At 44.2% G+C, this 211,400-nt stretch overlaps 1 protein-coding gene across 1 annotated transcript; it reads right to left on the minus strand.

Annotated features, from left to right (window-relative positions):
- Positions 1-20,963: 20,963 nt before the first annotated feature.
- LOC121292343 (60 kDa lysophospholipase-like) lies at positions 20,964-140,187 on the minus strand. Its single transcript, XM_041214195.1, is given in 18 exon segments — positions 20,964-21,023; positions 22,023-22,088; positions 22,317-22,416; positions 37,007-37,087; positions 43,412-43,417; positions 50,154-50,317; positions 53,973-54,068; positions 58,505-58,624; positions 61,215-61,328; positions 63,287-63,472; positions 66,434-66,546; positions 93,397-93,523; positions 93,636-93,719; positions 100,188-100,313; positions 102,326-102,437; positions 104,115-104,244; positions 139,146-139,410; positions 140,110-140,187. Coding segments are annotated over 17 exon segments (1,965 nt in total). The 3' UTR covers positions 20,964-21,023; positions 22,023-22,025.
- Positions 140,188-211,400: the final 71,213 nt, after the last annotated feature.

Here is a 211,400-nt window from a genome sequence, read left to right on the forward strand (position 1 = left end):
GGTGAATGGGTATTTTTCGGGCTGGAAGAAGGTTTGTAGTGGAGTTCCCCAGGGGTCGGTATTGGGACCCTTGCTTTTCCTGATATATGTAAATGATCTAGATCTTGGTGTGTAGGGGACAATTTCAAAGTTTGCGAACGACACAAGATTTGGGAGAATTGTAAACTGTGAGGAGGACAATGTAGAACTTCAAAAGGAAATTAACACATTGGTGGAGTGGGCAGATAGGTGGCAGATGAAGTTCGATGCGGAGAAGTGTGAGGTACAAAGAACATGGAGAGACATTATAAAATAAAGGATACTATCCTAAAGGGTGTGCAGGAGCAGAGAGACCTGGGTATATATGTACACAAGTCATTAAAGGTGGCAGGACAGATAAAGAGAGCTGTTTCCAAAGCATGCAGTATTCTAGGCTTCATTAATAGGGGCAGAGAGTACAAGAGCAGGGAGGTTATGATGAACTTATAAAAGACACTGGTTAGACCTCAGCTGGAGTACTGTGTACAGTTCTGGGTGCAACACTATGGGAAAGATGTGAACGCATTGGAGAGAGTGCAGAAGGGGTTTACATGAATGGTTGCAGGGATGAGACACTTCATTTATGAGGAAAGATTGGAGAAGTTGGGACTGTTTTCCTTGGAGAGGAGAATGCTAAGAGGAGAATTGATAGAAGTCTTCAAAATCACGAGGGATCTGGACAGATTAGATAGGGTGAAACTGTTCCCACTCGTAAATAGATCAAGAACCAGAGGGCACAGTTTTAAAGTGTTTTGCAAAAGAAGCAAGTGTGAGGTGGGAAAAAGCTTCTTCAGACAGCATGTAGTTAGGGTTTGGAATGCACTGTCTGGAAGTGTGGTGGAGGCAGGTTCAATTGAAGCATCCAAGAGGGCATTGGATGAGTATTTAAATAGGAACAATGTGCAGGGTTACAGGGAAAAGGCAGGAGATTGGCACTAAGGTGAAATGCTTAGAGTGCTGGTGCAGACACGATGGGCCTAATGGCTTCCTTCTGCACGGTAAAAATTCTGTGATTCTGTGCCTTGGATATAGACACACGGAGGTTAGGCTGGAACTGTATAAAACACAGCTGGAGTATTGCGTGCAGTTCTTGTCATTGCACTTTGGGAAAGACGTAATTGCACTAGAGATGGCACAGAGGAGATTTACAAGAATGTTGCCTGCACTGGAGAACTTTAGTAATGAGAAAAGATTGCATAGCCTAGATTAATTTTTTTACAACAGAGGAGGCTGAGGGGAGACCTACATTGAGAGGGACCTGGATAAAGTGGATAACAAGGCTTTATTCCCCCTGGTTTAGCTGTACACAACTAAGAGCACAGATTTAGGGTAAGAGGTAAGAAATTTAGAGGAAATTCAATGGGAACCTTCTTTCACCCAGAGGATAGTGGAGATCTGGAATTCAGTGCCTGAAAGGGTGGTGGGGCCAGAAACCCTCATAACACAGTACTTGTTTATGGACTTGAAGTGCCAGACTTTACAAGGCTGTGGACCAAAAGCCAGAAAGTGGATTAGGCTGGATAATTAAGTTTGCCGATATGGACACGATGGGCTGAATGGCTTCCTTCCCTGCTGTAAATTTCTATGATTTTTAGGTGAATGTCCTTTGGGTGAAAGGCTGGAGATGGTGAGCTAGTGGACTAGTGTTAACGCTGCCTGTTTCAGCTTAGGCACTATGGAACCATAGCTTAAATTTTTGGCCTAATTTTCAAATTCCAACAAGCTCCCTCCACCCCTCTAATACCAAGCCTCTAACTGTTTTCCACTTCTTCACTACTGATGGCCCCTTATTTAGCCACTCCAGTCCTCTCTATTCATTTCTCCACCCTCCCTGTTTTTTAAAAAACACTTTCCTTCTGCTTTCAAAACCCACCTTATTCTTTATTTTTAAAATTTCCCCTCCTGATTAACATCTTCAATGGAAGCACGATGAGGTGTGCCTTTGCATGAGGAGTACTGTAGAATAGCAAATTGTATTTTGGTAGTAAAAAGGTGACACAACTGTATTCACATGTCTGTTTTATCCTACGTCACCATGTTCATTTGTTATGGTAATTATCTCCAGATATCACAAATGAAAATCATGGTCAAAAATGATAATTGAAATGTTTACATTTTACGGATAGGGAGCATATATCTATATACCCAAAATATTGCAGTTACATGAGATAGGCTGGATGGACAGGCGAAACCTGTCAGTTATTATTCATATGTTCGCATTAACTTAACAGCCACTATTATATTTTGAATTACTTAATTTAAGAGGTCATAATAGTTACTCCACTGTAGATATGTGCATCTTTAATGTATTAATGCATTAAACTGAGGCATGTGGGTTAGGTTTCATTTTATAAGGGAGCAGCTGTTTCTGCCAATAGTGAATGGGGAGGGAGGGCAAATCTTTTATACATGCAGGGATAATGGGTAGAATTTTTTTTAAAGTTTTTTATAAAGCATTTTTGGATATAATCATTTAGTTTTTGTAAACAGGTCTAGTCTATTAGGGACTAAATAAGCCATTAATGTCGTTTATAAATCAACAGTCAAAATTTATTGGTTTTATGGGCAGACTTTATGCGTCCCGCATGCCAACACGTAAAATGACACGCGGTAACGTCGGGCGTGCATCTCGACGTCAACACGCATCATTCCGATCTTCCATTCGGCAGGCATGCGCCGCCGAACTGTCAAAGGCCTGTTAATACTCCATTAATACTCCAATTAAACTAATTGACAAGGCTGCCTGTCCAACCTTAAGGTTGACAGGCAAGCGAAGAGCCCAAGCAGCCTTTATGTTTTTCATGAAGCCTCATCCGTGCCTCAGGGAGATTTCTGTGCTCTTTTGCACGTGTGCAGAAAAAGCACAGGCCCCGACCCTCACTCCTCCCCCCGCCCACACAGGTAGCGCTAAGCACTACCAAGCGCACGTCACGCTGGGCAGGCCTTAATTGGCTCACCCATGTAAAATGGCGGCCCGCAGCCAATCGTGGACAGCGATCGGTACTGTGCCCGCCCACACCTGCTCCCAACCGGCCCACCTGACAGGCAGAAAATTCTGCCCTATGTTTGAAAAAGTGGAAAGATTTTAATACAAATCTCCTAAGAGTTTGTCTCAAAAGTTATGAGACAGTAGGGTTGACATTACTGAATTCATCAGCAGTCAGCAAGAGGCGAGATCCTGCATGCGGTGGGACCTGAAACCAAATTTACAATGTCAGTTTTGCGTATAAGTTATCCTGATTTCTGTGGCTAATTACAATTCTTTATAACCTTCAACAGTCTTAACATCTTTTAACCTGCGGACAATGGCTGGCCGCACTCTTGCAAAGTGGTGTCTTAAAATGAAACTCTGTGTTGCTGCATATTGAGAGTTATGACAGAATTTAACCATCACAGCCTTCTTATTCTACAAGATGATCTATGAAGGGGACTGAAGGGGTCCTTAAGAAGCAAAATGTGAACATGTCTTATTTATCCTAGCAGTTTATCAGATCTGCCTAATGGTATCCTGCTGATGCAGCACCCCACCTCGGCTCCCCGCAAATCATGTTACATATCGAATAGATGTTTGTGGCATTTTGAACAGCAAGTATGCTCCCACAAAAGGGAATTTCCCCTTTTGTATTCATGCTAGTTTCATTCCTTAGGTCAGATGTTAAATGAAAATATTTGATAAAATCAGTGGCATGCATTGTGAACTTGTTAGAAACAAAGAGCATTATAGTTCAAAAATGCAATTTTAGCAGATGATGTAGGATTCTTTTACCTTCTGAGGAAAGGTTGAGCAGGTTGGGCCTATACTCATTGAAGTTTAGAAGGATAAGAGGTGATCTTCTTGAAACATATAAGATGCTGAGTAGGTTTAGATATTTAGAGGATATTTCCCCTTGTTGAGGAATCTGGAATTAATAATAAATATTTAAGATGGAGATGAGGAGGAATTTCTTATCGGGTTATTAATCTTTGGAATTCACTACCCCAGAAAGCAGTGGAAACTGGATTATTGAAAATATTTAAAGCTGAGTTCGACAGATTTTTGATGTACGAGAGAATCAAAGATTATGGGGGGGGCAGACAAGAAAGTGGAGTTAAAACCACAAACAGATTAGTCATGATCATATTGAATGGTGAAGAGACTTAAGGAGCCAAATGGTCTACTCCTGCTATTTTTTACATTCTTAATATTCTAATGTAATCAGCTTGCTTCCCTGTACTCTTCTGTATTAAAAGTAAGTTTGAAACTTATTATCTAGTAATGGGGGACATTCCTTCAGTTATCTCAATTAGTATTTATTTTTACTGATTCCTGCAAATTTACCAGAACAAATCTGGGAGTCAGCTGGAATGTGTAAAATGGGTGATTTTCTGAGTTGCCACAGCCAAAGGTAGCATGGCCACAAACGTAGCAGCACATGTTGGATTTATATCAAAGATAGGAAATTCACTCTAAGCAGGTGCCCAGATTTTAACAAGTAAAATTAGCTTCACGCGCAAGTTTATCTGTTTAAAAAAATAAATTTTCTGGAAAATGTGTTTTAATTGTTCTGAAGAATTAGTGGTCCAGCCATATCTTACATGGATTTGCATTTGGTAAGATTGGCACAATGAAATACTTGCCAGACAAAACCTGCTTTGGGAATAGTGGGTCTATGTTTTCCAACTACTAAAGTCCAAAGCTTCTTATTTTTTCCAGCTTAACCCAGAGGTTAACGTTTGGATTTGTTGGTTTCTTATTCAGGGAAATATTTCACTTTTGGATCTTATGAGCCCTGATTTTTCTGATGATCTAGATAAAAATGCAGTAAAAGACAATAAGCATTAACTGTCCATTTTAAGCTTTTGTTTCTTTAAAACTGAGCATGCAGCTTTTTTACAGTTGGACCAATTTGTTTATTTTTATATTTTACACATCTTATATGAATAGTTATTTAGCACAGTCACAATGACCGGCTCTGCCTCAAATGATAGTAGTTACACTATCATCCCAGAGTCAGAAGACTATGGGCTGAATTTTCTGGTTGGTGGGGGGTGGAGCAGGAGCGAGTGCAGACCCGATCACCGCCTGTGATTGGGTCCGCGCTGCCATTTTACGTGGGTGGGCCAATTAAGGCCCGCCTAGTGTAATGTGCTACTCCCGAGGATAGTAGGAGTGGGCAGGTGGCGGCAGGAGTGCACTATCTGCCGGGTCCGATGGTGACCCGGCAGCCTGTTTATATGAAGCGCTGGCAGTCTTTGCAAGGCTGGTCACAATGGCAAGTGGAAGGGCTCACCAGAGGGCTTCTGGTGAGTAGGCCAGTCCGGAGGGTAGGCCAACAGAGCAGGCCAGACTGGAGGGCAAGTGTGCCCCTCATTTTTCGGATGACTAACTTGCTGCCCTCCTTTAGGAAGTGGCAGCAGGGCGGGAGGTGCTGGTCCCCCAGGATGGGAGGAGGAGGCCCAACCCCGCATGACGCAAGTTACCTGGGAGGAGGTGGCAGAGGTGGTGAGCTCCCACGACATGGTGCGATGCACCTGGATCCAGTGTTGCAAGGGCTTCAACGACTTGTTGTGTTCTGGCAGGGTGAGTACCTCATTGGCATTGGGCATTTAACCCAGCATGTCAGTTTACACCCCCCTGCTGAGGCCCCCACCCCACCCCACCCAAAAAGTCGTAATGTAGTGACTGCATTGAATCATTGACAGCATTTGTCCTTTGCTGGGTGGGCAAGCAGATACTGCCAATGCTGAGTTCAGCCTGAGAGGGTGACGAAGAGGTGTGTTTTGCCCCCGCAGCATGTGTTCTACGAAGTCCCACATGACTGGTTTGGGACCTGGAGGAGCTGCACCAAGGCGCTGTGTTAGAACTTCAGAACATTTCTAAGTCGGGGTGATGACATGCTGGGAGGGGAGCTTCAAGGTGGTGCGGCAACAAACCATCTGCTGCACTCTGCACTCTGCGTGCTTGCACCTCCTTGCTATGGAAGAATGTACGATGTGGTGGCTAATCTGATTTAGGCAGCATGTGTCCGGCGGGAGGTGGTGGGGGTGTGGTGGGGGGATGGGGAGCAAGCCTAGCAACTTTGTATGAGTGTTTGGCAGCAGCGGGGTCAGGAGGCACTGGAGCCCTGATATGTCCCACTCTAGTTGGGGTGGGCCGCGCGTGAAGAGAGTCCATGTGCAATTTGCACTAATCAATGTTCATCTTTCATTTTCAGAGGAAGAATGCTCATAACTTGGCAGGCGTGCGAGGACTGGCGGCAGCCAAGCGCAGATCGCCATTCTTAGCCTTTTCGAGCAGGATGTCCTGGATCTGGAGAGGCACCAAGCGCCCAGGTCCACTGGTGTTGGTGAGGCTGGGGTGCCAGCCAGGTATTTATGCCCAACAGCAAGCTCAGCATAGTTCTCCCAACAGCCATTGCAGTGCTGAATGTTAATTGATTTAATTTTGCAACATGGCTTGACCATTGGTTATGGAAGGATAAGGGCATAATGATCCAGGGGACAGGGATGCACTTTGACATTGTCTCCACGTTAACTTATCCACTGTCTTTGTTTTTTCTTTTAGCATCATCGGAGGAGGGCCGGGAGGAGGAGCAGCAGAGGCCCCCTCTCACACCCGAGGGGCTTGAAGTCTCACCAGCGTCTCACTATTTCTGTGAGGCAGGCACCAGCACAGATACTAGCACCTTGATGGGAATTCAAGCATCACCTAGTGTTCCGGGGCACAGTGGTGAGGGCACTTCACAGTTGTTGGAGGAGCTGACAGAGACAGAGAGTGCCCATGGCACCAGCATTCAGAGGACTGCAGGGGACCAGGCACATGCTCAGTCGGTGCCTGATGATGTGCCTCTGTGTGCAGCCTATTGCACCCTAGATGCCGGGTAAGCTAGCAATCACCGCAAAGCCTCTGGATCGCTGTGTCTGTCTTGGCTGGTCCCAATGGTAGTGGATGAATGTCAATGCACGCCTGAACAGAACGTCTGTAACCTGCTTGACAAAAGTGTGGACAGCTGATTGGGAGACACTGCAAAGATCACCCACCGAGCCCTGGAAGGATCCAGAGGCATAGAGGTTGAGGGCAGCTTGACCTTCTGAACCACTGGCATGAGATGTCCACCCACACAGTTAGCAGAGATCTCAGGCCCTATCATCTGACAGATCTAGTTGACTGTCTCCCTTGAGAGATGGAGCCTCCTTCGGCACTGCACCTCAGACATATTGAGGTAGCTGCTTTGCCACCTGTATACCCTGGCAGCAGGATAGTGGCGTCATCTGTGGCCCCTTCCGTCTTGGACTACCTATTGGCCATGCGCCCCTTGTGCCTGTGCCTGTCCTCCCAAAGGTGGCTCCCCTGGAGGCTGAATGTGCACTCATGGCCTCCTCTGCCTTCTAGCCCACCCTTCCTCCTCAGAAGAGCTGCCTCCAATGGACAGTTCAGCTCCCGTGCCCAGGCTAACGGAAGGCTTCCAGAAACCTGCAGGCCCAGAAAAGATTCCTCACTGCAGAGCGCTGACCTGAAGGTTAACGGTCCAGAAAAAGCAGCTGGTATGCGTTTTGAAGTACTGCAGATCACACAGGCAAGTTTGAAAAACTTTCAAAAATAAATACTTGACTGCGCACACTCGCAACCCCAGTGAGCTCTCTTATCTCGTCCGTGGATGAGGTTAATACAAATGTGTCCTACCCGCCTGCCTGTTGCACCCATGTGCCAACCCGAAGATTGCTCGGGCACCAAAAATTCGGCATCAATTGGTGAGTCAAGGGCCTTAAGTGGCCCATTAATTAATGGCGGGCGCGTGTCAGACATCATCACGTGCCTGCCCAGCGAAATATCGTGATGGTACACGGTGACGTCAGGATGCTCGCCCGATGTCACTGTGCATCATTTTACGTGCAGACGTGCAGGGCCTTCCCCCGCACGCCAACGGGAAAATTCTGCCCTTTGGGTTTAAATCCAATTCCAGAGACTTACACACATAATACAGACAACAATTCAGTGAGGTACTGATGGATTGCTACACTTTTGGAGGTTCATCTTATGAAATTGATGTTGAACTGAGGTCCCAGCTTCCCTCTCAGGTGTAAGTAAAAGATCACACAGGTATATTCTTATAAGAACAGGGAAATCTTATCAGTGTTCTAGTCAACCTTTATCCATGAACCAACATTAATAAAAATATATCTGCATTAGGTTATTGCTGTTTATGTGACCTTGATTTGTGCAAAATGCTATTGCATTTATGTAAGTTTCTTGTACTCTTTGTATTCTTTCTCTCCCAGAAACACAGATCACTGTTAATGTTGATCTCTAGAAACTCCAAGGTGGAACTTCCCGTGCCCGCTGGCAGCTGGCGTGATTGGTGGCGTGCGCGGACAATATGGCATGATTGGTTTCAAGGCGGCAGGAACACAGGTCACGATCTTCTGCTCAGCCTGCGAATGGCAGGCCACCTTTCCCGCCAACGGTCGTCGGGAGCTCATTGTAATACATCAGCAGATCATTAAAAGGCCATCCTGCCGAGCTCTTGGACCCCGCCAGATCATCCATCCACATCGGCGGGAAAGCACATTGATGTGTTTCACAACAGCACACAGGCAACATGCACTTGATGGCCTTCTCTTTGGGAAAACTGAGGTGAGTGAACAGCATTGCTTTCCACAGCTCGCCAGGGTTACCTATTGCTTTGCAGGCTTCAGGAGTACCGGGGGGCCTGGGTGAAGTCCCACCCTGCCTCAGAGGCGACTGTTTTCAGGGGGGTCGTGTCTGGGGCACCTGCTGCTCTGCCACGGGGGCAATTATTGTTGGGGACGGGGTTGTCTGTGCTAGCCTTGGAGGCGACTGTTGCTGTTGTCGGGGTAGTGAGGGGGCAATCGCTGCTCAGCCTTGGAGATGACTGCTGCTGTTGTTGGGGGGGTTGGGGAGGAAACTGCTGCCCTGGCATTGGATCCTATGCAGAAGAAATCGAGGTGGGGGTCTAGGGGAGTGGCCTCGCAGCAGGGACACCTGTAAAACTAACCATTCCTCTGCAACTCAGACAGTTCAGATGCAGCCACAGTGATATGATTGGGGCCGGGCTCCTAGACTGACCACCCACACAAGCAACACGGAGGCACCCTCCCCCCCACCCCCAGCACAGACTGCAAATCCATGACCGCTTTACTGGACTGCGGAACAGTTGGACTGCACACGTTGTACAATATCCTCAACAACGCTGGCCATGTAGCAGTCACTGCTGGAGGCACTCTCAGCCCCTTGAAATCTCAGCAATTTGGTTAGGAGCTGTCACCCCCATTTCGCAGGCTGACAGGGCAGCCATGCAGCGCACTCATCTGTGGCCATCTGAGGTATGGCCAGCACTCACCAGGAAGCATTAAGGGGCTGTCACACAAGGCCAGGAAAGTTCACCCATGCTAACCACGTCTCTCTCTCTCTCTCTTTTATGCCACAGGAGGACCACATCAGGATCATGGATCCTAGTGACCTAGCTGTATGTCTGATAGCCTACAAAGAACAAAGAAGATGGAGGAGAGAGTGACTGAGGCACCTGGCCGCTCAAAGGCAAGAGCAGAAACCTCAGGAAGAAGGGGCTGCTGGGACTCCCATACATGCTTCCCAAGAGCGACAGCGAGCCGTGGTTGGTTGGCGCCTAGCAACACCCAGGGTCTATAGATGCCGCCTGTCATTCCTGCAGATGACTGAGAAGCAGTGTCGCTGGAAACTGCACATATCTAGGGACCTGGTCTGCCACTTACTGCAGGATTTGGCGCCAAGGGGACATGGAAATCATCCACTGCCAGTGGCTGTGAAAGTGACTGCAGCACTAAATTTCGATGCCAGTGGTTCCTTTCAGGGCTCCACAGGTGACCTCTGTGAGATATCACAAGCCTCCACCACAAATGTATCCATGAGGTCACGGATACCATCTTCTCGAGGGCACACAACTTAGTGCATTTCGCCCGGGACCAGGGCAGCAAGGATGCAAGGGCCATTGGATTCGTCTGGATCTCAGGATTGCCACAGGCGCGAGGTGCAATTGACTGCACCTATGTGGCGCTCAGGTTTCCGTCACTGAACACGATGGACTACATCAACTGCAAGAGATTCCACTCACTGAATATGCAGCTGGTATGCGACCACCAGAAACACATCCTGCATGTATGCAGGGAGTGTGCACGATGCCTACATCCTCAGTCAGTCACAGATCCCTGCAGTCTTCCATGGTCCATAGAAGCTGCAGGGATTGCTCCTGAGGGACAAGGGCTACCCGCAGAGGCCATGGCTGATGACACTTGTGCGGCGGCCTCCGACTGCAGCAGAGCAACGGTACAATGAGTCTCATGCTGCAGCTTGCTACTTGGTGGAGCAGACTATTGAGATGCTGAAGATGAGGTTCTGGTGCCTGAACCGGTCTGGTGGAGCCCTGCAATACAGTCTGCAGAGGATGTCATGCATCATTGTTGCCTGCTGCGCCCTTTATAACCTGGCGCTTCAACTGGGAGACAAGTTGGCTGAGGAGGAGATGGAAGAGCTGCATGTCTCTTCCTTAATGTTCCTACCAATGCCTCTATGTCTTGGTGCTCCCTGGACATCCACAGCGGAGGTGCAGGCAGCCTGCTGACTGCGACACCATGTCTGTGATGACTTTGGAGGGCTAAGACTTGGAGGACTCCGGACTGCTTTTGGGGTCTTGCTGTGTGTCAGTGGCACCGTCCTCAGCCTCTGAGGTCACAGGAAGAGGGGATTCAAATGGGCCGGTCACTCCCGGCATCACCTGGGTGAATGGGCTCGGAGTCGGCACCTAATGATCCATGGGTGCCCGTGGGCCCCTAGCTGACTTCTTGAGGGGAAGGGGGAGCTGGAGTAAGACCGAGCTGGAGTAAGACCGAGCTGTCCCACACCTCTCTTGCATTCGCATTGATGTGGGCCAACAATGGTATCAGCGATGGAGTTGAGCCCATGCAGCAGTGCAGGAGCGACATCCTGGACCAAGGTCTACATGGTGGCCATCATCCTACGAGTGTTGACCTCGGTGCGTTGGCGTGCTAGCGCTATCATCTCAGCCTGACTGACTCCTCCATCGTGCCCTGCAATCTGAGGAGTGCAGTGGGCATCCCTTCCTGGTGTTCCCAAGCTTGCCTTTGCAGCTCCAGCAACTGTGACATGACCGAGTCCAGAGGCTTGTTATCTGACTTGGACTCCGCAAATTTCTGGCCTCCAGCAGTCCTTCGAATGCTGGGGATCTGGGAAGTCCCTGCCACCACCTGTTGTAGATCAAACAGTGTGATGTGCTCACCAGATTGTGACCCTGTGTCTATTCTAAAGCTAGGTCCCACCGAGGTGTGTGTCTCTTCGTTGGTAGAGGGTGTGGGTGAGCACTGTGACGGAACTTCAAGGAGGGTGCCTTCAGGTTCCCCTTTGGAGGTTTCTTCGAGGCTTGATTGGAGGCCCTGGGTCATGGACTCTGTCAGCTGTTTGGCAGACGTGCCTGCGAAAGCAAGAAGAGATGGCCTGTGAAAGAGGACACATCACTCATGGCATGGTTGTCTGATGGATGTTGCAGTGCTGGATCCTTACTTGGTAGAGCATCGCCAACCTCACCGTCAGCACAGGACCAGTCCAGATCCTCGCCAGCCAGCTGGATGTCTCTGTTTTCAAAGTCCTTGAGGACCATGATTTCGGGCATTCCGCCATCAGCCTGCGACCTCCCTCTCATGTGCCAGTTTGTCCTATATGGATAGAGATGGCGAAAATGTAAGTAGGACGCCTACCGGGCCAGATGATAAATGGGCCTGGCGTGTGTGGGTGGTGAGTGGTCCCATGGACTGGCTGAGGACACTGAAAGTGTGTGTGAGACAGTGAATAGTGATGTCCCTTGAACTGGCCCTGTGGATGTGTGCTGGGTTTGTGAGTGTGAGTTGAGAGTGATGAAAAGAGTGACTTACCCTGGCGGAACGGAGGAGATCATTTATCCTCTTGCAGTATTGGGTGGCTGCTCTCTTCTGAAGGGCGTTGGTGCTGACCACCACCTCTCAAGCCGGATCCGTCACGCCACTGCCCATACTGCGGCCAGAGCGGAGGTACAGGATATCCCGGCGGGCCTCCACGGCATCCAGCAGTCACTCAAGGGACCCGTCATTAAACTGGGGTGGCGGGGGGGAGGGCTGCAGTCTTTTTTCCTTTGCTGGCCATGTCTCCCGGGCAGCGGTGGTGAGCTGGTAGTGATGAGTGGTATGCTGGCGGCTGCCTTTTAAAAATGGCAGCCAGCATGATGCAACAGCGGGGTGATGGCGGGAGGGACAATGAGACCCCACCCGCCATGGAAACAGCGTGTTTTCTGGGAATACGTAAATAATGTGGTGGGTTTGGCATGATATGGCATGAAAACCTACCATTGCCGTCAGCGGGTGTGATGGCATTTTGCCCTCCCGCTACCGCACTTAGTGCAAATTTGGGAAAATTCCACCCCAAATGTTTATTGTTGATGTCACTGGTAATATTTCAATGGGACTCGAAATGCAGCCACAAATGGTTTCAAGTCATTCCTTAAAGGGGAATTTAGTGCAGCATTTGTAACAAGACTGGTTTAAGAAGTGGTTTTCTAATGCCATAAGCTTCTGATGCTTTGGATAAGGCTGTATTTTTATAGTAGGACTATAACAGGTAACGTTTATTTGTATAGTACATTTATCTAGCGAAATACCCGAAGATAGAGTTGGGGAGCAGACCAAACCAGAAATAGAAAACTGGTTAAGGATAGTGATCATAAATCAGGTTTTAAGGAGACTTTTGAGGGTGGAGAGGCATTGGGTTGCAGAATGAAAGTAAGACCATTTAAAGCGTAGGAGAAATGGAACATAGAACATGTAGTAGAAATAAGTTTGAAACAACAACTAAGTTGATGCACTGAGGGATGGAGTGTCAAGGGTTGTCAAAAAGTTAGATAAGGGAGCAGAATTTTATTGTGGATAGAATGTTAGCAGTGATAGTATGAATTTCAAATTATGTACAATAGAGATCAAGACTAGCAAGGGAGGTGTTGGAAAAGGGGTAGGTACCTGGACATGTAAACGGTGTGGATCAGCATTTCAGTAGCAATGGTAGTAAGGTTGAAAAAAATCCTCTATGTAGCAAATTATTGCTCAAATCGATTTTGTTCTGATTGCTTGGCGTCTAATGGTTTGGAAAAGTTTGGTTAGTAAGTGTATAGTCGATGCTAGAATTGAGACATACAAAGGTTCCTGGAAGATGTCTACAGGACTGAGGGAGACTATTTGGCTCCTTCTGTCTGTGCAGAGTCATTGTTTGAATATTCCAAAGCAGATCACACTGCCCAGAAGAATGGAAAGTGCTACCCTAGCATGAGTTAATGCAGCCCGTGGCTTTACCAGATTTATAGGTGAGTGCTTAGGTTTGCCCACAATCATAAGATGATGATAACCTGTGTATCACATCCGCAATTTATACTTTACATGCTGCCTTCCAACATTGCAAGTAGACTCCCTTCTTTAAATAAATTTATGTCTTTAGAAGGACTAGTGATGCTTCACTTATCTCCCATTGGATTTGAATGTTGCTGCCGATAACACTAAGAAAAATGCACCAGGTAGTTCTATTTCACTGGATTAACAATTACCATTCTCCACACCTGCACCCACCCCCACAGAATATTTATATCCTACGTGCAATATGAGAGGTTTTATGGCACAGTGGGTAAAGTCCCTGCCTCTGAGTCAGAAGCTTCGCTTCCCACCCCAGGACTTGATGGCCAAGGAAGGTGCATTCATAATGCAGCCAAACTGGTTAGGTATCAACCTGCAAATCCATCCAACACACACCAATGGCAGACAGTAAGAGCAGGAGAGATTCCTAGTCAGCTATGTGATGGAAAGAACGCTGGAATGTCTACTGTCACTCAGACTACAACCTGCAGGTAAAGATGCATGTTTCTATAGCAACTCAGACTCACTGAGTGAACTGTAACCCATCACCAACACATGCAATATTGTGGTAGTACACTTACCTCTGACTCAGATGATGGTAGTGGTTTAAGCCACTGAAGGACTTTATTTCCAAATTTAAGCTGCTTTTCAGCCCCATGTTTTGAATGAGATTTTAAACTGATGCCCTGTTCAAATGGATGTAAAAGACCTCATAGCCACACCAAAAATGGAACATAATTGTTCTCCTGGTTTGTGGAGCAGAATTTATCCTTCATTGTATGGTTAAGATTCTGGAGCTGGAGTCTGTGAGTTCAAATTTCACCACAGCTTGTTGTGGAACTGAATTCAATAAATCTACATCAGTTAAGGAATCTGCTGGATTTTTGTAAAATAAATTCTCTAACGTTCTTTGGGGAAGGGAACCAGCCTACCTTACCCAGTTCGGCCTGCATGTGATTCCAATCCCACAAGCAATAGTTAACTCTTAATACAACAAATGATGGGCAATAAATTTTGCTTTGCCAACATCTTCCACATTCCTATAATGAATAAAAATAACCAACATCACCAAAATAAATAACTGGTCATTTATCCATTAACTGCTTGCGAGACCTTATTGCGTGAAATTGATTCCATAGTTGCCCGTAGATGTTATTTCAATAAGTTTTCAGAACCAGCCAAACTTGCGTTTATAGAGCAACTTTCAGACAGAAAGCATCACAGGTGCTTTATAAAAGGGATTAAATGAAATGAGTATAATCTATATCCATGACTTAAATGAGGGGACCCAATATCATGTATCCAAGGTTGCTGATGATACAAAACTAGGTGGGAAAGTAAACTGTGATAATACAAAACTGCAAAAGGATATAGATATGATAAATGAGTGGGCAAGGACATAAATGGAATATATTGTGGCGAATGTGAAGTTATTTACTTCAGTGGGAAAAATAGAAAAGCAAACTACTTTTTAAATGGTGCAAGACTAGGAGGTGTTGGCATTCAATGGGATTTGAGTGTTCTTGTACGTGAGTCACAGCAAGTTTGCATGCAGGTACAATAAGCAATTGGCCAGGCAAATGGCATGTTAGACTTTATTGCAAGACAGTTGAAGTATAAAAGTGAGTAAGTCTTACTGCAATGGTATAGAGCTTTGGTGATACTACACCTGGAGCACTATACATAATTTTGTTTTCTTTAGCTAAGGAAGGATATATTTGCCCTAGAGGCATTGCAACAAACATTCACTAGACTAATTTCTGGACTGAGAGATTGTCCTCTGAAGAGAGATTCCATAGATTAGGTCTATAATCTCTGCAATTTAGAAGACTGAGAGGTGATCTCCTATAAATATGCAAAATTCTTAAGAGGTTTGACAGGGTAGATGCTGAAGAATGTTTCCCCTAGCTGGGGAGTCTAAAACCAAGGGTCACAGATACAGAATTAGGAATTGCCCTTTTACGATTGAGATGAGAAATTTCTCCATCTAAAAGGTTGTAGATCTTGGCATTCTTTGGCCAGAGAACTGTGGATCTTCCGTCATTGAGAATATCCAGTTGCGAGGGTGTTGGTTACAGAACGGTGTCTCTTAAAGAACTCTTTGTTGCCTTCAGTAGGTTAACTATAAGTCTTTACTAACCAGTAGAACTATTTGCACATGTACAATAAAGGGTACAGGCTCGGAGCCATCCCCATGCTTGGATCTTTACCCATCTCTGTTCAACACCAAACTGACCCCTGGGTCGGGGTCTTATGCTTTCTTACATCAACATGTGGGCAGTACTGTACTCAGTCCTACATTAACCTTGTATGTGTCAGATCCTTATACTATACCTCCCGCCAAGATTTTATCCAATGTATATGGAGTTACACCAGTTTACTTCATGTCTTACATTGTTATCAATCTCATGCATTTACATTGCTGTCATCACATTATTGCTATTACTACATTATTGCTGTTACTGTATTAACATCATTGCAATACTTTATTACCCCATCTCCCCCCTTCAATCCTTCAATTTACAGGTTCAGACAGTCTGGAGGCCTTATAACCCTTCCATACCTCATTCATCATTCTGTTGCAGGAGTGGTAGGCTCTGTTATTTCTGGTTCTTTCTGTTGGCTTGGAGGTTGGATTAGCATTTGAGCGTGCTTTCATTCTTTTCTTCCATTCCTTTGCATTGAACTGTGCTTGGTCAGTCTGGCTGTTGTATTGATCAGTGGTTGCTGCTACTCTGAATCTTTTCTTGCAGGTGGACGAACATTATGCTCATTTCTGTGTCGCTTCTTTCTTTTCTTTGTATGTGTAGGCCATCCCAACGCCTTCTGTGGCAGAGGAAGAGCGTTCTTGTGGCGAGAAGAAGGTTTAATGGTACAAGCACCTCTGCTTTTTGTTGTTGATCATGGGAGACTGCTACCAGGTACCAGAATCCCTTATGATTGTGGCATCCTGGCTGGAAGCTGTAGCACATGCGCTGTTGTTGCTGTGTTGACCAGCTGAACCATCGTCAAGAGTTGGAGATAGAGATTTCTCAGACCACTGATCACTCTCTTGCACCACTTCCACTGGAGGCATCATGGTTATCTCATCAGTAGTAGGTTGGTCTGACCATTGGAGGATTTCTGGGTCCTGCAATGAGAACAGACAAATCTGCTCCACCAAGACAGAAGAGAGCTCAGAGCTGAAGTCCACGTCTGAATACTCTTCAATGTTTGAATACTCAGGACCATGCACATCTGGTTGGCTAGCAACAGTGGTTGTCTTGACCATCTTTTGTCTGGAGGAAATCCAAGGCTACGCAGGCGTTCCTGCTCAGGAGGGAGAAAGGCTGGTTACGGGTGACATGCACCAGCTCAAAGATCTGTTTGCCGCCATACCTCAGTTGTTCCAAGATCATGCCCCTAACTGGGGGTCGGATTCCTCCTGCCCCGTAAAGTGGAGTGTCCTTCTTTCGAAGCCAGAGGTGTTCAAGCCTTATCAGACAAGACGGTAACACTGGCACCTGTATCTAATTTTCAATTTGTTAGATGGCCATTGACAAAGATGTCTGCATTCCAGAATGAGGAACCACAATCCTTAACCTCACCCAAGAAGAATGGCTATGTGTCTTCTAGGTTTTCAGTCTTGATCTCATGGATTACTTTTGGGCCTTCTCTGTGCTTCTTGGGTTTAGACTTGCATAGTTTGCCATAGTGTCCCATCTTGTTACAGTGGAAACATCAGGCTGTACTCACAGGACACTGATCTCTACTGTGAAGGCACTTTGCACCGCAGCGCTGGCAACGTCACTGTGCTGGCCAGTTCAGGACTTGCTTTCCCTGACTGGGATTAACCCTCTGTCTTTGTGGCCTGATAAGCTGGACTGAAGGTTGGTTTCTTCCCCATGTTTTATTCTTAAGATTGTCCTGTGCTGCTCATGAAGTTCTGAGAGTCAAACAATCTGAATTGTCTGATCCATGGTTAGATCTTCTTTAGCCTGTAGGAGGGTCAGAGAGTGTATCATCTGTTACACCCCCCATTATTCTGCCTTTGATGAGCCCAACCTTTAAATCTCCATATTCACACCCCACTGCCATCGTGTGGAGATCATTTATGAAGGAATCAACAGATTCCTCTGGCAGTTGGACACTCTTATTGAATTTACCTCTCTCCAGTATTTAATTACCTGTCTTACAATGATGTTATCTGCAATCAGGCCTATCAAGTAAAGCAGTGTGTTCACCTGCTCTTCTTCTGACTTTTTATTTAAACCAGAAGTGATGCAATATCTTAAAAATATTTTCCTCCAAAGGCCCCAATTTTGTGACTGGTCTGGGCCCTAGGCTAGTCCAAATTGAGATAGAAGAGTTCAATTATGATCCATGTTAAAAAATTTTAAATTGTAAATGCAGTTTTAAGAGTTTACAGGGTTCCAAGATGGCATCACTGTTGATTGCTAGACAAAGGAATTTGCCACTCTTGCCAGCTTTGGCGAGCTCTGCAAAATGGTGATGGCATGCTTCTTGAAGAAGACTCTGAATAATGGCTGCCTGGATCAGCTATGTGCCGACTTTTTACGTTGCTGAGTAACGAGATCTTGAAATTGAAAGTAATGCTTGCCACTTCCGAGTTGGACAGTCATGACGTTCCCAAGAAATTTTAAAAATTAATTATTTTTCAGGTCTTACAAGTTCGAGGTCCACATTTTGGGGCGCTGACAGGGGAATTGGGTTTAAGCTTCAGGCTAATACGTTCATCAATGTACTGGAAAAAGAGGTCATATACTCTAGAACTCTACCTTTTCTCCTTCAGCAATTACCAAAGGTTATTTTAGCTTTTTTTTCTCATTATACATTGGTATCTTGAGTAATCATGACAACACCTGAATTTCCACAACTATCGCTTATGGCAGGGGATGGAGATCACTTTTTGTCTGTCAGAACCTGGAGAGACATGCACAAAAAAACAATTATTTTCCCCTAATTCAGTCTGGCCCTTTGGAAATAGTCCAAATGTATACAAATGGATGAAAAAACAGGCAAATAAAATCTAGTAGGAATGTATGACAGTAAATGATGAAATCAGTGGTCAAATCTACAAAGCACAATCCCCAGTGCTACATTTCGTTCAAGCTGACAAGAGTAAGTAATTACAGTGCAACCTGCCACCCATTTTCTTTCCCCTTTCATGGCGGTTACTGCCATAGTTGGCAAAGATAGGATGATTCTGTTAACATTACTTGGTCAGTTTCCTTTCCACCTCTGCTATCAGCTGAACACAAATCCAGCCAGGAAATTCTACACAAAGCAAAGAGTAAAACTGGTGCACGTCCACTCTGGGGGCAGATTGTTCCAGTTATGATGAAGAAATGGTCACAGCACTACAGGGTCAATGAGGTAGACAATTGCATCTTGCAACTTATTTTCAATGTTATGTGGGACAAACTCACAAATTGTTTAAAAAAAAAAGTCTGCATGTGATGAACCACACTGTAGGGCCAAAAATTCTAAACCTGTTTTTGCTCCCCAGTGCAGCATCCCCTATTTCATGTGTCCATGTCCAATTGAGACAGTGACAAACTCTAAGGTGTTGCCAAGGCAGGTCCCTACACATTTCTGTCTTGACTTTTCGGTTATACTTTATTTTAAAATGCTCCTCTGAAGTGCCTTAGAATGTTTCATTATGTTACAAGTGCTATGTGAGTATAAGTTGCTGTTAACTTGCAACTTCCAAGAACAGCTCCAAAAGACAAGAGTGTTATGACGTGGCAGATGACATGTGCCAGGTGAACCAAATCCACAAGGGAAATTTGGCCACACTATCACAATGGTTTTGCAATGTGTATTTATTACGAGATGTGTTTGCACTGAATTCAGAAATAATGAGTCCACAAAGACCTTTAGAGAATTTAAAAATTAAATTAAAATATTTATTAGCACAAGAAAAGATTTCAAGCACATACATAAGACTACAATTACTTAATATGATAACAAAGTCTAAATTCCTAATTAACCTGACTCTAAATTACACACCCCCTTTAAGACAACAGTCCAAAATAGATTTTAAATTTAAGAAAACAAGACAGCACTTGACAGTGGAATTCCAAAAGCTTGCCTCAAACTTTAGTTACTGGACACAACAGACTTTTCCAAACATGGCTGAAGGCTTCCCCAAGGCTGTTTCAGAACTCCTGCTAGATTTTACATGTCACCCCACCCCCAACATAACCTTTCATTCTCCTTTATATGCTTCTTGCTCTTTAATATGTAAATCCCATTGTTCCATATGTGTTTGGAACGTTATCTTTCCCATAATATAAAAATCTTTCATGTTGGCAATATTGTCAGTAATCTTTGGGAAAAATAAATACACTGTTTAGCTTTGGTTATCTGGCTAGTTGTAAATATACCAATATCCCTTTGAAATCCAAACAACCCCTTCACTTATCTAAAAAATGCAAATTCCCTTCACACCTTACATGCTGAGACCCCATCCCTGTTTACTCATTAGCATTTCAGGTACATTCCTACACCTAACTTCTTTTGATAATTTCAAGTTTGTAGTCTACTTGACTTCAAATATAATTATATCACACAGACAGAACCATCGACACTCACACCTGTAACCTACTTTACAATAAACCAGAATAATATTACGAAAATTATTATACTTCCGTAACAAGAGATAGTATGGTGTGTGATATCAAGGAGTAGAACATTTTCATTCCCTAATGTCAACCATCCTGTGCTACTGGTCCAAATTACTTGGGGTAGGATCTTTAGGTCAATGAGTGGGAGGCAGGGCACGCTTGCCAATGCATAAAATGACGCAGGATGACGTCGGGCAGAACTCCCGACGCCACCCCGTGTCATCTCCATTTTCAGGTCGGTGGGGGCGAAGCCAAATCAGCTGTGCGCCCGCTGACCTGTCAATGGACTACTGAGGCCATTTAAAAAGTCATTAACCCAATTAATGGACCCGCCGGTCCAACCTTAGGGTTGGCAGGCAGGCCGGGAGCCCTGACGGGCTTCAGAAAAAGTATGAAACCTCATCCATGGGCGGGATGAGGTTTCTTGAGGGTTTTTAAAAATTTAATAAATGTTTGAGTTAAAGTGATGGACATGTCCCAACTCATGTGACAGTGTCACATGAGGGGACATGTTAGGGAAATTTTTTCAACATTTACCTTCAAAGTTTTAACTCTGAGCTGATCTCCCTGAGGCTGTACCTGGCTGAGGGAATCCCCTCCCCCCATCGGCCCGCACAGGGAGCACGTAGAACTTCCTGGTGGACATCACGCTGGGCGGGCCTTCATTGGCCTGTCCATGTAAAATGGCAGTGCGCCCCCAATCAGAGGCACGCCTGTCCACGCCCGCTCCTGCACTTCCCTCATTGACGGGGGAAAATTCTTCCCTTGGTTTTGTTAACTCTGCTGATTCATTAAAATCAATCATATTTTAATAAATTGTAATCTGTAGTGTAATATGTATTTTTTTAATAAAAGAGATGAACTTGTATGAAGATGGAGAATATAAAGTAACATTATTGATTTTTGATTGTGCAGACACTCCAGAATGTAAATCTCATTTTTCTTGATGGGGGATACCTAAAGCCGAAAAATAGAAACAAGTTCAGCAATAATGTCAAGTTCTTGATGTTGTAAAAGTTCACTAAAAACAAGATAAAAATAAAATCATTAGTTGCAATAATTAACGCAAAATATTTGCTTCTTATTCACACTAAATTAGCTTGGGAAAACAAGATTTGTGCTTTATCACTACACCAAACCACTTATCATGTTCTCCGATCTTTTAGAAGGAAAAAGCATAGTTATCCAGCAATGGAAATCATCTTTCCTTCATCTATTAGCACTCAAGTGTAATGCTCTAATGTTGTGAGGTGAAAAAGCTTCAATTTATTGAGAACATTGACCAGACAGCACTGTTCAATGAAAACCTCTGCTGCATTAGGCGATACATCCATGTTCTACACTGGTCTCAATGTTATACACCTATGCATTAATGCTGGCAAGTATAACGTTAACATAAAGCAAAATACTGCGGATGCTGGAAATCTGAAACAAAAACAGAAAATGCTGGAAAAACTCAGCAGGTCTAACGTTTCGAATCCGTATGATTCTTCTTCAGAGCACATGAAGAAGAGTCATATGGACTCGAAACTTTAACTCTTTTTTCTCTCCACAGATGCTGTTAGACCTGCTGAGTTTTCCAGCATTTTCTGTTTTTATTTGATAACATTAACATAATGACTTTCAGAATATACCTTACATGGAACCTTTCGCTTGTGACAATCTTTTGTAGATCAAACAAAGGGATGCTTTAAGTTATCAAATACCAAGCCAGATTTTCTCTGAAATCCCTTCAATGCAAAGACAGCTTCCAAAACCAAATAATTTGTTGATAATTTGGATTAATTCTTCAGTGACTATTTGGTGCCCGTGTGTAACTGGTTATTAAAGTATGATCCCATATTGGTGCAAAGCATGAATCAAAAAGGAACAGTTATCAAAATATATGAAGCAGAATTTCAGTTCAGTATGGAATTGTTGTGGTTGTGAACAACCACTGAATCATGCAACTCTTACCTGCTAGTTTTGCTTGAGCACTGACTTAAGGAATGTGACCACTTCTTCATTCCCAGCAGCTAAAGCCTGACGGCAAAGTCAGAAACATTTAGACAACTTAGCTTCACCAAGTTGAACAATGTGATTCATGTCATGAAAGTGCCCAAAAGTTATTTTTAAACAACAGCTAAATGAGCAATTCAGCTAAGGATGTCCAAGTACCATGTGTGCCACTTTTAGAGCAATGTCACCCGTAGGATTTTTAATGTAGCTTTCCTGAATTTCTCTCAAATACAATTCAAAATGTTTGCTTACAACTTCCAGAGGATTTTGTCCATCGTAGCTGCATTGGTCCAGGTCCAGCCCTGCAAGGTGCCAAGCCTTCAGTCCTTCTACGTCACCATATGAAGCCAGGCTGTGTACAACAAACAATGTTTTACGTTTCTCTCTCACAAATATAGTGACAGAAGCAGAAAATATAGAAAGATAGTATGGGATATTCTTCTAAAAAAAAAACCTGTTTTATATATTCTGTAAGATGGCCAATGTCATCATCAGTCAATTTATAACCTATACCACTGATCCACATTAAAAGTCTATCCTAACAACTGAGCCGACAAAAGGCAAATGCCTTTTTAAGAATCATTTAAAATTTCCTTTTTAGAAAGATAATAGATCCTGCCTATTTTTTTAAAACTCAGAACCCTAACATTTTACCTCCCTTTATTCCCTTCTCCTTTATCCCCATTTCAAATCAATTTTTATCCAGGCTTTATCGTGCATCTTTTCCCTTCTAACAGGATGGATAAATGACCTGGTTCCACTTCTCTCTGTCAGACTGTCTGCAGCGACTCAATCTCTACTTTGTCTCTAACCACCTGCATGTGCATGGGGAAGCCATGGTCGTGTGTCTCTGCTCTACTGTCTTCACAATGTATGGATATGGCAGAAGTCTCAATATTTTTCATAACATTTTCATTTCTACACACACAGGCTATTAACATTGCTCCTGTTCTCCCTCTCATAATGAGCAATCACTGCAGTGTAACATTATAGTATTAGCTCATATTGTTAATTCTTCCTCTCTTCAGGTACAGGCCTTTCTTTCTTCACCACAGCCATCATCAACCCTCTTCTCAAATACCAATCCTTGATCCCACTGTCCTTGAAAACTACTGCACAATCTCCAGCCTCCCTTTCCTCTCAAATTCATGAATGTGTTGTGGCCTCCCATAACCAAGCCTATCTTTCCGGAACTCCATGTTTTAATCCCTCTAATCAGGTCTCTATCCCTGTCTCAGGCCCAAAACAGCTCTTGTCAAAGACACAAATGGCATCATATGTACTTTGACAAAGGTAAACGATCACTTTTCATCCATTTTGACCTGTCTTTAGCCTTTGACACGGGTGACCACACCATTCTCCTGCAACACTTCTCTACTGTCTTCTAGGTAAATCAACCCAAAACAAAAAGTCTAATGTTAGATGTGATTCTGCATTTGGGCAGCACTTGTTTAACAACCCTGAGTGCACTAATAGCTATGCCAACAATCAATTAGGATAATAGTTGATCTCGTAATGTAGCTCATTTACATGCACAAGAACCCATTCTTTACAAACAAAAGGAATATCTTGAAGCCTTTATTTGAATTTCCTGGGAGCTCAGAGAGCCTATCGTTCCCTGTTGCTTTCTCCATGGCAATGCCTCAGCCAATCAGAATTGACTTACCGACCAATCAGTACCCTTTTCTCCATTTGTACAAATTGTTGCGATCATTTGAAAATTAGCATTCTTGCATTTGTCATGATGAGTTCAAGGCAAAAAGCTTCAGCAATATTTCTCTCATTTCAGCAATATTCATAAGTCCTTGAATTAAACAGTGAGAAAACCAAACCCATTGTCTTTGATCCTCACACTAAACTCCTTTCCCAAGCTATGAACTTCATTCTTCTCTGTGGCAACTTTCTGAGGCTGACGTGGACTTTTTGCAACCTTTGTGTTGTTTTTAACCCCAAGTTGAGCTTCTGATCACAAATCCATGCCATCACTGAGACAGCTGATTTCCACCTCCATAATATAGACCAACTCTGGCCCTGGCTCAGCTCAGCTGAGATCTGTAATTACTCAACCTTCATCCATGCCTTTGTTCTCTCTATACTTGACTATTCCAATGCACTCCTGTCTGGTCTCCCATATTATTCCCTCTGTAAACTAGAGGCCTTCAAAAGCTCTGCTGCCCATGCCTTACACCAAATGTTGTTCACCCATCATTTGCTGACCAACACCAGCTCCCAGTTAAGCAACACCTCAATTTTAAAATTCTCATCTTGTTTTAAAATCCTGACATGGCCACACTCTCCCTTATATCTGTAATCTCCTACAGCCTTACAGCCCTCTGTGATATCTGCGGTCCTTTAATTCTGGACTCTTTAGCATCCCTGATTTCATTTGTTCCACCTTTGGTGGCTATGCATTCAGCTACCTAGTTGCTAAGATCTGGAATTCCCTCCCTAAACCGTTTTGCATCTCTCCCTCTCTTTCCTCTTTTATGATGCATATTAAAACCTATCTATTTGACCAAGCTTTAGGACATATAATTCAGTGTTCTATTTTACTTAGAACACTCCTGTGAAGCTCCTTAAGAGATTGTATTTTGTTGGAGGTACTATATGGAATGGCTATAGCACAGAAGGAGGCCATTCAACCCATCATGTCTGTGCTGGCTCTCTGCAGGAGCAGTTCATCTCATGTCACTCCCCTGCCTTCTTCCAGAAGCCCTGCACACTCTACTTTTTCAGATAATAAGCCAACTCCCTGTTGAATGCCTCAATTTCTAACTTGGCAAAAAACGTATTAGTGAAGAGGGCCATGTCCACAGAAATCTGGTGGTGGCTACACAATATGCTAAACAACAATAGGAAATTGGTGACTACCAAATCCAATCCAATGAATGCAAAACTTTAAGCAGTGTTTCCTGACAGGGAAGGCAGGAAAATTAGAAGACAAGTCAAATTGGGCAGCTCTCAACTGATGGCTGATTCACAAATGCCCCAGAGAGAAGGCTAATGTAAATGCCCACTGCCTCAACACACATCTCTATTCACAAGGTGTGGCCACTTCACTAGGCTATGCCCCCACCCAGCACTCAAAATTGATCTATCATTTTTGAGGTTACATGGTTAGAGTCAAGGAAACAATCCTTTCAGGTGTACGTTCTAAGGGTCACCGTTGACCAGAGACTTAACTGAACCAGCTACAATATAAGAATACTATGCAATAACAGGTTAGAGGTTGGGAATTCTGCAGCAAGTAACTCACCTCTGACTCCCCACCTGCCTGGATGAGTACAGATACAACACTCAAGAAGCTTGACACTATCCAGGACAAAGCAGCTCACTTGAATAGCATCCCATCCAACACCTTAAACATTCACACCCTCCACCATCAGCTCACCATGGCATCAGGGTATACCATCTACAAAATGCACTGCAGCAATTCACCAAGCATCCTTTGTCAGCACCTTCCAAACCTGCAATCTCTACCATCTAGAAGATAAAGGGCGACAGGTGCAAGGGAAGATCACCACCTGAAAGCTCTGTTCAAAGTCACACACCATCCTGCTAGCTCAAAATCCTAGAACTCCCTCCCTAACAGTACTGTGGGAGTACCTACCACATGGGCTTAAATGGATCAGATAGGCAGCTCACCACCACATTTTCAAGAGAAATTAGGAATGGGCAATAAATGCTTGGTTTGAGAGTGACATTCACATCCTGCAAATGTATGTTTTAAAAATGCAGGCAAAACAGAATGATTCAGCAATTAAAGATGAAAATTCACCTCACCAAAAACTGCTTAAACATGTGTTCGAGTTATAATAGTGATGTCATAAATAAAAATGTGCACAATTTTCTACCTTCTAATGTAAACACAGTGAAGCACTCAAGTTGATAATTGTGACAATCCTTAGCACAAAGCAGCTTTAAATTGGTAATTGTTGCAATGTATATTAAAAATGGAAGAAATCATATAAGAGTGACAAAAAATCTGTACTTGCTGCCTCTCATAAAATCAGAAATTGGTGTTTTTTTAAAAAGAACTTGATTGGCCACCCTGCTGCCTGTTATCTACATGGCTGTTCTTCCTATGTAAGCCTAGACAAACATTGGCAGTGCTCACAAGCCAGTTGACCCATTGGGTGACACCATAATCAGCCCGATTTTGTTCTCACTGAAGGTGGACATGGACACTCACTTTCCAGCAGGAGAGAAAGGGTATGTAACCACAAGTGGGAATCCTGGGTAGTTTTCCTTTCCTGTTTGAGGTCATGAGGCTAACTGAAGAGCTCCTGAAGCTGTCCCAGCTAAGCTCACTCCAGCGATTCAACCTGGGCCTTCTTGGTTTATATGAGTTAATAACAAACCAAGTGGTGCAATTACCCACTAAGCCAATGACAGAGCTGAATAAAGTACAGCTAAAATCAATTAAGGCAACTGAATAATCACCACACACTGTTGTAGTCATGGCGATCGGCTTGTACAAACAAGCTTTTATGCAATCAGCAGCTGTTCTTTGAATTATGTCAACCAAATAGAAGATAAAAATAACAAGGGATGGAATCATCCCAGATTTGCACTAAGTACAGTGGCAGGCGGAGAAATTGACGTTTTATCCACTGGTGTAACAGCGGCTTTTCACGCCATATCATCCCAATCCCAGCTCATCCTGCCTCATTAATAATTAATTTCCAGGAAACATGCTGGGTCGCTGGCAGGGTGGCCTCTGATTTGCCAGCCCCGCCATCATCTCAGGCCTTCAGTAAGCCGGGCACTATATTTAAAGGCCGCCCCTGCACAGAGCTAGCATTCTTCAAGGGATAGGAAGCCACTGGGAACTGATGGCTACCAAAAGGACGAAAGACACTGCCCCAAATTTAGCAACACTTCCCTCAAGTGCCTACTGGATGCAGTAGGGACCCACTGTGATGTTCTCTACCCTTCTCTGGGAGAAGATCAGCAAGCAAGGTCACCAATCCAGCATGGCAGGCAGTGGCAGTGGTGGTCAGTGCCAACACCCTGTAAAAGAGGACAGCCGTCCAGTGCAGGAAGAGGATGAATGCGCTCATCCATTCCACCAGGGTAAGTCACTCTTCTCATCACTCTCAATACACACCCATCACAAGTCCACAGGGATCTCACACCTCAAGGGATAACACCATTAACTCTCACACACACCCTCACATCTCCATCTGACTCATATCCTCTGGAGCTCGTGCATTCATCCCGTCCATAGCTCCGCTCACCATGCAAACATTCCATGCAGTGCCATGCTTCCTACTCATACTCCATCTGTTTTCATGAGGGAGAAGTGGCCCACATTAGACTCATCACTCACTTTGAGGAGTGTGCCATTGCACTGACTAGTGAGGACACGGACTGTGCCTACAGCAACAATGAGATTGGCAGCGATCGCACAAGTACACCAAATCATCCCTCCCTCAACACAACTGTGTGCTTTCTCTCCTGCTTTTGACTTTGCTGCCATGCACTAATCATCTCTACTTTGGCTCACAAGGAGCTCTGCCTAGCGACCGACAACCTCAGCCTCAGCTCCATCCAGGTCCTCGCTTCCAGCCAAGAGGACACCTTCTCCTAGAAGACCTGTCACAGCGCTTACTCATGTCCTCCACCACTCACGGAGACACACACCTTGGAGGAACCTATATCTAGAGTAGGCTTGGGTTCGCAACCTGGTGGTCACGTGTCCACAGCAGGAGGAGGCAGGGTCAGCCAAGCTCACCGGCACTTGTAGGACTGCTTGGGAAGAGGCATCTGTGAGGTCAAGTCAGATGATTCTGAATTTGGCCTTCCAACTCAATGTGGACCGTCAGCAGAAGGCGGGAGAACATCACGCAGAGCTGTTGGAAGCCCTCAACAGGGTGGCACACGAGTCAGAGGAGTGCATCTGCCTGCTCTCTGATGAAGCGGTGCCCACACGTGCACATATGGTGGTCTCATGGGGTGGATGGCAGATGCTATGGAGACCCTGGTCCAGCAGAACACGGAGATATGCGCAGCCCTGCACTCCATCAAGATAGCCTTGGGTGAGTTCCTGCAGTGGCAATGTGAGAGGAAAACGGGGCATCTTGACATTCTTCCAGGTATTCCTTCCCCTCAAGGAGTCAGGCCAGGACCCTTGGGCACCCGAAGGGAGGAAGAGCAGCAGCTGGATACCCCTGGGTCATCCAGTCAGGAATCTCAGAGGCTGTCTTCTCCCTCCGAGTCCCCTTTGCCTGTGACCCCCCTCAACCTCATCCTCTGTCACTGCAGAGGGAGCAGCTGGCCCATAGGAGGACAGCCAAAGCAAACTGGGGCTTTCAAGGCCTCAGCTCTCCAGAGGACCCATGCCAAAGTCATCAGAGGCAACAGGGCCAACCATTACATAGGCTGTCTCCAGGTATAGGGTAGCACCTAGAAGAACTGATAGACCTAGAAAGGTTAAAAATTTCTGATTACAAGTGAACACATTTTGTTACTTTACAGTCCTAAAATATATTCACTTTCATTGAGTAATGCGAAATGGTGTCTTTCAGCTTCATTTACTGGCTTTTTGACTCCTCCCCCTGCATGCCACCACCCACCAGCAGTTCAGTTGCACGCAGCCAGACCATGAGTAACTCTGGAGGGTAATGTATGTTTGTGGCTCATGCAAGCATTTCGGAGCCTTGTGCAAGCATTCTCCCATATGCGCGGAGCCTTCCTCCATCACATTCAACTCAACATCCTGAGCATTTCCAATGCTGCCTGCTGGGGTTCTCTTTTAGTTGTCCATCTGAGCTGACCTGCATCTCCGTTCGCCCGATCCCATGCAGCGCTTGTGCCTGCCCAACACGAGGTTTCTCCCACTTTCATTTCAGAAGCATGATTGTAATAAGGTTTGTTTTCAGCTCCTCCGTATTTCCCCTCCCCCAGCCACCCATGTCCTTTCCCCCATTACTGTTTAACCCCCATGGCATCACCTTCCATTACCTATCAACCAGAATTATTTTCTTCCAGGATGTCCAGGTGAACATGCACGTTCCTTATTTTGCCGAGAATCCTACCCCTATCTACATTGATCTTCCTGACCTCCTTCTTCCCATCCCTAGGTTTCGTGTCTGCTTCTAAGTCCCCACCAACCACCCACACTGTCCCTTCTACCGCTACCATCGCACCCTTACCCTCCCACCCTACTGGCTCACTCTGCCCCCTCTCACACTCACCATTCCCTCCTATCACACCCACCCTCAGTTCACTCCTCAGGAGGTAGTCATCAACTCCACAGACCTCTCCCTTGCAAGTTCATCTGGATATCACCCATCCTTACTCCCTCCTTATTCCCTCCTCCCCCTGGACTCCTCCTGTCCCTGGACTCTTTCCACCGCCCTCCCCACCCCTCCGAACTTCTTGCTCCTCTTGAACTCTTTTCCCCCCGCTGGGACTCGCTCCCCCCTCCGAACTCCTTCCCCCCCCGAAGTCCTTCCTCTGCCTGGACTCCGTTGTTCTTCCAAACTCGCACCACCACCCCCCCCCCCCCACCCTCCCCCCCCACTGAAGTCCTTCCTCCCCCCAAAGTCCTGTCCCCTCCAAACTCCTTCCCCCCTCCGAACGCCTTCCCTTACACCTTCCTCCCCCTTACACCTACCTCCCCAGTTGCCGCATTCTCCCCCGTTACACCATCCTCCTCAAGTACTCCCTCCCCTTCCCCAACCTTACTCATCACTTTCGCATCACCCCACCCCCTTGCAACCTCAGCCCCCCACCCTGTACACCTTCCTCTCCCACTCACAGCTGGACCTTACTCTTCCCCTGTCCCTCAACGATCATCTGTAGCAGCCCACAGCCAAGACCGAAGCAGACCCCAGACATAAATGGAGACCTCCCACCTTCCATGAGCTGCTTCGCAGCGCAGTCATGTCCATAAAAATGCACCCAGCATGCGATGCACGTGTTCCTCCAGGTTCCGTAGCTGAGGGCCCCAACATCTTCTGCTCCTCGGATGTCCACAATCTCAGCAAGGCCTGAACAATAAGTCCCGACTTCTGCATGTCACACTTGTCAAGACATGTTCTGGGCCAGCATGACGTGGGTGGTAAATTTGACGTGGGGGAGTGATTCCGGCGATCAGGGCTTATTATTAGATGCAAATGTATTAAAACGACGTGCCTGACGTGTGGCAGCAGGAAAAGTGGCCCACCATTGACAGGCAGAGCGGACGATCGCAAACTGGTTTCACAATGGTGTGGAACTGGTTTTTGGCCTTCTCACCATATTGTCTGCTCACACCCATCACGACGCCCGATGGCAACAGGCCGGAAAATTTTGGCCAATGTCTTTAGTTTTGTAACATATTCCACATGACCGGAATAATCAAACTTTGGATTCATTGGATCCTGTGCTACTGCAATTTTAATGTAAACATGGTAGGTTAAAGTTAACCTGCCTGAAATCAGAAGTGCCTTCATCTGCCATCCAGACACGGCATGATGTTCCATCCTATCATCTGGAGGAGTCAGGAATCCCAAATGAGAGGCTCTCAGCACGGGACTCCTCCCTTTGTCCATAAGGGATTTGAGATGTAAAGTGCTGCATGTGGCAGTCCTGTGCAATGGACTCTTAAGTCATTTTCCAAATTCCCAGGCCATTTGTAGTCACGCGCTCCTTAATTTCTAGCTACACTTGAATCCCACACTCCTGATCTGTGGCCACCTAGTTCAAAGGGAGCAGGTAAATCAGGAGACCTCCTCAAGGGATTGCTCCCGGCCCCAATCAAGGTAACCATCAACAGGTCAGACTGCAGGAGATTGAGGGTGTTGTTCGGCCCAACTGCCTGCCTCGCTTACGTGGCTAGACACGAGTCCAGGTTGCCTGGAGATCAAGCGGTGTTCGCCAGTACACTTGAGACCTTCTGCAACCAGGGGATGGGAAAGAAACTGGAGTGCATCCTTACCCCTGGAAATGTCACCTTAATTTGACTGGCCAAGTTTCCTTTTAAGTTTTTAGTTTTTGTTACTGTGTAATAGTTGTGCCCCTTTCAAAAGAGGCACTTGGTTCCTCTTAATTGACAACCTTTTGGTTGCATCAAAAAGAGGCATAAGTCCTAGAATGATGACAGGACCAGATGTCAACAACAAACAAACCAGATACATAATTGTTTTGCAAGAATGAATCTATCCTTCACACCTGGTATTGATTCAAAATTCAGTTCATAAATAATGAAAAGTTGGAACAATTCATGATGTTTTCTATAGGTGAATTGATACATAACAGTTGGTTTGCAATGAGTGTCCCAGTGACAAATTATCAACTTTATTTTTTAAAATGCTCTGATCAGCCAATGTTATACCATGACTGACAAGGGTGTTGGGTGAAAGAAAGTAGAGCTGTGTGCCAAAATGTTTAAAAAATGAAAAACAGAGGGAGACATTTAACCCCAACTCTGGTAACCCATAATCCATGGCACCACAGCCTGAAGCCAGCAAACTCTGATTCAATAACCACATGCAGTTGAGCACCTGATCATTGCTACCATACAGAATTTGGTCTTCAAGACCATCGGCAACTCGCTTTGAATGGTTCGTATTTTGTCATGCTGTCTCTGCCCTGTTCTGTGGGCAGAATCACAGAATAACTGCAATCAAATAAATGTAATAAAGCTGGGATAACAAGTCCCAGAACTGTTGGCAAAATCTAAGCTCAATGTTTAAAATGTCAGTTGTACACAAGCTAGTTATAGTGCAGATGATGTGCTACATTAACAATGCAAAAGTACCTTTTTCAGGTGGTCTCATTACTAATGCCAAATTCACAAATTCTGTGAAATCAGTGGAGTGGCATTGTCACTGTCATGGAAGGTATTATTCACCACACAAGCACCAAAACCCTGGCAGCGATGGAGCACAGGAAGAAAGGACAGGGTACAGGAAAACTGTACAAAATGTTTGTGCCTAATTTTCAGTATTTCTATGTTCAATGCAAAGCAGCTGTGACATTGAGGTATGACTCAGTGAAACTCAAATTTCCCTAAATGATAGCCCTGATATTAACCCAAGGAGGTAATTAGGTGGTGAGCTGCAAAACCCCCTGACCTTGGTAATTTGAGGCCTGGACAGTCTTTAGCCCCATGTCTCAAATAGAATCGCCAATATGAGGATTTCTATTGGCAACTCACTAAATAAAAATAAATATTTCCAATCACTTTAAAAATACACATAGCTTGCAACTCTGTGATTCAACTGTATGCTCTGACATGTCCTAAGCAGTATAGAAACTAAATATTAATTATTTAAAAACCTAGTTACACAAGCAGGTACCTGAGTCAAACCAGATTAGGAAGATAAACTCCCTAAACATGTAAATAAAAAATATATAAATTTTGCAACTTAAGAGGATTGACATTATATGAACACACTGTTTACATAATAGACATTGCGCTCTTTTATTTAAAGTTTATAGAGGCTAGAGCTGCTTGTGTGCCATTTGCAAAGGCAGCAGCCATTTTGGGGTCTGCCACTGCCTTGTCGAAGAGAGCAGGCCGCTCCCTAGAGGGCCAGTAATGTGGATGATGATGAAAGGGGCCATGCGGTTGAGATTACGGCAGAATACTGGTACTGGTGCAAGGAGGTCCAAGAAAGATAAGTTTTAATTAAATGGAGAGCAAGTTTTTGATGGCCCTGCAGCAAACCAGAAAGCTTTGCAGTACCCTGCCCCAGGCTGTTTGGGTTCACTGAATTAATGATTGAAAATTGTAATTTTGATTGTTAATGGGCCATTAATTGGCAGTGAGTGGGTTTCCTGTTCCCTCCATCCCCCGCTAGCCCTTTGAAAATTCAAATCTGACCTGCAGGTGTTGGCAAGGCATGCTTCAGGACCACAATTTTAAAATTCTGCCCACACTGGGCCCAGATTCCATGATCCTTTCAAAATTCCCCCATTATAGCTGTAAGAGTTTTGCTTTTTGTTTTAGAAGCTAAGTCCATTCCAGTTTATATCTGCTGTGTTTTTCTGGATTTATTTGTCCCAAGTAGCCATGCTGCTTTGTTGATTTTTGGAGGTTTAGACTGCCTGACCTAATGCTCACTACTTGTGTTTCTCTACGACTGCGGGGGGACTGAGGTCACTGCAATTCTCCTCTTCTCTCTACTTTGGTGGGGATGAATTGAATGCAGCCGGCACCATATTGGGTTCCTACTGTGAACAGCTTTCTGGGAGGTGGAGGAATGATGGGTGGCTTGTTTTTCATAGTGAACAATAGGAAATGGATCAATTTTGGCATTGTTATCGTGACTTGCAATTTTCTCTGAGGAATGAATGTCCTACTGAATTGTAAGAAACCATTTTCGAACACCAACCTTTAAGTTAAAAGATGAATTTCTCTGAAAAGAATACACAGGAATACAGGTATATCTCCTTGCAGTATTCCTTCCTTCAGGTACCATGCCCTTAGAGAGCATTGGTGACTATGAACTTCTATTGGGTTGGTCTATGATTATGCTTGGCAAAGTACTGCAGTGGTTTGGCATTGCCTTCTGCAGTATGGCTGACCAGGAAATTCTGCCACTCTTTACTGCCTACCATCAAATGTATTGGAAAGATTTACAGGCTGATAAATAACCTGTTCAGCCATATTATGCATACACCTTCCTTGGCTATTAAGTCGTGAAGTAGAACTTGAACCTGAAGCTTCTAGTCTGGAGATACGGACACTACCACTGCGCCACCGAATCTCCCAACTGGAACATACAATTTACTAAGCAACCCAGGAATAAAAGTTTCTGCAATTCAGAATCAAATGTGAATGAAAGTTTAGAGGAGCCTCATTTAGAAAGAGGAGCCTCATTCTAGTTTGCTACACAGTAGTTCCATCTGACACAATAGGCTTTCATCAAGAAAACAGGTTGAACAAAAATTATGAACGATGGCAGACAGGTCTAGGAGGGTTTAAGAGTAAGTATGCTAAGCATCAACTCAAAGAGATACACCCTTGGAGCTAAGGACAGGGAGTTCCATTATAAAAGTCAAAATTAAGACGACGATGAATTTATAGATTTCAACTTAGGACTCATGTTCGCAAAATATAGCATTTTTTAAATATGTTTTTAACCTGTGTTAAGTCTGATGTGTCAAGATTTCTTGCTATTTGGTTCAACAGGCCAAGTTGCTTCCTTCCCCTGAATCCCTAAGCAACTTAATAGAATGTAGATTTCCCATCCACCCACGACCAATTTTTCAGTGAAACTATATTTGAAGACAATCACAAACATTCTCTGCCACACTGCTGTTATTTATACATCCCCTCAATTTCTCTCAGGCAGGAACCAGTTGCACCAAATGCATCTGCCTTTTTATGGGCAGGTTATTTTAAGCATGTAGAAATGAGACAAATGGCTCAAGCCATACATTTTCATCATTAGCACTGCAGCATCACAAAATTATTGCAGAACTCTTGCATCCAAAGTTGTTATGAGGTTTAATTTTTGAACCTAAAATGTCTGTGTAACCACACAGAGAGCAGTTGATTGCAAATGCTGTGGTACCAAATTCAAAATTTTAAAAAACTTTCTTTAGCGACAATTCAGTTGCTATCAAAGACTGTTGGTTAGGCTGCTCATCTCCTGGCACAAATTGGCAGTAAGTGCACAGTGCATGATCCATCCATTTGTACTTGAAAATTACAATCAGAGTCCAAAGACCAGAATATGGCCCTGATTCGAATATTTAAGATGCTTTACACTCAGGCTGTTTCCTACTTACAGACCCTCCTATAAGCTGTATCGAGCGGAGCTTAGGAACCTATGACACAGCTGACGTGTTCCCTCGCCCAATTCTCAATTGCCAGCTTCCCAATTTTCAGGTGAGAAATAAGCAGGTGACGGTTGCAAATTCCATGCCCTCCTCCCACCCATTTCCACACCCCACATATTCCCTGAAAAATCAAGCGAAATCAGTCACCTTTTGACAATTTAAAATGAACTTAGTAACTTGATGTGAGAGTAACTGCCATAATGGATGGGCTAATATCCCCTCTTCTGCTGTGGTAAAAAACTGCATTCTATATCCCCTGCTGAGGATAACACTGAGATTGAGAGTTCACAAGGGATTGACTGGAGTAAAGGCAGCTCAGTACTGTTTGAATACAAACAGTTATTGATAAAATACCAAAGAGAAATTATTACAAACTTGCAAAGAATATCAATTACACCAGTACCTGAACCACCAGCAATTTGGCCTTTAAATTCTGGCCTGGTGATGGAGAAGAAGCAAAATAATTCTTCACCAGACAGCAATTACACAGATTACTCTTCCACTGAAATATATTGCAAGTTTGTAAGTATTTTGTTTCATTAAAACTATAAGGAAACACCGAGTTTCTCCAGTGTCAACGAATGAAAAAATAATAAGCAAAATTGCCTCCTATTTAGAGGGGCACAAGTAATAGAAACTTAAAGAAAAACAAAGGACAGAATTTTTCCAATGGCAGGATTTCCCACCATGCCACCAAAAAACTCGGCATGGAATGCATATCTGCCAATCAAAGATGCCCACTCTCCAAATAGGCTGGAGGCAGAATTTCCTCCTGTATCACTTCTATATTGAACATTGCAGTTTATATGGATTTCAGCAAAGCCTTTGACATGGTCCCACATGGGAGACTTATAAAGAAGGCAAATGCACATGGGATACAGGGTAATTTGATAAGGTGGGTTCAAAATTGGCTTAGCTGTAGGAGACAGAGGGTGATGACAGAAGGATGCTTTAGTGACTGGAAGCCAGTGTCCAGTGGCATACCACAGGGATCTGTGCTCGGTCCTCTATTATTTGTCATTTATATAAACAACATAGATGACTATGTGGGGGGTAGGATTAGCAAGTTTGCGGATGACACAAAGATTGGCCGGGTGGTTAATAGTGAGGTTGAGTGTCTTGGGCTACAGGAAGATATAGACGGGATGGTCAAATGGGCAGATAAGTGGCAAATGGAATTTAATCCTGAAAAGTGTGAGGTGATACATTTTGGAAGGAGTCCATAGATCTCTGAAGGCGGAGGGGCATGTTAGTGGGGTGGTGAAAAAGGCATTTTGGACACTTGCCTTTATCAATCGAGGCATAGATAACAAAAGTAGGGAGGTCATGTTGGAGTTGTATAGAACCTTGGTGAGGCCACAGCTGGAGTACTGTGTGCAGTTCTGGTCACCACATTATAGGAAGGATGTGATTGCACTGTCGGAGGTGCAGAGGAGATTCATCAGGATGTTGCCTGGGATGAAATGTTTAAGTTATGAAGAGAGGTTGGATAGACTTGGGTTGTTTTGGTTGGAGCAGAGAAGACTGAGAGGTGACCTGATCGAGGTGTACAAGATTATGAGAGGCATGGGCAGGGTGGATAGGGAGCAGCTGTTCCCACTAGTTGAAGGGTCAGTCACAAGGGGACACAAGTTCAAGCTGAGGGGCAGGAGGTTCAGGGAGGATGTGAGGGAAAACTTTTTTACCCAGAGGGTGGTGATCGTCTGGAATGCACTGCCTTGGGAGGGTGGTGAAGGCGGGTTGCCTCACATCCTTTAAAAAGTACTTGGATGAGCACTTGGCATGTCATAACATTCAAGGCTATGGGCCAAGTGCTGGTAAATGGGATTAGGTAGGTAGGTCAGGTGTTTCTCACATGTCGGTGCAGACTTGATGGGCCGAAGGGCCTCTTATGATTCTGTGACTTGGGCAGATGTCCCGCCTCAGTGAGCTGTCAGCTAATCTGATTAGCCACACCCACCCACCTACAAACCAACTAGCCGGGGACCATAACATTCCCCCCTAAGAAAACTTATAACTTAAATAATATCATTCACACTTTCTATCACAATCTCCAATCCCATTGGTCATGGAAGGCCTCAAGTGTACCAGAAGACACCGTGTGCAGTGAACAACATTTGTATATCAGGCTCCTCAGGTACATGGCAAACTATAAATCTTACCGGCACAAGTCAGTGCCCAAATTTCCAAGCTCGTCTTTTGAGAAATGGGCACCAGTCTCCAGTAATAACTTGATGATTTCGGTGTGGGAAAAGAGTGTCACTGTAGCATTTGACAAGCAAAAGATCTAAAAGAGAACCCAGTAGAGTTGATCCTTTATCAACATGAAACATCAGAACTACTAGGAACACTTAAGTTGTTCTTATTCAGCGATTTGTTAGAAATGAGAAATGTCTGTAGAATATACGTAGAGATGATATTTAGCTGGAACAAGGTAAAGGATTAGATTGACACTAAGTTTAGTTTCAGTAGAAACAAGTGGAATGAGTATTTTGATACATGACAATTGCCCCAGGTGCAGGGGAACCAGTAGCCCAGGAAAGAGGCATGGACGCTATCTGCAATAGTGGAAAGGTAACAAGGTAAATGTCATAAACAACCATATTGTAAAGCAGTATCAGGATTGTCTGTTAACCTTGTTTAACAAAGATGTTTACTAAAATGCTAAGATAACCAGTGAGAATACAATAGGAAGTGTTTTTGTACATATAGTTTATCATTCTATGGTACAATAATTTTAACAAGAGAGTAGAACATTCAGCCTGTATGGCTGGTCCATGAGCAGAATCAAGCATATAGAACTGATAACAAACCGAAACGAGCAATGGGGATGTTGGGCAGAAACATCTGGGAAACAGCCGATGGAATGTATGACCCAGGGCCTCCAATAAAGCCCCAAAGAAACCTCTGAAGAGGAATCTGGAAGCACCCTCCTCAAAGTCATGTCACAGTGCTCACCCGCACCCTCCAGCAGCGCAAAGACACACCTCGGCGGGTCCTAGCTTTAGAAGAGCCTTGGGCTCACAACCTGGTGAGCATATCATGCTGTCTGATCCATGGCAGGGACTTTCCTGATGTCCGGCACTTGGAGGACTGCTGGAGACCAGAAATTTGCTGAGTCTGATGATGAGCCTCTAGACTCAGTCATGTCACAGCTGCTGGAGCTGCAAAGGCAAGCTCGGGAACATCAGGAAAAGATGTCCACTGCACTCCTCAACTTGCAAGGCTTGATGGAGGAGTCTGTCCGCCTTCACTCTGAGGTGATAGCGCCGGCATGCCAACACACTGAGATCAACACTGGTAGGATGGTGGCCACCATGAAGACTTTGGTCCAGGACATTGGTCCTGCACTGCTGCACGCGCTCAACTCCATCGCTGTTGCCATAGTTGGTCTCCAACACTGTGTAAGCAACAGGGGTGCCAGGCAGCTCGATCTCACTCCAGCTACCTGTTCTCCTCAAGGAGTCAGCCTGGCGCTCTTGGGCATCCATGGGGAGGAGGATCAGCAGGTGCTCACCCCGGGGCCATCCATCCAGGTGATTCCAGGAGCATCCAGCCCATCCGAATTCCCTCTTCCTGTGACCTCAGCAGCTCCAGCTCCACAGGCCGAGGAGAGTGCCACTGCCACACAGCAGGACCCCAGAAGCAGGCCGGGGCCCTCCAGGTCTCAACTTTGCTTGTCATTGCTGCCAGAATGTTGTGGGTAGGCACCACAGAGTTCTCTCATTCTCTCTGTGTTCTCTCAGCACCTTTAAGGTGGGGCTGGCCCCATATCTTCAGCATCTATGGCCAGTGACACTGTGCTCCTGAAGGGTTCAGATGCTGAAGGCAGACAAAGGATCAGATGCTTCTAAAGTTTCATGGCTGCATCTCTATGATATGATCCTGATCACAGGGCACAAGGAGCTGCGCTCAGCCAGACATGAGTCAGACATTCACAGAGGCTATGTGAAGACCTATGGAGTGTCCTCACTGCATGTCACAGAATCTTAACAGCACAGAAGGTCATTCGGCCCATCATGTCTGCACCAGCTCTCCAAATAAGTATTATAACCTAGTACCATTGCCCTGCCTTTTCCCCGTACCCTTGCACATTGTTTCTATTCAAATAATTATCTAATGTCCTCTTGAATGCCTTGATTGAACCTGCCTCCACCACACTTCCAGGCCGTGTATTCCAGACCCGAACTACTCGTTGTGTGAAAAAGTTTTTTCTCAGGTCACATTTGATTCTTTTGCAAATCACTTTAAATCTATACCCTCTCGTTCTTGATCCTTTGATGAGTGGAAACAGCTTCTGCCTATCTACTCTGTCCAGCCCCTCATGATTTTGAACATCTCTATCAAATCTCCATTCAGTCCCAATCTCTCCAATCTATCCTCATAGCTGAAGTTTCTTATCCCTGACACCATTCTTGTAAACCTCTTCTGCACTCCCTCCAATGTGTTCACATCCTTCCTATTATATAGTGCTCAGAACTGTACACAATATTCCAGCTGAGGTCTAATGAGTGTCCTATTTAAATTCAGCATAATCTCCCTGCTTTTGTACTCTATGCCCCCATTAATAAAGCCCAGGATACTATATGCTTTATTAACTGCTCTCTTCGCCTGTCCTGCTGTCCTGCCACCTTCAATGATCTATGCACATATACACCCAAGTCTTTCTGCTCCTGCACCCTCTTCAAAATTTCACCCCTTATTTTATATTGTCTGTCCATGTTCTTCCTACCAAAATGCATCACCTTGCTTCTCCACATTGAACTTCATCTGCCACCTTTCTGCCCACACCACCAACTTGTCTATGTCCTCTTGAAGTTCTGCACTGTCCTCCTTGCAGTTCACAATACTCCCAAGCTTCATATCATCCGCAAACTTTGAAATTGTCCCCTGCACACCAAGATCTAGATCATTAATATATTTCAGGAAAAGCAAGGGTCCCAATACTGACCCTTGGGGAACTCCACTACAAACATCCCTCCAGCCCAAAAAATATCTATTGACCATTGCTCTCTGCTTCCTATTTCTCAGCCAATTTTGTATCCACGTTGCTACTGTCCCTTTAATTCCATGAGCAACAACTTTTCTCACAAGTCGGTTGTGTGGCACTGAAAATGCCTTTTCAAAGTTCATGTACACCACATCAACAGCATTACCCTCATCGACCTTTTCTGTTACCTCTTCAAAAAACTCCAGCAAGTTAGTTAAACACAATTTCCCCTTTAAAAATCCATGCTGGCTCTTCCTTATCAATGCATATTTTTCCATGTGATTACTAATTCTATCCCAAATATCATCATCATCCTCCTGCAATCGAGGGACTATTAGGGCCTCCACTGTGTATCCATGACAGGAGCATTCTCACAGAGGGTATTTGCGCTGCCTTAAGCCAGACTGGAGTCAAACGTTCACAGATGTAATGTGAGGATCTACGGGGTCATCTCACTGTATGTTGTCATCATCCTCCACAAACCTAGCAGCTATGAGGGCTTCCCTAACGGGTCTGAATCATCTAGCTAGTGCAGGGCCTCATCCCCATCATTGTCGACTCTGAGGACCTCCTCAGCCTCATCCTCACCCCTGTTGGCATCCTTCTCATCGGAGGAGGCCTCCTCAGCCAGCTCGTCTCCCCATTGCAACGCCAGGTTGTAAAGGCTGCAGCTGATGACATCAATGCATGATACCCTCCGTGGACTGCATTGCTGGGCTGCAGCAGACAGATCCAACACTGGAAACTCATCTTCAGCATCCCAATGGTCTGCTCCACCAAATTAGAGATTGCTGCATGAGCCTCATTATACCATCGCTCTGCTAAAGTCTGAGGCCACCACATGGGTGTCATCAGCCACAGCCGCTACCCTTGTCCCAAAGGACCCATCCCTGCAGCTTATGTGGAGCCTGGAAGACTTCATGGATCTGTGACCGACTAAGGATGTAGGAGTCATGCACACGCCCTGGAAATAGTGCATACACCTGCAGGATGTGTTTCTGGTGGTCACACACCAGCTGCACATTCAACGAGTGGAACCCCTTGCGGCTGAAGTAGTTCACCTCATGTTGCGACAAAGATCTAAGTGCAGTTGATGGCACCCTGCTCCTATGGGAAACCTGAGATCTGGGTGAATCCAATCACTTGCATCCTGGCTGTCCTGATCCCAGGCGAAACGCACAAAGTTGTGTGCCCTTGCAAAGATGGCATCCTTATCCTCATGCAGGAATGAAAGGCACCATCTATAGACCCTGGGTGTTACTAGGAACCGACCAGTGATGGCTAGCTTCGGCTCTACGGCGGTGCGTGCGAGAGCCCCAGCTGCCCCTTCTTCCCAAGGTTGCTGCTCCAGCCTCTTCGCAGCCAGGAGCCTCAGTTGCTCTCTCCTCCATCATCTTCGCTCTTTGTAGCTATCAGCCATACAACTAATCCACCAGGCTTCATGATCCTGATGTACTCCTCCTGCAAGATGAAAGAGAGAGACACGTGGTTAGCATGGGTGGCATAACAACCTGTCCTAATTAAGTGTGAAGGCCCCTTAATGCTTCTGGAGAGTGCTGGCCACCACTTGGATGGCCAGAGATTAGTGCGTTGCATGGCCGCCCAAAACCCCACCCACCTCCAACCCACTCCACCTGACCAATTGGTGGCAGCTTTGCCCATTGGGCCGCTTGCTGTGTTCTCAGCTCAGGTGCAGACATTCTTCTAATCTCCTAAGGTTGTGCTGTTAGCTTGAACCATGGGGGAGACTGGTCCAAACCGGAATGCTGACATTGCAAGGATCTGTGAGCACCTCCAGCAGTGATTGCTCCATGGCCAGCTTTAGCAAGGAGATTGCACAATGTGCGCAGTCATCCAACCGTTCTGCAGTCCACTAAAACGCTCATGACTTTGCAGTCTGTGCCAGGGGATTGGGAGTGGGAGGTGCGGGAGGAGTGTTGAGCACTTGGTGGTACTTTGATGACTCTGTGTTGCTCGAGTGGGCAGATAAGCTAGAAGCTAGACTCCAATCATATCAATGTGGCTGTGCCTGAACCGTCTCAGCTGCAGAGGAATGGTCACTTTATACAGGTTTCCCTAATGTGTAGCCGCTTCCCTCGCCCACCCTACCCCCCACCCCAAATGCTTGTGCACTATATTCAACAGGGCTGTCCTTGACCCCTCCCCACAAGTTGCCTCAACAGCAGGGCTGCCCTTGCCCCCGGCACCCCCCCAACATTCCTCAAGCTTGAAGTCCAACAGGCGACCCTGGCAACAGCTGCACATCATTGCTGTGTACTCACCTCCGAGTTCCCCTCTAAGTGCAGCCAAGTGCACTCCTTTTATGTGCTGTTGTGAAACACATCGGCATGCTTTCCTGCCAATGTGGACGGATGATCCAGCTTGGGAGGGCAATTCCAGCAGGCTGGCCTAATAATGATATGCAGGTATATTACAATGAAATTCCCGACATCCTATGGCAGGAAACACGACCCACAATCGGTGGGCTGATCGGACTATCACGAATTGGTTTCACGCCAGAAAATCCTGGCTGTTGATTTGGTAAGTTTGAAAGTTGATATCTTCTTAGGGAACCATGAAACTGATCAAAGAAACAACACAGAATGTGGTAAGTGAAACAATCAGCCTGGTGTATTAGTGTGATAATGGTGGGCTTCTCTCCATGGTTTGAACAAAGGTAAAAACCCATAAGATGCTACATTTTACCCACTTACTATTGGGAGGGTGTAGGTTGCAGATCGGTATGTCTTAAAGTCTCCATTGTCTTCTGTAGGTTAACTGCAAGTCTTTATTAACTACTACAACTATTTACATGTGCAGTAAAGGGTTCAAGCTAGGAGCTGTCTCCATGCTTAGGTCTAGACGCATCACTCCTCAACACCACATTAACCCTGGGTCTGGGTCATGGCCTTCTTAAATCACTGTGTGGGCAACACTGTACTCAGTTCCACTTTAACCCTATATGTGCCAGACATACTACACTTCCCCCTATGTCTTAGAAACCTGGACAATAAGTAAAGATCTGTGGAATAAAATAGAGTCCTTACCTCCATCTTGGGGATCCAGCACTTTGGCTGGTAGGATTGCTTGTAGTCCCAGCAGCCACCCTTGTTCCCGGTGCTTCTGCTGAAACTACAGATGCCAATCAGATTAGCTGGTGGAATAAAGAAGAACCTGTATAGGACAATAAGACCTTGTCAATAATGAACCCCTGAAAATGGGCATTAAGGATAAGGTTTGGAAGGATTCCAATTATAGCACGTGGTGAAGAAAAACTCTTGAGATTGGATCCATGCTGACTTCAGTCTAACACTCTTGAGAAGATAGGGGGAATTTGGAGAAGAAGCAGGGCATCAGAAGTAAAGAGAAGGAAGAGGAGAGCTGTTTGCACATGCCTGCTGTCCTGTCCAATCGGGTCCAGTACTCGCAACTTGACACGGTCGAATGTTTTTGCTGTATAACTAGTCTGTTACATGCCATTGTATACTCTGATTGAACACATCCTCTTTCGTTGCAGTTGATCCTGCTTAGATTAAATCTCTACACGGTTGCCATCACAGGATTAAAAATCTACCATATTTGCCTTCCACGGGAGAATTATATCTGGATACTTTAATGTATACATTTTAAATTGTTGTGTCTCTTAGGTGCCTAAAACTGACAACTCATAACCAACTTAACAGCCCAGAGGCTCATGCAATATCTGCATCGCAGTTTGGGCACTGGTAAATTTGTCAGGGACCTTATCTGGTTATAGGTAGCCCTGGCCGTCGCCTCTGTTGAGCAGTCTCAGCTGCGGAAGAATGCTCACTTTTGACAAGCTTCTCCAAGTGCGTGGCTACTTCCCTCACCAGCCCCCCTCCCCTGCCCACCCCCGATATGTACTTGTGTACTTCCTTCAATCACTGCTGCTTTGCACCACTGCCCCCACCCCCCCGGCCTGACCCACACTGGAAGCCTTGCCCCTGCACCGCACTGAAAGCCAGCCAGGGAAAAGCGGCTTGCCTGTGCCCCCCCCACCCAACCGAATGCACAGCGCCTCTTCCCTGATGTCCGACAGGCAATGCTTGTCAGCACTGCACAATGTTGTGTGCACTCACATTTGAGTTCCCCTCGATGTTCAGGTCACCAGGTGCACGCCTTTTGAAGGCGGTTCTGAAGTATGCCATTTTGAAGTCACGCTGATGTGGGCGGTAAATTTGATGTGGGGAGGTGATTCCAGTGAGCAAGGTTTATAATGAGATGCTAAAGTATTGAACGTAGGTCTCCAATGTGCATTGATGGGAAATGTGTCCTGCCATTGACGAGTGGAGCAGATGATTGCAAACTGGTTTCACAACGGCGTGAAAGCAATTTTTGACCTTCTCGCCATGACGCATGCTGCCAACGAGACTGGATGATTCTGCCTTCAGGGTGGGATTTAATGGTTGCAGCAGTGGACCCATCCACTGGCTGGTGAGCTAGCAGCAGCCCCACCACAACTATTTCTGGATGCCCTATTGGGATTATGTCCCAATTAGGTATCCCGTTGGCTGCCATCAGGGTTCCTGGCTCCATGAGGAACAATTTCCCACTGGATTTCCTAGTGCAGGGCCGACGTCCTATCCCCAGAAACTGCCAGCAAATCAGAAGCCAGCAGTTCTCCAATACCAGCAAAGCCACTGGGAGCAGTGACCACTGCCGGTACCACAGTGGGCCCCATGTGATGGAATGTCCCTGGAGCTCCCATACCAAAGTGATTGGAGCAAGATCACAGGCTTGAGGCCCCGGTGATGAGGGAGGGTTTCCTTGTCAGGGACAGGGAACAGGTTCCCAAGGGTCCCTCTGTTTCCTCCATTGGGTCCTTCTATTGGGCTCAGGATGCCGGAGAAGGAGATTCCCACGAGACTGCAGGCATACCCACCAGAGTTTACCTGGTGGCTTGCCCACATGGCGATGTCCCTACCCATCACTCGTAGAATACCAGCAGTGGCAGTGTGAGGCCCTTAAGTCCTCAACATTCCAGCCCCAGACTTAATTGGGGATAGTCGAGAAGGTGATGGGGTCTTCACTCCACGCCTTCAACCCCATTATATGGCTCCCCAACCCATCATCAGGGGAACATTAAATTCTTGTCCTTTTGGTATTCAACACACTCACTATCTCTCCCTATTTTTTATAAATCTCTCCTCACCTACTTTTTCCCTATTTGTATCTTTCTTCCTTTCACACATGTTCCACTACTGATTTCAATTTATGTTTTTACATCCTTTCAACACCGAAATGCACAGCAAGGCAGTAAAGTATGGGTATCAAGCAGAGACCTAGGAAGAGGACATCAGATGCTGTTGCATCATCCGTTGGAAGGAGTGAAAATAAAGGTCTTACAATTCCCATTCTGCATCAGAGTACTCTCTTTCTCCCCATGAAAAAATTCTTGCTCTTTCATCTCTTATTCTGGTTCCCCTTCCTCTCTCAACACAAAAATCTTTCTCTCTCTCCCTCACTTTCCCCACTTCCTCCAGTGCACATCACTTTAAAATGATAATAAATTAGATGTTCCAGCAAAAGTTAATGAAAATTGTCTTATATTATGGTTTAACCATAGTAACAGAAATTAAAAGTAAAATTTAAGAATATAAGGCAAAATACTGTGGATGCTGGAAATCTTAAATAAAAACAGAAAATGCTGGAAATACTCAGCAGGTCTGGCAGCATCTCTGGAGAGAAGCAGAGTTGATGGGCCTGATTTTCCTTCCAGTGTTGGGAATATGAGTTAGGACCATTTCTGGGTCTGGATTCCGCCCTTGTTGGGGGGAAGCCAAGCCCCTGGTTTTCATGGGGGAAGCCTGTTAATTGGCTGCAGGGCAGGTTGGGTGGCCAATCTGTGCAACATGGCCCAGTGACAAAAAGTGCCTGTACATTGATGCCAATGCATCTAGAGGTGCAGGCTGTCTCTGCTTCATCCGAGGACACAAGAGGAGCACCACATAGAAGTTGTTGTGATATTGTATGCATGCCAATGCAGACAATGGCATGTATCTTTAAGAAGCCGCATCGTGACATCACTATGACATCACCATGTGTAAGGCTAGAGGATAAAAGGTACAGCCTCCATTTTAGGTGTTCACTACTGCCTGTGATCTCTACAACAGATGTTCACTGTTGTCTGTGACCCTGTATCAGTAAGACTTTATGTGTGCCTTATGAGTCAGGCATACATTCAAGTAATCGGCCTATGTAACTTAGGACCCTGGTTAGATCAAGGTCTTTGCAAAGCTGCATACAGTTGTTGCTAATAATAAACTTCATGGCTGGAACTTTATGGCCCTGTTGCGGCAGGGATATGGTTGTAAAATACAGCGAGCCATTCCAAACTCCATTGACTTCGGTGGGACCGCAAAATCCCACTGGCGTAAAATCCCACCCCATATCATTGTGTTCAACCAGAACTCACGCCAGTCTCAATATCTTGCAGAGCATAGACAGCATAGAGACAGATCCCGTGAGGTCTACATTGAGACCTTCAACATATATGGTGGCAGCAGACCGTAAGAGACCACAACAGAAGTGGCTGAGAACAGAGGCCACCATGTCGGGCAGAGCACTGAGTGGGTCAGTGGGGTTTGTTTCACTTGTAAATGTGCTTTTCTTTTTAAACACAATGTAAATATTGAAACATGACGCCATAAGTGTGGGCTTGCATGCTTTAATAGTGAGACAGGAAAGCAACAAGTTATATTTATATAGCTTCTTTAACATAATGAAACATCCAAAGGTGCTTCACAGGATCATTCCAATAAAAGTATGACACTGTGCCACATAAGAAGATGACCAATGGCTTGGTCAAAGAGCTAGGTTTTAAGAAGTGCCTCAGAGGAGAAAAGTGAAATAAAGAGGCAGAGAGGTGTTGGGAGGCAATTCCAGAGTTTGGGTCATAGACAACTGAAGGTACAGCCACCAATGGTGGAGCAATTATGATTGGCAATGCATAAAAAGCTCGTATTAGAGGAGCACAGATTCCTTTGAGATTTGTGGTGTTGGAGGAGATTACAGAGATAGGGAGGGACAAGGCCTCAGAGAGATATGAAAATAAGAATAAGAATTTTCCAATAAAGACAATGCTTGACCAGGAGCCAATGTAGGTCAGCGAGTACAGGAATGATAGGGAACAGGACTTGCCATGAGTTAAGACACAGGCAGGAGAATTTTGGATGGCTTCAAGTTTACAGAGGGTAGAATCTGGGAGACCAGCCAGGATTACATTGGAATAGTTTTATCTAGAAGTAACAAAGGTATGGATGAGGGTTTCAGCAGCAGATGAGCTAGCTGAGAAGGGAAGAGTTGAGTGAGGTGAAAAAAAGGCAGTCTTAGAGATGCCACGAATATGAGGTTGGAAGCTCATCTCAGGATCAAACATGATACCAAGGTTGTGAACTCTGTTCCCTGACTACCGACTCCATCCCTCTCCGTGGGAATAGTCTGAAATTCAGCCAGGTTGGATCTCAGACTATTCCCACGGAGAGGGATAGAGTCGGTAGACAGGGAACAGAGCTTGGAGCAGAGACAGAAAACAATGGCTTCAATCTTACCAATATTTAATTGGAGGAAATTTTTACTCATCCAGTACTGGATGTTAGATAAGCAGTCTGATGATATGGCAACAGTGGAGAGTCATGAGAGGTGGTGGTTAGATAGAGCTGGGTGTCATCAGCATACATGTGAAAACTTATGACAGGCCTTTGGATTATGTCACCAAGAGGCATCATGTGGATATAAGAGGTAAGGATTGATACTTGGGGGGCATCAAAGATAATGATGTGGGAGCAGGATGCGAAGCCATTGCAAATAATTTTCTTGTTATGACTAGATAGGTAAAAATGGAACCATGTGAGAGTAGTCCCACCCAGCTGGATGACAGAAAAGGTGGCGACGGGAAGCAAGGATATGTGAAGCGGGTGCTGTGAAATCTCTGGACAATTGTGCATCATTTATTGGCAATAGGAGTGGATTTATTTCAGGTTACGTCTTCAATGAAGGTGTTCTCGCAGGCAGTTCAAAGTGAGTTCCAGATCCCATCCTCCTGGGTTAGAAGTGTGGTGGTAGACTTTTAAGTAGGTGTGGTTATGATCCATGTACATTACCAGATAGGAAACAATGTAATGAAACACACGATAGGTAGTCTGCAGTGTGTAGTCATCCAAGAGCTCTCCAAGATTGTGCATGTATTACTTAATCTTCATGAACCGAGAACGCACATTTAAGTGGTTGGCACATTTGTGTTCAGAAGTAAGAAAATCAAGGGCATACAACAAGAGCTCAGCTGAAGTTCTCCTCCTCTTCAGTCTCCTCCACCTCTTCTTCCTCTGATGAGCTGTGTCATTCCAAGGTCTCACCTTCTTCAAGGTTCATAGAGGGCCATGTTATGGAGAGAGCGGCAGAATACCATGATGCATGACACACTTGCAGGAGCGCATTGCAGGGCACCAACTGACCACTCCAGATATTGACCTCATCTTCAGAAGCCTGACTGGCTGGCTCAATGGTAGTCCTTATGAGCATGTAGCTTTGTTTGTACGCGTTTGTGGCTTCATCTCAGGATCTCGTAAAGGGGTGTATAGCCATCTATTCAAGAGATATCTCTTGTCAACTAGAATATATCCATGTAGCTTGGGGGATGGAATGAAGAGCTGCAACAACATTTTCTTGGCAGTTGCCTAGAATCTCTTGTAGTGGTCGCAGACAGCTGAACATTAAGGGAGTGGAGGCCCATCCTATGGAGGAATCTCACCAACTGTTCAATAGGTGCTTTGATGGTCACATGGGTGCAATTGATGATGTCCTGCAGCTGGGAGACTTCAGTGATGGAGGTAAATCTCACTCCCTTGGTATTTGCAAGGCCCCATCATTTGAAATTGAATGTCCTCCCCAGTTCTCACAAAAAGAGCATCAGTAACTGATGAGATGCAGTGGTGTGCAACCATTTATCAGGTTCTTAGAAGGAGCCAGAGGCAAAGTAGTTCGTCACAGTGACTTTGATGGTTAATGGCAGGACATGGCGAGCAGTGCTATGAGGTGCCAGGTCTTCTACCAACAGAAACACACATCTCAACCACCATCTGTCTAGAGATTAACAGTTTCCTGCAGCAATGGTTCTCCAACATGTCAACATACCTCTATCTTTGCCAGTAGATCATCTGCTGAGGCAGTGGCATCGATTGCTTTCCTGTCCCTTGTCCTCTCCCCTGTCCTCCTCAGGTGTGGGACTCTATCTCCGCTGCTGAGGATGTTGCTCCTCAATGTCACTTAAATACAAATCTGAGAATCGCGCTCACATTACCAGCTATTGCCTTCCTTGCACTCAGCAGGACTCTCTATAATGTCTGGAAGCCTTACTCCCTCCTCTTATGCACTGCAATGCCAGGGGGGTGATGACCTCCTGCACTGTCCGAACAAATAGAGACCACTTTCCCCGTAATATCTGCACACTCAATATCACCTGTGTGCAAATGGCTGAGTGTCTTTCTCAGCCATGCTCCCTTTCATAGGTCCAACTACTTCCATGGTGTGGCCATGACTGGCTCCCTACTTTGTTATCACCTCTCTGCCCTTGGTCTGCCCCTACCCAGCAAGCAACCTATGCACCCCTAGCAAACTCCAAAACTGGCCATCTACGAGCTCCCAATCAGCTTCCTAATTAGCCTAACTGGCCTTATTGCCAAACTGGGAGGGTTTTCAAGGCCGGCACTCCCCTGTCCTGATTAACCTCACCAGTGGCAGAATGGCAACAGGAGACCAGCATGCCAGCCACACTGCTATTTTCAGTTCTCACCTGCCTCTGTTTTTGACTCTGGTAGGACCTAAAAATCTTGCCTAGTGTTCTAGATAATGCCCGGCCTGCTAAGTAGTCCCAGCATTTCCTGTAAAATTTGAGAAGATGGTTTACATTTTTAAGTTCAAGATGAGACCACTACAAAGCAGTTTCCCCCTCCTGGGGAACCAAGATTCTTTTTATTGCAGCGTCTTCGGGTATACTGTTCCCATGGTGACCCTCGGTGGCAGTGCTGTGGACATCAGAGAAGGAGAGGCAAGGATATCTTAATTGAGACAGTGAAGCAGAGGTAAGCTTCACTGTCAACATTTGTCATCCCTAGCCATGATCCCACCTGATCTCCTAGCTGTGATCTTTGAAAGCACTTACAGTAAACATTCAATAAAGATCTAACTATGCTGAATTCTTGATATTTATAAAATAGGACCAAATCCACAAACAACAACCACACATTTCAAAGACTGTGACTCATAGTCAATTGTTTAGTTTCCCCAAACATTTTGTGTACCTGAATTCCACTGCATTCTTCAGTGGTGTATTACCATACCGATCTTTGGCATAAATAGTGGCTCCATGACTAAGCAGGTACCCTACAACTTCAAGGTGTCCCTCACAAGCTGCCACATGGAGTGGTGTTCGTCCATCATAATCCTCGGCGCACAAGTTCCCACCCTGAAAAGCAATTTTTTAAAAACTGTAAGCATCAGAAAAAAAGTGGATTGCAAGTTTGCCTTCCTAAAAACCTCTGTAATTATTATTTTTGGCCTTACTCTTTGATACAAAATGAATTCCAATGCATAGTGAAAAGTTAACTTCACGTTGTGGTGTTAAGACTAGAGGTGCAAGGACAGACAACATGAATCAATTGGACTATTTTTTATTCGTTCATGGGATGTGGGCATCACTGGCCAGGCCAACATTTATTGCTCATCCCTAAGTAGATAAAGATCAGACGAAGTACAGTGGGAGAAGGCATGCAAGGAGCATAAACAACAACAAGCTGGCCTGAGTGGTGTAAATTCTGTGTAGCCTCGACTGACTTTTCCACTTATCAATTCAGGACCAATTTAGCATCCTTTTTGAACCACTGCAGTCCATGTGGTGTATGTACACCCACAGTGCTGTTAGGAAAGAAGTTCTAGGATTTTGATCAAATGACAGTGAAGGAATGGCGATATAGTTCCGAGTCAGGATGGTGTTTAGTTTGGAGGGGATCTTGCAGGGGGTGGTGTTCCTATACACCTGTTTCCCTTGTCCTACTAGGTGGTAGAGGTCACGGGTTGAAAATACTGTCGAAGGAGACTTGGTGAGTTGCTGAAGTGCATCTTGTAGATGGTACACACTGTTGCCACAGTGCGTCGGAGGTAGAGGGAATGAATGTTGAATGTGGTGGATGGGGCGCCAATCAAGCAGGCTGCTTTGTTCTGGATAGTGTGAAGCTTCTTGAGCGTTATTGGAACTGCACTCATCCAGTCAGGTGGAGAGTATTGCATCACACTCCTGACTTCTGCCTTGTAGATTGTGGACAGGCTTTGAGGAGCCAGGATGTGGGTTACTCACTGCAGAATTCCAAACCACAGTATTTACATGGCTGATCTAGTTTAGTTTCTGGTCAATGGTAACCTCCAGGATGTTGATAGTGGGGGATTCAGTGATAGCAATGCCATTGAATGTCAAGGGGAGATGTTTGAATTCTCTATTGTTGGAGGTGGTCATTGCTTGTCACTTGTGTTGTGTGAATGTTGTTTCCCACTTATCAGCCCAAGCCTGATTATTGTCCAGGTCTTGCTGCATATGGGCACAGACTGCTTCAGTATCTGAGGAGTTGTGAATGGTGCTGAACATCGTGCAATCATCAGCGAACATTCCCACTTCTGACCTTATGATGGAAGGAAGGTCATTGATGAAGCAGCTGAAGATGGTTGGGCCTAGGACACAGCCATGAGGAACTCTTGCAGCGATGTCCCGAGACTGAAATGACTGACCCCCAGCCACAACCATCTTCCTTTGCTGGATGCTAAGTTGGTCCTGAAGTGATGAGTGGAAAAGTCAGTCGAGGCTACACAGAATTTACACCATTCAGGCCAGCTGGTAGTTGTTTATGCTCCTTGCATGCCTTCTCCCACCCTTCTTCGTCTGATCTTTATCTACTTTTGATCACTAACCCATGATTCGTGCTGGTCAGTGTGCAAGGGTGGATCTCAGATGAAAATAGAATTGATCCCAAATGTGATGCATTCAATGCCTGAATAGCCTGTGGGTACTAATTTTATTGTGATTGTATATGGAAATTGTAAAGGACCTTGATGAGACCATACCTAGAGTACTGCATACACTTTGTCCTCCTCAGCTAAAGAAGGAAAAGTCTTGCCTTGGAGATGGTGCAACAGAGTTTCACTAAATTTATTCCTGGGGTGAGGGTGTTTTTGTTTAAGGAGAGATTGAGGCAAATAGGTCTATATTCCCCTGAATTTAAAAAAATGAGATCTCAATGAAACATAAAAAATTCTTTAGGACCTGGACAGGATAGATGCAAGGAGACCAGCACTCAAGGTCACGGTCTCAAAAAAAGGGATCGGCTATTTAGGAGAACAGTGAAAAGTTCAAAAGGTTGTGGATCTTGTGAGTCTTGGATCAGTCACAGTTACCTGAACATTGGAAAGACTGAAGCTGTCATCTTCAACCCATGCCACAACATCTGTGCTGTCCCCACAGATTGGCCTCCCTGACCAGTCTCTCAGGCTAAACCAAATTGTTCCCACTGTCAGTGTCATACTCAACCTCACAGGGAGCTTCTGATCCCATGTCTACTCCCTCACAAAGACTGACTATTTCTCTTCCCTCTCTTCAAAGTGCTGACTCACACAAGGATACAGTTCCAGTGGCATTCGCTGGTATCTCACTCACTCTGCCAGCTTTATGTGTGAGCCTAGAGAGTAAGTCTCAGCAGGCTGTTCAATGGGAACAAACTGATCATATCTTCATCCAGTATCGAAAAGCATGCATTTCCTGGCAGAGGTTGCTGAAGAGCGATCTAGAGTGGGAACACAGTCTGATTTTCTTTTATTCTCCACAATTCAGGGGCACTAATACCAATTTTAAAAACTGAAATTAGGATGCTCAGTAAACTGGGGATTCTAGGGTTTTTAATATACCTCTAGTATTTTTTAACATGGCAACTGATTTTATTTTTTCAGGAGGTTTCTGTCAGTATTACCCATGTAAATGTATCAGTGCTCCAGATTAGAATTTCAAGAGTTATTGAAAAAAAAAGATGCTGTAGTGTCTGTATTAACATTTTTGCATATGGCACACAGTTCTTGTAATTTCAATTTCGATGTAACCCTTTTAGACAAAAACCTGTACGTCAATATGCCACAACGGAAAAGCCCCATGTAAAAATGCGATAAGGACTAAAGCTCATATAGAAGATAAACTGGTTGAGCCAAATAACTGGTTTCTGTGATGTGATATCTATGTAACTCTTCTCCAAAGTTTGGTCATTTATTATTTTTGACTTTACAATGAACAGTAGTTAAATCTCGCTGTGACAGCAACATTCTGTTCAGTCATATGTCACTCCAATTTTAAGAAAGTAGAATTTAGAGAATCCAGTTTTGTATTTTTACAGCCCTCTTGTTATGCTATTGTATAACTAGATATTAGGCACTGAAGGTACTCACCACATCATAAGAGATGCGGGGCCTCCTAACAGAATGACTGGTGATCCTGAGCCTTATAGCATATCTAATAAAGACCTGAAACTTGGAACACAGCTATTCATAAAACTAAGGATTCCATATCTATTAATACACCCTCCTTAACATGTTCCCTCTTTTCTTTTTGACATCACTTAAAATGCGATCATTTAGTGTGTGCCCCTTCCTTAGCCTTCCTCTAGGAATTATACTACATCAAGCATTACACACTTCAAATTTCAGCTGAAAATGTTGAAATTGACTTTCCATACATAAATGGAGATAGAACCAAGAAGTCAGTATCCCTTGGAAGAATACTCCTCTTCTAATAAAACTTAATACTCACCATAAGCAATACCATCTATTATGTATAGACATCTTTAGATATTGTGGCTTAAACCATTATTTTAAGATATTTCGAGCTGGTGTTTACAATTGATTTTTGGTTGATCTTTAATGCATGTGGATTTTCAGCAAGCTGGCTGTTAGCATTTCAACACATAATTAGCTGTCTGATTTGTGTGCTAAAGGGGAAAGGTGCCAGTCTCCAAAGGGACGAAATACTAATCTAGTCAATGAGAATCTGAAACCAACAACTTTCATTACTGTTTACATTTTTTTTTCTTTACCATTTCCAGTATCTCCTCCAACATAGTGATATTACCAATCTTTGTAGCCGCACAGGCTAATGAAGGAGTCAGAGCATCTCAGATAGCCTCCAGTTCCTATTGTTTTAATAGAGAACAGAAGATTGTTACATATAACATCATTCAATATTCTTTGATTAAAAACAACCGTTAAACATTAAAGAGCCTTTTAGAGAGCAGCATTATTGATGCTCATATGCACAATCCCTATTTCTCACATGTTGGGCTAAACTTAATGCCCTCTCCCACGGCAAGGTTGATGGCAGGGATCATTTAATCAAGCACGAAGGTTTCAGGTGGGAACACACCTGTTGCAAGGTGTTGGATACTGTTCAGTTGGTCTTAATGAAATCCTCGTAGTCTTAAGTAGCTTAACTGTATGTATTTATTAACTACAAGAACTATGAACATATATATAGTAAAGTGTTCAAGCAAGGAGCTGTCTTCACACTTGCTTGTGCATTTGGCTCTGTCCAACACTAAACTGAGCCCTAGGTGTGGGTCATGTGTTCTGTTATGTAGGTGGTACTGTACTCAGTCCCGTGTTAATCCTTTATGTGCTAGACCCTTATACTACACCTCTCACCAAGTCTTGATCCAATGTATTTCAATTTATTCTAGTTTACCTCTTGTATTTACATCGTTATTACTACCCCATCTCTCCTCTTCAAGTCTCTGAGCTCATAGGTTCAGGTGATTTGGTGGCTTTATAACCCTTCCATATCTCATTCGCACCACTGTCGGAAGAATGGTAGGCTCTGTTGCTGCAGGTAAATTCTGTTGATTTGGAGGTTGTCCTGGCATCTGGGTATCTTTTTATCCTCTTTTTCCATTCTTTGGTTTTGAACCTCTCTTTGTCGATTCGGCTGTTGTGGTGATAGGTGGTTGTTGTTCCATCTCGTTTCTTGCAGGGTGGATGAACATTGTGCTCATCTCCATGTCATTTTTTCCAATTCTTATTTCGTCTTGTGGGTCGTCGTGATGGCCATTCCTATTATGAGGATGTGGTTTTTTTTTTTAGTAAGCTCACCTTCGAGTTTGGCTGTGTGGTGTGCTATCAGCAATAGACAGCTGCTACTTGGTTCCAGCATTGTCTGTGACACTGTCATGCTGGCTGGGGGTTGTAGCATTTGTTCTGTGGTCACAGTGTTGACCTCATCTACAGTCATCAGAGCCAGAGGTTGAGGCTCTTCTAGATGTTGGTTGCTGTCTTGTTTATCCTCTAGTGGAGGTGTCGTGATAATCATTTGAGTGGTTGGCTGGTGTGACCAATGAGGGCTTTTCGGCACCTATAATAAAAATGGACAAACCTGCTCTGCAAAGAGAGAAGACAGTTCAGAGCTGAAGTCCCAGTCAGCATACTCTTTCTTGTTTGAGCTCTCAGGAACTTACAGTTCTGTATAATTTAAAACAGAGATTGTCATGACATCTTCTGCCATTTTGAGGAGATTCAGGGCTACACAAGCATCTCTCCTCAAGAGAGAAAAAGACTGGTTACAGAAGACATACATCAACTTGAAGATTTGTTTGTTGCCATACCTTAGTGGTTCCTAAATCATGCCTATGACTAGAAGTCGGATTCCTCTGGGCCCACAGAGTGGCGTGTCTGTTGTTCAAAGCCAGGGGTCTCTCAGCCATGGTTCTTTGTCTGATAGGACTTAACCCTGGCTCCAGTGTCCAATTAAAAAATTGTGAGATGGTTGTGAAACCGAAACGTCCACTTTCAATATGAAAATCCTGGATCTTTGACTTCATCCAAGAAGCATGGTTGTGTGTCCTCTTGGTGTGTCGTCTCGACCTCATGAATCATCTTTGGGTCTTCTGTACATTTAGATATTTTGGCTTTGTGCAGTTTGCCAAAGTGTCCAATTGAAAGCATTGAGCTGAAATTGCAAAACATTGACCCCACCTTTTGAGGTGCCTTGCTCCACATAGCTGGCATGGTCGCTCTACTGGTTGGTTAGGGTATTGCTTCCCCTGACGTGGAGTGTTCCTGTTTCTGTGCTGTTTAATTAACTGGACTATAGGGTTCCTTTGTATAATAGTTTACTTTTTCCTCTTAAAATGGATCTGTGCTGCCCACAGAGCTCAGACTGCCCAACAATCTGGATAGCTAAAAGCAAAATACTGTGGATGCTTGAAATCTGAAACAAAAACAAAAGTAGCTGGAAAAACTTAGCAGGTCTGACAGCATCTGCGGAGAGGAATACAGTTAACGTTTCGAGTCCATATGAGTCTTCATCAGAACTAAGGAAAAATAGAAATGAGATGAATAGAAATCTGGATAGCTTTCTTGAGAGTTAGATCTTCCTTTGCTGGCAGCATGTCTGAGAGTGCATTGTCTGCTACTCCTACAACTATTCTATTCTATCCCTGATAGTTCAGATTCTAGGTCTCATTATTTACAGCCTTCAGCCATCCTGTACAGATCATTGATGAATGAATCAACAGGTTCTCCTGGCTGCTGGACATGCTTTGTTAAATTCAGCTCTTTCCAGGATTTGTTGCTTCTTAGATTAAGATAGACATTGATTTCTTCAAATGTTGTAAATGATTTATTGATTCCTTGTCTAGCAATAATGTCACTTGCTATTGAGTCTACTGAATGTAGCAGTGTCTTAATTTGTTCAGCTTCTGTCTTTTTATCCTGACCTGAAGCAGACATGTATCAAAGGAATCTTTTTCTCCAAAGCCCCCAGTTACATGATTGATCTGGGCCTTGGATAAGTCCAAATTGATCTCAAAGAATGGGTTTCTGATCCATGGTTGAACATTTTAAAGTATAGAATCAGCTTTAAGAAGTTGCTGAAATTCAAGATAGAACCGCCATCTGTTTGAAGACAAACAGTTTACCAGTTTTGGCAGGCTCCCACTGTCATGGCACTCGTGCTCAGCCTTGGAAAAAATTTTAAAGAATGGCTGCTTGGATCGACTAGCTACAGACTTCTCCCTTTCAGTGCTATGCTCTAGGGTCGCAAAAGCGTTGAATCCTGGCATCTGCTGATCTTAAAAGCTGATTCTTTTGTCGTGATTCTTCTGAATCAATTAATTATTTTTTTCTTCCTTCTCAGAGCGAGCTCGGACGCCATGTGTTCAGGCGCCAACTCAGGAATCCGGCTGGCTGTGGTGCTTTTGGAAACAGGCAGCTCTGACTTTTAAAAGACTGAAAACATTTTTAAACTAGTTCTGCTCCTGCTAAGTCCTTTGACTCCACAATCCTTTGGTATACAAACTGGACCTCCATGCAATCTCTGGAATCCTCAGCTGCGCAGTGAAATTTTTTTCCTTCTGCCCTCGGCTTCCAATTCTACTATAGAATTTCTCCCGGGAGATCCCCCCTGTGTCTTCACTTCAGGTGCTTTCAGTCAGATCAGAATGCTGCTCCTTTAATTTTCCAGCTTTTGAATTTCTGATCCAACTTCTGAGGTTCTTGGTTTTTCCTAGAGCTGCCACCATGTTGCAGGGTGCTGTATACGGTTCGGTAGGTCTTAATGAAGTCTTCATAGCCTTAAGTAGGTTAACTGTATGTATTTATTGACTACAAGAACTATGTACATATATACAGTAAAGGGTTTGAACTAGGAGCTGTCTCCATGCTTGCTTGTGCACATGGCTCTGTCCAACACTACACTGACCCCTAGGTGTGGGTCATGTGTTCCCTTATATCACTGTGTGAGTGGTGCTGTACTCAGCTCCATGTTAACCCTATATGTGCCAGTCCCTTACAGTACACCCGCCACCTTCCCACCTCCACACTAATTCAGCTCATGGACGAAAGGCCCTTGGACAGCCTTCCCATCCTGATGCCAATTGAGGCCCTTAAGTGGGAAATCCCACCACCACTGGTAACAATCCAGCGACAGTTAGGGGAACTCGCCATGCAGCGAGCATGACAAACAACCTGTGCAGGTTTTTTTACTGGCTCCCAGAGGGGTCCCCTGTTCAAAGGCACTCAGTGGCTAATCGAGAGACCCATCATTGGGAAGGCGGGTGGGCCTGCTGAAAGCCAACCCTGCCCTTGCTGCCTCCCTCTCCCACACCTCATCTGTGATTCCTCCCTGTGACCAATGACCCCCCACCTTCCCATCATTTCTCACCTGTCGCCTGGGATCCAGTGATGATTCTAGGCCTTGAGTGGAAGTTGTACTGGCAGAAACCACGGGCTTCCCTGGCCATGCCACTGTTTGATAGAGTTGCTGGTCAGCCAGCAGAACTTCTGCTCCCGGGGTCCTTGATCCTGGGAAAAGCCCACCATTTGCCTGTCAATGGCTGAGTAGCACTTGATGTGGCAGGCTTTCCTTAAAAAGACGACGCTCGACTCTTGCCAGCTCTCCAACTTGCGAGCGACACTCATGTTGCCTCTATTAAATGCCGCCCATTAAGTTCCTGATCATATTATTTTGGCACAAAAGCACTTTAGTCTTTAAAGGGATTGAAAGTATTTCTCAAAATATCAATTAACAGGGTAAGTTTTCTACTATGTTACGTTACAGCATTTGAACTACGAAGTTTACCTCTTTGCAGCTGGCTTTGAGAAACTTGGCAATGGCTTGAATGAATTGACTGTCTCGAAGAGAGATCTTTGCATCCCCAAGTGTTGCACTCATTTCTCCTCTCAGGTTTTCATACAGCATCTGGGAGAAAGCAAAACCAACCCTATTAGTTCAACATTGCAAAATCATAATATGCAAGCCTTACTTTAAGAACATTCAATTTTTTTCTAACACCTATTCAAATGGTGGGAAAATATTATTAAGTTACATTTTATCAACAGCAATAAAGTATTATCAAGTGTTATCAATATTATCCCAGTCCATGACATTTGAAATAGGACAAAAATATCAGATCAAAGTACACTAAAAAATTAACAGCAGGTAAACAACGAATGCTGTTATTAATGTGAAAATCACCCAGCAATTTACAGTGAGGAAGAGGTACCCTGTGAATTATGAATCAACTGCTACTCCCATTAACTTCTCAAAAACAGGACCTTGCCTTTAACCTCCCTGTGAGTTTCATGAAGTTGCAGCCTTGCCTATTCAACTCGCCACAGAAAAGTAAGTCTAATTATTAACAGCCTTTCAACAACATAATGGCTAATGACTGCCGATCAATCTCTCTGGGCCAGAAAGAGAACAATTAAAACTAGAATTTCATTCCTTTATGTGGTAAATTATTGGAGATTGTAAAGTGTTAAATCTTAAATTTTAAATCTTTCTTGATTTTCCTTTTGGTCTCTTATTTTTCTCTCAATTTAATGTTCTTTTCTTCTCTGCATTTCTCTTTCAGTACCTGGTTTGGCATTGATTTCAACCGCTCATCAACCCTTTTTTTCAGTCCTTCACCTATGTTTTCTCAATCATTAAATCCTACTGGTTAGAGAGGTACCCTGTTGGTCCCATTGCTTTCTCTATAAGCTAAAGAAACAAACTGACAATTTTTAGCTTGACTTTATTAACTGCAATGTCCCCCAACAAGCTGGAAACTATGCTGGTGAAAGAAATATTTGTTTTCCAGTCTTTTGAAATTAAACTTTCTGTGTCATGATAAGGTAGTAAAATTAAACAAAAGCTTTTGGGGGAAAAACAGATTGTGTGGGAGAAGAGATATTGGTACTTGGATCAATGTTGGAAACTGTCTAAATGACATAAAGTGGGGCTTGTGTTCTGCTGCAATTCTGGAAGGGTGACTTCAAGGGATTTCATGTGATGGAAAATTAATGAAGAAAGATGGACAACTTTTTGGTGGGTTCAAACCATATGGTTTAATCAAAGACCTCAGAACATTATTGGATACTGTGATTTTAAGAGAAAAGTCATAGGATGATATGGGCTGTCAATATAATAACCAGGTCGATCCCCTGAGAAGGGGTATAGGAAGTTGAACACTTTGGTGGTCTTTTCCTGCATTCGCAAGAAACCTGCTGGTTGGAGAAAACTGACCAAGTATTGGAAGAAGAATCTGCAATCATCAGGAGCTGGCCATTTCAGGTGATTGTATGACTAACATTCTGATTTGAGCATTCTGATGACTGATACTGTTAAATCATTCATTTGCTGAGCATAGAGTAAGACAGCAGTTTTTTTATTAATTTCCTTTCTTATTCTTTCTCAACCTATCAAATCTGTAATCATGTTCTGTAATATTTTCAAATAAATGTCTGAATTATGTGTAGTAAATTTTTGAGTGAGTCATCAATTTGTTCTTTTGTAATTCACAGGTTAAAATGATCCATCAGCCTAAGTGAGTGTTTAAAAACAAAAAGGCTTATTGGTGTTGATCTTCTTCTTAAAGAAGAATAAAATGACACATTTAAATTTAAAGAGGAAAACCATAGTCAATCTAATAACTAAGTATATGGCAGGAAAATTACCTTTAAATTAAGGTTGGATTTGAATGATACTAAGTGGAGTTAGCCTGGTGTCTGAAGCAGAACAATGGGTGCAAGGTATAACCTGCCACCTGCCGTCTGGCTTACAGCATACTGAAGACAGTTTAAAGATGACACAGCTTAAAGATGATGAATATGAGTGGATCAGGTTAAAAAAATAAATTGAGGAAAAGAATTGAGGAAAGGGGGGCCACTACCACTGTGCTAAATGAAGATGTAAATTCAGGAAAGATCTGACAGCTCAAAACCGAGTAGCCATGAGACACTATGAGCCATTATCAGCAGCAGAACTGTAGTCCACTAAAATCTGTAACCTCATGGCCTGGTATATCTCTCACTACCATTACCGTCAAGCTTGGAGACCAACATTGGTTCAATAAGAATTGCAGGAAGGCATGCCAGGAGCAGCACCAGGCATACCTAATAATGTGGCACCAACCTACGACACAGGGTGACAGGAATGTTGAACAGCATAAGCAGCATGCAACGAATACTAACTTGGAACTATCAGTGTTCCTTTACTGTTGTTGGAATGCTGGAACTCCCTGCCTAACACCACTGTGGTGTACCTACACTATGTAAATGGCAGCACTTCAAGAAGGCAGCTTACCACCACCTTTTTGATAGCAATTAGGGATGGCCAATAAATACTGGCTTTGCCAGAGATTCTCACACCCCATGAATGAATAACAAAAACAAATAACAGACATTAAAAATGGAAAAACATTTGACGAGTGCATTTATTCAACTATGTTGTACCTATTGTGCATAATAAAGAGAAAATATTTCTGTGCGCAGCACCAGAATATTATTTTGTGACTGAAACACATTACCTTCCTCTTCTCCTGTATACTCAGTTTAGTCTTACCCAGTACATAGGACAGTTTGGCCAAAGCAGCTTCAGGTGTCATATCACATCCAGGAATGACACCGAGGTCAGTGAGAACCTGAAGTCAAAAGTTCAAAAGACTTAAAACAAATTCAGCTGAAATGATAGAAACTTTTCCATGTGATAAAATCATTTTGAAGAGAGCTGAACATGGACCTGTAAGCATAATTCCTTGGAATTAATGCTAGATTTAATAGTCCAAATCCACAGGAATCCAAGTTATTGATTTTAAACTTTGGATACTGATTTCATATATCACACAAATTCTACAGAACTACTGAACTTTGGATAATTTGGAATCAGTTCTCTGTTGCATCCTGTCCAACACCAGCTGCAGTTACAGATTCATGGGGCAGGATTTTGCCCTTGGCGGGGATGCTCAGCAGGGGCAGGGGCAGTCAGCTTCCCAGCCGCCTCCTGTGATTGGCTCCACACCGCGGTTTCACACAGGCAGGCCAATTAAGGCCTGCCCAGCGTGGACTGTGAGCGGCAGCGCTGAGTGCTGCCTGTGCAGGCGGGGGAGGATGGACAGCCAGGCCTAGTGTGCAGTTTGCACATGCACGAGAAAGAGTGCTTCAATCTCCCCAAGGCACGGAGCTGCCTCAAGGAGACTGAAGCGCTGTGTTAAAAAAATAAAGAGAATAAAAATTTAATAAAACATGTCCCCTCATGTGACTCTGTCACATGAGCTGGGCCATGTTTTTAATTCAAAAATAAAGTTTTTATTTAATGTTTGTTTGCTTTAGGAAACTTCATCCTGCTCGTGGATGAAAAACGTAAAGGCTTCTTGGCCTTTCGCCTCGCCGCCAACTTTTAGGTTGGATGGGTAATGTAAATTTGAATTTAATTAGATTGTTAATAGCCTTAATAATCCTTTCAATTATCAGCGGGCACGCAGCCGACTCTGACATGCACCCGCCGAATGAAATATCGCAAGACTGCATGATGACCTTGGGACACACGCCCGACATCATTGCATGTCATTTTACACTCAGGTGTGTCCATCGCATGCCTGCACGCCAAGCATAATATTCTGCCCATGATGTGCCAATTGCGTCTGTCAAGCACAGGCACAATAGAACATGGAAGTACACCTTTTAAATGGCTTTGCTGATAGAGCAGCAGAAGCATTCTTAACCAGTAATGAGTTGTCAGATTGTTTAATATATTAAGGCTAATTTTAATTTTAGGCAGTTGCCAACTTAACTGAGTGCCTGACTGGACTGCCCCTCACTGCACATAGAGCATACCGAATACCTGCCTTCTCAGAACCCTGTGAAATGCAGCAGAACAGTCATGTGGTGACAGCAGCCCATCAGTGGTGTGCCAATGAGGCCTGAGCCTCAACATGGCTTGGGTCTCAGGCCAACAAGTACAAATGGGGATTGGATATTCTCTGACACAGCCATTGCCCATTCTCCACCTATAGTTAAGATCATCCCTACTGTTTACATAAACCACTCACATGCCTCACCAAGAGGGAGGTTTCTCTGCAATTTAGTTTTAAAATTACTGGCCGGCAACATACTGGCCACATTTTTCTCACAGCAGCAAGCACTCCCACCCCTGTCAAGTGCTGTAACTGCCTCTTTCTATTCTCAGACAAGCATCACAGGGGTGCTACCTCCAGTATGATGATAACCCCAGGATTGAAAATCAGGAATAGCATATAAAAGGAAGATAGAATTGTCCACCCTCCCCACCCCCTACAACCACCAGCTTCACTTCCTCTGACGCAGTGGCCCAAAGAAAATCCCAGGTCATAGCATTCAGTTATTTAAAGAATCAGGTTGCAGAATTACCCGTCCTTGAGCTAATAAATTAAAACCATTTTCTAATTCAATCAATTTTGTGGGGGAACAAGTAATTGATTGATTGGGAAGATTATCCACTGCTTGCTCCCTGGCCAATGATGTTCTGCCCATCAATGTGAATAGATGGAAAATCCTGAGCTGGAGAGTGCAACAATTGGAAATCCAATGGGAAATCCTAGCCATCAGAGGATCATTGACTCACCTTCCCTGTTGCATATGATTGATTAACTGAGCCTTTCAAACACTGAGTGCAGTTTATTATCAACACTCCATGTTCAACAGCTTCCGCAAATTCCTTCAATAAATCAGGACGATTATCTGGAGCATTCCCCATTCCATATGTCTCCAACACAATTCCTTCCATAGGTGCTTGCAGAAATGCTCGTACCTGAAAATATATTGCAGCCATGAAGGCAAAGTACACAACAACAACAACTGCATTTATAAAGTGTCTTTAACGTAATAAAATGTCCCAAGGCACTTCACAGGAATGCAATAAAGCAAAATTAGGCACCAAGGTACGTTACGCAATATTAGAGCAAATGGCCAAAAATATAGTCAGAGGTAGGTTATACGGAGCTTCTTAAAGGAGGAAAATGAGGTAGGTGGAGAGATTTAGGAGGGAATTCCACCAGTTGAGGCCATCAACGATGGAGCAATTAAATGCTCAAGAAGCCAGAATTAGATGAGCGCAGATACCTCAGGGAGTTGTGTAGCTGAAGGAGATTACAGAGATAGGGAGGGGCAAAACAATGGAGAAATTTGAAAATGTGAAGGGCAAAACAATGGAGAAATTTGAAAATGTGAAGGAGGATTTTAAAATCGAGGTGTTGCTGAACCAGAAGGAGTCTATGTAGGTCAGCAAGAAAATGGGACTTGGTGCCAGTAAGGACATGGGCAGCCAGGTTTTGGATACCCTCAATTTTACTGAGGGTAGAATATGAGAGGCTGGCTAGGAGAGCATTGGAGTAGTCAAGCCTAGAGATAACAAAGTCATGGAAGAGGGCTTCATCATCAGATGAAATGAGACGGTGTGGAGTCGGACATGTTACGAAGATAGAACTAGGTGGTCTTAGGAATTGCACAAACAGTTCATCTCAAGGTCAGTTATGACACCAAGGTTGTCAAGAGTCTGGTTTAGCCTCAGATAGTTGCCAGTGAGGGGGAAGGACAACTTCATATGACAGCTGTCTTTCTTATGCCTTAGAGCAATAGTGAATTCAATAGCAGCAAAACAGTTTTTAAAACTTGAATAAATTAGCTTTTAACCACAAAATGAATCCTTTGACAGCATAATTAGATTTTTAAATCCACAAAAAAAGAGGAAGACAACAGGTTAGGTTCAGTCAATAGTTTATGCTGTATATGTGCCACACTCATGCTAGTGGGTTACACTTCAGAAGTTATTTCTACGATTCCCACAATGCCATGCTCAATATGATCCTCAAGATGGAATATCGCTGAAAAACTACACTATCATGTAGGTCACATTGATCAAGATAGGGAATAGATGCCAAATGCAGTAAAACTGGCAATGCCTTGGTGACTTCAATTATACTACACATGGTTCAATTTTTATGAAAACTAGTAAAACTTACATCATTAATAACTGCAGTATTATTTGGAGAAACCCATAGTCATCCAATTATTTTCAATTTCTCTTGTGTAACTGGAAATTGGATGACAACCATGGGCTTAAAGACTTGGAAATTTTAGGTCCCTGCTTCAGTGTCATAAATGGGGTGGAGTAGAACTGTAGGCCATTGCATTGATCTCATTCCAGATCCCAGGCACAGGTCCATTAACATAATTGGAGTGGGTGGAAGTGGAGCCACCTGCCCCATCATAGCACACTGTAAGGAACTAGAGGCGGCTCAAAAAGTAAAAAGTGATAAAAGATTTTATTCCTGCAGGGGAATAATATTGGCCATTACACCATTCTAGACCCAGTTATCTTTTCTCCCGTAATACTTGAAGCCTAATGGACACACTAGCTGGATGGTTAGATTCCTTCTCCTAAGGGATGATCATTGTTACCCCTAAAAGCTCTGAGCAGACTTATGGAGGGACAAGTGGAAAAGGCACCTGCCTCCTCCAGCCCAAATCTGATTGAAATTTGGTTGATTTATAAAAGGATGGAAAAATGGCAGATCCGGGTACAGGCCCAAATACCTGGCTTCTTTCCTCAATTATTTTCTCATTATGTTCCCTCCCATTCCCATTGAGGCCAGAATTTTAGGCCTCAAGTCTTTCTTTGCTGCTTATCGGTTTTCCACATATCAACTGGGCTTAAATTGTGATTTTTAATTTATTTTAATTCTATTTCTGGTAATTTTTTCTACTTGTGTCCTCTCCCCAGGCCACTGCCAGTGGGGTTAAGTAACCTGCTATTAGGTGTAGGAGATGGTCTTGCTAATTCCTACTCCAAGCAAATAAGGAAGCACCTTAAATAATGAGAAAAAATATTGTTTGTTTTTTTTAATTCATTTATGGGATGTGGGCTTCAATGGCTGGGCCAACATTTATTGCCCATCGGTAGTTGCCCTTGAGAAGTTGGTGGTGAGCCATCTTCTTGAACTGCTGCAATCCATGTGGTGTAGGTACTGTTAGGAAGGGAGTTCCAGGATTTTGACCCAGTGCCAGTGAAGGAATGGCAATAGATTTCCAAGTCAGGATGGTGAGTAACTTGGGGGGGAACTCTCAGGTGGTGGTGTTCCCATCTATCTGCTGCCCTTGTCCTGCATTCTGCAGTTTTGCTGTGGCAAGGAACTCAAAGACAAAATCCATTCATAACAATACAAAAAGATGTGTGTCTTTCGGAAATATTTTTACAAGGGTTTAACTGTAAGAAGACAAAACCAGGGTTCTGGAATAAGCTTGTTCCAGAACATTGTGACAAAAACACCAGCTGATTGCTAAGTACAATGAATAAGTTTATGCAATGTACATTTCTAATTTCATTTTGTGTAATCAAAATTAATATAGCAAACAACATAATTAGTTTAAATATTTCTAAGACAGTCCAGTAATAAAATTGACTTATTTTCAAACTGATGTGGAACAGCAGATTTTGTTCATCTTGACCCTTCTCATCCCACATGGATACACATTTCTTTGTCATTTCAACGCAGAGAGATTTCGATTACTTTCAAATAATTTTCTGTCACTTTTATATCAGATTTCATATCTCATACTGGTATTACCAATGCCGAGCATTTTGTAATTGTCCCAACATTTTAGGAAACACTAATATATCACATATCTCCTTTTTTAATTCTGATGTACAGTCTCAATTTCATTTTGATCATTAGAAAATCTTTAGTAAATTAGCTTGAAAAAGGAAAATTACCGTGACAGCAGTGATTCCTGGGAATAATCTTAACAATCCCACATTCTGATTCATTTTGGTGTGTACCTTAAACCTCTTAGTTGTCTTTGGTCTCCAAATTGTGTCCCAGTTGACTATAAAGAAAACAAACATAATTTCACTATGCCTCGTCTTTGTTCTGTCCAAAACAGGTCCTTGGCTCATTATCTGTTAATGCTTCATCCTCAGCTGTTTCAGTGATGGTTCCACTCTCAGGGGCAGATCAAGGAAGTAGGTCCCCAGCCTACCTTGGCCAGAATAGGAATCAAACTCATGCTGTTGGCATTATTCTAAACCACATGCTGGCCATCTAGCCAAATGAGCTGGCCCCTTTGCTGCACCTGCAGTTTAACAAAACTGAAGCAATTGCAAAAACTTTAACTGCATTAAACAGGGTTGTTCTTTGATCTGGTTCACTGGGACTTCGCTTTTAGTTCAGCCCAAACTAATGAGATAAAAGTCTACTACGAGGTCCAAAGATACTATGTGATATAAGTTTGCACAGTTTCAGTACAATTCCAGGTGAACATGGATTCACAGCAAAAAGTAAGTCATCTCATTTAGAGATCTAAGAAGGATGGTTGATATGTGAAATGGAATATGTTCCATTTTTTTCTGCACTTTTGAATGCTTTACACTCATGGAGAAGGGTGGGGTCACCATCAAGGTTGAGATATGGTAGGAAATTTGGAGAGCTCTAAGGCATAGGACCATGCGATGTAGACATTAATTCTGCAGATTTGTTATGTTATAGAAGAGAGGGTCATAGGGAGTAGAAATGCCCCAGTAAGGTAATATGATGTGATGGTCAGGTTGTGGTTATCCAACATGGTAATCAAACTATTAAGGTTCATTCCTCACTGTTGATAAGGATTGATTACAAACTCTCAGAATGTGAGCAACTGATGGAAGGTAATGAGGCTTCCAATACCTCACATACTTATGTGTTTTGTGATGACATCCTGATGAACAGAGGATGATAGATCAGGGGCTGAATGGTAAGCTCAGTGATCATGATGCACAGGACAGGGCTATCACATCCAAAGGTCAATTGCTTGAAATGGGTACTCGGGTGCCATATTTTCCCGAAGGGTCCTGTGAATGTGAGGGATGACACTATTGTTGAACGTGCACATAAAGCAAATGGCAAGTTTAAATATTGGTTAAATGTTCAAGATGATGACCAAGAACTGAGGTCCATGAACTAGCAGAATGGTATGGAAAAAGTGGGAAGTAGTAATTGTTCTGAAAGACAATTAATTGCAAGTAAAGACCATCGTACGAATTGATTACACAATGAAATGAGGGCTACAGAACAGTCTCAAACCAGAAGTTCCCAAGACTGTGAAGTTCTGGTGGCTGCCGATCAACCAGACGATAAACTAATAAGGCAAAAGTTAAAACAATTAGATAGTTGGAAGGAATTTGGAGTTTATTCTGAAGTACAAAAAAGGGGACAAACAGCCTTGTTGCACAGATTTATAAGGGAATGGTCCTTGCAGGTGCAACGTATAAGGCAAAAGCAGGGCCAATTGCTAGGGGTTTTGAAGAGTGACTGGATGATACAGAAGTTAGAGTGGACTCTCACATAGTAGGAAAAGTAATCCTGAAAGTCTTTTTAGCTCTTTTGGCCACATTTCATGGAGCATAGATCAACCTAAAATCCACCTTTCTGCATGGTGATAAATTTCAGACAGAAGTGTTTCTGAAAGTGCCTAAGCAGAAGCTAAACAATGGGAACTAAATAAATGCATTTATCTATTGAATGATGCTTTGGGTGTGGGTATTTTTCAGTGAGATCTTTATTGCTGAAAGTAAGCTGTATTCAGCTAAAAGCAGATCCCGCAATGTTTCATTGCTATCAAAAAGGGAACTTTCAGGAATCTTCATGATGGGGTGGGCCTGTATAATTTGAGAAATGTTTTATTAATAAGATTAAATTGGAATTTAAGATTGTAAGTCAGGTTTCGGGGCTTTTAAACATATTGTTTTAGATATTAAGCAGAATATATCTAGAGTAACTTTGAATCAGCAATCCTATTTAGAAAGTGTTATTCCTATCTCAGTTAATTGTACAAGGTCATCACAGAAAGATAGCAGTACAGTTACGAAGCTTGATTGGTCAGGTGAATTGGTTATACACTCAGATAAAACCAGATGCCAGTATTGATGTATTGGAACTAAGTACTACAATGAAACACCCTAAAGTTGAGGATGTTCAAAGGGCAAATAAAAAAGTTAACTAAAAAAAAATGGAGAAATGCATACTTCAGTTTCCATTTTTATTGACCCAAAGAACATGAAATTAGTCACTTTTAGTGACACCTGTCATGCTCATCTTCCTCATAGGTATTCGAGTGCAGTTAATTTAATCATAATTTTGGTGGGAGAAATTGGAAAATGTACTTAGCTTGGGAAGCTAAGAAAATACAAAAGGTTGTTAAAAGTAGTTTGGTTGCAGAAACACTGGCTCTTGATGAAGCAGTGGATATGGGTTTGTCAAATATTTTAGGGGAAATTCTATACAAAGTGTATACTGAAAATAGTTTGCACATTGGCTCTTACATAGAATCCTTGTACTCTACGAAAAGTGTAAGTGAAAAAAACAAGCCTTGCCAGTGTGAAACAAATGTTGGAGAGAATGGAAATCTCCAAGATCAAATGGTTGGTGCGAGTCATTAATTATATAATTCTTTCACAAAAGAAGTGCTTGTACAAATAAATTATTGGGGCATCTTAGAAGAGGGGCATCTTGCAATGTAATGTTTTTCTTCTTTGATGTGTTTTGAAATATTGCTTGTATTAATTATTAAGTTTTATTTGAAGAAAAAGAAGGAAATCTGTTAATTGTATAAATTAAGGTTAAATTAAAGTTAAGTATATACAGATGGAAGGCACTGATTGGGTGATTACCTGACCCCATATGAAAAGACACTTATTGTCACTGGTGGAGGAGTAGAGTTAGGATCTATGCACTTATAATGTTTCACTCTGTGAATAAATCTAAAACTAAGTAAAGATTGGCTTCTGGTCTCCTACTTCGCCAACTGGCTGTCAGGAGTTTAATACCATGGTGATGGGTTCCATTGTCAGCTGGGAGGGGGGTGCCAGCAAAATAGGGGGATGGCACTTGGGATGGCTCCCTGATGCATTTCGCACCATTGAGGTACTTTCCCAGGCTGGGCTGGGAAGAGGATTGGATGCCACCCCTGGGGCAGAAGCCCTCCCGGAGGCAGGCAGCCAATTATGGCTGTTAAGGCCCCAATTAGGAACGATTTTGCGCACTGCCATTTTGCCACCAGCAATGCAGCCCCCATCATTTGTGGCAGCTACCATCACCACCTTGGAAACGGCCTCCCTGTGGTAACTGAGGGGCCATTGGAATTGGAGGCTCCATGATGAAAAGAGGAGCTGTATTTATGAAAGGCCACAATCATGACCAAGACCAATCCAGCAGAAGGGTTTTACCTTCAACTGACTTAATCTACTGATCTATATCCCAGTTATTTAATATGATGTGCAGACCGATAAGATCATCTGCATGTTGAGGAGCCCTTGTAGTCACCAACCTAATTCAGCAGCACCCATCTCTTCCATTGAGGCTGGTGCCCCCTGTAGCTGACAGGAGCAATAATTCTGCCTTGGATTGGAAGGTCTCTGCCACCTGGACCTTGCAACTTGATGTCTGATGGATGAAGGGTAATTGGTGAAGCCAGTCGAGTTCATCAGTTAATATGTGAATAGCAGCTCGAGTATCAATTTAAAAGTAGTATCAAAGCCTTGAACTTGGACTGCAACTGACCAATATTCTGGATTAAGACTATCAATGTTCTCAAAGAACTCTGAAATTTCGGGCGGAATTTTCTGAACCCACTGACGATGGGCATGATAGGTGGCATGCGCGGAAAATATGGCAGGGCCCACTTCAGGACAGTGTGAAGGCAGGTCGCGATCTTCTGCTCAACCCACCAACAGTGGATCACATTCCCCGCCATCAGTCGGCGGGGAGCTAATCGTATGATCATATGAGCATATAATTAAAAGGCGATCCCGCCAGGCTCTTGGAACCCCGCATATCGTTCACCCACATCGGCAGGAAAGCACGCTGACATGTTTCACAACAGTACACAGGCGACGTGCACTTGGCAGCCTTCACTTTTGAGGAACTGAGGTGACTGAGCAGCAGCAGGCTTACCTGTTGTTTACAGGCTTCAGGGGCACTGGAGGTGGGGAAACTGATGCCTGGCCCCGCAGGAGACTGCTGAGGGGTGGGGGCTGTCTAGGGGCAAATGCTGGCCAGCCTTGGAGGCGACTGCTGAGGGGTGGGCGAGTGTCTGGGGGCAAATGCTGGCCAGCCTCAGAGGCGACTGCTGAGGGGTGGGCAAGTGTCTGGGGGCAAATGCTGGCCAGCCTCAGAGGCGACTGCTGAGGGGTGGGCGAGTGTCTGGGGGCAAATGCTGGCCAGCATCAGAGGCGACTGCTGAGGGGTGGTGGTGTCTGGGGTCAAGTGCTGGCCAGCCTCAGAGGCGACTACTGAGGTCGGGGTGGTTAAGTGCTGCCCTGGCGCTGCATACCGCGCACAGGTGGCGGGGCAGGGTAAGTGAAGGAAGTGGCCATACATTAGAGATACCCGTATAAACTGACTAGGCCTCCGCAGCTGAGACAGATCAGGCTCAGGCACAGCCACAGTGATATGATGGGGGTCAAGCTCTGAGCCTGCCCTCCCATGCAAGCAATGCAGAGGCACCAAGGGCCACCCAGTGCTCCATACCTTACCACTTCCCCGCAACCTCGGCCCACACCCCCCAACACAGACTTCAAGTCTGCCACCACTTTATTGGATTGTGCAGCAGTTGAACTGCACAGATGGTACTATCTCCTCGGCAACACTGGCCATGTAGCAGTCACTGCTGGAGGCACTCACAGTCCCTTGCAATCTTAGTATCCTGGGTTTGGACCAGTGTCTCCCATGTCGCAGGTTGACAGGGCAGCCATGCAGCGCACTCATCTCTGGCCATCCAAGAGGTGACCAGCATTCTCCAGGAAGCATTAAGGGCCAGTCACAAAGGGCCAGGAAAGGTGCTAAGAACAGCCATGATAACCATGTCTTTCTCTCTTTCATGCTGCAGGAGGACCATGTCAGGATCATGGATCCTAGTAACCTAGCTGTATGCCTGATGACCTACAGAAACTGTAGAAGACAGAGGATAAAGCAACTGAGGCACCTGGCAGGTGCAGAGGCAGGAGCAGCAACCTCATGAAGAAGGGGCAGCAGGGGCTTCCGCACATGCTATCCAGGAGCGACAGCAAGTCGTGGCTGGTGGGGGCCTAGCAACACCCAGGGTCTATAGACACCACCTACTATTTCTGTGGATGACTGAGAAACAGTGTCACTGAAGACTGCGCATGTCTAGGGACCTGGTGGCTCACATCTGCCACTTACTGCAGGACTTGGCGCCAAGGGGACCTGGAGGCATCCACTGCCAATGGCTGAGAAAGTGACCGTGGCACTCAATTTCTATGCCAGTGGCTCCTTTCAGGGCTCCACATGTGACCTCTGTGGGATTTCACAATCTGCCACCCACAAATGCATCCATGAGGTCACAGATGCCATCTTCTCTATGACACAATTTTGTGCATTTCGCTTGGGACCGGGACAGCCAGGATGCAAGGGCCTTTGGATTCGCCCTGATCTTGGGATTCCCACAGGTGCAGGGTGCAATTGACTGCACTCATGTGGTGCTCAGGTCTCCATCGCTACACTCAGTGGACCTCATCAACCGCAAGGGCTTCCACTCACTGAACGTGCAGCTGGTATGCAACTACCAGAAACGCACCCTGCAGGTATGTGCACGGTTTCCAGGGAATGTGCATGACGCCTACATCCTGAGTTGCTTGCGGATCTCTGGAGTCTTCCAGGGTCCACAGAGGCTGCAGGATTGGCTCCTTGGGGACAAGGGCCACCCACAGAGGCCATGGTTGATGATACCCGTGAGGCAGCCTCAGACTGCAGTAGATTGACACTATAATGAGGCTCATGTAGCAACTAGCAACTTGGTGGAGCAAACCATCAGGAGGCTGAAGATGCGGTTCCGATGCCTGGACCGGTCTGGTGGTGCTGTACAATACAGTCCGCAGTGGGTGTCATGCATTGTCATCATCTGCTGCGCCCTTTACGACCTGGCGCTGCAATGGGGAGAGGAACTGGCTGAGGAGGAGATGGAGGAGCTGTGTGTCTCCTCCGATGAGGAGGACACCGACAGATGAGGGTCAAGGGGTCCTCAGTGGTGACGATGACGGTGTTGAGGCTCTTGCACTGGTTAAACGAGGCAGGCGCACTCGGGAGGCCTCATAGCTGACAGATTTGTGAAGGACAATGACAACATGCAGTGAGGTGTCCTCATAGATCCTCACATCACAGCTGTGAACATTTGACTCCAGTCTGGCTTATTGTTGTGCCAACACCCTCTGTGAGAATGTCCTATCATGGAGATGCAGTGAAGGCCCTAACAGTGGCTCGATTGCAGGATGATGGTGACAACATGCAGTGAGGGCACTCTATAGATCTTCACATGACCTCTGAGAATGTCTGGCCGAGGGCAGCTCGCTTGCACTCCATGATCAGGGCCATCTCTGAGACATAGCCAAGAAACTTTAGATGCATCTGATGCTGTGTCCGTCTTCAGCACCTCAGCCCTTCAGGAGCTGGTGCACAGCATCACTGGTCGCAAATGCTGATGTGATGGGGGCCAGCCCCACCTTAAAGGTGCTGAGAGAACACAGAGAGTATGAGGGACCTCTGTGGCACCTGCTCACTACATTCTGGCAGTAATGACAAGCACCGCTGAGGTGCAGGCATCAGTAATGTTTCCAGGGAATGTGAGGCTGGACCATCACTGTGGTCAGAATGCCTCACAGAGCACAGGGAAGAGGCCCTGGACTGAGACACCTGCCTTTTATCTTGTGCAGAAAGGTTTCACATCTAAGTGACAAGAACACTGCTCATCAGAACAAGGAGCCATAGGCAGGGAGACATTCTTGGGAGCTTATTGACAATAGTGAAGATTATGTACAAGTGATTAACACCCATGCCCAGGCTGTGCAACTAATTCTCCTTAACTTTCCTAACCCTGCAGCTATGTCTTGGTGCTCCCCGGACATCCACAGCAGAGGTGCAGGCAGCCTGCTGACTGTGACGCCCTATCTGTGGTGACTTTAGCGGGCTTCCTCTGGAGGGCTGAGACTTGGAGGGCCCCGGACTGCTTTCGGGGTCCTGCTATGTGGCAGTGGCACTCTCCTTGGTCTGTGAAGCTGGATCTGCGGAGGTCACAGAAAGAGGTGGTCTGGTCACTCCCAGAGTCACCTGGGTGGATGGCCCTGGAGTGGGCACCCTATGGGTCCCCGAGGGCCGCTGGCTGATTCTGTGAGTGGAAGGGGTAACTGGAGTTAGGTCGAGCTGTCCAGTACCCCTCTCGTGTACACACTGTTGGAGGCCAACAGCAATGGAGTTAAGCCCACGCAGCAGTGCAGGAGTGATGTCCTGGACCAAAGTCTCCATGGCAGCCTCCGCCCTGCCAGTGTTAACCGTGGTGCATTGCAATGCCAACGCTATCACCTCAGCCTGAAGACGGACGGACTCCTCCATCGTGCCTTGCAATCTGAGGAGTGCAGCAGACATCCCTTCCTGTTGTTCCCTAGCTTGCCTTTGCAGCTCCAGCAACTGTGACATGACTGAGTCCAGAGGCTTGTCATCTAACTCGGACTCAGCAACGTTCTGGCTGCCAGCAGTCATCAGAGTGCCGGGGACCTGGGAAGTCCCTGCCTCCGCCTACTGTGGATTAGAAAGTACAATGTGCTCACCAGGTTGTGATCCCAAAGCCACTCTAAAGCCAAGTCCTACCGAGGTGTGTGTCTCTGTGCTGGAGGGTGTGAGTGAGCGCTGTGATGGGACTTCAGGGAGGGTGCCTTCAGATTCCTCTTCAGAGGTTTCTTCGGAGCTTGCTTGGAGGCCCTGGGTAATGGACTCCGTCGGCTACTCTCCCCAAAAACAAAGGGAGATAATTATTGCATGACAGTGGCCAGTGAATGAGGACACATCACTCATGGCATGGTTGTCTGATGGATGTTGCATTGCTGGATCCTCACTTGGTAGAGTAGCACCAACCTCACCGTTAGCACAGGACCGGTCCCAGTCATTGTCGAGCAGCTGGATGGCTCTGTTTTCAAATTCTGTGATTTGAATTCCAGCATCCCTCCACCTGTCTGCAACCTTTCCCTCCTATTGTGAGCCAGTTTGTCTTGCAGGGATAGAGATGGGAAGAGTGTATCAAGATGCCTGCTAGTCCATTTGATAAGTATGCCTGGCCTGTGTGGATGGTGAGTGGTCCCATGGACAGGATGAGGACAATGATGGTGTGTGTGAAAGAGTGAATAGTGATGTCCCTTACACTGGCAGTGAGATGGGCCCTGTGGATGTGTGATAGGTTTGTGAGTGTGTGAGTTGGGAGTGATGAAAAGAGTGACTTACCCTGAAGGAACGGAGGAGATCATTCATCCTTATGCGGCACTGGATGGATGTCCTCCTTTGCAGGATGTTCGCGCTGACCACTGCTGCCACCGCCTCCCAAGCCGGGTTGATGACTTTGCTGCCCATCCTGCGGCCAGAGCGGGGGTAGGGCACATCCTGGTGGGCCTGCACAGCATCCAGCAGTCGCTCAAGGGACCCGTCGTCAAAGCTGGGTGGCTGCAGTCTTTTTTCCTTTACTGGCCATGTCTCCTGGACAGCGGTGGTGAGCTGGTGGCAATGAGTGCTTTGTTGGTGGCTGCGTTTTAAAGATGGTGGTCAGGGTGATGCAACAGCGGGGTGATGGCGAGCAGGTGAATGAGAGCCCACCTGCCATGGAAACAGCGTATTTCCCAAGAATGCATAAATAATGAGGTGGGCTTGGGAAGATACAGCGTGAAAACCCGCCATTTTCATTGGCAGGTAGGACTCCATTTTACCTATCCGCTACTCCACTTAGTGCAATTCTGGGAAAATTCAGCCCTTCGTCTTTTTCTTGACTTTCAATTGCTTGGATGGAATTTTTTTTTAATCCATTCATGGGATGTGGGCCAGCATTTATTGCCAATCCCTAGTTTCCCTTGAAAAGTTGGTGGTGAGCTGCCTTCTTGTATCGCTGCAGTCCATGTGGTGTAGGTATACCCACAGTGCTGTTAGGAAGGGAGTTCCAAGCTTTTGACCCAGCAACAGTGAAGGAACAGCGATATATTTCTAAGTCAGGATGGTGAGTGACTTGGAGGCGAACTTCCAAGTCATAAATACTTTCTGTTTTTCAACTTCGATTAAAATTGCTGAATTTGCAGGAACGTTTGAAATGGGTAATTTTGCCACACTAGAAACTTTCCATGCCCCCTGTTGGGCAGTCTTGGTGTCTATGCTGGGTTTTCGTGCCACAACGCAAGCATCTCAAAATGGCTGCTGGCATGGAGTTTCCTTACAGTTTGCCTGGTTTAGCAGGCTTTTTTAGGGTCAGGCCACTACCTGTGGGTCTACCCAATCTATGCAGTCATGTGAAGCCTCAGAGTTATGCTGAATTATAGCCCAAGTAAATGCTTTAACTCGAGTTGCCTCACATACTGGACAGCTTGATCCAAAGCAAGATCACATTTGGTCTGCAGGAAGTCAGAGTTTTTCATCCTGGACACCCACAGCTATGCTCATTCTTCAGCACCCCGGAAACACAAAAACTAGCTAGGCAATATAGGTTGGTTAGAAATAATTCAATCGATTCGCCAGGTCGTTGCAACTGCTGGTTATAACGTGCTCATTTGATTATTGAGTTTTGTTTAGAGCTAAAATAAGTGTCAAAGGCTTTAAGAATAGACTCAAAGTCCACAGAGGACTCCTGCACACCCTGCCTTAGGAGATGCCATCTGCTACTGGACCTACTGCATAAACAAAAGAATCAACTTGAAGCTTTTGCTCTTTTACGTGAAGACCTGATGCTGCTCGGTATCAGGGAAAATGACATTTCTATGACTCCCACTGCTGGCCTCTCTGCAGGATCTTGAGGCAGTCAGATGGGTGGGTCAAGGACAGGGGACTGCTCATCAGGTATCCACATTGATACCTCTCTCCAGTGTTCCTCCTTCTTCCACTAATTTTTTACGAGCTGCTTTCAAAGGTTTCTTCACCCTGTGATTCCTTCAATAGCATTGATGTGTTTCATGTCTCCACTGCTGCCACCATGTTCTGAGGTGTGTTCTTCTATCTTGGACTCTAGGCATTGGATAGGCTGTAGACATACTCTTGTATCTGCTTAACACTTGCTTATTAGTACTACATCTAAACATGTTAGAGAGAGTCCCAGTCTCTCTCGAGAGAGAGAGAGAGAGAGAGAGAGAGAGTGTCTAATACACAACTGATTGATGTCAGTAGTACATCATCATCTACATCATACATCAGCATTTCCCATCTGTTAACCCTTTATACTACACAGCAATGCCATTCAACAGTGATTTTGTTCAGCTTCTCTTTAAGAGGGATAAACTGCCTTCAAGAAAAGCAGCTTGGTTGCTACAAGTGCTAACAACAGATGGTGCTTTGTCCCCTGTGCTCAAGCAGTCAACAGTATGTGCCCCCAGCCCCCACCATAGATTTATATTACACTCAGGTAAATGAAGAAGCAGCACCAAATTTGTGTGCTGCCTACCTCCACAGCAATAACCGTGGAAAAGTCATGAATCTTGACCCTTGTAGGCAAAATGAGGCGGGGACCAATTTCTAGCTCTTTCTTTACTTTGAGTTAAATTTTGTGGTTGAAATTATGCTGACCAATATTTTCAGCTTCTTGATCAACATGCTTGTTTAAGAACCCTGTGTGTTATTTAAACAGTTGTTCATCACATTGTTTTTAATTTATGATTTTTTATGCATCTCAACAGCTGTAAACAATGCTAAAATGAAACGTAGATACCCTATCTGATGCAAACTCTTAAGCCAGATCAGCGGAATTTGCCTGTCAGCACAAATGTGTAGAATTTATGAGCCCAGCAAGCTATTTAGAGGACAAAGTGAACAAAGACTTTCAGGTTCCTTATTTCCTTTTCTACAACTGGCACTCATATCTTATTTATAAGAGTTTCCCAGGCTGTTCAAAAATCCTTCAGAATTCTTCTACTCTCATTTCCACAAAGTGACAGATACTTTGAGGGGGACTTTACCCACAAGGGCAGGAAAAGTGGGGAGGAGGGGAAGAGGTTAAAAAAACTTTAAAATGGCAAACCCGATCTGCTGAAAATTGATCTTGTGGAAAACAACTGGCCACATCTGATCTGAAGGATCAAATAATGTACAATCTGCAGTCTTTTCAGGATCTTCATGAATCTCACAATTAACCTTATCAACAAATACACTATGGAATAAGTACATACAAGCAGTAAGTAGCAGTAATGCATTCCATAGAAGTGGGGGAATCTGGATTGGTGTTAAGGAAAATGAATCAAAGCTAAGTTCCAGAAGTACTTTTGTTTTCATACTGACCAGCTAAAATATTCCTATTCCTATTCCTAGTAAACTGCTAACCACCCAATTTTCATTCTTGGTTTCCAAGTTAGCTGATATTGTTAACAGTTCTTTCTCCTCAGGTTCTATCCACCTCTCCTTCAAATCTGCCATCATCATTCTTCTCTCCAAAAAACCAACCTTTTTGACCCTGATTCCTGCAGATTACTATCCCATTTCTAACCTCCCTCTCCTTTCCAAAGTCCTTGAACCTGCTCCTGCCTCCCAAATCCATGCTCCTCTTTCCCAGAATTTCACAGAAAGCCACCAAAAGTTTTTCAGGAGCACTTCTCCTTCAGCCTCCACCTCAGCCAGAAGCAGTGCCTGAGCGCCCATGTTTCACTCAGGAGGTGGCAACTGAACTGTGTCATGATTTGCAACCTGATCTGCAGCCTTACAGCAGGGCAAGGAGGGTGCAGCCAGTGGCTGTGAAGGTAACATTGCCCTAAATTTCTACACTAGTAGATCCTTCCAGGTGGGAACAGGTGACATTAGCAACATTTCTCAGCTCCCCATTCACCACTGAATCAGAAAGGTGACACAGGCCCTATATAGAAGGAAAGAGGACTTCATTGTCTTCTCACTGACCAGAGAGAAGCAGGACAGAGCATGTGGATTTTCCATGTTGGCAGGATTCCCAATGGTATAGTGTCCAATTAACTGCACACATGCTCTGCAGGCCTCACATTATTGATAAATGTTCCACAACTGAAGGTCTACCACTCTATTGATGTTCAGAAACTCCTCTCTATGAATGCTCACTATCCAGCAACAGTCTTGAAGGATTCATCCTGCATCAGTCAGACAGCCGTGCCATCTTTGGTTCATCAGGGAAGACCCAGAGGCTCCTGCCTCATGACTCCTCTTCACCACCCAGCTAAGAGAGGACAGACCAACCAGCAACAAGGAACGCCACAGAGCAAACCATCACTGTGTGGAAGCAACATTCCACTGCCTGAACCATGTAGGAGTGTGTCTCCAACTCCAACTCCATAGCTTTGTTAACATGAGGGCACAAACTTTCCTCCAGGCCTTCCAAAGACACCTGAGGGATAGAGGAAGGGAGGAGGCGCCTGGGTCTCCTTCACTCCAGATGGGCTGTCTGTGAGTGGATACACAGACTCCAGTTTCCCCGAGATGTCATCCCCATATCACAGGTCTCACACAATTTCCCATCTGTCAGCCCATCGGCTATGGACCATCACAGCTTCCTGTTGGCCAAAATCCTGAAATAAAAGTGGCCAAAAAAGAACATTCCATAACAACTTTATCCAACAACAAGATGAGAAAGTGGCATAGTGGTATTGTCACTGGACTAATAATCCAGAGACCCAGGGTAATGCCCTGGGAATCTGGGGGACCTGGATTCGAATCCCACCACGGCAAATGATGAAATTTGAATCCAATAAAAATACGGAATTAGAAATCTAAATATGACCATGAAACCATTGTTGCAAAAACCCATCTGGTTCACAAATATGCTGTCGTTACCTGGACTGGCCTACATATGGTTCCAGATCCACAGGAATGACTCTTAAATAACCTCTGAAATAACCCAGCAAGACACTCAGTTGTGTCAAAAGGAATGAAACTGGACCTAGGCATTGGAAGTGACAATGGCAACTTCAAACTATCGACTCTGCAAAGTCCTCCTTACTAACATCATAGAAAATAGGAGCAGGAGTAGGTCATTAAGCCATTCTGCTCTGCCATTCAATGTGATCCTCTATCTCAATGCTCTTGCCCCATACCCCTTGATGCCTGTAGAGTCTAGAAATCTATCTCTTTCCTTCTTAAATATGCTCAGTGACTTGGCCTCCACAGCCCTCTATGGTCGAGAATTCCACAGGTTCACCATTCTCTGAGTGAAGAAATTTCTCATCATCTCAGTCCTAAATGGCCTACCCCACATCCTGAGATTATGACCCCTTGTTCTAGACCCCCCAGTCAGAAGAAACATCATCCCTGCATCCAGTCTGTCCGGCCCTGTCAGAATTTTATATGTTTCAATGAGATCCCCTCTCATTCTTCTAAACTCCAGTGAATACAGGCCTAGTCGACCCAATCTTTCCTCATATGGCAATCCTGCTATCCGAGGAATCAGTGTGGTGAACCTTCATTGCACTCCCTCTGTGGGAGTATATCTGTTCTTAGGTAAAGAGACCAAAACTGCACACAATACTCCAGGCGTGCTCTCACCAAGGCCCTGTACAGCTACAGTAAGACAATCTTGCTCCTGTCCTCAAAACTTCTTGCAATAAAGGCCAACATACCATTTGCCTTCCTAAATACTTGCTGCATCTTCATATTTGTTTTCAGCGACTGGTGTACAAGGACACCCAGGTCACTTTGTACGTCAACATTTCCCAATCTATCACCATTTAAGTAATACTCTGCCATTGTTTTTCCTACCAAAGTGGATAATTTCACACTGATCCATGGTATACTGCATCTGCCATGTATTTGCCCACTCACTCAACTAATCTAAATTGCCTTGAAGCCTCTTTACATTCTCCTCACCACTCACATTCCCACCACGTTTCGTATCATCAGCAAACTTAGAAATATTACATTTGGTTCCCTCATCCAAATCATTGATATATATTGTAAATAGCTGGGGTCCAAGCACTGATCCCTGTGGTACCCCAGTAGTTACCGCCTGGCACTCCGAAAAAGACCCATTTATTTCTATTCCTTATTTCCTGTCTGTTAACCAATCCTCAATACATGCCAATATATTACCCCCAATCTCATGTGCTTTAATTTTGCACACTAACCTCTTACGTGGGACTTCATCGAAAGCTTTCTGAAAATCCATATACACCACATCCACTGGTTCTCCCTTATCTATTCTACTAGTTACATCCTCAGAAAACTCCAGTATTTTTGTCAAATATGAGTTCCCTTTCATAATCATCCATGTTGACTTTGTCTAATCCTGTTGCTATTTTCTAAGTGTCCAGCTATCACATCCTTTATAATAGACTCTAGCAGTTTCTTACCACTGATGTTAGGCTACCCAGTCTGTAATTCCCTCCCTCCTTTTTCAAATAGTAGGATTACATTTGCCACCCTCCAATCTGCCAGGACAGTTCCAGAATCTACAAAATATTCCTCCTGTACTAGACCTTTGGTTCCCTGCTATTTCTGGGAAGTTATTTCTGTCTTCTTCCGTGAAGACTGAACTAAAGTAGTTGTTGAATTGCTCTGTCATTTCCTTGTTCTCTATTATAAATTCTCCCATTTTGGACTGTAAGGGACCTACATTTGCCTTCACTAATCTTTTTCTTTTTACATACTTATAGAAGTTTTTACAGTTAGCTTATATGTTCCTGCAAGTTTACTCTCATATTTTCTTTTTCCTCTCTTAATCAACCTCTTGGTCCTCCTTTGCTGAATTCTAAACTGCTCCCAATCCTAGGGCTTGCTACTTTTTCTAGCAATTTTATATGACTCCTCTTTGGATCTAATACTGTCATTAATTTCTTTTCTTAGCCATGGTTGGGCTGTTTTTCCTGTTGTGTTATTGCGCCAGAAAGGAATGTATAACTGTTGCAATGCATGCATTCATTCCTTAAATATTAGACATTGCCTATCCACCATCATGCCTTTTAATGAAGTTCCACAATCTATTGTAGCCAATTCACCCAACATACCTTCATAGTTTCCTTTGTTTAGATTTTGGATCCTAGTTTCGGAATGGACTATTTCACTTTCCACCCTAATGAAGAATTCTATCATGTTATGGTCACTCTTCCCTAAAGAAGCCTGCACAACAAGATTATTAATTGACCCCTTCTCGTCGCACAATACCAAATCTAGGATAACCTGTTCCCTCATTGGCTGCTCGATGTACTGGTCTAAAAAACCATCTCATACACACTCCAATATTATTGCTAATTTGGTTTCTCCAAATCTATATGTAGATTAAATCACTCATGATTACTGTAGTTCCCTTTTTACATGCACCTCTAATTTCCTCTTTAATGCTGTCCCCTACTTTGCCACTACTGTTTGAAGGCCTATAGACAACTCCCACTAATGGTTTTCACTTTGTTGCTTCTTAGCTCCACTCAGAATGATTCGACATCTGGATTTTCTGAGCCAATATCCTTTCTCACTACTGCACTGATTTTATCTTTATTACATCTGGGGGCATGTGCCAAAATTGGGAGACCGATTGTTAAAACTAGTCAAGCAACAGTCTGACAGTCATACTCATGGAATTTTATCTTACAGATAATGTCCCTGACGCCACTATCACCAATCCTGGGTCTGTCCCAACAGAGGTGGCGGCACAGTGGTATACAGTCGGGATGGAGATTCCCTGGGAGTCCCCAACATCGACTAGGGACGCCATGAAGTCTCATGATATCAGATCAAACATGGGCAAGGAAACCTCCTGCTGGTTACTACTTACTGCACCAATCCCTCCCCCCAACTCCCCACCTTCCGCTGATGAACCAATACTCCTCCATGTTGAAGACCACTATGGTGATGGAAGAAATATTTGTTTTTCAGTCATTTGAAATTAAACTTTATGTGCCGTTATAAGGCAGTAAAATTAAACAAAAGCTATTGGGGAAAAGAACAGATAGTGTGGGAGAAGAGACATTGGTACTTGGATCAATCTTAGAAACTACCTAAATGAGATAAAGTGGGGCTAGTGTTCTGCTACAGTTCTGGAAGGCTGACTTCAAGGGATTTCATGGATGGAAAATTACTGAAGAGAGAGGAAGTATTGGATCCTGTGGATCATCCTCGCCAGTTTGTTGTGAGAGGTGGCCAATTTGGTACTGTTGTTAGAGTTGACCAGCAGACACATATTAGGTGGAAACTTTTAGTTTATTTACAAATGTACTCAGCAGCAACTAAATATGTGCTTTCACTTCAAACTCTATCTCTACACTACTCACTACTAACTACTAACCACAGAGGTAGCCCGTGCTATTCTCCTATTGGGTACTAACAATCATGTAATCTTCCTTAACAGCATTCTTCTTAAAGGATATTACACACTAAATAAATCCATAATTACCACAGAAAGAAAGATGGACAACTTTTTCAGGGGTTCAAACGATATTGTTTAAACAACGATCTCAGGTCATAATTGGGTACTGTGATCTTAAGAGAAAATTCATAGGATAGTATGGCCTGTCAATAAAGTAACCCAGGTCGATCCCCTGAGAAGGGGTATAGGAGGTTGAACACTTCGGCGATCTTTTCCTGCAGTCGCGAGCAACCCGCCAGTAGGAGAAAACCAACCAAGTATTAGAAGAAGAATCTGTAATCATCAGGAGCTGACCATTTCAGGTGATTGTATGACTAACATTCTGATTTGAGCATTCTGATGACTGATACTGTTAAATCATTCATTTGCTGAGCATAGAGTAACATAGCAGTTTTGTTTTTCATTAATTTACTTTCTCTTATTCTTTCTCAACCTAAATCTGTAATCATTTTCTGTAATATTTTTAAAATAAATGACAGCATTAAGCGTAACAAATTTTTGAGTAAGTCATCAATCTTTTGTAATTTATGGGTTAAAATGAACCATGAGCTTGAGTGGATGTTTAAAAAAAAGATTTATTGAACTGGTGTTGATTTGTGGGCCAGCATAAAGAAGAATAAAATGACACACTCAAATTTAAAGAGGAAAACCATAGACAACCTAATAACTAAGTATATGGCAGGAAAATTAACCTTTAAATTAGGATTGGATTTGGATGAACATAATTGGAGAAAGCCTGGGCTCTGAAGCAGAATAATGGATGCAAGGTACAACCAGCCACCTGAGCGCTGTCTGGCTTATAGCATACCAAAGACAGTTTAAAGATGGTGTATGTGAATTGACCAGGTTAAAAAAACAAATTGGGGAAAATAATACGAAAGCTAGTAATGGAGGGACAGTGGTTGAGCGATTGTTAAGATTGGTCAAGCAACAGCCTGACAGCAGAATTTTACATTCTGCGAGTGGGCATACACCTGACCTGATTAGGCATAAAATCATACGAGATGAAGCGGGCGAGCGTCCTGACATCATCACGCTCTCGCATGATATTTCGTTCAGCAGGTGAGCGCAGTATCCTGAAATGCGCATGCCGACAATTAAGCAGGCAATTAATCTCATTAACAGCGCAATTGTCTGTGGTTTTTCATGGCCCGATCAATCTCATGGTTGGTGGATGGGCGAATTGGTCAGGCGGCCTTTACATTTTTGATGAAACCTCATCCAAGGGCGGGATGAAATCATCATTAAGAAAAAAAATAAATAAATATCTGGGGACAGCATTTTTATGAGGGATACTTTCAGGTGTTTGATTGTGATGCATGGACATATTTTTGCAGTTTTTTTTAATGCTTTATTAAGGTCTTAAGGTCTGCAGCTCCCTGTGGTAGCTGTCTGCCTTCAGGGAGCTCCCTCGAAGTGCTCACCCACGCCTGCGGTGACATCGTCTCCTGCTCTCTTCCCACCTCCACCCCAGCGGCACAAGGCTTTTCAGCGCGCATTTCACACTGGCTGGCTGTTAATTGTCAGCCAGCGTGAAATCGTGGTTGAAGGCCGATCAAGGTCGGGGGCCTGTTTGCCGTCTGCTCCCGGGCCCACCGATCACGCACACCCGACGAGGGAAAAACTCAGGTCTTGGAATCATACCTTAGACAATAACCCAGACACCACCATCACCATCCCTGGGTATGTTCTGTCCCACTGGCAGGATAGATCCAGCAACGGTAGCGGCACAGTGGTATGCAGTTGGGAAACAGTTGCCCTGGGAATCTTCAACATCAATTCCGACCCCATGAAATCTCATGGCATCAGGTTAAACATGGGCAAGGAAGCCTCCTGCTGATTACCACGTACCATGCACCCCTTCTCAACTAAGGAATCATTGCTCCTCCATGTTTCCATGTTGAACACCACTTGGAGGAAGCACTGAGGGTGGCAAGGGCACAGAATGTACTCTGGATTGGTGGGGGGGGGGCTTCAACGTCCATCACAAAGAGTGGTTTGTTTGCACCACCACAGACTGAGCTGGCCGGGTCCTAAAGGACATAGCTGCTAGCCTGGGTCTGCGACAGGTGGGGAAGGAACCAATAAGATGGGAAAACCTACTTGACCTCACCCCACCAACCTACCTGCCGCAGGTATATCTGTCCATGACTGTATCGGTACGACTGTGCGGTGATCACTCCTTGTGGATACGAAGTCCTGCCTTCACATTGAGCGTGCCCTGCATTGTGTTGTGTGGCACTACCACCGTGCTAAATGGGATAGATTTCAAAGATATCTAGCGACTCAAGGCTGGGCAACCATAAGGCACGGTGGGCCTTCAGCAGCAGCAGAACTGTACTCAACCATAATCTGTAACCTAATTGCCCGGCATATCCCACAGTCTACCATTACCATCAAGCTGGGGGATCAACCCTGGTTCAATGAAGAGTACAGGAGGGCATGCCAGGAGCAGCACCAGGCACATCTAAAATTGTGGTGTCAACCTGGTGAAGCTACCACACAGGATTATTTGCATGTCAAACAGCAGCAAGCAATACACAGGGCTAAGTGATTCCACAACCAACGGATCAGATCTAAGCTCTGCAGTCCTGCCACATCCAGCTATGGATGGTGGTGGACAATTAAACAACTCACTCGAGGAGGAGGCTCCACAAATATCCACAGCCTCAATGATGGGGGAGCCCAGCAAATACGAACACATGAGCAAGGAGCAGGAGTAGGTCATTCAACCTCTCAAGCTTGCTCCACCATTCAATAAGATCATGGCTGATCTGATAGTAATCTCAAATCTGCATCCTGCCTATCCCCAATAACCTATCCACCTCTGCCTTAAAAATATTAAAAGGCTCTGCTCCCACCACCTTATCAGGAGGAGAGTTCCAAAGACTCATGAACCCCTGAGTGGAAAATATTTGCCTCATCTTCATTTTAAATTGGTGACCACTTATTTTTAAAGAGTGACCCCTAGTTCTAGATTTTCCCACAAAAGGAAACATCCTCTCCATATCCACCCTGTCAAGTCCCTTCAGGATCTTATGTATTTCAATCAAGTCACCTCTTACTCTTTTAAACACCAGCGGATACAAGCCTAGCCTGTCCAACCTTTCCTCATAAAACAACCTGCCCATTCCAGGTATTAGTCTGGTAAACCTTCTCTGAACTGATTCCGATGCATTTACATCCTTCCTTAAATAAGGCAACCAGTATGGTACACAATATTCCAGATGTGGTCTCTCTAGTGTTCTGTATAACTGAAGCATAACCTCTCTACTTTGTATTCAATTCCCCTCACAATATATGATAACATTCTATTAGCTTTCCTAATTACTTGCTGTACCTGCGTATTAGCCTTTTGTGATTCCTGCACTAAGACACCCAGATCCCTCTGCATCTCAGAACTCTGTAACCTCTTACCATTTAGATAATTTGCATCTTTTAGTCTTCCTAATTTCATATTTTCCAACATTATACTCCATTTGCCAGATCTTTGCCCACTCATTTAACCTATCTACATTTTTTGTAGACTCCTTATGCTCTCTTCACAACTTACTTTCTTATCTATCTTTGTGTCATCAGGAAAGTTGGCAACCATCCCATCCATTCCTCCATCTAAGTCATTTATATAAACTGTAAACAGTTGAGATCCCAGCATTGATCCCTGTGGCACACCACTCGTTGCATCTTGTCAACCTGAGAAAGACTACTCTCTGCTTTCAGTTAGCCAGCCAATCTTCAATCCATGTCAATATGTTACCCCCTATACCATGAGCTTTTATTTTCCGCAATAACCTTTGATGTGGCACTTTATCAAATGCCTTCTGGAAATCTAAGTACAGTATATCCACCAGTTCCCCTTTAACCACAGCACATGTTACTTCTTCAAAAAACTTCAATAAGTTGGTTAAACATGATTTCCCTTTTACAAAACCATGTTGACTGTGCCTGATGACCTTGAGTTTATTCAAGTGCCCTGCAATAGATTCTTTAATAATAGCTTCTAACTATGCCTATGATGTTAAGCTAATTGGCCTGTAGTTTCCTGCTTTCTGTCTCCCCCCTCCCCCCCTTTTTTGAATAAAGGAGTTACATTTGCTATCTTCCAATCTAATGGGATCTTCCCCGAATCTCGAGAGTTTCGGAAAATTAAAACCAATGCATCAACTATCTCATTAGCCACTTTTAAGACTCTAATTTTTCCCTCTTTACTAATCTTTTAACCATCCTTTGCTGTTCCTTATATTCTGTACAATCTTCTGGCCTTCCACCTATATTTGCACAATTACATTTTTTTCCTATAAGTTTGATACTAGATTTAACCTTTCTAGTTAACCATGGATGTTGTGTCCGTCCCTTGGACTTTTTCTTACTCGTTGGAATGTGTCTATTCTGTGTATTCTGAAAAATGCCCTTAAATGTCTGCCACTGCATCTCTATTGACCCACCCCTTAATCTAATTTGCCAATTCACTTTAGCCAGCTCTGCTTTCATGCCATCATAATTGCTCTCATTTAAGTTTTAAAACAGAATCTCGAACCCACTCCTCTCTCCCTCAAACTGAATGTGAAATTCAATCGTATTATGGTTGCTGCTACCTAGGGGCACCTTCGCTACGAGATCATTAATTAATCCCATCTCGTTACATGATACCAGGTCTTATACAGCCTGCTTTCTGGTTGGCCTCTGAACATACTGTTTCAGAAACTATCCCTGAAACATTCTATGAACTCTTCATCTAGGCTACCTTTGCCCATCTGACTTTCTCAGTCCATATGTAGATTAAATCTGCTATGATTATCACCATGCCTTTCTGACGAACTCCGTTTATTTCTTCCTAATGCTCCATTCTACCATGTGATTACTATTAAGGAGCCTGTACACGACTCCCACAAGTGACTTCTTGCCTTTATCAGTCTTCATCTCTACCCAAACTGTTTCCGCATCCTGGTTTCCTGAACTTAGGTCATCCCCCACATCCCATCATTAACTAATATAGCCACCCCTCCAACTTTTCCTCGCTTCCTGTGCTTCCTAAATGTCGTATGGTCTTTAATATTCAGCTCCCAGTCCATGTCCTCCTGCAGCCATGTCTCTGAAATGGCTGCAAAATCATACTTATTTATTTCTATGTGCGCTCTCAGTTAATCTGTTTTGTTTCAAATACTTCGTGCATTCAGATACAGATCTTTTAGTTTTATCCTTTTAACCTTTTCATAGCCTCTAGTCTCATCTGTTGATTTACTGTTAGATTTGTACTCTCTATCCCTTCCTGTCACTATTTGATTTTCATTTTCCTTTCTCTTTTGCCTTGTCTCTACTCTTTGATTTACCACATCTTTCCAAATTTGTACCTTTTCCCCCACTACTTAATTTAAAACCCTTTCTACTTCCCTAGTTATGCGGCTCACAAGAACACCGGTCCCAGCATGGTTCAGGTGTAGACTGTCCCAACTGTACACATCCCACTTTCCCCAGTATTGGTGCCAGTGCCCCACAAACCGAAACCTACTTCTCCCACATCAGGCTTTGAGCTACATATTCATCTCCCTAATCTGATTTGTCCTATGCCAATTTGCATGTGGCTCAGGTATTGATCCAAAGATTATGACCTTTAAGGTTCTGCTTCTTAATTTGGTGTCAAACTCCTCAAACAAACTATACAGAATCTCCTTCTTTGTCCAGCCTATGTTGTTGATACCAACATGGACCATAATGACTGGGTCCTCCCCATTCCACTGCAAGCTCCTCTCAAGCCCCGAGCAAATGTCCCGAACCCTGGCACCGGGCCAGCAACACAGCTGTCTGGACTCATGCTCTTTGCTGCAGAGAACAGTGCCAATCCCTCTGAATATACTGTCCCGTACTACACTACATTTCTTGTAGCTCCCCCAGCTTGAATGGCTTCCGATACCATGGTGCCATGGCCAGTGAGCTCAGCCACGCTGCAGCCCCCACTCTTAGCCAAACAAGCTGAAAAAACCTCAGACCTGCTGGACAATTGCAAGGGCTGAGGCTCCTGCACTCCTGCCCTCTGGGTCCCCTTATCTGCCTCACTTGCAGTCACACCCTCCTGTCCCTGACCACTGATCAAATCAGAAGACTCAATCCTAAGGGGTGTGACCACCTCTTGGAATAAAGTGTCCAAGTAACTTTACCCCTCCCTGATATGCCACCGTGTCTGCCACTCAGCCTCCAGCACAATAACTCGGAACCAAAGTTCCTGCAGCTGCAAGGACTTACTACAGATGTGTTTGCCCTGGATCACACTGGTATCCAGCAGCTCCCACATCCTGCAGTCACAGCACATCACCTGCCCTGTCATCTCCTATATGTGTTAATTAATTGATTGCTAATTAATTAATTACAATTAATTAATCTCACACTTCTCAATAGGTTTTCACACTAACACTAAACTTTACAATACTGATAAAACAATACAGTAATTACAATATTGATAAAACTAATAATACCAATTACTGATTTACCTGGTCCTTCTGCTGCACTGAAGTGGAAATCAAATACTGGAGGCCAAAAAAGAGTAGAACATTAAAAAAAAGCACCTCCTCCCGCCTTTAACCGAACTCCCCACTTAGCACACTTTACTACTTGGAGTAAACCTTACCCATAGCACCTCTTTACCCCATGACCGAATTCCCAAATATACTCACTAGGTCTCTGTCTCACTCAGGCCGAAGTCTGCCCTCTGACCGTGAGCCTCTTACTGACCGTGCGCTTTAAAAGTCCCTTTCCAATATAGAGCTGTAATGAGTCACATCAGTGCAAAATATAAAGCTGAAGCATTTGCAACTATCTTCAGCCAGAAATGCTGAGCAGATGATCCATTTGGCCTCCTCCAGAGGTCCTCAGCATCACAGATTCTAATCTTTAGTCAATTCAATTCACCCAACATGATATCAAGAAACGGTTGAAGGTAGTGGATACTGCAAAGACTATGGGCCCTGACTATATTCCGACAATGGCACTGAAGACTTGTGCTCCAGAACTTGCCTCGCCCCTAGCCAAACTGTTCCAGTACAGCTACAACACTGCCATCTACAACACTGCCATCTACCCAGCTATATGGAAAATTGTCCAGGCATGTCCTGTACACAAAAAGCAGGACAAATCCAACCCAGCCAATTACTGCCCCATCAGTCTACTCTTGATCATCAGTAAAGTGATGGAAAGGGTCATCAACAGGTGCTATCAAGCAAAACTTGCTTAGCAATAACCTGCTCAGTGACGCTCAGTTTGGGTTCTGTCAGGGCCACTCAGCTCCTGATTTCATTACAGCCTTGGTTCAAACATGGACAAAAGGGCAGAACTCAGGGTGAGTTGAGAGTGACTGCCCTTGACATCAAGGCAGCATTTGACTGAGTGTAGCATCAAGGAGCCCTAGCAAAACTGGAGTCAATGGGAATCAGGAGGCAAACTCTCCACTGGTTGGAGTCATACCTAGCACAAAGGAAGATGGTTGTGGTTGTTGGATTCATCTCAGTTCCAGGACATCACTCCAGGAATTCCTCAGGGTAGTGTCCTTGGCCCAGCCACCTTCAGCTGGTTCGTCAATGACCTTCCTCCCACCATAAGGTCAAAAGTGGGGATGTTCGATGATGATTGCACAATATTCAGCACAATTTGTGACTCCTCAGATACTGAAGCAGCCTATGTCCACAAGCAGCAAGACCTGGACAACATCCAGGCTTGGGCTGACAAGTGGCAAGTAACATTCGTGCCACAGAAGTGTTAGGCAATGACCGCCTCCGACAAGAGAAAATCTAACCATCACCCCTTGACATTCAATGGCATTACCATTGCTGAATCCCCCACTATCAACATCCTGGGGGTTACCATTGACCAGAAACTGAACTGGACTAGCCAAATAAATACTGTGGCTACAAGAGCAGATCAGAGGTTAGAAATCCTGCAGTGAGTAACTCGCCTCCTGATGCCCCAAAGCCTGTCCACCAACTGCAAAGCACAAGTCACTCTCCACTTGCCTGGATGAGCACATCAAATGTTCCTTGATGTGAAAAAAGCAGTTACTCTCACCTCAATTTGAGTTCTGCTCTTTCATCCATGTTTGAACCAAGGCTGTAATGAGGTCAGGAGCTGAGTGACCCTGGCAGAACCCAACAACTGTCAAGAAGATTGATATTATCCAGGAAAAAGCAGACCACTTGATTGGCACCCCAGCCACAAACATTCACTCCCTCCACCACCGACGCACAGTGGCAGCAGTGTGTACCATCTGCAAGATGCAATGCAGAAACCCATCATAGCTCCTTAGACAGCACCTTTCAAACCCACAACCACTACCATCTAGAAGGACAAGGGCAGCAGACACATGCAAACACCAACACCTGGAAGTTCCCCTGCAAGCCACTCACCATCCTGACTTGGAAATATATTGCCATTCCTACACTGTTACTGGGTCAAAATCCTGGAAGTCCCTCCCTAACAGCATTGTGGGACTGCAGCAATTCAAGAAGGCAACTCACCACTACCTTGTGAAGGGCAACTAGGGGTGGGCAATAAATGTTGGCCTAACCAGCGATATCCACATCCCATGAATGAATTCAAAAAAGTTAGTTAAACGCAATTTGCCCTCTATAAATCCATGTTGGCTTTGCTTAATTAATTTACATTTGTCCACGTGACTATCAATTTTGTCCAGAATTATCATTTCTAAAAGCTTTCCCAACAGGAAGTTAAACTGAATAGCCTGTAAGGTTTCCCATCACTAAGGCCAAACTGTTTGGCCTGCAGTTTCTGATTTTATCCCTAGATCCTTTCTTGAACAAGAATGTAACATTTGCAATTCTCCAGTCCTCTGGCACCATCCCTGTTCCTAAGGAGGAGTGGACGATTATGGCCACTACCTCCACAGTTTCCCCTCTCACTTCCTTTAGATATCCTCAGATGCATCCTGTCCAGTCTTGTGACTTATCAACATTAAGTACAACCAGTTTAACTCATACCTCTTTATCAACTTATAGACCATCCTGTACCTCAGCTACCTCCCCTTTCACTACAACTTTGGCAGCATCTTGTTCCTTGGTAAGGACAGATGCAAAGTCCTCCTTTAATATCTCAGCCACATTCCCTGATGCCATGTGTCAATCCCCTTTTAGGCCCTTAATTGGCCCCACTCCTCCTCTTACCACACTTTTTACAATTTATATGCTTATAGAAGAATTTGGATTCCCTTTTATGTTAGGTGACAGTTTCTTTCCATACTCTTTCTTTGCTTCTTTTATTTGTTTTTTCATTTCCCCTCTGAACCTTCTTTATTCAACTTGGTTCTTACTTGTATTATCCACCTGACATCTGTCATATGTGCCTTTTTCTGCTTCATTTGCTCTCTATCTCTTTTGTCATCCAGGGAGCTCTGGATTTGTTTGCCCAACCTTTCACCTCATGGGAATGTACCTTGACTTTTCACAAACTATCTCCTCTTTAAAGGCAGCCCATTGTTCAGTTTCAATTTTACCAATCTTTGATTCCAATTTACCTGGGACCGATCCGTTTTCACCCCTTTGATGTTGACCCTCCCCCATCTCTGTTGTACTTTTTTTTGCTCCTTTGAGGCACTCCTTAAAACCTTCTTCTTTGATCAAACATTTGTTCGCCTGCCCTAGTTTCACATTATGTACCTCAGTTTCAATTTTGTTTAATAATGCTCCTGTGAAGAGCCTCAGGATGTCTTACTATATTAACAGTACCAAATAAATGTTGATACTTGTTGTTATTCATAGCATATGACCACTTGGAAAGTAAATAGACCATTTGCAAGTTATTTTAAGCTCTAAAATTACTCAAAAATGTCTCTTTGGTATTTGCAATTACTTCCACATTTCAACATCACCCATCTCCTTTTATTCCCCTCATCTCCCCATGTCCTATCACTTTTCATTCCCATCTCAGCCACCACTGTTCTTTCCCACCTCTCAATCATCATCTTGCCCCTCTGGTTATTCTTTCTTACTCTACTCCCCACCTTTGTTCCTGGGACTCAATAATAATTCCTGCAAGTCAAGAAGATTGTCTGTGGTTTCCTTGGGCAGGAGTGCAGAACTGAAAGGGAATTACTGCTTTATTGTGTGGATTCACAACATCACATTCCAAGTACTGGAAAAATACTGGTTTTAATAATTTTGATGAAAAATCCCTGTTCAAAATATGCTGTACATATCCAGGTTACTTTGTTTCAAATTTACAATATTTTAAAAAAATTTTAAGTTACCAAATCATTCTGAATGAACAATATTTGTTAATTACCTTTGACAAAATCTTCCTTCCCATTGTGTTGAGAGAGAAGGAAGGAAGTGCTCAAGATTGCAAAATAATCAAATTATAACAATCTACCTTCAATTTCCAGTTCAGTAATGACAAGTGGACTCAGGTTAGGTGAAGAAAATGCAGTAAAGCTTCCAGCATCAATTTTTTTCACCCGATTTCCTCTGTATAATCTGTGTTGAAAATACAGACCAACCTAAATAATTGGACAAAATGTCAGTAATGCAAATAAAAGTTAATAAATAGGCTACTGAATTATCATAACAAATAAGATCAGACATCTGATCTCGTCTGAGGCACACACTTACCTCTGGTATAACATACTGGCCGGCAATCAGCAGTGCCCCCAGCAAATTATCAATGGCATCATTTCTCATCTCATAGATGGGTATCTAGGAAAACAATGGAAGCTGTAAAATCTGATTTGGCAAAGCATAACATATGTAATGGAGTACAATACTAAATTCATTGGTTAGAGATTATTGAGGAAACTAGCTGTTATGCATGACTTTTTTGTTACACTATATGACTCGTTATTTCCTTCCACCCAGCTCCCCGCATTCCCCCAAAAAATACATGTGGCCAAGATAACTGTTGAATGATCCACTCTCAATGAGGATCCCCAATTTTTGAGAATAAGAAATAGGAGCAGGAGGGGACCATATGGTGTTTCAAGCCTGCTCTACCATTTAATAACATCATGGCTGATCTCAGTGCCACTTACCGACATAATCCCCATATCCCTCGATTCCTTTAGAGTCAAGAGATATGAACCTTGGCTAAATTCAACAACAGAGCAATCAGGACCCTCTGGGATGGAGAATACTAAAGATTCACAATCATCTGAATGAAAACAAATTCTCCTTATCTCAGTCTGAAGTGGCCGACCCTCTTCTCCTGACTCTCAACTGGGTGACTGGGAGTAGCTAAACTAGGACCAGTTCCAATTCCCATTTAAAGCTGGACGGGTTGACAATTGACCTTTCCTCGCGAAATGCTCCCTAGCTTTAGATCTCTAGCCAGGGGAAATAGCATCTCAGCATCTACCCTATTAAACTTTCTCAAAGTCTTATGTGTTTCAATGATATCACTTCTCATTTTTCTAAACTCAGACAGAATCAGCCCATAATATTGGCAACCTTCTCACCCCATGAAGCTTCATGTACTGCACCTCTTCCAAGTTAAGCATATCCTTCCTTAGGTACGGAGACAAAAACTATACATTGTACTCCAAATATGGTCTCAACAAAGCTTTGTACAATTGTAGCAAGTTTTTGGGCTGGATTTTCAAGTTTGGGCAGGAAAGGTAAGTCAAGACAGTTTCTTGACATCTGCCTTTTCCCCCTTCTCATAAAAAGAAAAAAAACCACATTGCATACACTATAATTTGCAGTTCTAAGTTACCCACATACACAGTTTAAAAAGAAAGTCATCACAGCAAACAGAAAACTATTTCTGGGTCCCAAACTTGCTCCTGGGGGGCAACAAAATTGAATCACAATTTTCATGGGGCAACCTCTTAATTGATGTGGAGATGGCTTTTTGTCGCCAACTAGTGGCTGTGGTGATGGGAATGGAGTCAACCCAGTTGAAATAGGGTCTTGATTTAAATTCACCATGGCAGCCACTTTGAGTGGTGGAAAAGAACAGCAAAATTTCCCAATGAGTTTTCACCTGCACTGCTGTCTTCCATTATGTCTCAGGAAACCAGAAGCCTGCAACCAGGACAGGGCAACCCCTAATTTTTCTGACAGTGACATGGAGGTCATGCAGGAAGCAGTGAGGGAGATTCTCCTCAGGGAGGGTGGTAGAAGGAGGCCACCCATTCAGAATAAAAGGCCAGGTCAAAATCAAAGCCACAGATATCAACGGAAGCATTGTAAGGCAAACCTGGATCCAATGTCAGAAGAGGTTCAATGACCTGATAAGCTCTGGCAAGATGAATGTAACCTAACCCTCAGGACAAGTCTCTGAGTTATTCACCCCAAGAGACACACCAGCTCAGGAGACTCAGTGTGTATGCTGCTCCTTGACATAGGAAGGCTGTTCCATCTGGTGGATAAAATGGCTTCTCCCCAAAGCCTTAGTTTCATTCAAGAAGACCTCAGCAGTTACATGACTATGGCATACAGTACATTAGAGGCAGCAGTGCACAAGAGCATTTCTCCAAACATCCCCCTTTTCATAAAAAGAAAAAAAACACATTGCATACACTATAATTTGCAGTTCTAAATTGCCCACATACACAGTTTAAAAAGAAAGTCTTCACAGCAAACAGTAAACTGTTCATCCTAGTCTGTCTCACTTCCACCTGTCACTACATATGCATTGCACACATAAATGTTCAGGTCTTCTAATAGTATGCATGCGAGTTGCTGTCGGTTGTTCATCTGCGTCTGCTGGTTCCAAGGGAACTGGGTTGCCTCTCCAGGGAATGTTGTTGCGTGACGAGTATTGTTACTGATCCTTTGCATTTGCTGGGGAGTAGTTGACCTCTGATGGTCATTCCATTACTTGTTCAGTTGGTGAAATCAGCTCTTTCTTATTAGCTGCCTGCTGTGAATGCAGCTTTTCTGGTTGCACATATGTGTCTACGATTGGGGCGATATATCTGATCGTTTACTTTCATCATATACAATCAAGGTGATAACTTCTCTACACAGGTTCCAAGTTGCCAAGTGGGCTGATTTTTGTTGGGAGCATTGAATGTTTCCACTCCAACCGGCTCTCTAACTCTCAACTCTGGCAATGATTTGGCCGCTTTTTCAAAATGAAATTTGACTGTTGTTTTATTTTGATTTTGTCACTCACTCCTGTGACTACTTCTGGCTTCAGTAGACTTTTAGCTATTGGAAGAATAGTTTGGGTGTGGTATGACATTAGTCAGTAGGCTCGGCTACTTCCCATGCCTTTGGTATGTATGTTTCTCCACTCTAGGATCGCCTTATACACATGTGTGCTGTATCTACTCGATTTTTTGATGATCGCTTTCACAACCTGACAGTCATGCCTCCATTGCCAGTTACAGGATTCTTTGTGGTCAGATGACCATCAATTGTTCTTGGCAGCTTTTCCTTCTGCTCTTCTGCCCCCCAATGCCAGGAGGTGACAACTCCCTATACTGCCCAAGCACTTACTGCTCAGTCTCCCTGCCAACTACTCTATGCCAAGGGCAGCTGCTTGTTAGTGGCCGTGAACACCTCTGTGCCATTCACCCTTGTATGAAGCCCAGTTAATCCCCTGGCCATGACTGGCTCTGCACTGTGTGCCCACCTCCCTTCTTCTAGTTCACCCCAGGCAGCACATGCAGCCCATGCACCCCCATGAAAATCTCATTTCCACAAACTCTTGTTGAGCTCATCAAGCACTTCAATTGGCCTTAGTTAGGGATTGGGTGAAATCATGATCCCACCCTTCCACCAGCCCCGGTTAAAGAAGGTGGCTTCATATTTTCAGGCCCCGTCCACCTCTGTTTGCACCCCTGGTCAGATCCGAAAATTCAGCCCTTCTTCACAGTTCTACTCCAAACCCCCTTGTGATACAGAGCAACATACCATTTCCCTTTCTAATTGCTTGCCGTACATGCATGTTAACTTCCTGTGTATCAAATACAAGGACATCCAAATCTCCCTGCACGCCAATATTTGACAGTTTCTCAGCACTTAAAAAATATTCTGTTTTTCTATTCCTCTTACCAAAGAGAAATCATATTCGGCAAATCTATTAGAGTTTTTTGAGGATGTAACTTGCAGGGTAGATAAAAGGGGATCAGCGGACATTGGATTACCAAAAAGTATTCACTAAAGTGTCACACAATAGGTTGTTACACAAGATAAGGGCTCCTGGGATTGGATAGTAAAATAAATTATCTTATTTCCCTATCTTAGACTACATCTGCTGCCTTCTTGCCCACTCACTTAATCCAACTTTATCCCTTTGCAGACTCCATGGCCAGAATTTTACGGCCCCTCCAGCCCAATGGGATATTACAGTCCTGCCAAACTGAATGGAGATTTAAATGACTTGCCAGGGGGAGACATGTCGCGGCAAGGCTGTAAAATCCTGGCCCATGTCCTTCCTGTAGGTTACTTTCTCAAAAAGCTTTGCATTCTCAGCAAACTTGGATGAATTATACTTGGTCCCTTCATTGAAATCATTAATATAGACAGTAAATAGCTGAGACGTCAGCACTGATTATTGTGGCATGGCAATAACCTGCCAACCGACAAATGATATTTATTACCACTCCCTGTTTTCTGTCCTTTAACCAATTCTTTACTCATGCTAATGAGAAAATAAGAAATAGGAGCAGGAATAGGCCGTTTGGCACCTCAAGCCTTCTCCATGATTCAATAGGTTTATGGCTGATCTGATAGTGGCTTTAACTCCTCTTTACTGACTGCTCCCATAACCTTTGACATTCTTATAGATCAAAAATCTGAAAACTCAGCCTTGAATAAATTAAATGACTCACGCTCCACTGCTCTCTCAGGTAGAGAATTCCGAAGATTAATGACCTTCTGAAAGTAGAAATTTGCCCTCATCTCCATCTTAAATGGGAGACCCCTTATTTGAAAATTGTCCCCAGTTCTAGATTCCCTTAGCAGGGGAAACATTCTCTCAACATCTATCCTGTCAAGTCCACTCAGAATCTCATATATTTCAATAACATCACCTCTCATTCTTCTAAACTCCAACCTGCTCAACCTTTCCTCATAAGACAGCCTTTACATCCCAGGAATTAATCCAATGAATCTTCTCAGTAATGCCTTCACTGCCAGTATATCCCTCCTGAAATAAAGAGACTAAAACTGTACACAGTACTACTCTAGGTGCAGTCTCACCAACACCCTGTATAGCTGGAGCAAGACTTCCCCACTTTTATACTCCATTTCCCCAATCAATAAAGACCAACATTCTATTTGCCTTCCTAATTACTTGCTGTACCTGCATGCTAACCTTTTGTGATTCTTGTACAAGGACAGCCAATCCTTCAATACTGAAGCATTCTGCAGTCTATCTCCATTTAAGTAATGTTCTCTTTTTCTACTCTTTCCACCAAAGTGGACAGCCTTACTTTTCCCACATTACACTCAAATTTAGGTGACCATGACAGAGTAAAAACTACTGTTCTCAATGCATATGAGTGGTACCAGACACTGACAGACAGAAATTTAGAAATTTGAAAAGAAAACTGAGCCATACTTTGTGGGATTTGCTAGAGAGAAGAACATGATAATTGATAGAAGGTATAAGTCAATAAAGGTTAAACAAGACTTTGAGAATCCTAGGGAGGTGTTTCTGGTGGAAGAATTCAAGAAAGGTATCACTTTAGGAATAAGGCAAGAAATAATAAGGTATTAGATAGGGTCAGAGTAAGAGGGAATGCAATAAGGTCTCAATTAGTATGTAAGCATACAAAGCGTGGTCAATAAGGTAGGTGAGCTGCAGGCGCAGTTAGCCACATGGGATTATGATGCGGTGATAACACACGGTGGCCCAAAAATGTGCAGGACTGGTAGAAGGTTTGGCCAATCAACTGTTCCAGCAGTGCCACAGGGAGCAGTGGTCACTGCAGGCAGTCCAAAAAATGAACAGCAATGGAGCCAGACTCTAAGATAAGTCTGGGGTCTTGCTGAGGCCAGGTTGGTAGGCTCCATTGAGAGGCTTGGGAGCTAGATTCAACAGGGCAGGGTGGAGGGGAAACACAGGGGTTGGGTTGAAATAATTTGGAGTATGTCGCTGATGGACACAGGGTGCACAATCAGAAGGCACCCTCACCCCCAGCACAGCCACAAGACTCAGCAGGTTTTATTGGGCAGCCTGGACACTTGGTACCAACCTCCCCTGCCACTGGTAAAATACCAGCAGTTGCAGGAGGATGCTCTTAAGTAACCATTAATTGGCCACTTAGCTTCAATTGGGCCATGGGTAAGTGGGCTGTCCGACACCTCCCCCACTGTGGGTACAATACCTGCAGGGGTGGGGACGGGCGAGTGGTCAATGGGCACGGCACCACTATCATGCATCCAATTTTTCAACCTCACGCCTGCCAACTCACCCCAAGGGAAGGTTAAAATTCCAGCCATGGTATACAAAAGAATGCTATGATGGACCTTTATAAAATACAGATTCAGCCTCATGGATAATTGCGTCAAATTCTGAGCACCACACTTTAGGAAGGATGTGAAAGCTTTAGAGAAAGTGCAGAAAAGATTTACAAACATGGTTTTTATGAATATGGTTCCAGGGATGAGAGATTTCAGTTTTGTGGATAGATTGGAGTTTCTGAGTTTGTTCTCTTTAGAAAAGTGAAAGTTGAGAGGAAATTTGACAGAGACGAACAAAATCATGAGGAGTCTGGACAAAATAGATTGAAAGAAACTGTTCCCTTTGGTCAAAGGGTCAAGGACCAGAAATGCTTTAAGATGAATGGCAAGAGAACCATTAGGAGAAGCTTTTTTATGCATCGAGTGACTAAGATCTGGAATGCACTGCCCTAAAGTATGATGGAGGTAAATTCGATCATGGCTTTTAAAAAGGAATTGGATAAACATTGGAAGAGGAAAATAAAATGCAGGGCTATGGGAAAGGGTGAGGGAGTGGACACCCAATGGACACATATGGACATGACATGCTGAATGGCTTCCTCCTGTGCTGTAGCCATTCCATGATTCTATGATGTAAGTAATAACAGGAACAAAGTCAATGATGATTGCCTTACTCTTGATCTATTTAATTACACCACGTATAAATTCTGTGGTTACAAAATATTCAACATGAATTGGAAATTTAATTGCATCGCCTTTCTTGTCAATATAGGGCTGTGAGTTATATCTCTCTAAAGCATTGCAACTTACCTGAGAGCCAGTCAAGATGATGGGCTTTCCTTGGTTCTCACACATGAATGAAAGGGCTGAAGCTGTGTAAGTCATTGTATCTGTACCATGAAGGATCACAAAACCACTGTACTGTTGGTAGTAATACTGAGGAAAAGAATAACATAAAGCTTACAGAGCAGTATTTCTGTCAGAATGGTTTGCTGGATACTCAAGGAATCTACGAGCAGCAGGTTGGATTATTAAGAATAGAACTCATGTCAAGTTATATTCCAGCAATGAATAAATTGCATTTTTATCTTTCATGCTATACACCAGGCACTTCAAGCCACTTTAATTGTGCTGACAATTGAGTTGACAAAATAAGCACCAATATAACAATTGATTTGATCATTTAAGCCCTATGATAGAATTTTACTCTTAAATGACCAACACATTTTGGCCCTGAAATCTGCATGGCCACATCCAATGTAATGGCTGGGATGCAATCACCTGGGACCTCTGATGGTGACCCCACCAAAGTTTGTCTGGGTATTGAGTATGCAGCTGGCAGACTCGCCTACCCTTGGATGATGCAACATGGAGAAGAGTGGCTGATTGTAGGGAGATTGGGGAATTATCAGAAAGAAAGCAACACTGCCTGCCCTCTTTGTAAGAGGAGTGTGTTAAAATTATTATTTTCAATACTTTTTCAATTGAGCTCCAGAGCACAATCCCAGCCTACATCTCCAGGTGAGAGCTACATGCTCCATTTCAGGGCCAGGTGCTTGCCAACTGAGAACCGTGAGAATAATTGGCATTAGAAGTCAGTGCCTCCCCAAGCCCTATCCTCATCCATCTGATTGGTCTGTGTACAGGGAAGCTGGAGCCTCAACCGCTTACAAAGCCCCAAAGAAATATCCAGTGTAAACCTAGGGCCTGGCATATATCTGGGTCCTGGTCTCACGTGCAGTTCTGTTGGCAGAGTCCTGCAGAGGTATGATCAAAAGGTTGCAGAAATGCAGTACATTTATATTTACTCAGATTTATTGCTGATATCTGTTTTCTATATTTAAGTGTCATCTTAAGACAGTTTAAAAATGTAAAACAGTATGTTTATTCAATAAAAACATTATGCATATAATATGATGCCGAACTGTTATCACTACATTTAAATCAATAAAACAGCTTTATCCTGGCCCAAAACCAAAACAGAAATACCTGGAAAAACTCAGCAGATCTGGCAGCATTGGCGGAGAAGAGCAAAGTTGACGTTTCAAGTCCTCATGACACTTCAACAGAACTAAGTAGAACTAAGTCAACTTTGCTCTTCTCCGCCGATGCTGCCAGACCTGCTGAGTTTTTCCAGGTATTTCTGTTTTTGTTTTGGATTTCCAGCAACCGCAGTTTTATGTTTTTATCCTGGCCCATCCACTTTTATGGTTGGCGGACAGGCCAGGAAAAATTGCTTTCAATTGCCTCCTTAATGAGCTTAAATGCCAGCTTAATTGTTGGCAGGTGCGCTTCTGACTGCTGCAGACGCCCGCCGAGCGAGATGTCGCGCGAGCCCGCAATGACATCGGGATGTTTGCCTGACATCATCCTGTGCTATTTTACGGCCAGGCGGGTCAGGCGTGTATACACCCGTGGGACGTAAAATCCTGGCCCATGACTCAGCAGCTTTATTGTACTAGACATTGATAAAAACCTACTGCCTAAAGTTGTTAGATTCCTGCTGACCTTAAACGCTATTGATCATTCTAGGATGAATTACCTTTGTGTTGAAGCATATCTTTTGGGCTGTCAAAAGGCCCAGTAACAGAACTCATGCCTCCCCTTAGTACCCATGGAATCCATCAAGACTGGTATGCTGGAATGGAATGCCCAGAGTATCTGAAAACATCCCCACCACCACCCTTGAAATGCAAACTACCGTTGCGATGAAGGAATGGTTGCGAGATTAAGAGGCCATTTCACTCACCCATTCAGGATTTCAGACAAGAGCTCAACTAGGGCAGAAACCTAATCCAAGTTCTGCCCAAAATTCCCATCCAATGGCAAGAGATCTGCCTGAAATACTGTCCTTCATACTAAGAAATTCAGGCCTTTACGATTTGGCTTACATGACTCCTTAGTTTATCTGTAAAATCCTCTAACCTGAGATAACCATCTCAACTCACCTGTATATCAAGCACAATTTTATCCCAATTATCTGTGGTCATGTTACAGGAGTCCAGCAAAGGTGAATGTTCAAGTACAGTGTATATGATCCTTTTCCTCGATTTAGATAGACTGTAAACAGAATAAAAGGCAATTACATTTCTAACATGGATAATGTTTAAAACCTATTCAATGTCAATAAATAGGTCACCAACTAAACTTTGCTTGTGTCTCACACATACAACGTGACATTCTTGACAATAAATAGAGCTAAAAACTATCTAATTTCTGTGCCAATAAAATCTGGTTTATTTCCCCCTTACTAACCCACCTTGTAATTCTTTTAGCCATTTATTGTCTCTTAAATAACTGTCAGTTTTGAGTCTTTTGTTATTTATTACCTATTTCATTCAAGCCTTTATTACCTCGAGATTGAACTATTCCAACACAGTCCTGGATAATCTTCCACATTCTGTAAACTTGAGGTCATCTTGCTGCACATGTCCTTACTTATACAAGTCCTATTCACCTATCAACCCTGCGCTCACTGAACTGCAGTGGTTCAATTTTAAAATGCTCTTCTTGTATTCAAATCCCTCCTTTGCCTTGCCCCCTTCCTACCTCTTTAATCACCTCCTGCCCAACAGTTCTCCAAGATGTCTGCAATCATCTAATTCTGGCCTCTAGCGCATCCCCAATTTTAGTTGCTCCACCATTGGTGACCATGCCAACTCTCTTCAATTCTCTACCTCTCTTTCTTCTTTTAAGATGCTCCTCATTTTTGCTATACATAAATTGACTTAGATCTTGAAATACAGAGTAGATATTCAAAATTTGCCAGTGATACCAAACTTAAAGGAGAGGCAGATAGTAAGGATAATACAAATCGCCTGCAACATGAAATAGATAGGCTAGCAGAATGGGCAGGCAATTGGCAGATGGAATTTAATATAGAGAATTGTGAGGTATATTTGCTAAAAGAATAGGATATAGACTTAATGGCAGTTAAAGAGTGTGTAGGAACAGAGAAACCTGGGGTGCATGTATATTGATATTTGAAAGTAGCAAGATATGTTAAGAGAGTGGTTAGCAAAGAATATGGGATCTTAGGCTTCATAAATAGAGGTATGAGCACAAAAGCAGGGACGTTAAGCTGAACCTTAATAAAGCTCTGGTTAGGCCACAACTAGATTATTGCATCTAGTTCTGGTCGCCACACTTTAGGAAGGATATGAGGGTCCTTTGGACAGGTGGCTGCTCTATTATGATTGGCAGCCTTGCTCCCTGCCCTTCTGCCCCCGTGATGTTGGGGGATGATGACCCTATTCAACGCCTGGGTGTTGACTGCCTGTTCTCTCTGCCACTTGTGCTGCGCAATCCCTTCTTCCACTTAAGTCTGATGGGGGTGGGTTAATTCCCTGGGCCAGCCAAGACTCGTTTTCCAATCTGTACCTACCTCCCTTCAGCTGGTCAACAATAGACAGCATGTGAAATCCATGAGCCCCCTTCAAAATTCGAACCTGCCCCTCTAATAATCTCTGAATGAGTTTTAATTAGCCTCAATTGGGAGGTGGACGGGATCAGAGTCCCACCCTCCCCTCATCCTAGCAAACATTGCCAGGTCCGGGAATGATGTATTGAAAATGGGATGCCAGCTGACGTCAATGTTTTAGGATCACAACCACCTCCCCACTGCCCCCTCCCCCAACCCCCCACTCTGTTCCAAACCTCAGTGGGGACCTGAAAATGTAGAAGTGAAGTTTATTATTTGCAGAGTTTGATAATAGTTAGGAAAGAATAATTACTCACGGAAGAACAAAAGTATTGTTTTGTGAGTCACAAAAGTCATAAAGTTTGGTTTCTTGAGCATAATCTTCATCATGCAGGATTGTCATTTTTCGAAGGGCTTTGACCAGTGCCCCTGGTTTTGGTACAAGTACTAAAAACAAAGAAAACAAAGTAAATATATATTTGTCACCAAAAGCAATGATCAAACTTGTTCCCTTGAAAGCATTTACTTTTGGCAGCATTGTAATAATTGTTACACTTATCTATCAATGCACACAGAGGTGTTTAGTTTTGAAATTGCCACATTTATACACTTCATATTTACTTCTATGAAATACAAGACTATTAAATAAATTGCAAATAACAAGTCATGTAATTTTCAAGCACCATTCAATTCAAATAGTACTAAAATCCACACACCAAAGCTCCCTCAAAGAGCATTTAGTTACAACTTTTAGCTGTTTCCCACACTTTGATGAAAGCTGATGAAACAGTCATTCAATCCCTTGTTATTATAGGGCCTTTTGTGGACATGCATATCAAAATCTGCAGCAGAGAAATCATATAAGCACAGTACCCATGCAGCATTCAATGAGGAAGAGACAAACACACTTAATTCCCAGCTTTTTGGAGCAGTATTTGAAGCCAAGTCCCAGAGATGGAAGTGCAGCAACCCATCCAACCCTTCACAAATTGAATTTTAATTACACCAATTAATGTAAAGTTTAGCGCATACATCATACCTTCCTACACCAGAACAAAGCAATGTTTGCTAGTTAGTGTAGAAGTCATGGATGTCACAATAAAACCAAGTTTATGAGTATGGATCAATAACAAGGTGACTTCTGTATTTACAACTACACAAATAAGCCTCTATGGCAGCAATTCTAACCTAGCTCACAAGGTGGGAAACCCTCAGGGTCAGGTGGAATGCCACTTTTACATCCCACCTTACCGGATTTTACTCTCCATTGAAGTCAATGAAGGGTGATACTTAAGGGTAGTGGTAATAACGCCAGAGTAGCAGTGGCCCAGGCTAATGCTCTGGAGACACCGGTTCGAATCCCATCATGTCAGCTGGCAGAATTTAAATTCAGTTAATAAATCTAGAACAAAAAAACTAGTGTTGATTATCATAAAAACTCATCTGGTTAACCCTTTAGGGAAGTAAATCCATCATCCTTACCTGATCTGGGCTACATGTGACTCCAGACCCACAGCAATGTGGTTGACTTTTAAATGGCCTAGCAAGCCATTCAGTTGTATCAAGCTGCTACAAAGTCCACAAAAAGGAATCACAGAATCACACAGTGCAGAAGAGACCCTTCGGCCCATCAAGTCTGCACCAACATGTGAGAAACACTTGACCTACCTACCTAATCCCATTTACCAGCACTTGGCCCATAGTCTTGAATGTTATGACATGCCAAGTGCTCATCCAGGTACTTTTTAAAGGATGTGATGCAACCCGTCTCCACCACCTTCCCAGGCAGCGCATTCCAGACCGCCACCACCCTCTGGGTAAAAAAGTTTTTCCTCACATCCTCCCTAAACCTCCTGCCCCTCACCTTGAACTTATGTCCCCTTGTGACTGACTCTTCAACTAAGGGGAACAGCTGCTCCCTATCCACCCTGTCCATGCCCCTCAATCTTGTGCACCTCGATCAGGTCGTCCCTCAGTCTTCTCTGCTCCAACGAAAACAACCCAAGTCTATCCAACCTCTTTTCATAACTTAAATGTTTCATCCCAGGCAACATCCTGGTGAATCACCTCTGCACCCCACCAACAACAACACCCCCCGCCCCGCCCCCCACCCCCACCCCAACCTCAGTGCAACCACATCCTTCCTATAATGTGGCAACCACTACTGCACACAGTACTCCAGCTGTGGCCTCTCTAATGTTCTATACAACTCCAACATGACCTCCCTATTTTTGTGATCTATGCCTCGATTGATAAAGGCAAGTGTCCCATATGCCTTTTTCACCACCCCACTAACATGCCCTTCCGCCTTCAGAGATCTATGGACACACAAGCCAAGGTCCCTTTGTTCCTCAGAACTTCCTAGTGTCATGCCGTTCATTGAATATTTCCTTATCAAATTACTCCTGCCAAAGTGTATCACCTCACACTTTTCAGGGTTAAATTCCATCTGCCACTTATCTGCCCATTTAACCATCCCATCTATTTCTTCCTGTATCCCAAGACACTCAACCTTACTGTTAATCACCCGGCCAATCTTTGTGTCATCCGCAAACTTACTAAGCCTACCCCCCACATAGTCATCTATGTCATTTATATAAATGGTGAATAATAGGGGACCCAGCACAGATCCCTATGGTATGCCACTGGACACTGGCTTCCAGTCACTAAAACAGCCTTCTGTCATTACCCTCTGTCTCCTACAACTAAGTCAATTTTGAATCCACCTTATCAAATTAGCCTGTATCCCCTGTACATTTGCCTTCCTAATAAGTCTCCCATGTGGGACTTTGTCAAAAGCTTTGCTGAAATCCACATAAACCACATCAACTGCACTATCCTCATTTACACACCTGGTCACCTCCTCAAAAAATTCAATCAAATTTGTTAGGCATGACCTCCCTCTGACAAAGCCATGCTGACTATCCCTGATCAAACCTTGCCTCTCCAAGTGGAGATAGATTCTCTCCTTCAAAATTTTCTCCATTAGTTTCCCTACCACTGATGTGAGACTCACTGGTCTGTAGTTCCCTGGCTAATCTCTACAACCCTTCTTAAATAGCGGAACCACATTAGCTGTTCTCCAGTCCTCTGGGACCTCCCCCGTGGCCAGACAGGAATTAAAAATTTGGGTTAGAGCCCCTGCGATCTCCTCCTTTGCCTCCCTCAGCAGTCTGGGACACAAATCATCCGGACCTGGAGATTTGTCCACTTTTAAGCCTGCCAGCACCTCCAATACCTTGTCACTCCCTATATCAATTTGCTCAAGAACCTCGCAGTCTCTCTTCCCGAGTTCTATACCTTCATCCTCATTCTCTTGCGTGAAGATTGATGTGAAGTATTCGTTTAACACTCTACTGATGTCCTCTGGTTCCACCCATAGATTGCCCCCTTGGTCCCTAATGGGCCCTCTCTTTCCCTGGTTATCCTCTTCCCATTGATATACTTATAGAACATCTTGGGATTTTCCCTACTTTTACCAGCCAGGGCTTTCTCATATCCCCTCTTTGCTCTCTGAATTGCTTTCTTAAGCTCCACCTTGCACTGTCTGTACTTCACTAATGCCTCCGCTGATTTGTTCCCCTTGTACCTGCTAAAGCCTCTCTTTTCCTTCTCATCGTATCCTGAATATCTCTGGTCATCCATGATTCTCTGGACTTGTTACACCTTCCTATCACCCTAGAGGGAACATGTTCAGCCTGCACCCTCCCCATTTCCGTTTTGAATGCCCCCCACTGCTCTTCTGTAGATTTCCCCACAAGTAGCTGTTCCCAGTCTACCTTGGCCAGATTCTGCCTTATTTTACTAAAATCCACTCTCCCCCAATCCAAAACATTTTTTAGCAACTTGTTTATTTCTTTGTCCATAACAAGCTAAATTGTACCATGTTGTGGTCGCTATCACTAAAATACTCCTCCACCACCACCTCAGCCACCTGTCCGGCTTCATTCCCCAGAATTAGGACCATCTACATATTGACCTAAAATGTTCTCCTGTACAAATTTAAATAAATCCACTCCATCCAAGCCCTTAGCACTATGGACTGAATTTTTCCGTCGGCGAGCAGGGGCGGGGCCCACTCGCCGACGCAAAAATGACGCGGGATGATGTCGGGGGGAACCCCCAATATCATCCTGCCCCAATTAAATATTCAGGAAGGTGGGGGCGCAGCGAGATCAGCTGTCTGCTCGCTGACCTGTCAATGGCCAATTGAGGCCATCGACAGGATAATTAAAACAATTAAAGGACCTGCCCGTCCAACCTTAAGGTTGATGGGCAGGCCAGGAGCCCTGGCGGCAAATAGAAAAAATATGAAATCTCATCCACTGGCGGGATGAGGTTTCATGTAGGGTTTAAAAAGGTTTATTAAAGTTTCAGTGAAATTTATTAACATGTCCCATTTTGTGAGACATTGTCACATGAGGGGACTTGGCAAGAATTTTTTAAATTTTTTTATTTTTAAAGTTTATAAAGCTGTCAGTGATCTCCCTGAGGCAGCACTTAGCCTCAGGGAGATGTGCACTCTTTCGTGTGCATGCGTGAAAGAACGCACTCTCACTTTTGCGGAATTCCCCCCCCCCCACCCCTGGCCTGTACAGGAAGCGCATAGCTTCCCAACAGATGTCACTGGGTGGGCCTTAATTGGCCCATCCACTTAAAATGGCAGCGGGGCCCGCTTCTCCGGTGGGAATCAGCTCCCCCCCACCGCCGGAGATTGGGTCGGGCCCGCCCACCCAACCGGCAGAAAATTCTGCCCTATGTCTATCCCAAATAATGTTGGGAAAGTTGAAATCACCTAATATAATTACTCTATTGTTATTGTTTTTACACACCTCCACAAATTGTGCACATATTTCCTCCTCAATTTCCCGCTGACTATCTGGGGGTCTGTAATAAACACTTAATAATGTGGTTCCTCCCTTTTTTATTCCTAAACTCTACCCACAAAGCTTCATTCGATGCTCCCTCCAAGTTATCATCTCTCCTTACTGCAGTAACGGACTCCTTAACTAATAATGCAATGTCTCCTCCTTTTTTACCCCCTCCCCTGTCTCGCCTGAAGATTCTATATCCCGGAATGTTAAGCTACCAATCCTGCCCTTCCCTCAACCACGTCTCAGTGATGGCTACAATATCACAATTCCACGTGTCAATCCTCACCCTTAACTCATCTGTTTTACCTGTAAGGCTCCTAGCATTAAAGTAGAGGCCATCAGCCTTGCCTTACTCCCTTGAAACTTAATGCAGCTGTACTCCCTCTGACTTGATTGTTTTATTGTATTCTGATGTGTCCCTATTCTGCTAACATTCTGTGTCCCCTCCCCCTGCCGAATTAGTTTAAACTCCTCCCAGCAGCAATAGCAAACCTGCCTACAAGGATGTTATTCCTACTCTGGTTCAGGTGTAGACCATCCTGCTTGTACAGGTCCCACCTTCCCCAGAAACAGTCCCAGTGATTCAGGAATCTAAAACTCTCCCTCCTGCACCAAATCTTAAGCCACGTATTCATCAGTGCTACTCTCCTATTTCTGTGCTCGCTAGCACGTGGTACTGGGAGTAATCCAGAGATTACAACCTGAGAGGTCCTGTTTTTTAGTCTATTGCCTAACTCCTTGAATTCTTGATGCAAGACCTCATCCCTCTTTCTAACTATGTCATTGGTACCAACATGTACCGTGACTTCTGCCTTATCGCCCTCCCCCTTCAGGATGCCCTGCAGCTTTTCAGTGACATCCCAGACTGTGGCACCAGGGAGGCAACACACCATCCTGGAGTCATGTTGACGGCCACAGTAGGGCCTATCTGTTCTCCTGACTATGGAATCCCCTACTACTATTGCTCTTCCTCCCCTCCTGTACAGACAGGCTGCTTGTGGTGCCAGAAGCTTGGCTCTGTCTGCACTCCCTGGAGGAACCGCGCCCTCATCAGCCTCCAAAATGGAATACCGATTTGCGAGCGGGACCCCAGGGGTTCCTGAAATACCTGCCTATTTCTCTTGGATTGCCTGGTGATCACCCATTCCCTTCCTTCCTCAAGTTCCTTCAGCTGCGGTGTGGACACCTCTCTAACTGTGCTCTCCATGATGCTCTCAGACTCGCACATGCTCCAGTGTCCCCAGCCGCTGTTCCAGCTCTGAACCCAGAGCTTCCAGGAGCTGCAGCTGGACACACTTCCTGCACACATGCTGGTCCCAGGCACTGGAAATGTTCCCGGCTTCCCACATGGAGCACTAGGAGCACACCATGGCTTTGAGCTCTCCTGACATGACTTATCCCTTTAAATTAAACCTTTTAAATCAATTCCTCTAGGTCCCTGCTTTCCTGATCCTCATTACTACAGAATATACAAACTATAAACCACAAAAGGACCTTAAACTATAAGCAATAAAAGTAGTAAATACTTACTCACTCAGGATGAGGTCTGCCCCTTGCTCATGTGCAAGCACACTGAGAGTGTGCTTATAATAGTCCCTTTCTTAAATAAAGCTGAGGTGACCTGAGCTCACTCACACTAGTTAAGCTTCAAATAGTAATCAACACCTATTCAGGCCCTAATCAGGCTTCAGGTGATTGACAGTTAACTGTCACACAGTCAGCTCAGTCGGCTACCTTACCAACCTTTTAACTAGACTACTGAACTTACAAAAATTAAAGAGAAATTAAAGATAAAGACTTACCAATTCAATTCCCACTGCTCACCAAATTGCCAATACCCATATTCACTCTGGCTGTGTTTCACTCAGGATGAGGTCTCTCCCTTGCTCATGTGCAAGCACACTGAAATGTGTGAATTAAACTGGACAGGTCCAGCATCAACCTAGGCATCAGAAATGACAACGGCAAACCTGTCGACCCTGTGAAGTTCTCCTTACGAACACCTGGGGGCTTGTGCTAAAATTGGAAGAGTGTCCCAAAGACTAATCAAGCAACAGCTCATGGAATCATAGCTTATGGATCATGTCCCTGATACATTATCACCATCCTGGGTATATTATGTCCCACGCCAGGACAAACCCAACCGAAGTAGCGGCATAGTGGTATACAGTCGGGAGGGGCTTGCCCTGGGAGCTCCGACTATTGACTCTGGAGCCCATGAGGTCTCTTGGCATCAGGTCAAACAGAGGCAATGAAACCTCCTGTTGATTGCCACCTATCATTCCCCCCTCATGCTCTTCCATGATGAACACTGTCTTGTTTTTTGTTTCAATGATGCACACAGGCTGTCAACATTGTAGCTGAGCTAACTTTGTTGATAACGCATCTTCCTAACATAAACACATTTCTAATAAAAATAGCTGGAAAAACTCAGCAGGTCTGGCAGCATCTGCGGTGAGGAACACAGTTAACGTTTTGAGTCCATATGACTCTTCAACAGAACTAAGTAAAAATAGAAAAGAGGTTAAATATATGCTGGTTTAAGGGAGGGAGGAGGGTAGAGCTGGATAGAGGGCCAGTGATAGATGGAGATAGCCAAAAGATGTCATAGACAAAAGGACAAAGAGGTGTTGAAGGTGGTGACATTATCTAAGGAATGTGCTAATTAAGGGTAGAAAGCAGGACAAGCAAGGTACAGATAGCCCTAGTGGGGGTGGGGTGGGATGAAGGGATCGAAATAGGCTAAAAGGTAGCGATAAAACAATGCTTGGAAATACATTTAAAAATAATGGAAATAGGTGGGAAAAGAAAAATCTATATAAATTATTGGAAAAAAAGGGGGGATCGGAAAGGGGGTGGGGATGGAGGAGAGTGTTCATGATCTAAAATTGATGAACTCAGTATTCAGTCCGGAAGGCTGTAAAGTGCTTAGTCGGAAGATGAGGTGTTTTTTGCTTTTATCTTAGTGTTTAATTGACTGCCACTTCTCTTCAAGGAATGCCTACATTGAAGAAGTATTGCTCTTCTCTCCGACAGGATTTCCATATCTCTCTTTTGCCTTGTTCACCTTCATTGCTTTTCATTTCTCTCCTGGTGTTTGACAAGGTGTTTACTAAAACTCGCTTTCACAGCCATATTTCCTTCCTCAGTGAATCCGTCTCCGACTTACCCCACGTGGATTACAACTGTAGTTCCATCCCTCATGTTTTGAACCCACCCAGGATTACAGGTATCTCCGGGACTTACAACGCTCCTCGGACTGCTGTTCTTGTCGCATTCTGAGATCCACACTCAGTGCCATGCGCCGCCATATGAACACACTCGACCTCTCCCTCCAGCAGCACCGCCGTACCCTTTTTCTAAGCTACACTTGCCCCCAGTTTCATTTTATTCTTCGTCTCATCCGATGCCTCAACAAGAAACTTTGTCTCTTTCTTTCAGGTGCAAAGAAACGCAAGCTCCAACAACTCATTGACACCAACACCCATCCAGGACCCTCCACCCCTGCCTGTCCCTCTGTCCCCATCCCGTCTTCCAATTCCAGCCCCGGCCGTGTATTCACCATAACCCCTGACCTTCCCCTCTCCGATGCTGAATGTTCAGTGCTCAGCAAAGGACTTAGTTTCATACCCTTACGCCCTCATCTCAATGAATTTTGGGCTCAGCACAATGCTGAGCTCTTCTTCCGCCGCCTTTGTTCCGTGCTCACTTCTTTGGGCAGGAGTCCTCTCCCCGTTCAATGGATCCTTTTACCCAACTCCAATATTCTCCCTCCACCTGGACCCCTCCCTCTGGATTCTTACTTTCTCTTGATCTTTTCATTGAGAACTGTCGACATTAGTCATCTCAATTTCTCTGCTCCTCTCCCCATTTTAACCTGTCTCTCTCTGAAATTGCTGCACTCCATTGACAGAGCCCTCAACCATGTCTGGCCCATCTGCCGCGCATCCGCCCTCACATGTTCCTCCTCCTCCCAGAAACATGATAGGGTCCCCTTTGTCCAAACTTATCACGCCACCAGCCTTCGCATTTAAAGGATCATCCTCCGCCATTTCCGCCAACTCCAGCATGATGCCACCACCAAACACATCTTCCCTTCACTCCCCCAGCAGCATTCCACAGGGATCATTCCCTCCGGGACATCCTGGTCCACTCCTCCATCACCCATAACACCACAACACCCTCACACGGCACCTTCCCATGCAACCGCAGAAGGTGCAACACCTGCCCCTTTACTTCTCCTCTCCTCACGGCCCAAGGGCCCAAACACTCCTTTCAAGTGAAGGAGCATTTCACTTGCACTTTCCTCAATTTAGTCTACTGCATTCGTTTCTCCCAATGTGGTTTACTCTACATTGGAGAGACCAAACATAGACTGGGTGACTGCTTTGCAGAACACCTTCGGTCTGTCCGCAAGCATGACCCAGACCTCCCTGTCACTTGCCATTTCAACACTCCACCCTGCTCTCGTGCCCACGTGTCTGTCCTTGGCCTCCTGCATTGTTCCAGTGAAGCTCAACCCAAACTGGAGGAAGAGCATCTCATCTTCCAACTAGGCACTTTACAGCCTTCTGGACTGAATATTGAGTTCAACAATTTTAGATCATGAACTCTCTCCTCCATCCCCACCCCCTTTCCGATCCCCCCTTTTTTTCCAATAATTTATATAGATTTTTCTTTTCCCACCTATTTCCATTATTTTTAAATGTATTTCCATCCATTGTTTTATCTCTACCTTTTAGCCTAATTCGATCCCTTCACCCCACCCCACCCCCACTAGGGCTATCTGTATCTTGCTCGTCCTGCTTTCTACCCTTAATTAGCACACTCCTTAGATAATATCACCACCTTCAACACCCCTTTGTCCTTTTGTCTATGACATCTTTTGGCTATCTCCACCTATCACTGGCCCTCTATCCAGCTCTACCTGCCCCCCCCACTTCCTTAAACCAGCTTATTTTTCACCTCTTTTCTATTTTTACTTAGTTCTGTTGAAGAGTCATATGGACTCGAAACGTTAACTGTGTTCCTCTCCGCAGATGCTGCCAGACCTGCTGAGTTTTTCCAGCTATTTTTATTTTTGTTTTGGATTTCCAGCATCCACAGTTTTTTGCTTTTATAAATACATATCTGTCCAGTTTCATTCACACATTTCAGTGTGCTTGCACACGAGCAAAGGAGAGACCTCAACTGAATCGTATCAAGACAGGTTCCAACAAGTGTTACCTCAAGTGCTACCTGACCTTCAAACCCCAGATCAGGTGACCCCCTATCTAGTACAGAGTGCCATATAGCATCTAATACTGGAGTTCACTACCACAATCAACTATTATCATGACATTTCCCTTTTTTCAAAAGATGAACTTTTATACAGCTCAAGTATACAAATTCTCTTATCTATTCTTTCTCACTCTGTTTTGATCAGTCTGTTTTGTCTTTTACTCATCTCTGTATCTCTGTGTTTTTTCACAATCCTTCCACTGGCTGTTTTGAATGGTGACAAAGGTGATTTTGAAGGACAAGGGACCTTCTCCAGCTCTGTGTCACTATCACCTCTTGGATAGTTTTCAGGACTCTCAGGCTTTATCTGCTTATCTGTTGCTTCACTGGTGCATTCTGGTTTCTGATCTTCAAATACTCTTTCTGGTTCAGTGCAGGGTTGTGTTTCATTTGTTTTCCATAAGAATTTCTGGTTTCTCCTGTATTGTTGTCCGTTTTGAGTCAGCACTATGTAAGACCTTGGTTCTCCTGTGATTCCTGTGACAACAGCAGGGTTCCAGATCTCTTTGTGCTGAATCCTCACTGTCTCTCCCGTGTTCTCGTCAGGCAGAGGTCAGGCGCCTCAATCAAAGTACTGTTTCTGCTTCTGGTGTCTCAGTTTGAGCAGGTCCTGCACACTGTAGCTCACTGGCTGTGGAAATAACAGTTGGGGTGCAGTTGAAGCTTAGTTCTTAGTCTTCTCCCTATCAGAATCTAAGCTGGAGATGATCCAATGCCCTCTCATGGAGTATTCCTGAAATCCAGCAGAGCCAGGTAGGGGTCTCAACCATCCGCCTTTGCCTTCTTCAACAGGTGTTCTAAAGTCTGCACTTTACATTCCACCATTCTGTTGGATTGTGAACATTTGGAACTTGATGTAGTGTGGCAAAACTCCCAGTTCTGTGCAAATTTGCGAAATTCAGTGCCTGAGAATTGAGGACCGTTATCTGAGGTGAGCATTTCAGGTATGCCATGGCAAGCAAAAATTGATTTTAAATAATTTATTTAAGTGATGCTCTTACTATCATTTCTCAGCAACACAGACTCAAAAAACTTTGAGCAATAATCTACTGCTAGTAGGTACTCACTGTTGTCAAATGTGAACAAGTCCACTCCAATTTACTGCCAGGGCCTCTCTGAAACACTGTGTGGTTGAAGTGGTTCTTTTTGTTGCAATTTACTATATTTTTGGTACATTGTAGATGCATTCGCAATTTCCCCGATTTGTGCTCCCATTCCAGGCTAATACATTATATCTCGAGCTCTTTTCTTGCATGTTTCTATTCCAAGCTGACTTTCATGTATGCCCGCCATATTTCTTTCCTCAGTGTTGCAGGAATTATGATCTTTTCCCCCTTGAAAAGTATTCCTTCTGCTGCATGGAGTTCCTCATGAAAGTTCTCGTGCTCTTGTAAAGCAGAAGGGGCTCTGCTCCGATGTGTGGGCCAGCCAGTTTGCACAATCTGCTGCAGTTTTCTCAAGGTGGCTTCGTTCTTGGTTGTTTACCTCCAAGTTTGGTTCTTCATCCAGTAAGTTCTTTGTCAGCATGTGAACCTATGCTTCTGCTTCTTTATCCTCTTCCTCCATGATGGGTAGGTATGCACGTGACAGAGTGTTTGAATTACATTTCCTTGCCCAGTTTGTATTTAACTCTGAACTGGTACTCCTGCAGACACATTAGTAATCTTTGGATTCTTGGTGGTGCACAGTTCAGGCGCTTTTTAAGTATGGCTTCTAAAGGCTTATGATCAGAATCTACCCCCACGTCTTTGTCATAGACAAACTGATGGAAGTGTTCTTGGCCAAACACAATTGCTAGCATTTCTTTCCCTATTTGGGCATATCGCTCCTGTGTTTCAGTCATTGCCTTTGAATTGTATGCCACTGGTGACTCATTTTGCATGAGGACAGCTCCCAGGCCAATATTTGAAGTGTCCACTGATATCTTCACTGGCTGACTGACATCATAATACCTTAACACTGGTGCCTGGGTCAGTGTTCTCTTCAGACTGATCAAAGCTTCCTGGTGGCTTTGTTCCCAGTGTCATTCCACATCATTTTGTAGGAGTTCTCTAAGAGGTGCTGTCAGGTCTGATACATTCGGAATGAATTTCCCAAGATAGGTCACCATTCCCAAAAACCTCTCCAATTCTTTCTTACATTCTGGGGGTGGCATGTTCACAACTGCTTAGATTTTACTCGGGTCCAGTTTCAGTCCCTCACTTGTTAGCACATGTCCCAAGTGCTTGATTTCATGAAGACCTATTTTGCACTTTTCCTTCTTCAACTTGAGGTTCCTTTCTCTAGCTCTGGCCAGCACCTGCTTCAGTCTGTAATCATGTTCTTCTTGTGAGGTTCCCCAGACCAGCAGATTGTCGAAAACAAAAACAGAATTACCTGGAAAAACTCAGCAGGTCTGGCAGCATCGGCGGAGAAGAAAAGAGTTGATGTTTCGAGTCCTCATGACCCTTCTAAAGTTCTGTCGAAGGGTCATGAGGACTCGAAACTTCAACTCTTTTCTTCTCCGCCGATGCTGCCAGACCTGCTGAGCTTTTCCAGGTAATTCTGTTTTTGTTTTGGATTTCCAGCATCCGCAGTTTTTTTGTTTTTATCAGCAGATTGTCGATATAGGTTTCCATGCCCTCTAACCCTTCAAACAGCTGCTTCACTGTTCTGTGGAACACCTCCAGAGCTGAATTAATACCAAAAGGTAAGCTTATGAGAATGACATTTGCTTGTGCACTGTGTGAAGCTCGAAATTAACCATCATGTTGGCAATTTTTAGTTCAACCTCCCATTCGTCTTCTTTGGAATTTGTTGTTACTGCGCCAAAAAAAAGTCCAGTTTCAGTGTCTGTCAATCATGTGCACTTTCTTCGATTTACACATCTTAGTGAAGTGATTTAGCTTATCACTGTTCTTATACTCAGACCCCCACTCCCCACTGACCTCGGATTCCCCCCAACCTCGGACACCCCCCTGACATCCCTGATCTTGGACACTAACCCCCTGACGTCCACAGCCTCAGGCACCCCCCACCACGTCCTTGGACACCTTCCCATCAGAACCCCTCAGACCTTCAGACCGCATCCCCCTCCTCTGGGCAAGGCCTCCTTGAATTCGCTGGAGCTACACTTTGCAGGGCCTGCAAGGAGCCCCAAACAGCTCTGGCGAATGGAAGTGGCAACGCAATTTTCAAGACCAGGTAAGTATATATTTATTTCTTCCAATTCCTGAGGGCCAGCACTTTCCGCTGTTAGTCTGAGGTTACGGCCCATGTCTTGCTTTCTGTTTCAATGATGCACACAAGCCATCAACATTATAGCTGAGCTAACTTTATTGATAACACATTTTCCTAATATAAACAAATAACTGCAGTAACGGAACACTATCATGACAGGTTCCAACATGTGTTATCTGTCCTTCAAACCCCAGGTCAGGTGACCCCAGCCCATCTAATACAGAGCACTGTATAGTATCTAATACTGGAGTCCACTACCACAATTAACTATTATCATGACAAACACCACTTGGAGGAAGCACTGGGTGGCAAAGGCACAGAAAATACCCTGAGTGGGGTACTTCAATGTCCATCGCTCAGATTGGCTCATTAGCACCTCTACTGACTGAGCTGGCCAGGTTCTAAAGGATGCAGCTGCTAGACTGGGCCTGCAGCAGGTAGTGAGGGAACAAATAAGACTTGTCCCCTCACCAAACTACCTGTCGCAGCTGCATCTGTCTGTGACAGTATTGGTAGGAGTGACCACCACACAACCCTTGTGGAGACAAAGTCCCATCTTCATATTGAGGATACCCTCCATCGTGTTGTGTGGCACTAACACTGTGCTAAATGGGATAGAGTTTGAACAAAACTAGCAACTCAAAACAGAGCATTGATGAGGTGCTGTGGGCCATCAGCAGCAGTAGAATTGTGTAAGATCACAATTTGTGACCTCATGGCCTGGCATATCCCTCACTCTACCATTACCATTAAACCAGGGGATCAACTCTGGTTCAATGAAGAATGCAGGAAGGTTTGCCAGGAGCAGCACCAGGCATACCTAAAAAATTAGGTGTCAACCTGATGAAGCTATAATATAGGACTACTTGCACGCCAAACAGCATAAGCAGTAAGCAATAGACAAAGCTAAGCAATTCCACAACCAATGGCTCAGGTTTAAGTTCTGCAATCCTACCACATCCAGTCATGAGTGCTGGTGGACAGTTAAATAACTAACTGGTGTGGAGGCTCCACAAATATCCCCATCCTCATTGATGGGAGGCCCAGCACATCAGTGCAAAAGACAAGGCTGAAACATTTGGAACAATCTTCAACCAGAGGTGCCGAGTGGATGATCTATCTTGGCCTCTTCCTGATGCCATTCTTCAGGCATTTTGATTCACTCCATGGCTAAAGACACTGTATACTGCAAAAGCTATGGGCCCTGACAACATTCCAGTAATTGTACTAAAGACTTGTACTCCAGAATTAGCTGCGCCCTTAACCAAGATTTCCAGTACAGCTACAACACTGGCACCTACCAGACAATGTGGAAAATTGCCCAGATACGTCCTGTCCACAAAAAACAGGACAAATCCAACCCAGCCAATTACCACCCCACCCCCAGCTGGAACACCACCACCTGGAAATTCCCCTCCAATTCACACACCTTCCTGACTTGGAAATATATTGCCGTTCCTTCACTGTTGCTGGGTCAAAATCCTGGAATTCACTCCCTAACAGCACTGAGTCTACCTACGCCACATGGACTGTAGCAGTTCAAGAAGGTAGCTCACCACCAGCTTCTCAAGGACAATTATAGATGGACCATGGCCTAGCCAGCAATGCCCACATCCCATGACTGAATTTTAAAAAATCAGTCTACTCTTGATCATCAGCAAAGTGATGGAAGGGGCCAATGACAGCGCTATCAGGCAGTACTTACTCAGCAATAAGCTGCTCACTAACGGTCTGTTTGGATTCCATCAGGGCCGCACAGAACCTGACCTCATTACAGCCTTAGTCTAAACATGGAAAAAAGAGCTGAACTCAAGAGGTGAGGTGAGAGTGACTGTCCTTGACATCAAGGCAACATTTGACCAAGCATGGCATCAAGGAGCTCTCGCAAAATCGGGGAAAAGCTCTCCACTGGCTGGTGTCATACCTAGCACAAAGAAGGATGATTGTGGTTGGAAGTCAATCATCTCAATCTCGGGATATCATAGCAGGAGTTCCACAGGGTAGTATCCTAGGATCAACCATCTTCCGCTGCTTCATCAATAAGCTTCCCTCCACCATAAGGTCAGAAGTGGGGATATTTGCTGATGATTGCATAATATTCAGCACCATATGTGACTCCTCAGATGCTGAAGCAGTTCATGCCCATATGCAGCAAGACCTAATCAACATTCAGCCTTGGGCTGAAAAGTGGCAAGTTACTTTCGTGCCACAGAAGTGCCAGGCAATGACCATCTCCAACAAGAGAGAATCCAACCATCTCCCCTTGACATTCAATGGCATTACCATCACTGAATCCCCTATTATCAACATCCTGGGGGTTACCATTAACCAGAAACTGAACTGGACCAGCCACATAAATTATGTGGCTATAAGAACAGGTCAGAAGCTGGGAATTTTGCGGTGAGTATCTCACCTCCTGATTTCCAAACCCTGTCCACCATCTACAAAGCATAAGTCTGGACTCTTGCTTGGATGAGTGCAGCTCCAGCAACACTCAAGAAGTTTGACAGCATCCAGGACAAAGCAGCCCACCTGATTAGCACCCTATCCACCACCTTCAACATTCACTCCCTCCACCACCAATGCATAGTTGTAGCAGCAAGATACACTGCTGCAACTCACCAAGACGTCTTCAGCAGCACCTTCCAAACCCATGACTGCAACCACCTAGAAGCACACGGGCAGCAGATAGATGGGAGCAACACCACCTAGAAGTTCCCCTCCAAGTGACTCACTATACTAACTTGGAAATATATCCCCATTCCTTCACTATCGAAGAGCCAAAATCTTGGAACTCCCTTACAGCACTGTGGGTGTACCTACCCCATACGGATTGCAGCGGTTCAAGAAGGCCACTTATCACCACATTCTCAAGGGCAATTAGGGAAGGGCAATAAATAGCCAGTGAAGCCCATATCCCATGAATAAAAATAGAGTAAAATTGCAAAATTTGCTGATGATACCAAACATGGTGGTGTAGCATTCTGGCTCAGATATAGGGGTGCTGTGGACTGAGCCCCAAGACCTCCAACACACAATTATCGAGCAATGGCCAACAAAAGAGAGCATATCCACCTCCCTTTGATATTCAATGGTGTTATAATCTCCAAGTCCCTCACCATCAATATCCTGGGAGTCACCATTGACCAGAAACTGAACTGAACCAGTGTAAAGAAAATATCATTTTTCCAATATTACTGTGTGATACTGTGAAGCAAGTTGTGGGGGCTGTTTGTATGTTTGTGTATGTGTGTGTGCATGTGTGTGTAACTAGTGTAACTGATTTAATTAAACAGAAGACAATCAGACTGTAAGGTTTAAATCATCAAAGGGTTAGTTGTAAAAGCAGGCATTTTGAAGTAGAGATGGACAAGCTAATTTGGGATACACATAAATACAACATGAATAGGAATTTGCATTAGGAGATAAATGAGGTGTTGAATTTTTAGCTGTTGAATTTCAAAAAGAAAAGGAAGTTTACAACTAGCAAAAACCATAAATGAAGGAAGTAAAGTTATTAAGTTTACTTTTCCCGAAAGTGATGTCCACAAGGACAACATGAAAGATTTTTATATTCTGGGAAAGGTAACTTCCAAAGAAAGTTAAGAATAATCGGGTTAGAGATGAAAGAGGAAAAAGCATAGTTAAGGAAAGATTGAGAGTGGTATGAGATGTGTGGTCATGTGAGATCTTGAAGAGGTGCTGTGTAAAGACAGGCCTGTGAAGGAAGCAGCCCCTAGCCACACCAGAGAAGTGTCTGGTTGTGCCAGAAAGCAAAGTTTTGTTACAAGCCTTGGATTTCCATTGTCGAGTGAAAGGAAGAAAGAAGTCCTGTGAGATACCTCCCCTATAGCAACAGTGGGTGACTTGTAGTAATAGTACTGGATGTTTTATAAGGGATGGTTGCCTGGAAAGGGGTGTTTATTTGTGAGTCTAGCTAAGTAGCAATATTTTGGGAAATGTTGTAAGACTAAATTTACCAGTGTAACTGTAATCTTGACTGCTTAAGTTTTCTCTTCTTTTGTTAATAGATGTTTTAATTTAATACTTAAAATTTCCAAAATTGGTGGTGGAATTTTTACTTCTGATTTCAGTACATTTACATTCTCGTAACAAAAGTACAAATTACAAATCGTTGTGATAGCTTGACCAAGTTTCCCTTTGGGATTTGGTCGGCCCGGCAATTACCACCTGCCATATCATAAAATCAGCTACATAAATGCCATGGCTAATACAACAGAGAATGAGTATTCTTCAGCAAGTGTCGCACCTCTTGATTCACAAAGTGCCTCTACCTCCTATAAGCCTCAAGTCAGGATTATGATGGAATATTCCCCACAAGCTTGGAGAGGTACAGCACCAACCACACTTGAAGCTCCACACCATCCAGAACAAAGAAATCTGATCATCTCTATGAACTGACTTATCAAAAATAATCAGCTGTATCCTAGGTCTGGTATCAGAATCTTTTGATAATTACACATAATCTGCCTTTTACAAATACATTGTCACAAGAATATGCTTGATATCAAATAATGAATCTTGAATCCACCAGCTAGAAATTCAAATTGAACTTTTTAAAGAGACCAGGAAAAACCGAAAGATGGCACTACAATTTGTATCACTATATCTTTCACATTCCAACTCCAATTGAGATGGAGACCAAATGTCTGCAAAAAACCATCAAAGACAATGACCTCAGGAGATTATGAGTGAACCACATATCGTCCCATTAGTAAAGCATTAATACAATCACCATGGGTACTCAACTGGAGGAGAACCATTAAATCTATTCATTTGGACAATGCTAGCTTGGTTCAGATGGGGGATTCCCAGGCATGATCTAATCACGTTACAACTGAAATACAGCAGCTACGACTATGTTTGAATGACTGGATGATGGTCATGTGACAAGCTAACCCTATCAGCAGAATTTTCCATGCCCACTGGTGTCGAGCATGCTCGGCGAACTGAGACCATATGGCAAGAAGGCCAAAAATCGGTTTCACACAGTCTTGAAACCAATTTGCAATTGTCCGCTCAGCCCATCAATGGCGGGCTGCATTCCCCACCATCGAACACGGGGAACATCATTGTACTATATCTGCATTTCGTTATAAAGCCAGCTCGCCAGAATTATTCCCAACCCCCTCCCAACCCCGACCCCTGCTGGATTGTTTGTCCACATTGACGTGATTGCACACTGATGCAGAACACGTCTTGCAAAGTGTGACGTGCAGAAGTCTGGTCTTACTGCCAGGGCCTTGCTCACATCACGGACATCTGAGAAGCAGAAGATGCTGGAGCCCAACAGCAACAGCACACTAGAGGAATGCCCATGGCATGCTGGGTGGATTCTCATGGACATGGCTCTACCACAAAGCAGCTCACGGAAGTTGGCAAGTTGCCATTGAGGGGCTGCTCACAACAGATGATAATCGAGGGGGTGGAAAGTAAGGTACAGCTGTGTTTGGGAAAGGAAGATGTACGGGAGTGGGGGGTGGCAGGTGGGACAGGAATATCTAGGATCAACTAGGAGAGGAAGAGGTGTCAGGATGGGGTGAGATTGGGAGGGGGAATGAAAGTGTCAGGATGGGTGAGGTTGGGATGGGGGGGAATGAAGGTGTCAGGATGGGGTGATGTTTGGGGGGAATTAAGATGTCCATGGGAAGGTTGGAGGGGGAGTACAGAGGAGGAGGGGGTAACAAGGGAGAAGACAGCAACAGGGGAGGTAGGTGTAAGGGGGGGTGCGGAAGGTGTAAGAGAAGGAGTTCAGGGGGGAAGGAGTGTGGAGAGGGGAGGGAGTCGGGGGTGGGGAGGGCGGTGGGGGGGTAAGTACAGAGAGGGGAAGGAGTCCGGGCGGAGGAAGGAGTGTGGAGAGGGGAGGAAATAAGGCTGGAGGAAGAAGTAAGGCTGGAGGGTGAATTAGGGTGTCTGAAGGAGTCAGGAAGGGGGAAGGATTAAGCAGAGGTGGAGTCCAGGGGGGAGGACCAAGGGATGGGGAGAGTCAGGGGGTGGAGGGGATCCAAGAGGGGGAAGGGTCCAGAGGGGGAAAAGGGTTCAGGTAGGGGTGTGGGGGGATGGGGACGTCCACGTGAAGATGCAAGGGAGGGCTCTGATGAATCCATGACTGCCTCTTGGGGAGCCAACTGAGCCAACTGAGGGTGGGTGTGGAACGTGGAAAGTGAGAATGACCAAGGATGGAGTGAGGCAGTAGGGTGGAAGGGTAAGTGTTCTACTGTAACGGTAGAAAGGACGGTGGGTTTGGTTGGTGGAAGCTCAGAGGCAGACGGGGCTCCTGGGGATGGGAAGGAAGTGGTCAGGGAGGTGAATGTGGATGGGGGTGGGATTTTTGGGAAGGAAAGGAATGTACCCTTCACCTGGACAATCCTGAAAAAAAAAGGGTTGTGAATGGTAAGTCACAGAGGGGAGGTGGAAGATCAACAGTGATGGAGGGAAAGGAAATAGGTAACGGGGAGAGGAAAAGATGGGGAAGTGAATGAAAAATCGAATCAAGGCCATGCTGTCTAACTGAAAGTCAAACAAGAGTCAGGGTGGGCAAGGTAAGGTGCTGCATGGGAGTACGATCATTAGATGGGCGGAGATGCAGGTCAGCTCAAGTAGACAACTGAAAGCGAACCCCGGCAGGCAGCATTCAAAATGTTCAGGACATTGAGGTGAGTGTGATCGATGAAGGATCCGCATTCGTGGGAGAGTGCTTGCACAAGTCTCCAAAAGGCTCTGCCACACACACTTCTCCCTCCAGAATCACTCATTGGCCAGCTGCTCCCTCTGAGGTGACAGAAGACGAGGTTGAGGATGTCACAGGCAAAGGGGACTTTGAAGGAGAGGACAGCCTCTGAGATTCCTGAGTGAATGACCTAGGTATGTCCAGCTGCTGCTCCTCCTCCCTTTGGGTGCCCTGGGGCCCCGGCCTGACTCCTTGAGTGGAAGGAGCACCTGGAGGCATGTCGAGATGCGCCGTTTCCATCTCGCGTTGCCACTACAGGAACTCACCCATGGCTCCCGCGATGGAGCGCAGGTCTGCACACATCGCCGTGTTCTGCTGGACCAGGGTCTCCATGGCATCTGCCATCCTCCCCATGGAGACCTCCATACATGTCCATGTGAGCACCACTTCATCAGAGAGCAGGCGTAAGCACTCCTCTGATTTGCATGCCACTCTGTTGAGGGTTTCCAACAGCTCTGCGTGATGTTCTCACGCCTTCTGCTGACCCTCCACGATGAGTTCAAAGGCAAAATCCAGAGGCTCATCATCTGACTCAGACCTCACAGATGCCCCTTCCCCAGCAGACCTCCGAGTGCCAGGGAGCTCAGCTGAAATTGCCTCCTCCTGCTGTGGACATGTGCCCGTGTGGTGACTAGCAGATTGTGAACCCGAGCCTGCTCTCAATCTAGGTTCCACTGAGGCGTATGTCTCTGCACTGGTGAAGAGTGTGGGCAAGCACTGTGACAGGTCTTCCAGGCTGCATATTTGCAGCTGTTCAATGGATGAGGTGTCCTCTTGGCTGGAGGTGAGGATCTGGGTGGAGTTGAGGGACTGACTGGCTGAGGGTGTCAGTCGCTTGGCAGAGCTCCCTGTGAACCAAAGTAGAAATGATTATCGTTTGGCAGCAGAGTCAAAATCAGGAGCGAGAGCACTCACAGTTGCTTTGCAAGAGGGATGATGTGGTGCAGGAGCCTTACGAGGGTGTTTGCTGCCAACCTCGCCATCACCGCAGACATGGTTCGTGCCCTCACCAGTCAGCACGATGGCACACTCCTCAAAGTAATTGAAGGGCTTAATGTGGGCCACTCCACCCCTGGTCTGGGACCTCTCCCTGCTGATGTGAGCAGGCTTTTCTTGTGTGTAAACAGATGGAGGCTGTGCGCAGGACACATGGCATTGCGTGGACTGTTTGTGTGGTGAGCGAAGCCATGGACAGGATGAGGGTGTAAGCTCGAGAGGGTATGTGCCTTTAGAGATGTGAGGGTGTGTGTGAGAGTTAGTGGTGTTGTCCCTTGAGATGTGAGATCCCTGTAAATGTGTGATGGATTTGTGTGTGCCTGAGTTGAGAGTGATGAGAAGAGTGAGTTAACCTGGGGGAACGGATGAGACAATTCATCCTGTAGCAGCATTGGATGGCTCTCCTCTTTTGCAGGGTATTGGCGCTGACCACCACTGCCACCGCCTCCCATGCTGGATTGGTGATGCAACTGCCCATCCTGCGGCCACAGTGGGGATAGAGGACATCACGGCTGGCCTCCATGGCATTCAAAAGGTGCTTGAGGGACACATCACTGAAGCAGGGGGTTGCAGTTTTATTGCCTTTCGGAGCCATGTCTTCTGTGCAGCTGTCCTGGGCTGGAAACACTGAGAGGTTTGTGCACAGCTGCACTTTAAATGTGGCACCCAGCGTGATGAAGTGGCAAGGTGATGCCGTAGTGGGCAAATGAGTGCCCACCCCCAGTTGAAACGGCGTGTTTCCCGGGAATGCATATTTAATGTGGTGGGGTGGGACGACACAGTGTGAAAAGCCACCATTGCAGCCAGCGTCTTTTTGTCCACCCGCTACCACACTTAGTACAAATCTGGGTCAATTCCGCCCTTTGTCTTTAAGCAGCTGCCTTCGCTACAGCTCAGAAAAAGCAACTGAGATGCTGAGGGAACAAAACCTGATTGGGTTCCTTTCCTCTTGTTCTCTCGCACTCTCTTTCCCAATCCAACTTGCAAGCTTTGGAACCCTGTTTGCTGATGGTGACTAGCTCAGGTACCACAGACAAAGCTTTTTGAAAAGGATCCAACACAGCACTATTGTCTTCAGAAGTGCAGATTAATCCTCTGTCTGCATCTTTACTTTGCTGAAAGCGTCGGGAACACCGAGTGAAAGCAGCAGGACCACCGAATTCAGCCAAGTCACCAACCTCCATGGACTGTATACCCTTTTTATTCTTCTATGGACTCTAACTTGCTTAATATATCCTCCTTCACTCTGTAATCTATTTATGTGTGTGCAAACTTTATGTGTGTGCGAGTTTGTGTGTGTTTGTGTGCGTGTTTGTGTGTGTGAGTGTATGTGCGTGCAAAAGTCAGAGCGTACTTTATTACTTTTACTTAGACTGGGTTAAGTAAAATAAAACCTATCATGTTTTCTTTGTTAAAGTTCAAGAAAACCTGTCTGATTGTGTCTTTTATGATCACAGCATGTAAACAGTTAAACAAACACTCATTCGATTGGCAAATATACCCTTTTAAAAGAAACCTGTTGTGGTCAAATGGGAAGTGGAAAAGAGGGGAGCCATCCAACCCCTCCTCACCTGTTCACCACAACGTGCTGTCTCTGCTTAATTAATTCAAATCTCGCTAAGCGCCTGTTGACTTTTCCCTGATTACTGTTCTTAAAATTTTATCCAACACAGATGTTAAACTGACCAGTCTATAGCTACTAGGAATATCTTTGCACCCTTTCTTGAATAAGAGTTTCAGATTTGCCACTCTCCAATCCTCTGGCACCTCACCCCACCACCATATCTAGGGAAGATTGGATGATTATGGCAACCTCTTCCACTATCTCCACCCTTAATTCCTTTAGCAACTGGGATGCAAGGCATCAGGACCAGGTGACTTATCCACTCTAAGCAGTGGCCAGCCTTTCTAATATATCCTGCCTATCAATTTTCACCACATCCATTATCTCTGCTTCTACTGTTATTTTGTCAGCATCTTCTTCCTTGGTAAACACTGATATAACATGCTCATTAAGTATTATAAAAACAAAAGACTGTGGATTCTAGAGATCTGAAGTGAAAACAGAAAGTGCTGGAAAAATTCAGTAGGCCTGGCAACATCTCTGGAGAAAGAAACACAGTTAACATTTCGAGTCCAGTAAGACTCCAACAGATACTGCCAGACCTGCAGAGTTTTTCCAGCACTTCCTGTTCTTATTAACTCATTGAGTATTCTTGCCTTGCCCTGCACCTCTAAGGATATATCACCCTCTTTGCCCCCACATCTTACTACTCGCTTACTATTTACATGCTGGTAGAAAATGTTTGGCTTCCCATTTTCTGTTAGCTGTCATTCTGTTCTTACATCCTCTCTTTGTCAGTCTTATTTTCCTCTTCACTCCTCCTTTCAACTTATATTTGGCCTGGTTCTTGCTTGAAGAATTCACCTGGCATGTACCATACACCCTCTTTTTTTGTTTCACCATTTTCTCTATCCCTTCTTGTCATCCAAGGAGCCCTGGATTTGGTTCCCCTACCTTTCACCCATGTTTGGAATGTGTGTAGCCTGTATCTGAAACATCTCCTAAAAGGTCATCCATTGTTCCGTTACAGTTTTCCCAGTCAGTCTTTGATTCTATTTTACCCTGGCAAGATCCCCTCTCATCCTATTGAGGTTAGCCCCCTTCCAATTTAGAAGTTTTACTTTAGATTGTTCCATGCTCTTCTCCATTAATAATCTAAACTTTATGTTACAATGATTGCTCTCACCCAAGTATTCCCCCACAGACAACTTGGTCCACTCAGTCCACCTCATTCCTCAACACCAGATCCAACAATGCTCCTCCTTAGCTGGATCAAGAACTTACTAGTCAAGGAAGATCTCCTGAACACATTTCAGATATTCCCTGCCATTCTTAACCTTTCCTTTAATTATCCTAATTGGTATTTAAGTAAGTAAAGTTCCCAATATCTATAGCTCTTGCACATCTCTGATTTTTCTGCAGAGTTGCTCATATATTGCTCTCTCTCTCTCTCTCTCTCTCTATCACTATTTGGAGGCCTATAGAATACCCTTGATACTGTGATTATACTCTTTTGTCTCTTGACTTTAACCAAATGGATTCTGTCCTTGTCCCCCCAGTGACATTCTCTCTTTTCAATGTCTTCCATAATCAGTACTGCCAACCCACGCCATTTTTTTCACTTCCATATCTTTTCTGAACACTTTGTATCCTTGGGTTGGATTTAACACTCCCCTGCTGGTGAGTTTGAAGGCTGGGGTCTTGAAAAATCCGGTTTGTGTCCTGTCTGCCACCTATCCACCTGCCCCTGAACAGTCTCAAATTTAATGCCAGGTGGTGGATTTGGCCATCCCTTCTCTTTGCTGTTCCCTCTCTTGTCTGTTAGTGCCATGATCTGGACTGTAATCCTTCAAGGTGTTGCTACTCCCAACAGTCTCCAATGCTCAGAACCTGTTTGAGAGTGGCACACATCCTGAAAACCCCTTCACCTCCTGCCTCTTTCTACCTCTTCCAGATGGCCACCTATCTACTATCCTGAACTCTCACTGCCTGTTGGGTGACCACCTCCTGGAATGTACAATCCAGGAAACTTTCATCCTCACAGTGATTCCAGCAGCCCCTCAAGCTTGGCAATCCTGAGCTCAAGCTCAAACACTTGGAGACAGGTGGTCCTCCCAAGACACCTGAAGGGTCCTTAAGTTCCCACATGCAATTGCAAGCAACTAGTCACAGCAGCAGCAATGTCCTAGGGCTGATATGATTGGCTTCCTCAGCCATTTTTTTTTGCCAAGTATGATTCTAACCACTGAAGAAGAGTTTTCTGATTCCCATTAACTTTACTAGGGCTCCTTGGAGTCTCACTCAATCAAAAACTGCCTTGTGGTCAAAGGCAATCGCTCCCGCCACATTTCTGGAAGTCAGCTCTTTCGTCTATGTTTGAACCAAGTCTGTAATGAAGTCTGAAGCCATATGATTCTGGTGGAACTCAAACTCGGCATCGTTGATCAGGTTATTGGTAAGTGCCAATTGCCAGCACTGTTGACGGCTTCTTCCAGCCCTTTGCTGTTGATTGAAGGTAGGCTGATAGGGTGGTAATTGGCAGGGTAGGATTTGCATTTCTAATTGTGGACAGGGTATAATTGGCTAGTTTTACACACTATTGGTTGCATACCTGTGTAATAGCCATTTTGTAACACTTTAGCTCAGAGCACAGCTAGATCTGGAGCATAGGTCTTCAGCACAAGAGCTGGGATATATTCGGGGCTCACAGTCTGTGCTGCATCCAGTATATCTAGCTATTTCTTTATGCCAGTAGGAGTAAACCAAATTAACTGGAAACAGGCTTCTGTGAAAGTGAAACCTGAGGAGGAAGTAGAGAAGATTTCTGCAGAAGACTGGATTTCCGGCTGACGATGGTTGCATAACACTTCAGCCTTGTCTTTTGTATTCATATGCTAGGCTCTGACATCAAGGATGCAGATGTTCATGAAGTCTTCTCCTCCCATTAGTTGCTTAATTGTCTGCCACCATTCACAATTGCGTGTGGCAGGACTTTGACCTGGACCACTGGTTATTACATTGCTCAGGTACAAGCATAGCAGTTTCCTGCCACTATTTAGCATGCATGAAGTGAGTTATTCACTGCAGGATTCCTAGCCTCTGATCTGCTCTTGTAGCCATGGTTTTTATATGGCTAGTCCAGTTCAGTTTCTAGGCAATGGTAACCCCCAGGGTGTTGATGTTGGGGGATTAAGTGATGGTAATGCCTTTGAATGTCAAGGGGCAATGGTTAAATTCTCTCTTATTGGAGAAGGTCATCACTGATGATGCACTCGAGCCATTAGCACAATAGCTTTATACTACAGACACCTCATGATTTTGAACACTATCAAATCTCTCAAATTTCTCTTCTCTAAGGAAACAACAGCTTCTCCAATCTATCCAAGCAAGTGAAGTCCTTTATCCCTGCAACAATTCTGATAAATCTTTTCTGCACCCTCTCTAAAGTCATTGCATGTTTTCTACGGTGGCCAGAATTGCACACAATATTCCAGTTGAGGTCCAGTTGAGTGTTTTGTAAAGGTTCATCAAAATTTCCTTGCATTTGTGTTCTATGCCTCTATTTATAAAGCCCATGATTCCTTGTGCCTTTTTAACCACTTTCTCAATAACTGTGTTAATAGAATCTAAATTTGTTGGTGGAGTCAAAACCAAGGCACAGAGCTTTTTCTTTACTAAGAGAATTTATTAACTTTGTTCAGTCTGATACCTATCCTCTCCTCATTCCCCACCGCAGTGTCCCAGCAGTCCCCTATTTCTGTCATCAAAGTACTTAATTAAAAAATACCCTTCATCTGTGTATCTTAACAATATAAACAATAAAATTAACATACTATTAGCAGATACCCCTTTCTTTCTTTAAGTAATAAACTTTATAACACAGTCAAATAATTTCAAAACTAATCGAAGAAAAATTGATTTTCCACATTTCATATAACCCATCATGGTATAAGATGCCCCTCTTCTAGGACCTCCAACAATTTCTTTAAGCAAGCATTCCTTTTTGTAAAACAGTCCAATAATTGGTGACTTGCATCGACCCATCTTATCTTAGAGATCTCTTTTCTCTCCAACTTTTTTTTATGGCAGCAAGGTCAAACCTTAACCTTTCATTAGTGATATTCTTTGTTGAATGTACATTATTCCATACAGAATGGTTATCTACATAACATCCAATGGGCAAACCTTTTGCAGAATGCCCCTTGTATAGGATTTCCCTGAAAAGATGGATGGGCAAATTGCCAATGTAGCTTTAAAACAATTTGCTTTTTTTTCCTTTAAACTCCTATCCCCTGATGTCATCAGCACTTCTTTAACATCAGGATTAGAAATGTAAGGTCTTGTTAAGGGGATACAATAGTGTCCAGCTTGTGTAAACCATAAATCTACAGAGAAAATAGCAGGACAGCTGAAATGGCCTTCAGATATCTGGACATTTTTAATTCAAGAGCGGGACAACTTAAGAGGTCTACTCCATGCTGCCTCCCAATGTGTCCCTGAATTATAGGCAGACTAAGGCAGCCATCCTAAGTGCCCACGAGTTAGTCCCGGAGGCATTTCACCAACAATTCCAGAATGCTCATAAAAAGCCCACACAAACTTACATCAAGTTCGAACAACTGAAGCAAATAGTGTTCGAGCAATGGGTAAGATCCCTAATAATCCCACACACCTACAAGGAGTTGCATGAGCTAGTACTGTTGGAGGAATTCACAAATTGCCTGTCCTCCAACTTGCAAATACACCTAGAGAAGCAGGGAATACTCACAGCTAGGAATGCAACCGTCAGAGCAGACAGCAATGATCTCACTCATGGGCCTGGAAACTCAGGCAGGCCCTTTCCAAACCATTCCCATGAGCATTACAAAGATAGGAAGGGCAACCTAGATAGGAAAACTTCCCACCCAGAAAAGAAAACACAAAAGAGAGTGCAAAAAGCCCCCCCTGTAGCTTGAAAGGAGAATTCCTGGAGGACGGTGTGTTCTCGTTGCAACGCAATATGCCATTCCAAACCTGAATGCTGGAGATTGTGAGGCAAGCCAGTTGGCCTAGTAGGACTTCACATGAGTAGTACCCCAAAGGGCGTCCCAATGGGTAGTGCAGCAGAGCAGGCAGAGCCTCTCACGTTAGAAAATTACCCATCGGAGGATATGGTACTATGTGTGTCTGCAACCTCCCATAAGGTACACCTACAGTGTGACCTTGTTTCAGGCCCTATTACAGTAGGGATTGTCCCTGCCCTATCAGTACCAAGAGTCGATTTCCTCCTTGCAAACAATTTGGCTGGGAGAAAGGTGTTAACCAGCGAAGAAAAGAAGCTGAAGTCAGTCAGCAGAAATCTGTAGGTCAGCATAAAGCTGGAGAAGGTCCAGAGGCCCAAAAGGGTGAAATAGCACCCATGGACCTCAAGCAAGAGCTGCTCAAAGATAGCTTGGCCAAAGCCAGGCCAGCAAAATTAAAAGAGCTCCAGAAAAGACCCCTAGAATCTGAAATAGATTCACCAAGTATCCCAGAGTTAAATAGGGGCCAGAGAAGTCCTAGAGCAGGGAAAGAAATAGTGAGGGAGATACCCACATAGCTGAAGAGCCAGAAAGAAGGCAAGTTGTTAAGCCCAGAAAGGAAAAGTTAAGGGCTTGCCTGAAGTATGGCTAGCAGAATCCTTCTTTCCAGCATTAAATAGGGACAAAGGGAGTTCCTAACTCAATAAGCAGGTAGGAAGTGAGATGCCTCCCCCAGTCAAAAAGCCACGATGGAGTGTAACCATAACTGCACCCCCAATTGAGAGCAGAAGTGTTCCAGGGGACTTGGAACAAGACAATGCCCACTCCCAAGCTAAAGGAACCAGCTAGGAGGCCATTGATTGGCCTGGCCGGTAGCATTATGGTGAATTTAATTGTAAAGCAGAAAAGTTCTCAAATTGGCCCAGAAAGAGTGAGGGTGATGCCTCACATATTTGAAAAGCCACCAGGAGGTACAGCAAGAGCTAACCAATCTCCAGAGAGCAGCAGTGTCCTAAAAGACACAGAACCTATCATGCAGCTGACCAGCAGAGGGTCCCCAGCCAGGTTGGACCCCATGCTCACCCATCATAATACAGAATTGCAAGGTGACGTGACAGAGTTAACCAGCAGATTTAAAATGATCCATAAACCCCCACCAAGGTACAGCACTGTAGCCATATCTGGTATGGATCCAGGAGAGGACCCTGCCAGAAGGCCATCTTCCTATCGTCCAGGACCAGAAAAGCTGATCCAAGTTTGGAAGCCAACTGCCCGCCTGTTGTCATGTCAACCCAAAGCACCTAGCACCAGAAGCTGGAACTCTCCAGTTGTGCTAGTACCCGAGCTGGATCCCGGACCAGAATCCCCTAAAGAGGCCAAGGTCCCTTTAAAATACCCCACTCTCCTGGACCTCAGCCTAATCCCAGTCCCTGGGTCCGAACAGCTGAACCCACAGGTTACCAAAGTGAGCAGGCAGGAGCTAAGCTGGACAAGAGCAGCTCAGCCCTATGATCCCAGGGCCTGGCACACACAGAGTGAGATGTTCAGCACTCCCCTGTGGATCACGCAGAGCATCTTGACCATCACTCACTCCCTAAGTTCTAAGCAGCCTGAAGAAAACCCCCCAGACCCTTGTAAGCATACTCAATCAGGAGGTTGGAATGCCTGATGCCCAACAGAGGGAAATCAGAACTCTAACCCTGAATAAACTTCCCCTTGCAGATGAATTTCCAATCCTCCCAACTCACCTAAAACTTCCCTAAGCCCAGTACCAGACAATATTGATGCAGACCCCTTCTCCTGGGTTTAAACCACAGAAAGAAAATGCAGCAGGGAACTGCAATTGCCCCTGCTAACTGTGTGTCTGATGTGCCAGTATGAATGAGCGAATGCGTATATACCTCTTCACTTCCTATTCTTCCTTCCCTAAGACCACATTAAAAAAAATAAATAAAATTAAGTATTTTCTCCAATGGTAGAGGCTTGTCATGCCCAGGAGACAGGAAGGAACATATATGTTTATATCATCCTGGCTACCACTCACACAAATGGAATTTCTAGCCTTCAGAAAACAGCAAGGACCTTGTTATCTCTAAAGAGGCACTAATGCCCTAGTAACTGCATAAATTAAATTCCAAGGAAATGCACAAATATCCTGTACATTTCTAAGGCAGGGCTCTGGCCAATGGAGACAATAGGTCTGCGAGGACAAAGGGACCCTGAAACTGTTAAACTGATTAATGGATGAAACATCAATCATCTGAAGAACCCAGACCAAGAATATACATTCTTTGTCCAAACCAAGGAGAAGAAGTGGGAGTTATGTCTCATGAGACCCCTCCCCGCAATTCCCACCCCCAAGCTGCTAGAACAAGTAATATTGCCTTATGGGGTTGAACAAAGGCAGCCTACCGCCTCCCATCAAGAGAACAGCAGCATAACCAGAGCTCTGTCCAGGTTTAAATTGCCTGGCCCTCATCTACACTGTTTTCTACTGGAACGTCTGAACAGCAATACCAGTGACTACTGCAGGACTGACATATCAAACGGTGCTTCTTCCATTGTAGAAGTCAGTGCTCCTGGAAAAGTAGGCCCTGCATCAGTTTCAGCCAGCTAACCCCTCTGAAGGAATACACCACATTAGATTTTTGATTCTGGACTCTGGACTCACGTGAAACAATAATTCTTATTTTGTCTGTGGTCTTTGCCCTGCAACTCTTTCCCTCTTTCCCTCATCCCGGGGGTAGGGGGAAACGTTGTGAACCCTCTTCCCGCGTTTTGAGTGTGTGTAAAATCTTATTTTACTGCATCTGGTGTTTGCTGTGGGGTAATTAATAGAGGATTAGATCACTCCAAAACTGAAGGGCTGGAAAAAATATGCCACCACTTAAAAAGGGGAAATCAAAAATCAAAACACCTTTTTGTTTACGAACAGGTGGTGAGAGGAGAAATACTGAGGAAGGATATTGGCTTGGAAAATCATGATATGGGATTTGTTTGGGTAGAGATAAGAAGCACCAAAGGCCAGGAAACATTGGTGGGGGTTGTCCATAGGCCCCCAAACAGTAATGGAGATGTAAGAGAAGGAATTAAGCAGGAAATTAGAGATGCACGCAATAAGGGTACAACTGTATTCATGGGTAACTTTAATCTACATTTAGATTGGAAAAACCAAAACAGCAATAATACTGTGGAGGAGGATTTCCTGGAGTGTGTACGTGATGGATTTTTAGATCAATAAGTTGAGGAACCAAGTAGAGAGCAGGCTATCCTAGATTGGGTATTGTGTAATGAGAAAGGTTTAATTAACAATCTTATTGTGTGGAGTCTCTTGGGGAAGAGCAACCATAAAATGATCGAATTGTTCATTAGGATGGAGAGTGAAGAAGTTGAATCCAAAACTATGTTCCTGAATCTAAATAAAGGGAATTATAAGGGTATGAGGCACGAGTTGGCAATGATGGATTGGGGAACTTTATTAAAAGAGTTGACAGTGGATAGGCAATGGCTAATATTTAAGGAGCGTATGCATGAATTACAACAATTATTCATTCATGTCTGACACAAAAATAAAACAGGAAAGATGGCTCATCCATGGCTTACAAAAGAAATTAGGGATGGTATTAGATCCAAAGAGGAGACATAGAAAATTGCCAGAAAAAGCAGCAAGCCGGAGGATTGGGAACAGTTTAAAATTCAGCAAAAGTGGACAAAAAGATTGATTAAGAAGGGGAAAATGGAGTATGAGAGTAAACTTGCAAGGAAAATAAAAACTGACTGTAAAACCTTCTATAAATATGTGATGAGAAAACGATTAACAAGAACAAACATAGATCCCTTACAGTCAGAAACAGGGGAAATTATAATGGGGAACAAAGAAATGGCAGAAGAATTGAACACATATTTTTGTTCTGTCTTCGCACAAGAGGACACAAATAATTTCCCAGAAATGTTAGGGAACCAAGGGTCTAATGAGAGGGGGGAATTGAAGAAAATCAGTATTAGTGAAAAAAATGGTGCGAGAGAAATTAATGGGGTTAAGGGCTGAAAGATCCCCAGGGCCTGATAATCTATATTCCAGAGTACTAAAGGAAGAGGCACTAGAAATATTGAATGCATTGGTGGTCATCTTCCAAAATTCTATAGACTCTAGAACAGTTCCTACAGATTGGATGGTGACAAATGTAACCCCACCATTTAAAAAAGGAGGGCGAGAAAAAGCAGGGAATTACAGACCAGTTAGCCTAACATCAGTCATGGGGTAAATGCTAGAGTCTATTGGAAAAGACATGGTAACAGAACACTTGGAAAGCATTAATGAGATTAGACAATGTCAGCATGGGTTTATGAAAAGGAAATCATGCTTAATTAATCTACTGGAGTTTTTTGAGGATGTAACTAGTAGATTAGATAAGGGAGAACCAGTGGATGTGGTGTATTTGGATTTCAAGAAGGCTTTTGATAAGGTCCCACATAAGAGGCTAGTGGACAAAATTAAAGCACATGGGTTTGGGTCCCAAGCATCACAGATGCCAGTCTTCAGCCAATTTGATTCACTCCATATATACATCAAGAAATGGCTGATGGCACTGGATAGTGCAAAGGCTATGGGCCCTGACAATATCCCAGTACTGAAGACTTGTGCTCCAGAACTTGCCGCACCCCTAGCCAAGCTGTTCCAGTACAGCTATAACACTGGCACCTATTCGGCTATGTGGAAAATTGCCCAGGTATGTCCTGTACACAAAAAGCAGGACAAATCCAACCCAGCCAGTTACCACCCCATTAGTCTACTCTTGATCACAGTAAAGTAATGAAAGGGGTTATCAACAATGTTATCAAGCACACTTGCCTAGCAATACCCTGCTCACTGACACCCAGTTTGGGTTCCGCCAGGGCCACTCAGCTCCTGAACTCATTACAGCCTTGGGTCAAACACGGACAAAAGAGCTGAACTCCCGAGTTGAAGTGAGAGTGACTGCCCTTGACATCAAGGCCGCATTTGACCAAGTGTGGCATCAAGCCCTAGCAAAACTGGAATCAATGGGAATCAGGGGGAAAACTCTCCGCTGGTTGGAGTTATACCTCACACAAAGGAAGATGGTTGTAGTTGTTGGAGGTCAGTCATCTCAGCTCCAGGACATCACTGCAGGAATTCCTCAGGGTAGTGTCCTTGGCCCAACCATCTTCAGCTGCTTCATCAATGAACTTCCTTCCATTATAATGTCAGAAATACTTAGGCTGACAAGTGGCAAAGAGCATTCGTGCCACACAAGTGCCAGGCAATGACCATCTCCAAAAAGAGAGAATCTAACCATCGCCCCTTGACATTCAATGGCATTACCATCACTGAATCCCCCACTATCAACATCTCGAGGGTTACCCTTGACCAGAAACTGAACTAGACTAGCCTTATAAATACTGTGTCTACAAGAGCAGTCAGATGCTAGGAATCCTGCAATGAGTAACTCACCTCTGACTCTCCAAACCCTGTCTACCATCTACAAGGCACAAGTCAGGAGTGTGATGAAATATTCCCCAGTCACCTGGATGAGTGCAGTTCCCACAACACTCACGAAGCTTGACACCATTCAGGACAAAGCAGCCCATTTGACTGGCACAACATCCATAGACATTCATTCCCTCCACCACCGATGCACAGTAGCAGCAGTGTGTACCATCCACAAGATGCACTGCAGGAATTCCCTAAGGCTCCCTAGACAAAACATTCCAAACCCACGACCACTACCAGCTAGAAGGACAAGGGCAGCAGATAGATGGAAACACCACCACTTGAAAGTTCCTCTCTAAGTCACTTGCCATCCTAATGTGGAAATATATCACCATTCCTTCACTGCCGCTGGGTCAAAATCCTGGAACTCCCTTCCTAACAGCACTATATGTGTACCTACACCACATGAACTGCAGTGGTTCAAGAAGCAACTCACTACCACCTTCTCAAGAGTAACTAAGGATGGGCAATAAATGCTGGCCCAGCCAGCGAAGCCTACATCCCATGAATTAATTTTAAAAAATCGCTCTCAAAGGGCCATTAACCTGTGGAATTCTCTATGCCAGAGAGCAGTGGAGGCCTGTTCATTAAATGTATTCAAGTCTGAGTTTGGCAGATTTTTGATCTACAAGGGAGTTAAGGGTTATGGGGACAGGAAGGAAAGTGGAGTAATCAGTACTAGCAACCCATCTCATGTCTTTCATTCTCTATCTTTCCTAAACACCTGTATCCAGGAATATTAAGTCCCTAGTCCTGTCCTTCCTTGAGCCAGATCTCTGTTATCACCACATATATTCCCATGTAGCTACTTGTGTCTGCAGCTCATCAACATTATTTACCACGCTTTGAGTGTTAACATATACACACTGCAAACTTAAGTTAGATCATATTATATTCCCACCTAGTCTGACCCCAACTAATACCTTAACATTTCTTACTCTAGTGCTATCTGCCAATCCCAACCCTTTATGCATTTTGTTTCTGCCTTCCCTTGTTATATCCTAGTACTTTTCCCCTGCTCACCAATAGAATGAGCAAACCCCACTGCAAGGACATTGTTGAAATCTAACCCTTCCAGACAATCTCACATTTTCCCACATTATATTCCACGTGCCAAACCTCTGCCCACCCACATAGCCTATCTATATCTCTTTGCAAACTCTTTAAGTCCTCCTCAAAACTTGCTTGCCTAGTTAACTTCAGATCCCACCTCCCCCAGAACTCACCCCAATGTCCCAGGATATCTAATGCCCTCCCTCCTGAACTATCTCTCCAGCCACACATTCATCGACTTAATCCTCCTAGTTCTGCACTCACTAGCATATAGCCACAGCAGCAATCCAAAGGTTACTACTTTGAGGTCCTGCTCATTAATCTCTTTTCTAGCTCCCTAAAATCTGCCTGCAGGATCTCATATCTCTTTCTACCTATGTTGTTTCTGATATGGATCATGAACTCCCCCTTCAGAGGGCTCTGCAGCTACTCAGTAACATCCTTAACCCTGGCACCAAGGAAGCAACAGAACAACCTGGAAACACATCTGTGGCCAATGAAATGCTTGTCTGTTTCCCTAAGTATTGAATCCACAATCACTACTACTTTCCTGATCTTCACCCACTCTCGCTCCCTCTGCCCACTGAGTCACCTGTGGAGAGGAACCATTCAATTCAAGAATACCAATTCGAGAACACAGTGCCCAGATATGGTACAGGAAGTTAAAAGCAAAATACTGCTGATGCTGGAAATCTGAAACAAAAACAGAAAATGCCGGAAAAACTCAGCAGGTCTGACAGCATCTGTGGAAAGAGAAACCGAGTTAACATTTCGAGTCCGTATAATCCTTCTTCAGAGCTAGTACGGAAGTCTTGGCTCCAAGGCATATAATTAGATACCAGGTGTCTAACATCCACAACTGTCTGCAATGACAACTGAATGGCCCCGTTAAAAAAAATACTAAAAATGCCTTTAAACCCAGATCCACATTTGGATTTCACACCAAATACTGAATTCAGGATGTTTTAGGGATACAACACGTCTCAAGGCTGATATCATGCACTTAAGTCCCTGAAGGATGGCTGACACAGTAATGTTTCCCGATGAAGTGTTGGATGCGCTCTTGTGTACTAACCCTGACTGCAGGCTTCTAACTTACCGTCATTTTCATATTCCATGCTCATAGTCCCTCCAGTATCTATCACCAGAACACGAGTCTCATTTCGGTTGTCCGCCCACCGGCGTTGGCGCCTCTGTTCATTAACACTGGCGACGGCCGGTCGGGGCACATTCGGTCGATCGCGAGCAGCCGAGCTTTCCGAGTCCAGCCTGGTGTTGGACAGCGCGCTGGAGAGCGATGAAATGCTGCAGCTGGAATCGGAGCTCGGGACAGTGACCTTCTCCGCCATCAGAGCAAGGGCAGACTGAGGAACCGGGAGAAGCAAAAGGAGGAAGTGTAGGCAGAGCCAATCAGACCATATACTGCCGGCAATATACATTCAATAACACTCCTTCTCTCATAATACACCGTGTCTTCAATCTTAGGTCTAAGGGTCATAGTCTAAAAATTAGAAATGAAAACAAAATATGCTCAATAAATCTGGCAGCATTTAAATGTTAACTCTGCTTCTCTCACAAATGATGCCAGACATGCTAAGTATTTCCAGCATTTTCTGGTTTTTTTAAGATTTCCAGTATCTGCTGTATTTTGCTTTAAGACTAAAAATTAGAGCCAGGTCTTTCAGGAGTGAAATTAAGAGACAGTCCTATGCACAAAGGATGGTAGAAGTTTGGAATTCTTATCCGCAAACAACAATTAATGCTAGATCAATAGTTAAATTTACAACTGAAATTGATAGATTTTTATTAATCAACAGTATTAAGAGATATGGGACAAAGATGGGTATGTGGAATTGGGTCACAGGACAGGCATAATCTCACTGAATTATGGAGCAGGTTGGAAGGACTAAATGATCTACCACTGTTTTAATGTTTTACCTTATGAATTCCAGTTGCTGTGCCTCTGATCTGCTTCTCAGTTGCTTAAATTTTCAGGTAACTTTGACTAGTTTATAGCTCATTTTCCACTGCTGCTGTTGCCTGCTGTCCTGTAACTAGCCAACTGGTTTCTCAACTTCAGCTAAGTCTGGTTTCCTGCCCAGAATTTCATTTTCCCATGCCAAAGCCCCTTTCTTCACCATCTCTGAATTTAACGTTGACCTCCAATTTCACAACTGCCACTCTGTCCCGAGATTGCTTTTACACACACCACATGATCCTTCACATTGCTAGTGACGCCCATATCCCCTTAAAGAATAAAGAAAAAAAGTATCCTGCCTCCTAAATCCCAATCCCCAGTAGACTAAAGGAGAATGGGGAAGAGAAAAGAGGAGTCAAATAACAACAAAAATGAAGCTCAATGTAGGAGACAAAAATTTACACTGAGGAACAAGTAGTCACAGGAACAGAAACAACTGAATAAAAAGAAACTTATTGGATATGAAGGGGCACGCAATATAAAAATGCAAAATAATCATGATGGTAAGGTTCAGATGGAGATGGTAAGAGTTTATTTTTCTTTTTTATGAGATGTGAACAATACTGGTAAGACCGCTTTTATTGTCCGTCCCAAGTTTTTCTTGAAAGGTATTGACAGGCCCTTTCCTTCACCATGACATCCTTTTAACAATGTCTATCCCATAATGGTGTTGGATACGGAATTCCTGGATTCTGGCCCAGCAACAATGTAGAGATCATTAGGAATGTGAATTTTGCAGTAATGCACATGAAGACAATTAGAATGCAAGCAATTATGTTGTGTAAAATACTTCCCCTTACTTTTTGATATTACGTCTTGTAGAATCACAATGTATCTCTAATTCAGGACGGAAAGGGAACTTCAGCGGACTGTGCTCCCGCAATATTGCTGTTCTTGTTGTTCTTCATGGTATAGGTTGCAGCGGAAGGAGATACTATCAAAATAACCTTGGTGAGTTACTGTAGCCACAATACAGTAAAGAGGGTGGATATGGAATCTAGTTGCAAGGGTATAAATCAAGTCCTGGATGCTGTCAGTGGATCTTTTTCAGTGGCTGTGGCTGCACCACAACGGAGGTGGATTTTTCCCTCATCAGGCGGGCTCAGCAGGGGCGGGCAGGGGCTGTCGGGGAAGTCGGTCACTGCCCGCGATCAGGGCCGGACCACGATTTCATGCCAGCGGGCCAATTAAGGACCGCCCAGCGTGAAACGCGCACGGCAGTACTCAGCGGTGTCTGTGTGATGGGGGGAGGAGGGCGAGCACGAGCTTCGTGCATGCGTACAAAGGCGTACTTGAAAATCTCCCTAAAGCATCTCTGTGCCTCAAGGAGATGAACATTTTTCAAAATAAAAAATAAAGGCTTCTAAAATGTTATAAAACATGTCCCCTAATCTGTAATGTTGGACAGGTAGCGAAAAATAACATTTAATTACATTGTTACCTTAATAGGCCTTTTAATTGTCAGCGGGTGTGCTGTCATTTTACGCTCTAGAGGTTCAGGCCTGCACTCGCCCACTCAGCAAAAGATTCAGCCCAGGCAGTTGGTGAGTATTACATTACGCTCCTAAATTGAGATTTGGAGATAATGGAAAGGCTGCAAGGGGACCCGAATGTGACACTCATTCACATTCTCTGCCCATGTAGCAATGATGTTGAAATGGTTGCTTCAGTTCGGGTTCTGGTCATTGATGGCACTTAGGTAGCGGAGTCAGTAATACTGCTGTTGCTGGAGGGAAAAAAAGACAGCGGGGCTTTCTCTTATTTGAGGTGGTCATTAGCTGGCACTTCTGTGACATAAATATTACTTGACCTTCTGTTGGTCCAAGGGTTGAACTGCATCCAGGTTCTGTTATAGGCTGGCACAGGCTACTACATGAGCTATGGAGAAGCAAATGGAGTTGAACAGTGTTGAATCATCAGTGAACCACTCCACTTCTAATCGTATAATAGAAGGAAGGTCATGATGAAACAGCCGAGATGGTTGGTCCACAGGTTCTTCTATTAAGAACCCCAATGGTGATGGCCTGGGACTGTAACGACTGGCATCTGACACAAAAAAAATGGCCACCTGCTTTGTGCCAAGCTTAATTGGAGCCACTGGAGGTTTTACCCTTTGTCCCATTTTACCTGGATTCCTGGGTGCTATATGCTGTGTTATTAATGAGAATAGGCTCAGAGTACCTTAGTCTTACCCTGAAGCAATACCTGAGCCATTGCAGACAGGTCAGCCTAATTTTCTTCTCATTTTTGAACTTTGTAGAAATTATTTACAATGGAGTGGTTTTCTAGGTCACTTCAGATACCAGCAAGACTAAGCCACATAGTCTGGGACTGGACTTACGTGTAGGCCAGATCAGGAGGCAGATCCCTTCCCTAAAAAACTAGTGAATTATCTGGGATTTTACAACAGTTACCATGATTATTTATGGGCTGGCACCAGAAAAGTAATCAGATGTATTGTTGAAACCAATTTCACTATTTGCTAGAATAAAAGCAAAATGCTGCGGACACTAGAAACCTGAAAAAAAAATGCTGGAAAAACTCAGCAGGTCTGTTAGCATCTGTGGGGAGAGAAACAGAGTTAATGTTTCAAATCCATATGACTCTTCTTCAGAGCAGATCTGAAGGAAGAATCATATGGACTCAAAATGTTAATCCTGTTTCTCTCTCCACAGATGCTGTCAGACCTGCTGAGTTTTTCCAACATTTTCCATTTTCATTTCGCTATCTGCTATGGTGATATCTGAACACATGGGGAGAAATTTAACCTGAAAAGGTGCAGTTGTGGGCAAAGGGGTGGATAGGCACATACGGGGCTTAAAAAGGAAAGAATATCGGCTAATTGGGAACTAGAAATGAAACCCACTGACTTCTGCACTTAACCGGTGTGCATTTCAAGGCACATGGGGAAACTTGGTTGTGTCAGGCAGGTTGGCAATTTAAAAATGGAGGGAGCCAATTGTCTGAAGATGTACCCCTGCATTCTGGCTTGACTTGCCAGTTTCTCAAGCTGTCCCAGCAAGGTAAGGGCACAATGAGATTGTAATTAACATAGCCTGGAAAGCCTTTAAATATTGATCCAAGATGCCTGTTGCTTCACCTAAGTGAAATGATTTTGCTCACAGGATGTTTTCTAAGGGTTTTCCAAGACTTTGGAGGAATTCTTCTACTATCTTTGACTTCTTTTTGACTTTTTAGCTTCCCTGCTGACAGTCTCCACAGCAGCAAGCAAGCAACATGTACAACTCTACCTTGGATCTCTAGTAAGGAGCAAAAGGAGCAGCATCAGTAGCAGAAGCAACACCACAGGAGTAGCAGCTGTCTTCTCCTGAGCCACCTGCCACTCCAAAAGCAGAGGAGATGAACACAGGCCTCCAAGTTCACAGGATGTGATAGTTTACGGATTATACGATGCTTGGGAGTGTTGTAAACCACGAGGAGGACAGTGTAGAACTTTAAAAGGACATAGCCAAAGTTGGTGGAGTGGGCAGATAGGTGGCAGATGAAGTTTAATGTAGCGAAGTATGAGGTGATGCATTCTGGTGGGACAAACATGGATAGACAATATAGAATAACGGGTGAAATTTTGAAGGGGGTGCCAGAGCAGAAAGACCTGGGTGTATATGTACATAGATTATTGAAGGTGGCAGGACAGGTGGAGGGAGCAGTTAATAAAGCACATAATATAGTGGGCTTTATTAATAGGGGCATAGAGTACAAGAGCAAGGAGGTTATGCTGAATTTTTGTAAGACACTCATTTGACTTCAGCTGGAGTATTGTGTACAGTTCTGGGTGCCACATTATTGGAAGGATGTGAACACATTGGAGAGAATGCAGAAGAGGTTTACAAAAATGGTTCCAGGGATGACAAACTTCAATTACAAAGATAAATTGGAGAGGTTGGGACTGTTCTCCTTGGAGAGAAGAGGCCGAAGAGGAGATTTGATGTAGGTGTTCAAAATCATGAGGGAGCTGAAGAGAGTAGATAAGGAGAAGCTGTTCTCACTGGTAAAAGGATCAAGAACAAAATGGCACAGATCTAAAGTGATTTACAAATGAAAATGTGATGTGAGAAAAAACTTATTCACACAATGAGTGGTTCGGGTCTGGAATGCACTGCCTGGAAGTGTGATGGAGGCAGGTTCAATCAAGGAATTCAAGAGGGCATTAGATGATTATTTGAATTGAAATAATGTGCAGGTGTATGGGGAAAAGGCAGGACAATGGCACTAGGTTATAATTCTCATTTGGAGAGCCTTGCAGACACAACAGGCTGAATGGCTTCCTTCTGTGCCATTAAAATTCTGTGATTCTGTGATACCCCCGGACATTGCTGACATTTGCCTCTTTCCGCAAGACCTCTTGCCCAGTGCACCAAGTGGGCACGTATTGTCAGTGGCAGTCAAGGTCACTTCATTCCTTAATTTCTTCACCTCCAGCTCCTTCCAGGGATCTGCTGGTGAAATCTGCAGAATTTCACAATCTGCTGTGTACAAATGCATCTCCCAGGTGACCAATGTCATGTATGCCATGACCACTATTTATGTCCAATTTCAAATTGATGAGGCCGGACAGATTAAGACAACCCTCAGATCTTCTGCAAAGGCTGGGTTACCATAAATCAAAGGAGTCATGACTTCCACACATGCGGCAATCAATGTGTCTTGAGATCATCCAGGAGTATTTGTTAATCTATGGGATTCCATGATATTAATGTTCATCTTGTATGTAACCACAAGAAGAAAACCATGTATTCATGTCAAGGTATCAAGATGTCAAATCTCCCATAGACCTTCCAAGCTCTAAGCAGCCTCAGCGATGGCTCTTTGGAGACCAAGAATATCCCATAGGGACGTGACTTAAGACACCTGTGAGGAAACTACCACTGATCCACAGGAAAGGTACAGAGAAACCAAGGGAGCACTGGTTGTTCATTAAGAAAGCCATTGGACTGCTGAAGATGTGATTCAGGTGCCTGAACAGATTTTGTGCTACCCTTCAGTATGCACCAGCAAGGGTGTCTCGAATGATAATGGTGTGCTGCGCTTGCACAACATAACAAAGCAGGCTGAACTGGAGCTGCAAGAGGAGAGAGCGGATGAGCCTGTTGTATCTTCAGAGGAGGAGGAGAAGCAGCAACAGGAGGAGCAGGAGCCTGATGTGGCCATGGTCCCTGCAGCTGTAGCTGCCAATAATGCTCATGTCAGCCTCATACAGGCAAGATTCAGCTAACCTGAAGCTGTGCAACCATGTGGCTCACCAATGCTGAACCCACAGCACCCCTCTCCCAATGTGACACAAAGCATCCTGAGTCAATAATCCTTCCATACCAACTGTTCATCTTCTACTCCTGCTATAGCAAGTATCTTAAGGCTGCTGTCCACTTGGCATACACTTGGCAACAATGGAGATGACTGGATAATGGAGATTTGAAATAAAGTTTATGGCGCATAAACTAGAGGCAGATTTCTTATTCCTCTGCTCTGACTGCCGAGATGCTCATGATTGATGTCCTCTTGGTTTTGGAGCTTGTGAGAGCCTGTTAAATACTGCTTCACTTGTACATATGCAGAGATAGACAAGGTCATTGGAACAGGAGGCAGCATTTGTGGCTCTGCCTGGTGGTTGGGAGTGTTATGATATGGCAGGTGGTATTTGCCTGGCTGACCAAATCCTAAAGGGAAACTTAGCCAAGCTATCATAATGATTTTGCAATTTGCATTTATTATGAAAATGTATGTATGCTGAAGCCAGAAGTAAAGAGTCCACTACTGCCTTTGGAGATTTTAAAGATTAAATTAAAATGTTTATTAACAAAATAAAATATAAATACACAAGATTCCAGTTACATAGTTAAATTTAGCTTTCCAACACTTCCCAAAAGATTTCTACTTAACTATACTCCCAGATAAACACCCTTCTCAGGCAACTGCCCAAATAGATTCTTAATCTATAAACTATCCAGTAATATTACCACAAGGTTGCTATAAGGGAGGTATTTCACAGCTTCCCTTTCCCTCTCACTTGACAATGGAATTCCAAGGTTTTTAACAAAATCTTGCTTACTGGAACAATCAAATACTTCTCTGGGGTGGCTAGAGGTTGCTTTTTCACAGGTCTGTTTCACACTGTCCACCTTTCAAGATCTCACATGGCCATTCCCAATACAGTTTTCCATCTTTCTTTTAATATATTTTCTCCCTTTTGATCTGTAAATCACATTAATTCACCTTTGCTTTGGAAGTTACTTTTCCCAGAATATAAAAATCTTTAAGGTTGTCATTATGGCCAGCACTTTCAAGGAAATAAACTTAATAACCTTGCCTTATCTATGTTGCCCGTTGTAAAACCTCTTTACTTGTCCACTTGAAAATCACACAATATTTCAACTTATCTACAAATACAAACTCCATTCATATTGCGTCTACTGGGACTTCATCTTGGTTCACCCACCTCCATTTCAAAATGTCTGTTTTTACATTTAACCCCTTTGATGATTCAAATCATGTAGTCTGACCATCTTTATTTTTATTAAACTAGTCACACACACACACACACACAACACAGCCCCCACAAGCCTGCCTTAAAGTGTCCCACAGTAGTATTAGGAAAAAAATGAGATGTCCCTAATGTAAGGAACAAGGTTGGAGAAGGGGGAGCACCTTGAGCAGAATTCCTGCTTTCATGTGCCTTTTCTCCATCTTCCCTCTCATGACGCACCCCACTTTCCTGCTGGCCAAGACTGGAGAGTATTTTACTGCACTTCTGTGAGGTGCTGAATGGCCTAGGCAAGATTTTCCTCCACTTTATTTATGCTTGCAGGCTGTGTGTGCAGGCTTTTGTTGAGGGCCAGCATGCACTCATAAAGTTATAGAGTAATTTACAGCATAGGAGATAGCCATTCAGCCTTCAACTCTATGCCAGCTCTCTGTGGAGTAATTCCGTCAGTCCCATTCTCCCACTCTACTCCCCTTGTCCTGCAAGTTTATTTCCATGAAGTGCCTATCCAATTTCCTTTTGAAATCATTGATCATCTCTACTTCCACCACCCTTGAGCACCGAGTCCTAGATCATTATCACTTGCTGTGTAAAAAAGTTCTTCTTCACATTCCCCCTGCATCACTTGTCTAAAACTTTATATCTGTGCTGTCAAGTCCTTGAACAATCAACTAATGGGAAAAGTTTTTCTTTATCTACCTTATCTAAACTTCGTTCCAAAGAGAACAACTCCAGCTTCTCCAATTTAACCTTGTAGCTAAAATCCCCACAACATTTATTTGCCCCTGCGACTGAGGCTCCATGTTGGTGGCCATCTTTCCATGGATGTAGACATCTGTGCAAAGGCCTGAAATATCATGGCACTCAGGTTGAAGATGGTCTACTCCAATGGTGTGTGCTGCTTCTGGAAATGCCTACTGAACTTCATAGATTTTCTCTCGCTTCTCCAGAAGAATCTGCTTGGTTGATAACTTCTGATGCTTGGCATCTGTGCCAGCTGAGCAAAGCCTGGAAGGCCGTTCACATTATGACAGAAATTCTTCACCACTATCCCAATTTAAAACAATTTCTTCCACTTACTTGCTATTGTGTACCTCACCATGTGACAAACCCAACTATCTTGGAGGTCTCACTAAGGTCCATGTATGTGAGTTGGTGGAGGATGCACAAGAGTTGTGTAACAGTGCTTCTCCAGAGTGTATGACCTCCTGACGATTCCTTAGCCTCATCCTGAACCATTTCCAGCATCACACTTGAAGGTCCTGAGGCGATGCAAGACATGACTTAGAACTGACAATGGAGAGGATGCAAAATCTTATTGTGCAGATGATCATATTTCAGTTACTGGTGTCACCACATCAACTTGAGTGAGTGTTGTGTGCCATGTGGCTGTATGATATCTAATGCTGTTGCTAGGTATCTCAGAGAATCCCATCTTTCCATTAGCAATGACCAGGAACTCTACCAATTTCCATGGTCTTATACTCTGCAGCAGTCAGGATGGCTATTGCTAGAGCGCCACCCCCATTCTTTGCCTCATCTCCCTGAACTTCTGCACTTCCTTCTCCTGCAAGGAGAGAAAGCAGAGAGGTGTGAGTCTGAGAACTGGATATTGATGAAAGGATGGAAGGTCAATATTTGTAGAGGGTGACTGTGAGGATTCAGTGTGAGATAACAAATAGGTGAGGGTGAGTGTCAGCACTGGTTATTCAGATGGGGATGTAAGGAAGTGCCTCGAGAGAAAGAGAGGGAGAGAGACAGAGAGAGAGACATAGGTGGAGCAGCAAGCTGTGTTGATCTGAGGATCCACTGAAGAGTATGTCCTTTGCTTTATTTATTAATATTTTTAAACAAAGTAATGCTACAATGAGTCCTTCAAGCAATAATGTTATATCTGATGGAATATAACCCACTCATTGGATAACTCAACACAGAAATCACATAAAGGGTATAAGTGCTTGGCAATATAGCAAACAGTATTTTCACACCTTTTGTCAGTCTAATAATTTCTAGCCTTAATTAACATGCACTGTTTATGATATACACTTAAAAATGACAAATCTTTATGCGTAAATTTACAACACAGAGTTTAAAGCATTGCCATTTTTAATATATATTTGTAAATGATTTGTATATTGCAGTACAAGATAAAATTTCAACATTTGCCCATTCCAGACTTGGAGGTACAGCTGGCAGTGAGGATGGTACAACTTGACTGTAACAGGACATAGGCTAGCAGAATGGACAGATAAGTGGCAGATAGAATTTAATACAGAGAAGTGAGGTGAAGCATTTTGGTAGAAGGGGTCAAGAGAAGCAAATTGATTGTGTTAATGGCTCAATTCAAAAGAGTGTCCAGGTACTGAGAGAACTAGGGGTTTATGTGCATAGATTTTGAAGGTAGCAGGATGTATTGAGAGAGTAGTTGGTAAAGTGTTTGGGATTTTGAGCTTCATAAATAGAGGTATTGTCAACAAAAGCAGGGAACTTATGCTGAACCTTAAAATTTTGGTTAGCTACAAGTAGAGGATTGCCTCCAGTTCTGGTCATCACATTTTAGGCAAGATGCGAAGGCATTTAAGAGGGTACAGAAGAGACTTGCCCGGGATAAGGGAATTTAGCGACAAGGTTAGGCCGGAAAAGATGGGGTTGTTTTATTTGGAGCAAAGGTTATTGAGAGAAGATCTGATAGAGGTATACAAAGTAATGACAAATTTAGGTAGGGTAGTCAAAAGCTTTCCCATTAGTTGATGGTTCAAGGACAAGGGGACAGAGAGGTCAGATATCAAGAAATGTGCCCTGGAACTAGCAGCCATGAGCATAATGAGAGCAGAGACAATTGATGCTTTCAAAAGGAAATTGAATGGATACTTGAGGGAAATAAACTTGCAGGGCTATGGGGATAGCATGGAGGAATGGAACTGACTGGATTGCTCTACAGAGGGCTGTATTTTACATGGTGGTGTGGTTCTGATCCTAGCTAAAAATTGGTGAGGGGCGCTCCAAGAGAAGAATGGCTGTCTCGCAGTCATTTAAGGGACCAATTTCCTATCAATGTACTGGAAGCAGGATTTCTGACCCTCAGGAACAGGAAGTCCTGCTTCAGAAAGCTGCCAGACAGTCAGTGGTTGGCAGCTCTTGATGTCCCTGTAGCTGCTCCAGGAGATTGTGGTCATTGCCAGTACATCACTTGGGCAATGGGGAGGTGAGCTGCGATGGATCGTAATAATGTAGTGTTTGTGGGGTCGACAAGAGGGTGTTGGCAGAGGGGTGGGGGAGAGGGTTTGTGAGGCCATGGGGGGTGTGGGCAAGCTGGGGGGTGTTGGTTATATTGGGAAGCCCTCTGACAGGCCCAAGGGCCAGTTAAGGAGCAACCCTCCCACTCACCACCAGGCCATGCAAAGAAACCTGCCAGACTGTGCTTGGTACGGGCCTCTCCCACCATTGGCTAAATGCCCGGTGGAAGGATGAGGCCCTTAAGTGGGCATTAATTGCCCACTAAAGGGCTCAATTGGCCCAGTGGTGGGCAGTCTGCCAATGCCACCCTAGCTGCTGGTATAAATGCAGTGAGGGCAGTTTCAGGTGGGTCAGTAGCAGGCAGGCCACCCATTGTATTTTACATGCCATCACACCATCAAACCCACCAGCTGGGAAGCTTAAAATCCAGACCAGGCATCCAGCATGGATTCAATGGGCTGAATGGTCTCCTTCCATGCCAAAATGACTCCAAGACTCTAGGTGCTAAATCTATATAGTGATAAAGAGGGGGAATATAGTTATGCTCATATAGGCTAGTATAGTAATAGTGTTACGGGCAGAAAGGGGGTAAGAACTCCTGAAGGATGTTCAGGAGAAATTCCTGATCAGCCACTACGTTGCCAATCCAATGAAGAAGCAGTCATTGCTGGATCTGGTTCAGGGAAATGAAGTGGGTCAAGAGGAACAAATTGCATTCAGGGACATTGTTCCTTAGGGAACAGTGACCATAGTGTTATTAGGTTAGCCATAGAAAGGGGGAAAGGACAATAAAGTATAAATATTAAATTGGAGGATGGCCAAGTTCAAGGGCTGACAATTGAGCTATCCCAAGAAAATTAAAAATCAAGGACAGAATTTTACCCTTGGCATGCGGGTGTGCACACCCAACCCGTCCGTATGTGAAATAAAACTCATTGACATCGGATGAACATCCCAAAGTCAATGCGAGTTCTTGCAATATTTTCCAGGGTGGGCACGCAATGAAGACAGAGGGGAGAGGCACAGGCACAACGGGCGCAAGGCCAAAGGAAGGCTAAGGCGGAAGCGGCCATAGAAGATTTCAGTATCCTGCCAGGGTTTACAGGCAGCAATGCAGTTACCTCAATATGTCTGAGGTGCAATGTCAAAGGAGGCTCTGTCACTTAAGGGAGACAGTGATCTCCATCTGTCAGAGAATCGGCCTTGAGGTCAGCTCCAACTGTGTGGGTGGACACCCCATGGCAGTGGCTATGAAGATCACGGTGGCCCTAAACTTCTATGCCTCCGGCTCTTTCTAGGGGTCAGTGGGGGGTCTGTGTGGAGACTCCCAATCAGCTGTCCACAGTTGCGTCAAACTGATGACAGAAGCGCTGTTCAGGTGTACATTGACTTTCATTCATTACCGTATGGGCGAGGCCAGAAAGGCAGAGTGAGCCGGAGGCTTCGCAGCAATTGTTGGGTTCACCATATCCAGGGTACCATTTTTTGCACAAATGTGGCCATCAAGGCGCCGGCTGGTAAGTCAGGAGCCTTCATCAACAGAAAGGGATTCCACTCCATGAACGTGCAGATAGTGTGAGGCCACAGGATGCAGATTCTGCAAGTCTGTGCATGGTACCCTGGCAGCTCCCATGATGCTTATATCCTGAGACACTCCCAGGTATCGAGGCTTTCCAGTGCTCCAGCCTGGCTGGATGGATGGCTGCTGGGTGACAATGGCTATCTGCTCAAAAGGTGGCTCATGAACACCAATATGTAAGGCTGGGCATAGGTGGCTCTCAACTTTATTGCACAGGCACTGAGTATTCTTTGTGTTCAAATGAAAGGGTTCATCCAGGATGGAGGCAGCAGCCCTGGCATGCGTTTGAAGCTGACCTTTGGTAGCCTAGCTGAAGTAACGTTGAATCACGGCATCCCTGATGCCTCTGCCTTCCTGGAGGTTACTGGGGTCTGGCTCCACGCCCTCAGCATTCTCCTCACCATGCTCCTCTTTGGACTCACTACTGGACTCATCATCTGTGACCTGTGCAGCTGCATCAAGAGCCTCTTCCTCCAGTGGGTCCCCCCTTGCCAGTGCCAGATTGTGGAGAGCGCAGCATGCAACCATGATCAGTGACACCCACTCTAGGGCGTATTGTAGGGCTCCCCCTGAATGATCCAGGCATCAGAAGTGCATCTCGAGAAAACCTATAGTCCTCTTGTCTTGAAGATATTTTAATCTCTATAATGTTAACGGAAATTATTGTTAAAATAGAGTTCTAGTGGTGTCTGGGTCTATGTGTGTGTGTCTTAATTGGATTAAAGCTAGCTAGTCGGGGTGCTTTGACGTAAGAAGAGAAATAGGCTTGAACTGTTTATTAAGTAAACATTGGAGCAATTCAGATTTTTTCTTTAAACAAACTAATCTAGCTTGGATTCAAAGAGAGGGAGTGAAATATTATACCTAACCAGGTGAATCTCAAAAACAGCGTGTTTCTTTATTTTTCTCAAGGATTACTAATAAAGAGGGTATTATAAAAGGGTCTTATTATTAGAAGAGGTAAAGTTCAAAAGATGTAATGATGCAATGAAAATTTGCATTCGGAGGAAAATATGTATAAAGGAAGAGAAGGCTGTTGGTAAAGGAGGAGGGATTCTAAGATCTAAAGCCTCCAGCCAGTAAGCTTCAAGCTGCTGTCTGCAAGGACCCAGAGCTGAAGGAAACTCATTTTGAATGTGACTGTCCAGGGTGTGCTTTGCCAGGGATCTGTTTCAATCTGTGTGTTTTACTGTTGCCTAAATGGAGGTGTAACTGGGAGTCAGATTAATTAGAGATTTTTAGAAGTTATTATAGTAGTAATTTGTAGACATATGTATGTGCTTACAATCTTTTAATTAATAAATGTTTAATTTAGTTTTATAAAACCTCTTGAGGCTCAGTGGTCTTATTACTACTGAATTCAAAGCCTGCATCTTGATACATATAAATTGCAAAAATTGATTATGACAGTTGGTTCAAGTTTCCCTCTGGGATTTGAATAGCTCAGCATTTACCATCAGCTGTGTCATAATAATTCTCTACCACTGCCCTTGTGGAAGCATGACTTGTCTTGTAACAATTCTCTGGCTCTGTTTTTGGGTGGCGGAGAGGCATCATGAGCCACCTTTTCAAGGGAAAGCACATCATCCAACAGCCATCCATCCAGTTGGACTGGAGCACTGAAGAGCCTTGGCACCTGGAAGTGTCTCAGGATGTAAGCGTCATGGGAGCTGCCAGGGTACCTTGCCCAGACTTGCAGAATCTGCATCCTGTGCTCTCACACTATCTGCACGTTCATGAGTGGAATCCCTTCCTGTTGACAAAGGCACCCAGCTGACCCACTGATGCCTTGATGGCCATATGTGTGCAGTTGATGGCACCCTGGATGCGGGGGAACCCAGAAATCACTGCAAAGCCTCTGCCTCACTCAGCCTAGCTGGCCTCGTCCGTACGGTAAAGAATAAAGGTCAGTAACTGCCTGAACAGAGCTTCTGTCATGAACTTGACGCAACTGTGGACAGCTCATTGGGACATTCCACACAGATCCCCACTGACCCCTGGAAAGAGCCTGAGACATAGAAGTTAAGGGCTGCTGTGACCTTCAAAGCCACTGGCATGGGATGTCCACCCACACTGTCAGAGCTGATCTCAGGTCCAATCATCTGGCAGATGGAGGTCATGCTCTCCTTTGAGAGACGGAGCCTCTTTCGGCATTGCACCTCAGACATATTGAGGTAACTGCATTGCTGCCTGTAAACCCTGGCAACAGGATAGTGCCATCTTCTGTGGCCCCTTCTGCCTTGCACTACCTGCTAGCCCTGCGCCCCTTGAGCTTGTGCCTGTGCCTCTCCTCCCATAGGTCCCTACCCTGGAAGCCACACAGGGACACATGGCCTCCTCTCCCTTCTGCCCTTCTCTTCCTTCTCAGAGGAGGTGCCTCCAGCGGAGACCACATTCCCCATTACCAAGGTAAGGGAAGGCTGTCTGATGACCAGACGGGTACACACAGTCTGAATCCTCCGAGGGCCTTGCAGACAGCAATGAGTTGTGAAATGAAGCCTGGAAATGTTAAGAATTGAGTCCTGAAGAGAGATGAGGCTGCCAAGTACCAATAAGCAACCGGCAGCAAACTATCTCCAAATCTCCTCACTAACCACACTGGCAATGCTGCTGACCCTTTTTATCCTGCCCAGGAATGAGGTTTGTGAAAATATCAACTGGCCATCTGCCCGTTTTGCCGATGCAACGAGTTGGAAATCACATGGACAAGGAAAAATCACAGTCAATTGGACTTTTCAGTGGCTGCTTGATTAATGGCGGGTGAGCTCTGGCACCTGCGCGCGCCTGCCAAGCGAAATATTGCATGGTGTGCGATGACGTCAGGGCGCTCGCCCAACTTCATCACACATTATTTTATTCTCGACCAGGCCGGGCATGCGCCTGCCCGCGGGACGTAAAATTCTGCTCAATGGGAGTTACAAGTCAAAAGGGATAAAATATATTTAAAGAAGGATGGAAGGTCGTGTGGGATGTGACCATGTGGGATCTCGAAAGGTGCATCATGTGAAACAGACTCGGGTCCAGCCACCCTGCAGAAGTTTACTGTTCCAATAACCAAAGTTGTGCTAAAAGCCTTTGGAAGTCGATTGTCTTGTGGGTGCTTGTGGTAAAATTGTTGGATGACTTTATAAATTTGGAATCTATTTGGACTGTTGCCTTAAAGGGAATGTGTAGTTGGGAGTCTGGGTAAGTAGAAACTTTGGGAACTGGGTTTAGTTTGATACATAAATATGACCAATAAACACAAAAGATAATTCTACTTAACAACATTTTTGGATACAGCATCTCAGTTCACTAGCTGTTTTAGAAAACTAGTTAAACTATATGCATTTTTAAAATGCTACCTCCACACCTCAACTCTGCTGTTTTAATTCCAAAACATTCAATGAAATCACCAGTACTATAACTGTGTCCAGCAATTCAGCTGTTAAAAAAAAAAATCAAAAATTGGCAGCAAGGCATGAGGAGCTAATTCTTTTTAGGTGACATCAGCAAGAAAGCAATAATGAAAGGAAAGAGTTAAGCCGTGTCTGTAACCTCAATAGTCAGATCAAGAGCAACCTCATTACTACTACAATCATGAAATATGTCTTTTTCTGACTTGTCATTGATGCGTGCAAAGTGAATTATGAGACCAAATACTTTTTAATGAACAGGGATAAATTAAGACAGTGATATTAGGAACTAAGATTAAGAATATATACCAAGGGAGGAAGATGGAAAATTAACAAATTAATTAAAACAACATCACACATTTATACAGTCAACACTGACTGCATAACAATGTATACATTATTGTGCTTGACTGCATGTGCTCTAGTGTTTTACCATATTATCTTGCTTTTGTAATCCACTTGAAAATACCAGTTTCTAATCACTGACTACTACTTTTACAATTGTGCTGGGTTTTTCTGGTCTGTTGCAAAAGTCCACAGCTCAGCATTTTTCATCATCTTCTTCAATAAACATTTTAACACACAATTGCCATCTGCATTCACTTTTGAAATCATAAAAACCAACCCCATCTTTTATATTTAATACTTAAACAAGTTATCTTTGAACGGTTCTATGACTTCAGATAGAATATTTAAACAGAACACTTACTAACAACATTCTCTGTGCCAAAAAAACTCTTACAAAAAGAGTCTACATCTGCAGCGATGGCTGAAGGGCTAAGGTCAAGTCAAAGTTTATATTTTTTAATAACCAAATTTGTGTGGTCTGTACAACATCGATCAAGCTACTTTGCAAAAAATTGGATCTTCCTTTGCAGATGAGGGAGATAACTGTAAGCTACGCAAAACAGTGAACGTTAGCTGTCAGCAGCATTAAGTTGTCAGTGGCTTCTCTCAGTTCCATAGAAGATTCAGATTAATTGATCACATCTTGAAATGTTTCTCCCAATGTCAAAAGGAAAACAAATTAAAAAGTAAGCAGACTTAAGATTATTTGAATGTTGTACATGTTGGTAAACCAACAATCTAGGCCAGGATTGCCTGCACCTGATCAGGCAGGTGTGTTTGACTACATGATCAGAAAATCTCACGAGAAGGCCCAAGTCATGTTTCCCGGCAACATGAATCCAGGACGTGATTGCACCCTCCTCCCAACAATGGCAGGCTGCGTTTCTCACCACTGAACGTCAGGAACGTAATTTTTGTAAATTTGCATATCATTATTCTGACCACACACTGGAATCACCACTCTCCCCCACACCCCCAAGTTTAAATCACATGTTGGCATAACTTCAGAATGGTTTGATTTACAACAACCTTTAAGAGGCGTGCACCTGGCAACCTGAATTTTGAGGGGAACTCGGAGGTGAGTGCACAAAACTTAGCACAGCACTCGCAAGGATCCCCCATAAGGATTCAAGGAATCCGTGCCACAGATTCGGGGTGGGGGGGGAGGGGAGTGTCACAGGCAAAGCAGCTTCTTCCCGGCTGTCTTTCAGTGCAGTGCCGGGCAAAGGCTCCATGCAGCGGTGGGCCAGGGAGGGGAAAGGCAGCACAGACTGAAGGAAGTACACAAGCACATGCTGCTGGATGTTGGAGAGGGTGGGGAAAGGGGGAGGGCGGTGAGGAAGTCGACCAGGTACTTCAAAAACGTTTTAAGATCGAGCATTCTTCAGTAGCTAAGATGGTTCAGCATCAGCTCCATTGATATGCTTGGACTCTGGCTTCTGAAACAATTAGGCCTACTCAAGCAACACAAATTCCTGATAACACCACTGATTGCTCCTGAACTTTTAACCCCTCAGGAGCAGACTGAAAAATAATTTGAGTTTTATGGGGCTGCAGGACAATTGGGCAAGTTAGAGGATCCCCTTGCAAGAGGTGGGCATGGAACAGTCAGTGAAGGAAGTGCTCAGAACCTCTTGCTTTGTAGTTATTCAGGCTTTGAGCAGTAACCCTCATGGTCCAAGCCAACCACACAGCCTTGAAGTGCAAGTTGGGATAATGCATGAGCTGAGAGCACAGGATGCAGTCAATTGGCCACTCGTTCATGTGGTGTGGGGCAGAGGTGGGCGGGGCTTTGGTCTGATGTCAAGCGAATTAAGCACTGGCCATCCAAGTGATGGCCAGGACTCTCCAACATGCGTGAAAGGGTCTTGAGACACTTCCAGAGCCTTAATCAAGAGAGGTCCTTAGAAGGCATATGCTGACCCTTGCATCTCTCTCTTCAATACTGAGTGAAGAGGCCATCAGGAACATGGAGCCTGATGATCTCGATGTCTGCCTCATGACTTATAGGCAGGATAGAAGACGAAGAAGAATGCAACAGATCAAGGGGCAGCCAAGCCTCTACACGTAGAGGAAGATCCACAGAGAGCCATTGTTCATATGTGCCTCAGTAGACCCAGGGTATAGAGATGGTGCTTGTCCTACCTGCAGATGAGCGAGAACAGGTATTACCAAAGACTGCAATTGTCAAGGGAACTGGTTGCTCACATATGCCACCCTCTACAGGATTTGGCACCTCAGGGACTCAGAGGCATTCACTACCAGTGGCATTGAAAGTGACCGCTACGCACAATTTCTATGGCAGTGGCTCCTTCCAGGGGTCCACTGGTGACCTGTGTGGGATCTCTCAAGCCTCCAATCACAAAGGTATCCAGGAGGTCACGGATGCCATCTTCACCAAGGCACACAACTTTGTCAATTTCAACTGAGATCAGGTGAGCCAGGAAGCAAGAGTGCTGGGAATCACTGAGATTTGCTGTTTCCCACAGGTTCAGAGTGCCATCGACTGCACTCATGTGACTCTAAGATCTCCATGGCAACAAGCAGCCCAGTATGTGAACCGCAAGGGCTTCCATTCATTCAACATCCAGCTGGTCTGTAACCATAACAAACAGGTTATGCAGCACTGCGCACGATACCCAGGGAGCATCCACGACTCATACATCCTCAGCAGGTCTCAAATCCCTGACATCTTCCAGGGTCCACAAAGGCTGCAGTGTTGGCTCCTCAGGGCTAAGGTTTACCCACAGAGGACGTGGCTGATGACATCTGTGCAGCAGCCTGAGACTCCAGATGAGATAAGGTACAAAGAGGCTTATGCTGCAACCTGGACCGTGGTCGAGCAGACCATTGGGATCCTGAAAATGAGGCCCCAGTGACAGGTTGACAGATCTAGCAGAGCACTGCAGTACACCCCCCAGAGGGTGCCATGCATCATTCTGGCTTGTGGCACACTGCACAACCTGGGCCAGAACAATTGGGGGGTTGTGTGAGAGCAGGCGCAAACCCGATCAACACCCCCGATCGGGTGCGCGCCATCATTTTACGTGGGCTGAGCGCTCCCTGTACAGGCGCAGGGGATTTCCTCTGTGCCTCAGGGAGATTAGTTTAAATTTAAAACTTTGAAATAAAGGAATTTAACACTTTAAAAATCATGTCACCTCATGTGACACTGTCACATAAGCTGGGACATGTCATTGAATACTTCTTAAACTTTTATTGAATTTTTAAACACTACATGAAAGTCATCCCTCCCGTGGATGAGGTTCCATGAAATATGCGAAGGCCACTAGGCTCTTCGCCTTTCCAACAACCTTAAGTATGGATGGGCAGCTCCTTTAACTGTTTTAATGACTTTTCAATAGGCCGTAATAGGCCTTTGACAATTTGGCCGGCACGCAACCATTTTGGGTGTGCCCCCGCTGAACTGAAAATCTAAATGACACGCGGTGATGTTGAGACGCCCATCTGACGTCACCATGTGTCATTTTACGCATCAGGGAGCAAGCCCCATCCTTGCTCGCCAAAGGGAAAATTCTGCCTCTGGTGATGCAATGAGTGAGCTGTGTTATGACATGGCAGATGATGGACTAAATCCACAAGGGAAACTTGGTCGTGTAATCACAATGGTTTTGCGATTTGTATTTATTACGAGAAGACGTGTGCACTGAACTCAAATAATAAGTCCACCAAAACCTTTACAGATTTTAAAAGTTAAATTAAAATATTTATGAACAAACTAAAAGGTTTCAAGCACATACATAAGACTACAATTACTTACTACTATAACAACTCCTAAAATTCTTAATTAACCTGACCCTCAGTTACATCCCCTTTAAGGCAACAATCCAAAATAGATTTTAGGTTTAAAACAACATCAGCAAATTAACACAGCACCCAATTGACAGTGGAATTCCAAATAGGTGTCTCCAACTTCAGTTACTTTACATAGCAGGCTTATGCACAAATGGCTGGAGGCTTCTTGAAGGCTGTTTCACACACTCCTGTTACATGGCCTTGCTTACATAGCCTTTCATTCTCCTTTATATATGTTTCTCTCTCTTCAATATATAAATGTTATTGTTCCACATGTCTTTGAAAGCATATCTTCCTCATAATATAAAAACTTTCATGTTGTCAATATTGTCAGTAACCTTTGGGGAAAAATAAACACACTCCTTAGCCTTGCTTATCTGGCTAGTTGTAAACAGAGTAAGGTCCCTTTGAAATCCAACGATGCCTTCATTTATCTAAAAGTGCAAATTCCCTTTACATCTTACATGCTAAGCCAGCATCCATGTTTATTCATTAGCGTGTCAAGCACATTTCTATACCTAGTTTCTTTTGACGATTTCAAGCTTACAGTCTACTTGACTCCAAATGTAATTGAATCACACAGACAGACCCAACTATAATCACACCCATAAACCTATTTCACTATAAACCAGAAAAATATTATGAAACTTATACTTTTGTCAAAGCTGCACGTCTCCTCCGATGAGGAGGAAGTGGAAGGGGAGGGGAATGATGAGGTCCTAGAGGCCTAGAATGCTGGCAATGAGGCCATTTCTCTGGCCAGATGAGGTAGGCATTATTGTGAGGCCCTAATAATGGCAAATTACCATGAGGAAGGTGATGAGATGCAATGAGGGCTCTCCTGAAAACACAAGATAGCAACTGGAAGCGTCTGGCAGAGATCATTGCACTCTCACGCTGTGCAGAGTCTCATCTCATGCAGACCTTGCTGGAATACGATGGGAACGTGGACCTAAAAAGTACTTGATCATTTTGCATGCACAATCACCTGTCCCCTTCGGCATTACACCTTCATCTGTTCAGAATGCACGGGGTGGGGGGGGGGGGCAGCCTCACTTCAAAGGTGCTCAGAACACATATAACCCAACATTGCTAGGTGTCACAAAAGTATAATGATTCTCAATTTATTGTGATTTACTGTAAAATTCGATTAATAGTGGGGCTTGGATAGAGTGTGTGTGTGTGTGTGTGTGTGTGTGTGTGTGTGTGTGCGCGCGCGAGAAAGATTTCATTACATCTTGTAGCCAAGCAGATTGCAAGTTGAAGGGTAAAAAGATGTAAGGTGTAGTTAATGAGTAAACATGGTTGGGGCCTTAGTATGTAAGGTGCAAAGGGAATTTACATTTGTAGATGGATGAAGGGGGATTTGGTTTTCAAAGGGATCTCTCTGTTCACTAACAGCCAGACAAGCTAATTAAGGAATGTGTTTATTTTCCTCACAGGTTATTGACAAGATATAGTGACAACATGAAGAGATCTATATTATGAGAAAGATAACATTCCAAAGACATATAGGAACAATGGAATTTACATTAAAAGGGGAGAGACATGTATAAAGGAGAATGAGGCCAAGTGTCAAGAAAGACATTGTAAGATCTAACAGAAGTGTGAGAAATCTCTTGTATTTGTGCATTAAGCCTGCTGTCTACAGCAACTGAAGCTGGGAAAAGCCACTTTGAATTCTACTGTCCAGAGTATTGTGTAAACTTACAGGATCTGTTCAAAATCTTTTTTTTTTTACTGTTGCTTTAACCACAGTGTAACTGGAAGCCAGATTAATTAGGTGTTTTAGGAATTATTATAGTAGTAACTTATAGACCTTTTTTGCGTGCTTGAAATCTTTTTTGTTAATAAATGTTTAATTTAGTTTTTTAAAAAAATCTCTGAAGTCTTGCTGGACTTATTCCTTCTGAATTCAGGGCATGTATCTCAAAATAAATACAAATTGCAAAACTGCTGTGAGTGTGTGATCAAGTTTCCCTGATGGATTTGATCTGCCTGGCACACATCACCTGCTGCATCATAACACTAGGGCACACTATTCTTGCATGAAATACAATCAATCTCAAAGTGCAGGCATCACTGAGGTGAGATGTGGCTTTGGGATGGGACAATTACTGCGGCCAGTAGGTTATACACTGCACAGAGGAGAGGCCCTGAACTTCATTTTGTGCAGGGACCAATGTTTCATTTCTGAATGACACAAACACCTCATCACAACAAGGAGCCATATACCATGATTATGAGTGTATTTACATTTGAAGGTAATGTTAATCAGTGATTAACACCCATGCCTATGTTGTGCAACTAAATCTTCTGGTGCTAAATTATTTATAGACAACCCGATTCTGGCTCAGGGTTTTGTATGTAGTAGAGCAGCTATCTCACTGCGATCTATTGAAAGTCATCCCTCGAGCAATCAATCTTCTTGGCTTTCCTAACCCTGCAGCAACACCTTGGTGCATCCCCCAAATCCACAGTGGAGGCTGACTGCCACACCCTAGTGTCTGTGAAGACTTTGGCAGGTATCCTCTGTAGGGCCAAGACCTGGAGAAACTGAGGTCACAGGAAGAGGGGATTCAGATGGGCCAATCACTCCCAGAGTGCCATAGCTGACTCCTTGAGTAGATGGGGCAGCTGGTTGAACTTGAAATGCCCCACCTCCCTCTTGTATTGATACTGATAGATTCAAGCAAGTGCTTCAGTGATGGAGTGTAGCTCCTGCAGCAATGCAGGACCCATGTCTCCACGATGGCCACCATCCTCCCAGTATTGACCTAGGTGCATTGGCATACCAGCGCAATCACCTCAGTCTGAAGTTGGACGAACTCCTCCTTCGTGCCTTACAATCTGAGGATTGCAGTGGACATCTCTTCCCGATGTCCCTGAGCTTGCCTTTGCAGCTCTAGCAACTGAGGTAGAACTGAGTCCAGAGGCTCATCACCCTGGGATGTTCCTCCCTCTGCCTGCTGTTGATCAGATAGTGTGCTATGTTCACCAGATTGTGATCCCAAAGCTACTCTAGAACGAGATCCCACTGAGGAGTGTAGCTTTGCACTGATGGAGGGTGTGGGTGAGTGCTGTAATGGGTCTTCAATAAGGGTATCAGATTCCTCTTCTGAGGTGTCTTTGGGGCTTGAGTTGAGGGCCTGGCTCATGGGCACCCTCAGATGTTTCCCAGATGTACCTGTGAAAAAAAGGAGAGATCATTAGTGTATGGCAGGGGACTGCAGAACAGGAGACATCACTCAGTATGGTTGTCTAATGGATGTTGTAGTGCACAGGGCGTTGCAGAGAAGTGACCAAAGCATTCTGGAAGAAGTCATCACAGCCACTGTGACTCAGGAGGGAATCAAGAAGGACCCACTGTCAAAGAACGGAATAGCCCCAAACATTACATTGCTGTAGTGTTTCCATCCCTCCCCCCTCCTCAAACCTAAAAAAAAAGAGGAAGTGGCAGTGCCTTCAGGAGTGCACCAGACCTGCAAGGGACACTTCTGAAAGTGGATTTTAAAGAAAAAGCTGATTGGTGAGTAAATCCTGGGAGCAGACTCGGAGGGAGGAGTACCGGAGCTGTGAGTATAAATCTAGCTTACCTCGGGGATTCGCGGCCTTGTCTCCAGGGAGCAGACTCAGAGGGAGGAGCACTGGAGCAGTGACCTCAAGGCACAGAGTAACTGAAGCCAAAACTGAAAAAGTGACATCACAGAAAGCTGTGACCTGATTGGTTAGTAGGAAATCTGCACCAAATTTGAAAAAAAAAACTGCAAAGCTAATTAATAGATTAATTATCTAAGTAGAGATGGCTGGGCAGGTGATGTGCTGTAGCTGTATGATGTGGGAGCTGGCAGATCCCATTGCAAGCCGCAGTGACCACATCTGCAGCAAGTGTTGGTTGCTGGAGGAACTCCGGCTCAGAATTGATGAGCTGGAGTCTGAGCTCCGGACGCTGTGGCACATCCGGGAGGGGGAGAGTTACCTGGATACTTAGTATCAGGAGGCAGTCACACCTGGTAGATTAAGTACCTCAAATTTGGTCAGTGGTCAGGGTCAGCAGGGTGTGACTGCAAGTGAGGCAGGTAGAGGGATCCTGTGTTCAGGAACAGAGGAGCCTCAGCTTTTGACCTTGTCCAACAGGTATGAGGTACTTGCTCCCTGTGTGGATGAGGAAGAGGGCTGTAGGGAGGAAGAGCCAGCTGACCACGGCACCGTGGCACAGGATGCCATTGAAGAGGGGGGAGCAAAAAGACAAGTGATAGTTGTAGGGGATTCTATAATTAGGGGAATTCATAGCTTCCTTTGTAAGCAGGATCAAGAGTCCCACATGGTATGTTGCCTGCCTGGTGCCAGGGTGAGGGACATCTCTGACCAGCTTGAAAGGATATTGGAGAGGGAGGGGGAGGATCCAGTTGTTGCGGTTCATGTCGGGACAAACAACATAGGTAAGACTAGGAAAGAGGACCTGTTTTGGGATTATCAGGAACTAGGAACTAAATTAAAGAACAGGTCCTCAAGGGTTATAATCTCCGGATTACTACCTGAGCTACGTGCAAATTGGCATAGGGACACGAGAATAAGGGAAGTAAACATGTGGATAAAGCAGTGGTGCGAGAAAGAGGGGTTCCATTTCGTGGGGCACTGGCATCAGTATTGAAACAGGAGGGATCTGTACCATTGGGATGGTCTCCACCTGAACTGATCTGGGACCAATGTTCTAGCAAAAAGGGTAAATAGGGTGGTCAACAGGACTTTAAACTAGAAAGTGGTGGGGGGAGGGAAGGGTAAAACTCCAAGAAGTATGACTAATGGGAAACAAAGCAATAGGTTAGCATTTGGGGGGGTGGATTCAACTTCCTGGAAAATTATGAAAAAAAACTGAAGAAAGGAGAGCCCAGGAGAGGCTATTAAAGTCTCCAGAACACAAAATAGGACAGAGTTTGGAAAGGACGAGGAATCTAACTTCAAGCACATCAGATAAAGGGACGACAATAAGAAAGGGGACAGGAAATACAGGACTGACGGTGTTGTATCTGAATGCACACAGTATACAAAATAAGGTAAATGAGCTTGTGACGCAGATTGAAATTGGCAGGAATGATGTGGTGGGCATTACAGAGACATGGCTGCGAGGGGATCAGGATTGGGAGCTAAATATCCAAGAATATACATGCTATTGAAAAGATAGGCAGGTTGGCAGAGGGGGTGGCGTTGCTTTGTTAGTAAAAAATGAAATGAAATTGATAGCAAGAAATGATGTAGGTCAGATGATGTAGAATCTGTGTGGGTAGAGTTGAGGAACCGCAAAGGTAAAAAAACCATAATGGGAGTTATGTACAGGCCTCCGAACAGTAGTCAGAATGTGGGGCACAAGATACACCAGGAGATAGGAAAGGTGTATAAGAAAGGCAAGGTTACAGTGATCATGGGGGGTTTCAATATGCAGGTAGACTGGGAAAATCAGGTTGGTAGTGGATCCCAAGAAAAGGAATTTGTGGAATGTCTACGAGCTGGCTTTTTGGAGCAGCTTGTGGTGGAGCCCACTAGGGAACAGGCAACTCTAGATTTAGTGATGTGTAATGAGGCAGATATGATAAGGGAGCTTAAGGTGAAGGAACCCTTAGGAGGAAGTGACCATAATATGATAGAATTTACCCTGCAATTTGAGAGGAAAAAGCTGGAATCAGATGTAACGGTATTACAGTTCAATAAAGGCAACTACAGAGGCATGAGGGAGGAGCTGGCCAGAATTGACTGGGAGATGAGCCTAGCAGGAATGAGAGTGGAATGGCAATGGCAGGAGTTTCTGGGAGTAATTTGGGACACACATCAAAAATTCATCCCTAGGAAGAAGCATACTAAAGGGAGGACAAGGCAACCATGGCTGACGAGGGACGTCAGGGACAGCATAAAAGCTTAAGAGAAAGCATACAATGCGGCGAAGAGCAGTGGGAAACCAGGGGATTAGGAAGCCTACAAAGACCAACAGAGGACAACTAAAAAAGAAATGAGGGAGAAGATTAAATATGAGGGTAAACTAGCCAGTAATATAAAAGAAGATTGCAAGAGTTTTTTTTAGATATATAAAGGGTAAGAGAAAGGCAAAAATGGACATTGGGCCATTGGAAAATGACACTGGAGAAGTAGTAGTGGGGAACAAAGAAATGGCGGAGGAACTGAATAGGTACTTTGCGTCATTCTTCACAGTGGAAGACACAAGTGACATCCAAAAAGTTCAAGAGAGTCAGGGGGCAGAGGTGAGTATAGTGGCTATTACCAAGGAGAAGGTGCTAGGAAAACTGAAAGGTCTGAAGGTGGATAAATCACCTGGACCAGATGGATTACACCCCAGAGTTCTGAAGGAGATAGCTGAAGAGATAGTGGAGGCATTAGTGGTGATCTTTCAGGAATCACTGGAGTCAGGGAGGGTCCCAGAGGACTGGAAAATCGTTAATGTAACCCCCCTGTTTAAGAAGGGAGTGAGGCAAAAGATGGGAAATTATAGGCCGATTAGCCTGACCTCGGTCGTTGGTAAGATTTTAGAGTCCATTATTAAGGATGAGATCTCAGAATACTTGGAAGTGCATGGTAAAAATTGGGCAAAGTCAGCATGGTTTCATCAAGGGGAGATCATGCCTGACAAATCTGTTAGAATTCTTTGAGGAGCTAATGAGTAGGTTAGACAAAGGAGAGCCAATGGATGTTACCTACTTGGACTTCCAGAAGGCCTTTGACAAGGTGCCGCACAGGAGGCTGCTCAGTAAGATAAGAGCCCATGGTGTTAGAAGCAAGGTACTAGCATGGATAGAAGATTGGCTGTCTGGTAGGAGGCAGAGATTGGGGATAAGGGGGTCCTTCTCAGGATGGCGGCCGGTGACTAGTGGAGTTCCGCAGGGGTCAGAGTTGGGACCACAACTTTTCACTTTATACATTAATGATCTAGATGAAAGAACTGAGGGCATCCTGGATAAGTTTGCAGATGATACAAAGATAGGTGGAGGGACAGGTAGTATTGAGGAGGCGGGGAGGCTGCAGAAGGATTTGGACAGGATAGGAGAATAGGCAAAGAATTGGCAGACGGAATACAACGTGGGGAAGTGTGAGGTCATGCACTTTAGTAGTAAGAATAGAGGCATAGACTATTTTCTAAATGGGGAGAGAATTCCGAAATCTAGAGTGCAAAGGGACTTGGGAGTCCTAGTCTAGGATTCTCTTAAGGTTAACTTGCAGGTTGGCGCAGTAGTTAGGAAGGCAAATGCAATGTTGGCATTTATTTCGAGAGGACTAGAATATAAAAGCAGGGATGTGCTGCTGAGGCTTTATAAGGCTCTGGTCAGATGGCATTTAGAATATTGAGAGCAATTTTGGGCCCTGTATCTCAGGAAGGATGTGCTGGCCCTGGAGAGGGTCCAGAGGAGGTTCACAAGAACGATCCCCGGAATGAAAGGCTTAATATATGAGGAATGTTTGAGGTCTCTGGGTCTATACTCGATGGAGTTTAGAAGGATGAGGGGGGAAATCGGAATGAAACTTACAGAATACTGAAAGGCCTGGATAGAGTGGACATGGGGAAGATGCTCCATTAGTAGGAGAGACTAGAACCCAAGGGCACAGCCTCAGAGTAAAGGGAAGACCTTTTAGAACAGAGATGAGGAGAAACTTCTTCAGCCAGAGAGTGGTGAATCTATGGAATTCATTGCCACAGAAGGCTGTGGAGGCCAGGTCATTGAGTGTATTTAAGACCGAGATGGATAGGTTCTTGATTGGTAAGGGGATCAAAGGTTACAGGGAGAAGGTGGGAGAATGGGGTTGAGAAACTTATCAGCCATGATTGAATGGCAGAGCAGACTCAATGGGCCAATTGGCCTAATTTCTGCTCCTATGTCTTATGCAGGATACTGATTTGGTTGACTGCAGCTGGACTCATAATCAGGACAGGAACGGTCCAATTCCTCACTGGCCAGCTGGATGGCTCTATTCTCAGTCGATCAGACCTTCAGTTTGGGCATTTCATCCCCAGTATGGGACCTCTCCCTTTTGTTGTGTATCAGCTTCTCCTGCATGAAGAGAGATGGAAAGAGAATGTAAGCAGGACACCTGTCAGGCCAGATGAGAAGGATGCCTGGCATGCGTGGGTGGTGAGTGATGCCATGGATGGGATGAAGACAATCTGCAGAGCAGATAAAGGTGTGTGTGAGAGAGTGAATGATGATGTCCCCTGAACTGGCAGTGAGTGAGATCCCTGTGGATGTGAGATGAGTTTGAGTGTGAGGGAGTTCAGAGTGATGAGAAGGGTGACTTACTATTGGAACGGAAGAGATCATTCATCCTCTTCCTGCAATGGGTGGCTATCTTCATTTTGTAGGGTGTTGGTGCTCATCACTGCTGCCACTGCCTCCCTTGCTGGATTTGTCACCTTGGATGAGGTTCTTTGCCCAGAGCAGAGGATAGAAGACATGGTGGCAGGCCTCCACTGTGTCCAGTGGGCACTCAGAGGCATCACTGAATTTGGGGGCAGTACAAGCTTTCGATCCTTTAGAAAGTGTTAGCTCTGTGCAGGAGCGACCTTTAAATATGGCACCTAGATTACAGAAGGCCTGAAGTGACGGCAGGGTGGGAGAATCAGAGGCCACCCCACCAGCGATCTAACTTGAAAGCCACGCCTCAACTTTTTCAACAAATGACACACAATAAGGCAGAAAAAGCCATCATTGCCATCGGCAGGTCAAACACCAAATTCCCCACTTTCGGACTTCACCGATTTCACGGAAAATCCCGCCCCTAGACCCTATTTCAGTTTATGGCCGGAATCATCTGGGTTGCCAGCAGCTGGAAACTTGGCGGGTGGGGCAACTTAATTTGGCATGAGGCCAAAAATCAGTTTCCCGATGGCCGGCTGAACTTTTGAAATTATGTTCGAGACCTTAAGGGCGGGTCGTGCATGCTCATTAAAAGGCCAGCTCACCAGAATTAAGTTCCCCCTTGAAATTAAGTTTCCCAGCAGTCAGAAATTAGAATGTTCATGTTTATGATTGCATATAAGTGGCATGCACCTAGCAAGGTTGACTTCTTCCACAGCTTTGAAGTGTGTAGCTGTTGCTTTGGTCTTCTTGGGGTCTGCTTAGAAATGTCAGCCTGTTAACTGAGATTGGGTGCCAGTAGTCCAAGCTGCATGGAGGCTGCACATGGGGAAGAAGGGTGGAGCAGAAGCAGGACAAGGGAGGGAAGACCAGTGGGAAAGGATGGGAGGAACTCTAGGGAAGGAAGAACAACTGTCCAGGGGAGGATGGGAGATAGCAAGGGAATGCGAAGGTGCAGGGAAGGGCCTTGCTTGTTGGGTCTGGGGGTCCTGTGGTTTTGTGGGGTAGGGGTTTCCAGGCAGGGATGGTGGTAGAGATATGGTTCTAGAGGGTGGGTTTGGTGCTGTCTATGGTGAGGACACAAGGATTGAACTGACAGTACTGGGTGGCGGAGGGAACAGTCACATGGAGGGGTGAGTAGGATGTGGTAGTGAGAGAGGTCAAGGGTGGGGGAGGAAGCTGGTTGGTGACAAGGGGAAGGTAGAAGGTGGAGCATGTCTGGAAAGTTACATGCATCATTTTTTCAAGGCTTTTCTTCGTAACACTGTTGTTCTGTACATGTGAATCCTTGATGTGGGAGGAGGGTCTTTTTGAGCCGGTGGAGTTCAAGGTGAGTACAATTGACTGACTAAAGGGATGCCATAATGATCATGAGGCAACTGGATGAGAATCACGTTCAGTTGTGTTCTTCTTTCTATGGTGAGGCCCACATGGCAGCAGGTTTGCTCCCTGAATTAGAGCACCAAGGTCCAGCTAAGTTGGGGACTGCAGTAATGTCACCTCATGGGATAATTCCCCTGGTCCCTGAAATAAGTCTGGTGAACCTTAGTTACAATACCTTTATACGAGGTCAATCCTTCCCCAAATAAGGAGACGAACAGGGCAGACAATACTTGAGGTGAGGTCTTACCAAGGCTGCAGTCAACTGTTGCTAGATCTTTTTAAACTTACACTATCTCTCTTGCAATCAAGAGCAGTTTGAACCACAGAAGCATTGATAAGTTACTGCACAGAAAGAGATCATTTAGTCCATTGTGTCTGAGCCAGCAGACCTTCCAATTTCAGCACCTGTATCCTTGCAGGCTGGCTGACAGAAAACAGAGATAGGCAGGATGTGACGAGTAGAGTCCTGCAGGGGTCTGTGTTGAGGCCTCAACTTTTTACAATTTATATCAATGACTTAATGAGGGGAGTGTAGACATGATAGCTAAATTTGCAGATGACAAAGATAGGTAGGAAAGTATGCTGTGAAAAGGACATAAGGAGGTTACAGATATATATAGATAGGTTGAGTTTGTGAGCAAAAATCTGGTAGGTGGAGTATAATATGGAAAATGTGAAGTCGTTCACTTTGCCAGAAAAAATATGAAAGCAGAGTATTACTTAAATGGAGAACAACAACAGTATTGAGGTGCAGAGGGATCTAGGTGTTCTACTGTTGAATCAACAAAATGTTAGTATGCAGATACAGCAAGTAATTGAGAAGGCTAATGGAATGCTATCCTTTATATGAGAAGAATTGAATATAAAAGTAAGGATATTCGGCTCCACTTATACAGGACATTGGTGAGAATACATCTCGAATACTGTCTGCAATTTTGGTCTCCTTATTTAAGGAAGGATGTAAATGTGTTGGAGGTGATTCAGAGATTGATATCTGGAATGAGTAAGTTGTCTTATGAGGAAAGGTTGGACAGACTGGACTTGTTTCCACTGAAGTTTAGAAGAGTGAGGAGTGACTTGATTGAAGTATATAAGATCAAGAACAATCTTGACAAGGTGGATGCAGAAAGGATGTTTTGTCTTGTGGGTGAATCGAGAACTAGGGGGTACGGTTTTGAAATTAGTGCCTTTTAGGCAAGAGACGAGGATTTTTTTCTTTTGAAGGGTTGTGAGACTTTGGAACTCTCTGCCTCAGAAGGCGGTGGAGATTAATGCTTAATGTATCTAATATTTCACACTCCTCCTCATTAACTAGAATGGCTGCTTCAGCCCTTTCCTTTGTGAAGACAGAGGAAAAATATTCATTGAGAACCCTGCACACATCTTCTGCATTAATGCATGTTACCTTGTAAAACCCTGATGGGCCCTACCCTTTCCTAAGTTATCCTCATGCTCTTAACATACTGATAAAACATCTTAGGATTTTCTCTGATTTTACCTGCCTATATCCCTTCATACCTTCTCTTTGCTTTCCTGATTTCATTTTTTACTTCACTCCTGTATTTTGTATACTCCTCTAGGCTTTCTGATATATTTTTTTTTCTGACTGTCATTAGCTTTCTTTTTCTGCTTTATCTTACCCTGTATGCTTCTAAATAACCAAGAGGCTCTAGATTTGGCAATACAACCCTTTTTTCTTTGTGGGAACATGCCTACACTGCCTGTAGAGTCTCACTTTTGAATGCCTTCCACTGCAGGACTCTACTCGTCACATCCTGCCAATCTCTGTTTTCTGTCAGCCAGCCTGCAAGGATACAGTGACAGTTTGTCACTGATTTCCCTTCAAGTAACTGGTCCATTTTCACCAAATTACTTCTCAGCTTTGTAAAATGTGTCTTTCCCTAATTTAGAACTTTTACTCCTGTTCTCTCTTTATTCCTATCCATAATTATGCTTTTTTTTATTCTTCTATGGGATGTGGGTACTTGTTGCCAAGGCCAACATTTGTTGCCAATCCCCAATTGCCCTTGAACTTAGTGACTTCTTAAGCCATTTCAAAAGGCAGTAAAGAGTTAACCGCATTGCTGTGGGTCTGGAGTCACATGTACACCAGATCGGATAAGGATGGCAGATTTCCTTCCCTAAAGGATATTAGTGAACCAGATGGGTTTTTACAAGCAAAAGTAGTTTCATGGTCACCATTACTGAGACTAGCTTTATATTGCACATTTATTAATAGAATTCAAACTCCACCAACCTCCTCAGTGGGGTTTGAACTCATGCCCCCTGAGCATTAGCTTGGGTCTCTGGATCACAAGTCCAGTGACATTACCACTACGCCACCATCTCCCCAAATCTAACTATATGATGGTCACTATCTCCAAAATGATCACCCACTTCTTCGTCATCCACTAGCCCAGCTGCATTTCCGAAGACTAAATCAAGAATCACGCTCCCTCTCATTGGGCTTGATACATGCTGGCTAAAAAAGTTATTTTGAGTACAGTTTAAGAATTTTGTGCCCTCTGTGCCCTTCACTGTTCATATCCCAGTTGATATTAGGGTAGTTGAAGTCTCCAATTATGACCCTATTGTTTTTGTACTCAGAAATGTGCCTACATATTTGTTCTTCTATCTCCCTCTCAATACTTGGGGGTTTATAGTACACTCCCAGTAGTGTTGATGCACCTTTTTTATTTCTGAATTCAACCCATGTGCCCTCATTCGATGACTCATTTAGTATATTATCCCTCTTCACAGCTGTAGTTGATTTTTAACCAGTAATGCTAAACCCCCAACTCTTTTACCCCCCTCCCTATCATGCCTGAAAACCTTTTTTCCAGGGATGTTGAGCTTCCAATTTTTCCCCTCTAAGCCAAGTTTCCATTATAGCAAGATATCATGCTGCCATATGTCTATCTGCTCATCGGCTTTGTTTGTTATATTTCTTACTTTAAAAATATATACCTTTAAACACTGCCAAATTCCTGTGCTGTACATTAACCTTTGACTCTTCTGACTTGAAGAGTCACTTGTTAATTTTCTGTCTCTGCTCCCTGCTCTGAAGTTGTCCTATCTCAATCTGCCCTCAGGTTCCCATCCTCCTGCCAATCTAGTTTAAATCCTCTGCAACAACACTAGCAAGTCTCCCTGCAAGAACATTTATCCCAGTCTGATTCAAGTATCGGCCTTCCTGCTTGTATAGAACCCACCTTCCACAGCTGATTGACAGATAACTGCTACTACCAGTCTGTTCCCAGTTTAACAAGATAGTCTAACTTACTTGAAGGTTATTAGCTCTATGTTGGGGCTTGACTCTTAATCTATATTTAAACCTGAAAAAGACTTACACAAACTTACCATTTGAACTTAATTCACTACTCACTTGGTCTCCATTTCACTCAGGCATTGTCCATTGTCTCCTGTCTCCTGATGCACCCCTTACTGATCACATGGTCTGGAAAGCCTGACTCTTGTATTGATCATCCAATGAGTCACCAGCTAGTTTAGCTTCTTGCTCCAGTAATTAACACCAACTGAATCAACTATTTTCAGCTGATTGACAGATAACTGCCGCTACCAAGCAGTTTCCAGTTTAATAAGGTCGTCAAACTAACTCAGAGCTTGACTTAATCTATACTTAAACCTGAAAAAGACTTACCAGAACTGGCCACGTGAACCTAATATTTGCCTCCTTACTTGCCAACTGCACCTACATGTTAGTTCACAGTTACTTTTGAATGAGAGCCAGGTCCATTTGGCTGTCCACACTTCTCATTATCTCATCATCTAGGAAAGAGACTTGTTGCTATTCCTCAGACCACAGTGCAGAGCCTCACACTTTTGATCTTCATACTCCACCTGCCATGTTCCTGGCCACTCAGTTAGCCTGTCTAACTCCACTTGAGGCCTCCTTGCATCCTCCTCATATCTTACATCGGGACACCAGCAGGAGATGCAATGACTTGACTGCAATCGCTGAGCAGACAGTGGTGGGCCCAAAACCAGTGAGCAATACAGGTTGGGTTGCCTGATGCGTGCCTAGGCCACACATTCACCAGTCATGGTCAAGGCTGAAACATACTCATGTTGGAATACTCAATGATGACATATACTGATGATATCAGACAATAAATGGTGTATTTTTATAAACACATCATCGCAATCTGATTGGAGACAAAGCGCAATGTCCTTAATTTTTCATCACCATGGTAGCAACTAGTGGCATCATAAGAATATAGCAAACCTGAAAATAGTGCAATTAAACATATATTTACAAGTGCCAAAATTATACACAATGGTTGTATACTTGTGCCATCTGTGTGCCTTCAAAACTTCTTTTATCTTTCTCTTCCTATTCCTACATCTAGGTACAGCCCCAACATCCACATCTGAGGTAGAGGCAGCCTTCTGACTGCTATGCCCTGTTGACTGGGATGACTTTGGTGGGTGTCCTCTGATAGCCCAAAGCCTAGAGGGCCCCAGCCTGCTAAGGGTCTCCTGCTCAGCTGCAGGTGTGCCCTCCTCACCCTGACTTGCTGGAGGTGATGGGGTCACTGGCAGAGCAGAGGTGGAGCAGCAAGGCACCCTTTGAGTATACCGGGATAAAGCCCCCCAGGGTGCCTATTTGGCATTCTTCCTCCCTGTTGGCACATCCCTGACTTCTTGAAAAGAAGGGGCACCTGGAAGGAGGTTAAGATGCCCCATCCCCATCTTGCCTAGCCACTGATGCACTGCACACATGGCTAGAATGACAGAGTGCAGTTCTGAACGCATAGCTGGCAGCCACTGTGCATTCTGCTGGACCCGGGTGTCCAAGGCAGCCACCACCCTTTCCATGGAGGCAACCAAGTGCTCACATGCCAAAGCCATGACAGCAGCCAGAACACAGAATGACTTCTCCAGCCTTTCGTCCAGTCTATGCTTGGACCCGTGTCAGTGACATGCTCACCAGACTGCAACCCTGAGCCTAGTCTAGAACTGAGGTGAATGTCTGCGCTGGTGGAGGGTGCGGGTGAACATGATGGCGCATCCTCTGAGGCTTCTGAGGCATCATCCTCAGAGGTGGCATTAGCGCTGGTTCAGTAGCTGGTCTCCCTTGTGGGCCATCCTTTTTCTTGCTGGTACCTGGAATGGAGAAAAGGAAGATTTGGTGTGTGCCTAAACAGGCTCTCTGATTAAAGTAATGTCTCACTCTATGGGTACATCTGACAACTGCAGACTGGAGGCATCCTCACTGGCTTGCTAGGGGATTCCTATCTCGCCTTCAGTGCAGGCACAGTCACTCCTCCCCAACTAGTTCTGCAGCCCCCTCCTTGGCACTTGTAAATATATGTTTAATTGCACTCTGTTCAGGTTTGCTATATTCTTACGATGCTGCTAGTTGCTGCCAAGGTCATGAAAAATTAAGAATAGGTGAGGATTTGGATGTTGAGTAGGCCACCTCCGGTCTTGGCTTGCTCCCTCTTGTTGTGTGAGTTGTCCTGCAGAAAGACAGAAGGGTTGCTTGTCATCCAATGGGTGCTTGAGCAGTTTAGGAGCATGCATGCCTATACCAGCTCCTGAACCCTCCCCTTTAAGTGATTAACAAGCAGAATATCCTGTATCAGAACACTGAGAGCAGGAAGTGGCTGACACACATTCAGTGCACATGTCCCATCTGCTGCTCCTGCAATCCAAACTCTTGTCTGACGTCCTTGTGCACTCACGCAACTTACACTGCCTGATACACTTATGAGTGTCACTTTGCAGTGAGTAGATGGTTCTACTTACCCTGGAAGAGCCCAGTAGATTATTGACCTTTTTTCTACACCGCTAGGTAGTTCTCCTGTGGGGCCTATGAGTGCCAATCTCCGTTGTGACCTCCGTCCAGGCTGCCATGGTCAGACGGGATGGCCTCCTGATGCCATCCCTGGGAAACAGCAGCTCCCATCTTCCCTGGACAGCCTGGAGGAGAATCTGCAGCTAAGCTTCACTAAACTCTGGGGCCTCATGTTATCTCTTCTGTGACATACTGACTATAATCTGGAGAATATGGAACTCCTGGCCTGCAGTGAGTGAATGGCCCTTTAAATATGGTGCCAGCACCTTCAACCTCATGAGGTAAATGCGGGGATGGCAACTATCCCCGCCACAAGATTCGCTCTGCTCCTCGTGGATGCATATGTAATAAGCTATATAGTGCAAGATCATGTGTAGCCAGCCATTCCACCCCTCCCAGGCGAAATCACTCGCACTTCCACTCCCACCACCAAACTCAGACTCCAGAACGGAAGATTCTGGTCTTATATATCATACTGAAGTACAATTTAGTACAAAGAAACTGTGGAAGTGATGTCTGCAGGAATCTTCAGTTAGATTTATAAAAAAAGATGCAAAGGTAGTCTGGTGACATCAAGAACTGCTGTAATAACTGCAGCAATAATTGTCGGCAGGTCCTCCTTCAAAGTTCTTCACAAGTTAAGAAATTTCAACTAGGCCTTCTCACCGATGCTGAGCAAGGGATGCACTTTTTCATAGAGTGGGGCAACAGAACATCAAAGGATTTGTGAGCTTGTGCGTTTTAAGATAGTTTTGCAGTAGCCAGTTCAAGAGTGGCAGGGTCAAATAGGTTGAAACAGTTAGTCTGTTCACTCTTTCAATCAGGCAACAATATGTGATGCCCACTAAAGTGAAGCAAAAGAGGTGCAAAATTTGAATTAATTATTATATGAAGTCAGCAACATTTTTGCGTTGCAGTTCTGTTTGTCATTAATTTTAACTGATTACTTCTGAACAGAAGTTTGAAATTAATTAAATGATCAGTACTAGGAAAAATGCTTTGCTTCCTTGTATTCCTGAAATATAAAACACATTTTAGAAAGTGATCTGCAGTAGAACCTTCATAACACTGGTGATTCAAATCAAAAACAAGTTGTAATGTAAGTTTGTAATTTGGCTCATAACAAAACAACTCAGCTTCTGAAATGTTAAACAATTGGAATTTCCTTGGCACTTTAATTTTTGCATGAAGGCTTCTTGCAGAGATTCTGATCAATCACATGCTGACTTATGAATTTCAAAATTCTAAACTACATTCACAGTCATTTACAACACAAAAACAAAAACAGAATTACCTGGAAAAACTCAGCAGGTCTGGCAGCAATGGCGGAGAAGAAAAGAGTTGACGTTTCGAGTCCTCATGACCCTTCGACAGAACTTGAGTTCGAGTCCAAGAAAGAGTTGAAATATAAGCTGGTTTAAGGTGTGTGTGTGGGGGGGGGGGCGGAGAGAGAGAGAGAGGTGGAGGTGGGGGGGGTGGTTGTAGGGACAAACAAGCAGTGATAGAAGCAGATCATCAAGAGATGTCAACAACAATAATACAAAAGAACACATAGGTGTTAAAGTTAAAGTTGGTGATATTATCTAAACGAATGTGCTATTTAAGAATGGATGGTAGGGCACTCAAGGTATAGCTCTAGTGGGGGTGTTTTTTTTTAAAAATAATGGAAATAGGTGGGAAAAGGAAAATCTTTATAATTTATTGGAAAAAAAGGAAGGGGGAAACAGAAAGGGGGTGGGGATGGGGGAGGGAGCTCACGACCTAAAGTTGTTGAATTCAATATTCAGTCCGGAAGGCTGTAAAGTGCCTAATCGGAAGATGAGGTGTTGTTCCTCCAGTTTGCGTTGGGCTTCACTGGAACAATGCAGCGAGCCAAGGACAGACATGTGGGCAAGAGAGCAGGGTGGAGTGTTAAAATGGCAAGCGACAGGGAGGTTTGGGTCATTCTTGCGGACAGACCGCAGGTGTTCTGCAAAGCGGTCGCCCAGTTTACGTTTGGTCTCTCCAATGTAGAGGAGACCACATTGGGAGCAACGAATGCATTAGACTAAGTTGGGGGAAATACAAGTGAAATGCTGCTTCACTTGAAAGGAGTGTTTGGGTCCTTGGACGGTGAGGAGAGAGGAAGTGAAGGGGCAGGTGTTGCATCTTTTGCATGGGCATGGGGTGGTGCCATAGGAGGGGGTTGAGGAGTAGGGGGTGATGGAGGAGTGGACCAGGGTGTCCTGGAGGGAGCGATCCCTACGGAATGCCGATAGGGAGGGTGAAGGGAAGATGTGTTTGGTGGTGGCATCATGCTGGAGTTGGCGGAAATGGCAGAGGATGATCCTTTGAATGCGGAGGCTGGTGGGGTGATAAGTGAAATTTGACTTACAGCATATCTTTATTTGAGCGAAAGATGTATGATGTGGGAGCTGGAAGATCCCATTGTGAGCCGCAGTGACCACATCTGCAGCAAGTGTTGTCCGGATGCTGCGCCACATCTGGGAGAGGGAGAGTTACCTGGACGCTTTGTTTCAAGAGGCGGTCACACTCAGTAGATTAAGTACCTCAAATTTGGTCAGTGGTCAGGATCAGCAGGGTGTGACTGCAAGTGAGGCAGGTAGAGGGATCCTGTGTTCAGGAACAGAGGAGCCTCAGCTTTTGACCTTGTCCAACAGGTACGAGGTACTTGCTCCCTGTGTGGATGAGGAACAGGGCTGTAGGGAGGATGAGCCAGCTGACCACAGCACCGTGGCACAGGAGGTCATTCATGAGGGGGGAGCATCTCAGGAAGGATGTGCTGGCCCTGGAGAGGATCCAGAGGAGGTTCACGAGAACGATACCAGGAATGAAAGGCTTAACATATGAGGGATGTTTGAGGACTCTGGATCTATACTCGATGGAGTTTAGAAGGATGAGGGGGGATCTGATTTAAACTTACAGAATACTGAAAGGCCTGAATAGAGTGGACGTGGGGAAGATATTTCCATTAGTACGAGAGACTAGGACCCAAGGGCACAGCCTCAGAGTAAAGGGAAGACCTTTTAGACAGAGATGAGGAGAAACTTCTTTAGCCAGAGAGTGGTGAATCTATGGAATTCATTGCCACAGAAGGCTGTGGAGGCCAGGTCATTGAGCGTATTTAAGACCGAGATAGATAGGTTCTTGATTGGTAAGGGGATCAAAGGTTTCAGGGAGATGGTGGGAGAATGGGGGTGAGAAACTTATCAGCCATGATTGAATGGCGGAGCAGGCTCAAAGGGCCGAATGGCCTAATTTCTGCTCCTATGTCTTATGGTCTTATGGTCTAACATGCGATCAAGCCACGAATCTCACAGACCCATTCTAAAAGCAAAAGCAAAACATGTAACGGAATCTCTTATGATGGAATTAACACAATATGGTAAAATGGCAAAGGTAGGCAGCAAAGTGAAGCCACAATCAGATCAACCATGATCTTATTGAATGGTGGTGCAGGCTCGAGAGGCCGAATTACCTACTCCTGCCTCTAATTAATTTGTCCATATGAATGACATAAGAGTTGCTTCTTATTTCAACTGTGATTGCATTTCAATGCTTCAACATTTGATGCAACAAATAACACAATAAACTGCAGACTCGTGGTAGAAGACAAAATGGTATACCACCTAGTGGATGAATGAAAAACAACACCGGGAGATGTTCATCATCTATCTGCACACAATTGGTTACTTTGTCATACAACAACTCATAAGATATTAATGGACAGTGACATCTGAGGAATATCATGCTCAGTTCTAACTGAATACATGAAGTTAGACGATCCAAAATCCTTTTGAGCCAAAATTTTAAATCTGTAAGTGATTTTGAACAGGTACATTTAATCCACTTCAGAAAAACGTGATATCCTTGTGTGCTGTTTCTAATGTCAGGAAATTCACCTCTTTATCCCACTTAACATCACTAGCTTTAACTTCAAAAACACGCAACACTAGTTCCAAAATTTTATTAAACTAGACAATGAGGGAAGAGGTTCCCAGCACTTCACCCACTAACCAGACCGTTTCCACCTGGGTCCCTAATCAACAGTGATATACCACATAATCTTTGGATCTCACTGCTAAGTGTTGTTGTTTGGTTGTCCATCATTGTGGATCCCTCAGTATGAGTTGGAGCTGGCGAACAATTTGCTGATTATCCTCTTTCAAACTGGGCTGGATCATGAGATGCAGCAGGGTCACAAGTTGTACCAACGTCATCGATGCCTAACTTGACGCCATTATCTGAAGGAACTTGAGCATTGACTTTCTAGAAGATCAAAACATTACTAATTATGGCAACTTCCCTCTTCTCGTGACAATCATGTTGCCTCCAGTGGGTGATCATGGATCGAAAGGCGAACTCACTTTTGATGTCTTAGCTTAATATACTAGAGCTACATCTCCTTCCTTCACCCTGCTTTCTCTGATGTGGATTGGTCTGTGTGTGTGAATTTTCAGTTTTCTTTTCTGAGTTTCATCTCTGTTCCTGAGAATTTCTGTTGTGTCTTTTTGAGTCTGAAACAGCGTAAATTGTGGTAGTTCACACATCATTTGTCTTCCATTCAGTGCTAGGCTGGGAGATACATTTGTTGTTGATTGTAGAGTCACACAGTATTCTCTAAGGAACTTAAAAAGCTGCTGCTTCCAGTTTTTTTCTTTGGTGTGAACAGTTCTGATTGTCTTCACCAGAGTTCCATTGAAGCATTCTATTTGTCCATTGGCTCTAGGCCAATGAACTGTTAGCTGCTGATGGTCAAATCCCAGGTGAGTGGAAAACTTGGCAAACCTATGGTCATTGAAAGATGAGCCATTATCTGTCTTCGAAATGTCTGGTTTACCTTGTCTGGCAAAGGTAGTATCCATTTTAGGAATAGTTGATCTTGCTGAGAATGATGTTACCACTTTAACTTAAGGGTATCTGCTGCAGTCATCTATCAAGTTAATATTCTCCTATAGGAAATGGACCAAGAAAATCTGCTGATACTTCCTACTATGGACTTCCTTTTAAAGATGTGATTCTGAGTGGTTCTGATTTCTTTGCATCACACTAGTAGCATCTTGGCAAGGTATGCAAAACTTCACTTTTTCCTCACCATTTTGTCTATGCCTGGAAATCATACCTTTTTTCTCAAGTGACTCTTGATTTTGACAATGCCTTGGTGTGTAGCATGAGCTTGTTCAATAGCTTTGGTTTTCAGTGATGGAGGAAGGACAACTCTACTTCCTGTCGGTATCACTCCTTAGTGAGCTGTCAATTCATCTTTGCATGCTTGGTATGGCTTTACAGCTGGACATTTCCAATCATTGTGTCCTTGTGTCTGCAAAGCTTTCATGAGTAATTGGAAAGTTTCATCTTTTGTTGTTTCCTCTATGACTTCAGCCACAATCATTGACTTGGGAATTGCATGATTGCACAGGTGGTTCAGATATTCCACATCTGTGTGAAATGGAGCTGACTTGATTTTGACTGAGTGTCTGCTTAAGGAGTCAGCAGGGTTCTCCTTATCTTTTCTAGGCTTGTATGTCAGCTGACAATTGTATGGCATGAGCCTCAACCTCCATCGTTCGATTTTAGCCGACATTGGCTTCTGCTTAGTGAAGACTCCCAACAATGATTTGTAGTCTGTGATTACACGGTACTTTGTGTTGTACAGGTACAGATGGAAATGTATCATCCCCACAATACTGCAAGCTTTTCTCACTCTGAGTGTATCTTGTTTTGTGTCTGAAAATGATCTGCCTACATAAGAAATAGGTTTGTTGTTTTGGCAAAGCACAGCTCCAAGACCAACAGGGCTGGTATCCACTATCACTTCTGTGGGCATACTCAAGTCAATGAAATAATGTGCTTAGGACTTGCTTCAGCTTGTTGAATTTTTGGGCTTGTTTTTCATTCCATCTCCAGCTGACGTCTTGATGAATGAGTTGTCGGAGCAAAGCTGCAATTGAAGAATATCCTGATATGAATTGAGAGATGTATGATGCAAGGCCTCAGAGAAACTCCACTTGTTTGGCATTCATGGGTGGTTCAACATTCAGGGTTGCATTCACCTTCCTGGGATCATGAGACAGACCTCTCTCATTAAAGATATGGCTACAGAAGTTTACTTCAGCGCATGAGAAATTGCATTTGCCCTTGTTTAGATATAAGTTGTGTGCTTTGAGTTGGGTCTAATATAGCTTCCAGGTGAGTAAAATGCCCAGCTTGTGTTTTGCCATAGACAATGATGTCATCTGACATATTCTTTACACCATTTAGGCAAGTGAATAGTTCTGCCACACCAGAGTGGAATATCTTCAATGCTTCTGTCCCAGCCAGAAGACAGGAAAGGAAATATATAAATATCTAGATCAACCTAGCTACTCTATAAAATTATTACTTTATTTCTTTTAAATGGGCAAAGGCTTTTCCCTGATTTGCCATGACTCATCCCAATATTCAGAAACCAGCAGGGACCTCTTTAAAGAGATGCTAATGCCTCTGTGACTGCAGAAAATCAAATTCCAAAGAAATGCACCCACACCGTTTACATTTTTAAGGCAGAGCTGGCTAATGGAGATAGCTCGTCTGCAAGGACAAAAGGAACCCTGACTCCTCTATTGAATGCTTCAAGATTCCAGACCTGAGAAAATGCATCCTTTGTCCAAACCCAGGAGAAGAGATGGGAGGTATGTCACATCACCTCCCCCAAGCTGCTAGAATATGTAATATTGCCATATGGAACTGAACCCAGGCAGCCTACCATTTTACCATCTAACAGGTAGCAGCAGAAAGAGCTCTGTCCAGGTTTAAAATTGCCTGGCCCTCATCTGCACTATGTACTAGAATGTTGGAACTCCTCTATCAGTGCCCTTAAGAGTCATTCATCTCCATGTGCCTTCTTCCATTATGGAAGTCCTTGCTTCTGGAAAGACGATCACCCTGCAACAGTTTCAGCCTGCTAACCTTTTAAGCAGTACCCCACCGGACTTTTGATTCTGGACTCTGGACTCACATGAAGCCATACCTCTTATTTTTATCGTGGTCTTGCCCCGTACCTCTTTCTTTCTCTTATCCCTCTTTTATTGTACGAATGCAAAAAGGGGCGGACATTGCAAAACCCTTCCCATTTTTTGTGTGTGTGTAAAAATACACTAACCCTTTTATTTTACCTTATCTCAAGTGCGCTGTGAGATTATTAATAGAGGATGGATCACTGCAAACTGAAAGGATGTAAAAAACATGCCACCACTTATAAAGGGGGAAATCAGACATCAAAAACACCTAACAGAATTACCTGGAAAAACTCAGCAGGTCTGGCAGCATCGGCGGAGAAGAAAAGAGTTGACGTTTTGAGTCCTCATGACCCTTCGACAGAACTTCGAGTTCTGTTGAAGGGTCATGAGGACTCGAAACGTCAACGCTTTTCTTCTCCGCCGATGCTGCCAGACCTGCTGAGTTTTGCCAGGTAATTCTGTTTTTGTTTTGGATTTCCAGCATCCGCAGTTTTTTTGTTTTTGTTTTTATCTCTGTGTCTAATTGACTGCCACTGCTCTTCAAGAAATGCCTACCTCCTTGAAGAAGTTTTGTTCATCTCTGCGACAAGATTTCCGTATCTCTCTTTTACCTTGCTCACCTTCATTGCTTTCCATTTCTCTCCTGAAAAACAAGTTCTGTCGAAGGGTCATGAGGACTCGAAACATCAACTCTTTTCTTCACTGCCAATGCTGCCAGACCTGCTAAGTTTTTCCAGGTAATTCTGTTTTTGTATCAAAAACACCTTTCTGTTTATGGACAGGTAGTGCGGGGAGAAATCAGAGCTCTTTTAATTAATCCCCCTCCTGTCTGTAACACTTGATTTACTTTGAACATTAGTAGTTTGTATTGTCTCAAGCCAACATGTGTACTGAAAGTAGTGATATGTCTATTTGACTCACTCAATTCAAACTGATGGTATCCAGCAGTCAGGTCTAGAGTGCTGAAAATGGTCGATCTATTTCAATGGTTTCATTGAGAGTTGGCATTCGATGTTTTTCATGCTTTATTGGCTTGCCTCATGTCTACACAGATTCTCACTTGATCTATGGGCTTGGGAACTACAACTTTGGAGCTTATCCATGGTGACAGTTCATTAGTTTTCTTAATGATGTCGTGAATTTCCAATCTTTCTAACTCCTCTACATTGTGTGGAATGCAATTCTTCTATGTTTCTGCCGTTTGGGCTGTATATTTTCATCATCACAGAACTTGATCTGCTTATCCTTTACATTTTCTATGCCTTCAACCAGCTGGGGATATTGCTGAAAAATATTCTCTTTAGTCAAGTGACCCTGTCTCCTAATGCTGTTGATAGTGATCAGTTTTGATGCAGTTGTTGTCTTGAAACTTAACAAGCTTCCTCCCTTTGACTTAACAACATGAAGTGCAGTTTGGCATGTCATCTCATGAGGCAAGTTTAGTAATAATTTTGGCCAGGACAGTAGGGGAGCTTTCCTGCTCTTTAAAGAGTACTTTGGGATCTTTTATGTCCACCGCAGAGGTAGTTGGGGCCACAGTTAACATTTCATCTCAAAGGCAGCACCTCTGACATTGCAGCATTCTCTCAATACTGCACTGGATGTTAGTTTCAATCAAGTCCTTAAGTCTCTGGAGGAGTGCTTGATCCAACAACTTTTTGATTCAGAGATGGACATGCTACCTCTGAGCCATGGCTCAAACCAGATGTTTAGAAACATTTGTAGAGAAACTAAAAAAAAAATTGCATTCGTGGAAGGCATGTTTTCTGCACTACGAAATATGTCACTGTGGGCCAATATCCTCAAATTCCATTGAGAGCCAATTTTAATTTTTTTGGAAATTAATCTGAGGGACTCAAGTGGACCAGTTCTGGTTTATATTTGAACAACATACTTTATGCACAACTAACAGTCCTCATTATTTTTTTTAAACTAGTGCATTTTGAGTGTCGGTCACTCAATATTTTGAGAATAGGGAAAAAAAGAAAGAACATTTATTTGGGACACCTCACATCTCTCAGAACACATTATAAAGTAGTTCACAGGGAGTTCTTTAAAGTGCAATGACTGTTGTTGTGTAGGTGAAGGTGTCAGCCATTTTACATGCAAATTAGTTTGCCTGTTTTTCTTGGCAATGATTGAGGAAGGAACTTTGGCCATGACACTTAGGTAATTTATCGCTCTTCGAAAAATACCATGAGATGTTCAATATCCATGTGAACTACTGAAAAAGATAAATAAGGAACATGTTTATGGAACATTTTTAAGGAACATTTCATCCAAAGGATAACATCTGATATTCCTTCATTACTCAAAGCTCCGGACACAAAGCAGCCTTTAATACAAAGGGATTGAGGTATAAGAGTGAAAAGGCTTAATGCAATTAATTAGGGCTTTGATGAGACTACACCTTGAGTACTATATAGAGTTTTGGTCTCTGAAGGAAAGATATAGCTGCCTTGGGGAGGGTGCAATGAAGGACCACTAGAATGATTCCTGGGATTAGGGGATTAGCCTTGAGGAGAGATTAAGTAGATAGAAGTTAAACGAATGAGAGGTGATCTCATATAAAATTCTTAAGGGGTTTAACAGGACAGATGCTGGGAGGATGTTTCGCCTAGGGTTGGACATTTAGGAGTAAAATGGGGAGAAATTTCTTCACTCAAAGGGTTCTGAATCTGGAATTCTCTACTCCCAGGGGTCTATGGATGCTTAGCCATCAAGTGTATTCAAGACAAAAAGTGTTAGATTTTTAGATACTAATGGAATTAAGTGATTTGGGAATAGTGCAGGAGGGCGGAATTGAGGTGGAATATCAGCCACGATCTTATTGACTGGCAGAGCAGGCTTGAAGAATGGAATGAACTACTCCTGCTTCTATTGCTTATGTTCAAAGGGAAGAGGGCTGCAAATTGAACTGAGCTAGCAGTTCTGTAATGTTCTGTATACATTAGGTCCCCTGTGAGATAATGTTGCTGCTTTGTTTCTCATGAAAGTCCTGTAATTGTCGCTCAAGGGGTTAATTTAGCCTTGTGGATAACGAGTAGTCCAAGGTAGACTTTTGCTCTGTGGGGTTAAAATCAGACTGATGCTGAATCATTTTTGTTGCTGAACTTTGAAATTTAAGGATCAGGTGTGGCTTCAATGCCACTGCCATTCAAATGTGAAATTTAGGGATGCCTAGTTCCTAAACTTGGGATCTTGTTGTTAAAGGAACAATGATGCCTGAGCTCAGATTGGAAGGAATTCTTGGATGTGATTGGTTGAAATGGTGTTGTGTAGCTTCATCATTTGGTTGATTGAAGGCATTCTGCAGCACCACAATACATACATAAAATATTTAATACTAGAGGTGAAGTTAACATGCATTTTATTAAAATTAAGTACTCAATATGAACCAATGAATAAACTGTTCTACCAATGGTTGAGCACATCATTCAAATAATGAAACATTCCAAGGAACTTAAAAGGAAAAATGATGGATGTTAAGCTAAAGAGATGTGAGAAGTTAAGTGTGATCAAAGAGATGAGTTTGAGAAAGCTTCTAGAGATGGAGAGAGAGTTAGCAAGGTTTAGGGAGAGTGTGCCACAGTGAATGGCAGTGAAGGCTCTATCATTCATACCATTATGAAAAAAAGGGCAGAGCACATTACACCAAAGTCAGAAGGTAGAGGGTGCAGACTGGGATGTATTGTGGAGTGAGATAATGGAGGAATTTGATTATTAAAAGGATTTTGAGATGACTGTGGGATAGAGGACCGTTTTCTACTTGCTGGGAGACCTAGAACATGGTTCAGTCTCAGGATAAGAGGCTGATCGTTTAGGACTGAAATGACAAATTTCTTCACTCAAAAGGTTTGTGAATCTTTGGCATTCTCTACTCCAAAGGATTGTGGGTGCTCCATTTATTGAATACATTTAAGGCTGTAATTGACAGATTTTTGGCCTCTCAGAGAATCAAGGGATATGGGGAGCAGCTAGGAAAGTGCCTGAAGCCATTGGTCAGACATAATTGTATTGAATGTTTTTTCTCGCGTCCTTTAGATGTGAGACACTATGTGATGAGATGCGGGATGCAGGGTTCTGGGTGAATTGAAGTTTGTATAGGGTATACCTAGGAAATGCTGAGTGAACAAAATTATAGATAAGGGTTTTGTCAATGGTCTGGGTTGGGGTGAGGTAGAGAGATGGGAGTGTAACCTTCCAGAGGTGAAAGTAATTGATTTTGATACTGGAGCATCTGTCTGACATTCAGCTCCAGGAAAAATAGGACACCAATGATGTGGACATGCCCTTATGATGCAGTAAGGGATTGAAACAGAATCAGTGCCTAAGGTATAAATTTTCAGGTGGCAGTTGAACTGGATGCCTTTGGTCTTGCTGGTGAAAGTCTGTCTCATACAAGATTTGATGCCTGATGAGCACTCAGATAGCACAGCAGCTGCAATGGAATCAAGAGTTGAGGCAGAGAGGTAAAGCTGGGTATCATTGGTGTATATATTGAAGCTAATTCCATGCTTATGGATGTTGATGTCAAAAGGGGCCAAAAAGGACTTGGAGAGGCTGAAATTCAAAGCTTTGACACATGGGGGAAGTCTATTTTGGTTCTAGTGGTAGAACCTTTGAGAAGAGCGACATGCATTGGGACAGGTAACAACGAAACCAGAAGATTGTGGTGTCACAGAGGTGGATGGAGAAAGATGCGACAGAGGAGGGATGGAATTGTCAACTGTGTCAAAGGCTTTAGAGAGGTCGAGAAGGGACATCAGTAAAGGGACCTTCATTACTAATGAGTTCGGAAATGGAATTAAGGACTTGTGACAAAGGCCCATGTTACTTGTATATTAATTAAGCTTAAATGTATACAGGTGCTGAGTATTAACTGGAGCGTCATTTAAGTCCATATTAATAGACACAGATTTAAACTGAAAGTGTTGGGTCAGGAGGTATATGCTTGTAATGTATAACTCTGTAAATAAATGCTTATAAAATTGTGTCAAGATTGGCTCCAGTTCCATCCTTCATCAGCTGGCTTTCTGAAATGTTCACACTCCACACCTGCTTAAAGGTAAGAACAATCAACTTAGAGAAGTCTGCTACAATGCAGCCCACTGGGGTGTTTTGAGTAGATGTTGTAAATGTTGCAGTTTGCTAAATGAAAACATGTTTGCTAAATGAAAACCCTACTTGTAGAAATCCCTTGGTGTTGCTTACAGGAAGTCACATTTGATAACAATAGGGGTATGCCATGTAAGCAATAACATTTGAGCCACTGATCAACAGTATTTGTAAAATTCAAATCCCATTTATATTAAAATGTATTCTGGGGTATTGTATTGATACTTTGGGGATGGATTTCCATTATACTTTCCATTGGTCAAACAAAACCTCACATTAATAACAATCTCTTGATCCTTCTTAAGCTGACTTTAGAGAGATTGCTGAACCTGATTTCTTCTGCAATTTTTAGGGCTTTATCAATAAAATTCATTAAGAAATTGCAATTAGTTTTTTCATCTCACATGGCTTGAACCATTCAGGAAGTTCTGTTCCAATTAGTGTTTAAAAATGTGCAACAGTTTCATGCCACTTCTAAAGCTTCCACTTTTGCTATCTCAAGATAGAATCTGATTGTTCTCTGTAGCTTTTGCTGATGACTACCTGAATGACATTTTATTTTGCTAATTCAGTCTGTGGCGTTGACATTTTGTCCAGGGGAATGAAAATTTTGTACTTCTGGTTCAAATTCAGATCTGTGTACCCTTTTTTATTTGATTCAGTTTTTGGAAAATTAACAGCTACTTTTGCCATTAACTCAATCAATGGCCAGGATTTTCCATGCCCATTGGCATTGGGCATGTTTGGTGGCATGAGTGGACAATATGGGGAGAAGTCCAAAAATCAGTTTCATGACATCACGAAAGCAGTTTGTCATCGTCTGCTCTGCTTGCTGATGGGCGGCCCTGTTCCCCATCATCGGATGTCAGGAACCTCATTGTAATACATCTGCATATCATTATAAGGCCAGCCTGCTGGGCACATTCCCTGCTCCCCACCCCCCCACCCCCCCCCTCCCCCCACACCCACTGGATCGTCTGTCCACGTCGGCAGGAAAACACGCCGACATGTTTCACAACAGCACATATAAGGCATACACCTGGTGAGCTGCAATTCACTCAAGACTTCAAAGTTTGTTTGCCTACCTTGCTTCGGTCAGCACTCACAGTCATCAGCACCAAGCTTCACAGACAGCACCACATCACTTTTTGGAGGGCTCACAGGTAGGTCCCTACCTACCAGATCAGCCAATGTGGATAGCTTTTCAACGGCTGCAGGACAAGAGCTGAACTGGGGAAAGTGGGTATCCCAGGGTGTGTTTGGGGGCACATGTTGATCTGTGCATGTTGCCCCAAGATAGCGAGGGCTGAGGAGGCAGCCTCCAGATAAGATGAGGCCAAATGGACAACAGAGGATATGTGTATGAGAATGGGTGGTGATGTCCCTTGAGCTGGCAGTGAGAAAGATGCCAGTGAATGTACGATGGGCATGAGTGTGTGAGTTTAGAGTGATGAGGTGGTTGCCATACCCTGGCTGCACGGATGAGAGCATTCATCCTCTGTCTGCATTGGACGGCCAACCTCTTCTGTGCAACATTGGCACTGATCTCTGCTGCCATCACCTACCAAGCCGGAGTGGTAATGTAGCTGCTCCTGTGGCCAGAGCAGGGTTAGAGGACATCAGGCATCCAAAAGATGCTTGAGCACTGCAGTTTTCTTACCTTTTAGGGCATTCCTGGGTTGGAGCAGCTGTGCTTTAAATGTGGCGTCTAGTGTGCTGAAGTGGCGAGGTAATGGTGTGGTGGATGAATGAGAGCCCACCCACCATAGAAATGGCATGTTTCCTGGGAATGCATAATTAATGTGGCAGGTTTAGGATACGGCATGAAAATCTGCCATCGTGGCTGGTGGGTAAAACATCATTTTACCTGCTTGCTACCACACTTAGTGCAAATCTGGGATGATTCCACCTGATGTCTTTGTACACTAAACCATCAGTGGGAGTCTCAATAAAAATAAAGAAAACTTTCACTGAGTTTGTGGGCCTCATTTTGAGGAGTCTAAAGTTTTGATCTGTTGATTCTATGAAGATCTGCACCTGTGTGCATGCAGCTGGTTAATTAGATATTGGCTGGGATTTTCCATGCCCGCCAGCGTTGGACGTGTGAGCTGACAGTATGTGACGATCAGTTTTATGATGGCATAAAACCAGTTCACAATCATCCGCTCAGCCTGCCGATGGTGGGCCGCGTTTCCCGCAATCAGACATTGGGAGCCTCATTGTAATACATCTGCATATCATTATTAGGCCAGCCCACCAGAATCGCCTCCACCCCACCCCCCCCCCCCAACCACCACCCCCACCCCCACCACACCCCCCCGTCCCCCACTGGATCGTCCATCCACATCAACGGGAAAGCACGTTGAAGTGTTTCACAGCAGCATATAAAAGGCGTGCACTTGGCAGGCTGCACTTTGAAGGGAATTTGGAGGTGAGTGCACAGCAACGATGTGCAACACTCGCCAGGGTCGCCTGTTGGACTTCAAGCTTGACCAGCATTGGGGGGATCGGGGGCAGCCCTGCTGTTGAGGTGACTTGTGAGCGGGGGTTGCAAGAGCTGCCCTGCCATTGAATATAGCACACAAGCATTCGGGGTGGGGGGTAGGGTGAGTGAGGGAAGAAGCCACATATTAGGGAAACCTGTAAAAAGTGACCATTCCGCTGCAACTGAGACATTTCAGATGCAGCCATTTGATATGATTGGAGTTGGGCTTCTAGCTTATCTGCCCACTCAAGCAACGCAGAGGCATCAAAGTGCCACCAAGTTCTCCAAAGCTTTTCACACATCACCCACACCCCTCCCACCCCTAGCACAGACTGCAAAGTCATGAACATTTTAACTGTTTACAGAACAGTTGGATGACTGTGCATGTTGTACAATCTCCTTGCTAAAGCTGGCCATGGAGCAGTCACTGCTGGAGGTGTTCACAGCCCCTTGCATTGTCAGCATCCTGGTTTGGACCAGTCTCCCAATGGTTCAAGCTAACAGTGCAGCCTTGAAATGCAGGGTAGGAGAATGCCTGCACTTAAGCTGAGAGCACAGCATGCAGTACGATGGGCAAAGTTGCCACCAATTGGTCAGATGGAGTGGGGTGGAGGAGGGTAGGGTTTCGTGCAGCCATGCAGTGCACTAATCTCTGGCCATCCAAGTGGTGGCCAACACTCTCTGGGAAGCGTTAAGTGGCCTTCACATTTAACCAGGACAGGTTCTTAGTACACCCATGCTAAACACGTGTATGTCTCTTATATCCTGCAGAAGGAGTACATCAGGATCATGCAGTCCGGTGAACTAGCTGTATGCCTGATGGCCTACAGAGCGGGAAGGCGATGGGTGAGAGAGCAACTGGCCATGCAGAGGCAGGAGCAGCAACCTCAGGAAGAAGGGGCAGCTGGGGCTCCTGTACATGCTGCCAAACAGCCACAACGAGCCATTGCTGGTCGGTGCCAGATAGACACCACCTTTCATTCCTGCAGATGACCGAGAACCAGTGTTGCCAAAGACTGCACATGTCTAGAGAACTGGTCGGCCACATCTGCCAGCTAATGCAGGATTTGGCACCACAGAGACATGGAGGGCATCCACTGTCAGGGGCCATGAAAGTGACCGTGGCGCTCAATTTCTAAGCCAGTGGCTCCTTTCAAGGCTCCACAGGTGACCTCTGTAGGATGTCATAAGCCTCCACCCACAAGTACATCCATGAGGTCACAGATGCCATCTTTGCAAGGGCACACAACTTTGTGCAATTCGCCTGGACTGCAAGGATGCAAGAGCGATTGGACTCACCCAGATCTTGGGTTTCCCAAAGGTGCAGAATGTGATCAACTGCACTCAAGTGGTGCTCAGATCTCCGTCGCATCATATGGTGAACTACATCAACTGCACAGAGTTCCATCGCTGAATGTGCAGCTGGTTAGCGACCACCAGAAATGCATCCTGCAGGTCTGTGCATGGTTTCCAGGGAGTGTGCATGAATCCTAAATCCTCAGTCGGTCAGAGATCCCTGAAGTCTTCCAGGGTCCACAGAAGCTACAGGGATGGCTCCTCAGGGACAAGGGCTACCCGCAGAGGCTGTGGCTGAGGACACCCGTGTGGAGGCTTCAGACTGCAGTAGAGCGGGGATACAAAGAGGCTCATGCTGCAACCCGCACTAGGTGAAGCAGACCATCGGGATGCTGAAGATGAGGTTCTGGTGCTTTGACCAGTCTGGTGGAGCCCTGTAATACAGTCTGCAGAGGGTGTCAAGCATAGTCGTTGTCTGCTGCACCCTTTACAACCTGGTGCTGCAACAGGGAGATGAGCTGGCGGAGGAGGAGACAGAGGAGCTGGAGGTCTCCTCCAATGAGGATGCTGACGGTGAGGAGGTCCTCGAAGGCGATGATGACGGGGATGAGGCTCTCGCACTGGCTAGACGAGGCAGGTGTGCTCAGGAGGCCCTCATAGCTGCTAGATTTGTGGAGGGTAATGGCGACATGCAGTGAGGTGATCCCTTGACCCTCACATTGCATCTGTGAATGTTTGGCTACAGTCTGGCTTATGGCAGCGCGAATACCCTCTTTGAGAATGCTCCTGTCATTGGAGGGCATAATAGTCACTCGATTGCAGAAGGATGATGACAACATGCAGTGAGGACACTCCATAGATCTTCACATAACCTCTGAGAATGTCTGACTCCTGTCTGGCTCAGGGCAGCTCATTTGTGCTCTGTGATCAGGGTCATATCATAGAGACACAGCCATGAAACTTTAGAAGCACCTGATCCTTTGTCCGCCTTAAGCACCTGAACCCTTCAGGAGCACAGCATCACTGGTCACAGATGCTGAAGAGATGGGGGCCAGCCTCACCTTAAATGTGCTAAGAGCACACAGAGAGAATGACAGAACTCTTGGCGCTTGCCCACTACATTCTGGCAGCAATAACAAGCACCATGGAGGTGCAGGCATCAGTAATGTGTCCAAGGCGTGAGGCCAGACCATCACTTTGGTCTGAAAGCTGCACAGAGCAAAGGGAAGAGGCCCCAGACTGAGACACCTGCCTTTATCTTGTGCAGAAAGGTTTCACATCTGAGTAATAAGAACATTGTTCATCAGAACAAAGAGCCATAGGCAGTGAGACATTTTTGGGAGTTTACTGACAATAGTGAACAGTATGCATGGGTGCACACTTGTGCCCAGGCTGTGCAACTAATTCTTAACTTCTTAACCCTGCCACTACGTCTTGATGCTCCGCGGACATCTACAGCAGTGGTGGAGGCAGCCTGATGACTGCAATGCCCTGTCTGTGATGACTTTGACGGGCATCCTCTGGAGGGCCAAGCCTTGGAGGGCCCTAGCCTGCTTTTGGGGTCCTGCAGTGTGGTAGTGGCACCCTCCTTGGCCTTTGGAGCTGGAGCTCTAAGGATATAGGAATTGGGGATTCGGATGGCCCAGACGCTCCCAGAGTCACCCAGGTGGATGGCCCCGGGGTGTGCACCTGCTGATCCTCCTCCCTATGGGTGCCCGAGGGCCTCAGGCTGACTCCTTGAGGAGAAGGGGTAGCTGGAGTGAGCTCGAGCTGCCTGGCACCCTTCTCGCGTACACACTATTGGAGGCCAACCAAAACGTCAGAGATGGAGTTGAGCCCGCGCAGCAGTGCAGGAGTGATGTCCTAGACCAAGGCCTCCAAGGTGGCCGTCATCCTACCAGTGTTGACCTCGGTGCATTGGCATGCTGGCACTATCACCTCAGTGAAAGTGAATGGACTACTCCATCGTGCCTTGCAACCTGAGGAGTGCATGGGGTATCCCTTCCTCATGCTCCCGAGCTTGCCTTTGCAGCTCCAGCAATTGTGACATGACTGAATCCGGAGGCTCATCACCTGACTTGGACTCAGTGAATTTCTGGGCTCCAGCAACCCTCCAAGTGCCGGACACCAGGATCTTCTCTGCCGTCACCTGCTGTGGATCAGACAGTGCAATGTGCTCACCAGATTGTAATCTCAAGCTATTCTAAAGCTAAGTCCCATCGCGCTGGTGGAGTGCTGTGATGGGACTTCAAGGAAGGTGCCTCCAGGTTCCTCGTCAGAGGTTTCTTTGGGGTTTGATTGGAGGCCCTGGACTCCGTCGGCTGTTTCCCAGAAGTGCCTGCAGAAGCAAGGGAAGAGTGATGAAGCGGTGAAATGATGGCAGTGGCCTGTGAAACAGGACACATCATTCACAGTATGGTTGTCTGATGGATGTTGCACTACTCAATCCTCATTTGGTAGAGCAGCGCTGACTTCAACACCAGAACGGCCAACTGAATGGCTCTGTTTTCAATGTCCGTGAGGACCTTGATTTCAGGCATTCCTCCACCGGTCTGTGACCTCTCCCTGTTGTGTGCCAGCTTGTCCTGCATAAATAGACATGGAGAAAGTGTAAGCAGGATGCTTGCCAGGCCAGATGATAAGTATGCCTGGCATGTGTGGGTGGTGAGTGATCCCATGGATGGGATGAGGACAATGATGGTGTGTGTGAGAGAATGAATGTTGATGTCCCTTGAACTGGCAGTGACTGCCCCTGTGGATGTGTGATGGGTTTGTGAGTGTGTGAGTTGAGTGTTGACCAGAGTGACTTGCCCTGGAGATTATTCATCCTCTTGCGGCACTGGGTGGCTGTCCCCTTTTGAAGGGCGTTGGTGCTGACCACCGCTGCCACCACCTCCCAAGCTTGGTTGGTCATGCCTCTGCTCATCCTGCAACCAGAGTGGGGGTAGAGGATACCCCCACCAGACTCCATGGCATCCAAAAAGCATTCCAGTGACAAATCACTAAACCGAGGGCCTACAGCCTTTTTGCCTTTTGTGGACATCTTCCCTGTGCATGGGGCTGGAATTTAAATATGGCACCTGGAGTGATGAAGTGGTGAAATGATGGCAGGCGGTCGAATGAGAACCTGCTCGCCATGGAAACGGGGTAGTTCCCGGGAATGCATAAATAATGTGGCAGATTGGGATGATACGGTGTGAAAACCTGCCATCGTGACCGGTCTGCTACTGCCTTTGTGCAAATCTGGCACGATTCCACCCATTGTAACATTTGGACTGCATGTACTGAGTGTAACAATATTTTTTTTTGCAAAAATATACTTTATTCATAAATCTTCAAAAACATTTCGAAACATTTCAAATCACCATTACAAAAATACAGTTTCAACTTTTACAACATGAAACACAAGGTGTATCAGAAAATTCAATGAATATTTCAATCATTGGCAGACATACATTTTAATCTGTACAGCCTGAGGGGCTCTTTACAGTTCCCAGCCCCCCAGTGCACTCTGGCAGAAAGGTCTTAGGCAGCGACCCTTCCCCATTGCGCCTTTGCGGCGGCAGCCCCAAGCTTAACTGTGTCCCTCAGCACGTAGTCCTGGACCTTGGAAAGTGCCAGTCTGCAACACTCGGTCGGGGACAACTCTTTGCGCTGGAAAACCAACAAGTTTCGGGCAGACCAAAGAGCGTCTTTCACCGAGTTGATGATCCTCCAGCTGCAGTTGATGTTTGTCTCAGTGTGTGTCCCTGGGAACAGCCCGTAGAGCACAGAGTCCTCTGTCACAGAACTGCTCGGGATGAACCTTGACAGCAACCACTGCATCTCTCTCCAGACCTTCTTTGCAAAGACACAATCTACAAGGAGGTGAACAACGGTCTCTTCCCCACCACAGCCACCTCGAGGGCAACGTGCAGAGGGGGTGAGACTCCTGGCGTGTAGGAAGGATCTTACAGGGAGGGTCTTTCTCACCACCAGCCAAGCTACATCTTGTTGGAAAGTTCTGGTGATGAGGCATTCTGCCAAATGACTTTGTCAGTCTGCTCAGGGAACCATCCCACAGGATCCACCCTCTCCTTTTCCCTCAGGGCCTTTAAGACGTTACGTGCCGACCACTGCCTGACGGACTTGTGGTCAAAGGTGTTTCCCTGCATAAATTTTCCCACGAGGGACAGGTGGTACGGCACAGTCCAACTACTTGGAGCGTTCCGCGGCAGCGTGGCCAGACCCATCCTTCGCAACACCAGGGACAGGTAGAACCTCAGCTGAGTTACTGAGTGTAACAATATTTTGATCAATCCAATACAAGATCTTTGAGAAAATCGCAAAGCCCTCCATTTATGATCAGTTTTGTCTCTTCTGAGCTCCCATTTCCATGCTGATAGATTGAAATATAGCATAATATTATTTTATTTTTGTACATATTTGTATAATATTAAGACAAATTATCACACTATATGGCTATAACAAATAGCGAACTCATGTGTACAAAAATACCTAGCAAACTGGGAACAGCCACCAGTTTTGCATAATACAGGTACAACAAAAGGCAATTTAATATTATGCAAAGTCCAACATAATTGCTACTCCCTAGCAACTTAAAAGCGACCCCCCTCTACTGCTTCTGTGTGATTGTTTATCCAGCACCTAGTTTTCAATGAGGCACTATTTCGTCTAGTTAAATATTAGGAAAACTGAAACCATTCCTGCAAATTCCATGTTATTGCCAACAATTCCATTCATTTTCTTGACCATTGTCTCAGGCTGTACAAGATTTCACCCAACATCAAAATCTTATTTGAACCTGAATTGAACTTCTGACCCCATCACAGGGATTACCTTCTACCACCTCCATAACATTGCCCGAATCTCAAGCGTATCTGTTAAGGAAACTATTACCCATGTCTTTGTTACCACCAGGTTCGACTATCCTAATGCTCTCCATAGCAGGCCTCCCATTCTCCACCCTTTGTAAGCCAGCTCATCCAAAACTCTGTAGTCTATGTGCTTTCTAAGTCCGCCTTGCTCATCACATCTGTCATCACTGACCTATATTGGCTCCCAGTCTCCCAACACCTCAAATTTAAAATCTCTCATGTTTATATCCCTTTGTACCATCACTCATCATTTTTTCTGTAACCTCCTCCAATGCTACAGTGCCTCCTCTGAACTCTAGCTCTCTGATTCTGGTCTCTTGTGCAATGCATCACCCCTCACTGCCACCTGCCCCTTCACCCACCAACTCATGCCTTTATTTCACTACTGGTGACCGTGTTTTCAGCTGCCTAGAGCACTAAATTCCCTCCCTTTGTCTCTCCAGCTCCTTCATTTTTTTACATTCTCCCCAAAACCAACCTCTTTCAACAAGCTTTTGGCCATTTCTCCTGTATCTTCTTTTTCTTGGTTTACATTTTACATATGAATTGGGAGCAGGAGTAGGCCACTCAGCCCCTCAAGCCTGCTCCTCCATTCAATATGATCATAGCTCACTGTGCGTTCGCTGTGAAGTTATCAATTGATCCTATCTCGTTGCTCCATACAAGGTCTAGCATTGCCTGCTCTCTGGTTGGCTCCAGAAGGTGCTGTTTTAAGAAACTATCCCAAAAACATTCTATGAACTCCTCATCTATGCTACCTTTGCCCATCTGATTTTTGCAGTTTATATGTAGATTAAAATCCCCCATGATTATTGCTATACCTTTCTGACAGGCTCCCATTATCTCTTCTTTTATACTCTGTCCTACTGTTTAGTTATAATTAGGGGACCTGTACACCACTCCCACAAGTGACTGTCTTTATCATTTCTCATCTCAGCCCAAATCACTGTTATATCCTGACTTCCTGAACTTAGGTCATCCTCTCTAATGTGCTAGTACATTATTAATTAACAGCACCAACCCTCCAACTTTTCCTAACTTCCTGTCCTTTCTAACTGCCATATACCCTTCAGTATTCATGTTCCAATCTATGTCATCCAGTAGCCATGTTTCTGTAATGGCTATCAGATAGTACTTATTTGTTTCTATTTGCCCTACCAGATCATCTGTTTTGTTTCAAATGCTACATGCATTTAGATACAGAGCATTTGATTTAGTCCTTTTATTATTTTTGCAGCATCTAGCCTTATCTGCTGATTTACTCCTATATTTGTACTTTGTCTCTTCCTGCCACGGTCTGTTTATCATTTCCCATATTAATATCTTTTTCTCTTGCCTTGTTTCTACTCTTTGGTTTACCACATCTTCCCAAATTTGATCCCTTGCCCCCACTATTCAGTTTAAAACCCTCTCTACTTCCCTACTAATGCAGCTCACAAGGACACCAGCACCAGCACTATTCAGGTGTATACCATCCCAACGGTACAGATCCCGCTTTACCCAATACTGGTGCCAGTGCCCCACAAACCAGAACCCATTTTTCCCACACCAGTCTTAAGCCATGCATTCATTTCTCTAATCTTATTTGGCCTATGCCAATTTGCATGTAATAATCCAGAAATTATCTTTGAGGTTCTGCTTCTTAATTTGGTGCCGAGCTCATCATATCGATTGTGCACAGCCTCCTTCCTCATCCTGCCTGTGTCATTGGTACCTACATGACCACTGGATCCTCCCCCTCCCACTGCAAGTTCATCTCCAGCCCTGAGCAAATGTCCTGAACCCTGGCATTGGGCAGGCAACATAGCCATCTGGAATCTCGCTCTTTGCTACAGAGAACAGTGTCAATCCCCCTCACTATACTGTTGCCTTCTGCCACTACGTTTGTTTGTGCTCCCCCTATTTGAATGGCTTCCTGTACCACAGTGTCATGGTCAGTAAGTCATCCACCCTGCAGCACCCACTCTCATCCAAACAAGCTGAAAGAACCTCAAACCTGTTGCACAATTGCAGGAGCTGACACTCCTGCCCTCTGGGTCACACTACCTGCCTCAACTACTGTCACATCCTCCAGTCCCTGAGCATCTTCCAAATCAGAAGATCCTATCCTAATGGATGTGACCGCCTCCTGGTATAAAGTGTCCAGGTAACTTTCCCCCTCCCTGAAGTGTCGCAATGTCCGCAGCTCAGCCTTCAGCTCAATGGCTCTGAGCCAAAGCTCCACAAGGCGCAGACACTTACTGCAGATGTGCTTGCTCTGGATAACACTTGTATCCAGGAGCTCCCACATGCTGCAGCCATGACACATCACCGGTCCTGCCATACTTATGTGCTTTAATTACTTAATTATTTTATTCAATTATTTATTTTCTTTTATATATTTATCAATCTTATCACAAATCCCTGTATTATTTTAAACCTTAGGAATAGAACAGACCTTGACCACTTACCAGATACACACCAAACAACTAGCTTCTTCCCCTGTAGCAGAGCAAGAACCAGTTCCTATGGGGTGAAGGAGTTAGAAAAAGCAAAGGAGCACCCCCTCCCCTCCTCACCAAACTCCCTCAGCTCACCAAACTCCCACACTCCATTAAGGTTGCACACTCAGTGTTGGTTGCACTGAGAGTCTGAATTTATATGTTCTAAATAAAGCAACTATCTGTCTCCGAGTCCTCTTTTCACTCACTCTTCTAGGTGAGGGTTACTGACTCCAGGTATTCTTGCTCTTCTAGGCGGTGGTTACTATCTCCAGGTCCTCTTTTCACTCGCTCTTCTCGGTCGTGGTTACTGCCTCCGGGTCCTCTTGCTCTGCTCAGTGGTGATTACTTTCTCCAGGTCCTCTTTTTTCACCCACCGTTCTAGATGATGGTTACTGTTTCTGGGTCCTCTCCTCACCTGCTCCTCTTATTTTCAATTAGGTTTCTGGAGTTTTGGGATGTTGTTCAATGTTTGAGGCATTATATAAATTTAACTTGTTGACATTTTAACATTAGAATTCCACTGTAAATATTTCTGGGTACCAGGTTTCAATGGACTGTGGACCCTATGCCAGATTTTAAAAGTGTATTACTTCACATCAGGTGCTTATACATCTTCCAAAAGCAAAATACAGATGATGGAACTCTGAAATAAAACAAAATGCTGGAAATACTTAGCAGGTCAGGTGGCATCTGTGATGAGAGAAACATAGAACTGAAACATTTATACACCATCATTGTACCACCAACAACACCTTTTAATGTTATTATCCTGATAAACTTTCACATCAGATGCACTGCCCTCCTTAATTCTTATTTATTTCACCCATTCCCCTTCCCACATTCCTTGGACTCCATCCCAATGAGTGAAGAAAAGTTACAGCAGTATCTGAAGAAGGGTCATACGGACTCGAAACGTTAACTCCGATTCTCTCTCCACAGATGCTGCTAGACCTGAGTTTTTTCCAGCATTTTCTCTCTTTGTTTCAGATTTCCAGCAGCCGCAGTATTTTGCTTTCATTTTATTTGCAGTATTGGTCCTTCCACTAGCGGGGGCTGTGCGGGGTGCAGGCAACGTGTTTGTTGCTCTTGCTGTCTTTAGACGATCGCCGACCGGACGTTCGGAACCTGTGTAAGGTGCTGGTGACCTTCCTTGGATCGAAGCAGCGAAGAAGTGGGTTATGCTAGTCTTTGGTTTAATATGTGCAGTGTGTTGGGGCGTGGGCTCTGTAACGTTTACTGTAAGGGGTGTCCGGTCGCGAATTCTGTCGTTTTTCTCGCCCCCATGAAGTCCTCTCGGTCGCTTCCAGCCGACTTTGGGTGGTGTTCGGGCCTAGCAGTTTGAGTAGCTGCTTTAACCCCAGACCCGGCTGAGGCTGCAGTCAGTCAGATATATGCAGCTGGCGGGCAGTACTGTATGTGGTGGGACCTAAAACCAAATTTACGGTTAACCGTTTTTGGATGATTTTATATTTCAATTTTGTGACCGTTTTGAGAAGTCGCCTCCATAACTTCAGAGTAATTTACAGTTCTTCCTCCTGTTCTGTAGTTTTAATCTGTTTTAGTTCACAGACGATGGCTGGTCGCGCTATTGCAGAATGGTGGTCATTAATGAAACCCTATGCCATTGCTTATCGGGAATTATGGCCGAGTATAGCTATCACGGCCGCCTTGTTCTACAAGATATCATATGGAGGTGAGTGTCCGTGAGTAAAACGTGAACGTGTTTTATTTGTCTTGGTATATTAGATCTGACCTTACTGATGTTCTGATAATGTATTGTACCCGCCCCCGAGAATTACGTTACTTATTAGGTTGCTGTTCATTGCATTTTGAAGCAATTATGTACCTGTAAAAGCAATTTAGTAAGAACACGAATTTTAACTTCTCAGATTCCTTGGGCCAGATGTTAGGTGAAAAATGTTGATAAAAATGGGGCTTTCTGACAGTAGGATACCTGCCCCAGGCATATCTTTTGTTTCTTTTCTTGCTGTATGATCATTCCCTTTGTCTCTTTAAGACTAAGTCTTCTCTCATTCAATCTCTCCTGTCTTCCGCCCTATCACAGATCTTCCTTTTGACCTTGTCCCATCCACCCTTTGCTCAAAACCTGAATGAGCACAGCTTCAACAACACTGAAAGCTTGACACCACTTGGGACAAAGCCCACTTGATTGGCACCCAATCCAGCACCCTAAACATTCACTCCCTCCTGACGCATAGTGGCAGCAGTGTGTACTGTCTACCACCTGGAAGGATAAGGGCAGCAGGTGCATGGGGTTACCACCATCCACTACCTGCAAATTCCCCTCCAATCCACACATTATCCTGACTTGGAACTATATTGCCATTCCTTCACTATCGTTGGGTCAAAATCCTGGAACTCCCTTCCTACCAGCACTGTGGATGTACCTACACCACATGGACTGCAGTGGTCCAAGAAAAATTAGGGACGAGCAATAAATGCAGGCCTAGCCACCAACATTATATCCTGTGAAAGAATTTTTAAACAACTAACCTCTCCCAATTCTTATGAAGGGCCATTGATCTGAAACGTTAACTCTACTTTTCTCTCCACAAGTACTGCCTGACCTGGATTTTTCTAGCATTTTTGTTTTTGTTCCCCACACACTCAAGTTCTCCAGTTTTAAAACAGAGGAAAATATTATTTTGAAGAGTTAGAAATCCAACCATATCTTAATTTGGGATTGCATTGGACCAGATTGGCACAATAAAGTACTTGTTTATGAGAACAATGGACCTATGTTTTTCAACTAAAGTCCAAAGCTTTTAGATTTTTCTAGGTTAACCCTGGGGATTTGTACTGATTTGCCAGTTTCTTATTTATAGAAACACAGTCTTCGAGGGACTGTAGGCCTCTCTCTTGTTAGAGAGAGAGAAGTGGTTTTGGCTTGAGGGGCACCACTCCACAACAAGCATGGCTGATCAGCAATCTTTCCTGCTTCTACTGTAGGCTTGTTGGAAGGATTAGCAGTTGATGTATCAACCTGTTTGGCCACATCGTGAACATACCTTCCATGGCTAACAAGTCCTGGAGCTCCTGGCTCAGACATTTGGGGGGGGGGGGGGGGGCTACATACCGAGCGACAATACCTCAGAGAAATATGTCACCTTTACATAATATTAATCTTGTTATTCTTGTCCTTACAGGTAAAAAGGCAGTAAAAGACAGTAAGTATTATCCATTTGTCTCCTCCAAGCTGAACATGAAGTCTTTAAAGTTGGGCCAACCCAAAAGTTGGGTTTTTTCATAACTTTCGCATCTTTTATGCATAACTATTTAGCACTGTCGAAGTGACCAGCACTCCCTCAAACTTGCTTTGGTTCAGTGGTAACACTATTGCCTCTAAGTCAGTAGGTTATATGTTCAAATCCAACTCCAGATACTTGCACATATAATGTTGGCTGATGTTTCAGTGAGGTTTTGAGGACATGCTGCATTATTGGAGGTGCAATCCTATGAAATTAATGCTGAATTGAGGTGCCATCTTCTCCCTCAGGTGGAAGTGAAAGTTTCTGTAGCTATATTTGAATAAGAGCAGGGAAATCCTGCTAGTGAAGTGCTCAGTCCTTATCCATAAAATAACATTAAAAAACAGATTTACTTATTGCTGTTTATGGGACCATGCTGCGTTTCTGCAAATTTCTTGCATTCTTTTCAGTCTTTTTTCTCCAGGACACACACATCATAGTAGATGTTAATAATATCTCTTTGGAAACTCAATGTTTATTGCACATTTTACTGATGATATGGCAGTGGGACTCAGTTTAGCCACAGATGGTTTGTTGGTTTCTTTTGAAGGGGCATCTAGTGCCACTTACAGAATTGCTTTAAGAAATGATCCAATAAATGTGGCCATGCAAATGGCTGCCATTGATTTCAGGCCTACAACAGCCAACAATTTGCATTTGTATACAGCCTTTAGCAAAATACCTCATAACAGAACTAGGGACCAGGCTCAAACAGAAATAGGAAATTGGATAATGATAGTGGCCATGAAGGTGATGGTAGATTGAGCTCCAAATTGGAATTTAGATGGGCTAAGGTCTCCCACTGATGGTAGAGGAAATGAAACAGACAACATATAGAACTAGGTCTGAAGAGATGACTGCTTTGCAATTGATGAATTGAGGGAAGGGGAGTCAAAGGAAGTAAACAAGATCAGGTCAATAAGGGAGCAGAATTTTTTCGTCAGTTAGAATGTGGGTAGTGAAGTTGTGATTTTTTTCTTGGTCTTGGTATGGTTGAGCTCAAGGCCAAAGAGAGTTGGAAAAATTGAATCTAGAGCTCACAAAAGCCTGGATCAGGATTTCAGTAGTGGCAGGAAGTTTTTAAAATTATGCTTTATATGGCACCTTATTCATCAAATCTTTGTTCTGGTTGTCTAGCCTCTAATGGTTTGGGAAGGCTAATTTTTTAAATATGCTGTCTGTTGTAGAATTGGGACATGCAGTCAACCATGTTCCCAGATTTAATCCCTCAAAGGAACCATAGACATTTATAACACTGACGAAGACTACTTGGCTCATCATATCTGTGCTGGCTTATTATTCAAATAATCCAAAACTAATTGCGTGGCCCTGCTCTCTCCCCATAATCTTGTATTCTTTCCTACCCATGATAAAATAGTCTGCCAGTACTCATGTTGTAAGCTAACAAAAAAATGGAAAAGTGCCTTTGGAATGCCATCCTAGCATGAGTCAGTGCCACTCCGTGACTTTACTGAACTGTATGGGTGGTTGACTGCTCAGTTTGTCCACAGTTGAAAGAATGAAGACCCATGCCTCCAGAGCTGCAACATATATTTTACATGTTGTCTTCCAATGTTGCAGTCAGACTCCATTCTTTAAATAAATTTTAATGTATTTAGAAATACAAGTGTTCCTTCATTTATCTTTATGGAGTTGGATGCTGACAACCCTAACATGGTGCATTTATGTTTCACATGCACATAAATAACAATTTATATGTTAATATATTATATACATATAAATGTATATAATGATTATCATTCTCTACATCTCTACATCCACCCTACCTATCTTTACCACATTCACCCTCCCACCTCTCAGAATATTTTCATCCCACATGCAATATTGAGGTAAGTCAACCACAACAATGTGGCTGAGTCTTAACCATCCTTTGAAATGGCCGAGTGAGCCACTCAGTTCAAGGGCAATTAGAGATGGACAACAAATGCTGGCCTTGCATCCCATGAAATCATTTTTTAAAAAGACATTTGCCTCTAAACCAGAAGATGGTGACAGTTTAAGCCACTGCAGCACATGAGTACCTAATTTAGGTGCATAAGTCACTGCCATCTTTTGAATGAGATGTTAAATGAGGTCTTGTTCCAAGGCCCCATTGTACTCTTGGAAAAGAACAGGGGAGTTCTCCTGGCACTTGGACCAGCATTAATTCTTCATTATATAGTTAAGATACTGTACTAGCAACTGGAGGTTGTGAATTGGAATCTCACCATGGCTAGTTGTGGAACTAAATTCAATAAATCTAATAACGTTGGCGAGTAATGGGAATTGATCACAAAATCTGCTGGATTTTTGTAAAAACGTAACTGGTTCACTAACATCCTTTTGGCGAAGGGAACCAGCCTGTCCTACCCAATTGGGTCTACATTGACTCGAGTCCCACAATTTAATGGTTAACTTGTAATGCCCTCAGGGCAACTAAAGGGCAGTAAATTTTATTTTGTCAATATGTCCCACATTCCAAGAATGAATGAAGCTAACCAACACCACCAAAACAAATTACCTGGCATGGGCATTAACCCAGTGCTTTTTGGACCTCGCTGTGTGAAAGTGGTTACGTATTTGCCCACATATGTGGCTGTACTGCAAAAGTAATTAATTAGCTCTGATATTCCTTGGGACTCATTCTGAGAATGTGAAAGGTGCTCTGTAAATACAATGTGTGGATAACAGTGAAAGCAATCAACAAAGGCTTCATAATCCTTCTTGGATTCATAATCCTATCTAGGCTTTATTCTTTTAAACACCATGCAGTTAAAGACTGAGGTATTTTGCAACATGTTTCAATGAATTTGCAGAATCAGCTGCTTGCATTCATATAGCAATTTCCAAATAGGAAGCATAATAGGCGTTTTGCAGAGGAGAATAAATAAATGGCCACTGAATTATTCTGGGATGAAGGATGCATGACCAAAGGGGTAAGGGGATGTAAGATTGGAGGAGGTGGAGCTGGGTGGACCAAGGCAGTGGATGAGTTTGTTAATGAGAATTTAAAATTCAATGAGTTTGCAGACACAAATCAGCGTGCATTGTCAAGGATGGGGCTGATGGTAAGCAGGAGTTGGATACGATTAGAATTTTGGACAATTTGGGGTTTATGGAACAAGGAAAATCTAAGGATAACAAAAGTGTGGTATGGAGGTTGGTCAAGTGGAAGTTTGAGATTAGCATAGGGGTGTATTTGAAGCTCAGCTGTGGGTTGGTCAGGATGCAGAGTTATTGAGTGGTTTGATTCTGCTTCTCCAGCCAGGGAAGTTTGGGTTAGTGCTAAAGGAATGGTGGTCATGGCTTGAACTGAAAGCAATGGCTTTAGTTTTCAGACAGACAAATGTAGTAGTAGTTGAGAATGATATTTGGATCAAGGGTGGGTTTTTTAGGAAATGATTGCTTGTTTTGAAAGGGAGATGCAATGCCTGATCATAGGGAGCCATTAACAGTATAGATAAGCTTGAGACCAAGAAAGCCATTTGGCTTGGATTTCAGAGCAACACTTTGGAGCAGCTTAAAACAGTGAACCAGGAGCCAGTCTGTAGGTTCAGAGCCCACCTTTAGAATGTAAAATTGAAGTGTGACATCACAGGGAAGTGGGTAAGTGGTTGGTTGGTGAATATTTTCTCTCTCCTCTAAACTAGAGAAATTCAATCTGGTTAAATATTGAAATAATAAGAATTAACGCACAAACAAGACTAGAGGCATTAATTAAAATAATTAGTTAATTGAAACACTTGAGGATGGCAAGGCAGGTGATGTGTTGCAGCTGCAGTTTGTGGTAGCTGGTGAATGCCAATGTGATCTATGGAAAACACATCTGCAGTTAGTCTACAGCTTGAGGAACTTTGGTTCAAGAGTTAATTAGCTGGAGTCTGAGCTTTGAACACTGCGACGCAACAGGGAGGGGGAAAGTTACCTGGACACTTTGTCCCAGAAGGCATTCACAACCCTTAGGCTAGGGTCTTCTGATTTTGGTCCATGGTCAGGGACAGGAGGGAGTGAGGTAGGTATGGGGTGATTGAGAAGGCAGAAGTGCAGGAGCCTCAGCCTTTGCAATTGTCCAAAAGGTTTGAGTTTCTTGCAACTTGAATGGATGAGAGTGGGGCCTGCAGGGTGAATGAGCAAAGTGACCATGGCACCATGGTACAAGAAGCCATTCAAGTGAAGGGAATAAATAGGAATGTAAGGGACAATATAGTCAGGGGATAGACACAGTTCTCTGTAGCTGAAAGCATGAATCGAGAAGGCTGTGTTGCCTGTCTGGTGCCAGGGTTTGGGAGGTCTGTTTGGGGCTGGAAAGGAACTTGCAGTGGGAGGGGCAGGATCCAGTTGTTGTGATCCACATAGATAAGATCATGAAGGAGGTTTTGCTTAGGGAGTAAGAGCAGCAGGACTAAATTTAAAAAGCAGAACCCCAAGAGGATAATTTCTGGATTATTAACTGAGCCAGAAGCAAATTGGCTCAGTTAATATGATTTGGGAGTTGAATGTGAGACTCAAAGATTGGTGTGAGAGAAATGGGTTTCAATTCATGGGGCACTGGCACTGGAGAAATTGGGAGCTGCACTGTTGGGACGGTCTCCACTTGAACCGTGCCAGACCAGTGTTCTGGCATGTCATATAACTAGGGGTGGTAGAGTGGGGGTAGTGGGGGTGAGGGATCATATATGTGGTGAATTAAAGGGAAAGGACAAGACAAGAGAGAAAGGTAGCAATAGGGGTATTTATAATCAAAACTTGGCAGGAAGGGACAGAGCGTACAAACTAAGGAAAGTGCCAGCAATAAGGGCAGTGTTTGCAAAGATAGTATAAAGGCATGCCTAAAGGCTGTATCTGAATGCAAGCTTCATTCATAACAAAATATGAATTGTCAGCTCAAACAGAATTAAATATGTATGACCTAAAAACCATTGTAGAGACATAGTTACAAGCTGAACAAGGCTGAGTCCTGAATATTCAAGGGTACTTGAAATTTTGGAAGAACAGGAAGCTAGGAAAAAGTGGTGGATTAGCTCTGTTAATTGAGGATGGTGTTAGTACAATAGTGAGAGATGACCTTAGTCCTAAAGATCCAAGATGTAGAATCAGTTAGGGTAGAGATCAGAAATAACAAAGGTAAGAAGTCACTTGTGGCTGTAGTTTATAGGCCCCCTTACAGTAACTACATTGCAGGATGGTGTATACAGGAAGAAATAATGGAGACTTGTTAGAAAGGTATGGCAATAATCATGGGTGATTTTAATCTATACATAGATTGGATGAATCAGATCAGCAAAGGTAGCCTGGAAGGTGAGTTCAGTGGGTTTTGGGACTATTTCTTAAAGAAGCATGTTCTAAAGCTAACCAGAGATCAGGCTATTCTAGACCTGATAACTTGCAATGAGACAGATTTAATTAATGACCTTAAAAGTGCCTCTAGGTAGCAGTGATCATAACATGATTGAATTTTGCATTCAGTTTGGGGGAGAGAAGAGTGGGTCTATGACTAGTGATTGAAACTTAAAGATAATATTAGACCACAATTAAACTTGAAGTCAATTACAAGCGTATGAAGACAGACCTGGCTAAAGTGAACTGGGGAATTAGGTTGAGGGGTAGGTCAGTAGGGATGCAGTGGCAGACTTTTAAGGAGATATAACAGCAAAGATGCATTCCCATTGAGAAAGACTGTAGGAGAAGGATGCACCATCCATGGCTAAGTAAGGAATTTAAAGATGATATCAAATTGAAAGAAAAAGCGTACACTTCTGTGAAAATTGATAGGTCAGAAGATTGAACAGAATTTGAACACCAGCAAAGAATCACTAAAAATCAAATTTGGGAGAAATTTGAATGAGAAAGCTAGTCAGAAATATAAAAACAGGCAGTAAGAGTTTCCACAAGTATTTAAAAAGGAAGCGAGTTATTCCTTGAGAGAGCAAGTCTAGGGAATTAGTAAAGGGAAACAAGGAGGTACCATAGAACACTACAGACCATTTGGCCCTTCTAGTCTGTGCCAAAATATTATTCTGCTAGTCCCATTGACCTGCACCTAGTCCATAACCCTCCAGACCTCTCCCATCCATGTATCTATCTAATTTATTCTTAAAACTTAAGAGTGAGCCTGCATTTACCACGTCAGATGGTAGCTCGTTCCACACTCTCACCACTCTGAGTGAAGAAGTTCCCCCTAAACCTTTCCCCTTTCACCCTAAAGCCATGTCCTCTCATGTTTATTTCTCCTGATCTAAGTGGGAAGAGCCTACTCGCATTTACTCTGTTTATACCCCTCATAATTTTGTAAACTTCTATCATATCTCCCCTCATTCTTCTACGCTCCAAGGAATAAGGTGCCGGAAGCGTTGGAAAGAGATTTTGTCTGTTTTCACTAGAAGACACAAATAATATCCAAGACATACTTGTAAATCGAGGTGAAAGGAAAAGAGGAACTTTAAACAATTATTATCATCAGGGAAAGGGTACTCTGAAAATAATCAGAACTAAAGGCTGACAAATCCCCTGCACCTGATTGACTTCATTCTAGGGTCTTAAAAGAAGAGGCCGCAGAGATAGATGCATTGATTGGAATTTCCCAAATTCCCTAGATTCTGGAAAGGTTCCATCAGATTGAAGAACAGCAAATGTAACTCCTTTATTCAAGAAAGGAGTGAGACAGAAAGCAAGATACTGCAGGCTAGTTAGTCTAACATCTGTCATAAGAAAAATGCTAGAATCTGTTATTAGTAGGCCACTTAAATCTGAATGCAATCAGACAGTCAACGTGGTTTTGTGATAGGGAAATGGTGTTTGACTAATTTATTTGAGTTCTTTGAGGAAGTAACAAGCAATGCAGATAAAGGGGAACCTATAGATGTGGTGTACTTAGATTTCCAAAAGGCATGTGATGAGGTGCCACATCAAAGGTTGTGCTATACAAAATAAGAGCTCATGGTGTAGGGGGTAATATTAGCATGGATAGAGGATTGATTAGCTAACAGGAAGCAGAGGGTAAGGATAAATGGATCATTTGTCAGTTGGCAAGCTGTAACCAGTGGAGTGCCACAGGCATCCATGCTGGGGCCTGAACTATTTACAATCCAAATCAATGACTTGGATGAAGGAATCGAATGTATGGTTGCTAAATGTGCTGATGACACAAAGATAGGTAGGAAAGTAAATTGTGAAGAGGACATAAGGTATCTGCAATGGGATGTAGATAGGTTGAATGGACCAAACTTTGGCAGATGGCATATAATGTGGAAAACTGTCAGCTTATCCACTTTGGCAGGAAGAATAGAAAAACAGCAAATATTTAAATAGAGACTACAGAACTCTTGATGTACCAGGACACCCAGATCCCTCTGTACATCAGTCGTAAAAGGTTAGTATGCAGGTACAACAAGTGATTAGGAAGGGAAATGGAATGTTGTTTATTGAAAGGGGAATTGCATATAAAGGTAGGGAAATCTTGCTAGAATTGTTCAGGGCTTTGGTGAGATCACATCTGGAGTAGTGTGTGCAGTTTTGGTCTCCTTACTAAAGAAAGGATACAATTGCATTTGAAGCAGTTCAGAGATGGTTCACTCGACTGATTCCTGGAATGAAGGGTTTATCTTAACAGGAAATGTTGGACAAGTTGGGCCTGACCCATTGGAATTTAGAAAAATGAGAGGTGATCTTATTGAAACATAAGATACTGAGGTGATTTGATAGGGAGGATGTTTCCATTTGTGGCAGAAACTTGAACCAGGGGCCACAGTTTAAGAATGAAGTCTACCGTTTAAGATGGCTGAGAATTTTTTTCTCTCAAAGGGTCATGAAAATATGAAATACTCTTCCTCCTAAAGCAGTGGAGGCTGGGTCATTGAATTTATTCACAGCAGAGTTAGACAGATTTTTGATAGACAAGGGAATCAAGGGTTATGGGGAACAGGCGGCAAAGTGTAGTTGAGACCACAACCAATTCAGCCATGATCTTATTGAATAGCAGAGAAGGTTCAAAGGGCTGAATGGCCTATTCCTGTTCCCAAGTTCCGTCCAATGTTCCCACCTACCAGCGTTACTCATCTCCCACACCTTTCATCCTTGTGATGTAATTTGTACTGAAGTGCAGCCAAGTAGGTGTAAGTTAATATGTGCAGAAAAGGAAGAGACGATCCATCAGTCTGGATAAACTCAAGTATTTCCTGGTGGTTAAGGAGATCTACCAAATCTAAGGGTGATCTTTGAGGTTGGTTTTTGTACTCCAGCACTTGAATGTTTTGGCAGTCAGAATTAGATGAAGTATTCAGGGTACAGTCTGGCCAGATGTGCTACCTGTTTCTCTTTTTCAGAACCACCAGTCAATAACTGTACAGCATATCCTTAATAGAAATTATCTTTATCTACTGCCCCATGTTCTACATGGTAGATTATCTACTTGATTTTCTCTTAGTGTTGCCATTTTATTATCACCTCAATTTGAGTTAGAAATGTTTTATTGTGTATTAAAGTTTTGTTTTTTAACCATATCTAGAATCTTCCAGTCAAGGACATTGATACCACTACTGAGGTACATGGACTTGTGCTAGAATCATGTGAACCACCGCTGAATGAAATGGGTTACAGAAGAATGACCATCATCTGGAAGCATACTATGTGTTTTGTTCAAACTTGTACAATGTTTATGAAATTATAGCAATAAATGTTGCTTTGGAAGTTCAAGTTTCTTTTTAAATAGATATTCTGTTTGTTATTTTTATACTGAAAACATGACCTTTACACAAACTAAACCAGTTCCAAACAGCAGTAATTAGTTAAGAGTGTCTGTAGTGGTTTTACTTTCATTCTGCTACTCTGACATTACTGTTATTGTTTTTAATCAAGATTGCATCACAAGCTTGGAATGAATGGGTGGAGGCAACTGTTGAATACTGCTTTGTTATTATTTGGATTACTTTTATTTTTCCAAGGTCTCATTGCATAAGCTTGGGTGGAAGCAGTTTATGAGTGTTAGTACATGTACCCCTATTTCATGCAACTATTCACATCACACAACTATTTAGGATATGTGTCCTTTCCTCCATCCATCCTTATTTTTGGAAAAAGAATGTCAACTCATATCAGTCCAGTCAAGGCTGCACGTAAATTTCATAGAAAACGGTAAAAAGCAATAAGAACCAAAAATACTGATTTTATAATGTCCTAACAGGAGGCTGTTCAGTCCATCGTGCCAGTCAGTTCTTCGAAAGCCATCAATTAGTTCCTTTCACCTTCATGTATTTCTCCAGTTTTCTTTTGAAAGTTATAAATTAAATCTGCTTACCCCCACCATTTCAGACTCTGCATTCCAGATCGTCATAACTTGTGGTGTAAAGCAAAACTCATCTTGTCTGGTAGTTTTGCCAATTATTTGTTCTGATGAAAGGTCATTGGCCTGAAACATTAACTCTTTCTGCACAGATGTTGTCAGCCCTGCTCTGTATTTCGAGCATTTTCTGCTTTGCCCCATGGTTATTGAACCAATTCAGTTTGATTATTGGAGTAAAGTTTTCATGCTTTGGCTGAAAACACCTGCCTGGTTTCATCAAATTGATGCACTTTAGAATTGGACTAACTGATTTTTTTTTCTTAGATGGTGCCCCTCCTCAACCAAGAAAACTATTTCCTTGAAAATTAAAACTTTTAAATACTGCCAATGAGTTTTTCTCAGGAGGGTGACTAATATTTGATTTGTGAAATTGTCCTGCTATAAGGTAGACTCAAGATAAATTAATTTTAAACTCAGGAAATTATGAATTTCAAGCTTTTGCTCATCAAACTTTGCCCCCAACATAAAAACAAAAAAACTGCGGATGCTGGAAATCCAAAACAAAAACAGAATTACCTGGAAAAACTCAGCAGGTCTGGCAAAATCGGCGGAGAAAAGCGTTGACGTTTCGAGTCCTCATGACCCTTCGACAGAACTTGAGTTCGAGTCCAAGAAAGAGTTGAAATATCTTATATAAGATAATATAATAAGATATTTCAACTCTTTCTTGGACTCGAACTCAAGTTCTGTCGAAGGGTCATGAGGACTCGAAACGTCAACTCTTCTTCTCCGCCGATGCTGCCAGACCTGCTGAGTTTTTCCAGGTAATTGTTTTTGTTTTGCCCCAAACATGTTACGGGTTAAATGCCAGGTTGTCTGTCGGCTACGATTAATCTCTCAAGTTACCTTACTAAACTTCTCTGTTCGCTTTTTCATCACTTGGCACTAATCTCTAGCAGAAAATATGAGCTGGATGGGGGCTATGCTGACCTTGTGCTAGATCATGCTTTTTTTTAAACGATTGCCAGTTTTCGGTTTAAAGCATCGTCGGACAGCAGGTGGCGATCATTGTGCATCATAGCTGATGTGATACCTAGGCGAGTTGCTGCAATGTTCCTCATCTCCTCTGCATTGCTCA

This window comes from Carcharodon carcharias, chromosome 20 (genome assembly GCF_017639515.1).
Source record: "Carcharodon carcharias isolate sCarCar2 chromosome 20, sCarCar2.pri, whole genome shotgun sequence".
In the NCBI taxonomy this organism is placed as follows: Eukaryota; Metazoa; Chordata; class Chondrichthyes; order Lamniformes; family Lamnidae; genus Carcharodon; species Carcharodon carcharias.